The 275,926-nt window shown below is 52.0% G+C and overlaps 13 protein-coding genes, 2 long non-coding RNA genes, 3 other non-coding genes and 1 pseudogene across 39 annotated transcripts in view; 6 read left to right on the top strand and 13 right to left on the bottom strand.

Moving 5' to 3' along the window:
* The window catches only part of STX1B (syntaxin 1B), a 19,653-nt gene extending 3,058 nt beyond the window's left edge, over positions 1 to 16,595 (top strand). For both annotated transcript variants that reach the window (XM_066275792.1, XM_066275793.1), the window contains exons 2-10: positions 7,524 to 7,598; positions 7,771 to 7,870; positions 8,013 to 8,087; positions 10,777 to 10,850; positions 11,198 to 11,306; positions 11,460 to 11,533; positions 13,370 to 13,507; positions 13,610 to 13,720; positions 13,988 to 16,595. In XM_066275792.1, coding sequence (XP_066131889.1) covers positions 7,524 to 7,598; positions 7,771 to 7,870; positions 8,013 to 8,087; positions 10,777 to 10,850; positions 11,198 to 11,306; positions 11,460 to 11,533; positions 13,370 to 13,507; positions 13,610 to 13,720; positions 13,988 to 14,068 — 837 coding nt within the window. In that variant the 3' untranslated portion in view covers positions 14,069 to 16,595. The remainder of the gene's footprint in view (positions 1 to 7,523; positions 7,599 to 7,770; positions 7,871 to 8,012; positions 8,088 to 10,776; positions 10,851 to 11,197; positions 11,307 to 11,459; positions 11,534 to 13,369; positions 13,508 to 13,609; positions 13,721 to 13,987) is intronic.
* HSD3B7 (hydroxy-delta-5-steroid dehydrogenase, 3 beta- and steroid delta-isomerase 7) lies at positions 15,767 to 20,565 on the bottom strand. Of its 3 annotated transcripts, none has more exons than XM_066275786.1 (7): positions 20,457 to 20,565; positions 19,985 to 20,153; positions 19,635 to 19,790; positions 19,246 to 19,354; positions 19,072 to 19,171; positions 18,763 to 18,925; positions 15,767 to 18,421 (listed from the first exon to the last, which is right to left on the bottom strand). In XM_066275786.1, the coding sequence occupies exons 2-7, from the start codon at positions 20,148 to 20,150 to the stop codon at positions 18,006 to 18,008; spliced, it is 1,110 nt and encodes a 369-aa protein (XP_066131883.1). In that variant the 5' UTR covers positions 20,151 to 20,153; positions 20,457 to 20,565; the 3' UTR covers positions 15,767 to 18,005. The 3 variants fall into 3 exon arrangements, with proteins under 3 accessions (XP_066131883.1, XP_066131882.1, XP_066131884.1); XM_066275785.1 differs by having other exon boundaries at positions 19,985 to 20,156; positions 20,457 to 20,559; XM_066275787.1 differs by having other exon boundaries at positions 19,072 to 19,117; positions 19,985 to 20,156; positions 20,457 to 20,559.
* Positions 20,566 to 20,668: 103 nt separating this feature from the next.
* Positions 20,669 to 43,765, bottom strand: SETD1A (SET domain containing 1A, histone lysine methyltransferase). Of its 6 annotated transcripts, none has more exons than XM_066275727.1 (19): positions 42,522 to 43,765; positions 41,785 to 41,949; positions 41,476 to 41,571; positions 39,436 to 39,706; positions 38,265 to 38,386; positions 37,832 to 38,061; positions 36,693 to 37,542; positions 35,756 to 36,538; positions 35,112 to 35,288; positions 34,913 to 35,000; positions 33,829 to 33,986; positions 33,597 to 33,684; positions 31,473 to 31,805; positions 24,726 to 25,757; positions 24,133 to 24,305; positions 23,940 to 24,050; positions 23,647 to 23,766; positions 21,976 to 22,113; positions 20,669 to 21,894 (listed from the first exon to the last, which is right to left on the bottom strand). In XM_066275727.1, the coding sequence occupies exons 2-19, from the start codon at positions 41,932 to 41,934 to the stop codon at positions 21,721 to 21,723; spliced, it is 5,094 nt and encodes a 1,697-aa protein (XP_066131824.1). In that variant the 5' UTR covers positions 41,935 to 41,949; positions 42,522 to 43,765; the 3' UTR covers positions 20,669 to 21,720. The 6 variants fall into 6 exon arrangements, with proteins under 6 accessions (XP_066131824.1, XP_066131830.1, XP_066131826.1 ...); XM_066275733.1 differs by having other exon boundaries at positions 31,473 to 31,751; XM_066275729.1 differs by having other exon boundaries at positions 42,676 to 43,765.
* A 2,510-nt stretch (positions 43,766 to 46,275) lies between these two features.
* On the bottom strand, positions 46,276 to 52,860 carry ORAI3 (ORAI calcium release-activated calcium modulator 3). Its single transcript, XM_066275721.1, has 2 exons — positions 52,109 to 52,860; positions 46,276 to 47,750 (listed from the first exon to the last, which is right to left on the bottom strand). Exons 1-2 carry the CDS (start codon positions 52,334 to 52,336, stop codon positions 47,091 to 47,093), a joined length of 888 nt encoding a protein of 295 aa, XP_066131818.1. The 5' UTR covers positions 52,337 to 52,860; the 3' UTR covers positions 46,276 to 47,090.
* A 1,330-nt stretch (positions 52,861 to 54,190) lies between these two features.
* On the bottom strand, positions 54,191 to 71,484 carry FBXL19 (F-box and leucine rich repeat protein 19). 2 transcript variants are annotated; one of them, XM_066275719.1, is made up of 11 exons: positions 71,165 to 71,484; positions 69,761 to 69,961; positions 68,016 to 68,159; positions 67,813 to 67,899; positions 67,515 to 67,733; positions 66,883 to 67,044; positions 65,267 to 65,778; positions 57,980 to 58,143; positions 57,730 to 57,891; positions 54,758 to 54,976; positions 54,191 to 54,650 (listed from the first exon to the last, which is right to left on the bottom strand). In XM_066275719.1, the coding sequence occupies exons 2-11, from the start codon at positions 69,935 to 69,937 to the stop codon at positions 54,472 to 54,474; spliced, it is 2,025 nt and encodes a 674-aa protein (XP_066131816.1). In that variant the 5' UTR covers positions 69,938 to 69,961; positions 71,165 to 71,484; the 3' UTR covers positions 54,191 to 54,471. The 2 variants fall into 2 exon arrangements, with proteins under 2 accessions (XP_066131816.1, XP_066131817.1); XM_066275720.1 differs by having other exon boundaries at positions 67,012 to 67,044.
* Positions 71,485 to 89,203: 17,719 nt separating this feature from the next.
* Positions 89,204 to 96,081, bottom strand: CTF1 (cardiotrophin 1). Of its 2 annotated transcripts, none has more exons than XM_066275717.1 (3): positions 95,998 to 96,081; positions 94,700 to 94,818; positions 89,204 to 92,286 (listed from the first exon to the last, which is right to left on the bottom strand). In XM_066275717.1, the coding sequence occupies exons 1-3, from the start codon at positions 96,020 to 96,022 to the stop codon at positions 91,816 to 91,818; spliced, it is 615 nt and encodes a 204-aa protein (XP_066131814.1). In that variant the 5' UTR covers positions 96,023 to 96,081; the 3' UTR covers positions 89,204 to 91,815. The 2 variants fall into 2 exon arrangements, with proteins under 2 accessions (XP_066131814.1, XP_066131815.1); XM_066275718.1 differs by having other exon boundaries at positions 94,700 to 94,815; positions 95,998 to 96,059.
* LOC136336885 (U5 spliceosomal RNA) lies at positions 92,974 to 93,089 on the top strand. Its single transcript, XR_010731625.1, has one exon. It is a non-coding gene; the product is annotated as a U5 spliceosomal RNA (small nuclear RNA).
* Positions 96,082 to 98,108: 2,027 nt separating the features above from the next.
* Positions 98,109 to 133,972, top strand: BCL7C (BAF chromatin remodeling complex subunit BCL7C). 2 transcript variants are annotated; one of them, XM_066275800.1, is made up of 6 exons: positions 98,109 to 98,515; positions 99,056 to 99,134; positions 99,654 to 99,762; positions 99,853 to 100,014; positions 101,749 to 101,834; positions 131,778 to 133,972. In XM_066275800.1, the coding sequence occupies exons 1-6, from the start codon at positions 98,424 to 98,426 to the stop codon at positions 131,988 to 131,990; spliced, it is 741 nt and encodes a 246-aa protein (XP_066131897.1). In that variant the 5' UTR covers positions 98,109 to 98,423; the 3' UTR covers positions 131,991 to 133,972. The 2 variants fall into 2 exon arrangements, with proteins under 2 accessions (XP_066131897.1, XP_066131896.1); XM_066275799.1 differs by lacking the exon at positions 131,778 to 133,972 and adding an exon at positions 102,381 to 102,565 and having other exon boundaries at positions 98,120 to 98,515.
* A 149-nt stretch (positions 133,973 to 134,121) lies between these two features.
* On the bottom strand, positions 134,122 to 138,852 carry LOC136334885 (uncharacterized). Its single transcript, XR_010731231.1, has 3 exons — positions 138,315 to 138,852; positions 136,744 to 137,508; positions 134,122 to 136,391 (listed from the first exon to the last, which is right to left on the bottom strand). It is a non-coding gene; the product is annotated as an uncharacterized lncRNA (long non-coding RNA).
* A 1,871-nt stretch (positions 138,853 to 140,723) lies between these two features.
* On the bottom strand, positions 140,724 to 145,649 carry LOC136334884 (uncharacterized). Its single transcript, XR_010731230.1, has 3 exons — positions 145,464 to 145,649; positions 144,882 to 145,006; positions 140,724 to 141,172 (listed from the first exon to the last, which is right to left on the bottom strand). It is a non-coding gene; the product is annotated as an uncharacterized lncRNA (long non-coding RNA).
* Positions 142,378 to 142,520, bottom strand: LOC136336693 (small nucleolar RNA SNORA48). Its single transcript, XR_010731524.1, has one exon. It is a non-coding gene; the product is annotated as a small nucleolar RNA SNORA48 (small nucleolar RNA).
* LOC136336614 (elongator complex protein 3 pseudogene) lies at positions 142,896 to 144,849 on the top strand (annotated as a pseudogene).
* A 24,309-nt stretch (positions 145,650 to 169,958) lies between the features above and the next one.
* On the top strand, positions 169,959 to 178,817 carry ZNF629 (zinc finger protein 629). Of its 2 annotated transcripts, none has more exons than XM_066275715.1 (3): positions 169,959 to 170,123; positions 172,824 to 172,929; positions 173,083 to 178,817. In XM_066275715.1, the coding sequence occupies exons 2-3, from the start codon at positions 172,857 to 172,859 to the stop codon at positions 175,596 to 175,598; spliced, it is 2,589 nt and encodes an 862-aa protein (XP_066131812.1). In that variant the 5' UTR covers positions 169,959 to 170,123; positions 172,824 to 172,856; the 3' UTR covers positions 175,599 to 178,817. The 2 variants fall into 2 exon arrangements, with proteins under 2 accessions (XP_066131812.1, XP_066131813.1); XM_066275716.1 differs by lacking the exon at positions 169,959 to 170,123 and adding an exon at positions 170,457 to 170,564.
* A 3,793-nt stretch (positions 178,818 to 182,610) lies between these two features.
* Positions 182,611 to 195,661, bottom strand: RNF40 (ring finger protein 40). The gene is made up of 20 exons (XM_066275705.1): positions 195,589 to 195,661; positions 195,280 to 195,480; positions 194,707 to 194,874; positions 194,432 to 194,573; positions 193,578 to 193,784; positions 192,095 to 192,216; positions 191,825 to 191,971; positions 191,658 to 191,732; positions 190,823 to 190,942; positions 190,546 to 190,725; positions 190,217 to 190,352; positions 189,253 to 189,374; positions 188,748 to 189,166; positions 188,550 to 188,667; positions 188,283 to 188,432; positions 187,894 to 188,106; positions 187,693 to 187,818; positions 186,045 to 186,185; positions 185,841 to 185,942; positions 182,611 to 183,835 (listed from the first exon to the last, which is right to left on the bottom strand). The coding sequence occupies exons 2-20, from the start codon at positions 195,406 to 195,408 to the stop codon at positions 183,659 to 183,661; spliced, it is 2,994 nt and encodes a 997-aa protein (XP_066131802.1). The 5' UTR covers positions 195,409 to 195,480; positions 195,589 to 195,661; the 3' UTR covers positions 182,611 to 183,658.
* An 86-nt stretch (positions 195,662 to 195,747) lies between these two features.
* On the top strand, positions 195,748 to 200,139 carry CFAP119 (cilia and flagella associated protein 119). Of its 6 annotated transcripts, none has more exons than XR_010731229.1 (9): positions 195,748 to 196,364; positions 196,666 to 196,697; positions 197,648 to 197,713; positions 197,871 to 198,040; positions 198,757 to 198,827; positions 199,017 to 199,133; positions 199,228 to 199,297; positions 199,375 to 199,627; positions 199,902 to 200,139. XR_010731229.1 is itself a non-coding variant. In XM_066275709.1 (9 exons), exons 1-9 carry the CDS (start codon positions 196,200 to 196,202, stop codon positions 200,078 to 200,080), a joined length of 960 nt encoding a protein of 319 aa, XP_066131806.1. In that variant the 5' UTR covers positions 195,748 to 196,199; the 3' UTR covers positions 200,081 to 200,139. The 6 variants fall into 6 exon arrangements, 5 of the variants coding, with proteins under 5 accessions (XP_066131806.1, XP_066131805.1, XP_066131807.1 ...); XM_066275709.1 differs by having other exon boundaries at positions 199,375 to 199,464; XM_066275708.1 differs by having other exon boundaries at positions 199,375 to 199,507.
* A 59-nt stretch (positions 200,140 to 200,198) lies between these two features.
* PHKG2 (phosphorylase kinase catalytic subunit gamma 2) lies at positions 200,199 to 213,993 on the bottom strand. The gene is made up of 10 exons (XM_066275707.1): positions 213,851 to 213,993; positions 213,450 to 213,562; positions 204,897 to 205,072; positions 204,597 to 204,651; positions 203,856 to 203,921; positions 203,613 to 203,776; positions 201,297 to 201,387; positions 201,049 to 201,202; positions 200,853 to 200,978; positions 200,199 to 200,763 (listed from the first exon to the last, which is right to left on the bottom strand). The coding sequence occupies exons 2-10, from the start codon at positions 213,542 to 213,544 to the stop codon at positions 200,470 to 200,472; spliced, it is 1,221 nt and encodes a 406-aa protein (XP_066131804.1). The 5' UTR covers positions 213,545 to 213,562; positions 213,851 to 213,993; the 3' UTR covers positions 200,199 to 200,469.
* An 11,458-nt stretch (positions 213,994 to 225,451) lies between these two features.
* Positions 225,452 to 228,745, bottom strand: TMEM265 (transmembrane protein 265). The gene is made up of 3 exons (XM_066275713.1): positions 228,251 to 228,745; positions 227,088 to 227,255; positions 225,452 to 225,938 (listed from the first exon to the last, which is right to left on the bottom strand). Exons 2-3 carry the CDS (start codon positions 227,250 to 227,252, stop codon positions 225,777 to 225,779), a joined length of 327 nt encoding a protein of 108 aa, XP_066131810.1. The 5' UTR covers positions 227,253 to 227,255; positions 228,251 to 228,745; the 3' UTR covers positions 225,452 to 225,776.
* A 43-nt stretch (positions 228,746 to 228,788) lies between these two features.
* Positions 228,789 to 274,539, bottom strand: SRCAP (Snf2 related CREBBP activator protein). Of its 5 annotated transcripts, none has more exons than XM_066275704.1 (34): positions 274,460 to 274,539; positions 272,850 to 272,923; positions 271,654 to 271,916; positions 269,288 to 269,539; positions 265,909 to 266,094; positions 265,532 to 265,672; positions 261,999 to 262,221; positions 261,609 to 261,883; positions 260,877 to 260,970; positions 260,603 to 260,692; positions 259,566 to 259,736; positions 259,124 to 259,479; positions 258,845 to 259,022; positions 258,214 to 258,350; positions 257,812 to 257,981; positions 257,504 to 257,696; positions 255,352 to 255,488; positions 254,876 to 255,062; positions 250,401 to 250,570; positions 249,754 to 250,016; positions 249,246 to 249,536; positions 248,600 to 248,764; positions 248,133 to 248,318; positions 247,680 to 247,946; positions 245,907 to 247,339; positions 238,919 to 239,184; positions 238,120 to 238,322; positions 235,956 to 236,125; positions 235,607 to 235,803; positions 235,399 to 235,513; positions 235,106 to 235,225; positions 232,197 to 232,391; positions 231,956 to 232,039; positions 228,789 to 231,852 (listed from the first exon to the last, which is right to left on the bottom strand). In XM_066275704.1, the coding sequence occupies exons 3-34, from the start codon at positions 271,705 to 271,707 to the stop codon at positions 229,180 to 229,182; spliced, it is 9,642 nt and encodes a 3,213-aa protein (XP_066131801.1). In that variant the 5' UTR covers positions 271,708 to 271,916; positions 272,850 to 272,923; positions 274,460 to 274,539; the 3' UTR covers positions 228,789 to 229,179. The 5 variants fall into 5 exon arrangements, with proteins under 5 accessions (XP_066131801.1, XP_066131799.1, XP_066131800.1 ...); XM_066275702.1 differs by lacking the exon at positions 274,460 to 274,539 and adding an exon at positions 274,323 to 274,426; XM_066275703.1 differs by lacking the exon at positions 274,460 to 274,539 and adding an exon at positions 274,026 to 274,120.
* Positions 261,065 to 261,193, bottom strand: LOC136336657 (small nucleolar RNA SNORA30/SNORA37 family). The gene has a single exon (XR_010731493.1). It is a non-coding gene; the product is annotated as a small nucleolar RNA SNORA30/SNORA37 family (small nucleolar RNA).
* Positions 274,540 to 275,926: the final 1,387 nt, after the last annotated feature.

Here is a 275,926-nt window from a genome sequence, read left to right as displayed (position 1 = left end):
CGGAGCGGAGGCTACAGTGGGGAGCCACCCAGCTGGATTGGTGTCCCAAGATTCAAGGGCCGGGGCTGGGGGCAGGGCAGTAAGCGAGGGAGAGAAGGTGGGAGAGAGAAGGCACAAGGAGACATTGTGGGCGAGATCCCGCGAGGGGCAGTGGGCTGGGAAGGCAGGAGACAGAGAAATGGGGAGACCGGGAAATGGAGGACGGTGAGGTCTATGGAGAGGGAGGCTCGACTCTGGGGTCTGGTGGGTAGTGGGGGCTGTCCCGGGAGAAGTCCTGCACCCTGAGGGCAGGGGCGGAGTCTTCTGTGTAGCACTCAGGTACTTTAGAGCAGAGTAGGTGCTTAGAAAGGGGGGCCTACAATAACAGGGGAAGAGGGGCCCAGTTTGCACGAGAGGGGGCAGCGATCAAGAGAACCCTGGTGGTGGGTTGGTACCAGCCAGCTGCACTGTGCTCTTCTGCTGTTCAAACACAGCAAGTTGACCCCTGCTTTTGAGGACCTTCGTCCTTGTCCCCTCTGCCCAGAATGTCGGTCCGTCTGTTCTGTACGCTGTCACCTCTGCCTGGAACACTCTTCCCTTTGCCTTGAGTTCTCTGTTCCCCAGGCGGTGGCACAGTTGACTCCGTCAGAACCTAGCTCACGTGTCAAGCCTCTGAAGGTCCCTCCCCGACCAGCCTGTAGAACGCCTCCCCTGTGGCTCTTCCTTCTCTATCCCGTCTCCTGGGGTGTATCTCCCCTCTGCTCTTTAGCACAACCTGAGATTGTCTTGTTCTTGTTTTTCACCGCCTGTCTCCCTCTATGGGAATGTCAGCCCTTTGGAGGCAGGACCTTCTTCCTGTCCTGTTCAGTGCTATGCTCAGCGGCGCCTGGAAGGGAACTTGGAGATTGCACGGACTTGTCCGACTCAGTGGGGCAGAGGGAGGATGAGGAAGGGAGTACATGGGAAGACAGAGAGAGATACTAGGGCGAGGGCTAGGCTGGAGGCTGGGAGGAGGAGAGGCTGGGCCGGGGGAGAGAGGGACAGACCAGGGCTACAGCGGAGACGGGCTGCTGCCCCTAGATCAAGCAACGCTCGCACCCCCGAGGGTGAGCATGTCTGTGTGTACATGGGCCCATGTCTGTTTACGTACATACACAGTGGCTTTTTTATCACCCAGTTCCGATCTCTGTCCGCCTGTTTTAGTCACCCTCCCGCCATCTGTCCTTTTGGTCACTGACTTGCTGGCTCACACTGTCCCCTCTCTCCTTCCATCCGTGCATCTGTCTATGCTGACTCCTGCTGCTGACACACACGCCAGGGCCCTTGGTGTCTCTGATCGGGAAGGACCGGAGTGAGAGGCTGGGATCCGGTTACCCCTGTTCCCAGGGCAGTTCCGGAAGGTGCCCTGATCTCTGCTCCCTCTCGTGTAATCCTCTGAAGCGCGTGAGGGCTTGGCGAGCAATACCAAGCAGAGTGCCAGGGTTCAAATCCAGGCACCGCCCCTCAGCACCCATCGGCTGGATGATCTTGGACAAATCACTTCATCTCGCCACGCCTCAGTTTCCTCAGCTGTCAAGTGGGAATAAGGATAGTATCTACTTCGTGGAGTGTCTGTAAGGATTCAACAAGAAATTCAAACCACTTGTCCCAGGGCCCGGCGTGTGGTAATGAGCGCACACGTGGTAGGTGTGTGTGCCCCTTCTCCCCTTCATTCTGCGCAGGAGGAGGCAGTGGCTGGACCCGCCCACGAAGTGGGTCGGGCGTGTTGGCTCCTCTTGTCCTAGATGGTCATTTGCCCCACAGCCTGCTTTCTTTTAGGCTGGCCAACTTATTCCAGAAACGGAGGCTGTTCTGGTCATTAAACACATAGGCCTCAGAGCAGGGCGGGCCCTTGGGGAACCTGTGTGTCAGCCCACCCATTTCACAGCTGCCCTGGGGCCCAGAGAGGGGCCGAGATCCTCCTGGGGCCACAGGGTGAGTCCAGTGGCAGTTAGAATGCCTGGCCTCCTGGGGGAGCTCTCCCTGCAGCCAGGCACCTCCTACCCGCCTCTGTCCCTGCCGGCCACGGGAGGTTAGCAGCAGTGAGGACACAGCAGCATGGAGGCTCTGCGGCCAGGTAGGAACAGGACGGAGGAGAAAGAGCCTGGGATTGAGCACCGGCTAGTTCAGGTCCCACCTCTGGCCTCAGTTGCTGCAAAGCCTTAGGCAGGTCAGGCCACTTCTCGGAGCCTGCGTCCTCACCTGTGACGTCCTCACCTGTGACGTAGGAGGGGAAGGGGTCAAAGGCAGCCCTCACAGAGCATTCATTCTCTCTCTGGCAGCCGCAAGCCTTTTCTCTGACTGGTCTCGTTTGGGGTACACATTAATGCCATTTCGCAAATGCAGAGGCTGGGGCTCAGAGGGAAGAAGTCCTGTGGCCTTCTAGCTGCTGACTTGGGCAAGTTATTTAGTCTCTCTAATCCTCAGTTTCCCCATCTATAAAAGGGAGCTATAATATCTATTTCAGGAGGTTATGTGTAAGAATTAAATGGATGGCCTGACTGGTGGTGGCGCAGTGGATAAAGTGTCACTCGGTCAAGGGACATACGGGAAGCAACTACTATGAGTTGATGCTTCCCGTTTCTCCCCCCCCCCCACCTCCTTTCTCTCTGCCTCTCTCTCCTCTCTCTAAAGTCATTAAAAAAAAATTAAATGGCCTGACCAGGCGGTGGCGCAGTGGATAGAGCGTCGGACTGGGATGCAGAGGACCCAGGTTCGAGACCCCCGAGGTCGCCAGCTTGAGTGCGGGCTCATCTGGTTTGAGCAAAATTCCATCAGCTTGAGCCCAAGGTCGATGTCTCCAGCAAGGGGTTACTGGGTCTGCTGGAGGCCCATGGTCAAGGCACATATGAGAAAGCTATCAATGAACAACTAAGGTGTTGCAACGCACAATGAAAAACTAATGATTGATGCTTTTCATCTCTCCGTTCCTGTCTGTCTGTCCTTGTCTATCCCTCTCTCTGACTCACTCTCTGTCTCTGTAAAAAATAAAAATAAAAAAATAAAAAAAATTAAATGGACAAATATGCAGAGTGCAAAAATAGTATCCATAACATGCTTTGCAAATATTTGCCATAACTATCTTTATGTTGGTCAGTGGTCCTCATAGAGTTGTTGGGGTTTTTTTGTTTTGTTTTTTTTTCATTTTTCCGAAGCTGGAAACCGGGAGGCAGTCAGACCCCCGCATGCGCCCGACCGGGATCCACCCAGCATGCCCACCAGGGGGCAATGCTCTGCCCCTCTGGGGCGTTGCTCTGTTGCATCCAGTGCCATTCTAGCGCCTGAGGCAGAGGCCATAGAGCCATCCTCAGCGCCCGGGCCATCTTTGCTCCAATGGAGCCTCGGCTGCGGGAGGGGAAGAGAGAGACAGAGAAGAAGGAGAGGGGGAGGGGTGGAGAAGCAGATGGGAGCTTCTCCTGTGTGCCCCGTCTGGGAATCGAACCCGGGACTCCTGCACGCCAGGCTGATACTCCACCGCTGAGCCAACCGGCCAGGGCCTGTTGTTTTGTTTTTTAATTAAGTGAGAGGGTGAGAGCAGGGGAGGCAGAGAGACTGATTCCCACATGCGCCCTGACTGGGATCCACCTGGCAAGCTCCCTACCGGGCGATGCTCTGCCCATCAGGGGCTGCTTCTCCATTGCTTGGCAACTGAACTATTTTTAGCACCTGAGATGAGGCTATGAAGCCATCCTCAGCACCCAGGGCCAACTTGCTCCAACTGAGCCATGGCTACAGGAGAAATGAGACAGAGAGAGAAAGGAGAGGGGCAGATGGGTGCTTCTCCTGTGTGCGCTGACCGGGAATTGAACCCGGGACTTCTACACGGCAGGCCAATGCTCTACCACTGAGCCAACCGGCTAAGGCCCTCATAGCGTTTTAATGAGATAACAAGAAGCTAAGGTTTACACGGAGGTGCTAGGAAATGATGATATTTTGCCAGAATTTCAGGGCATAGAGCCTAACCCAGACCAGGTCTTAGCAGGAGCCACCTGAGAGAAAAGGTACCTGGTGACAGAGCTGCTGGAGGGTGCGGCCTGGTCCCCAGCCTTAGGAGGGGCCAAGGGCCGCAGAGGAGCCATGTCTCGGACACCAGTGATTCTGCCCCTCTCAGTGATTGGTGCCCTCGGGAAAGTCACCTTTCTTGTCCCCCTCTGACCTCCTGTTCCCTCATCTGTGGAATGGGGACAGTGGCATTGGCTCCGCCTTTCTCAGCAGGACTGTGGTGGTGAAGATCAAAAGGGATTTTTTTTTTAAAGATTTTACTTATTGATTTTACAGAGAGGGGTGGGGGAGAGAGATGTATCAACTCGTAGTTGCTTTGCCTCAGTTGTTCATTGCTTGCTTGTCATACGCAAGCCCACGGTTTCGAACTGGTGACCTCAGAGTCCCAGGTTGATGCTCTATCCACTGCACCACCACAGGCCAGGCCAGAAGGGATATAGATGCAGAAGTGTTTGTGAGCTGCAAAGGATTGTTGATGCTCAGCTCTCTGTAATTATTACACCAAATAGGTCACACTTGGGTCCTCTACACTTCTTCCTGTTTCAAGGACAGGGAAAGGGGCCGGCGGCACGCCTCAAGGCAGAATCTAAGGAATTGGCTCTGGGAACAACAGGAAAAATAGAAATTGGACTTCAGGAAGTCTGGAGTCAGCACGGGGAGGGGAAAGAGAGAACAGGAAAGTGAGAGGCCTCATGACCTGTGGGCAGCTGGGCCGAGTTGAGTGCTTGAAGGTAAGAAGGGGCAGAGGACTGGCTCTTGGTGCCAGGAAAGGGCTCCTCATGGGGCAGCTGGCTGGCGTGGGGTTTTTTTTGTTGTTGTTGTTGTTTTTAAGATGTTATTTATTTATTTTCCTTTTTTTTTTTTTAATAGAGACAGAGAGAGAGTCAGAGAGAGGGATAGATAGGGACAGACAGACAGGAACGGAGAGAGATGAGAAGCATCAATCATCAGTTTTTCATTGTGACACCTTAGTTGTTCATTGATTGCTTTCTCATATGTGCCTTGACCGTGGGCCTTCAGCAGACTGAGTAACCCCTTGCTCGAGCCAGCGACCTTGGGTCCAAGCTGGTGAGCTTTTGCTCAAACCAGCTGAGCCCGCACTCAAACTGGCAACCTTGGGGTCTTGAACCTGGGTCCTCGGCATCCCAGTCCGACGCTCTATCCACTGCGCCACCGCCTGGTCAGGCAAGATTTTATTTATTGATTTTACAGAAAGAAGAGTGGGGCAGGAGCAAGAAGTATCAACTCGAAGTTACTTTACTTTAGTTGTTGATTGATTGCTTGTTGTATATGCCTTGACCAGGCAAACCCAGGGTTTTGAACCGGCGACCTCAGCATTCCAGGTCTACGCTCTGCGCCACCACAGGCCAGGCCAGCTGGCTTTTTCTTTTTTACGACAGAGCATCATGGGAGGCCACTGGGTCCTCAAAGATGAGCTGAGCAACCCAGAGTCTCTGAGGGCCAAGGTCTATCAGGGTGGTCCTGGGTCATGGGGAGCCCTGAGAAGCCAGAAATCCTATCAGAGTCCTTCCCTGGTGCCACCCCATTTCTAGGGCAGCAGTGGCAGAGATGGAGGCGCCTCCCTTTCCCAGTGGATATTTGTGACTGTCTGGAATTTAAATGCGAGTGCTGAGCACACTCGCTGACGCAGTGTGGGGCCCAGCGTCTGTGAGGAGAGCTCCCTGCGTTCTGGGGCAGGGCTTGGGCAGGGAGCTGCGGTGGCTTTGAGAGTATCTGGCTGGCCCTGGCTGGTTAGCTCAGTTGGGGCTAGACTAGCATTGTTTTGAAATACCAGGGTTGCAGGTTCGATCCCTTGTCAGAGCACATAGGGGAAGCAAACAATGAACTAACTCACAACTAAGTGGAACAACAAACCCGCCCGCCAACCTTGTTCTCTCTTCCTCTCTCTGTCTCTCTAAAATCAATCAATCAATAAAAAAGAGAGTATCCAGCTGGGTCTTCTGGGCTGGCAGGTTCTTCCCAGTGCTGCTGGGGCTCTGCTGTTTCCAGGTCCACTTGGCTGTCTGGATGGGCATCCAGGTCCCATCTGGCTCTGTCTAGGTTCGATCCTAGCTGTCTGGAAGCTGTCTGCTGAGTCTGGATCGGTCTGAGCCTGTCTGGTTACTGCCAGGTCCTATCTGCACTCTGCCTGGGCCCTGTTGAGGTTCCGTGTGAGCTCTTCTCTTTGATCCCGACTGGCTACACCCCGGGCAGACACTTTTTGGATCTTGTGTTGATTTCATTCAGGCTCCGGTACTTATATCCTGTCTGATTTTTGGTTCGGTTCCTTCCGGGAATCAGAGTGAACTCTGTTTCAGTCTTGGTTGGGGCTGATTGGGGCTCCCGATGTAATTAAGCCTGAAGGGCTCAGCTTTGGTCCTCGGACTTCTGTCCCAAGCAGAGAGAAGTCTCTAGTCAGGAGTGTGTAGCATTGGGGGGCCCTCCCTGACCCCTCGACTTTTCCCAGCTCCAAACAAGTGTGCAGACCTGAGGCTCTGAGAGGCTGGGAGAGCAGGCTCAGAGCGTCCCCCCCCCAAGTGTCCTTGGGGGTCCGGGTGACCAGCTGTGTCCATACGTGTCAGCATGCAGCTGTGCTTTGGGACTGTGTGGGCAAGCATCAGCATGTCAGTGTCTCTCTGTGTGGGTGTCCGTGGGTCTCTGGGAGCCTTGTGTGTCTGCCGTCTGTGTCCCCGGTCTGTCTCTCTCAGTGGAGGTGTGCGTTGGTTAATCCCTTTGTGCCTCTGAGCCCTGGGGGGGAGGGTTGATCAGCTGCTGGTTGCAAACTAGGAAATCCAAGCAAGCGAGAGTAGGTGGGTACGAAGTTGGGAGAAGCTGGATGAAAGCGAGTGAATGCAGTGAGGAGAGTCGGAGAGTCAGAGGGGGCAGCGAGGGGCAGAGCGAGCTGAGGGGGTGCAGCGGGCAGGAGGAAGGAGGCACAAGGAGGGAGGACGGGCAGATGCTGCTTGTATCCCCTCGGGCCCCTCCCGAGCCTGACCATGCGTGCTCAACCTGGCGTGCCCACAGCTGGCAGTGAGCTGACCTTGCATCTGGGATGTGTCTGGAGGGGAGCAGAGTGAGGCCCACGCAGGAGTGGCCAGGAAACAGTGGAGGGGGTCAGCTCCTGAGACTCCATTCCAGGCCCCCTTCAGAGCCCAGAGCCAATCACTGCAAGTCTGACAGCGGGTCGTTCCAATACTGCAGTACTTCTGTAGCGGTTGGTTAATAGCCGCTGGCCCGAGCGCTCCCTGCCTCCAGGGCGACCGCATTCGCAGGGCCACACTTCCCCCAAAGGGGCGCCTTTTGCTAATTTCCTCCAAGGTGTCCTGGGGGCTGTCAGCCTCCTGGTGTCCAGTATTCTGGTCCCCAGGAATACCGGCGTTCATCCTGATTGCCATGCACCCTGCATAGTACCTCCCCCGAAGCCCCTGCTCTGAGCCCAGAGCTGGGAGCGGCAGGACCAGGGTGAGGGCTGCTCACGGTCTCCACCTTTCTCTGCCTCCCAGGCAAAAGACAGTGACGATGAGGAGGAGGTGGTCCATGTGGATCGAGACCACTTCATGGATGAGTTCTTTGAACAGGTAACTGAGCCTCCAATAATACCCCACACCCAGAGCCTGGCTCTCAACCAACAACTACCTGCCGCCGCCCCCCCCACTCCTACACCCCGTGGTCTGGCCCACTTCCCTGAGCCCCGTGGACGCCCTCTTCGGGTCCGAAGACGTGACTGGTAAAGCCGATCTGTCGCCCCAGGTGGAGGAGATCCGTGGCTGCATTGAGAAGCTGTCGGAGGACGTGGAGCAAGTGAAAAAACAGCACAGCGCCATCCTGGCCGCCCCCAACCCGGACGAGAGTGCGTGCCGCCGCCGCCGCCGCGCCGCCGCGAGGGGCTGGGGGCTGGGGGCTGGGGGCTGGGGGCGGAGGGACCTGGGGGCGGAGGGACCTGGGCGCCTGGGCTCCGCCCAGACGTCTTACCCGCCCCGCCCCCTCCCCAGAGACCAAGCAGGAGCTGGAGGACCTCACTGCAGACATCAAGAAGACGGCCAACAAGGTTCGGTCCAAATTGAAAGGTGAGGACTGCAATCCCCCGGCTAAGGAGGAAAAGGGCTCTCTGCCTTCCAATGGACAAATAGGCCTTCCCATCAGGAATGTCCACAGACTTCTAGGAGCCAGGTTCTTAAACAGCGAGGAAGCACGAAGCGGCCTTTCCGCTCCTTGCTCCAGATTCTTTGGAGGAAGATACCCGACCGGGAAATGAGGGAGAGGAGGCTGTCTGACCAAATTGCGTATGCGTTCTGCTGGGTCCAGCAACACAAAGGTCCATCAGAAGCACAGAGTCTCCCAGATGGCTGTAGTTTCCAGTAAGGCTTCAGAACAGGTGCCCGCGTAGGGCTCGGCACCCAGTAGGTGGGTTCAGCAAATGCTTTGGAGTTGGTATCCTCGGCTCAGGACAGATTGGACTGTGTGGCTGACATCAGGGGCTGGCAGGCTTTCAGGAGGGACTTGCCAAATGCTTATGTATTCACTCTAATTTAAGGACTTGGGTGCTGGTAATAACCACCTTCCCCCCCCAAAGCACTGTGGGCTGGGAACCTCCGGTCTGCCGTTGCCAGCGGCACAGCAGTGTTACTGTGATGCTGGTTTGTATGTTCATGGTAATTCCGCCTCAGAAAACGCTTGCCAAGCACCTGTGTCCGAGCCACATTGCCGGGCCTGGGGAAAAGGCACTATGTCAGATGCCCTGGGCCTGTGTGCTCTGACCTTGGTCCAGGGAGGTGAGGACAGAGACTCGCTCCTTCCTGGACTCCACAGTAGACCATGTGTTAGTCTCCGGTGCTGAGCTGTAAAAACAAACCTTCTGCACTCAGGAGAGTGTGCTGGAAAGGAAAATGGCCTAAACTGGGAGCACATTCAGTGCAAACCCAGGCAGAGGGAGTCCAGTTTACATCGTCCACTCATTCTGGACAAGTACCTTACCCTCAGCTCCTCATTAGTGTAGTAGTCAGAAAAACAGAAGCAATTTCAAAGCTGGCTTTTTTTTTTTTTTAAGCATAATCCTCTTTTTCCCAAATGAAGTCTTATGAAGAACTCCAATATATACAGCACATAATAGTCAGGCTGTTCTGGCTAAACTGGGGCTGGGAGGCTCTGGGCCTCCCCTTCAGTCTCATCCACAGGCCCTGCAGTTCCTTCTCAGAAGCAAGGTTTCATGGAACACAGTTTTCAGATCCCTGGGCTCAGTGGTTTCTTTGGGCCCATCAAACTCTGGCCTTAATAGTCTCTCCATTAGAGAAGGATTCCATGGTTTAAGGGCTCAGGAACAGATCAAGAAAGAAACTAGGGAAAGGGGCTTAGAGAAGCAGATCTCTCAGACCTCCGGAAAAAATGAGAAGATTCTCCTCTCCATCGTTCTCCAGCTCTGTGATGGCGCGAGCTCAGGTTTTGTGTGTGACTTTGAGTTGTTGTATCCAGTTTCTAATCTGGAACATGGACTGACTGATATCATTGAACTCCCAAGTTTGTTGTAAGAAGTCAGTGAGGCCTGACCTGTGGTGGCGCAGTGGGATAAAGCGTCGACCTGGAACACTGAGGTCGCCGGTTCGAAACCTTGGGCTTGCCTGGTCAAGGCACATATGGGAGTTGATGCTTCCTGCTCCTCCCCCTTCTCTCTCTCTCTGTCTCTCTCTCTCACTCCTCTCTCTCTAAAAAAAAAATAAAAAAAATCAATAAATAAAATATTAAAAAAAAAAAAAAAAGAAAAAAGAAGTCAGTGAGACCCTGTAAAGGACCCCTTTCTCCAGAGATAGACCCAAGTCTGACGATAGGATCCCCATTTGGGCCAGAGGTTCTGACACCCCTGGGTGTGTGTTCCTGTACTTTTCCTTCAGAAGCTGGGCCAAAGCTGTCACTCAGGCACTGCCCCGCACTGTTGGCAGGGAGTGTTGGGGTGGGTGACATCCAGCTCCACGCCTCTCTTGCTGCCAGCGGCACAGAGAAGTGCGTTCTCAGGAATGGCCTGGGGCCCTTCCAGGTCTGAGAGGACCTGGTGGTGATTCATCCCTGCTGCATGTCCTGTGCTCAGTAGATCTTGCCACAAGCTCTTTAGAAAGTCTGAACTGCTGTCAGGAGAGCAGGATGCAGAAGCAGAAACCCCAGATAATGTTTGTGCTTTTCCAGACCATGCTTCAGGGGTGGGAATTCCGGGGACAGGAATCACCTTGTAGGGCAGGGGGAGAGATCTTTTCTCTGTGGGAACATCCATCCACTCACCCTAGAATTTTGCAAGGAAAGGGCAGCCACTAAGAACCTGATCCACCTGGAAGTACCTGCCTTCCTCTAGAAAAATCCCAGGGTGGGTTCCTGCCCCTCTCCAGAGGATGTGGAAAGTGGAGTTCCCTGCATCCAGGAGACCTTCACAGTGGACACGTCCCGCACGCCTTCGTGGGATTGGGCCGGAGTTACAGCTCTGGGACTTTCCAAAAAATCCAAGCGTCCGACGGAAAGCCCCCTTCTATCTGGTTACTCACCGACCCTCAATCTCCCTCCTATCTGCCTTCCTGGACCCCTCAAACGTCTGTCCCTTTACTCGCTGGCCTCCTGTCCCTCACCCTGGATCCTTGACTGTCTGCCCGCGCCACGGGTGTGACATCTCTTCACAGGCCTGGGGCCTGCCCCGGGGTGTCGGCCCTTCATACGTCCCGGACCCCCGCCCCACACGCCCCGCGTCTCCAGCCCGTCACTGCATCCTCTCTCCCGCAGCGATCGAGCAAAGCATTGAGCAGGAGGAGGGGCTGAACCGTTCCTCCGCGGACCTTCGCATCCGCAAGACCCAGGTAGGAGGCCCGGCCGGACGGGGGCGGGGCGGGGGCGGGGAGGAGTCGGATTGGTTGGAGGTGGGCGGGCCGGGGCGGAGCTGCGGCGCGGGGGCGTGGTCGGGGTGGGGCGGAGCTTTGCGGATTTACAGCAGAACGCGGGTGGGAGGCACGTCTAGTGCCCTAACCTGGACCGCTGCTGGTTTTGGGCGTAGAATAGGGGGACGGGCTGAATGGGAGGGTGCACCTGTGCGGGGCTGGGATCGGGCGCGATCACCGCGCCTCCACCCGTGCACTAAGGCCTCACCCCCGTGGTCTCTGCTCCCGGCCTCCTGATGTGTGTGTACCCCCACCCCACCCCACCCCAGCACTCCACACTCTCCCGGAAGTTCGTGGAAGTAATGACTGAATATAACGCGACCCAATCCAAGTACCGGGACCGCTGCAAGGACCGGATCCAGCGGCAGCTGGAGATCAGTGCGTGTGTCTCCCTGCAAACTCTCCAGGCCTGTCCAAGCCCCCTTCCTCGGGCCCGGTGGAAGGGTGGTCCTTCGGGTCCCTGCCCCATCCCACCACCTCGGGCTTCCAAGCAGGCCCAGCCCCTGAGCGTGCAGTCTTTTCTCCCCACAGCCGGAAGGACCACAACCAACGAAGAACTGGAAGATATGTTGGAGAGCGGGAAGTTGGCCATATTCACTGATGACGTGAGCCGCGTGTGGGGGCGGGGCAGTTTTTGGAAAGCATTTACCTCTCCCCCCCAAGCTTAGGTTAAACTCAAGGTCCTAAGTCCATCCTGAAATAACTGGCATCAGAAAGCCAGGATGGGGAACTGGGAAACTCCACGGGGACAGCGCAGGAAGGCACCCCCATAAAAATGGCCAGCGGTAGTGTGCCAGGCACTGTTTTAAGAGGCACACTGTTTTAAGCACTTGACACATTTACATTTACTTACTAACTTGATTTCATCCTCACCACAACTCTCTGAGGGAGCCACATTTCACGGATGAGGAAATCTTGCCCAAAGAGGTTAAATAACTCGCTGAGGTAATACAGCCAGGGGCAGAGCCAGTATCTGAAACCACGTGGGGTCTAGGTTCAGAGTCATGGCTGGTCAGAACTAAGATAGACAACTCCCTACTGAAGCGGGTTATTTTACCCAATGACTAATTTGCCTACCTTTTGAAGATTTTTTTTAACCCTGTTTTAATTTTACACACTGTCCTGCCTTTGTCATCTTCTGTGTGAATGGATGGACTTCCCCCAGATTTAGTTCTTCTTTCTCTTTGTTAAACTTTACCCAGCCTGTCCGGTTCTGTCTCTCTGGTTACGGTTTCTAGACCAGAATTAAAGTATGTTCAGTGACTGACTGTCTAGCATATGGTTACTTAGGTCATTGGTCTTTGTTAAATGCGCTTTGAGCAAATTGATTGTGGACAGTTCGCCTGGAGCTTTCCCAAACAGCTCAGGCCAGGCTGTCTGTCCGAGAAAGGAGGGAAGCTTGGGACTCGTCCTAAGGAGGCAGAGCTGACCTCTGCCAGCTAGCCCACCACCATGGCAACGCAGGGCGGTTGGTCCCTTGCTTGATGGCTGTGCAGGGCGCAGACAGGCCCTAGGGTGGCAGTTAACTTCAAGAGTCAGGGAAGTGGCATGAAGCTGTGCCTTAAGAGACAAGGAGCATTTGGACGTCGGGAGATGGGCGAAGGACGCTCTTGACAAAGGGAACAGACTGGACAAAGACAGGGAGAGGGGACTGCTTGCCAAACAGCCATTGGATGATTTGGGCCCTTATAGGATGTGCAGGAGATGAGGGCAGAAAGGGAGCCTTGACTGCTCAGGTAAAGCTGTGGGGCCTGTGGGTCGTGGGGAGCCCTGGCAGGTTTTAGAGCAGAGAAGCGGTTTGCAGTGGTTGAATTAAGGAGTGCCCTGGGAAGTGAGTGCCTGGCTCCTGCCAGGCGTTTGTGGGGTGGAGGTGTGTCTGACTGTGGGTGGAGCCTCTCTTTCACGGACACTTGAGGCTGCAAAGTACTCCTTTGTTATTTCATGTCATGGGGGCTCCATAGGACTCATGAGCCCCCTGCCTTCTCACCTGGGCCCCCTTCTCTGCTTGCTGCTTTCTCTCTGCTGTGTCTTCTTCCATTTCCCTGTCTGCCTTTGACCAGACAGGGGCCCCCATATTGTCTCCCTTCCCGGGGCTTCACTGGTGTGTGCAGTCGAGGCAGTCCTGGGCTCCAAGGTGGGGGGCTGGGGACACATTTTACTTCTTGTAATTTGAACAAACATCTTTAGTGCTGTGTGCCAGGTACTATTCTGATCAATGTATACATATTAACTCATTTAATATTCACAACAACCACAAGGTAGGCATGATTATGACCCACATATTCTAGGTGGGGAAACTGAGGCTGGGAGAGGTTAGTTTGCCCAGAGTTACAGCTAGTGAGTGACAGCAGCCAGATTTGAACCTAGAGGCTCTGGCTGCAAACAGAGCTCTTAGGGGAGTGAAGGGTGGTCTTCAGTGCCCCCACCCACCATCGCCCTAGATCAAAATGGACTCGCAGATGACTAAGCAGGCGCTGAACGAGATCGAGACGAGACACAACGAGATCATCAAACTGGAAACCAGCATTCGCGAGCTGCACGACATGTTTGTGGACATGGCCATGCTCGTGGAAAGCCAGGTACTGCCTCTGCCCCAGGAGCACCGTCTGGAAGGCTCCCCCCTCCTTGGGGTTTCCTCCTCCGCCCAGCCTCACCCCTCCCTGTGCACGTCCACTCTGCAGGGCGAAATGATCGACCGCATTGAATACAATGTGGAACATTCCGTGGACTACGTGGAGCGGGCCGTGTCGGACACGAAGAAAGCTGTGAGATATCAGAGCAAAGCCCGGAGGGTGAGCGGGGGCGGGCTGCGCGCGGGGCAGGGAGGCCGGAGCTGGGTGGGCGGGCGGGGCTGAGGCCAGGGCTGAGGCGAGTGATGAAATCCTTTGGAAGGCCTTATCTCTGGCTCTGACCTCGCCCTTTTCTGTTTTCTCTCCCCTCTTCCTTTTCCTTACACCCTCCTCGCCCATTTTTCTGTCTGCATCTCTCTTCATCTTTCTGTTCCTCTGTCTCTCTCTTTCTCCTCCTCCTTCTGTCCCAATTGCCCCTTCTGCCAACAGAAGAAAATCATGATCATCATTTGCTGTGTGGTGCTGGGGGTGGTCTTGGCGTCATCCATTGGGGGGACGCTGGGCTTGTAGGCCCCCCACCCCACCTCCCCTACCTAGACCCTTCCCCCACCACATCGGGAGCAATACCCCCACTCCCCCTTCACTCCATCCCCTGCTCCAGGCTCACCCCGAAGACAGACCCGGGCAGCCCTCCCCTCCCCCCCTTCAGACCACAGAGTCCCTGGACCTCACGTGCCGTGGACCGCCCCCCGCCCCAGCACATAAATAGCAGCAGGCGTGATTACACATGCACACCAACATGCATGCCGCCGGCACATGCTCGAGAGGAGTGAACACCCCAGCCTGTGTGTGTACGTGCACAGATGTGTGTAGAAGCGCCACATCACCCTTCTTGCCCCCACGTCAAGTCTATGTGCTGTCTGGGCGCCCCCCCTTGGCTCCTCTGTGCCGACTGTGGCCAGATATCACACAGCAGCCCACCGAGCCCCCTCTGTCTACTATGAATAGGTGTGTGTGTGTATGTGTGTGTGTGTCCACAGGTGTGTGGACACATAATTTGTGTACATGGCATTTTATGTTTGAGTGTTTGAATCTAATGCAATAGTATTTCTTCCACTGACACCCTCCCCTCTGTCTGCTACCCATGGGGCAGGTTGTGAGTGTACTGATACCCGTTCCCAGAGGGTGCAGGTAGGCCCAAATAGACAGGCCATGGCAGACACCCCAGCGTGCTGCAGAACAAATGTTCCTGGCTTAGTCGCCCCAGGCATGTGTCCCAGGGGGGAGAGAGAGAGAGAGAGACAGCGAGAGAGAGAGCGCATGTGTGCATGTTGGGAGTCCTGGAGTTCAGCCAACATGAGTGGAAGCATACACATAGCAATGACCCAGTTCGGCTTGTGTACACATGTGCATTTACCCTAGCAGGTGATGTGAGAAACACATGTCTGTGCGTGCATGTGTGTGTGTGTGCCTATGTGTGTGTCCGTGCGTGTCAGGATTTGCTGAAGTGCTGGTAGGTCTCCTCAGAGCCTTCCATGCTGTGCACGGGACACCTGTTTTGGGTGTGCGAAGAGCTCTGTGTTTCTGTGCTGTATAGTATGTCTGTGTGTGTGTGCACCTGTATGTGGCTTTCTGTATGTGTTTCTGCCTCCCTATATATTATATGTACACATTTCTCTTTAAGGACTGGTGCCCCATCCAGATTTGTTTATGCAGCTGGACTTTCCCCTACCTCTCTCCCCAGGGCTTCTGCCCAGTGTCTGGTACGGCCACACACTGCTACATCAGCACTGTGCCCCTGGGCCTTCCTGCCTGTCTGTCTCAGGGCCCTGAGCACACACGCCCCACCCTTACTCCCTCTGTGTCCCTGCCGCGGAATACACGCCCAGGTTCAGGGGGCGCACACATACACGCTGGAGCACACGTGCATGCTAACATGGGCATGGTGTTACATACAGGCCTGCTCCCATTTGCACAGGAATGCCTCCTGGAAGGGCTAGTGTGAACACGTTACAGATGAGGCCAATGTTGAGGGCTCCCCCAGACAGAAAAGGAGAGCATTCCTGCCTTCCGCACACTTACCTCAGAACTGGGAGAGGCCAGTATCTGTCCTGTAGCCCTGTCTGATGCTCTGGGCTCTGTCTCAGGGACCTTGGGTTTGGGGACCTGTTTATTTATTGCAGATGCACTGGAGTGGCTAGTGTGGCAGCAGCCACTCAAGGTGGGCTAAGTCCCAGGTCCCATCCCCTGGACACATTTGCTGAAATGTCTGCAGTAGCTGCTCCTCCGCCAGGGTGAGACTGAGTGTGGGACGCGGGCCTGGTTTTCTGGTGGTGAGGAAAGGGCACGCTCCTCCCTTGTGCGGCAACGTATGCACAGGGAAGGTGTGCACTTGCTGGAGACGGGAGGTACGTGAGCAAAGGAAAACATTAGAAACATGGACCCACATACCCAGGACTGGATACACCAGCACAGGACTGTGTCCTGCCCTGGGGTGGGCACCTATGTGCACAGGGCGAGGAACCCAGGCTTGTGTGCAGATCATTTCCCAGGGTCCCACTTCAGGAGAAGCGTGTGTGCGTGTGCGTGTGCGTGCGTGTGTGTGAGAGAGAGAGAGAGAGAGGGAGACAACGTAGCTGTGACCTGGAACATAACACCCTCCCCGCCCCCACGCCAGCTCAGATAGCCAACCTCTTCCCTGCCTGGCTGTTTGGGCCCTACCTGTGTGTGGCCAGTATGTGTGAACCCCAAGGGGGCTGTCCTGGAGAGGGGTGCCTGCCTGTCCATTCCCAGAACACCCTTCTGCAGGACCGGAAGCCTGCCGTGTCTGATTGCAGCCCCCTGCCCCCCTCAGACTTCCCTGGGGGCGTCAGAGCAGGCCCCAGCACTCCCCCACCCTCCCTTTTTCCTTCCTGGTGTCCAGCCAGGACACCCTTTCAGCCCAGGTGTCTCCGGAACCCCCACAGCCTTGAGGTCACAAGGAGAAGGATGGAGCCACGCCTGGGGTCAAGCTGCTGCCTCCTTGAGTGGCACTGGGCCTGTAGCTGCCCATGTCTGGGTCTCAGTTAGGCCAGAGGACCCCCGAAGGCCCGCTGTGCCCCACCTTCTGCAAGTCCCACATCATAGGCTGTTTGCTTGTTGGCCGCTGTGTCTCTGTGCCCTGGAGTGTTGCTGGGGGCTAGTGTCTTCTGCCCACCCTCCCCCACCTGCGACCCTGCGTGCCCCACGGATGGTCTCGGGCCTGGCCAGGACTTGCTGCTTCCCCTTCCCCTTGAACCCTAGCTCAGCCTCTCACGAAGCACACTGCGCGTGTCCATCCCACGGGTTGACACATGCTCTTGCCACGCCTTGAGCGTGTGTACGTGATGTGTTCTATGCACTCACCCTGCCCCCTCACTCCAGCCCACCTGCAAAGGACAAGATGGTGACCCTCAGCTCCCCCGTACCCCCTGCCTGCTGTGCAGCTGTGTGCGTTGGCGTGTGTTTCCGTGTCGCTGGCGTGTCACGTGACGTAGCTGTGTTTGCTGACATGAGTCCCTGCCCCTTCTGTTTCTCCATTGGTTTCCAGAGCTCCTCCCCTCTCCTCTCCAGAGGCGACAGGGCTCTCGGGGCCTGGCTGGGGGCCACAGCCAGGCCACCCTCTCCTGTTGGCCCTCAGAGACCCATTTCTCTCTATTGGTGATCATGTTGCAAATGGATTAAAACAGGAAAATCTGCCCTCTCTCCCCAGCCCTGCATGTCCTGTCCCCAGAGCCCCCCACCCCTACCCTGGGCCGGGTTGGGCCCCGTGGGACGGGAGAAATAGCAACCAATCCAACAGCGGGCGTACTGCGTGCTCAGTTCCTTCTGTCCCAGCACGGGGCTGGCGCCGCGGGGAGAGGTGACACGGGGGGGACGTGGGCCAGGCGGGCAGGCGGCTGGATACCGCACAGAACCACTGGGCGTCCTCAGGCAGATATCCCAGCACTGCAGGGACTAAGCTTGGGTACGAGAGTGGAAAGAAGTGAAAACAGATTTCTTCGACTTTCACTGATGCACATCCAAAGGTGATAAACACTTTAAAATAATAGGACTACGAGCCCCTCAGGAGGGACAAAGGCCGGGGGGGCGGGGGGGGGCGGGGAGAGCCAGAAAGCCTCTCCACTCTGCATTCAGGCCCGAGGCTCTGGTTCGGAGGTCAGGAGGCCAGCATGAGGCCTGTGGGACATGGACTCACTTCCTGCTTGAAGAGCCATTCACAGGGTGGCGGCTGAGAACATCAGGGAAGTCAGACCCTTGCCAACCGGCCGTCAGGCCTGGGTTGAGAAGGAAGACGCTCCTGCCCTAGAACCCAGAGGCATCAGGACACAGACCCGGGGCCTGCGGATTTAATGCGAGAGCCCGAGGCCAGCCACTGTGGCGCTGGACCCTTCCGCAGTGGGATGCCGCCTGCCTTCCCTACCCAGGGCGTGGGGGCTCTGGACCCAGATGGATGTTCTGCGCTGGGCTCCGGGCCCCAGTTCCGCCGTCACTGGGCCGAACTGTCCATGGCCTGCACCCAGCGGATGGTCCGGGTCCGGCTGTCCTCCCATGAAAACAGGGGTTCATAGCCAAAGTGGCGCTGCGCCTTGTCGGTGCTGACGGTGAAGGTGGTGCTGGCGATGGCCAGCGTGTAGGGGTTGAGCAGGGGCGCGTAGAGCAACAATGGCCGCAGCAGCCACTGCAGCAGGGCGTTGAGAGCGGCCAAGAGCATCAGCAGCCAGTAGGGCAGCAGCGGGCGGGTGCCCACCAGCCGCAGCCCACAGGGGCCCAGGAACTCCATGTTGAAGTCCTCATAGCTCTTGTAGGGCGAGGCGTCGTAGCAGAAGTACACCTGGCCGCCCATCAGGGCTGCTCGTTGCGCCAGCTCCCGGGCCACCAGCACATGCATCCAGGCCACGTTGCCTGCCAGGAAGAGAAGGGGGGTGGACATGCCCCTGAGTGTCCTTGTGACCATGTAGATGGTCTCTCCCAGGCCAGCCCACATACAAGCCACTTCCTCTTTTGGCCAAGGTAGATGCCAGCCCTCTCGTCAGCCTATGACATGGATATTTTTAAATGTCTGCCTCCCCAATGGACATGGATACTGGTTCCTCTGCGGCCTGTGCAGACAATGCCCACATATCACAGTCTACCCTGGCCCATAGATAGGCTTCCTTCCAGCCAGGGTGCGCACTGCACGCTTCCCAGAACCACTCCGGTCCTGCTCTGTTCTTCGCCTGCCTCGTCCCTAGCACGGGCCTCACCTACATAGACCCGTCCGTGCTCCACAGACGCTGGAATGGCCCGGAAGAGCCGGCCTCCCAGGCGCTGGCCCTGGTGATAGATGTCCCTCATGATCTGGTGGCCTTCGCCATAGATGCCGGTGGGCCGCAGAGCACATGTCACCAAGGACAGCCCCCCTCGGACCTGGCGACAAAAGGCAGGCATGGCAAAGACCTGGGAGCCAGTGGCCTGCCCTCGGCCTGGTCTCTTCAAGCTGGAAACTGAAGGGCGGTGCCCAGGGCAGGAGGCAAAGAAGCCCAGCGGCTGTATGTCATCCTTCCCAGCCTCACCTTCCTTCCATTGGCTTCCAGCACCAGCTGCTCGGCGAGGGCCTTGCTGCAGGGATAGGGGTGACGGTGTACTGCTTCATATGGGGTGTCCTCATTGCCCCTATCGGGGGAGGGAAGATTCTTAATGCGGAGGGAGATGGGGCTCTTAAAGTGCCGAGGGCAAGCTCAGCTCACCTGTAGAAGGGGTGGCCTTTGACGTTGGGCCCCACAACTTCCATGCTGCTCGTGTAGACCAGGAACCGTGTTCCAGTCTGCACACAGGCTTCAATCACGTTCTGTGTCCCTGGGGAGGAGGGTGTGTGTCCAGACTGAAGCATACTTCCTGCACCTCTCCCCTCCCGTCCCAATCTGGGGGAAGGCGCAGTTTCCCCCACCCCCCAGGTCTGGGGAGAACTATAGCAGCCTGGCAAGGGCCAGTCCGCCATTGCAGGGGCAGGAGTGTACCCAGGACAGACTGGCACCGGACACTCACAGGGGTCAAGGTTAAAGGGGGAGGAACACAGTCAACATGAGGCCGTGAGCCAGGATAAGGGCAGGACTAGAGCAGTTGGGGAGCGTCTCACCCTTGACGTTGACTTCACGGATGGTCTCGGGACTGGCCCTCCCAAACACGTCCACCAGCCCAGCCGTGTGGATGACCACATGAGCTCCAGCCATAGCCGCTGCCACTTCGTGGGCCTGGGTCACATCGCCCTGGATGGCAGTCACCTGCACCGGTCCTGGTAGGAGGTGTGGGCAGCCAGGGGCGATGTCAGAGCAGCGGCTACTAGTCAGCTGCTTGGTTCAGCCTACACCCTGGGGAGCCGCGTGTGACTCACTGCCCCCATTCACGCGCTTTGGAGAATATAAACAGGCATCATCCTTTCCACCGCAGAAGAGGGAGTCCACACCCTCCCCGCCCCACCGCGGTCACCTGTCTCCAGCTCCTCCAGCCAGGGGCCCAGGTGCAGGTCGAAGATTCGCAGCTCACGGAGCCGGGGCTCCCGCTGCAGCAGCGTCCGCACGACGTGCTGCCCCAGGAAGCCGCAGCCACCTGTGACCAGGTACACCAGGGTCCGGGCCTGTGCCGAGTCTGCCATGTCCTGCTAGGGAGAGACCCTGGCTCACCGGAGTTTACTGGAGTTGGTCCGGCCCCGAACCCAGCCGCCCACCTGTGATCCCTGGACGGGGTCTCTAGCCCAGTAGACCGGAGCGGCGACCCAGGGGCCAGATCTGTTTCCGGTGGCTGTGGCTTGCCAACTCCTGTTACTTAGATAAGGCGACTTGCAGGAAGGGCTCCGTGTGATAGGTGGAGGGGGAGGTTCTGGGACCAAACGCAGAGGGTGGGAGGCAGGGAGTTCGGGAGGGAGGGGAGAGGAAGGTGGGCTGGGACCACCTCTGCCTACCTGCAGCCACAGTCCCAGGTTACCAACTAGCCACCGGCAAAGCTGGGCTTCTCCCCTCTCCCGCCAGCTACACACCGCCGTCCCCTTCCGCTTGCTCCGCCCTCCGGCCCATTCCAGGAACCAACCGGCCCAGCCTCCACCCCTCTCCCACTCTCCAGCCACAGGGCGCCCCCTGGCGGCCACCGCACTCCCCCGGCATCTGGTTCCCGCAGAGAACTTGGGGAAGGGGAAGGGAGAGCCAAACCTGCGGAATGGGCGCTGAGGAGCTTGGGGGCGAGGGGTGAAGCAGGCAAGAGGGACCTAAATCCTGCAGGATGTCCGCCCTTCCTTGTTGCTGGCCTTCCCAGGAGGCCACAAGCCCCGCAGCAGCTGTGGCTCTGGGTAGAGAGGCCTGACCTTGGCCAGATCTGGCTGGCCTCGCTGGGGAATTTCTAGATGCCGTTCCAGCCTATCAGGTGGCCCAGAGCAATGGAGGCCGAGTCTGTTAAGTCCGGGCTCTTGCCCAAAACCGTTCTGCCCGCACCACACTCGGGCGCCCATGTGCTCCTCCTCACCTGCCCACCCTCTGTCCTCAGCCCCCACCCCACCGACTCTCCCAAGATACTGACCAACCACTTTTGTACAATAAAGTTTAATCACAATTATAAAAATGTGGCATTGGGTTTGCGCTATTAACATATGTACAGTCCAGCCCGACAGGAAGGGCCCGCTCCCCAGACCACCCTGGCCTGGCCCAGCCGGGGCTGCCAAACAGCAGGGTAGGAGAGTGACCCACAGGGTCTGGCAGGAACAAGATGAGGCAGGGTTCCAGGCACGGAGTCCCTGGGACTGGGAGGCGCGGGGCCCCCTTCCCCAGGGGGAGAACATGGCCACTGCCCCTAGAAACCCCTAAACTGGGGAGGGGTGCACGCAGGGCACAAAAGGGAAGTCCCCATTAACACAAAGCAAGGGGGCAGTGCAGCCCCCAAGAACAGGATCTGTACAGGCTGGCACCCCAGGTTTCCACAGGAAACAGCTGCTGGCAGCTACGAAACATTTACAGCTTCTTCTCCGCAAAGAAAAAAATTAGGGGCTGGGTGGCAGGGGTGATAGGAGAGGCAGATGTCGCCTCAAGAGACTGAGGCTCCCTTGCAGGGCTCAGGAGCCCAACTCCGTATTTGGAGATGGGGGCACGTGGGCCCTCCTGAGCCCACTAAGGCTGGGGGGCTGGGAGCTCAGGGCACCAAGGGGAATAAATAGGGGCGTGGCGCCAGTCCCGCCCACCTCAGTTGAGGGAGCCACGGCAACTCTCGGTGCCACACAGACACGGGATCTTGTTGTCCTCTAGCGGGAACTTGTAGTCGTACGTGATCTCCTCGTCCACACCGATGGGCTGCTTGGAGTAAATCACGATCTTCTTCTGGGCCTCAATGGTGATCACCTTGGCGTAGCAGTTGGGCTGCAGGGAGGGAGGGCACAGTGAGCTGTGTGGTCACCCCCCCGCCCCACCCCAGCAGCCCTGGCCAGACCCCCCGCGCACCGTGCAGCAGTGGTTGATGAACCTCGCCAGGTTGCCACACTTAGTAGCATCGATGATGGTGTCATGGTCCACCCGGAACAGGTAGCTGCTGCCAATGCCCTCCTGCACGTAGCGCTTCTCCCTCATGTCGGCCACCATCTGGGAGGATGGGGTGCAGTGGTCAGAAGCTGCCCTCCACTTCCTGCCAGACCAGGCCTGACGCCCCAGCGTGGTGACAGGGGGTTTCTTAGCTACCATCTGGGGGCCACCACGACCTGGACCAGGTCCGGAGGTCTCACTCTGGCTCCTACTAAGCCGACACGGGGATGCTCGGACCGCTTCCAGAAGCCCACTCTATGGTCAGCCCTTGACCTCTGGCTGCCGTTCCGAGTCCCCAAACTGGAGCCCAGGGGAGTCTCACTGGTCACTGGGCAGAAGCAGCGACTGGCTGGCTGCTCCAAGAACCCACAGTAGGGCTGTGGCAGTTCCCGAAATGACAGTGCCCATTTCAGCCTGAACCCCACTCCTCTTCCTCCAGGACCCTCTCTCCAGAAAAGGTGCCACTGGCTGCTGCTGGCTGTTCACATACAAGAAGGACTAACCCTTTCCTCCCAGAACACTGGGCACGAAGCCCTCTGCGCTCTTCCCTCGGGCGACCTCTCTTCTGGGGCCCCCACTGCCAGCCAAGTGCCGGTGACTCCTCCCAAACCTCTGGCTCCGCCAGCATCTACCTCAGCGGGGCTGCTGGCTACCTTCCTCTAGACGTCCCCCGGGCACTGCAGCTTCCCGTGTCCTGACTGGAACTTACTCAGTCCCACATCTGTTCCTCCCCTCCACTCCCCATCTCCCTGCTAGCTGCTGCCCGCAGAGCCCTGAGAGATGGCCTCACTCCTCCTCTTGCCCTCGTGCTCCCGAGCCACCCTGCTGCCAGTCTTGCCAGCTCCCTGGGACCCACAGGCTCTGGCTGCCTTGGTTGCCACTGCCCGGTCCGGGTAGCCACCTCCGGCTGGGGTCTCTGCGCATAACCCCCCAGCCCACTGACCCATCTCCAGCTCTGCCTTCCCTGCAGCCAAAGAAAGCTCATCAGCTCCCAAGTCCTCTCTCGTTTCTGTCCACAGCAACCCTCTTCATCCACCACTGGGCCGAACTTACAAATGTGCTTCCTAAGTCGCGGGGAGCCTGGCCTCCACTCGCCCCTCCAGCTGTACAAGTCCTTCCAAGCAGCCAGAGCCCTCCTCGTCCTCCGGAGACCGTCCTACCTCCAGGCCTTTGCACACGCCGGCAAACACCAGGAGCACTGCCCTCCCTCGAGCCAGGGAGTTACTCCTTCAGCTCCTGGTGTACACACCGCTGTGCTCCAATCCCCCTGCCTCCCTGAACTTCCCCTTTTATAGACCAAACACCATCCTTTCTTGTTGTTATGTGTTCAACTCCTGTCTTCCCCACTAAACTGAGGTCCTTAAAGAGAGTTAATACTAGTCTTGTTTCTTATCGGGTCACTAACATCTTTACTACTTTACTAGGACCCGTTACTAGGCAGGAAGGAAGCCAGGGGGACAGGGGCGGGGACAGAGGATCTCACTGACTAAGCCTTGGAACTAGGGGCGTTGGTGGGCTTTATCCAGAGGGCTGGGTGGGTCTCATCAGCAGGCCATGCTGCCAGACGGGGAGCTGGGTACGGGGCCTCCTCACCTGGCGGATGTTCTGACCCACATACTCAATGACCATCTCGTCGGCTGCAATGGGTTCCATGGCGAACAGCCCCCACTCGTGGATCCGGCTCCGGCCAAATCGGAGCTTCTTCTTCCGGAACTAGAGGGCGGAAGGCAGACCGCTGCTGGACGCCTCCCTCAGCCCATCTCCTGGCTCCTCCCGCAGCCTCCAGGGCAGGGGACTTTCTGGCCACTCAGTCCCAGCCCACCCCCGGGGGACGGTCCGATGCTGCCTTGACACCGAGCCCCTCCCCTCCTCAAGTCCTTGCTCACCTTGAGCTGGTTTAACTTCAGCAGATCACTGTCCATAACGGCTGAGGTGCCGATGGCACTCAGCAGCCGCCGCTGCTCAGACCGGCGCTCCGAAAGCACACGGTTAGTCCCCTGCGAAAGGACAGAGAGGTGGAGTGACGGGAAACAATGCGAAGGGGACACCAGGGGGTCAGATGTCAGGGCAGAGCCTCACCTGAGTGTCGGCCCCTTCCAGCTGCCGGGCAGAGACAGGGCACACGTCCAGGTACCTGTCCTTCTCCTTCTTGCTGATGGGGTAATAACCTTCGCTGCGGGCCGAGCCCGTCTGGTGCTCACGGGGCCCGTCCTGGGGCCGCCGCTTGCGTTTTGGAGTGCTCAAGTTGGTGAGTGCGAGGTGTGTTAAGGAAAAGAATGGGCTCCTCACTGGCTGGCTCCCTGGGGCCCCACTCCCTGTCCCTCCAGTCCCAGCCCAAGGACAGGGCGACAGCCTCCGCGGGAGGCACTGAGCACACCTGCGGTGAGCATTACGGAAAGATGGAGAGAAGTCAGGCTTAGGTCGGCTCTCCTGCCAGAGGAACTCTGGGAGGCAGAAGAGAGGGACAAGGCCCACGGGAGAGGTTAACTCGGGAGCCGGAGAAGAAATACGCAGGCTGAACGTGGGGGGCAGAGAGAACTGGGAGGGAGGGAGAAAAGCCAGACACCAGGAGGGATCAGGAGAGAAGGCCACCCGGCTGGGTGCCCTCCAAGTGGTCCGCCCCGCTCCCCTGGCGTCCCTCTGCCCCAGGCCGGCCGCTCAGGTCAGGATATTGGTGTGATGGACCCAGTGCGTATCGTTCAGCCAGTCAGCCCCGCTCGTCTGCTGTAGCAGCCGCTCGTACATCAGCCGTAGGTAGCCCATGTCCTCCAAGTCCAGGCCCGAGTTCCAAATGTCATAGAGGATGGTCATCTGCTCAAACTCACTGCGGGGTTCGAAGGTGGGTGGTGGTGGTGGCGGCGGCGGGGGCGGTGGCCGCCGGCGCCGGGCATGTGAGCGGAGGCTGCGTCGCCGGATGGCCCCCTCCCCGGTGCTGCTGCTGCTGCTGCTGCTCTCGGAGGACTCGGACTCCTCCTCCTCGTCCTCCTCCTCAGCCACCTCCTGCTGCTGCTGCTTTGGCTCCTCTGCCTCAGCCACCACCACCTCCGGGGCCTCCAGGACCTCATCGGCTGGGGAGCTGAAGAGAGCCGCAGGGGCTGGCACTGGCTCCAGGGGCCGAGGGGACGGGACAAAGGGCGAGGGCTTGACGGCCAGTGCGTAGTTGTGCTCCAGCAGAATGTGGCTGAGCAGGGGGCCTGGGCGGTCGGCCTCATCCGATGTCTCTGTGGCCTCGGAGTCATCACCAGGAGGCAAGGCAGCCGGTCCGCGCCGGGCTGGGGTCAGGGCCAGGCTGGCCAGCACTGCCAGGTCCACTTCTGTCCCAGGCTCGGCCTCTTCCTCCTCGGCGGCCCGGCTGCGGCCCACAGCCCGGCTGCGCCCTCCTCGAGTCACCTCCTCGGGCCAACTCTTGACCAGAGACGCGTGGTCCAGGGGCAGGTTGCGGATGGTCCGCTCCACAGCCCGGGGGGCTTTGCGCGAGACGGGTCCAGGGGCCCTGACCTGCTGGGGCGCGGCTGGGGCTGGCTCTGGGGCCGACCCCTCCTCCACGGCAGAGAAGGAGACAGTTTTCCGGCGCTTCTTGGGTGGTGGCAGGAGGAGGACAGGGGAGGAGGGGCGCTCCTCAGGGCCAGGGGCCGGGGCTGGGGGCCCCGCTACTGGCTCTGTGGGAGGCTGGGGCACACTGGGCGGTAGCTCCTCAGCAGAACCTGGGAAGAAGCACATGGGGAGAGGGAGCGGGTCAGCTTAACCTAGAGGCATCGGAACGAGGTTCGCCACGGGCAGGACTGGCCCACCTCAGCAGGCAGGCCACCCAGACTGCCTTTCAACAGGCTGCACTCTTCTCCTCAGCTTCCAACAGCCGGCCCTGCCCGCTCAGCAACCACCCGCCCTCACACTTGCAGTGACCTCAGAACTGTGGGCCCCACAGGGTGGGTTTGCACCAGATCATTCACACACTAGGCATTCACTGAGCACCAGGGACATACCAGGAGAGGAAAACACACCGGAGACACTTCCAAAGCCCTCAGTTCGTGGTCCAATGGAGACAATTAGTGAAACAAGTGCCCCACCCAGACTAGGAGCAGGGGCAGGCCGAGGCTCCAAGGACAAGCCCGCGGGCCCGAGCCTTCACACCAAGACTGGCGGTGGCAGAGCTACACCCAACAACTGGGCACACAGACCAATAGGATTTTTGCCAACTGCATTTCTAAAGAAATAGTGAGCCTATCTGAATTAAAGTAGTCATTTCCAACCACAAACACTCTCCGTTTAGTGAGGTGAGAAAGATACCATGTGAAAAGCTTAGTCTTTGTAGTTAAATATTTAATAAAATTTGCCTTCGCCTGACCAGGTGGTGGCGCAGTGGATAGAGCATCAGACTGGGATGCGGAGGACCCAGGTTCGAGACCCCAAGGTCGCCAGCTTGAGCGCGGGCTCATCTGGTTTGAGCAAAGCTCACCAGCTTGGACCCAAGGTCGCTGGCTCGAGCAAGGGGTTACTCGGTCTGCTGTAGCCCCATGGTCAAGGCACATATGAGAAAGCAATCAATATACAACTAAGGTGTTGCAATAAAAAACTGATGATTGATGCTTCTCATCTCTCTCTGTTCCTGTCTGTCTGTCCCTATCTATCCCTCTCTTTGACTCTCTCTCCGTCTCTGGGGAAAAAAATAAAATAAAAAAATAAAAATTTGCCCTCCTCATTGCCCTGCAGGGAGCACTGGGATTTGCCCAGGTGAGGAGAAGGGAGAAGAGGTCTCCCTTAAGGAAGCTGAAGGTTGAGCTGAGATCCCAAGGATGAGGGGAGGCTGGGGAGAGGAAACACTACCTTTTCTTTTATTTATTTATTTGTTTTATTTATTCATTTTAGAGAGGAGAGGGAGAGACAGAGAGAGAAGGGGGAGGAGCTGGAAGCATCAACTCCTATATGTGCCTTGACCAGGCAAGCCCAGGGTTTCGAACCAGCGTATTTATTCATTTTAGAGAGGAGAGGGAAAGACAGAGAGAGAGAGAGGAGAGACAGAGAGTGGAAACACTACCTCTTCAACCGGCCACGCTCTGTCTCCAGCTAAGCACTGGCAGGACGGGGAGCACCGCTCCCTGTCGGATGCCGCTGAGCTCAGAGCTCTGGACACTGCTCAGGACAGGAACGGCCCTTCTCCTGGGGCAGACCCTGTCCTGCAGATCTGACCCGTCAGACACTCCCCATGAGGCCAGTCCACGCCTTGCCCTCCATTCGAGATTTCAGCTGCCCCAACGGCCCGGGCCTTAGGCCTCCAGCCCTTTGCTTACACGGTTCCCTTTGTGTGGAATGCCTCTCTCCTCTCGTCCACCTGGGAAAGGTGACATGCAGCTTTCAGACCCAGATTAATGCCACCTCCTTTGCGAAGGCTTCCCTGACTTCCTCACACTGGTAATAACTTCCTGTTAGAACCAGCAGACTGGTGGTTCTCCATTGTGAGTCTACAGGTTGGCCACAGCAGATTAACAGCTAACGTTTTATGTCAAGCACTAATCCAAGCCCATTACATATATTAACTACTCACTTAATTCTCACAACAAACCCAGGAGGTGAATACTATTATTAACCCCATATTATAGATAAGGAAATTGAGGCAGAGAGGAGTTAATAAGCTGCCCAAGGTCACACAGTTAGCAAATGACAGAACAAGCCTGTACCCGGACGCCTGAGCCGAGCTCGTCCTCTTCCGCAGGCCCCACGCCGCTCCGGGTCCTTCCACTGGGACTCGGCGGCTTTATAACTGGCTCCCCCACTCACAAAGCGCCAGCAACAAGCCTGGCCTGAGCGGGCAGTTCGCACCTGTCCCATGCCTTAACAGATGCTACCAACACTGGCACCCTGAGCAAGACCCTCCGGCCTGCATTTCCCAAGCACCTGGGGTCCACTCTGAAGCGAGCAAGGCCCTGGGTCCTCACCCCACTGTCTTCAGGTTCAGTCCTTTCCCACTTCTCTCTAACACTTTGGGACCCACCGTCCCAACCTGGCCCACTTTGCCTCCCGGCTCAGACTCTACACACACATTTGCCTGTCCTGAAGGAAACCTGGCCGTGCCTTTCATTCAGGGAGACAACTTTTCGGGTACATTCCTAGTCTATGCAACTCCCAGAAGCCACTGCTTCTACAGTATGACCACCCCTCATTAATTGATGGCTACGTGACCCAAGCCAACCCACCAGAAACTTCCCAGAGAGTAAGGATCTAGGACAAGAGCTGGTCCTCTGGGGGGGAAACACCCTCCAGTGGGATAGAGAAGCAGGGATAAGCCCACTCACAGGAGAGAAGAATGAAACAGACTGGCACCCAGAACAGAAACAAGTCCTAAAGGTGTCGGAGTGCCGTCTCAGGGTTCCACCAGACAAGCCCTGTCTCAGCCTCCTGCAGCACTGGGCCCCACGGACCTCCACCCGGTTGCATCATCGGTAACTTGTTTCTCTTTCATTCTCTAAAAGCCCAGGGAGCAGACCTGCCCTGCCTGTCCTCTCCTCTCCCACCTCCTGCACCTGTCTCAGGACTCTGACATCCCACCTGTTTGCCTAGTTCCCCATCTCCATGGTCAGCTCCCCTCCACAGCCACACACCTGACCGTGTCACCCCCAGAGCTTCTCCACCCGGAACCCTCCCCACTCCCCACAACTCCCAGGCCCTTCTGTCTCCCGCACCCTCCACTCCCTCCAGCCTGCAGACCCCAGCTCTGACTATGCCCAGTCCTCAGCCCCCAGCCTCGGGGCTGCTCAGGGGTGTGACTCCCACCTTCACCCCCTCTTCTCTTCCTGAGGCTCCTCCGCCACCCGGCCCCTCAGACTCAGAAAGGTCCTCCTGTCCCATGGCCAAGTGAGGCAAGGGGCCTTCAAGCACGACACCCACACTGCCCAGCTCCCGCCTCCCCATTTACAGACAGATCGCGTCAGATCTAGAGTACACCCGTTACCCACAGCGCCCATCCAGCAAGTATCCCTCTCCCTCCGCGTTCGCTCTTCCCTTCACTGCGTGAACACGCACAAGTCTCTCCTACTTTGGAAACCTAAGCCTCTATCACCCTTGCTTCTTGCCATCGCCAATCCCAGTTGAGTACCCTTGAGTAACTTACTAAACCTTGGAAGTCACCATCTGGAAACTGGGAATAAAGATGTTGTGAGGACTAAATGAAAAATTAAAACTGCAGTGTGCCCAGCCCAAAGCCTGGCACCTAGGTACTTAGCAACCATTAATATTACTATTACTTTTTTTGTATTTTTCCGAAGTGAGAAGCAGGGAGGAGGCAGTCAGACAGACTCCCGCATGCGCCCGACCGGGATCCACCTGGCATGCCCACCACCGGGCGATCCTCTGCCCATCTGGGGTGTTATTCCCTTGCTCAGCAACTGAGCTCTTTTTAGTGCCTCAGGCAGAGGCCATGGAGCCGTCCTCAGTGCCCAGGCCAACTTTTCTCCAATGGAGCCTTGGCTGTGGGAGGAGAAGAGAGAGATCGAGAGAAAGGAGAGAAGGAAGGGTGGAGCAGATGGGTACTTCTCCTGTATGTCCTGGCTGGGAATTGAACCCAGGACTTCCACATGCTGGGCCAATGCTCTACTGCTGAGCTAGCTGGCCAGGGCCAACCACTAATATTATTAATCACAACCCCGCTATGCTCCCTCCTCTCACAAGAGTGATCTACCCTTCCGGAAGACTGCTTCTCTCTCTTGCTTGTCCTCAATCCTCAAAACCCCATAATCTGCCTGACCTGTGGTGGCGCAGTGGATAAAGCGTCAACCTCGAAACACCGAGGTTGCCGGTTCAAAACCCTGGCTTGCCTGGTCAAGGCACATATGGGAGTTGATGCTTCCTGCTCCTCCCCCTTCTCTCTCTCTCTCTCTCTCTCTCTCTCTCTCTCTCTCTCTCTCTCTCCCTCCCTCCTCCTTCTTCTCTAAAATAAAAAAAATTAAAAAAAAAACAAAACCCATAATCTGGCTCGTCTGATCCACACTACTGAAAGTGAAATCTGGCAGTGACCTACCAGCCAAATCCAAAGAACACACACTTTTCCTATCTTACAGCTTTTCTCATGGCCTGCTGATACAAACCACTCTCTCCTGTACTCTTTTCTTTTTGAAGACTTTATTGACTCTACAAAGAGGAGAAGTGGGGGTCGGGGGGGTGGGCGGGGAGCAAGAAGTATCAACTCATAGTTGCTTCGCTTCAGTTGTTCTTGGATTACTTTTCATATGTGTCCTGACTGGGTAAGCCTCGGGTTTCGAACCAGCGACCTTGGCGTTCCAGGTCAACACTCTACCCACTGCACCACCACAGGCCAGACCGTCTGATCACTCTTCAGCCTTGTCTGGCTCCCCTTGCCCACCTGTCTCTTACAAGATGATAGGGCTCCAGTCCCCTTCTCTCATTCCAAACACCCTTCTAGAGCACACAGGTGCGTTCTCCTCCGGATGTTCATTGCTCTCACACACTTGCCTCGTTCCCAGCTACTGCGCTTCCGGGACCTTCAGATCCATCGTAAGAACACCCTACTCTTCCTGCATAAACTCTGGCTCTTTTCCAAGTTTTCTCTGCACTGCACCTTTTCAAATCTACAATACAATCATGTCATTCCTCTAATGGCATTCCACTGCCCACAAGATCAAGAGCAAATTTCTAGCATGGCCTATCCAGTCTGCACGGTTCAGCCCTTGCTCCCGCGTCCAGCTCCAACCCTCCAGGTTAGCTTTCTTCCTCGTCTCCCAACATGCTGTTTCCTCTTCCCCAGGGCCTTTGCACATGCTAATCACTCCCTCCAGCCTGCTTCTCCAGGACTTCACAGCCCGAAGGTGCTTCAGCAGGAAAGACTCCCCAACAGATGCGCTCAGGTTCTCAGAACACCCTGTACTTTTGTTTCAGAGTGCTAATCAGAGTTGGTAGTCACGGATTCTAATGTATTTATTACTAAACTAAACTGCCTCCCCTGTAGACCGTAAGCTCCATGAGGATGAGAACTATGTCTATTATGCACACAGACGGGTACTCAGCAAACACTAATATTATTAATCCTTTGTTATTCAATAAATAAATACCAACTGCCTGCCCAACAGTTCCCTCAGCACGATAAGTTATGTGACTGTGCTATAAAATAACAACTCGGCATCCAAATCCACAGAGGAAAGCAAAGAAAACCTACGTTCTGAGCTTCTCGGCTTCCTTGGGAAGACACCGTGCTGGTTTTACTTCAGTAGCCGAGCACCCTGGTCTCTGTAACCCACTTACGGCAGGACATCTTGAGTCTGTTAGGCCAAAATGTCTCCCAGGGAAAAGTGACAGGAAGTAAAAACTTCTGTCCAACACTGCATGTTTTCCAAGAGAGTCACACCGTTAATGCCAACCCCACCGTTTTCATGGACACCATGGGCGCGCACACACACACACACACCACCTACCCGCAGGTCTTGCTGGAGACGTCTCCTGCTCAGGGAGTGCGGTGACTGGTGAGCCTGCAGTCCTCTCCGGCTTGGGCTCCTCCACGGGGGCCGGCAGGGGCACAGGGACGTCTCCGGGGGGTGGCGATACCGAGGGTACAGTTGCTGGCTGCTCTTCTTCTTCTTCTTCTTCTTCTTCTTCGGACTCAGATGACGAAGACGAGGATGAAGAGGAGGAGGAGGAGGAGGAGCTGGACGAGCTGCCACTCTCGGAGTCCGAGGTGCTGTCGTTTTCGCCATCTGAGTCAGCATACAGAGAACATTTGGAGGACAAATCGCTCCCCTCGTCCTCGCCTGGAAATCCAGAAGCGGCAATCAGGCGAGGTGGGAAGATCCCTCACATGGTCAAGCCGTGGGTCCCTTCGCTGCCTCATGGCCGGGGACGGAGGCTCTGGGCTAGGGGCTGGGAAGCCCCGTCCTCAAGCGGCGGGGTAAGCGCACCTCCGGTTCAGTGTGATAACCCTCAGCGTGCGGGCCGGGGGCCTGGCCGAGGGAAGCCCTGAACACTGCGTGGAGGCTAAGTCAGGGAAGGCACTCCTGTAAGATGCTGAAGTCAAGAAAGACAAGCAGGGGTCCACTGAGCAGACATGGCGGCTCAGCAGGGAGGTTGAAGAGACGAGGACCACGCAACAGACCGGCAAGCAGTCCTCTCTAACTCTGGAGTTTCCCAAAGCGCCTGGACGGCAGGCTCAAAAGACGGGACAGAGTAAAACCAGCCTAGCAAACGATGTGCCCCGCACCTCCAGCAGACAATCGTACACACAAGGGCTGTAAGAAAGGAAGAAGAGCGCCATCTCTGGGAACACGATTAGGTCAACTAGAACAGAGGTGGCCAGGGAAGGTCTGCAGGGTGACAAGATGAACCCGAGCGGATAAGTGAGAGCTGGTTTATAACGGCCTCCAGCGTCAGGCTGAGTCGTCACCTTGCAGAGAAAGGGAGGAGACTTTACAGAGGGGTCCAGGGGGCATTTTAGGAAAGATAATTCCGTCAGGAGACTGGAAACAGATAGCATAGGAAGAGGGTGGAAACAGACTAGAACATCAGTCAGAACTACTGCAGCCTCTGAGGCACAAAGCCGGCCAGACAGGATCAAAAGTGGCAACTCAAGGAACATGGAGGCAGTGAAACTGAAGGGAAACGGTGACCACGTGACCACATGGGCGTGTTGGGGTCTGCTCACTCAGAGAAGGCTGCTCTGTGCTTTCCTTCACTGCCAGGCACAAAACAGTCCGTCTGCCCCCGGCTCTCCCACCTGGCCCCTCTCCACCCCGGGAACCTACTGCGTCTTCTCCAGAACACAGATCCGTATCGCAAGTGCTAGTACTTGTTCCCTTGTGGGTCACGTCTCTCCCTCCCCAACTGATCGCAGGCTCCCAAAAGCAGGAACCACATCTGTCTTGGTCACTGGTGTCCTCAATACCTGGAACAGCACCTGGCACACAGCAGGGGCTCAATATACAGGGCGTGGCAAAAGTAGGCTTCGAGTTGTAAGCAGAACAGTTTATGCTACTGTTGCTGTTTACTGTTACATTAGTGTCCATGCAAACAACTGTAACCCCACTTTTGCCCCACCCTGTATATCCTGAACAAGGGAACGAAAGGTAAGACTGGAGCAGGGACCCCAGCCTCAGAGAATGCGGAGGAGCAAACGGGTAGGTCTTCAACTGCAGAACAGAACTGTGTGTGGAAGTGGCGGCTGCGGGGAGAAGAGGGGCCCAGCTCTGGGGCTGACTTAAGGACGAGCAGTGCTCAACAATGGAAAGGCACACACAGTCCGAGAGCACCGGGGGCAGCAAGGACGCAGCCCTCGCCTCGAGGGCCCGGGGAAATAAATAGGCCCTGCTGGGCTCTCCTCTAGGCACAGCTGTTCCAGAAGCAGAGGTGGGCAGGAAGGAGCATTCTGGGTATTGGGCTTATTTTTTATGATGGGCCAAGGGTTCCGAAAAATAGGGCTAAAAAGGTCGCTTTTCATGATGGCAAAGGTGGCTAACAAATCCAGGAGTTATGTGGGTTCAGGAGAGAAAGACAGGTGGCCAAATCCCTTCCTCCCCAAGTCAAAATTCTCCTGCATCATCTGCACTAACCGTCTGAGGCCTCTGTCTCCTTCTTCGCAGTAGCCATGGCTTCCTCACGATCTTCATCTTCCTCGTCTTCCTCATCTTCCTCCTCATCCTTAAGGGAAGGGACAAATAGGGACTAACAGCAAAAGGACAACTGGCCTTCTAGAAGGCACAGCTACCTGGGCTCCAGCCTGGCTACGGGGACAGGAATGCGGGAATCAGGCCCCCGGCAGGGACCGGTGCCTTGGCGTCTCACCTTCTCCGAGGAGGACTCCTGGGATGCCTCCTCCCCCTCACTGTCCAGAGCAAAGGACTTGCGGTGCTTGCCCTGCGTCTTGCTCCGCTCTTCGTCTCGCTTTGGGGGCTTGGTCCCCGGACGTCCTGACTCTCCAGCCTCCTTTTCTCGCTCAGGGTCTAGGCCCAGGTGAGTGGCAGTTAGGAAAATGTACCATCAGTGGCGAGTTACCATTTCTCGACCCTGCGGAAGGAGCTGTGCACACGCCGTCGACCTTTCTCACAGTCCCACCCGACACACCTCGTCTTACAGACAAGAGGCTGAGACGCAGCAGAGAAACATAAAACCGCAGACACCTAACATTCTACACAGTTTTAAATGCACCACACTCGCCTGACCTGGTGGTGCAGTGGATAGTGTCGACCTAGAAGTGGCCAGTTCAAAACCCTGGACTTGCCTGGTCAAGGTACATACAGGAGTTTGTGCTTCCTGCTTCTCCCCCACCCATCTCTCTCTCTCTGTCTCTCCACTCTAAAATGAATAAATAAATAAATTTTAAATGCACCACACTCATTTTATCTTCCATCGTTTCCTGAGTTGGATGAAAGAGGTAGCTGACTCGTCACGGCTAGCCCAAGAGTATGGTACTAAAGCTAAGAGGCTTCTAGAAGCAGACGGGCCTCAAGAAGGAAGGTTCCCGGACACAAGCTGCCAACCAGCAGCTTAGACTTAAACAAACTGGGAAGAGAGCTTGAGCTCTACATGGCAACTCAGGGAGATGACCTCTTTAACTCTGAATTCTGCGATTTTCAGATGTGGAAGTTACTTCCATTTCATAGGAGGACACCGGAATACAGAAACTTTAAAACAGCACACCAAAATAAATAAATAAAATAAAACAGCACACCAGAGTAAGACCCATAACTATAGTAAAATCCAAGGACCACCCTCTGGAGCTTCTCACGGATCTCAGAACTGCTTTACTTCAACCCTGACCCAGAATCTCCACGTGGCCCCTTGCCTTTACGACACTGTCGTCCCTGTCGCCTGCTTTCCTATTGGAAACTAAGTACTCTTTGTCTTTCTACCTGACCTTCCCACTCACCATCTTCATCTTCCTCAGCTGGAGTGGAAGGCCGGGGCCTCTTTTCCTCACTGGCCTCGGAAATTTCTGAGGGTTCTTTTCGTTTTACCTGGGCCACAGAAGAAAAGAGCCCGTTTAGAACTCCAACACTCCCGCTCCCAACCAGCACGCCCCCAGGGAGCCCCCGCCCCCCGCCAGGCAGGCCCACAGTTCCGGGTACCTTGAAAGATGGCAGCCGCAGGGCCCCTCGCAGCCCTGACCCAAAGGCGAAGGCCTCGATGCCTGTGGTGCCCCCGCTCTTTGCCCAGTCGACGAGAGACAGCAGGCCCGGCTCTTTGAGCTTTGTCTTCTCTCTGTCTTCCTCCTTGGCTTGCTGTCTGGCTGCATTCTGGAATGGCTGCAGGCAGGGGGGGGAGACTGAGCCCCAAAACCCAGGTGCTCCCTCCTTCCCCCTGCCCGGGAATGACTCCCAGGCCCCAGGAAGAGCTGCCTGCACTCACTCCTCCATCTGGGGCACATCTAGGCCGTCCCTGCCCTGCACCAGCCCGGTAGGGGCAGTTCTTCCGAGTCTGCGCACTGACAGTCCCAGCAGCCTTAGGAAGCAGCCACTATGGCTCCCACTCCACAAATGAAAAAGCAGAAACTGAAGCCCAGAGTCGCCTAAGGGCCATGTCCAGTGGAAGGAAGCAGCAGGGCCCCGACAAAGCGCTTCAGCCTCTCAGGCTATGGCGCTGTGCCCGACTCCCTCCACTGGCCTCGACCACCCCATCTCCTCTCTATTCCAAGTTGTGCAGCCTGGAGAAGCGAGAGGCCTGTTTCCCCTGAAGGAGCCCCCACCGCCCCAGCCCAGGCACAGCTCTTCACCTTGGCCTTCTCCTCCTTGCTCTCCCACCACTGGTCAAAGGCCCCGAAGGCCACATTTTCCACCATCTTGCGGTTGAGGTCTCTCTGCATGGTGCTCTTCATCTCCTGGACAAGGGTGGCCAGCACGCGGCCCACGGTGCCCGCCGAGGGCAACGTCTTGCCCTCGGCCAGCTCCGCTTCCTCTCTCAAAGGCAGCCGGGCCTCCTCCCCCGAGACTGACGAGGAGGGCAGGGGCTCGGCCGCCACAGGCAGAGGCAGGTGGTAAGCCTCTCGGGAGTACGCCCCTCGGCCTTCCTGCCCTTGCGTGTACAGAGCATAGGGTAAACCGTAGGCCGCCTCCTGGGGGGGCGGAAACGGGAGGAAGGCCTCTCCGAAGGCCCCACCATGGGGGCCAGTCGAGGCAGCGGTCAACCCCTTGCCCTGCCGCAGCTGGTGAAGCCGAGTTAACATCTGGGTCTGCATCTGGAAGGACATGGGCATGCCTCCCCACTGAGCCCCAAGCCGATCCATGAGCTCCAGGGAGTTCACAAAGTCATAGATGTGTGGGGGTGGCGGAGGAGGCGGCGGGTACTCGGGGGGCGGTGGCCCATCAGGTCGGGGTGGAAGGAGGTAGGCAGGCTGGTGGGGATAACCAAGGGGAAGGGAAGCCAGGTAGGGAGGTGGGGGTGGCGGTGGGGGTGGCGGGGGCGGGGGCTGCTGGGGCGGTGTCGGGGCGGGAGGAGGTGAGCCGCCCCTGTCGTCGTCAGAGATCTCCATGTCCTCTCCAGAAGAGCACGGAGAAGCCTGCGGGGTGCAGAGGACAGTCACAGAGAACTTGCGCCCGTGTCCTGGGCTTTTCCTCAAGTCTCTGTTCCCTTGTCTAGTCCCTAGGTTGGGCCTGGGCCCGACCCTGACTCCCCAATCCCAGGTATCTCCGCTGGTTGACCTCCCAACTCACCTGATTCTGTCCGTTGGCCTTAGGAGACTCTCGGGGAGCCCCTGGTTCTGCACTCCCGGCGGGTGCGACATCTTCAAAACTAGCTGGGGCCGGCGGGGGTGTGCAGGGCCCGTGGCCTGAACCGGAAGGCACCTCAATCCCTGGGTCTCTAGCCTCGGGGCCGGCGGTGCTGTTCTCTTCCTCCTCCTCCGTGTCCGAGGCCAGAAAAGAAAATTTGGAGCGCTGTTCCTTCAGCAGCATCTCGATGCGGGAATCCAGGCTGCTGTGCTGAGCAAAGGGCACGCTCTCATTGGTGGTCTCCGGGGCGGGGGAGCCGGAGCGGTCTGGGGAGGCTGGGCGGGGGGAGGTCCGAGCTTCTTCTCTCTCGGGGCTGGGCCCCCCAGTGCCACCGCCTCCACCGGGTTCTGGAGGCTCCGGGGGCGGGGCCTCCGAGGCCGGGGGCCGGTAGTCCTGGTCAGAGGGCCGGCTGGGCTCCGAGGGCAAGTAGGAGGTGTAGGAAGGCGGGAACCGCTCAGCCGTGTTCTCAGCAAAAGGCGCTCCGGGGGGCTCCTCCCGGGCTGCCCGGCGGGGGGGGTAGGAAGGGTGGCGTTGGTAGCGATTCCAGCTTTCATAGTATGCTGGATAGTTTGAGTCAGAACCACGAAAATGAGAGAATGAGGAAGAGGAGGAGGACGAGGAGGACGAGGACAGCGAGGACGAGGAGGTGGAGGACGTGGCGGTGGCTGCTGTGGTGGCGGAGATGGCTGCAGCGGTGGTTGTGGGGGCCGAGGAGGCAGAGAAATGGCGGCGGGAAAAGGAATCCTGGTAGCTGTTCTCTGAGCGCCGGGGCTTGAAGGAGGTGGACGTGGTGCTGGAGGGAGAAACGCGGGAGTTGGCTGGGTCCGGCTCTGGATGACAGACCCCAGGGCAGCAGTTCTCAGCGCCCTCGCCCCTCTATGCTGCCCCCAGTATCTAAATGCTGTTAGGTTCCTACCTAGAGTGGGTTAAGTCAGCTCCCCAAGAACAGGGATATGTTGGCTGAATCCACAGAGAAACTAGGACAAATTATTCATTTCTAAACTCCCTCTTAGAGACTCGGGGTTTCTTCTTCCCAGTAGCAGTTCCCAGAACCTGGGGCCCCAGGGGTGTTTGCTCTGCACCTGCTGGAGTAGGCGGAGTCCTGAGAGTAGGGGGTGCTGCCCCGAGACGTGTAGGGGGTGCCTTGGGAGGACTGAGGGGTGAACTGGCCAAAGGAAGATGGGGTGTCTTGTCGGCCGCTGGAGAAGCTGGTGTCCTGGGAGCAGGGGGTGCCGTTGCCAGGAGTGCCCACCACAGCGGTGCCTGCTGGGTAGGCAGCCGTGTCAGAGGAGGCGCGACGGCGGGACTCGGTCTGGATGGGGAGAGTGGAGCAGGGAAGAAAGGAAAAGAGATCAAATGCCGTTTAACAACCTGCACGTCTCCAAACCAGGACTCCTAGTTCCCTGGCTTGTAAGCAGTACATAACAGTGAAGTCCAGAACCTCCCAACGGCTGGTCCCGGCGCTCAAGGACCATGGCCACGTGGCGAGGGCCAGGGCAACCACAAGCTTCTCACCGTCTCGGTGGCTGCACCAGAGCCCTGGAACTTCTCAGTCAGGGCCTTGCCCCCAGTGGGCACCGTCTGAGGGGTGTAAGAACCATTGACTATCAGTTCATAGTACTTCATTCGCTGCTGCCCTGGAAGGAGAGAGATGGAAACTGAGTCAGATGGAGAAAACAACTCCGTCCCAATGCACTGTTCCCACTTGCTTCCCAGGCTTCAAGGGAAGCCTTGGGTTTAGAGATTTCAATTCTTCTACCATTTCTGTCTCTGAAGCTTTCTACCTAACCTTCACCAAACAACTACCACAACCACACACGCCACAACACTCCCAGCTCTTCCACGTGTGCTGCTCCGGAGGGAAAGCATCAGCACTCCTGCTGCACAGACGTGGACAATGTCGAGCTGCAGAGTCACAAGTGACTAGTGGCAGACTGGAGTTCCAGCCCGGGTCGTCTGATGCTCTGCAGCCTACAGACTCAGGGTTGCAGAGTGGCAGCCTGAGGCCCTCACACACTCTTACAGAAACAGTCATTTGCTAAACCAGCGGTCGGCAAACTCATTTGTCAACAGAGCCAAATATCAACAGTACAACGATTGAAATTTCTTTTGAGAGCCAAGTTTTTTAAACTTAAACTATATAGGTAGATACATTCCTTATCGAGGTAGCACCCGCACGTGGTATTTTGTGGAAGAGCCACACTCAAGGGGCCAAAGAGCCGCATGTGGCTCGCCAACCACTGTAGCTAAACTATAGGGTGCTACCCCAACCCTGCTAAGAATAACACACAAAAAATCACACATGTACCATAATCCCTTGGTAAAATTCTGTGTTCAGAAACCATCTGGCCTGACCTGCAGAGGTGTAGTGGATACAGCATCGACCTGCAATCCTGAGGTTGCCAGTTTGAAACCCCGGGCTCGCCCAGTCATGGCATGTATGCGAAGCAACTACTACCAGCTGATGTTTCCTGCTCCTACACCCCCTCCACTCTCTCTCTCCTCCCTCTACAAATCAATCAATAAAAATAAAATAAATGCCTTAAAAAAATAATTAAAAGCCGATCTGGCCACGAGAGCTTCAGATGAAGAATCCCAACCTGCTCACGCGCCTGGTCCGACAGGCACTGGCACGTAGGACCTCTGCGGAAGCTCCGCTCTGGCAGCGGCAGCGGCAGGGCCTCACCTTTGATGTCGAGCTGCGCGTGGATGATGTTGCCCATGACGGAGGTCAGGTGGAGGTTCCTGACCGTCTCCTTGGCCCCGCGCGTGCTGGTGAAGAGCACGCGGGCCAGGCCCAGGTGCTTGCGCGTGCGGGGGTGCAGCAGGATCTCCACCTCCTCCACCTCGCCGTACTTCCGGCACATGTCCTTCAGGAAGGGCTCCCGCACGTTGTCGTTCAGTCTCGCGAAAGTCACTTCCTTCAGGGGGATCTGTCCGATATAGAACTCATCCAGCTGTGGAGAGGACAAGAGTTAAGTCTGGGGTGGTCTTAATACTCTTTCCTTCGGGAAACTTTAGAGAGATCCAGGAGGCTAAGAGGAGCCGGACTGGGAAACTGAGAGGCAAGGCGAGGCAAGGCAAGGGAACGGAAGGGAAGGGAAGGGAAGGGAAGGGAAGGGGAGGGAAGGGGGCCCCAATAAGGGACACATCAGTCTTGACCCAATCTTTCCTAAATTCTTCTCACCACAGAATGGCAAGAACCAAAAAAAAAAAAAAAAAAAAGGTGCAAATTGAAAAATAAACACTCAATGGGAGGAACTAACTACTGAGAAATAATTCACTAACCCAGATTTTACTAACTGATTACCATGCATTGGGCACTAGGAATACAAAGATGAAAGAAAAGGAGATTCCTGTTCAGAAAAGTAGACTAGACAGCGAGCCGCATACGATCACGACACGACACAGCACGTGTCGGGAGAGGTGGAGAGAGTGTTTGCTTTTTCGTGCTTGAAAAAGAAACCTTTGTTCAGAGTGAAGGCAGGAAAACATTCATACAGATGGTGTCATTTGTACTGGGTTTTTGGATAAACAGGAGTTCACCAAAATGACAAGGACTTAACAGGCATGAAACTATAAAATAACAGCGTTTCCTAGAACTTGCAAACTGGAAGAGAGGTGTGCAGCATCGAGGCAAGAGAGGAGGCTGAGCAGATCAGTAGTCACACACGTCAACGCACAGAAACATGGCCTTGGCAACTAAAGTAAGAGAACAGTCAAGCGGCAAAGACCACGACAGCAGGATGGAACCTGAAATGGAGAAGAGAAGGGAAGCAAGGAAACCAGAGTCTGCATTAAAGAAATGGCCATGAAACAGACCAATTAGGATAAAAAGGTGTGGTTAGGAAAACGGGTCAGCAGAACTTGACAACAGATTCTGTGACAGATAAAGGAGCGGAGAATCGTGGGATGACTGCTAGGTCTCTAGCTTGTGCAGCTGAGGAGATGGGAGGCAGAGCAGAGTTCAAGGGGTAAAGAGACTTTGTTTTAGGCTTGTTGAATCTGAGACGTCTGTGCAGCCTCCACGCTGCTGGTCTCACCACCAGGCACACAAGTTTGGAGTTCAAGACTGATCTTGACTAGAAACAGAGGTTTGGAAGTCATGAAGCTTTTGGTAAGAGTCAAAATCACGGGTGTGAAAGAGCTGTCCAGAAAAAGTGTAGGTGAAAATCGGGGTAAGGGAACCCCACAAAAGGCTTATTCAAAAATGAAGAAAAATAAAGTTAGTGAGGGAAACTAAGAACCACAAGTTTTCTAGGCGCAGCCCAAGGCCTGATGAATATTCTGTCTAGACAGGAAAATGGGAATCCTCTGAGGAAACAAGATGGAGGATCAAACAGCCAAGTGAGAAGTGAGGCACAGAGGACTCCAGGGAGTCACTCCCCTTAACTGCCGGACTGGGGTATCAGACCAGGGCCCTGTCAGGCTACGCGCCGGCAAGGAACACACAGTAACAGGTACAGCAGCTAAACCTGTCTTTTACGTTACTCTTCAAGAAGTCAACACCCCTACTTAGGACACCTCATCTACACCTTTCTGGAAAATAAACATACCTTCGGTCCAGAACAACTCCGTCTCATAGTCCCCCAGAGACTGTTAGATCTGGCTGTGACCCCTTCATTGGAAAACTCCCTTTTACTGGGCTACATTAAGACCAGGCTGCTAGGACGGACCCTCCACACCCTCCAAGGGCCACCGCACCAGAAGACTAGCAGACACATACCTTAAACTTAGGGACTGGGAGGGAAAAGTCTCTGTTTTTGGACCTGACGTGGCAACGGGGGTCTTGGAGGTCTTCGACTGGTATATACTTTGAGTCCTAGGAAGGAAAGCAGGAACAGAAGGATGGCTCAAGGAGAAACCACACTGTCGAGCTCTAAGAAGTCCATATGGGGACCCATATGCAAAAGAGCTGGGCTCTAGCCGGTCGCTTCTTAAGAGGGCAGACCACGGGTATGGAAGTTCTAAGCGCTGAGCAGCAGAACGGGGCCTGGAGTCCCCTCGATGACCAGGGAAGGCCTGGGGCACTCACGTTGACACTGAAGTGGACTCCATCGTAGCGGTACACCTTCTGCGATGGCCGGCGCAAGCCAGGGTCCAAGGCAGGATCCACGATGAGCTTGTAGTTCCGCCACTGGAAGCTCGGGGCCTTCTGCCCATCTCCCCCACCTTCCTGATCCATCTCTGCTCATTTACACTGTGAAGACAGAGGAACAGGCAAAGGGAGTTCAGATCTCAGGCCGGCCTCCCCTGCTGCCCTTCACATCTAGCCCAGACTCCAGGTTCTCTCATCCATCACCCCAGTTTCCACACCTCACCGTGACCCGTGGCTCCCCCAGCTTCTCCCCCAAGTACACACTTTCCCCATAACAACCCATTCTCTCTCCACCTCCCAACTCTCCCCTCGGACCGCCAGGCCCATCTCGCGCCCCCGCTGCCCTGAGCGCGCGCCCCACTTGCCCCCGGAGCCAGACCCCTCCCCCGCCCCCTGCAGGCCCCGCCCCCTCCCGCCTCCTCACCGGCCAGCGGCCCGGGCCGAGCCCGGCTCCCGCTCCCACACACCCGCTCGCGTCCCCGCGCCCCGATCCTCCGGCCAAGAGGTGGCACCTAGTCGGGGCGTTGGAAACACCGCGAGACCGAGTCCGAGACCCGGCTTCGGCCCCGAATCCAGGAGGGGGGGTAGGGGGAACGCGCGCCGCTGCCCTCTCCTCCCGCCCCGGCGCGTTCTGCCCCCCCATCTCCGCGCACGCGCGGCGCGGCCCCACTCACCCGCTCGTGTCGAGCGGCTCCCCCTCCCCCCCACCCCGCGCGGCACCTCAGTGGCGCGAGGCGGCGGCGGCGGCGGCGGCAGCGCGAGACCCGGCCCCGCAGCGGTGGCGGCGGCGGCGCCCCCCCACCACCACCACCTCCCCGGCGCGCGCACCAAACACCACCGCCACCTGCGCGAGGCCCAGCTGGCACAGCATAGACATTCGCACTTTCGCCACGGGCGCCGGCGGGACACCAACGGGGCCGAGGATAGCGGTTTCGCCTCGGCCGGCGCCCTAGAAGGCTCGGGTGTTGCAGCTCAGGGAGCCTAGAGATTGGCCGCATCCCCCGAAGAGTGGGCTGCACCACGATTATCCAGCTGCTCTGGCCTGGGGTCGTTGACGAATCGGCGGAGACGAAAGCGGCGACTAATCCCTGAGGAAGAGGAGGCGGGGCGGAGAGGAGGAGGCCAGCCAGAGCTGGGGAGACCTGAGTGGCGCGTTGAACGGGCGCAGATTCGTCAGGCAGGCGGGGCGAAGGGGTGGACGGGACGCGCGCTCCTTTGCTCCTCTTGCCTGCCCCTTTCTTGCGCGGCCAAATGTCTGAGAGGCTGCAGATTCGCCACAAGTCCCGGCCTCGGCTGTTGCCTCCTTTTACCCGCCTTGGTGGAGCAAGAAAATAATGCCTGGTTAGCCAAGCCCTGTTGGCAGAATCGATCACTTTTCTGGATTGTCTTACTAGTACAACTTAAGGGGCCGCTCAATTCCGACCCGGGGAAAAGGGTATGGCCCAAAGCTCTTCTCGTAGTCCGATAAGAATTCTCGGCCGAGCATCCGGGCCTGGGTAATTCTGAAGAGCCGGTCTAGCGAATCTGCGAATTCTTCTGTGGGCGGGGCCAAGACGCCGTGCGCGGAGGGCGTGGCCAGAGCGTGCGGAGTCTGGCGTCGCGGGGCCGCTTCCTGTAGGACCCGCCGAAACCGGGGATGGCTGGGAGGGGCGCCCGTGAAATGGAAAAATACAACCGACCACGGTGACTCAGGCCGTTTGTCTAACGCCGCACATAGTGCGCGGCGCGTTTTCTTCGGTCATTCATTCCCTTTGGGCCTCTAGCTGCTTAAAGTGCCCACTGGACAGATGGGGAGACTGAGGCCCGCAGAGGGTTCCGCATTTTACCTGTATTTGGTCACCATTAGTGATTAAACAAACTCGAAGATTGCCTTAAAAGTTTTGTGATGAATTTGAAGTGGGGGGCTTAAAGACCTTTGAGAGGTTCCAGTAAAAAACAATAAAGATTTTACAGGAACTAGGTGAGCTGGTGGATTCTCCAGGCATCATGGTCCCAGTACCCAGGCCGGGGCTGGCGCAGTGGGGGTTGGGCGTGGGTGGGGTTGCTATACATACGCGCTCCCGCCGCTGGAGGGCAGTACCAGCCCAGACTTACACCTTGGTTTAGGGTTGCGCAATATTGGGCACCCTTGATCTTCATCTTGGACGGGGATTATTCTGGTCTCTGGCTAATGGTGTTCCCAGGAGGCCTCTGCCTGAGCTAAGGATGCCCTAGGTTCCAGACATCTCTATCTACGTCTTTTACTGTATGACCTTGGGCAAGTCATTGACTTCCCAAAGCTTCAGATTCTTACTCCGAAATAGATGTTAATAAGAATCTATTGAAAAAAAAAAAGAAAGAATCTATTGGCCCTGGCCGGTTGGCTCGGTGGTAGAGCGGCGGCCAGGTGGCCTGGCGTGCGGAAGTCCCGGGTTCGATTCCTGGCCAGGGCACACAGGAGAAGCGCCCATCTGCTTCTCCACCCCTCCCCCTCTCCTTCCTCTCTGTCTCTCTCTTCCCCTCCTGCAGTCGAGGCTCCATTGGAGCAAGGTTGGCCCGGGCGCTGGGGATGGCTCCTTGGCCTCTGCCCCAGGCGCTAGAGTGGCTCTGGTCGCCACAGAGCGACGCCCCGGATGGGCAGAGCATCGCCCCCTGGTGGGCATGCCAGGTGGATCCCAGTCGGGCGCATGCGGGAGTCTGTCTGACTGCCTCCCCGTTTCCAGCTTCAGAAAAATACAAAAAAGAAAAAAGAATCTATTATTTGTAGATTTGTAGGCATTAGAAAGCACAGGAAAGGGCCTTGAAGCCTGGTTCAAGCAAATTCACCATTTCATAATAGGAAAAGTGAAAAAGGAGGCTTGGTCAAATTCTCACACCATAAGAATAGAAAAGGTAAGATTGGGACCCTTTAACTTTTTAAGGAAAATGACACTGAAGACCTGTGGTGGCGCAGTGGATAAAGCGTTGACCTGGAAATGCTGAGGTCACCGGTTCGAAACCCTGGGCTTGCCTGGTCAAGGCACATATGGGAGTTGATGCTTCCAGCTCCTCCCCCCGTCTCTCTCTCCTCTCTCTCTCTCCTCTCTAAAAATGAATAAATAAAAAATAAAAATAAATTAAAAAAAAAAGAAAATGACACTGAAAAAAATGAATTTAGCCTGACCAGGCAGTGGTTCAGTGGATAGAGCGTCGGACTGGGATGCGGAAAGAGCCAGGTTCGAGACTCCAAGGTCACCAGTTTGAGCGCAGGCTCATCTGGTTTGAGCAAAAAAAAGCTCACCAGCGTGGACCCAAGGTCATGAGCTTGAGCAAGGGGTTACTCAGTCTGCTGAAGGCCCACGGTCAAGGCACATATGAGAAAGCAATCAATGAACAACTAAGGTGTCGCAACGAAAAACTGATGATTGATGCTTCTCATCTCTCTCCGTTCCTGTCTGTCTGTCCCTGTCTATCCTTCTGACTCTCTCTCTGTAAAAAAAAAAAGAATTTACGTGGAAGCATGGGTAATGAAATCATATTCCTTTCTTTTGTCACAGTTGAAAGGTATTAGCTCCTTTTCTCAAGTCCAACAGAAAGAGGTTCCCCATGTGACCATAAAGGTAGTCCAAGTTTCCACTGACTACCTGTGTGGCTCTGGGGAAGATCCCTCAGCCTTCTTGGGCCTGAGGCCCCTTACCTCTGAGATGGAAATAAGAAAGACTAGTCTCTTGAGGTGGTTGTGAGGGTTAAACGAAATCATCTATGAGAAGTCCCTAGTATGTAGTAGAAGCCCCTAGTATGTCAAAGAGAAAACTTAAAGTAAAAGAAACTTGTACTGCCCTGGCCGGTTGGCTCAGTGGTAGAGCGTCGGCCTGGCGTGCAGGAGTCCCGGGTTTTATTCCTGGCCAGGGCACACAGGAGAAGCGCCCATCTGCTTCTCCACCCCTCCTCTTCTCCTTCCTCTCTGTCTCTCTCTTCCCCTCCCGCAGCCAAGGCTCCATTGGAGCAAAGTTGGCCCAGGCGCTGAGGATGGCTCCATAGCCTCTGCCTCAGGTGCTAGAATGGCTCTGGTCGCAACAGAGCAACGCCCCAGATGGGCAGAGCATCACCCCCTGGTGGGCGTGCCGGGTGGATACGGGTTGGGCGCATGCGGGAGTCTTTCTGACTGCCTCCCTGTTTCCAACTTCAGAAAAATACAAAAAAGAAAAAGAAACTTGTACTAAATCTTCAATGGAAGAGGTAGAGACTCTGGGCTCAGGAACAAGAGTGCAGAAGCCTTTTGCCTTGGAATAAGTCAGTCTCTACATTCAAAGCTATTAGCCCGTCAGGACCAGAAGGGGGTTCACGGGAAACCTACTCTCAGACACCCTTGCCAAGCGCCCAGGTACACTTGCCTCTACTGGTCCCTTAGGAACAAGTCACCTGATTCCAAGGAGGCCTCCCCTTCACCCCATTCACAGCCACAGGGACTTCTGTGAAACACAATTTTATTATACAAAACAAGGTCTAGCAAAAATTCAGTGTCAGAATAGCTCTGTATTCCAAGGGTTAGGAACTGGACCTCCTTTAAAACGGCCTCATCCCAATCCTTGCTAGGCAATCAAGCTGGGTGCACACAGGACCTCTGTCTCCAAAGATCCCCCAACACTGGCACAGAAGAGTGAAAGCTATTGAAGCATTAAGTGTGGGTCTAGGAAAGTTGGACAGGCACTTGAACCTCTAAAAATTAGGGAGGTTCCCTATTTTTTTTTTATGCCTGGGGCAAAATACCCAAATCCCACTCTATAGGAACTCAAGCAAGAGTGTGAAACCTATCAAAATCTGGGGATAGGGAAAAGCTTCCCAACAAACACCAACCATAAAATAGATTCTACAAATAGAGTAAGGTTGGCTCCCTTATGGGACAGTTGTGTGGATGTGTGACCTGACTTCCACATCTTGTTTAGGGGCAAGTGACTAAGGGTCAGCACCAAAGATCTGACCAGGGTCTCCCTGCCTCCCTTCCACCTACTGTCTGAACCTTGGACTGAGGGCCTCTACTTCCTCCTTGGCTCCTCCCAGCCCCCGTGTAGAGTAGAACTTACAAAACCCATGGGACAGGCTGACAGGGAGAATCCCTGGGAATCTGTAAGCTGCCCCAAAGACTCTGAGGCCAGGAATCTGGTCTCTACCAGAGGCCACAGGAAGTGCATCCAGGCAGGGTCAGGGAACAGTAGTCTACAGGCCTGGAGCTTCTGGCTGAACCCTGAGGAAGGCAGTGCTTGTACCCGAGGCTAGCAGCAGCCTCACACAGCCTGCAGCGCCCCCTGCAGGCGACTCAGCTCCTCTAGCTCCTGCTTGTGGCGGTCTGTCTTGTGCGCCACCAGGGAGCGGTAGAAGTGCAGAGCAAAGGCCACAAACACAAGCCCTACAGGTACCATGATTGCTGTGGAGGCCATGGCTGCTTGCCAGCCTGGGCCATGGACCCCGCCACCACCACACGCTCGCGGGGGTGGGCAGGCCTCAGATGGCTCAGCTTGTGGTGGCACTACAGAAGCAGAAGGTGGCTTAGAAGCCGAACTAAGGGAGGTGGCCACTGGTGGCAGAGTGCCAGGCACCTGGGAGGCAGGTTCCACGGGGGCTGGCGTACCCAAGGGGGCCCCAATGGGCACAAATTTGACCCAGCCAACCAGGACAACTTCAGCGAGGAAGAGGAAGGTGCCCAAGGCAGTGGAGAAACCCCAGGCCAGCTCCACATAGCGGTGGAGTCGCTGATGTGGAGATTGGTGGACAGAATTGAGGTTGTGGATGTTGCTAACAGCTTCAATGTGGGGCAGCAGACACGTGGAGACCATGAGCGCAAAGAGGTGCACAGCCACGAGCACCGTGGTGCAGGCACTGAAGGCCACCAGCAGGCCTGGCGGGTATTCATGGTTGCTCTCCAGCTGTACCTCCACCATGGCCACCTGTGGGGACAAGAGGGGATGGATTGAGTGCCCATAACCTCCTGAACGGTAGCAGGGTTTCTGCCTGTTGGCATTCATCACTGATGTATCCTTAGGACCTAGAAAAGTGCTTGTTGAAGTCAGGAATGGGCAGCTCAGGAAGGCTCTGGCCTGTTCTGGGCCTTAGTTTCCCCAACTAGTTATTGAAACGGTTGGGTAACATGTGTTTGACAATCTTACTCTGATAGAACATAGGGGTTAAAAAACACAGGTTCTGAAGCTGGGCTGCCCGAGCTCATTCTCAGGTCTACAAACTGTGTAATCTTGAGCCACTGACTTAGTCTCTCTGTGCCTCGATTTCATCATCTGGAAAATGGGGATTGATTATGGGCACCTACCTGCCTTATAAAGTTGTTGTGAAATCGAATGAGATAACATACATAAAGTGGTAAGAATAGTGCGAGGCATAGAGCAAACACTAAGAGTTTGCTGTTACTATTAGAGTTAACATGGAAGTCCAAGGCCAGAATTTGCAAATCGGCACACCATGAACCCAAACCAGCTTGCAGACATGTTTTGCTTGCCCCAAACAGTGTGTTTCTTAAAGAATTAAGTTGCTGCCTGACCGGTGGTGACACAGTGGATACAGCGTCAACCTGGGACGCTGAGAACCCAGGCTCAAAACCCTGAGGTCACTGGCTGGAGCGTGGGATTATTAACATGATTCCATGGTCGCTGGCTTGAGCCCAAAGGTCACTGGCTTGAAGCCCAAGTTTGCTGCTTTGAGCAAGGGGTCACTGGCTCAGCTGGGGCCCCCCACCCCACTAAAGCACATATGAGAAAGCAGTCAATGAATAACTAAAGTGACACTACTACTAGCTGATGCTTCTTATCTCTCTCCCTTCCTATCTTTCTCTTGGTCTCTGTCTCTCTAAAAAATAATAATAAGTAAGTTGCCTACTTTTAAAACTCAAGGGGTTTCATATAAATATCCCAATTTCCAGATCCTCTTGAAAATTTGGAAGATCTGGTTACATCAGGCCCACATTCTTTTTTTTTTTTTTTTAACTTTGATTTTTTAAAAAACTTTTTACAGGGAGAGAGTGAGAGGCATCAACTCATAAGTTGCACCAACTGGCCTGTGGTGGCGAATGCTGGGGTTGCCAGTTCAAGGCCCTGGGCTTGCCCATCCAAGGCACATAGAAGCAAATACTGTGAGTTGATGCTTCCTTCTTCTCCCTTGCTTCTCTCTCTCCTTCCTCTAAAATCAATAAATAAAACTCTAAAAAAAAAAAAAAAAAATAAGTTGCATCTACTTTAGTTGTTCACTGGTTGCTTCTCTTCCTACGTGCCTTAATGGGGTGGGGTGGGGCCCCCAGCTGAGCCAGCAACCCCTCGCTCAAGGCAGAAACCATGGGCTCATGTGGATAATCCCACAATACAAGCTGGTAAATCTGTGCTCCAGCTGGATGAGCCCACACTCGAGCTGGTGACCTCAGGGTCTCAAACCTGGGCCCTCAGCATCTCAGGTTGATGCTCTATCCACTGCACCACCACCGGTCAGTCTTTTAATTTTTTTAATTGATTGATTTGAGAGAGAGAGAGAGAGAAAAAACACTGAGGTTTCTGTATGTGTCCTGACTGGGGATCAGACCTGCAACCTTTGCATATCAGGACGAGTCTCTAGCTAACCGAGCCACCCTGCCAGGGCTCAGGCCCACACTCTTGCAGGGCAACCATCAGATAGAATTGAGTCATGGCTGCTGCCTTCAGCCATAGGGTCTCTTTATAGCTACAGTCCCCACAAAACCAACTTGGCTATTACCTGTCTGACCTTGGCAAACATTTGAGTTGATGCTCCTGTTCTAGATTTGTATAAATTTGGACTCTAGAACCAGACTGCCTAATTTCAAATCCTGCCACTTACTTGCTGTAGGACCCTGAGCAGGAGTCTTAACATCCCTAATCTTGTTTTTTCATCTGTAAAATGGATACGGTAGTGGTACCTACTTACTAGGATAAAAGCCCCAAGCTCTGTGCCTCATAGGTAGGAACAATCCAGTACAATTTGTATGATTTTTTTTTTTAGATTTTATTCATTTTAGAGAGAGGAGACAGAGAGAGAGGGAGAAAGGGGGAGGAGCAGGAAGCATCAACTCCCATATGTGCCTTGACCAGGCAACCTCGGCATACCAGATTGATGCTTTTACCCACTGCGCCACCACAGGTCAGACCAATTTGTATGTTTCTAACCCGGGCCATCTGAATTCCAGAATCTGCATCTTCCCCAATAGGACTTGTAAGACCCATTATATTGCTCTGGGGCTGAGGAAAGGAGGAGGGTCAAGGCTGAAGAGAGGTGGTGGAAAGACAAGGAGGAGGGTTTTGGGAAATTGGGCCATGAGGGGTGTTAGCAGGTGCTTTCCACAGACAGGCCGCTGGACTTGGCCTCCTCCTGGCAGAACTGGAGTCTGTCCGGCTCCCAGAACCTACTCATCTGGCCTCTTGATCCTGCAGAGAAGACCCGAGACCTTAAGCTGTCACCCCAGCAACATGCAAGTCCAGCAAACAGGCCAGATTAGACCAGGGGGTGAAAGGGAGTGGGAGATCTCCCTCAGAGGGGCCCATGGCACTCGGCTTCCTTCCCTCTGCAGTCTGTAGAGTGGAGAGCCAACGCCCTGTCCCTAGGTGACTCCGCATCAGGAAGGGTGGGCTGGCCTGCGGATCCTGGGCCCCCATATAAAAAACCATAGACCTTGGCCTTGGCCAGTTGGCTTAGTGGTAGAGTGTCAGCCCACTGTGTGGATGTCCTGGGTTTGATTCCTGGTCAGGGCACACAGAAGAAGCAACCACCTGCTTCTCCACCCCTTCCCCTCTCGCTTCTCTCTCTCTCTCTCTCTCTCTCTCTCTTTTCTACTCCTGCAGCCATGGCTCAATTGGAGGGAGTTGATCCCGGGGCACTGAGGATGGTGTGGCCTCTGCCTCAGCTAAGAAAAGCTCGGTTGCCAAGCAACAGAGCAATGCCCCAGATAGGTGGAGCATCACCAGGTAGAGGGCTGGCCAAGTGGATCCCCATCCATCCCAGAGCATGCAGGAGTCTGTCTCTGCCTCCAGTCCTCTCACTTAATAAAAAACAAACAAACAAACAAACAAACCCATAGACCAAGGATGACCCCTAGGGGCAGAGACTTTCCCTCCCATTTCAAATCAGAGGCTGTGGCACTGAAAGGGGCGGGGACTAATGTAAAGAATCTAGTGTTCTGGTGTTCTGACCCTTTATCTCTATCTTACAAGTATCTCTGCCCCTCTCTCCTGTGGGCCATTTTCTCCTTCTTCTTGTCATGATGCTGGAGAAACCCTGGACTAACAGGCCAGTGGCTTTGGGTCCTAGTTTATTCTACAGCCTTCATCTGCCGGATGCTTGTGGCAGAGCCACTGCCCCAGTCTGGGCCTCGGTTTCCATGCTGTCCAACGCACAGGTAGTCTGAGTCATCTATGCTGTCTTGCTGTAACATACTCAGACCTAGGTTTTGATGACAAGAATCAGCTCATCCTCAGGCAGGTACTTAGCAGGCTATACAGGGCACACCTTCCATGATCTCACAATTTCCCACTGACCTGCACAGTGGTGGAGGCCTGTCCAGGGTCACACAACTGCCACAAGCAGGAAAGAGACAGGACTTGGGTCTGTTGACTCCTCACCCTGGGACCTCCTCCCTCAGTCCCACCTCCTGTGAGGCCTCCACTGGGACTGTTAGCTGATAGCATCTTCCCACACCTAGTTTATCAGCTCAGCGATCATGTAGCTGCTTCCTAATCCGCTTCTTTCCCATAGGCTTCCTCTTTCCTCAGAGCTTCCTGGGCACCCGAAGCATCCTTTGTACCACTGGGGACTAGCTGCTCTCCTAGGGATGGGCCACTTGCAGCTGGGTGACCGCTCCATCCAGTTTCCTTTCTCAGACCCAGCCCTCTCCGCTGATTTGCCTTGGAACCTCTCATGGGGGTCTAGTCAACACTCCGTCTGGGCTATGCTTCTGGACCTCTTGGCTTCATTCCTGCATATGTATGTCCCCCTTGGTGACTTACCTGTCCCCATGGCATGGTTTCTGTCCCCCACGACATTTTTTTTGCACTTATCCTCCCTGTGGTCCAGTTTATGCAGGGGTCTGCTTGCAGGCACTCCCCCCACCCCCCACCCCATTAGAAAGGGACTTGTGTCGTCCTCTGGGGGCCTTGTTTGTTCTCTTTTACCTCTCAAAATCCATTCTTTCCCTTTCCTTGCCCTGCTGCCCTCGGGTACCCGCTCATTTTGCCCATGCCCCCATGCCTGCAGGTGCCTCTACCCCCTCCCAGGAGCCCCTCCCTACCCCTCCCCTCACCATGGCGAAGCCCGAGAGCAGAGCTGACGTGCGGCTGGAGGCTTTGAGCTTGGCTCGGCTGAGGTAGAGGCGGCGCCAGCTGAGCGCCCGCAGGGAGTGCTGACTGGCCCCCATTAGGTCCAAGTAGCCACGGTGCACGAACTCTGGGTACGTGGCCGAGCCCGTGGGGCCCTCGGCCTCCGGGTTCAGCGGGGCCTGTTCGCCCGCGTCCCCTTGGCTGCCTTTCATCCCGGGGGGCCGCGGCAGCAGGCAGGCCGGCAGTCAGGGAGGGGCCGAGTAGCCTCGGGGTGTCCAGGAGGGCCGGCCCCGGCCGGGGGCAGGTCCCATCCCCCCCCACGGGGTGAGCAGAGATGTGCGCGGTGCGCACCCAGGAAGAGGGACTCGGAACCTAACAGGAAGGGCAGGCGTCTGCGGGGAGCCCTAGGGGCCGATGCAGGACAGCAGAGGCCAAAACAGGAACTGGGGCAGAGGCGGAGCCGGCCGGCCGGCCACATGATGGGGTGGAGCCCGGGGGCATCGGCAGAGATCTCGAGGGATCCAAGCCACCAGGCCACTTAAAACTTCAGGCAGGTTAACCAGCTCCAGCCGGTGACTGCCAGTCGCCGGGCCCTGGACCACTCGGAGTACACCTGGACACACCTTGACGCACAGAGCTCCAACCCCCTACCTAAAATGTAACTCGGGGAGCGTGAGCCAGTCTGTCTGTAGCGACCCCAAGTTCTGCAAACTCAGTTCCGAGAAGCTGAGGAAGTCTCCGGCTCCCAGACCTTTCCAAACAGCCCGCCTCTGAGCCCCCAAACCTAAGCACTCCGGAGCTCTCGACGCCGCAGACACACACAGGAACGAGTGGCCCCAACTGGAAGATTTTGAGTTTTATAGCAAACCGTATTGTACAGATCTGGGGCCCAGCCCGGCTGGGTCCCCCACTTGTCCCCTGCCAGGATGCCTCTTCACCCTTCCCCAAGCGGCCCCAACCTCAAGCCTTGCGCAATTCCCCACGACCCCCTCCCGTCGACCTTTGGTCCGTCCAGTCCCTCCCCCCACCCGCGCACCTCCCTGTTACCTGAGGTATGTGGATAAATTTCCCCCTCCCCTACTTGGTACAACCCAGCTTCCCCCCCACCCAAGGCCTGGGCTGAGGGGCTGGCCTTGGCTCCCCAAACCCCGCCCCCGCACCGGAGGAAGGGGCAGGGGTGGGTCAAGGATGTTACTAAGTTCTCATGGCAACCAAGAGGGGCCATTACCAGCCTTAGCCCTGGCTTTGGGACGTGTCCATTGGCTGCTATTTCCATGGCAACCAGGAGTGGCAGTTCCCTGGGCAAATGGGATACAAGTTTCCATGACGATGTGGGAAGAGCCAAACTGGAAGAGTCCCATCTTCCCCATCGTTCGGCTGGTACCCCACCCACCCCACCCCACTTCAGGTCAGGAGGGTGGAGCTGCTCAATACAGTAAAGCAAGAGCGAGCCTGATGGTGGCGCAGTCCAAACTGGGTGCACACCGATCCAGTCTCAGTCCAAGCGGTCCTGGCTCCTCACACTCCGGCTCCCCCAGGTCCGAGGTTCCCCAGGTTCAAGTAACACTTCAGTACAGATGAATGTTCAAGTATTGAGCGGGGAGGCAGGTAGGGGGCTGGGGTACCCCTCACCACTCCCCTGGGCCACGCTGAACAGCAGGTCGGCCAGCTGGCCCCCACTCCTCGCAATAGCTGCCATTGTCAGTGACTTTAAAGGAGTCAGGGTTGGGAGAAGGGACTGAAACTGGGAAGGGAGTGAGGGACAGAGTGACCCCCGGAGGGAGCACTACTGCCCCTACACCTGCTCTGGCACCCCACCCCTCACTTAGTCCTGGCTTTCCCTGGTTCCCAGGGTCCCCCACCTCTGACACCTGGGCTCCCAACTGCTCCTCTGGTTTCCCTTTTGCCCCTCCCCCCAGCTCCAAGTATCCGCTCAGTTCCCTGCACCCTTGGTGGTCTGGCTTCTGCCCCCCCACCCCAGCCCATCCTCCACTCCCCCAGCCCCGGGCTCCCGGTATCCTCTGTGCAGACACCTCTCCCCCGACTCCCCCTCCCTCAGACTGGCACCTGACCCCCTCCCACCATCCCTTTGGCTCAGCAGCCCCCAGTACCTCTAACCCACTCCCCCCAGGGGATGGACAATGAAGCAGGTATAAGGGGGAGGGGATGGGAAGGAGAGACCCCCAGAAATATCAGTGCAGGGGGCAGAGAGTGGGGAGGCTGGCTCAAGACCCTGGGCAGGAGTCCCAAGTCATGAGGTGAGTAACCTGGCCTCCTGGCAAGAGTGAAATGAAGGCCCAAGGTCCAGGCTCCTGATGAGTCCCGAGGGGAGGGAGGGGGCACCCAACTAGCTGTCCTTGAGAAGCAGCTTCTCCTCTGGGCAGCGGAAGGGGCCAGGGGGCCCAGCAGCTGCCAGCCGGGCACAAGCTTCAGGTGAGAGCTGGCGGCAGGAGCGCAGGTCTAGACGGCGGAGGCGAGGGCAGCGGCGGAACAGCGGAAGGCAGTGGTCAGTGAGGCGGTGGCAGCCTAGGGGTGGGGCAAGGGTAGCAAACACCAGGAAGGTGAGGAGGCGGCAGGCACTGGTCACGGGACCAACAGGCTAGCAGGACAGACAGACGGGGGACCATGCTTACCAGCGAGATTGAGGTGTACCAAGGTCTCTCGGAGTGGGGAGGTGGGGGCGGTGAGGAGATGGACGCTGGGATCCCCGACGTGGGCGCAGTGGCTCAGGTCCAGGGCGCTCAGCTGGGGAGCGTGACGCAGCAGAAGCCGCAGGGAGGCATCTGTCAGCTCCAGGCCCGCCAAGCGCAGCTCTGCCACCCCCTGCAGCCGTCCACGGCTCTCTGTTTGCCCTGGACAGGCATGTAAGAGGTCAGCACTCCCCTCTGCTTCCAACCCTGCACACAGGCATTCAGACCAGCTCTGTTTCCATACACATATTCCTCACCACCCCTGAATCTGCTCCCACCGTATGTGAGCTCACCTGGTGCTCTCCTACACTGTTCCCTGCTCACATTGCCTCCTCAGTGAGGCCGACCGTGATTACTCCACTTGAAACTACAGTATTCCACAAAGTCCTAACCCTTCCCTGTATTATTTCCCCCCTTCCCCACCATCTGACACATACATATTTTTCTCTCTCCTTCCACTAAGAATGTCAGTTCCATGAAGGCAAGAATTCTTGTCCGTCTTGTTCTTGCTTCATCACTAACAATTGAGACACAGGTGCTCAGTATGTAATCACTCATCCCACAAATGACATCCCTAACAGGACTGCCGTGCCAGGTTGTTCTCCCCTTTCCCTCTCCTTCCAGGATCCGTCAAGTCACCCACTGGATCCCTTTCTCTCCCCCTCGCCACTGAGTCAGCACCGCTCCTGCCCCAGGCTCTCCTCTTCCTGGAAGCCAGAGAACCATTCTCAAACATCAGTGAGGCAGCACCTCTTCTCTGCCACAAACGCTCTGAGCACACCTCCAAGAAGTCTAATCTCCCTGGTAGAATCGCAGTTCATTCCAGTTCCTGGAAGGTGTTATCCTTTCTCAACTGCTATCTATCTATCTTATCTACCTGTCTACCTTTCTTATCTATCTATTTATTTACTTAAGGAGTCGGGGAGACGGGAACTTTAAGCTGCTCTAGTATGTGCCCTGACAGGGGAAACCAACCCGCAACCTCCGCACCAGGATGATACTCCAGCCAACCAAGCTCTCTGGCCTGGGTTTTATTCACTGATTGACTTTTAGAGACAGAAAGAGGGGAGGGGGAAGGGAAGCATTCATTGGTTGCTTCCCATGTGTGCCCTGACCGGAGATTGAACCCGCAACCTTGCTGTTTCAGGACGATGCTCTTACCCGACTGAGCTAACCATCAGTTCCACCACTTCACAGCTGTGCACTGACCTGCGGGGAGGGGAACTCTCCCAAAGCAGAAGAGGGCCTCTGATGTCAATGGGGGAATCATAGAGGGCTCCTAAAAGGAGGTGGCATTTATACTGCAGCCTGAAGAGTGATTAGGTGTTAATTAAATGAAGGACGATAGAGCATTCTGGGCAAAGAGTGGGCAAAGGCCCTGGGGCTGGAGGGAACTTAGCAAGGAGGCAGAAGTGGCTAACACGCAGGGATTGCATAGGTCAGCAAGGATCAGACCATGCCAAGCCGTACTGAGTATAGTAAAATATTGGTCTTTAGCCAAAGAACACTAGGAAGGAATAGAGTTTACAGCATAGGAGTGAAATGACTAGGTTTGTCTTTCTGGAAGGTACCCCTGACTTTGGTGTGAGCAAACTGGTGCGGACCAGAGAGGATGCTACTGTGAGCATCCCATCTCTGGGCTAGATAAGGAGACCCCAAGCTTCAGTGCCCCTCCCCACACCTCCACGTGACCCCCAGGTGACCAGCCCCAGCTCCCAGCATCCCTGTCAACATGGGCCTCCTACCCCACCAGACGACTTACTCTGCCTCACACTCCCTAGAACAACCCTGTCCCTCTCAGGACTCAGCTCAAACGGCTCCTTTCAGGGGAAGTTTGTTTCATTCCTTCCCCACCCAGCTCTTACCATATCACACCAGGCTATACGACATCTGTTTCTTTTATTATTTTTTTAAGATTTATTGATTTTAGAGAGAGGAGAGGGAGAGAGAAGGGGAGGAGATGTGGGAAGCATCAACTCACTGTAGTTGATTGTCGTATGTGCCTTGACCGGGCAAACCCAGGGTTTTGAACCAGCGACCTCGGCGTTCCAGGTCGACACTTTACCCACTGCGCCACCACGGGTCAGGCATAATATTCTATTTCTCAGTCTCTCTCTTTTGCATGACTGGGGCTCCAACAGGGTGGGGAATAGGGCTGATTCAGCTTGAGAGCTCGAGCGCCTTATACAGGCCCAGCCCCAGAATATGTGTTCAACAGTAAAAGCTGACTTGGCAGGTGCCAGGCCTGACCATGGTGAGGAGGTGGCTGGTCCGACTGCGGACAGGACACCACCGCCACCACACAACCTGCCAAGTCAGCTGGCTCCCTCTTTCTGCTTTTCCCTCAGAAAAATCCTTATGCTTTTACTGCCGGGCAAGGAAGTCTAGGGACCAAGCATGCTCAGCCATGTTTTTACTGGGTCCACACATGAATTTTAAAGGAATCTGAATTAGTTTCAATCATTTAAAACCAGGATACGTCACAGACTTGTAATTCTTTTGACAGACAGACTGGCCACACGGGGGCCGGCATTCTTCCAGTCGCCACTGCTCCCCGTGGGGGAGGCTCTCCGGCAGAACCCACCAGACCCAGCGACTTCACTCATAGCCCTGGCTGCTCCCAGGGCTCAGTGCCGTCCTCCGTCCTGCACTGTGCTTCATCCTGTAATTATCTTCCCCTGGAGGGCAGGCACTCCGTCCTTCTCACCCTGGCCTCTCCGCTCCTGTCCCAGGCCCCAGCATACAGCAAGGGAGGGAAGGAAAGGACAGTGGCCAAGCAGGGCCTTCTCCTTCAAACTAGCGTTCTGTCTTTTCTTCAAACCCTTCAACATTTAGCCTGAGCCAGAAGAGACCCAGGAGGCCTCGACCCCTGCCCCGCCCGACGCATCCCACAAAGGCGCGGAGAGAGGCTGCACCTGGTTTGGTGTCTGGCGGAGGCAGGAGCAGCTCGCGGAGCTGGGAGTCTTTAACGTCTTCGATCCAGCGCAGGTCCAGAAGCCGCAGGGCTGGCAGTGGGGCTGAGCCCAGGGCGGAGACAGAGAGCCAGGAGCAGCCAGACAGCACCAGCTCCTGCAGGCCTGGGGAATTGAGGGAGCTGGTGCTAGGAGGCCTTGGCTCCAGGTCCACCCCCAGTTCACTCGGTCCTCCCTCAGCCGCCTGCTGTACCTTGCAGTCGGTTGAGAAGCCACATGAGCTGCTTCTTGGAGACACCTGTCCAGCTGAGGTCCAGGGCTCGGGGCTGGCGGCGAACCACACCACTGAGCATGGGCGGAGTGAGGGACTTCCGCCGGCTCAGGTCCATTCGAGGCCACAGACGCTTGTCATAGCACCTGCCGGCCACAAGGGGGTAGACAGAGCCCTAAGCTCTCAGGGAGCCCACAACCTCCCTACACTCCACAGTTCACCCCACTTTGCTCCTGATCCATACAGAAGGTAGGAGGTGATGCTGTAGGAAGCTATAGGACCCAGGCCAAGGGCACTGAGTTTGGGGCTCCCATCCATCACTAATTGATGTAAGACCCTGGGAACATCCATTCTTCTTGAGCTTCAGAGGCCTAGTCTGGAAAGAGAAGGTCACGAGCCTTACTTGGCCCGCCCCTCAGGGCTGCTGCAGGGTCAAATGAGGGCATGCTGGGGTCTGGACCTTACAGCTTGCTTGCTTGCTTATTTATTTACTTATTTACTGGGGGAGGAGATGAGAAGCATCAACTCATGGGTATGGCACTGCAGCTGTTCACTGACTGCTTCTCATATGTGCCTTGATGGTGGGGGGGGCAGCTCCAGCTGAGCCAGTGACCCCCACACTTAAGCTGGCGACCTTGGGGTTTCAAATCTGGGACCTCAGCGTCCCAGGTCCACACTCTGAACACTGCGCCACCACCGGTCAGGCTGTGCCTTGTAGCTAATGATGCATTCTGCCAAAGGCACGTACAAACACCCTCTGTGCTGTATTTGCGGTAACACCACAGGGACCTATCAGCACCCCCAAGCCCACCTTGACCTGCTCACTAAATTATGTAGTTGGCCAGTGGGCACTCCTCACCTCCTTTTCTAATTTCCACCCTCGATCCACACCTGCCCCATACTGATGGCCAGCTGCCGACGGCTTGACCCCCAACCCTATTTGCTCTCTCTATATGACTGTGTGTCCCACCCACTACATGGTAGACTTCACGAGGGCACATCTGGCTTTTCCCCTTTGGTTTCCTCAGTACCCAGCACTGTGCCAGGTACACAGTAAGTTTTCTGCTGCGTGTTTATTGAGTGGATAAATGGTGCCAAGCTTCCACGAAGCACCCACTACAACACACTTCATTTACAGCTTTTCATTCATTCACTCAGTCAGTATTTAAGGAGGACCTGGCAGATCCAAGGTATTGAAGCTACAAAGACAAATGAGACCTGGACAAAGTTAAAAGAGCTTTCCAGGGCCCAGCCTTTCTGAGACCCCTGCCTAGCCTCACATGAAATGCACTGGAGAAGGGCTTCTCGAACTTAGTGTTCCAGGGAACCCACCCCACCTCTCCCGAGCTTATCTATTAATACTTTCTGGTGCGCTCAAGTTCCTTGAGACTTCCTTTGAGAACTCCTAATGCAGTAGTTCTTGAAGGCATGTCAGGAATTTCCCAATGGGCTGGATGAACGGTGTCAGAAGCAGCAGGGGTGGGGAGGGGCCCAGGAAGCTGTATTTCCCCCTCCCCCCGATTTGGAAGGGCTTTTTCGAGAAGCCCTGGGCTGGAGCAGTGAGCCTCAAACCCCAGTCATCTGCTATCCACTTATCTGCAAGAACATGAATTTATCTTCAGATTGATCCCCTCTACGCACTTAAAACCAGTACTGCTTCACAGAAATAGGTTAGCCATGGAAAGAAATACAATAGAAACAGACCAGGGTTATTACGTTCCAGCCAGGTGTAGCTGTGGCCTTAGGCTACCACCTAAAAACTACTTTTGTAAAAGGGGGGGGGGTGTAAATGCACTAGAGGGGCTAACACACAACAATGGAGAGACTTCTTTTCAAAAGTCATGAGAGAACTAAGCCCGTTCTTGCGCCACTGAAACTGTCCGGCATGCTCCGGAGCCCCTAGATGAAACGTTAAGGAATGCTGGAGGCACAGACAGGAAGGCTTCACCCCAAAAACCCACCTCTCTGTCCCACTTATCACCTCCTACCATCCCATTCACCACCCCCCTCTGCCGGCATTCTAGTCTCTTCCTCTCCTGGTTCCGTCCAGTCACCCAACATTTACAAGTCTCTCCAATTCCAAAATGGGGAGGGGGAGACCCCACCCTCACCCAGCTTTCGTCCTTATGCCTTGCCCCTTTTCTCTTTCTACTCAGTAGCACCCTGCTGTAGCCAAAACCTCTCCCTGCCACTCGACCCAGTCAGAGTCCCAGCTCAGCTGCGACCACTGCCTTGAACCCTCCCCTGCATGTCCCACGGCCACAGAGAGCCCTTCCCCTTGGGGGTACACAGGCCCCCACTGTCTCTGTATCCTGGTCCACGAGAGTCAGGCCAAACGACTTGCCTGCCTGCAGACACACGAGGCTGTCAGGTACCAACACAGTTTGGCACATGTTGTGCTGGAAATGCCAACCAATCCAGATTCTTCAGGGCTCCGCTCCAGTTCCTCCTCTTCCAGGAAGTCTCTCCTGACTTCTTGGCTAGAGCTAATAGATCTCTTTGCTCTTGTATGACCAGGACGTTGGGTTAAACCTCAGTGTGGCAGCCAACAGTCATTGAGGGCCCTACTGATACTAAGTGTCAGCCTCCCCAGGGCAAGAAGCAGTCAGAAAACGGGGGAAACACAGCCAGGCCACAGAAACAGATGCAACAAAGGACATAATAAAGAGTCAATAAGGGGACTGGGCCAGGGGAGCCCCTCCAGAGAGACAATGCTTGCTGAGCCTCTGGACAGCAGCTAGTATTCCAGAGAGGGAAGGGGAGGAAGAGGGTGCACATTCCAGATGAGCAAGAAGCAGTCCCCAGTCCAGGACGCAGGGAACACAGAGAGCTCCGAGAACCTCAGGCAGCAGGAACAAAGAGCAACTCATCATTCTGTAACAATGAGGATGATGAGGATGAAGACCACACACTAATAACTGGCATTTATCAAGGGGCCTCTATGTGCCAGGTACTATTCTATGCATTAAGCATCTAACCCCACAACCGCCCTGGACGATAAATACTGTTCTCATCTCCTTTTGAGAGTAAGGGAAAATGAGGCTCAGAAGTTAAAAACTTGTGCAAGGTACCACAGCTACTAAATGGTCGCAGAGCCAAGGCTTAAACCAAGCTGGTCTGGAGAGAGCCCGAACTCGGCGGAGGTGAGGCTGCAGAGGCCTGGGGCCGGGGCAACATGTCCGAAGGGCTAGCATGCCAGGCCAGACTGCTGCGGCCACAGAGGTGAGAGACGTGAGCACCATGGCTCTCGAAATCCTACCTCTGGCACCTTAGTGCTTTGAATGACCTCAGGGAAGTAAGTCCCTTGCCCTCTCTGGGCCATCCTCAAAACCATCGAAGGGAGTAAATGCAGCACTTACTTCAGAGGCTCACTGCAGAAATGAAGGGAAATGTCTAGTGCAGGCACTGGGGCTCTATCATGTCCCCACGTCCAAAAGGACTGTGGGAGTTCACCGTGAGGGTGACAGGGCACCGTGGATGGGTTCCTTCTATACTGGGGAAAAACACTAAGGCAAAGCAGGAAGAATTCTTAAGAGGCCAAGGCAACCCATCATCCAGGGTGTTCAGGGCTTGATGTTCAAGTTCTTTACCCCATTCACTTTACTCGTAACTCCAGCCACCCCTTGACCAAGTCACCCTCTACTACGCCCACCTCCAAAATCCTCAACTCTAGTCCTAACGATCCTCTTGAGAGGCCCTCTGGGGATACAGAGGCAGCGCAGCCCAAACTGCTACATGGAAGCAGCTCGACAGCCTACTGGGCTCCAGCCAAAGCCAGTTCTTCCCTCTCAACATTCCGGGCCCCCTGACGGCACCACTGTCCTCCAATCTGTCCATCTCCAAAGCTTCACTCCCCACCCCATCTGGCTTTGACCCCGGATCCCAATCTGCCTTGCCGCCCCCTCGGACCACGTCCTCAAAGTCCCAACCCTCTTCCCAGAAACGCAACAACTCCGCACTCATGCCTGCCTTCTCTCCCCCACTCCTGGTAGGTCACCTCACCTCCCGTTCCCGAGAGAAGACAGAGCCACCCGAGAGGAGAGCCTGCCACTTCCTGCTCCCCACCTACAGTCTTTCTCCGTTTCGGCCTCTTTCTACATTCCACCCTGATTTCCGTCATTCATTCATTCATCAAGTACTGTTCTGGCACCTACTGCACAGCAGGTGCCATCTTAGAAACCAGGGAACAGCAGCAAACAAACAGATCAAGTCCCTGCCTTGAAGCTGATGTTCTTGACCCCATGTGGCCAGGCTTCTGTCCTCCCACCCCCATGGAGCACAGCCAAGGATACCAAGGCCTCCTTGTAGCAAAATCCAACAGCCACTCTAGTCCTTGATCTCCAGTGACCTTTTGTCAACACCAACACTGTTCATCGTTCCCTCCCTCCTCAATCTCTCCCTGACGACACATGTCCACCCTGGTCTCCTCCAAGTCTGAGGCTGCTGCTCCTGGACCTCACGCACACTGGTGTTCTGTCTTCTTGTCTCTTCCTTGAAGCTGATAGCTATGGACCGAAAACTCCCAACTTGGATCCTTCTCTTGGTAGACTCCTTTGCCTCCTCATCCCCAGGGAAGACAGAAGCCACCAGTCAGGAAGACCTTCAACTGTCCACTCCCCCACCTGTTTGTTCACCGCAGTGTCCCTAGTTTCTAAACTCAGATCTTTGTCTTGAGCCTCAGGCCTACACATCCAGCGGTTTTCCTGCTGGTTCCTGACTGGTGTGCAAACCTTTCAGACCAAACATGTCGCATCTGTGCCTTCACTTTCCCCTACAACTTGCTCCTCTTCCCTGGTATTCCTCCCACGCTCGAAGAACGGCACTGCTGCCCACCCAGGCTCACGGGCCAGACACTTGAGAGGCACCCTGCTGCCCCGTGGCCACTCAGTCACCAAACCCAAGCTACTCTGCTTCTCAAAAAGTTCTCAACCTGAGTCTCCAATGCCCCTGCTTCTGTCCCCAGGCCCGAAAGAGCCTCCTGACTGTGCCTACTGGGACCCACCACAGGCCCCTGCTCTGCCCTCTCCTCCTCCTCCTATCGAAAGCCGCCACTCTAGTGAGTGCTTAGAAGCCTTCAGGAACTAAGCTAAGTACTTTGCAAAAACCATCTCATTTAGTCAAGGCACTAGCACGATCCCCAGGTAACAGCTGAAACAGCTGAGGTCCTGCCAGGCAGAGCTATCCATATGCAGGGGTCACAGGTGATGAAACTCATCAGGAGCAGACGCCCAGGCCCGAGCTAAAACCGCTGTGCAGCCTGGCCTCTCTCCACTTCCAGTCACAAGTCTCTCACTGAGGCAGAAATCAAGTCCTCTACTTCTGGAGCCCACAGACTAAGCACAGGGCTGGCCGTGCTGAACAGGCTTCAGCAACATTTTCCCAACCACTGTGGAGGCGGGGCGGTAATCCCCAGCAAGCGCTGTGACCATCGGCTGCTATGCTGCAGGTGGCTGGGAGCTCTTCCGTGACACGGACCTACGTTCTGAAAATGCCAAAGTCTGCGCTTTGGGTCATACTTACACCTGAGTGAATAGTAATGCCTGCAGTGAGGGACTCGAATAGTGCCTATTTCCCAGGCACTGGCCTAAGTTTTGGAAGTGTATCAGCTTAGAGAAACACTAGGAAGCATACCGATGGTGCATTAGAGAATAGTACCTCTGAAATCTATGGGATTTAATTTTACTTTTATTGACTTGCGAAAGAGAGAGAGAGAAACAGAAACGCTGACTTATTGTTCCACTTATTTAACCATGCACGCACTGGCTGATGCTTGGATGCGCCCTGCCCGGGAATCAAACCCACAGCCTTAGTATACTGGGATGATGTAACCAACTGACCTTTCTGGCCAGGGCTAGACCTGTATAATTTTATTAACCAATGTCACCCCCCAAAATTCAATAAAACACCCAAACGCTATGGAATAAATGCTCTGGTCGTCCAGGTTTAAGGATGGAGGAGGCCCGGAGGAGTTCGGAAACCAGCCCAGCAGCACACAGCTCATCCGAAGAAGAGGAAGGCCGAGCCACAGGCACCTAGCTCCGGAGCCCGCACTCCGCCTCAGCTCTGCAGCAGAGACCAGCAGGCAGGCGCTAGCGTCCCGGAGTGAAGGACGAGGTCTGGAGCTCGAGTCCAGCCACCAACGTGCACTATGATTCCGGCCGCCCCTCGCCCCCGCACAGGGCTGCTAGCGTGAGGAGCAAATCGGCTCCCATTTGCCAAGCGGTCACCAGGATGCCTGGTCCGCAGTTAGTGCCTGAGAAAGAGCCTACATTTACTTACTTAATCAAGTATTTCCTAAGCATCTACACTGGCCCTTGTCCTGCCTGGACATGTGAAGACGAAAAAGACGCAGCACGTGCACCACCTCAGAAACCCGCAGGAAGCAACGAGGAGATGAACAAAGACATGTCCACGCGCACAGGCCCATCTGTGCGGGGAGCGGGGAGCCCAGCGCCTCAGGAAGAGGGGGTTCTGAATAAACGGGCTTCAGGAAGCAGGGGAGGTGAGGGTGAGGACCAGGCAGAGGGAGTTGGCAGTGGCTCTGAGGCGTGAAGAGGTTCCTTGGGCCCGGCCTGTGGTGGCGCAGTGGACAGAGTGTTACCCTGGAACGCTGAGATCCCCAGTTCGAATCCCTGGGTTTGCCTGGTCAAGACAAGCCGTGAACAACTCAAGTGAAGCAACTAAGAGTGGATACTTCACGTTCCCCACCCCCGTAATCTCTCCTCTCTTCGAAAAATCAATTAAAAAAAATGTTACTTGGGGTCAGGAGGCCCGAGTATGGCTCCCTTTGAGAGCAGGCATGACCTTAGCAAAGAGCTTTCTTATGTGTCAACAGACCCTCTCAGACTGTCCTCAGAGGAGGACAATGAGGAGCAATGAGGGGACTCAGACAGCAGTCAGCACTCCTCTCTGCACGGTCTAAGGACGCACCAAGGACGGTGCTCAGAGGGAAGAGCCAGGAGAAAGAGGGCCTGGGTTCAAGTCCCTGTTCTGCCGCTTCCTCTGCACACAACCTTGACCTCAGCCTCATCTGTAGCAGGAGTAACAGTACCTACCTCGCAAAGGTGGTGTTAGGGGTTAACATAGCCCAGAAATGGAAGGCAGCCTGTGCAGTGAACAGAGGTGTCACGCTGGAGTGTGTACACACTACAGAAGTGTCATCAACACGAGGACAGTGGCCAGGGATAATGGAGCAGGAACCGGTTGCAAATCACACTCAAAGCGAGCAGGGTGTCCGCAACAGAACCTAGGCCTGTGCGGGCCACTCACCAGCGGCTCCAAGTCCGGCAGACGCGCATGCAGATGCACAGCTCTCGTGGCCCCAGGTGCTGGAAGACGCGGAGCCAGGCGGCACGGGGCAGAGGGTGGTCGGACCCAGCAGCCAAAGGCAGTGTGTCAGGCTCAGGACTCCGAGGGGGGGGCCGCACCACATGCCGCTCCAGCTGGGGGGGCCGGGGTGGGGGCGCGGGGCCCAGGGGCCAGCTGAGGAGGGGCCCCCCGCCGCCAGGGCGCAGGGCCCGGCGCCCCCCGCGGTTCTCCTTCTCCCCTGAGCTGCCCCGGGCTGGCCGTCGCCCGTTCCGAGCCTCGCCAGGGGCCTCCTCCTCACTCAGCGACGTGCCCGAGGAGTCGGAATCTGAGTCCGAGTCCGAGGAGGACGAGGAGGTGTCAGGCACCCGCTCTAGCAGCTGGCACATCCGCTTGAAACGCTCTAGCTTCTCTCTCTGTGGAGATGGGGACGGCACCGCTGGGCCCTCCGCAGAGGCCAAAGGTGGCTTTGGTTTCTGCAGGGAGACAGGAAGAGACTGTTCTATGGTCCGACACATACTTGCCCACATCCCTGCCCCTGAGGAGTCACCAGGGGACAAATAGGCCGAGGGACAGTCCTGAGTTCCCATCTCAGCTCTGAGCGATGTGGGGCCATCAGCCTAGCCATGTCCCTCTGAACTACACTTTCCTTATCAGGCACATTAAGGCATGATTAACTCTGTACGGGTTCCAGTATCTGACGAATTTGCATAAACAGCAGGCTATGGAAAACAGAGATCCAGTTCTGAGTACTGGCTGGGCTATCAACTCTGTGTGACCTTGGGAAGTCCCTGCCTCATCACCTACAGTAGGACGTGGGACGAGACAATTCCAAGTGCCTAGACAATGATTTAAGAACAGCGACGATCTCTCAGCTCCAGGCAGAGCATCCTATACCTGCTGACCCATTGCATCCTCACAGTGCCTGGATGGAGTGGCGACCTGGGCCACTCTCTCTAAACAGGAGGAAAATAGGCTCAGAGAGTTTAAGTGCCAAAGTGACAAATGGCAGAAGCAGGGGCTGAATGCACTTAGGCAGACCTTTGCCTTTGGTGTGTCCACACAAAGTGACATCTGATTTCTAGCTCTGCCGTGTGAGCTTAAACAAGTCTTTCAATCTCTCTGGACCTCATTTTCCTCAAATCTAGGTGAGGTTTATAATTTACAAAGCCCATTTACTTTCAGTGGATTTAAATAGTTCTGTGGCATAGGTGGGCAAGAAAGGCAGTATCATCTCCATTTCCCAGATGAGAAAACTGAGGCTCAGAGCAGCTGACAAGCTGCCAAGACCACACAGGGAGGCAGCAGGAAGGAATCTGGACTCAGCTCTTTCCCCTTTAAGGTTTAGAAAGATGATACAGAAGGGTCATATAATAATACTCTAAGGGTTCTTGGAAAGTCAGGGACTCCTATGGCCCCCACCCACTCTCCCTCTCCACTCTTCCCAGGGTCCAGATACCCATCGTGGCCAAGTGGAGGAGGGCAGGACAAGGTGAGCAGGAGGAGACAGGTCTCGCTCTCCAGGGTGGAGGGTGGGGCAAGGAGAGATGGGAGAGGGAGGGAGGAGGTCCCCGGCACACCTCCCAGTTCTCGGGAGGGAGCCCAGGGTGGCAGGATGAGAAAGCCTGGCTTGGATTCAGAACCCTGGGGGGCAGAAGGCCTGGGCCGCCTGGGTCCGATCCTCGGAGGAGGCAGGCGTCCCCACCCACCTTCTTCAGGTGCCTCTCACGGCCTCCTTTCACCTAGCACGGAAAGAGGGAGACATGGGGAAAGGAAGAGATCCATTAGCCCGTCCTTGTCCACACAACTAAGATCCTTGCCCTCCTCTTGGACTACAACCCCCAGAAGCCCCCACCTCAGAACTGAGCATGCTCACCTTCACACTTGGCTCACTGAGCATGCGCTCATCTCTTTCTCCCCCCCCCAGGCCCTGGGAGCCCTTCCTTCCTCCTCTGTAGCAGCTTTGACTATGCTCTTCCCCTGGTTCCTAAAGTACTGAGGACTCCCAAAGCTTCCCAATCCACTGCTGGTGGCCCCTCACCTGTACTTCCCTTCCACAGAGTGTGCCCCCCCATACTCCTGAACTGGGTCTCCCAATAACCCCTGAGGGAAGCCATGGCGCACTGCCTCCCACACCCACCCACCCAACCCCCAAAGGGGAGGACAGCCACGCCCGAGGGACCGAACCTACTGAGCATGCTCCCTGGCTCACCTTTTTCCTTGGGGTGGGGGGCTCATTCCCTGCCTCCCTCTCCTTCCTCTTGGGGGGCCCAGGCACATCCTCTGGCGGGGGCCCGGCAGGCAGGGGGCCCTTGCGCCTGGGCTGGGATGGCGGAAGCGGCGGCTCCTCCGTCAGCTTCCATCCGCTCCCGAGGCTGGCGCCCTCCTCGCCATTGTCAGCCCTGCGGCGGCCTGGTCCCTCACCCGCATCCTGAGGAGACAGGCACTAGGGGTGAGGCTCTGCGCAGCCCCGCCCCTAGCCCCCGCCTGCCAGCCCCCTGCCCTACTACCTTGCTGGTCCGGCCTTCCTGGGTGCAGCGAGGGCACTCCCAGCAGTTAGGGATCTCTGCGTTGATGACACCCTCCGCCTTCCCCATCTGCGGGCAGAGGGCACGGAGTGGGCACAGGCTCGCAGTAAGCCCAGGAGCAGCGCTCCCCACCTCCCTGCTCCCTGGCAAGCCCTGTCCCAGACCCCAGGTTCCCAGGGCATCACCTTCAGGCAGCCAGGGTGGACGATCTCATTGCAGATTGTACACTCCATGAGGCTCAAACCAAATTTCTCTTCCTCTCCCTCCACTGTGTCCTCCTTCCCGGCCTCCCCACACAAGAGGCACACAGCTGTGTGTGGGAGCACGGGCTGTGGGGGAGAAAGGCGATCAGGGACCCCAAAAGCAATCACCAGGGGGAAGACCCTTCTTTCCGAGAACCTCAGCCAGCTGCCGGACGAGGTTCAGAACCCACGAGCCAAGCTGGGTCAATCCCTTTCTTATGTCTTCTTTCTTATTTATTTATTTTTTAATTTTTTTTTAAAGATTTTATTTATTCAATTTTCAGAGAGGAGAGAGAGAGAGAGAGAGAGAGAAACGGGAGGAGCAGAAAGCATCAACTCCCATATGTGCCTTGACCAGGCAAGCCCAGGGTTTCGAACAGGCGACCTCAGCGTTCCAGGTCAACGCTTTATCCACTGCGCCACCACAGGTCAGCTATGTCTTCTTTTTTAGCGACATGAATGACCTTGAGCAACTGATTGAATCTCCTTATTTCTGTTTCTCCATTTGTAAAAGGGGGCTAGGAATTTTCCTGTGCAGAACTGTCACAAGAATGAGACAAGGCAAGAGGGCATTCGATAGTTTGTTCTCACTGTTGTGAACGTTCAGCTGGATCTAGGGATTGTAGCTGACTTAGTGAGGGAGAGAGACCACAGGCAAACTGACTTCAAAACTCAGAGGCAGCTGGATGGTCAGGACCTCACAATGAACCTGGTTTGAGCAAGACCGGGGAACACTAAAGGCTGGTCCTGGGGAAAAGGAAGCAGCGCCCTGCCAGACAGCTCCGAGTGAGCGCACTGTCCCGAAGTGCAGAGGCTGCTGGTTCAGTCCCTGGTCAGAGCACACACAGGAACAGATCAACGTTCCGGTCTCTCTCTCTCTCAAATCAACAAAATAAACATACTTCGGGAGGACAGTGGTAATACTGAGCCATATTGGGAATGCTGCAGGTTGTGAGCCAGGCTCAAGGCAGAAGCAGGTGGGGAAAAGGCCCAGGAGAGTGGGCAAGAGCTGAGGAACAGGAGAAAGGGGCTGCGGGACCAAAAGACCGAGCAGCAGAGAGTGGCTGGAGAGAAAAAAGGGGATGGTGGCCCAGGGCGGGGACGCAGGACGCTGACGGCCACTCACGCTGCCGGAGCAGGGCCACTCTCTGGAGCCCGGCAAGCTCAAAGGCCTTGCAGCAGGCACTTTGTCAGGACTACTGTTTACAACTCAGCAAAAGAAACATTTTGAGGGGGCAGTATCTTGAGATTTCAAGTGATTTGCTCAAGGTCACACAAAGGGTGAGCTTGGTCTCAAATTCAAGACCTCTCTGGCAGGTGAAGAAGAGGCCAGAGGAGGCTAAGACCTATCCTGGGGGGGGGGGGGGGCTAGCTCTCGGGTTGGTCCCCTGTGCACAGAACCGCTCGGGAGGGGGATGGGGGCCAGGTTCCTATAGGCTTGTGCCTCAGAGAGTTGGGAAATGGTGGAGACAGGGTTGGATTCTTCTGGGTGTCCTACAATCACCCTCAGCTTGGAGCTGAAGGGGGGAAAATGGGCCCAACAGACTCTGTACAAACCAATGACTGACTGACTGAGTGAGCCCCCAACCATTGTCCAGCACGGCCTAGGACGCAGCCACCGGCTCCCGGACAGGTAAGGGGCCCTGCTGGGGAAGGGCACCTGCAGCCCCAGAGCCCACGGAACTCACGGCAGTGCACTGCCGGAGCAAGCACGACTGCTTCATGCGCCCGGGCCCCCCGAACTTCTTCATGTCTCGGCAGAAGTGGCAGTCCCCGCACTCAGTTCGCACACAGGCCCGGCAGCGGCGGCAGCGGGTTCGGCGTCGGCGCGCTCCGGCCCCCGGCCCCCGGCTGCTCGACGACATTGGGGGCGTCAGCAACGCCGAGGGCTGTGGGTGAACGGTGACAGTCAGGAGGGCCCGTGAGGGCCCTGATCGGGAAACCCTGCCAGCTCCCCCCATTTCCAGGCAGCAAGTGCTAGCCCTCCTGCCCGGGCAGACAACATGGAGGTCACACCTCCTGCAGGGATGGGGGCCCACTCCTCCAAGGCTCTCTCAAGCAGGTCAGCTGGCCCTCTGCAGGCCTGAGAACTGGCTTCTTGACCTCACTCCTCTGACACTTCCTCAAGGAGGACCAAAGGACATGGGCCTCCCCACTGATGTCCCAGCATCCAAGTTCCTTAGAAAGCCAGCGGCTCCTTGCCCGTGGAGTTATTTTAGGGAGTCCCAACTCTGCCTCTGTTATCCAAATGTACCACACCCCATGCTTTCCCGACCTAAAACCCCCCAGATTTACCTCCAGGACACCCCCAGATCCCTGAGCATACGCTCCAGGCCTTTTCTCCCTCCTTCTCTCACACACAATTATCGTCCAATGTCTCTTCCCCCAGATCCTAGAGAACTTCACCAGATCCACTGGGATCCTTGCCCCAGCCCCCGCCCCTAAAGATTCATTCTGCTGCCCAACTTCCAGGGCTGAGACACCCCCCAGGCAATTATGCCTCACAGTCCCTCCTCCGCGCAAGGTCTCAATTCCCCTGCTCCCCACAGAGCTCCCTCTGCTCGGAGACACCCTCCTTTTGTATCTCTCAGGTCAACCTGGGCACCCTCCCAAATTCCCCGGGTTTCTAGAAGCCAGCCTGACATCTTTACAGAACTCAGGATGGGCTCCTACATGGACCCCCTTATCCCCGGCTTCCCAAACTGCTTCCCATCCCCGATGGTCTAGAATCCCTGGGGCTCCCCTTCCCATGGAAACCGAATCCTCCAAGATCCCAGCAGGCCTAGAGGGTCTCTGCAGGGCCAGAGTCTTACCCTGGCTTCCCCCTTTCCCCCTCTATGGGGGTGGGGAAGGGGCCTGGAGGGCGGCGACTGCAGGCGGGGATGGGGTCTGCAAGGGGAAGCAGGGTCTAGGAAGGAAGGCCAGTTCCCCAGGGTTGAGAGGTAAAAGGATGAAGGGCTGGAGAGATGAGGAGATCGGAGCAAAAAGAGGGTGAGGCTGGGGGCGGGGAAGGGAGAGAGAGGCCGGGCTGAGGATGAATGGGAGTGGAAGCTGCCCAGGTCTGGGGGTGAGGAGGAGCCGCACGAACCCACCTCACACGTGTCCCGGGAGCCATCTCTCCCTTCTCGGCAGCTCCCGGCGGGTCTGCGGCCATCGGCGGCGGGGGGGCCGGGCGGCGCGGGGCGCGGAACGCTCAGAACGCCGGGGTCCACGGCCCCCCGAGGGCGCTCGGCCCCTCCCTCCGGCGGAGGCCGGGACGTCGGCGAGTGGAGATGGGGGGCGCCGGGGGCGAGGCCCTCCCACGGGCTGCGGCGCGGCCCTTCCAGGGGGAGGTCCTGCTCTGGGGGGCTCAGTCCCTCAGCCCCCCCAGGCCAACGGGGGCTCCTCGGGCGCAGGGTGCTCAGCTTCTGCCCGGGCCCCACTCAGTCCGGGGTCCGAGTCCCAGCTCCCCTCCCCCAACCCCGCCCCGCCTCTCCCCAGCGCCCCCGACCCTTTAACAGGCCCCTTCCCGGCCCCCACAACCCAGGGGTCCAGGACCAGGCCTGGGTCCCCCCACCGTTTCCGGGGTTCAAGCCCCGCCCACCGCCGGTTCCCGGGGAGGGGGGGGTCCCTGTAACCTGCCCCCCTCCCCTGGGCCCGCCCCTGGACTGCGGCCCCCTGCCCTACCACTATCTGGCGAACCGAGGGGGCTGAAGGAAGCTGCTCCGGCCCCGCCCCCCAGCCTGCGTACGCCCCCCCTCCGCCCTCTCCCCCTCCCCCCAGCGCGCGACCCTCTAGAGATAGGGATTTAAATAAAATTTGAATAAATCCCCTTCCTCAAGCAGGAGGGTGGAAGGAAAGGATGGAAAAAGGTAGGAAAAGGGGGAGGGGACAATCGGGGTGCCTCAACCCCCCTGGTCCCCCGGCCCCGCGCTGCTTCGGCCCGGGGCCCTGGCCGCCTCTCTCATCCCTCCTGAGCTCCTTCCTCCTTCCTCCTCTCTTCCCCCTCCCGGCCCTCCTCCTTCCCTCCTCCTCCTCCTCTCGACTCCCTCCTTCTCCCAGAGGAACCCCGCCCCCTACCTCCTCCTTCCCCTACCACTCCGCTGGCCAGGACGAACACGAGCAGGGAACGACGGGAGTCGTAGTCCTGCGGGCACTGGCGCTACCGTGAGAACAATGGGGCGCTGGGACTAGCGGGGACTACAAAGACGATGGTAGAGGGCGTGCCAAGCCGGGAGCCGAGGATGCCGGGAGTTGTAGTCCGGTGGCCCCGAGGCGCCCCATTGCAGAGCATACAGAAGGAGCGGGAACGGTAACTACAAACAAGATGGCCTTCTTCCCCGACCCGACCTCCTTCCCAGACACTCACACGCCCGCCTGTCCACAACCCTCCGCGTGTGTGGTACCTGACGGGAGTCGCAGTCCATCTGCTGCCTTCCTGCTGCCATTTCTACTCGTCAGGAACAATAGAAAGGTGAAAAAGGACGAGGACTACAAACAAGATGGCTGAAAAGGGGCGTACAACCTGACCAGAAGTCGAGCTGAGGAGGTGCGATGGGAACAGTAGTTTTTCTAGCCTGCTAGTGTACCTTAGGAATGACGAAACCGAGAGGTTACGGAGACTACCATAAAGATGGCAGGCGACACAACTTCTCCCTGTCTCCTCATCCTACCACCTCGGGCACCTGCCCGCCTGGAATATCGAAATCCCCCTCGCCGCTGGCGCAGAGCCTGACGGGACTTGCAGTCTTCCCCGTCTCCTATTATCTTCGGGCGAGACAATGGAAATAAAAAGGGGCAGGGACTACCAGCAAAGATGGCGGCCGAAGGACAGAGGAGACGGCGACCTGGGATTTGTAGTCCATTCTCTAAGGCTGCTCCCTGCGAAAACGGGGAAAAGGACTACAGTCAAGACGGCGATCTGCCACTCCCCCTTTGCGGCAACGCCTGCTGGGGGACGTAGTCCTTCCAGCGTCTACAGAGACAGGACGTGGACTGGGGCGATGTGCATCACCGCGGACACGCCAAACTGTGAGCAGACGGAAACCCAGGGTCGTCCTCTCCTTGGCGACCCCTCTCTCAATGACCTGCCGGGAAATGTAGTCCCACTCTCTAGTGGAGGGGGCAAGAATGTATGTATGTGACCAGTGGGCACCTGTGAGGGAGAGGGCGAAAGAAGTCTGCGCGATCCAGGAATATATAAATGTTCGCCTCCCCGTGTGCAGGGGACTTCGTATTTCAGGATCAGCTCTTGAAGAAAAGCAACAGTAATCAGTATGGTCGCGACAATGGAGGCGTGGTTCTGGCCGAAAGCACCGTCACGCCGTTGTCCCTTGGAAAAAGCTTGTACGACTCACACCCGATGCGTGTTCCCCCAAACCTCAGAGAATCGGTATCTTTCAAGTCTGGAGGGTTCCAGGTAAAAATAAGTAAAAATTAAAGCTCTGAAGTCTTGCAAAATCCCCTCCCCGCCTTGGGAAGACACCAAACCTCGGTTTTCACATCTGAAAAATGGGGATAATGATATTATCCCCACCAATGATACTATAATCACCAAGCAGAGTTAGAAGGGTTTAAGACAATGGTCACGAAAGTGCCCAGCTCAGGGCCTGACACGGGGCACGTATTGGTAGTTCCTTTCTCGAGGTCCCTTGTATCCCAGTTCTGCGATCCCAGGAATCCATCATGCCGGAAGAAGTTAGCTCCTGTGTAAAGAAAACGGTGGCTATCCCCATTTGAGCCTTCCTCTCTCCTTCTGGCGCTCCTCCTCGACTTGGTCCTCCAGCGTCCACTACCGAGCACTGCGCCCAGGGGGCGCCCAGTCTCCACTTGACGGAGGTCTACTTCCACCTGAAGTCGTAGGCATTGCGAACTGCCCGGCCTCCTCTCCGGACAGCCTTGAGTGGGCGTTCCCCTAAACACCTCAGCTGCCCCAGCAAAGGAAAACGCTTCCCACCTCTGCGCCTTCTCACCTGCCTTTTTGATCTTCTTTCTCTGCTTGGAAAATTACTGATATTTTGACCCCAAGGTTTCCCACTCTCTTCTGTGTTTAGAGGGGAGGCTTAGAGCGCCCTGCGAAAGACTCGGTGCGTGTGGTTTTCCTGTCAGAGGAAGTTAACCACTGGCCAGTAAGGTGTGAAATCCTAAATTTGCAGGGACTGACCTTCCAGCTCGCATTTATCGGTCAGGAAATCCTTGGCAGCCAAAGGATTGTCTCCTCTATGTTCTCGCTCTTTTAGCTTTCTCTTGCGTGGTTACTTCAAGTCTTTCTTGAGAATTGTTCCCAGTGCCTGTTGTGCCCTTCCCTTCCCCCTGTTCCACTTTTCTACCCAATTAATTATTCATCCTTCATGTCTCTGTTTAAATGCTACGGTCTCAGTGAAGCCTTCCTGTAATTCCTAGATGAGATTCATTTATTGACTCTTCTACTAGAGTCATGTGTTAAGTGCTTTCAGCATCTCATTTGAGCCTCATAAGAATCCTGTGAGGTAGAAACCTATTTTATAGATAAAACAAACAAACAAATGGGGGCTTAGAACGGATGAGTGGTAGAGTCAGGATTCAAACCCAAGACTCCAGAGCCCGTCCTCATAACTACTGCAACATTCACAAACTGATCAAACCCAGCCCGTGTCTGTGTTTAGTTTGGCATAGCAGCAACACATTTCTCATACAAAGATGGAATTTCTCTTTTTTTTGAAATTCTGAAATCTAGCAACATGGAGTCTCCATTCCTCCAACAAGGAACAGCAGGAGCTGAGGAGCTGGGCAGTGGCTGCTCCTTCTGGATAAGATGTACTCACCATCCAACAAATCAATGTTTCTCTTTCTCCTCCTCTTCTCTCTCTGTAAAAGCAATTTAAAAAAATTAAAACTAGTTGAAGATAAAATCTAGCTAAGATGAGTAAAAAAAAATTGTTGGTTATGATTGAAAATACTTAAATGTCAATCTAAATAATTAAGGAGCCTGACCTGTGGTGGCGCAGTGGATAAAGCATCAACCTAGAACACTGAGGTTGCCTGTTTAAACCCTGTACTCGCCGGGTCAAGGCACATACAAGGCCTGACCAGGTGGTGGTGCAGTGGATAGAGTGTCGGACTGGGATGCGGAGGACCCAGGTTCGAGGCCCCGAGGTTGCCAGCTTGAGCGCAGGCTCATCTGGTTTGAGCAAAAGCTCACCAGCTTGAGCCCAAGGTCGCTGGCTCGATCAAGGGGTTACTCAGTCTGCTGAAGGCCCACGGTCAAGGCACATATGAGAAAGCAATCAATGAACAACTAAGGTGTCACAACAAAAAACTGATGATTGATGCTTCTCATCTTTCTCCATTCCTGTCTGTCTGTCCTTATCTATCCCTCTCTCTGACTCTCTCTTAAAAAAAAAAAAGAAGGCACATACAAGGAGCAACTGCTATGAGTTGATGCTTCCTGCTCTTCCCTCCTTCTTTCTATCCTCTCTCTAAAATCAATAAATAAAATCTCTTGGAAAAAAAGTAGATAACTAGAGAAAATTGTGTAAAAAAGAACAATGAGTAGGGAATAATTTTTTGTTTGTTTGTATTTTTCTGAAGCTAGAAACGGGGAGAGACAGTCAGACAGACTCCCACATGCGCCCGACCGGGATCCACCTGGCACGCCCACCAGGGGGTGACGCTCTGCCCACCAGGGGGCGATGCTCTGCCCCTCCGGGGCGTCACTCTGCTGCGACCAGAGCCACTCTAGCGCCTGGGGCAGAGGCCAAGGAGCCATCCCCAGCGCCCGGGCCATCTTTACTCCAATGGAGCCTCCGCTGCGGGAGGGGAAGAGAGAGACAGAGAGGAAGGAGAGGGGGAGGGGTGGAGAAGCAGATGGACGCTGTGTGCCCTGGCCAGGAATCGAACCCGGGACTTCTGCACGCCAGGCCGACGCTCTACCACTGAGCCAACCGGCAAGGGCCTAGTAGGGAATGATTTTGAGAAACATTGTTAAGTGAAAAAAACCTAGTGCAGAACAGTGTGTGTGGTTTGTTACCTTTTTTTTTAAGGCAAAAAACAAACATATTTGATCACATATACATAAATGTACTTGAAAGTATTCAGAAGAAACAAGTAGGCATGATTCCCTCCAGAAAAGGGAACTGGGTGTCGGGAACCAGAGGTGGAGGAAGTCCTTCCACTGAACAGATGCCTTTTGGGCTCTTTTGAACATTGAGCTAGACAAATGAATTACCCATCACAAAATGACTGCATTACCTTTTTGGGTTTATTTATTTATTTCTTTATAGAGAGGGAAGGAGAGATACGGACAGACAGGCGGGAAGGGAGAGAGATGAGAAGCATCAATCCTTCATTGCGGCACCTTAGTTGTTCATTGATTGCTTTCTTATATGTGCCTTGACCGGGGGGTTCCAAAAGAGTGATTGACCCCTTGCTCAAACTTGGTCAGGCTGCATTACCTTTTTAAGGTATACACAACTATAAAGAATCAAATGAAGTTAAATGCTTTCTGGCCTGCCCAGCGGTGGCACAATGGATAGACCAGGGGTAGGAAACCTATGACTCACGAGCCAGATGTTGCTCTCTTGATGGCTGCATCTGGCTCGCAGACAAATATTTAATAAAAAAATAATAATGTTAAAAATATAAAACATTCTCATGTATTACAATCCATTCATTTCCTACCGCTCATGTTCATGGTTGCGGGTGGCTGGAGCCAATCACAGCTGTCCTCCGGGACAACACCAAATTTTTATTGGATAATGTATAACGTACACGGGTTGTTGTGAGGTCAGGAAGTAAACTTACCTCCTTTTAATCAAGTAGTCAGCTAGCTAATTGCAGAAACTCTTTTGATGAAGAAGATAGCTAAAAGAAACAAAGATGAGGAGTATCGTACTTTTCAGCAGGAATGGACAGAGGAATTAGCCTTTGTGGAGAGAGCAGGTTCTGCAGTGTGTCTAATATGCAATGATAAAATTGCATTGATGGAACAGTCAAATATAAAGCAGCACTTCAACACACGCCATACTACATTTGCATCGAAATATCCAGCGGGGGACAGCAGGAAGAAAGCATGTCAAGAGCTACTGTGCAGAGTGCAAGCTAGTTAGCAGCAACTCTGTGTTTGGACCCAACAAAGTGACTGGAATTCAGCTAGCTTTGCTGGTGCTTTAGCAATTGTGAGAAACGGAAAGCCATTCACAGATGGGGAGTATGCCAAAACATTCATGCTTGATGTTGCCAATCAACTTTTTGATGACTTTTCGGATAAAGACAAGATAATCAAACGAATGAAAGACATGCCTCTGTCAGCAAGAACTGTTCACGATCGTACCATCATGATGGCAAATCAAATTGAGGCAACACAAGTGAAGGACATAAATGCAGCACCATTCTTTTCTCTCGCTTTGGATGAGTCAACAGACGTAAACCATTTATCCCAGTTCAGCGTGATTGCAAGGTATGCTGTTGGTGACACACTACGTGAGGAAAGTCTTGCTCTTTTCCTATGAAAGAGACAACAAGAGGGGAGGATTTATTCAAGTCTTTCACTGAGTTCGCTAAAGAAAAAGTCTACCGATGGATAAACTTATTTCGGTGTGTACTGATGGTACTCTGTGCATGGTGGGGAAAAACAGGATTCGTAGCACTTCTTCGTGAACATGAAAAGAGACCCATCCTAAGATTTCACTGCATCCTACATCAGGAGGCGCTTTGTGCTCAGATGTGTGGTGAGCGGCTTGGTGAGGTGATGTCACTCGTCATTCGGGTGATCAACTTTATTGTTGCCCGAGCTTTAAATGATCGCCAGTTTAAAACACTGCTAGATGAAGTTGGGAATAATTATCCTGGTCTGCTTCTGCACAGCAATGTGCATTGGTTGTCAAGAGGGAAGGTGCTCAGCTGTTTCGTGGCTTGTCTGAGCGAAATCTGGACTTTTCTTGAAATGAAAAATGTCGAGCATCCTGAGTTAGCTAACACTGAGTGGCTCCTAAAGTTCTACTATCTTGTGGACATGACTGAACATCTGAACCAGCTCAATGTGAAAATGCAAGGCATTGGAAATACAGTCTTATCCCTTCAACAGTGTTTGCATTTGAAACAAGCTGGAACTCTTCATCCCTGACATTGAAACAGGTGGTTTACTACACTTTGAAAAACTGGGAGAGTTTAAAGATGCATGCACAGCAAGTGACCCTGCTCAACATCTTGATCTCCAGCAGCTAGTGGGCTTCACATCTAATCTCCTAATATAATCTTTGCAGTCATTCAAAGCGCGCTTTGGAGAATTTCGTGAGTGCACTCGTCTTTTTAAGTTCATCACCCATCCACATGAGTGTGCAGTGGACAGCGCTGACCTGAGTTACATCCCCGGTGTCTCCGTCAGAGATTTTGAGCTACAAACTGCTGATCTGAAGGCCTCAGACATGTGGGGGAATAAGTTCAAGTCACTGAATGAAGATTTGGAAAGACTTGCACGACAGCAAGCAGAGTTGATGAGCAAACACAAGTGGGGAGAAATGAAAAAACTTCAACCCGCGGACCAGCTGATTGTCAAAACTTGGAACGCGCTTCCCGTCACATACCACACACTGCAGCGTGTGAGTATTGCTGTACTGACAATGTTTGGCTCTACATATGCATGTGAGCAGTCTTTCTCACATCTAAAGAACGTTAAGACCAACCTACGATCATGCTTAATGGATGGAAGTCTCAACGCCTGCATGAAGCTTAACCTCACCACGTATAAACCAGACTACAAAGCCATCAGCAAAACCATGCAGCACCAGAAGTCACATTAATGGTAAGAAGTACTTTATTCATCATTGGTTAGCAACAGCATAACAACGTTATTAAAAAGAATTCAGAGACTTATTGTACTTTAAAAGTCTTGGTCTTACATAAAATGCACACATTTACTTGTATTTAGTGTTAAACATATTGTATGGCTCTCATGGAATTACATTTTAAAATATGTGGCGTTCATGGCTCTCTCAGCCAAAAAGGTTCCCGACCCCTGAGATAGACCATTAACCTGGGACACTGAGGTCTCAGGTTCGAAACCCCAAGGTCGCCGGCTTGAGCATGGGCTCATCCAGCTTGAGCGTGGGCTTGCAGCTTAAGCGTGGGATCATCAACATGATCCCATGGTCGCTGACTTGAGCAAGGGGTCACTGGCTCAGCTTGTGTCCCCTGGTCAAGGCACATATAAGAAGCAGTCAGCAATCAATGAACAACTGAGGTGCCACAACTATGAGTCAATGCTTCTCACCTCTGTTCCTTTTTTTTTTTTTTCAGAGACAGAGAGAGAGTCAGAGAGAGGGATAGACAGGGACAGACAGACAGGAAAGGAGAGAGATGAGAAGCATCAATCATCAGTTTTTTGTTGCGACACCTTAGTTGCTCATTGATTGCTTTCTCATATGTGCCTTGACTAGGAGGCTACAGCAGACCGAGTGACCCCTTGCTCAAGCCAGCAACCTTAGGTCCAAGCTGGTGAGCTTTGCTCAAACCAGATGAGCCCGCTCTCAAGCTGGTGACCTCAGGGTCTCGAACCTGGGTCCTCTGGATCCCAGTCCGATGCTCTATCCACTGCGCCACCACCTGGTCAGGCTCATCTCTGTTCCTTACTGTCTGTCTGTCCCTGGCTCTCTCTCTCACACACACACACTAAAAAAAATAATAATAACCCTTCCCCAAAAAAATTAAGCACCCAACTCCCTCCCCCCAGACTCTGCTCCTCACGGGGGTCATTACACCTTCTCCTCGGCGCTCGTCTCAAGGCGAGGGCTGCTCAGGAGGCAGAGATGAAGCTTGACTAGATTCCAGAGGTGGCCAGCTGCAGGGCTGGGACCAGGTGAGGACATACAGGCAGCACACTAGCTGATCTGTGTCTTCCACTGGGTCCTTGTGGTGTCCGAGTCTCTGCTCCCACCCTGGGGACAGATGGTGGTGCAGATATTTGGACAGCACCAGAGCTACATCTGGGGATGGCAAGGAACAGCTTAGACACTGGAGCCCGGTCCTGAGTTCAAGGCCTCTACCATTCCTTCTCTGTGTGATCTGCAGCAAGTCCCCGAACCTCTGCACCTCTCCTCTAAAAGTGAGATAATAACCATAGACCACTCTCCAGTGTTGTTACAAGGGTTAAACGGGATAATATCTCTGTGAAGTGACTGGTAACATATAGAGACTAAAAACGTGACCCTTCCTTCCTCTGTATCTCTTTTTTTTTTTTTTTTTTTTTTTTACTCGTTTTAGAGAGGGGCAGAGAGAGAGAGAAAGAAAGAGAGAGAAGGGTGGGGGGAGGAGCAGGAAGCATCAACTCCCACATGTGCCTTGACCTGGCAAGCCCAGGGTTTTGAACCGGCAACCTCAGCATCCCAGGTCGGCATTTGATCCACTGTGCCACCACAGGTCAGGCTCATCTGTTAAATGGGGGTGACAGCCCCTTGTCAGATAACCGTGGGGGTGGAATCCAGGGTGATAAGGATGGTGGAAAGGGCCCCTAGACTGGAAAGTATCAAGTCCTAGAGACGAGAGACGCTGATAATGGTCAGGAGTCCCAGCTCTGGAGCCTGCATTCCAATCCTACCTCTGCTTCCTACTAGTTGTGTGACCCTGAAGCGGTCACCTCGCCTTGCTGTGCCTCGGTGTCCTCCGCAGTACGATGGGAAACAGTGCCGTCCGTTCTGTGGGGTTTAGTAAAGGAAACATGAGTTGTTACACAGTACTACAACTTAGACTGGAACAATACCAGGCCCCCAGTCCGCACCGGGAAGTGTTGGCAACGGTGATGAAGGCGGCGGCATGCTCAGGAGGGGGAGCTGCATGCTGTCGAGGTTCGTGCAGTAGGTGGACAGCGGGCTGTGCTTCTCGCCTGGGTGATCCCCGCCCCGGGCGGGCCTTCCAGGCATTCTCACAGCGCCTTCAGCGCCACCCCACCGAGAAGAGGCCCTGGCACGGGCATTTCGAGATCAGGTGTTCTTCCCGTGGCTCCCATGGCCTCAGTGGGAGCCACCACGTTCCTGCTCTCCTGTCTTCACCCAGCACTCACTGGGCTGTCTCCTTTGTGCATGGTCCGGCGCTGGGGTGTGGAAATAACAAGTCTCTGCCTCCTGTCATGTGAGGGACAGAGACGGGGAGACTGAGAGTTACAGTGCAGGGTGATCAGTAAATGGGCAGGGGGGGCCTGGCCGGTTAGCTCAGTTAGGTTAGAGCATTGTCCCAAAATAACAAGGTTGCAGGTTCCATTCCCAGTCGGGACAGACAGGAGGCAACCAATGAATGCATAGTTAACAAATTAATTCTTCTCTCTCTACCCCTCCTTCCTCTGTCTAAAATCAGGCAATTAAAAAATAAATAGCCTGACCAAGTAGTGGCGCAGTGTATAGAGCGTCAGACTGAGATACAGAGGACCCAGGTTCGAGACCCCGAGGTCACCAGCTTGAGCACGGGCTCATCTGGTTTGAGCAAAGCTCACCAGCTTGGACTCAAGGTCGCTGGCTTGAGCAAGGGGTTACTCGGTCTGCTGAAGGCCCGCGGTCAAGGCACATATGAGAAAGCAATCAATGAACAACTAAGGTGTCGCAATGAAAAACTGATGATTGATGCTTTCATCTCTCTCTGTTCCTGTCTGTCTGTCCCTATCTATCTTTCTCTCTGACTCTCTCTCTGTCTCTGTAAAAAAAAAAATAAATAAATAAATAAAAATAAATAAATGGCCTGACCAAGTGGTGGCGCAGTGGATAGAGCGTAGGACTGGGACACAGAGGACCCAGGTTTGAGACCCTGAAGTTGCCAGCTTGAGTGAGACGGGCTCCTCTGGCTTGAGCACAGATTCACCAGCTTGAGCGCGGGGTCACTGACTTGAGCGTGGGATCATAGACATGACCCCATGGTCACTAGCTTGAGCCCAAAGGTTGCTGGCTTAAGTAAGGGGTTACTTGTGCTGCTGTAGCCTCCCAGTCAAGGCACATATGAAAAAGCAATCAATGAACAATGAAAGTGCCACAATGAAGAATTGATCTTTCTCATGTCTCTCCCTTCCTGTCTTTCCCTATCTGTCCCTCTCTCTGTCTCTCTGTCTCTATTTCCCAAATAAATAAATAAATAAATAAATAAATAATATATGGATGGGGGATCATAGGGGAGTCTGGGAGCCCAGAGTGGGCAGAGGGGAGAGGGAAAACTTCCCAAAGGAGGTAGAACCTGAGCTGACGTTCAAAAATATGAGAAGAATTGTGTCAGGTAAGGGAGGAGCAAGAAAGCTTTCTACACAGGGAACCGTCCATGAGAAAGGCCTGGTGTTGAGTGGGTGTTATAAGCTGGCTGTATAGCTGAGGCAGGTGGGGAAGAGCAAGAAGTAAGGCATGAGGGTGCACAAGGACTGGGGAGCTGAAGACCTCAAAGGCCAGGCTACCGAGCGGGGACTTCCTCCTGAGGGCACTGGGAAGCCAAGGAAAGGTTTGGGGCTGGCAGGGGGGCAAGGCCAGCCTTGCTCTTTCCTACCTTGTTGTATCTCACCGAGCATCAATCCCTACTCTCTAGTGCTCTGACACCCGCTGAGCATGCACCTACTTCAGGGCCTTTGCAGGTACTGTTCTCTGCGTGGAGAAAGAGGGGTGAAGTCAGGAATGGGGATGGCGTTGGAGTTAATATTGAGACCAGAGTAAGCATCTGGTTTAGAGTTGATGTTTATTTGTTCTGAAAGGGCCTTATTCCGAGGCCTGGCTGATTGGCTCAGTGGTAGAGTGTTGGCCCAGCGGGTAGAAGTTCTAGGTTTGAGTCTCAGGGCACATAGGAGAAGTGACCATCTGCTTCTCCATGCCTCCCCTCCCCCCCCCCCTCTCTTTCGCAGCCATGGCTCATCCGAGCAAATTGGCCCCAGGCTCTGAGGATGGCACCATGGCCTCACCTCAGGTGCTAAAATAACTCGGTTGTTGAGCAACAAAGCAACGGCCCCAGATGGGTAGACCATTGTACCATAGGGGGCTTGCTGGGTAGATACCAGTCGGGGCACATGTGGGAGTCTGTCTCTCTACCTCCTTGCCTCTTACTTAAAAACAATTTTAAATAAAAAGAAAGAAAAAGAAAGGGCCTTACTCTGTGACCTGCCAGATAACATTAGGGTCATACTTGAGTGTCCCAGGAGGTGGCTAGGACAGATCTCTTGGAAGTATATGCATGGCTGTTGGGGACTGGGCTCCAAGCATGCAGTCGTGGAACACAGGGAAAGCATAGGTACCACTGGGGAAACCCTTCAGGGGCCCAGGAGGGGCCTGACAGCAGGGGTCAAGGCCTCTGGTGGGTGGAGTCAGTGAAAGCCTGGGAGGTGGATATTATCACCCTGGTTTCCAGATGAGAAAACAAACTGAGGCTCAGAGAGAGGTTAAGTAACTCGTCCAAGCTAGTGACGGACAAAGGCAGGATGTGATCCCAAGTCTGCTGACTCCGAAGTTGCTAGAATTCCACATTTATTAGCTTTTGGTGAGACCAACACAGAGGTGCAAGGTGGGACTGGCTCGGGTGGCAGAGCTGATGGCCTCTGCCAGGACAGACCCCACAGATAGACGGAGCTGGGCCTGGGATGGGGCCAGCTCCTCCAGCCAGAAAGGTGCAGCTGGGGCTTCAGAGAGAGCGAAAGTGATGCCCCTGAAAGAAGCGGGGGTGTGGCCGGGTGAGGGGGAGTCTGGGTGAGGCCCAGTCCCACGTACACTGTCCACCTGTGAATAGTAGCAGATGGAGTATCTCCTCTGGCTTGTCCTCCTCCCTGCCTGCCATCCTCCTCCTCCTCCTCCCCCTTCTCCTCCTCCTCTTCCTTCTCCTCCCCATCTCCCCTCCCCCTCCCCCTCTTCCCTCCTCCTTTGCCTGGCCCGGCCCACGCCCCAGTGCACCTAGTCATTGGGCCTCCTCTAGCCTCCTGACATCCCCACCTGCCTAGAACAGGTCCTGCCTGGAAGTCCTGGCAGCCCCCCACTGCGGAGACTCAATTTAGCACCCTTTACTTCAGAACCCACCCTTCCTCAACCTCTTTCCTCCTTCAGCTCACTGTGCAGGTCAGGGACACCCCAGATCCAGTCCCAAGCTGTGGGTGCAGGAGTCTAGGATTTGTCCTAGCCTTGCTGTGTGACTCCAAGTAAGGAGCCACTCCTCTCTGGGCCTCAGGCTCCTTATCTAAGTCTCCTTGACCCCCCGCTAATCACGTCGACTTCTTGGCTTTTTCTCAGCACCTTGTTGTTTTAGGAGAGCATTATCAGTTCATATGTTTGCTGTTGGTGTCCCGCACCAGACTGCGTGTGTAGAGAGGAAGGGACCTGCTGCCTAATTACTCACTCTGGTGCCAGCACACAGCAGGGGCTCCATCGCATCTGCTGATGGCATGTGTAACGGTGAATGAACGAACGAACCATCTCCTGCCTACGCAGGAAGGGTACAGCCTGCTCCCCCCACACCAGCCGCACATAGTGGGGGTGGGCAGAGCAGTAGTCCAGCCCCCACCTGGATGGCAGCAGGGTGGGCGGTCTGACTGACCACTCTGACCCAGCGGTGGGCGGGGCTGAGAACTGAACAATGATCCCTTAGGAAGAGACTGGGGAAGCTCTTGAGAGGGACCAAACCCGGAACCTGTCTTTCCACCACCCCCTCGGCTGCAAGGCTTGGGCGGGGTGGGGGGGGGCTCAGATTAGTGTCTGTGTGTCTGGGCAGAGGGCAGACACTGGCCCAAGACCTCCCAGGATAGCAAAGACTGAAGTGTGGCTGGATTTCGGGACTCCCGAACCCCAGCTGCCTGTGTGTCTGTGTGCACACGTGTGGCCATGGTGTGTACACACCCATGCACGTACGTGTCTGCTCTGTGAATGCACTCTGGCGAAGCCTCCAGTTGTGCCTATGCATTCACCTATCTGTGCACCTGTGTGAACACGTGCGTACTAGTCTGCGTAATGTGTGCAGACCTGGCTGGGTACATGTGATATGACGTGTGTGTAGGTGTGGGGAGCCAGCTCCACGAGGGCAAGGATCTTTGTCCTGACTTGTGCTCTGCTCCACCCCGGCACCCTGAACAGGGCCTAGCGCACAGTAGGGATCAATACATACTTGAATGGATGGATGGATGAAAGTGTGTACACGTATCTGATGTGTGCCTTCTATCAACGTGTGTGTAGACGTGTGCACGATCCTGTGTCTAAGAGTGCACCTGGGTGTGGGTGATGCTGCCCACAGGTCACCCATCCTGTCCCTTTCCAAAGCCAGGACCCAATGCTGGGCCTCTGTGGGGCAGTGCAGGGGAGCAGGGGGCCGCCTCCTCACAGGAAGCTGGATCCTAGGACGTGCATATGGAGCTGCAGGCAGCAGGGTGGCCCCACTGTCCCCCACAATCCCTCCCTCCCAGCAATCAGGGTTTAAGGCTGAGTTTGGGAGTTATAGGGGACTAGGGTGTCACCTCAGTATCCCCTTCCCTGCCTGTTCTCTACCTCTGTGCCTCTCCCCACTCCCTACTCCATGTGACTCCTCCCTCCCTCTGGGGTGGCCTCAGGGCTCAGCAGCAGGTATGAAGCCATCTGGGGGACAGGAGGACGGGTGCCCCAGAACCGCCCAGAGACCGGAGACCACAGAGAGGAAGGAGCCAAGGAGAGAGCATGAGCTGTTCACTGGGTGAGGGGGGGGCTCCAGGACCCCAGAGACCAGGGAGGGAGGGGCACTGCCCAGGCCCTCCGGCCCAGCTGCGCCTGGCTGACTTCGCAGCTGCTGGGAAGCACCAAACCCTTGCACACCAGAAGACTTCAGCCATCCATCATTCATTCATTCGTTCAAGATCTAGTTATTGAAGCCTATTTTGTGCTAGGTAATACTTTAAGCATTTGGGGATACAGCAGTGAACAAACACAAAAATCTAGGGTCCCGTGGAGATTTCATTCTGCACACAGACAATACACGTGATTAAGTAAATTAGAATGACAGCGTGATCAGATCTGAGGGCAATGATCCTCCTGTGTTGAATAAATGAAGGAAACAGCCTTCACTCCCAGCCTTCCCTTAAACGCTGAACTTCCGGGAATGCAGGATGTAGAAAGGAGAGTAGAGGAGGCCATCGCGGTTGGCCTCTCATCTTCACTGCTTTCTGCTGGCACCCTGAGGTGACCACCCCCTCTCTGAGCCTCACCCAGTTGGTGGGAACACAAATAGAGCCTGCCATTTGAGAGAACAGTTCAGCAGCATTTTACTCAATTTTAAAATGAGCATACCCTCCAATCCAGATATTTCCGCTTTCAACAGTGACCGAAGAGGCTGGGATCAGAATGCTCATGGCAGCATTCATTCATTTATTCATTCAACAAACACTAAGCTCTGTGCTGGGTGTGGGGGGAGCAGCAGTGAATGGTCCCGGTGAGGTTTCCTCTTTCCCGGAGCCAGCAGTCGAGGGAGAGAGACAGCAACAAGCACACAGACAAATAAGTCAATGACATAGTTGCAAATAGCATGAGTCTATGAAGACGATAAATCCCGAAGAGGGAGAGAGAGGCCTTTGCTATCTACCTTGAGGCCTGCAGTACAAGAAGGAGCCCGTCTTGGGGAGATTTGGGGAGGGTCCTGGCCTCAGGGGGGAACGCTGCAGAAGAGAGGAGGTGAGCGCAGAGGGCCTCCCCACCACACCGGGGACTTCGTGAGGACTTCAGCTCTCCCTCTGGGTGAGGTGTGAGCAGTGGGAGGGGCCAGGCAGAGGTCGGATCTAACTGGACTTGAGGAGTTGCAGGGGGCAGAGGGGAGGCAATGGCGGAAGCAGAGACCAGCGGGGAGACTGCTGTAATGGTCCGGTGAGAGGTGCTGGCGGCTGAGATTCAGGTGGCAGCAGCCAAAGGAGGGTTCAGTTCTGGATACATCTTTTCATCTTTCAAAACTTTTTATTGAAAATTACAAATATACAGAAAAGTGCACAAGTTATAAGTGTACAGCTCAATAAATGTTCACAAAGTAAATATATCCTTGTCATGAGAACTAGGTTCAAGAAGTACAGACCTGTGCTGACTACCTTTTAAGAGTAGAGGCAACGGGATTTACAGTAGGGCTGCATGTGGACAGGAAGGCCCCAAAGAGGACCCCATGGCCCCTGGCCGTGTAGCTCAGGTGATTAGAGCTTCCTACTGAAACACCACCAAGGTTGCAGGTTCGATCCTCGGTCAGGGCACATACAAGAAGCAACCAATGAATGCATAAATAAGTGGAAAAGCAAACTGATGTTTCTCTCTCTTTCCCTTTCTCTCTCTCTCTCTCTCAAATCAACAAATGAAAAAAATTTAAAAGAGAGAGAGAGAGAGAGAGAGAGAGAGAGAGAGAGAAGCCACGGCTTCAACCTGAGCCGCTGGAAGAACTGAAGCCTGCACTGTCACTAGAGATGGGGAAGACAGTTGAGTGGGGATAGTTTGAGTTTGAGATGCTTATTAATACCTAAGGGAAACTGTCAAGCAGGAAGTTGAATACAGGAATCCGGAGTTCAAGGCAGTGTTCTGGGTCAGAAATAATCTACTTTCAGGGTGACTTGGCTACACAAGTCTGTTGTAGACCACAGGGGCTGTGTACCCGTTTGAATTATGAGGAATAAATGAATCCATCGGTAGATGGGGTTGGGGACTTGGTGCTGACCTCTGATTTCTTTGGCCAGCCCCCTCTGCCTGCTGACCCTGCTGCTGCCACCCTGCAGGGTGGGGGTCCCCAGCTCCCCAGCTGAGCCCATCAGTCAAACCTATAGCCTAGCCCTCTACATGCAAAAGAACACATCCGCCTGACCTGTGGTGGCGCAGTGGATAAAGCGTCGACCTGGAAATGCTGAGGTTGCTGGTTCGAAACCCTGGGCTTGCCTGGTCAAGGCACATATGGGAGTTGATGCTTCCAGCTCCTCCCCTTTCTCTCTCTCTCTCTGTCTCTCTCTCCTCTCTAAAAATGAATAAATAAATAAATAAATAAATGTATCTTAAAAAAAAAAATTAAAAAAAAAAAAAACAGGGACATGGAAAAAGAGGTCCTTCTAAAAAAAAAAAAAAAAAAAACAAAAAAAAAAACAAAAAAAAAAAAAAAAAAAAAAACCAAAGAACACATCCATGCTGCTGCCAACTTATGTGAGTGATACTGGGCATGAGAGCGAGTGGGGGCAGAGGGACACTGCCATCCCGGCCCGGCCCTGGGCAGAGGCAACAGCGGGGTCAGGAGGAGGCTCCGCCCTGGCTCCCAGGGCACAGGGGCTCTGTCCACTAAAGGCACACCCACGAACATGTCAGTGATGGCTGGTGACCTTGGGCAAGTCATTCTTCCTCCATCTTGGCTTCTCCATCTGAAAAAGGGGTGGTGACCCTGCCCTTCGCTGACCTCTCAGCACCATCACAAGGTCCCAGGGAAGCCCACAGAGGGCAGGGCTTTACCAGGTCGCGAGTGCGTCCCCAAGCGCCTGGTGCTGTGCTGCTTACCTGGTCCTTCTGCCATGCCGGGCACTCTCCCATGATCCTACTGACCCCGCAGAAAGTTCTGTGACATGGAGTTACAATCTACTTTACAGATAAGAAAACGGAGGCCGAAAGGTGAATAGTTTGCCGGCGGCGGTCGCATAGCTAGTAACCGAGAGTGCCAGGATCTTAAACCAGGTCTGTAACATTCAATGCCAATTCTCCCCACACTCCCCAGCTGCCTAGAAGTTCAAACTGGCAGCCCGTTGGCTGGGTCTGACCAACAGATGTCTTCTGTTTGGGCCATGCAGTGCTTGTTCGATTTTAAATACAAATGCCTGTCTAAAACAGGTAACCGAAACGTGTTGACAAAACTCCTCCCTGCCCCCCGCCCACCCCATCTTCGTCCTGCCTCCTTCCCCAAGTGACAAGAGCTGCCTGGCCCCTGGACCTCTGGAGTCTGTGACTCTCCCACTGACCTATATTCCAGGCCCACACGCACTCACTACGTCTAGTTTCTAGCCCCACACCTGCCACCATTCCCTGGGTAGTTCTAGGCACCCTGAGCTTGTTTGACTTCCTATCGACAGGGAGCAGGACTAGGTGCTCCACCACTGAGGGGAGTTATCAGTGTGCACTGAGGTCACGGGTCTAGGTTTGTGGAGGAGAGAACTAAATTTCATATGAACAATTATTTACCAATGATTATAATAAAATTAACAAACAACTAAGTGGTGTAAATAAAAAACAGACGGCTATTACCACATTGTCAATAATATATTTAGGCTGAAAATATAATAAATAATTAATATACTTTGTGTTCATGATATTAATATGAATCTATTATCTATTAACGGTGGCTTATCAGGCTTTTATTGTATGCCAGGTGCTGTGCTAAGGGCTTTTTAAATATATTACTTCTTTTTTTTTTTTTTTTTGACAGAGTTAGTGAGAGAGTCAGAGAGAGGGACAGGGACAGACAGACAGGAAGGGAAAGAGATAAGAAGCATCAAGTCTTTGTTGGGGCAACTTAGTTGTTCATTGATTACTTTCTCATATGTGCCTTGATGGCGGGGGGAGGGCTACAGCAGAGTGAGTGACCCCTTGCTCAAGCCAGCAACCTTTGGGCTCAACCTAGCGACCATGGGGTCATGTCTATGATCCCATGTTCTGAACCTGTGCTCAAGCCAGATAAGCCCATGCTTAAGCTGGCGACCTCGGGGTTTCAAACCTGGGTTCTTAGCATCCCAATCTGACGCTTTATCCACTGCGCCACTGCCTGGTCAGGCCTATATATATTACTTCTTATCATCTCATGATAATACGGCCACATGGGAATTACTGAAGCTTTATTCAAAGTTGTACAACTTGTACATGGAGGAATCTGAATTGGATCCCAGCAGAGCCCAGGACTTCCCGCCAACTCTCTGAGAGGTAGTGGATGGCAACTCGCCCTGGGAAAGATGCTGGTCTCATAGAAGGCAGATGTGAAAATGTGGGAGCCTCAGGGTACCCCTTTGGTCCCCTCACTCATGTCTCTGTCCCTCATGCAGCTCCAGTCCCAGGGCAGCCCTTTTAGTGACCCTGGCTTCTCAGCCCCTGACCTTTAGCTCGGCGGCCTGCCACCTGCCACTGTCTCCTTCAAGACCTGGCATGCCTTGGATGATGGTGAGCAGCTAGGCTGTGCCCAGGGGGCCTTCCTGGCCTTGACCCAGCACCTTCCAGCTCATGGGGGATGACCAGAGCAGCTCAAACCCTGGCAGTCCTGTCCTGCTGGCTCGGCTCAGCTCGGGGCCATGAGACTCAGGGTCCAAGGCCTGCTGAGCAACATGGCTGCCATCATGACCGTCCTGGGCCTGCCCATCCCCCCTGAAGAGGACACTCTTGGGCTTGTCCCCTTTGGGGCCTCAGCCTTCAAAAGGAAATGTCGAGGATATGTAGTAACCCGAGAACACGGCTACTGGACAGATCGAGCTGTAAGGAACCTGGCTCTGCTCAAGGCCAAATACCCCGGATAGAAGAAGCAGGACTTCCTGCAATTCTTCTGTCATAAGGGACTCTTCTTGCTTCTTGGCTAGAAAGGAGACACATCTTGCCTAGCAGATAGGGTTTGTATGCCATATATTGGAGATATTTCCTGGGAACTACACCTCAATATCCTACTGCGTGGGCCTTCCTGCCTACGTCCTATGACCTCCCATCCAGATCTGGGTGGGTTTCCATGGATACCATTTCATGAATTACCAATCCAGTGGTACTGGCTGCCCACTTCCAGGGTGGAGAAAAATGCCTCTTTGAAGAGCATTTACAAGGAAGGGACAATCGGTCTCCTTCCTGGGCTCTCCTGAGACCTGCCTTCCCCTTCCTGTCATTTTGGCAAGGTCCAGGGGCTGTCTTCATGTCTGTCTCACTTGCTGTACGAAGACATGGACCTTGTGGCGCAAACAGGCTCCTCTTCTTTCCGCTGGAGTTCATTTCCTCCCCCAGTCTACTTTTCTGACTGTGGCCACGGTTTCAACTTCCCTTCTTAAAGAGGGGCTTCACTTCCCGATCAATGCAAATTCAATTCTTAAAAAAGAACTAAAGATTCATGTCACATCTGTTTCCTGCCCAGGACACATCCACATCCTGTCCTGGGCTAACAGAGGGCATCCCTGGACCAGGGTTCCTGGGAATCTCCTACTTATACTTTGGCTTTTGGGTATGTCTGGAGGACCAGGCTATACCCCAAGGATCCTACACTCCTCAAAGGTGTCTCCCCATTTTCAACAACTATATATACTGGTAACTTTAGTGTTCACTTTGGTTTTGTTTTTTGCTTTTTTTAACATTTTATTTACAAAAAAATTAATTTATTCTCAGAAATGAAACTCTTTTAAGATGTCGATTGTTTTTCTTCACAGACCTGGCTTGGGGGTAGGGTCAAGAGGAGGTTCAAGGATAGGACGGAGGGAAGTGCAGGAGGGGGCAGGCATCCGGGGAGAGGGGGCTGGCAGGGAGTGAAGAAGGGAGAGGGACAAGGACAGAGGGCAACAGCGATCAGGTGCCCTGATCCTCCTTGAGATGAGAGAGGAAAAAGGGCGACAAAGTGACCCCCGAGACAGTAAGGGGGGGCAAGGGAGACGGAGGCAGACAGACCCAAGCGATGGAGGAGAGAGAGAGAGAAAGCAACAGTATGTTGGACATGGAAAGTCACACACCGACACAAGAAGGTCCCTAGTTCAAAAGCGCCAGAAAGCAGATGACGCCAATAGAGAGGGCAGAGACGGAGACAAAGGGATGAAGACACTAAGAGAGACGTTGAGAGATGAGGACGGGGAGTGGGTGACAGCGACCCGCGCGCCGCGCCCGCGTCAGGGCGGCCCTCCGGGCACCAGCTGGCCCAGGTCGGCTTCGGTGCGGCTCACCCACTCGCGGTAGAGGCCGCACACGCGCAGCCCCAGCACCTTGGCGGGGAAGACGCCGGCGGCGGAGGCGGAGGCGGCGGCTGCGGCAGCGGCTGCGGCGGCCTCGGGCCGCGGCCCGCGGAGCTCGGCGCCCAGCGCGGCCAGGACGGCCTCCACCGCGGCGCTCAGGGCCCGGGCCTGGCGCGCCGCGTCCTCCAGGCGCCGCAGCAGGCGCGACGCGCGCGGGTTCAGCTCAGCCTGCAGGCGGCGCACCACGTCGAGCAGCGGCGGCAGCGCGGCCAGCGCCCCCGCGTCCAGGTGCAGCCGCTCCGGCGCCGGCAGGCCCGCGTGGCCCGGGCTCGGGGCGCTCAAGCCCGCCAGCGACAGGCGCGGAGGCGAGAAGCCGGGCAGCCCGAAGGGGTCTCCCTGGTGCTGCACCTGCGGAGACAGGGCGGTCAGCGGGACTCCCGGGACTCCTGCCCTCTCCTGGGGCCTCAGTTTCCCCATCTCGCAGAGGACAAGGTCCTCGCAACGGAGCTGCAGTGTTTGAAATCATACAGAACAATAAAAAAAAGTGGGCTTCCCTGGCCGGATTGCTCGGGTGGTTGAGCATCGTCTGGAAGCGCAGAGGTGGCCGGTTTCATCCCGTCAGGGCACATAAAGGAGCAGATCTATCTATGTTCCTGTCTGTCTCTGTCTGTCTCTCTCTCTCACCTTCTCTCACTTCCTCTTTCTTGAAAATCAATCAGTAAATTAAAAAAAAAATTTTTTTTTTTGGCCTGGTCTGTGTTGGCGCAGTGGATAGAGCGTTGACCTGGAATGCTGATGTCGCTGGTTCAAAACCCTGGGCTTGCTCAGTCAAGGCACACACGAGAAGCAAGCAGTGAACAACTAAAGTAAAGCAATGACGAGTTCATGCTTCTTGCTCCTCTCCTCTCCTCTTTCTGTAAAATCAATTTATATGGAGATAATGCCTGACCTGTGGTGGCACAGTGGATAAAACTTTGACCTAGAATGCTGAGGTCACTGGTTCAAAACCCTGGGCTTGCCCGGACAAGGCACATATAGCAAGTAATCAATGAACAACTAAAGTGAAGCAACTGTGAGTTAATACTTCTTGCTCCAATACTCTGGTTTCTCTTCAGATCACATAAATCTTTCGCCTTTTACTAAAGATTTCCGTGGAGAGAAACAATTCTGGGTTTCGAACTAATTTTTTGAGGCCTTGCTCTGGCAGGGCTTGTTAAGATGGTCTAAAATAAGCAATGTAAACAATGTTTTACAATACTTCTCACTCTGCCCTCCCTTCTGTAAAATCAGTAAATAATAAAAAATAAATAAATGAGGAGATAATAACATTATCAAGTTCATAAGGTAGTTATGAGCATATGAAAAAGCTCAAGGCAGGTCCTGGCCCATGGGAAAAGCACAATAAACATTAGCTCTTTTATTAATGCTATCTTACATATCAGGATGCAAATCTAGTCTCCATTTACTGTTCGGTTTCCTACAAAATTATTTCCCTTCTCTGAGCCTCCGTCTTCTCATCTGCAAAATGGGGTAAACAGCTCCCTGTCCTGTCTTCGTACCAGGGACCTCCAGAGGAACTAGGCTGTTCACTCCCTCTCCTTACCCTCCCTCACCTCTGTACTTGCTTGGCACAGAGCAGGGGCTCCACGAATAACTGTCACATGAATAAACAAATGGAAGCTGAAGGTGATTTGGAATTTGTAAAACTGCTATAACAATACCATTTATCCTTCACTAACATCTTGCCTCTGATTCAGGCAATGCTTGCTGCTCTAAACACACTATTTCTAATCTTCCCAATAATGGGTGTGATGATAATGATGCTGATTTTGTAAATGAGGATGTGGGGGCTGAAGAGGTACAGTTACTTGACCTAGGCAATCCATCTAGGAGGGAGTAGAGCTAGAGTTTGAACCAAAGTTGGTAGGACTACAAAGCTAGTTCAATTATCCCACGATCTACTGTCATAATTGTTGCACCATTATTTTTTTAAAGATGTTTATTTATTCATTTTAGAGAGAAGAGAGAGAGAGAAAGAAGGGAAGGAGCAGGAAGCATCAACTCCCATATGTGCCTTGACCGGGCAAGCCCGGGGTTTTGGACTGGCAACCTCAGCGTTCCAAGTCAATGCTTTACCCACTGTGCCACCACAGGCCAGGCAAAAAATAAATAACTTTTACATGATTATTTTATTATTATCAGTCCTGCCCAAGATCACAGCAAGATGGCAGGCCCACAGTCTGTCTGATTAAAAAACCACACCCTTCCTCCACTACACCAGAGTAATTTGGAAAAGTATCTTCTTTCTTTGGGCAAGGCCCTCTTTCCAACCAAAGATGTTGGCAGATCCTCCTCCTTTGTATAATCCCCCCCGGGGATGGAATTTTTGCTCCAGATTGAAACCTCCTCCTGGCCCCTCTGCATAGCACAGGTAGAAGAGTTCACAGCTCATCTTGTTCAGCTGCCTCCTTTTACAGCTGGGGAAACCAAGGCCCATGGAGGGGAGGTAACAAAACCACTCAGAGCCTAGAACCTAGGTTTCCTGACCCTCAGACCAGAGCTCTCTCTGCTGTCAGGTTGCCTCTGTCTTAAAGCAGCAAGGAGGGAGCCTCCAAGCTGAGGTAGACAGAGGGGCATTTGGGACACAGACATGGTCCTCCTCTAATTCGCTGTGTGGCCAGAGGCAAGTTACTGATCCCTCTCGGAGCCCCAATTTCTGCAGTTGGGAAATGAGGTTGAGAGAACAGGTGATCAGGAAACCCTGTGAGCTATCCTTTTCTGTTCCCCAGGCCCCTGGTCCCCCACACCCGTCCCCACTCACATATTCCTGAAGCAGCTGCTCAGCATATTTGGTGAGGAGGCGGGCAAGGCTGTGTGTCTGATGGATCTTGGCCTCCAATAGGGGAAGGGGTGAGACTGAGGAGTCAGCCTGGGGGTCTTCTGGTGGGAAAGGGGGGTTGGAATGAGGGCAGCCCAAACCCCTACTCTGGACCACATTGTTCCAGCTGGCTTCTTCTTCCTGAACCCAGAAGCTCAGCTCGGAATTTTCTAACTTTTAAGCCAGGCAAGCTCTGTCTTAGATGGGAAAATGTGGCACCAGACATTTGCCAAACAGTTGTTCTACCTGAAATGTGTTCCCTGTCCTCAAATCACTGTTGAAATACTATTAGAGTGGAATTACAATTCTTTAGTGCAGCCTCAGACTCATCCCTCCCTTAAATTAACTTTTCTTTCACTTAAGGCTTGTTCATAATTCCAACGTAGCTCTTTTAATGGCTCTTTTATCTGTGTGAATTGGCCTCAGCCTGGGAGCCCTCTGAGGATATATAGCTCACATATCCCTGCACTTCTGTGATTGTTGGTGGAATTCAACATTACTGAAGCACAGAACTTCAAATAGGAATGTGCCTTTCAGCCCATTTTACAGATTGTAAGGCTGAAGTCCCATTCCCTCCCTGACAGACCTTTTGCCCAAGGTGCCTGGCTAGGTACCAGGCGGCATCAATAAATCAACGACTAGTTTTCCTGAGCACAAGCTGGATAGTGGCGCCCCGGGAAGGACTACATTTCCCGTGACGCCCCGTGCACACGCCCAGGGTATGCTGGGGAATGTAGTCTTAGCTCGCAACTCCCGATCGGCACAACCACCACCCCCTCCTGAGTTTGCCACCGCCTATCCCTATCTTTATCTGTCTTGACTTTCGTCTCCGGTAGTCATTCACTATCTCCTGTGGCCCCAAATTTTTCTCTCCTAACTCTATCCCCACCCTCTGGCCTCCAACAGATTCTTTCCCAATACCCAAAGAGGACCCAGGCGTAAAACCCCGGCTACGACCCCAGTCTTCCCGCAGGGTGTACTCGAACTAGTTATCTAACTAACCCCTGGGCCCTTGTCCCTGAAGGCACAGCCCCCAGGGTCCCTCAGAACTCTCGGTGCTAGCACCTTCCCACAGCTTACCCACGGCTCATCGCTTGTTACCTGACACCCGGGCCCTGCTCTGCCCGGCTCAGGCCGCTCCCTTCCCGGACCCGGAGGTAATGAGGACACAGACCCCAGCTCCCAGCCCTTCGGACCACTGCTCCCCTTAGGCACTCGGCCTCTGCCCTTCAGCCCCTTACCCAGACTTCCCTCCCTTCGGCTCATGCTGGCCCCAGGCTGATCCCGGTTGCCTCCACGCCCCCCTTCCAAGGTGTAGGGCGGAGGGGGGGGGGGGAAGGGGGAAAGGGGCAGGGGCGGGTCCAGGCTCAGCCAATCAGGGCTCAAACCCCAAAGAATCCCCCCCGCCCCAGGCAAGATTCCTTGTCCCTGAGCTCAATTCACTGTCTGTGCCGCCTAGTCGAGAAAGGGCCTGAGCCGTGCGGCAGGTCCTCTGAGTGGGTGGACTTGGGACCTCGATGCTGGGGGCTCCTAGGCCTGGGAGGCAGGCCTGCCTCACGCCAGGAGGAGGAGAGGCTCAGGCTCCGATCTGGGGCAAGTCAAGTGTTAGCGCCCGGGCTGCTTTTCGGAGAAAACTGTGGAGATAGGAGAGGGTGGAGCTGGCGGGATAGGAATGTGCCGGCACTCTCTCTTGTCTGGGAAGGAGGGGGAGAGGGAGCTCGAGAGAGGTCGGGATGAGAGCCCTAAGGCTTGGACAACACCTGCCCAGACATACACCTCCTGGCCTATCACAGATCCCCTCTCATCACACCTACTCGGAGGGGGACAGATACCCCAGCTTGCCTCATTTTACCAGGTTCAGTAATGAGAACCCCTCTGACATACCTGCTTCTGCTGAATACAGACTTTCATTCTCACATGGGAGCAAGCGTCAGAAACGGGAGTGGGGGACAAGGGGAATAGCTACTCATATGTCAACTCCACTAAGCCAGTGCAAACAAACACTCACTGTGTCCCGGGCTCTAAGGGCCCAACGATCCATACCTGCTCTCTGGTTCCCTGAGGAACTCACGGTCGGAGAGGGGAGGCCACAGACAACAGCAGGTAATGTGAGTGAAGGGACTAGGAAGGAGATCTGACTCTGTAAGGATATTGCCAGAGTAAAGGAAGAAAGGGGCTACTGGCAGAGGGCCAGAAGACGAACAGAGCTGGGATTTTACCCCAACAGCCTGGCTCCAAAAATGCTGCCGTAACCATCTTCCTATACTGTAACCTCTGTGGACATAGTCACACCGAAACACGCAGACACAATAGCCACACTTTGAAACACACACCCAGAACAACACAAATTTAGACATGTCATATCTGCTGGCAAACAGCCCCAGATCAACCAAGACACGCTCATTTTAAATAAAGTTTTACTTGAAGTATAACATACATAGGGAAAAGTGCAAACATCCATGAATTTTTACAGAGTAAATACGATCGGGGAACTGGCACTAGATTAAGAAACAGAACATGACCAGTTCCCAGAGCCCCCTCTTTAGCCACTCCCAGTCCCAAGAGTGACTGCTATTCCGGCTTGTCACACCATAAATTAGTTTTGTCTGTTTCCATCTTCATATAAACGGAATCATACAGTGTATACTCTTGTATCTGACTTCTTTCATGAGACTTGCCGTTGGGTGTAGCGGGACATCATTCTCCTTTCTGTGTCCAAGGTGTGAATAGGCTACATACAGCTCCTTTTCCACTCCCCTTTGATGGGTTGTTTCCGGTTTGAGGCTATTATATTTAAACAGTGCTGTGAACATTCCGGTAGACGTTTCTTGGTGCGCATACCTATGCGTTTCTGTTGGGTGCTGATAATGTAAGCGTGGAATTGCTGGATCATAGGGTTGGGGTGTATTTTGGGCTTCATTAGAAAACTGTTTCCCAAAGTGTCGTCTTTACCAATTTACACTCCCCCAGGAATGAATGAGGTCCAGTTGCTTTACTTCTTTGCCTACCCTTGGTGCGGTCAGTCACTGTCATTTTAGCCATTCTAGTGGGTGGAGACACACTAACATGAAGTTTCTGGCACATACTTGCTTGGCACTCAGTTAACAGATTATTGAATGAACGGTTGAAGGAATATAGTTGGACAATGTAGAACTAGACAACCTGGCTGGTGAAGGTGGATACACGCGGCCGCGCGCGCGCGTTCCAAGGACGCCCACGCGCAGCGGACGCACACCCAGGCACAGTCCCTCTAGCTCTCCCGGCGCCCACGTGGTCTGAACGCACACCTCAGTCCTGCCGCGCGCGTCCAGTCGCGGAGCTGACCCCAACCTCCTTCGGGGCGGCGGGCAGGGGGCGCTGCGCGTCCGGGCGCCCCGAGGGGGCGGGCCGGGGCGGGGCGGGGCTGGCCGGTTTCCAGGCCTGGGCTCAGGCCGTCCGCGCTGCAGGGCCGCTCCCGGGACGGGCCCGGGCGGGGCGCAGCGGCAGGAAGCCGGGCGGGGACTCGCGGAGGCGTTGGGGAGCGAGGGAGGGCGCGGCCAACTCCCGGAGGGACGGCAGGCGGAGAGAACGGCGACCCGGCCTGGCGCCGAGCCTGAGCCCGCCGGACGGGAGGCGGCCCAGCCGCGGGCTCGGCCTCGGCCCCGGCCCCAGCCCCAGCCCCGCCAGCATGGCCGGCCGGACCGTGCGGGCTGAGACCCGGAGCCGGGCCAAGGATGACATCAAGAAGGTGATGGCGACTATCGAGAAGGTCCGGAGATGGTGAGCGCTGTCCCGGGGACAGGGACCGGAGATGGCGGGGCCACTCCTCCTCCAAAGGCGGCTACCCTCCCTTCACCAGCGATGGCCCCAGGTGTTAGGTGCGCCGCCCAGCTGCGCCCTGGATGTACAGGGCTCAGTCCCCCTTCTCCTAGCTACACCCTGGGTCTACAAAGCGTGCTCCCCAGCCGTGTCCTCCCAGAACAGGAGCCCCCCCCCCCATTTATGCCCCGCCTCCTAAAGCTTTGACACTCCTCCTGAAAGTCCGCCCGGATCCCAAGCCAGGCCCAGAGCCGTGTGCCCCATGTATATACCCTAGGGGTCTGCGAGCCACGGCCCAAGCCGTACTCTTTCACTAGAGGCACCCCCGTGTGTGCCCTGGAGTCTGCAGGGCTCTTTTTGTCCCTCTAACAATGCCCCGTTAGCAAAACTACCCTTCCTTACGCACCACCCACACCTATGCAGGCATCCCCAGATGTACCCGGCGGCTGGACGGGCTCTCGATTGAGGCTTCTCTGACCTAGTCCCCCCACTGTCCCACAGGGAGAAGCGCTGGGTGACGGTGGGCGATACTTCCCTTCGTATCTTCAAGTGGGTGCCAGTGGTGGACCCCCAGGAAGAGGTGAGCAAGCCCCTCCCCCCACCAGAAGCTGCATCTGTGCGGCCTCAGGCAAGCCCCTCCCCATTCTGACCTCGGGTCCCTACTCTGAGACATCAAATGCAGCAGCAGCCCAGACACATGTTTACAATTATTGCCAACTCCACCCCCTTCTCCCTTTTTCTTGCTCCAGACCCTGGAATTCAAGACCTACCCCAAGCCTTGGCTGGTGAGCTCAGTCAGTTAGGGCCTCTTCTGGTGACACCAGGGTTGTGGGTTCGATCTGGGTCAGGGCGCAGACAGGAAGGGACCAGTGAGCACACAACTAAGTGGAACACCAAGTGAACGCCTCCTCTCTCTCTCCCTTCCTCTCTCTGTCACTCTAAAATTGATCAATTAAAAAGAAAGAAGCCCTACCCCCAGTGTGCACCACCTCTGTCACCTCACGGGGGCAGGGCCTTTGGCTTCCCTGGGCCTCAGTTGACTTGTAGAAGTGGGGGCTTTGCGGGCGCCAGCTCTGATCCTCCCTCTCCTCATCCCCAGGAGCGAAGGAGGGCTGGTGGTGGTGCAGAGAGGTCCCGAGGCCGGGAGCGGCGCGGCAGGGGCACCAGCCCCCGAGGGGGTGGTCCTCTTATCCTGCTCGATCTCAACGGTATGTAGGGATTCTGGGATGGGGGGGTATGGGATAGCAGGAGGGGACTGGGAACCTCAGGCCCAACCCTCTGGACTTTTGCTCTCGCAGATGAGAACAGTAACCAGAGTTTCCATTCGGAAGGCTCCATGCAAAAGGGCACCGAGCCCAGCCCGGGTGGCACCCCCCAGCCCAGCCGCCCCGCGTCACCTTCCGGACCACCGGAAGGGGTCCCAGAGGAAGCTCAGCCTCCACGGCTAGGCCAGGAGAGAGGTAGGACCAAGTGCCTCCCAGGAGCCCTCCCCTCTCAGTCTTGTCTTCTCCAAAGCTGAAGCCACCAGCTTAGACCTGTACCTGCCCCCATCCTGTGTTGCCTCCTCAGGAGGCCCCCCTGACTCCTCTGGAGCCATCACCTTCCTCTTGACTACTCTGGTCTGTTGATAACTCATCACTGTCTGGGATTTTCATGGAAATTTCATCTTTACTCCCTAAAGTATGGGGTCTTTCTCCCTCACTCCCACCTCGTGTCAGTTTCCTGAATGTTGGGTCCATATTGATTTTATTCATTACTGTATCTCAGAACGCCATGCGTACATAGTAGGTGCTCAGTAAATATTTGTTGAGAAATAAATGACTGATATTTCTCAGAGTCATTAATAATAAGTGATATAACAGCTAATACTTATTGAGCTCTGACTGTGTATCTGGCACCCTTCTAAGCATTGTATATGTTTTACTTGATCTCATTTAATCTCCACTACCACCCTCGGAGGGTTCTTTTCACCATTTATAAATGAGAATCTGGAACCCAAAGCTGTCAAATAAGTTGCCCCAGCTCACGCAGCCAGTAAGCCGGCATCCTGGGCGCGAGGCCCTTCCCAGCTTCTTTCTGCCTTGTAGTCAGTCCCCTGCCTGGTCGGTCCCACCTCCCAACATCGTCTTCTCCCTCCCCAAGCTTGTCATCTCTCCCCCTCACCTGGCTCCAGCCTCCTTGTGGGTCTCCTTCCCTAGAGTCACCTCCCCACAGCTGACAGGAGCAGCTTTTTCTAAAGCACAGGTTTGACGGGGTCACTTTCCTGCTCAAAGACTTCAGGGGCTCCCGATGACCTTTGCCTCCCCAGTTTGGCATACTGGGCCCTTTGGGCACCATCCCCTGCTGACCTCCTCATTTCCTTTCAGAACACTTTGACTTGGGCCTATGGCTGTGTCTAGATTGTGCTGTGCGCTTCTGTACTTTTACTAAAATAAAAGCAGTAACTGGCCCTGGCTGGTGGCTCAGTGAATAGAGCGTCGGCTTAGCGTATGGTTGTCCTGGGTTCGATTCCCAGTCAGGGCACACAGGAGAAGCAAGCATCTGCTTCTCTCCCCCCACCCCCTTCTCTCCCTCTTCCCCTCTTGTAGCCACTCAGTTGGTTCGAGCGTGGCTTCTGGTGCTGAGGATAGCTCAGTACTCGAGCATCGGCCCCAGATGGAGTTGCCGGGGGGATCCGGTCAGGCGCATGCCAATCTGTCTCACTGTCTCCCCTCTTCTCACTTTATAAAATCAGAAACAAAACAATCACTGGCATTTATTGAGCATTTAACTCTGTGCCAGACACTGTGCTAAGTAAGGGCTTTATCTGTATTATCTCGTGTAATCCTCTCAGTAGGAACTATTCTAATTATCCACATTTTATAGATTGGGAAAATGAGGCCCAGAGAAATTAAATCATTTGCCCAAGGTTAGGATTTGAATGTAGGCAGTTCAAACTCAGAATCTGTGCTTTCCTAGTACCCGTTTCCTCTGCTGAAAATGTGCTTCCACCTCCCCCTCTGTTTGCCTCCTAACCCATTGGGATCCCACCTGAATGTCCTTCTGTGTCTTTCTCCGGGGCTGCAGCCAGGAGCTCCTCTCCCTCTACAGTGCTCCCACGGCCAGGGGCTTGTGTGACTGGTGTTTCTGTCCCCTGGTCCATGCTGTGGCACAGAGCGGCTGCTCAGGGACTGTCTGTTACCTTGACGTTCCAGATCCTGGGGGTGTCACCTCAGGTGGCACCGATGAGCCCCCCATGCTGACCAAGGAGGAGCCGGTTCCGGAGTTGCTGGAGGCTGAGGTGAGAGGGGCCAGAAGGCTGCACTCCCAGGTCTTGGAGGGAACAGGGCTGGGGGGGGGGCAGCCTAAGGCTTGGGGACTGCACTTTTGAGCCCCAGATGGGGAAGGTAGACCTCGGACACAACTAAAGGCTTAGAGCTGGGTTCTTGGCACTAAAAAGGAAAGGGTGTTTTTAAAAACAAAGTCCTGAGGGCTGGGTCAGGTCTGATTTAAGACGATTAAAAGCCTGGAAAGATCATGCTGCTCCTCCAAGTATTAATTTTTTAAATCCTCTACTATACAACTAACTTAAGAAAGTCCCCCATAAACTTCTGAATTTTCCCACAAGGACTACCTGATGCGTGTCCCAGACATAGCAAATATCAACTTCTTCCCCCCAAACAGTTGGTTGTTTTGGTGCCCTGTTTAATCTGCACCCTGGGTCCCTGGCTCTGGGCTAGACTCGGGTCCGGGAGGGGAGTGGAGTGCGGGCTTTGAAGAAGGTGGAGGCCAGGAGACTGCACTCGGGTTTGGGTGGAGCTCACGCCTCTCCACCCTTCCTCTCCAGGCCCCCGAAGCTTACCCTGTCTTTGAGCCAGTGCCACCTGTCCCCGAGGCCACCCAGGGTGACACAGAGGACTCAGAGGGCGCCCCCCCACTCAAGCGCATCTGCCCAAATGCCCCCGACCCCTGAGAAGCCGGCCTGCCTTTCCTGCTGCCCCAGGGGCCCCCTGACTTTTTACAAATAAAGACCCTTTTGTAATTTTGTGTCCTGTCATTTCCCCTTCAGGGCTGGGGAGGGTCTTTGGAGACAGTTTTGTCTCATGCTCCAAATTTCTCAGATGGTGTCACCGGAGCTCTCGGAGGATCTTCCTGTAGTCACACCATGAGTCAGATATGGAATGGGGGCTTGAGCTGGGACCCTGCCTCCCCAACACTCCCCGCCCTGCCCTAGGCCCCTTACCTTTAACCCTTCCTGACCTTCAGCCCTCCTCTGGGAATCCAGGGACCTGGGCCCAGCAGTCACCAAAGCTCTGGGCAGCAAGGCCCACAGTTCCCATTCATACGCAGGACCATGGAGACCCAGAGGGATGCTGGGGCCTGGGACAGCTAACCCCTCTGCTGCCCTCGGGAAGCTACAGCATCGTGCCTCCCTCTTCCCCTTAGCTGTTCCTCCACCAGAGCCCCGCCCCCAGGTTGGGTTGCGTCTTACTCGTCCCCAACTCTATAACCGCCTCCTCCAGCAAGCCTTCCCTGACCCCGGCATGGTCTGTTTCTCCTCTTTTGGGCTTCCACAGTCCTCTGTGCTTCCCTTTGTCTCGGCATTTATCAGGCTGTTCAGGATGGTTGGTTTGTGTGTCTTGTCTTGTTCACTAGGCAGTGGGCTCCTGAGGGCAGAACTTGGTCCCCAGTTTTACTTAGTATCACACTGGGCAGAGAGCAGTCATAGCTACTGTTTGATGAATGAATGAATGAATGAATGGGCTGAGACTATCCAGGAAGGCTTCTCTGAGGAGGTGGCACATGAGCTGAGCCCTGAGGCATGAACCTCAGTGTGGTAGATTTGAAGTAAGAAGTCCTGGGTCAAGTCCTGGCTCTGTTACTCATTAACTGTGTGGCTCTGCATGGGCCATTTCCCTTCTCTGAGCCTTTGTTTGTTCATCTGAGCAATGGGGACAATAACTAGGCCTCATCTGCCCCAGTGGTTTATGGGAATCTTTGAATGATATAAAGCACTTTTATTCACTCTGTGCTTACAAGAGAGTCAGGGTCAGGTGTGTTTGTGTTAGCCCTATTTTTATTCTTAACAAAATGAAAGACTGAGGTTCAGAAAGGACCAAATTGGAACTTTAAAGAACTATTAAAAAATCTAAGGGTGTTAGTGCTAGCGGCTGCAGGATGAGTTGAGCTGGGGCTGGCCACGGGAGCCAGGTATGCAGTGATGTGCTATGTTCCTTTTCTGTTGTTGCTGAACTGCCACAAATTCAGTGGCTTAAAACAACACAAATTTATTATCTTACTTATTATCTGGAGGTCAGAGGTCCAAAATTAGTCTTTTTTTTTTTTTTTTTGTGAGAGACAGAAAGGGAGAGATGAGAAGCATCAACTCATAGTTGTGGCACCTTAGTTGTTCATTTATTGATTTCTCATATGTCCCTTGACTGGGGGGCTACAGCAGAGCGAGTGATAACCTTGCTTAAGCCAGCAACCTTGGGCTCAAGCCAGCAACCTTGGGCTCAAGCCAGGGACTTTGGGCTTCAAGCCAGCAACCTTTGGGTTCAAGCCAGCGACCATGGGGTCATGTCTATGATCTCACGCTCAAGCCGGCAACCCCCATGCTCAAGCCGGCGACCTGGGGTTTTGAACCTGGGTCCTCCATATCCCAGTCCGATGCTCTATCCACTGCACCACTGCCTGGTCAGGCTCCCTGCCTTTTTCAGGTTCTCCAGACCACCTGCATTTTCTGTCTTGTGGCCCCACCCTCCACCGTCCAACCCAGCAGCGTGGCATCTTGCGAACTCTCTCTGCTCCTGTCGCCATGCCTCCTCTGCCTCTCCTGCCTCCCTTTAATAAGGACCCTTGGATTACATTGGTCCCCCCTAGATGATCCAGGACAACCTTCCCATCTCAAGGTCCTTAATTTAGTCACATCTGCAAAATCTCACTTGCCAGATAAAGTAGCATAGTTACAAGTTCTGGGATTAGGGCGTGGACATTTGTGGAGGCCATTATTCAGCTACACTGTTTGTGGTAATAAGCTTAGCCATTTTCTGGGTGTGCGGGTCACCTTATCGTTCCCCTCAACCACCACATGAGTGCTCTGTGAACTGTACAGTGCCTTATATGGGCTAGTAGTACAGTATTATGGCTCAGAATTCAGGCTCTGGGTCTGAATCTCACTGTCTCCATTCACTGTGTTGCCTGCAACAAGTGACTTAACATCTCTGTGCCTCAGTCTTCTCATCTGTAAAAGGGAAATAACAGTAACATTCACCTGCCGAGACTACTGTGAGGATTAGATGAGGCAGTACATGGGGCGAGAGTCCTTGGCTTGGCACACAGTAAATGCTCATTGAATGGCAGCTGTTTCCTATGCTCCCTTTTCATAGATGAGGAGACTGGGGTGTAAAGACAGAGGACTTGCCTGTCAGGGAGGCTGAGCAGCGTCAAAAGGTTAAAGCTTGAGTCTCCCTGACCCCTGGCCTTCTCCTGGTCTCAGGCCCCCTCTGTCCCTTAGCCCAGGCCTGCACAACGCCCACTCACCTCCTTGTGACCTGGTTGGAAAGCCACCTTTTCCATAGCTACATGCCTGATCATCACATTATGCCCACCCCGCCCCCTCCCAATATCCTCACTCTACCCCTTGCTCGGGGGCCCTGGTCCCCAGACCGGAGCTACTCTTCCCTCCATCACTCTCTCCTCTTCCTGGCCCCTTAAATATCTTTTGCCCTGGCCTAGCTCTTCTCCCAGCTGGGTCCCACCTATTCTTTGAACAAATGGTTCCCAAGTCTGTCTCCAAGTTCTGCCCCCTACCATCGACTCAAAGGGCAAATGCCGCCTAACCTGCGTTGGCGCAGTGGATAAAGCATCTACCTGGAACACTGAGGTCGCCGGTTTGAAACCCCAGGCTCGCCCAGTCAAGGCACATACTAGAAGCAACTATGAGTTGATGCTTCCCACTTCTCCCTCCACCCCCCCTTTTCTCTCTCCTCTCTCTAAAATCAATAAATAAAATCTTTTTTAAAATGTAGCAAACAGCAATTTCCTTCAAGACTTCCCCATTGGGATGTCCCACAGACCTTCAGCCAATCAGCCTCATTCTCCTCCCAACCTGTTTCCACCATCCTGTGCCGAGGAATGGCCCCATAATACCAGGAGTTGGCCAAGATGGTAGTGTAGCACCCAGAAGTCAGAGTCAACATCCAGTGTGCTGTCAGGTCCTGTTGAGCCTTTGTCCTAAATCATCCTCCCCTCAGCCCCTTCCTCTAGGGCCCTACTGCTTTTTAGGTGCCTCCCTGTGGTTTCCCTGCTTCACTCTCTCCCACCCCCAATCCATTCTCCGCCCAGCATCTGGGTGGTTTTGGAAACCCCTATCTGGCCTGATCGATGGTGGTGCAACGGTTAGAGCTGGGACACTGAGGACTGTTTCAAAACCCTGAGGTCACCAGCTTGAGTGCAAGCTCACCCATCTTGAGCACAGGCTCACCAACTTGAGTGCGGGGTCGCTGGCTTGAGCGTGGGATCATGTCGGTATCAAGCAGTCAGTGGCTGGGCTTGAGCCCCCTGTCAAGGCACATACGAGAAGCAATGAATGAACAACTAAAATGATGCAACTACAAGTTGATGCTTCTCATCTCTCCCTTCCTGTCTCTCTCTCTCAAAAAAATAAAAAAAACCCACAAACAAAACCCCCCGAATCCGTTCATGGTGCTGCCCTGGGTTAGAACCCTGCAGTTCTCATTACCTGCAGGGTGGAGCCCACACTCTGATACTTCCACCCTGCTTAGCTACCCTTGGAACTGCTTAAAATTGCCCCGAAATGCGCTCTGCTGCTTTTCACCTTTAGGGCTTTTTCGTGCTGTTTGCTCTGCTGGGAGTGGGGATATTGGGAGGGGGCGGGGCGGGGCGGGGCATAATGTGATGATTGGCATGTAGCTATGGAAAAGGTGGCTTTCAAACCAGGTCACAAGGAGGTGAGTGGGCATTGTGCAGGCCTGGGCTAAGGGACAGAGGGGGCCTGAGACCAGGAGAAGGCCAGGGGTCAGGGAGACTCAAGCTTTAACCTTTTGAGGCTGCTCAGCCTCCCTGACAGGCAAGTCTCCGGCCTCTGTCTTTACACCCCAGTCTCCTCACCTGGCAGATGTCTTCTTGTTTCTCAAACCTCTGCTTCCTCCTGGGGGTCTCTCTTTTCATGCGCTGTGCCCCTCCTCTGCTATTTCATGGAGCACTTGTTATTGCCTTGTGATGGTCTGTGTTTGCTTTGGCACCGGACTGTGAGCCCCACAAGGGAGGGGAATTCGTGTATTCATAGCAACATGCATTGTGCGCTTACTGTTTGCTGGGTACTTTTCTAGGCCCAGGGACAGAGCATAAACTAAACAGAAAAATATCTCTGCCTTCGTGGAGCTTATTTTCAGTAAATTATATCATATGTAGGAAATTATAACTACTTAAAAATTTTTTTTTTACTTATTGATTTCAGTGAGAGAGAGGAAGAGAAAGACAGGAACATCTATCTGTTCCTGTGTGTGCCCTGATTAGGGACCGAACCAGCAACCTCTGTGCTTCGGGACAATGCTCTAACCAACCAAGCTATCCAGCCAGGACTAGTTATAACTACTTTTAAAAAATAGAGTAAGGAGGCCTGACCTGTGGTGGCGCAGTGGATAAAAGTGTTGACCTGGAAATGCTGAGGTCACCGGTTCGAAACCCTGGGCTTGCCTGGTCAAGGCACATATGGGAGTTGATACTTCCAGCTCCTCCCCCCTTCTCTCTCTCTCTCTCTCCCTCTGTCTCTCCCTCTCCTCTCTAAAATGAATAAATAAATTAATTAATTAAAAAAAAAAAAAAGAGAGAGAGAAAAAAAAAAAATAGAGTAAGGAGCCTGACCAGGCAGGTGGTGGCACCATGGATATAGAGTGTTGGCTTGGGATGCTGAGAACCCAGGTTCAAAACCCCAAGGTTGCGGGCTTGAACACAGCTTCATCCGGCTTGAGTGCAGTGTTGCGCGGGCCTGAGCATGGGATCATAGACAGGAGCTCAAAGTTACCGGCTTGGCTGGGGCCTCCCACCCCCGTCAAGGCACATACAAGAAAGCAATCAATGAACAATTAAGGTGCCACAACTACGAGTTGATGCTTCTCATCTCCCTCTCTCTCTCTCTCTCTCTCTCTCTCACTGAAAATAAAATAGAGTAAGGAAGATGAGGAAAGAGTGGATTGCAGTTTTAAATAGGAGCTCAGGGGAGGCCTTACTGAGAGACATTTGAGGAAAAGCTTGTGACGTGTTGTGGAACTGTGCACCTGAAAACCTGTGTAATTTTCTTAACCAGCGTCACCCCAGTAAAGTCCATAAAAAGAAAAAGAAAGAAAAGACTGAAGAAAGCTTGAAGGAGGTAAGGGAGAGAGCCACCAGCTGCCTGGGGGAGAGCATTCTGGGCAGAAGGAGCAGTCCTGGGGGGGAGGGGCGGTAGGGGGGAGGGTGGGGGAGGGGAGATGGGGGGGACTGAACTTGGGTCAGGTCCCGGGCCTCACAGGCAAGGCAGGCCCAGAATCTGCCATTCAAACTTGGAGAATAAAAGAGGATGATGTGTTTATAATTATGCCCAGATAACAGCTGAACCCTGGGAGAACCGGAATGTATTGTCATTCTGTTGGAGGCCATTGTTAGGACTTTGGCTTTTACTCTGGGGGAGAGGAAGAGCTACTGAAGGGGTCTGAGCAGAGGAGTGACACGATCAGACTTAGATTTTTTTCTCCTAATATTTTATTATAAAAAGTTTTAAAACTACAGCAAAGTTGGCAGAAGGGTACAGGTAGCACCCATATATACTCACCCCCTGGATTCTATTAACATCTCACAGCATTTGCTTGATCACATATCTATTTCAAAATAAGTTGCCGTGGTACACTTCCCGAACAGTTCAGCGTGCACATCATTAGCCAGAGTTCAGTATTTATTTAGTTTGGTTTTTCTCTTTTCCCTTGAGGCAAAATATTCATTGTAATGAAATGCCCAGACGTTAACTGTATGATTCAGGGAGTTGCAACAAACGCATACCTCCACATAACACAGGCCCTTATCAAACACATCGCTTTCTTCCCCCGATTCCCGTTGCCCCCTCCCACCCCAACTTCCCCAAGGCAACCCTTGTTCTGACTTCGGTTTGATTAGGTCAACCTAGCTGAGAACTTCATGGGCATGGAATTATACAGCATGGATTCATTGCATCTACTCTCTTTCACTCAGCAGAATGTTTTTGAGTGTCATCTGTACTGCTGCTTGGATCACTAGCTTGTTCCTTCCAGCTGCTCAGCGGCATTCCATAGACTTGGGTTTGACTTGGCTCGCTCTCCCCATCGGTGGGGAACAGACAGGTCTAAGTCCTCTCCCTGTTTCCAGCTTCCTCTACCAGCCTGTCAAGCCTGGAGCTCAGAGCCCCGGGGAGTGCCCCTCAAGGGGACAGAGGACGCTTTCCCAGGGAACTTCCTAGGGTGTAGAGTCTGTAGCATTAGTCCCCCAGAAATCCGGGGAGACAGCTGTAGCAGGGGCAGGACCTAGGGTGACGAAGCGGCCTGGTTTGCCCAGACTTTTCAAGTTCCATGTCCCAAGAAACCACTCAGTCCTGGGCAAACTGGCAGGGTTGGTCACCCAGGCAAGGGTCCAGCCACAGCCCCCTTCTCACCCCAGACTGCACTCTCTTCCTCCTCTCCTAAGGACTGACTTTCCTGAAACTCTAAACTGGTCTGCTCCTTCCCTGTTCTAAAACTTCCCAAGGTTCCCCATGCCTTTCCCTGGCAACCCAGAGGATATGGAGGTATACCTCAGACTTTGCAGGTTCCGTTCCAGACCACAATAATAAAGCAATTATCACAAGAAGTGCGACATAATCTTTGCTGGTGGGGGGTCTTGCCTTCCATTTGTAAAAAATGCTACACCCCTGACCTGACGCACAATAAAGTGAGGCATGCCAGTATTCAGCCAACAGCAGTGGTTCTCAAACTCTGCTGCACATTGGACGGCCCTGGGCTTATCACATCTGATGTCTGCCCCCAGGTCCCAGCATGGGAGGTGACTTGGGCATTGGGAGTTTTATAAATGCTCCACAAGTGATGCTAATATGCTGCAAAGTTTGGGAACCACTGGCCTATGGATATGATTTTGCTTGGCTTACATGGTGTTGAATAGACTGCAAACATTTAAAATCAAGTCATTTCCTATAAGAAAAAGCCCAAACTCTCAGCTCCCTTCACAAAGCTGATGGTCTGAGACTTTGAGGCTGCCTCAGAGTGTGGTAATCACCAGGGTAGGGGGGAGCACCAGCTGCCCCAGAGACAGAGCCTGCGTTTCTGGTCCCCGGTGGCCACAGTCGCACCACTTAGTGTCTTAGTCTTCTTTCTGCTCATTGGCATGGCCTCTGGGCTGATGCCCGAGCCTGGCAGCCAGGCATTCTGAGGCTTCCGGGTGCAGGCCTCTGCTGGCCTCCTCAGCCTCTTCACTCGCTATTCCAGCATGCTCATGGCACTTCCTGCCCTGCGGCCGCATGGGCCTCCTGTTTCCCCTTGACTTTTGCCTTTGCCTCTGTGGCTCTCCCACCAAACTCCTTCTCGTGGCAGACGAAACCCTGCCTGCTCAGTGTGGCCCCTGCCCATCTCTCTTGCCCCTTTCACCTTACCGTAAAACACACAGGACTTGGCACACTGAAGGAGTTCTTGTCTCAGCACCTGCTGTTCCCTTGCCTGGTTAACTCTTCCCTTCCACCTTCTTCCTGGCCAATGCCTACACACACCTTTCAGGACTTGGCTTGGATCTTGCCTCCTTCGGGAAGTTTCCCTGGCCCTCAAACTGGGTCAGGTCCTCTCTTTCGCTTGACATCTCACTTCCCTTGCTAGAATAAGATCACATTGTTCATCTGTCCTCCTAGGGCCTAGAGGACTGCCTGGGAAATAGAAGGTGCTCATTAATGAGAAATCAATAAAAGAACGAAGGCAAACACATCTCCCTTTCTCTACTGGAAAAGTCTGCTCCTCTCCTGCTTACCTGTCTATGATAGTGTTCAACTTTGTTCTCTCAAAAGACCCAAACCCTCACCGAGCTCAAGCCCCTCTCACAGCGGGCCCACTGGGTGCCCAGACTCACCCTGTGGTTGCTTCCCCAGTTTCAGAATGCATGATTGGAGCAGGCAAGCTCAGCAGTGGGCAGCACCCCAACCTCAGTGACTGGGTCTCCGTGCCACTGGGAAGGTGGACTGTGTCTGGTTGGTGATTCAGGGCCCTACACAGGGCAGACAGGGACAGGAACTGACTTTCCATCCCCTTACATTTGTCTATTGATTTTCAGTCCGCAATGCTTTCTCTGCCGGTCCCAGCGGGCTCTCCTTCCTCTCCTCCAGTCAGGTCAGCTCAGCTCAGCTCAGCTCGGGGAGGGAGCTGCGGGGAAGGGTCAAGACCCAGGACAGGAACAGGCTTTTCCGGGCTCAGCTGACTTGTACTGAGTGATCTTGGATACATCACTTACCCCTTTAGACCTTATCTGTCTCATCTGAAACATGGAGCCAATAACCTGGTCCTCCTGTCTGGGCCATCCATCTGTGAACCGTGCCAGGAGCAGCCGGCATCTGAGCGGCTCTGTGTAAACCAAGTTGATGTCAAGTGACTGTCTGTTGCCAACCTTTCATTTTTAGACTCAGCAGTAGGATCGTTGGCACGCTGGGAAATTTAGGAAACGCAGTGCTAAAGAACAGAAGGTAAAACTGGAACGTGTACTAACCCCAGTTGAAGTTTTAATGTACATCTTTTAAGATATTGTGAGGCGGTTGGGATAAATGAAAACAGCTGCAAATGGGCCGCCTGTGCCGGGTTCAGCGGCTGTGTGACCTCACGTAGAAGGGACCCTACTCTCCTCCCACGAACCTTTGTGAAGCTACCGGGAAACAAAGGAGGGCGCCGCGGCGCCCAGAGGGTTAAGGGCAGCGAGCGCCACGCCTGGCGTCCTAGAGAGGTCGCGGGCGGACTTCCGGCGCCGGGAGGCCCGCCGCCTAACGGAGGGCGGGCTCTGGAGCGGGGCGGCCGGCGCTCTGTTGGCGGTGCCCGGGCTCTCCGCCTGCGGAACGGGGCTGCTTGCCTGGCCGGCCGACGTCCTCCCCGCGCTGTGGCGGGCATGCGAGGGCTCACCTCGGCCGGGCCCCTGCCGACGCGTCGCCTCCCCCGAGCTCCGGACTGGCAGTTCTGACTTTGGGGCAGCGTTTGAGCCCATCGGGTTCTTGGTTTCCCTGGTCGTCATGCTGGCGGGAGGACGGTTCCCCGTGGTTGGCCGAGGAGAGGACAGTCGGTTTCTTTTCAGTTGCACCTTGGAATCCACGGTGTCCCCATTATATAGATAGGGAAGCTGAGACCCAGAGAGAAGTGACTTTGGAATAGCAAAGGCATGCTTTCCCACTAGCTTATCCCGTCTGGGCAGAGGCGTGGCTCTCGGCCACATCCCTGGAGTGCCCGCGCTGCTTCTCCCAGAGCCTAAGGCTAGTTCTCACCAGTGCCACGGGTACGGGAAAGGGACCGGGCGGGGAGCGAGTCTGCCTCAGGCTCGCCTGCAGGTGTGTCCTCGGTTCTTGATGGCGTGCGGGAAAGATGTCACAATAGGAGTCCAGGTGATTGTGAGGGTATGTTTATTAAAGATGGGGACAGTGACACAAAGGAAGGGCTTAGGTGTAAGTCTAACAGGAAAGGCCCTCAGCAGGGCTCTGCTTTGGCTCTCAAGGAACAGTGTAGGAAAGAGAGGAGCCCAGGTTGGCTGCTGTAGCTAATCGGAAAGTTAGAGGAAAAGGGGGCCCTTGGAGACAGGTTCAGGAGGTAAGCCTGGGAGGAGCTGCCGCTGCCCGCTGCTCTCCTTGGCTTGCAAGTCTGTGGAGTGAAAGGCAGAGACCGCGGGACGAACGTAAAATACACGGCTGATGTGTTCCAAAAAGAAGTTTGTTTTAAAATCGCTTGGGGCAAGCGGACTGAAACCCAAGGATGTCAGCCCCCAGCTGCTAGAGCAAGCCTTAGATAGAGGGGTTGTTGCAAGCATTTGCGAGCATGTGGTCCTTGCACCTGGATAAGTTCAGATGAGCATTTCCGGGGAGTTTTTGTTGCCTTGGTTACTACTGATTTACGGTGGGGAATTCTGCTGCAGAGACAAGTTCTCTTTTTTGTTCTGGCTTAGGGCTTAATCAGCTGGTCCTTTCTGGTTGGTGTCCTTGGTAAATTTTGAAGACAGCCAAGAGGTCAGTCTCCCAGAAATAGCAGGGACCTGAGCCTGTAACTAGGTTTCTACAAACAACTATTGTGATTTAAACTCCCCTAATGGTCAGGTCTCTCCCTAATGCAAGCTTTCTCAGACATTCCTGCTAAGGTAAACTTTTGCTCCATTTCAAAGTGAAAGCCAGACAGCTATTAGGAGAGAGAATAGCAAGCAAATTAACCTTACAGAATGTTTGGATGAGTAGAGTATGAATTTTACAGGGGCTAATTTAACCCTAACATGTGGACCCTAAGGGTTTAGGAAAAACAAAGTAAAAAGTTCCTGATGCCTGAGAAAAGGCATGGGCATACTCCAGAGAGAGGGGATGCTGGTAGCCTTTGTCCTGAGGGGTTTTCTCTCTCTTTAGGGGGTAATCTTAGGGGAGGGTTTCAGCAGAATATTCATCAGCTTTCCAGGTGTGTCCTTGAATGTGTTGATTCATCAAAATGAGTGTCTAGAGCTAGGCGGTGGCACAGTGGATAAAGTCTAGAAATCCCAGGGTTGCTGGCTTGAGCGCAGGCTCATCGGCTTGAGCGTGGGATCATAGACATGACCCTGTGGTGGCTGGCTTGAGCCCAAAGGTCACTGGCTTAAAGCTCAACGTTGCTGGCTTGAGCAAAGGGGTCACTGGCTCAGCTGGAGCCCCTTGGTCAAGGCAGATATGAGAAAGCAATCAGTGAACAACTAAAGTGCTGCAACTACAAGATGATGCTTACTAATCTCCTTTCCTGTCTGTCTCTCTCTCTTAAAACCAAATAAACAAACAAAAACCCTAAAGGCCACCTCTACCAATTGGAAGGTAGGAGTGGTAGGTCTCTGCTACCTTTTGTACTTCCTGTGGCTCATTTGGGGGTATGAAGTAGGTATTCAGGATAGCTTCACTCCCCAGGTCGTCAGGGGGTGTCTAGGTGTTGTACTGTCTTAAACATTCTTGCAGTCTTTCTGTGAAGGTAAAGGATTCTCGCTGACCTCTAGTTGAATGTTTCTAACTTTGCCCCAGTTTGCAGGGCAACACCAGGTGGCCTTCATTCACCCCTTCAGCAGTAGGCTTGGGGTGTTCTCTTCAAGGGCAAAATGTGGTTGTCATCTGGTAGCTTTACTTACTTACAGTAACTAAAGGAAACAGGATTCATACCCAAAGCTCTTTCTCGTTCTCCCCAAGGGAGGCTACACTTGGTTAATTAATGTTGATTCCTTCTTTGCATCGGGTAGGGTTCAAGTCAACTCATCTGAATAAAGCTGCTGTCCGAAACACTGTGCTACATTTCAACACTTAGCAAATTTAGCATTTGGTAAGAACCAGGCAGCCCCAGCCAGGTAGCTCAGTTGGTTAAAGCATTGTCCTGAAACTCAAAGGTTGCCAGTTTAATCCCTGGTCAGGGCACATAACAGGAACAGATAGATGTTCTTGTCTCTCTCTCACTTGCTAAAATCAGTTAAAAAAAAAGAAAAGAAAAAAGTCAGGCAGACCTTAAGAATGTTTTCTTATGGAACAGTCCAGGAATTAGGGCATTTTAGGACATTAGAGGAAGGGGCCGTTATTCTGCCTGTTGCAGTTATGAAATGTCATTCACATGCATAAACATTTATAGGAAAATACCTTAGTGTAGGATTATTAAACAAAATACCCTCATTGCTGGAAGTTCAGCAATACCCCTCCCCCTCAACCATGGGATTTGTTTGCATTTGCCTGAAATATTTTTTGTCCATCTATTTATTTGAAACATTTTTGTTACTTTATCTTATGTGTGCTTCCTCTAAATTTCTTATAGCTAGATTACAGAAATAATTTATTCCGATAGGCTGTGTTTTCTAATAGATTAATTCATATTTATTGCAATAACCAACATACTTTGTCCCCCCATATTATTTTACATTTACTATTTATTTTTCACTAACATTTTCCTGCTAGCTTTTTTTTCTTTTTTCAACTTTTGTGGGCTTGGTCAAGTTTAGCCCACCCCGTTAAATTGCTTGCATTTAAACAGTTCTCTTTCCTAACTCTCAGAATTGTTCTTAAATTGTTGTGTCAGTACATGGTAATAACCCTACTTCTTCACCAAAGTGTCTTACTTGCCCATGCCTCCAAAACCTCCTGAAAGTGAACATCTTTAGAACGCTTTTAACTTCCCTACTCTCCTTACTCCTGGAGTTTTACTTACTAAGATAACTTACAGTTTTTGGTGCTAGTCTATAATTGTTTTTTTTTTTTGTTTTTTTTTTGTTTTTTTTTTTACAGAGGCAGAGATAGACAGGGACAGACAGACAGGAACGGAGAGAGATGAGAAGCATCAATCATCAGTTTCTCGTTGCGCCTTGCGACTTCTTAGTTGTTCATTGATTGCTTTCTCACATGTGCCTTGACCGTGGGCCTTCAGCAGACCGAGTAACCCCCTGCTGGAGCCAGCGACCTTGGGTCCAAGCTGGTGAGCTCTTTGCTCAAGCCAGATGAGCCCGCGCTCAAGCTGGTGAGCTCGGGGTCTCGAACCTGGGTCCTTCCGCATCCCAGTCCAACGCTCTATCCACTGTGCCACCACCTGGTCAGGCTATAATTGGGTTTTTCATTAACTTAATCACTAGGGGAGAGTCCTTACTTACTTTTAAATTGCAGATTCCCAGTCTACCTTGTACCATTCAAACCAAGCTCTCCATCACTACCAAATTTCTGGAGTGCCTCCCTCAGAAAGGGCGGGCACACGATGTACGAACTGAACCTTGTGTGCCAGATGTCTTTCTTCTGCCCCGGTTGGGAGGTGACACATGGCTGCTCTTGCTTCTTGGGTTACATTCCTCTTCCCTTAGCGGTCTGTATTACACCGTCTCCTAGCTTATAGTATCGCAGCTGAGTGGTCTCTGCTCATCTGGTTCTTGTTCTAGTCTTTCTGGAAGCCTGTAAGTGTTTTCTACTTCTGAAATTCAGGAATTTCATCAGGATATGTCTAGATGCTTACCTTCATGCGAGCCCTTTTCATCTTCACACTCAGATTTCCCTCTGTTACTTTTCTCTCCTTTTGGGATTTCTATTTTCATGTTAGATCTTCTGGATTCTTCTTCAAATACACATTTAATGGCATTATTTCCTTTCCCTTAGATATTTGATGTGCTGTAAGATTTCTTCCAGTTTCTTTGAGTCTCTCATTAGTGACTGCACCAATTACCAAGTATGTCTAGTCTAATGATGAATTCAGGCATTGAAGAAGTAACCACAGGAAGGGTTTGTGGGCCACCTGGGCCCACTGAATCGGCCTGTAATTAAAACTCCATCCATCACCTGATTTACACAAGCCTCTATCTTGATTGGTGAACCAAGCAGCATTTTGGGCCCCCAGAGTAAGTGTCCATTTAGAGTCACTGTCTACTAATCCTGGACAGTCTGGATATTTCCTTTGCCTCCGAGCACAGATACCCTAGTCACTGGCCACAGATGCCTTTTGGGAAGGCTTGGGAGAAGAGTTTTGATGAGCACTTGCAGCAATAGTGCAGGGTCCTCCCTCAAAAAGACCCAGCATCACTTTCAGTTAAGGGGCCCCAGGACCGATTGCTGTTGGTCTGGGAACTGGTCAGAAGCTGTAAATCCCCACTGTTGCAACTCAAGTCAGAGTTTTGACTCCCAGACCTCCGGTTTCTACTTGTTGTATAGATCAGGCAGGAGAGAAACACTCCTAGAATGGCGGAGTAAGGACCTGCCAAAACTCTCTCCTCCATAAAAACGAGAACTCTGGTAAAAATGGTCAAAATCAACATTTCCAGCAATAGAAATTAACCAAAGGCTAGCTACAATCCTAGGAGCATTTATTCAAGAAAAATAGCTGTATCCTAGTGAGAGTGTTAACTTTGCAGGCTTTACCTTGCTCTAGTCCCGTCCCCCTCTCCCCGTCCCCAGTGACACCTGGAAAACTAAAAGGCCTCACAACGGAAAGCTGTGGAAAGCACTGGTCTGTCAGCCCCTGTAGGGAGAAGTGCAGGTCTGGGCTCCGCAAGAGCCCCGCCCCCAAATGTCACTATTGGACCCATCTGATCGCTCTCTGGAAAGTTCAAAGCTGTATTCTCAGGGTTTGTCTTTTTTTTTTTTTTTTTTTTAATTGATTGATTTTCAGAGAGGGAGAGAGAAAGAGAGAAAAATCATTGATTTGATTTGTGCCTGACCAGTGCTGGATAGAGAGTACACCTGGGATGCTGAGGTCCCAGGTTTGAAACCCGGAGGTTGCCGGCTCGAGCACAGGTCACTGGCTTGAGTGGAGATCATCAGTATGATCCCAGGATTGTTGACTTGAACCCAAAGGTCGCTGGCTTGAAGTCCAAGGCTGCTGGCTTGAGCGAGAGGTCACTGGCTCAGGTGAAGACATGCAGTCAAGGCACGTACTAGAGACAATCAATGAACAACTCAAGTGAAGCAACTATGAATTGATGCTTCTCTCCTCTCCTCTCCTCTCCCCTCCCCTCCCCTCCCCTCCCCTCCCCTCCCCTCCCCTCTCCTCTCCTCTCCTCTCCCCTCCCCTCCCCTCCCCTCCCCTCCCCTCCCCTCCCCTCCCCTCTCTCCCCCTTCCTGTCTCTCCCCCTCTCAATAACTTAAAAAAAAAAAAAGGAATCCATAGAAAGCATGGCACTGATGTCTCACCAAATAAAGAGTATTAATAGGCAGATAGAAACAGAAGTTCTGGAGTTCAAAAGTACAAGAGCACAATATGATAGCTTCACTAAAGGGTCTCAATAACAGATTTTACCTAGCAAAAGAAAACAGTCAGTGAACTTAAAGACAGCTAAATTGAGATAATTTAGTCTGAGGAACAGAAAGAAAAAAGAATGCAGAAAAATAAATTGTGCCCCAGAGACCTGTGGGACACCATCAAGTCTGCTAACATACACATAGTGACAGTCCCAGGAGAGAAGAGAAAGAAGAAGAAAGAATATTTGAAGTAATCATGTACAAAAACTTTTAAATTATTTTAGAGGCACAAACCTTTAAAATAATTTAAAAGGGCCTGGCCTGTGGTGACACAGTGGATAAAGTGTCAATTTGGATGCTGAGGCTGCTAGTTTGTGGGGGGTTTTAGCATTTTTTTTCCTTTTAATTTTTTATTTTATTTTATTTATTCATTTTAGAGAGGAGAGAGAGAGGGAGAGAGAGAGAGACAGAGAGAGGAGAGAGAGACAGGGGAGAGGAGCTGGAAGCATCAACTCCCATATATGCCTTGACCAGGCAAGCCCAGGGTTTCGAACTGGGGACCTCAGCATTTCCAGGTCGACGCTTTATACACTGCGCCACCACAGGTCAGGCAAATGATATTTCCAGGTAAATTTTTTAAATTTATTTTTTATTTATTCATTTTTTTAAGGAGGAGAGAGAGAGGGATAGAGAGAGACAGAGAGAGAGAAGGGGGGAGGAGCTGGAAGCATCAACTCCCATATGTGCCTTGACCAGGCAAGCCCAGGGTTTTGAACCGGCGACCTCAGCATTTCCAGGTCGACGCTTTATCCACTGAGCCACCACAGGGCAGGCTTGAGGCTGCTGGTTTGAAACCCTGGGCTTGCTTGGTCAAGGCACATGTGACAATCAATGAACAACTAAAGTGAAGCAACTATGAGTTGATACTTCTCACTCCGCTGCCTCCCTTTGTAAAATCAATAAATAGGCCCTGGCCGGTTGGCTCAGTGGTAGAGCGTCGGCCTGGCGTGCAGGAGTCCTGGATTTGATTCCTGGCCAGGGCACACAGGAGAAGCGCCCATCTGCTTCTCCACCCCTCCCCCTCTCCTTCCTCTCTGTCTCTCTCTTCCCCTCCCACAGCCAAGGCTCCATTTGGAGCAAAGTTGGCCCAGGCACTGAGGATGGCTCTGTAGCCTCTGCCTCAGGTGCTAGAATGGCCCTGGTTGCAACAGAGCGACGCCCCAGATGGGCAAAGCATAGCCCCCTGGTGGGCATGCCAGGTGGATCCCGGTCGGGCACATGCAGGAGTCTGTCTGACTGCCTCTCCGTTTCCAGCTTCAGAAAAATACAAAAAAAAAAAAAAAAAATCAATAAAAATATTTTTTTTAAAAAATTAAAAGAAAAACAAAAACGTCCCAAATTTAATTTAAAAAATTTATCTATACATCCAAGAAGCTCAAAGTAGGATAAATGGAAATAAATTCATGTTTGGACACATTGCAAGAGAAAAAGCAAACCATCATGTATAGGAGATCCTTAATAAGAGCAACATCTAACTTCTTATAAGAAACTAAGAAGCCTGACCAGGCGCTGGCACAGTGGATAGAGTATTGGACTGGGATCCAGAAGACCCAGGTTCAAGACCCCAAGGTCGCCAGCTTGAGCGTGGGCTCATCTGGTTTGAGCAAAGCTCACCAGCTTGGACCCAAGGTCGCTGGCTTGAGCAAGGGGTCACTCGGTCTGCTGAAGGCCGCGGTCAAGGCACATATGAGAAAGCAATCAGGCCTGACCTGTGGTGGCGCAGTGGATAAAGCGTCAACCTGGAAACTCTGAGGTTGCCGGTTCAAAACCCTGGGCTTGCCTGGTCAAGGCACATATGGCAATTGATGCTTCCTGCTCCTCCCCCCTTCTCTCTCTCTCTCTCTCTCCCCTCTCTATAATGAATAAATAAAATCTAAAAAAAAAATAAAAAGTTTAAAAAAAAAAGTAAAAAAAAAAAAAGAAAGCAATCAATGAACAACTAAGGTGTCACAACGAAAAACTGATGATTTTTTTTTTTTAATAGAGGCAGAGATAGACAGGGACAGACAGACAGGAACGGAGAGAGATGAGAAGCATCAATCATCAGTTTCTCATTGCGCGTTGCGACTTCTTAGTTGTTCATTGATCGCTTTCTCACATGTGCCTTGACCGCGGGCCTTCAGCAGACCAAGCAACCCCCTGCTGGAGCCAGCGACCTTGGGTCCAAGCTGGTGAGCTCTTTGCTCAAGCCAGATGAGCCCGCGCTCAAGCTGGTGAGCTCGGGGTCTCGAACCTGGGTCCTTCCGCATCCCAGTCCGACGCTCTATCCACTGCGCCACCACCTGGTCAGGCGAAAAACTGATGATTGATGCTTCTCATCTCTCTCTGTTCCTGTCTGTCTGTCCCTATCTATCCCTCTGACTTTCTGTCCCTGTAAAAAAAAAAAAAAAAAGGATGGAGGCCAGAAGTCAGTGGGAAATATAACAATGAAACTGTTAACATATAATTATTTAAATTTTGTTTTGTGTGACCCATCAGGAGGCCATAGTTATAAACATGTGTGTACCTAACAGCAGAGTCCCAAACTACATGAAACAAATACAAAATTTAAGGAAGAAATAGGTAATTCAACAATAATATTTGGAGACTTCAATATCCTACTTTCTTTTTTTTTTTTAATTTATTTATTTATTTATTCATTTTAAGAGGAGAGGGAGAGACAGAGAGGGGGAGAGAGAGAGAGAGAGAAGGGGGGAGGAGCTGGAAGCATCAACTCCCATATGTGCCTTGACCAGGCAAGCCCAGGGTTTCGAACCGGCGACCTCAGTATTTCCAGGTCGACGCTTTATCCACTGCGCCACCACAGGTCAGGCAATATCCTACTTTCAATAATGGTTGAAATAAACTAGATAGAAAATCAAGAAGGAAATAGATCAAGCAATACTGGAGTAGGTTACTCATCTATTTCATTCCTAGGGACACTGTGATCAATTACCCATTGACAAAGACCTCTCAAGCCAAGAAATAAGATTGCCTGGTGATCCTTGCTGCTTTACAAGTTGGTGTATCTGCCTTGTCCGGATCCCCTCATGGCCGCTGAGATCAGGGAGCCCATATCCATGGTAGTATCCTTTATGGCCACATCTGACCTACAAAGTAGAGTAACCAGAGAGCTTTTCAAGGATAGAGGTGCTCCCTTCTGTGCCATAGCAAAGGAAGTGTCTTTTGGGTCCTCTCACCGAATACAGTTGACAGGTTGTACATGATAGATGCAGTCTATCTCACTAAGTCTTTGGATTTCCTCTCCTATGTGATGCCAGGAAAACTGGCATCTCAACTTCACTAATTATAGGCAACCATCAAATCTAAATTTGAGTCAACTAACCAAGTAACTTCTTAGAGCCCTAGCTAGCACATTAAATCTGGAATTTCTAGTAATGCACTCATATCAATGAATTGACTCTAACTAGTGTTATACTCTGTTCTCATTTGTTTAATACCCTTAGAATCTGTTGTCATACATTCACCAACTTTCGGCCAACCTATTAGCAACATAATGCAATTCTTCTGATGTGTTAGCTATTTGTTCCTGGATCATAGTGTGTACCTGCCCCCCACCCCACCCGTCCCAGAATATGCTGAGATTTGACCCTAGTTAAAAATCCAGTCGTAACAGGGTAGTTGTGGATTTTGAATGGAATGAGCATCACCTTTCAAGGCATTCGCCCCAGGTAACGGTATCACAGGGTTTTCAGATTGAGGAAAGCTAGTCTCTTCAGAAGCAGGAGGGCAAGCTACTTTGACTGGCAAGGGAGACTCAGAATGACGTGGGAATTCAATATTGTCACTTCATCCGGGTGCAACGAGATACACCATTCCAAAATTTTGGATCCTTTCTTTCCTATTCAATGCCCTAGTTCTACCACAAGTTTGATAGAACTGTGAATTCAATTGTCATTGTAAATCAGCAACCTATAGAATTAAATGTTGTGTTGGACTCTTAGCAATATCAACCTTCGGACTACTTAAGAGACTGTTTTAGAACTGTCATGGCCTAACCTGTGTTGGCACAGTGGATAAAGCGTCAACCTGGAAATGCTGAGGTTGCTGGTTCAAAACCCTGGGCTTGCCTGGTCAAGGCACATATGGGAGTTGATGCTCCCTGCTCCTCTCTCCCCCTTCTCTATAATAAATAAATAAAATCTTAAATAAAATAAAATAAAAGAACTGTCATGGAAGCATCCTGGTTCTCAGATTGTGACTTGTGCTAACAGTTGGTAGACCTGAGTTTGTCATTTTCTCTCTCTAATTAAGTGCACTGAGAAGGATCCATTTCTATGACACAGTTCTTAGTAATTACTACTGCCACAGCGGTCAAAGGCAGCGGCCAGTTGGGTTCCCAAAGCAGGTGTTTCAGTTGGCACTTCCTCACAATCAACCACCAGGGACAACTGGATTAATTGTGATGCCACCACCTGCCGTGGATTATTAGCATTCCATATGCCATTGGCAAGGAGCTCAGCATTGTGCTCCAGCCCAAGAGAGTAACCTAATCAACTGTAAAGAAAAATCCCATCTTTGTACATCTATCTCCTGGGACTACCCCCAGTACCAATTATTATATCAGTCAAGGTCCCATCAACAGACAGAAGCCAAATGGGAAATTTTAACATAAAGAATTATTAATAGGGGTTAGAATAACAGGGAATCAGCTAATGAGAGTTAAAGACAATTCTAAAGAATACACATGGCCTGTGGTGGTGCAGTGGATAAAATGTCGGCCTGGAACAGTGAGGTTGCTGGTTCGAAACCCTGGGCTTGCCTGGTCAGGGCACATATGGGAGTTGATGTTTCCTGCTCGTCCCCCCATCTCTTTCTCTCCTCTCTAAAATTAATAGTAATAAAAGAGTACACAAGTAGCAAACATTAAGATCAGCTACTACATCCTGGCCTGTTGGCTCAGTGGTAGAGCGTTGGCCTGGCGTGCAGAGGTCCTGGGTTCGATTCCCGGCCAGGGCACACAGGAGAAGTGCCCATCTGCTTCTCCACCCCCCCCCTCCTTCCTCTCTGTCTCTCTCTTCTCCTCCCGCAGCCAAGGCTCCATCGGAGCAAAGATGGCCTGGGCGCTGGGGATGGCTCCTTGGCCTCTGCCCCAGGCGCTAGAGTGGCTCTGGTCGCAACAGAGCGACTCCCCGGAGGGGCAGAGCATCGCCCCCTGGTGGGCAGAGCGTCGCCTCTGGTGGGCGTGCCGGGTGGATCCCGGTCGGGCGCATGCGGGAGTCTGTCTGACTGTCTCTCCCCGTTTCCAGCTTCAGAAAAAATACAAAAAAAAAAAAAAAAAAAAAAAAAAGATCAGCTACTATCCCTAGGGCTGAGACAGACTGCCCAAGGACGAGTCCTCTTCCACTAGGACTGAGCTCCAGACATCATTTTGAAAGGGAAAAGAATGTCACTGCCTCACCAATGGGACCTCCTGAAAATCCGCCCTCTGGGGTGTCAGGTGAAGCCGCTCATCACTGAGCACTGCGGAAGAGACTGTAGGAAGTGCGCTCTGCAGAAGCGGAGTGCTGGCGGGAGCTCTGCCTGCGCAGGGACCACTGGAGAAAGTCTCACCATCACAGGAGGCAAGTGCCAGAGCATGCGTACTCGGCGAGAGCCCAGCGTTGGAGAAAGCTGCCATAGATACAGCAGTCTGTCAACATTAGGGAAAGTGAAGTCCCTAAGAGCACAGCGATGGAGAACACCAGGTTGCTACAAAAGTCAAGGGCAGGAGAAAGCTTGCGCTGTGGGAAACCAGAGCCGGAGGAAGCCGCAGAAGAGTCCCAACGGATGGGTGAGTGCGCAGAAGGGGTCCAGAGCCCTAGCGCCAGCAGGAGTCTACTCACTGCAAAGGCAGCCTGTGGTCTGGAGGTGGTGGAGTCCACATCCGGGTGGAGGCGGTGTGTGGCAAAGCGGTGGTGAGCCGGAGGCTGTGAGCTCTCCAGAGGACTCCTTGCTCTGGAAACATGTCTAAGTCAGAGGACCACTGGATGTGCCCACCGACATGTGCCCTTGCGAAACTGCAGAAAGAGCAAGAAAAATAAAACCTTAAGACCAGAACCAGGAAGAGCATCCTTTTCCTCTTTTAGTGTCCCTTCAGCGCCCTCTACTGACAAAGCTTAACCTCATGCTCAGGGAAGGACAAATGCATAAATAGCTGAGCCCTTCATCTCCGAGGGGAATTTGGAGCTGAGGGGCAGTAAGTTGAAAATCGGCATCGTGGCAGAATGCACACCGCTCTCTGGGAGAGGCACACCCCTGGGAGGAACAGAGATTTATGCGGCTGTCAAAGAACCGAAAAGAGCAGGGGTAGTGAGACCTATCCCATCTCTCTTGAACCTGCTAGTCTGGCCTGTGCAGAAATCAGGTGGAGAATGACTGTGGGCCACCACGAATGTAATCAGGTGCTGATTCCAACTGCAGCTGTTGTCCCAGATTTGGTATCTTTCCCCCCGCTATTCAGTATGCACCTGTTGAGCTGGCTTCTTCATACCAGTACACTAGGTCCGCCGGAGAGGTTGCCTCTCGGCTAGCAAGGCCAACACGGGCCTTTAGGGTGTCTCGGGGCTACATCAGTTCTGCTCTATCATAATACAGGCTGCAGAGACCTTGGTCATCTTAACATTTCACAAAATATCACACTGGTCCACCATATGGACATTATTGGACTGATAAGCAGGAAATAAAAAGTCCTCTAACTGCCTTCACGAGACATTTGCAAACTAGAAAGTGGGAGATCAACCCCAGACCAGCACTTCAGTGAAGTTTCTGGGGACTTGGTGATGCAGACTTTGTACAGATGCATCCTCCAAGGTGGACGACAAGCTGCACCTCCCACAACCTGCTGTCCCCAAACAGGCACGATGCTTGGTAGGCCGGTTGGAAGGCGATGTAGTTCGTCAATAGGCTCACTCGTGATGTGCTAGTTTTGAGAAGGGTCCGGAGCAAGAAGAGAAGGTTTTACGTCAAGTTCAGGCTGTAGTACATGCTGCCCTGCCACCTGGTACTTATGATCCAGTCGAGCCAGTGATACTCACATGCCCATGACAAACAGGGATGCCACAGAGAATCTCTAGCGAGCACCAGTAGCAGGGCCAGAGCACAGGCTCACGGGATTTTTGATAAACACAGGCCCTTTTTCTACAACCATTACCCTTTTGAGAAACAGCTCCAGCTTGCTACTGGGACTTGATACCTAACCAGGAGACAGCAGGTGACCGTGTAACCTGAGATTATTATGAATGGGGCGTTGTCTGAGCAACACGACCGTAAGGTTGGATGTGCCCAGTAGCGATCTATTACCACTTGCTGTGAGACCAGGCTTGGAAGGGAGGTCCGGGAGGGATGAGCCATCTACATTAGCAGGTGGCTCCTGTTCCCTTGTCTTCTCTCCCTCGGTCCATGCCTGTGGCCTCCTGGGCTGTCTTTTATGCGCAGCTGACTGAGGAAGGAGAAACTCAAGCCTGTTTACACGTGAGTCTGCAATACGCTGTTAGGACCTGGCCACGAACAGCTGTAGGACCACGGCCCCATGTGCGTAAACCTGCAGAACAGTGGTGATGAAAAACCCTTGCAGTGGACAAAACTGCAGTGCCTCTGGGTGTTTATAAACGGGGCCCAAGAAACGGCCAGAAGTGCGGACTGATACTAATACAGGGCAGTTACTAGGCTCCATGGCCTGGCTGGCTGGTCAGGGACTTGGGAGAAACAGAACTAGAAGACTGATGACAAGGAAGTTTGAACCTTTTTTTTCTTCTTTTTTTGACAGCGACAAAGAGAGGGACAGATAGACAGGAAGGGAGAGATGAGAAGCATCAGTTCTTTGTTACAGCTCCTTAGTTGTTCATTGATTGCTTTCTCATATGTGTCTTGACGGGGGGCAGAGAGGGCTACAGCAGAGCGAGTGACCCATTGCTCAAGCCAGAGACCTTGGGTTCAAGCCAGCGATCTTGGGCTTCAAGCCAGCGAGCGACCTTGGGCTCAAGCCAGTGACCTTGGGCTTCAAGCCAGCGACCTTTGAGCTCAAGTTAGCGACCATGGGGTCATGTCTACGATCCTATGCTCAAGCCAGTGAGTCTGTGCTCAAGCTAGTGAGCCTGTGCTCAAGCTGGTGACCTCGGAGTTTCGAACCTGGGTCCTCCGCATCCCAGTCCGACACTCTAACCACTGCACCACTGCCCAGTCAGGCAAGTTTGCACTCTTAAAACGTTGTTTTTAAACAGTCCTCCTCAATCGGTTTTATTCAGTGGGGGGCATTTCACCCAGGGGCCCAGTTTGATGTTCTCTCCTCTGGTTCCTGAGTCCCCTCAGGTGGACTGTTAGCTTTTCTTTACCTGTTCCTGGTTTTATTTATCCTCAGTGGTCAGAACGGGGTATTAGGTTCCCTCAGACAAAGGCAGGTGGTGCAAGACAGCAGCTTCCTCAGGAATGGGCCAGAATGAGTTTGCTAGGGCTTTCATAACAAGGGGCTACAGAATGGCTGGCTAAAATGACAGACATTTATTTTCTCACAGTTCTAGAGGTTAGAGGTCCGACTTCAGGATTTGGAGTGTAAAGTCAAGGTGTCATCAGGGTTGGATTCTTCTGACACCTCTCCCCTTGGCTTGTAGATGGCCCTCTCTGTATCTTCCATCTGTGTGTCTGTGTCTTAATATCTTTTTAGAGTGACCTCATTGTAATGTAAATACCTTTGTAAAGGCCCTGTCTCTAAATACAGACACATTCTGTGGTTCTAGGGGTTAGGACTTCAGCATATGAATTGGGGTGGGGGGGACAATTCAGCCCAGTGTTGAACAAAGTTAAAGACTATTATCCTACTACTAAGACACTAAGAGGAAACTTCACCCACAGGGCCCTTCACATGCAAAAAGGAGCTTTCTCCCATCAGTCCGAGGTACAGTTCCCTCCCAGGTCCTCAGTGTGAGCATATCAGGCAGGCTCTTCCAGGCTGCGTGTCGGGGGAGGAGGAGGGAGCCTATTAGTTATGCCCTTCTTTTTTTTTTTTTTGACAGAGACAGAGAGTCAGAGAGAGGGATAGACAGGGACAGACAGACAGGAACAGAGAGGTGAGAAGCATCAATCATTAGTTTTTCGTTGCACGTTGCGACACCTTAGTTGTTCATTGATTGCTTTCTCATATGTGCCTTGACCATGGGCCTTCAGCAGACCGAGTAACCCCTTGCTCGAGCCCAGTGACCTTGGGTCCAAGCTGGTGAGCTTTTGCTCAAACCAGATGAGCCCACGCTCAAGCTGGCGACCTCGGGGTCTCGAACCTGGGTCCTCCGCATCCCAATTCGATGCACTATCCACTGCGCCACCACCTGGTCAGGCTATGCCCTTCTTCTTGAATTCTGGGTCATGTTACTAAATCCCAGAATTAATGATTTATCCTCCCATGGTCATTGGCAGCACTGGATGATTTTGGAGAAAGGGGAAATAAAACTGCCATCAATTGACTATTTTATATAGAAAATACGCACACATATATACATAACATACTTGATCCTCACAGGAAACCTGTTGAGCAGGGATTATTATCCATACTAGATAGCAAGCAAACAGAGACTTGGTGATGTTATATATTTGCCCAGGGGCAAGGATAGAAAGCTGACTCAGGACTTAAACCTCAGCCATCTGATTCAGAGCCGCCGCTCCTAACCACTGAGATGGAGATTAGCTGAGTGTGCCCTGACCTGCGCTCTTGGCCTCTTGACTAGAAGCCAGGGCTTCTCCATGCTGATGCCAGTGGCCCGAACTGGGATAGGGAGAGGCCAGGCCTGCAATGTCTTGCCCATTTTTTCCACAGAGGATTTAGGCATTGACAACAAATTTGACTAATTAAATCGTCATTTAAAAAAATTTGAGTTGACACGGTTCTCCAAACCAATTAAATTATCTTTACAAAAGAAAAGAAGATTTTATTTCTTGATTTTTTAGAGGTGGGGAGGTGGTGAGGAGTGAGAAGCACCGATTTGTAGTTGTTGCTTTTCATATGTGCCTTGCCTGGGCAAGCCTGGGGTTTCGAACCGGCGACCTCAGCATTCCAGGTTGACACTTTATCCACTGCGCCACCACAGTTCAGGTACATTCTTCATTTATGACTGGTTCTTTTTCATGTTTTCTATCTCCATTTTTATGTTTTCTACCTCTACAAGTTTTTCCCTAAGTTCATCTGCTTTTTCCCTAAGTTCATTGAGCATAAACTCTGCGTCTGGTAGATTACCTGCCTCCATTTTGTTTAGTTCTTTTTCCGGAATTTTTGTTGGTTTGTCTGTTTGTTTTTCATTTGAGTCATGTTTCTTTTTCTCCTCATTTTGGCTCAATCCCTGTGTTTATCACCATGTACTAGGTATACTGGCTGTGTCTTAGTCTTGGTAGGGTGGCCTTATGTACTGTATGCTCTACGTGTGTCCCCTGTGTGGGCTGTGGGCACCCTCCTGGGGTAGTTGAGCCTTGATTGCTCTTGGCTTTGAGGAACGACCATGACTGCAGCAGAGGAGCTGTTGGGCAGGGGCTGACCCCATGTCACAGGATTTGCTTTATTTTTTTAAATTGAATTTATTGGGGTGACATTGATTAGTAAAAGATTCGCTTAGCAGGGCTCTGGTGCCTGCCAAGACCACCTTTTGGGTGTGTTGTTTGTGGAGGCGGTTGAGTGGTGCTCCGATGTGGTCTGAAGCTGGCCACCAGGTGTATTGGTTCTGGGGCCTCTTGGGAAGGGCTGTGTTGCAGGCCAAGATGATCTGCTTGTGACTGGCCCAGGGCCACGTGGTTTGAGCAACAAAGTAATCTGCAGTTGATTGCTGCTTATGTTGGGCTTTGTGGCACCTGAGAGAGGCTAAGATGTGAACTGAGGCCGGCTGTCATTAGTGCCAAGCTTCAGACAGCTTAGCAAGATGTACAGGGAAGGCTGAGGCCCAGCACTGCTAGTTTGGTGTTTGTGGACTTTTAAGAGAGTTTAGGAAAGTCTGCAGCCGGAGCTGAACGAGGTTGCTTGCATGGAAAAGCCCCTGGAAGCAGCTGGATAAGCCCAACAGTTGGGTGGGGCAGGGTCTCAGAGACTCACTGGGGCTGGGGGGAATGGTGTTGGCCAGGTTGATGGAGACAAACGTGGCCCACCTGTGCCTGCAGGCTGTGTGTGTTTGGTGGTGGTGGTGGAGAGCTCAACAAAGGAACAAAATTGTGAGGAGAACTGCCTTTCCAGCCCTCATCTTGAAGCCAGACCATTAAATTCTTACCCATATGTCCCTGGCACCGTTCAAGTTGCTGCCCCAGCGCTGGAGCTCAAAGCCAGTGAGTCAGTCAGCAGGACCTTTAAGAGGACACCTGGGACTCCAGCAGCCCTCCATCTCACTAAGCCCCAATCCCTGCTGATTCCCCGCCGGAAGCTATGTGGACTCCTCTTCCCAGTTCTGGATTGGGGAGCCCACTGTGTCACCGAAACCCCTCACTCCTCAGAGGCGCCTCTGAAGCTGAGATACCCCTCCTGATCCTCTCTCTTTTTTTAAAAAAAATATATATATTTTAAATTTTTATTTATTTATTCATTTTAGAGAGGAGAGAGAGAGAGGGAGAGAGAGAGAGAGAGAGAGAGAGAGAGAGAGAGAGAGGGGAGGAGCTGGAAGCATCAACTCTCATATGTGCCTTGACCAGGCAAGCCCAGGGTTTCGAACCGGCGACCTCAGCATTTCCAGGTCGATGCTTTATCCACTGCGCCACCACAGGTCAGGCCCCCTCCTGATTCTCAACCAACCCGCACGGGTGTTGGGCTTGCCCGTTCCATGTCTTCACCCCCCCCCCCCCAGTCTTGATGTGGCTTTTTCAGTGTATCCTTAGTTATAGGACTTTTGTTCAGCTAGTCTTTAGGTGGTTCTCAGGATGGTTGATGGGAGGAGGCGAACACAGCATTTACCTACCCCGCCACCTTGACCAGAGGGCCTACCATGTGCATCTTTTATACCAAGCTATGTTTTGTTGTTGTTGTTGTCATTTTTCGAGAGAGAGGAAGGGGAAGAGAGAGAGACATTGATTTGTTGTTCTGTTTATTTATGCATTCATTGATTGATTCTTTTATGAGCCTTCACTGGAGATTGAACCCACAACTTGGCATATTGGGACAACACTCTAACCACTGAGCTACCTGGCTAGGGCCTCAGCTATATTAATAGCAGTTTATTTAGGTTGATAATCACTTACTTTTGAACACCTTTTAAAATCACTACACTATTTACTCACCTCCACACTCATGGGAGGTGGTGTGTTTTTTTGAATGACAATACCTTCAAGACAGTTAATATGGGACTCCAGCATCTGAACCTGCCACAGTGCTTCAGACCCTCAGTTTAGTCCCCTCAACAGGGGACACTGATAACCCAGGCTCATCCTTGCCAGCACCGGACATCTTTTACCCGCGCAGGGTGGGGAAGGCTGACCTCTGAGGGTCAGTAACGAAGCAAGTGTTCGCTCAGTGTGGCTGAAATGATCGGCTGCCCTGAGTTAGGCCTGCTGACCGCCTCTGGCAACTCCTTCAGGGTCTGCTGACGAGGAGCAAATTACAGAACCTCTGGTTTCAAATAAAGCTCATATGAAACAAGATCAACACACATACAATAGAGCAGACTGAGTACTCTTCCAGACAGAGAAACCCAAGACCTGAGGACTTGAGCCCAAGGTTTGGGACTCAAACCCAACCTTAGAGGACCTCAGCAGTGGTAACCTTTCTTCAAATTGTCTCCCTAGGCAGGACTCAAACCCAGAAACCTCAAGAGATTTCTTTAGACATGTTAGGTGCAAGTGCATATTAGCAAGGGCACTCACCTGAAGGGTATCTGACCCAAGGGCTGTTTCTTCTCTCAAATGTGAAAGCAATGCCTGGAGCCCGTGGTGGACAGGTAGAAACTGAGCAGTGGAGCCTCTAGATCAGAGGTCCCCAAACTTTTTACACAGGGGGCCAGTTCACTGTCCCTCAGACTGTTGGAGGGCCAGACTATAAAAATACTATGAACAAATCCCTATGCACACTGCACATATCTTATTTTAAAGTAAAAAAACAAAATGGGAACAAATACAATATTTAAAATAAAGAACAAGTAAATTTAAATCAACAAACTGACCAATATTTCAATGGGAACTATGCTCCTCTCACTGACCACCAATGAAAGAGGTGTCCCTTCCGGAAGTGCGGCGGGGGGCCGGATAAATGGCCTCAGGGGGCCGCATGCAGCCTGCGGGCCATAGTTTGGGGACCCCTGCTCTAGATGGTCCAGTCTAAGCAGCTGCTCAGGCATTTCTTTTTTCTTTACTTTTTTTTTCTTTTTTCTTTTCTATTCAGTGAGAGGAGGGGAGGCAGAGACAGACTCCTACATACTCCCCAACTGGGATCCACCCAGCATGCCCATTAGGGGGCAATGTTCGGCGCTTCTGGGGTATTGCTCTGTTGCTCAACAACCAAGTTCTTCTTAGGCCTGAGGCGGAGGCCATGGAGCCATCCTCAGCACCTGGGGCCAACTCTCTCCAATCGAGCCATGGCTGCAGGAGATGAAGAGAGAGAGAAGCGAGAGGGGGAAGGGTGGAGAAGCAAATGGGTGCTTCTCCTGTTTGCCCTGATCAGGAATCGAACCTGGGACATCCACACGCTGGGCTGACATTCTACCACTGAGCCAACTGGCCAGGGCCCAGAGTGAGTTTTAAGGGATTAGGGGAACAGGCTGGTTTGTGGATGCTCCGGCAGAGAGGGTTTCAATTGGAAGGTTTTAGGTATGTGATCATTTATGGTAAGATAAGTTAAGCAGCTTCAGCCCTGCGCCTTCCTGGACAACAGACCCTTTGTTTCTGAAAGGATTCCAGTGTTTAAGTTCTGGTCGTGTCCTGGTCCCCTGGTTCCTTTTGGTGGGGGAGGAGTAGATTTGGTTCCAGGTTCAACTGGAGGTCAACGTTCGCTCCTCTGGGAAGGCTTGGGCTGCCTAATTTAGGATTTCAGTCTGTTGTCTCTGAAAATCGTCTGAGATTCTTGTTAGAAACAGGATAAGACCAGTGGGAGCTGCTTTTGCAATCGTACCTCTGTCAGGTGTCAGGTTTCAGAAACGGAGCTTCCACCACGCCTGCCACAACCTCTGCCCGCTGTCAGAAATCCAGAGCTTTGTCATTTATTGGCAGACTTTCCAACGAATTGCCCCACCCAGGACCTGCAAGGCAGGGTCTTTCTAGTGCTGGGTGGGGCGAGGGGAAGCGAAACACTGCCAGCGTCTTCTTCTCTCCCTGCAGGGTTCAGGCGTGCGGGTGACGAGGAGAGCCCTCCACGAGAAAGGCCTGAAGCCAGAGCCTCGCAGGAGGCTCCTCCCCAGGCGGGGCCTCCGGACCAACGCTCAGCCCAGTGCTCCGCCCAGTTCTGCGCTGCCGCGGGACCCCAGAGCTCCAGATGGGGGAAGCAAGGCCCCGAGAGCTCCCAGGAATATCCCCCAGGGAAAGGGGAGGTGAGCTAGCTCCCTAGGCAAGGAGAGGCCCTTTTAGGCCTCCCTGGGCCACCCCAGGATCGAGCCACCTACCCTAAGGGTGGAAAGAGTTTCCGCGCTAGACAGCCACCATGGGGACATCGGGGCGCGCGGCCCTAGCCCGCCCCGAACACAAGGCCACAGCACCCGCCTGCTCACCAACTGCTCCGGCACAGTGAGCTAGCACAGTGAGCTAGCAAGCGGGCCGCCAGCACCCCAGAGCACCCAGATACGGGGAGGGCCTGGAGCGCCCCTCGGACCACACCCTGCACCTGAAACACATCCCAGCCAGAGGCCCTGGCCACGCGGGAGTGCGGGCTGGAGTCCGGGCCGCGGGGCCCACCTACTCAGGCCGCAGAGCATGGCTCTGGCCCGCGGCCCAGGCGTGACCAAGGACCCAGCGCCTCTCCCATCGCAGGGGCTGGGAGCAGCGCGTGGGCACGGAGTGACATGGCCTCCCGCCACTCTGGGCTGGGCCAGGCCTGACCTGACCGCGCACGGGGCGTCCCCACCCGTGTGGAGCCCTGAGCCTCCGGCCTGGTCGCAGCCACCTCACCCCCTCCCCACCTTACCCGGAAGGTGGTCCAGATGCCAGGCCTGCGGGCGGGGTTACTGCATCACCAGAGGAAGAGCACAAGAGCTCCCACCGGAGCCAGCCTCCTCATCCCGTCATCCCGTGGGAATCAACGTTGGCAAGAAGCGGCCTGGGCTTGGCTGGGAGGCCCGGAGGCCTCAGGGGCAGCAATATTCCCGCATGGAAAAGGCCCAGGGGATACGAGCTCTGTGAGTGATGCCAAGGGCCTTCACCATGTTCTTGTTGCCAACTCCACTGCTGGGCCTGGCACACTAGGAAATAATAAGCTCTCCCATTTATTGAGGGTTTACTCTGTTCCAGGCTTTGTAATTCATGGGAATTATCCCATTTAATCCTCACAACATCCCTGTGACATTGGTAGTCTCACTATCAGCATTTTACAGCCGGAGAAACTAAATCTCAGAAGTTAAGGGACCTGCCTTACCGCACACAGCCAGAATCTATACCAGCCGCATTCAGACCCAGATCTGCCTGCCTGACTCCACAGCCTGCCCTGCTGCACGGGCCCCCCCTGCTGGTACACAGCTAAGGGTGCAGGTTTGACAGGGCATGGGTTTATGGAACAACCTTGTGTGCGTGTGGGTATGTGTGCGTGGTAATTATATAAAACACTTTTATACTGCCCTGGCACAGACCACTCAATTGGTTAGAGCTTCATCCCAAAGCACAGAGGTTGCTGGATCGATCCCTGGTCAGGGCACATACAGGAACATATCAATGTTCCTGTCTCATTTTCTCTGTTCCCCTCCCTCTCTCTCTCAAATCAATTTTAAAAAACCACTTTTATATTAAGTGAGCAGATACTCCCTAAAATGAAAGTTAACATTTGCATCAATGATTGAGATGCAACTTGAGATGTTATAGAAGTTTCATGCTAAGGCCAATGATTTTCAAGCTCAGTCCATGAAACTATGAAGTTACCTCTGCCCAGGCCTTAGTTCTGCTCTGGGACCAGCTCCTGTGCAGAGCCTTATTGGAGGCCAAGGAAGACAGCCTCTCCAAAGTTTGTTATTCCACTGCATTGCTTGGGAAGTTTATCTGGGCTAAGACTTCCAAATTCCCAAGAGATATTGATCTTCAAGATTTGGGGCGCCTGACCATGTGTGGTGCAGTGGATAGAGTGTCGACCTGGGATGCTGAGGACCCAAGTTCAAAACCCTGAGGTTGCCAGCTTGAGCGCAGGGTCGCTGGCTTGAGCATGGGATCACAGACATGATCTCATGGTCGCTGGCTTGAGCCCAAAGGTCACTGGCTTAAAGCCCAAGGTCACTGGATTGAGCCTAAGGTCACTGGCTTGAGCAAGGGATCACTGGCTCAGCTGCAACCCCCTAGTCAAGGCACATATGAGAAAGTAATCAATGAACAACTAAGGTGCTACAATTATGAGTTAATGCTTCTCATTTCTCTCCCTTCCTGTCTGTCCGTCTCTTTCTGTAAGAAAAAAAAAAGATTTGAGAATAAAAAATTAGAATTCTTGGGAATTCCTGAAATTATCCTCTTCTGTATTTATTAAATAACTTTATACATTTTTATAAGTAAGAAATACACATTTAGTGATAGTTACAAAGAACTGTAGGCTATAGCAAATATTTTAAAACCAGAAAGTACCAGAGAACATTATTGGGTAGTATTCAAATCACAAAATGTTTAAATATTTACTTGGGAAGTATTTGCAGCCCTGTTAACAGAAGACAGGGCCACAAATACACTTTTAATATGGCAACAGTACAAAGACAACTGATTAGACTGTGACCACTTTTCTCGTATGTGCTCCTGTCCCAATTTCCAGAAATGTCGACCTTAATCTTGGACTCTGTGTGTCACCATTTCCTTCACTTGCTTTCTACTTGATGTCAGCAGATGCCTTCAATCCAGGGATGCCTCCATGTTTATTTTTAAGCATTAATTCTCACAAGAAAATTTTTTTCTATTTTTCCAATTTCTTGGCTGATTGTTCTTGAGATTCAGAAAAACATAAAATTTCTGGAGAATTTCAGGAAGGACTTCCTGCGTATAAATACCATTCTGGTCCGAGCAGTACCGGCCAGGCAAGTCTGCTGCAGAAACAATTCCCCAACACGTCCTCAAGCCCGGCCACCAAAGCTGCATGGGTCCGGGGGGCTCAGAGCCAGAAGGTTCAGCCATGGAGCCCAGTCCTGGTGTCTCCTGGCTGTGAGACCCTGGGCAGGTCACTTTACCTCTGTGAGCCCGGGGAATAAGGTACTTGCTTAGCAAGGCAATAATATAGAAGGTTTAAAGTGTGGCTTTGGGGTAAGACAGTCTGAGGTTCTAATCCATTACTTATCACCTCTTTGATCTGGGGCAAGGTCTAGCCACTCAGAGACTGATTTTTCTCTTCTGTTAATTGGAAAAAACGGATCTATCCCAGTTCATAGGATTTAGGTGCGTTTCATAGGATTAGGCGAGCTCACATGTGGGAATGATTAACACAGAGCATGGTACACTGTAAATGCTTGATAAACGGGCCAGTGTGGTGACTATCTGCTGTACCTACCTCACAGGGCGGTGGGGGCGGGGAGAAGGGGTGCGTAGTGGTGAGCGCGCTTTCTAAGCTGTGCAAGGGCATCCACACTCCCCTGCCCTTCAGGAACGGGACGGTCAGAAGCCACTGATGGACACTAGCGGCATATGCAAACAAGGGGCCTGAGAATGCTTACTCCGTCCACAGATGGTGTTGTCAGCATGGTTACCCGGTGAACAGGGTTTAGTTGCAATCAAGCAGGCAAACCGCGGCACAGTCCGACGTGGGGCACACTTGGAGGGCAGGGGGAAGCCAATTTTTAGGACAGGCTTTGGAGAAAAAACAATGTTAAATGGAGCCTGCCTGTTTGGGTTTGTTCAATAGGAACTGAAACAGAGGAAGGGGACATGTACTAGAAGGTGGTGAGGCGGTGGCAACTATTACGTAAAGTTCCAACACTGGCTGAACTTCGGAAGCAATCCTATTGGCCGAACCAGCGCAGCCGCTGCGCTGCGCATGCACCTCTGGTGCTCATTCATTCCCCAGACTGTAAAGCTCGATCACCGTGCTTTCCAGGACCTCGGTAATCCTGACAGCAGCCCCGTCAAGTGAATACTAGCACAACTCCCATTTTGCAGATGAGGACTTGGCGTCTGGGCGTTAGGTCCACTACTGCCCAGGGCCACCCAGCCTATATGTGGTGGAGTCAGGATTTAGGTAGAGTCCAAACCCTTTGCCCACTACCATGCTGCCTCAGCTCACTAGGATCCAGATGCTGAGCTCCCACAGGAAGAAGGGAGCACAAATATAAGGGATTTAGCACCTAAGTGGCTTCTTCTCTTGCCTCTGTGCCAACTCTCTCTCTCCCATTCCCTCCTGCTTTTCCTGGACACTGTTGCTTTGCTTCCAGGGATGTTCTTCTACACGTAGCCCTTGAGTCAGGTCTTCTGAGCCACTTCCTTGGACTCACTTTCTTTCTTTCTTTCTTTCTTTCTTTCTTTCTTTCTTTCTTTCTTTCTTTCTTTCTTTCTTTCTTTCTTTCTTTCTTTCTTTCCTTTCTTTCTTTTCTTTCTTTCTTTTCTTTCTTTCTTTCTTTCTTTTTTGTATTTTTCTGGAGTGAGAAGTGGAGCGGCATAGAGACACTCCCCGCACGTGCCCGACCTGGATCCACCCGGCATGCCCACCAGTGGGCGATGCTCTGCCCATCTGGGTCGTTGCTCTGTTGTAACAGGAACCATTCCAGCAAGTGAGGCGGAGTCCATGGAGCCATCCTCAGCGCTTGGGCCAACTTTGCTCCAATGGAGACTTGGCTGTGGGAGGGGAAGAGAGAAACAGAGAGAAAGGAGAAGGGGAAGGGTGGAGAAGCATATGGGAGCTTCTCTTGTGTGCCCTGACTGGAAATCAAACCCAGGACTTCCACACGCCAGGCCAACGCTCTACTGTTGAGCCAACCGGCCAGGGTTCTTTCCTCTTTCTTTTGCACAGGTTGGTGAGGGAGCTTCTGTATGCCCACAGCTACAGCTGCTGGTCATCTCTTATTCTAATCTAGACCGACCCTCTGAGCACCAGCCTGACCCACCCAACAGCCTCCCAACACCCCTTCTCATTCCAGGTTCCCGACTGAATTCATCGCTCTCCTCCCTCATTCCCCTTCCTCCTTACCGTGACCTCTTCACTTCAGATCCTAGTGGGAGTGGTGGGGAATTCAAGCCGTCTTTGTAGACGAAGCCTCTGGAGTCAGTTCTTGGGCCTAGAGGTGGACTGTCGGGTGTGTTCTCTGAGAGCTTCCAGCAGTTTGGAGGGTGGACTTAGAAGGTGGAAGTCACCATTTAATCAGCTGTCTACTGAATGCCTGGCAGTGTGCTGGGTCCAGGAACAGAAGCAGAGGACACGTTCATGAGGGAAACCTACAGGATCCCTCGCTTCAGGGAGCTTTCAGCTTACTAGAGAAAACAGACATTAAGCAATCCTTCCTAAATACAGACTTACAAACACTGACAAGTGAAGGGAAAGACCCTGCACAAATATGAACGGTAGTTAACTTCAGAGCAGGGGTTACTTGGAGACAAGAGATCGTGGAGTGTATTAGCCATAACAGGAGACTGGCCTGGGGTTACTTGAATGCAAGTACACAGGATTCTTGGAGGAATGCCTTCAAGAACCAGATGTCCTTTGTGATTGATAAGCTCTGAGACTCTGACTCTTCTCGTGTCCTTGATCATGAAGGAAACAGTAGACGTGCAGGATTGGGGATAGTATGGCTGGGAAGAAAGGCTTGTGTAGCTTTCTAGTTCTATCTGCTGAGCTGTGGCTTTTGGAACTCAATAAATATGCAGTGGCGCAGTTTCTCGGGGCTGTTCCGCTTCTGAGTTGCAGCCTCTGCTCATACTACTTCCATCTGATGTGTCCTATTCCTGCGAGTCCAAACTGTAAAGAAAAATTGTAACAGACAAGTATCATGAAGGAAAGGTTTAGGATACTATAAAAGAATAGATCTATATGAAGTTGGGTGTCAAAGGCCATTTTGAGAATGTGACATTTACTATAGGCCTGAGATCTGAATTGGGAGAAGAGAATTCCATATAGAGGCAACAGTAGGTGTCCACAAAAAGGGCCAGACCAGGCCCTGGCCGGTTGGCTCAGTGGTAGAGCATTGGCCTGGTGTGCAGGAGTCCCGGGTTCGATTCCCAGCCAGGGCACACAGGAGAAACGCCCATCTACCTCTCCACCCCTCCCCCTCTCCTTCCTCTCTGTCTCTCTCTTCCCCTCCCACAGCCAAGGCTCCACTGGAGCAAAGTTGGCCTGGGGGCTGAGGATGGCTCTGTGGCCTCTGCCTCAGGCACTAGAATGGCTCTGGTTGCAACAGAGCGATGCCCCAGTTAGGCAGAGCGTCGCCCCCTGGTGGGCGTGCCAGGTGGATCCCGGTTGGGCACATGCGGGAGTCTATCTGACTGCTTCCCCATTTCCAACTTCAGAAAAATACAAAAAAAAAAAAAGGGGGGGGGGCCAGACCAGGTGGAAAGGACTTGGTGTGTTGGGAAAACAAATAGCTAGCCTGTGTCGATGGAGCCAAGTGTGGTGAGCCATGTGGTCAGGAGAAGGTTGGGCAGGCTGGCTGGGGACGGTGGCAGGTGCTTCATGGGCCATGGGAAGGAACCTAGATTTTGGGGTTTAACTTTTAATTTGGAAATAATTTCAAAGTTATCAAAAAGTGAATAATACAAAGGACTCACCTTAATTATTAAAATTCCTTGTTCTCTCTCTCTCTGTATATATAGTACATACATGTGACTTTTATTCTGAACTACTTCATAAGTCCCATCATCACGTTCTTTTACTCCTACTTCCAGTGGGTATTTCCAGTCCAGTAATCCACTTCACTAAACTTCACACTGATGTAACAGGGTATCTAATGTACCACCCGTTTGGTCAATTGTCTTGGCAGTATCCTTTGTATAGCATTTTCTCTAGTCCAGGACGCAGTAAATGATGTACGGCATTAAATCGCCATTTCCTTTTAGTCTCCTTTCAACTGGAGTAGTTAGCCTTTGTCTTTTATAACATTGACATTATGAAAGAATGCAGTCTTCCCCTTTAGTAGAATGTTCCTAATTTGGGGCTTGTTTGCTTTTCCTTCATTATTAGATACGGGTTATGCGTTCTTAGCTGGAAGTCTGCATAAGTGTGATTGTGTCCTCGGTACAACACGAGAGGCTCACGATGGCCATCTGCTCTTCCTCAGTGATTTTTTTCTGGTTTCTCCAATCTTGTAACTGATCGGCAATGGAGAGATGTGTTACAACCATGTAGATAGATATGCTATCTCATAGGTTAGTGAAATAGATGAGATTCAACATCTATTGATGACTCTTGCCTGATGAATCAAGTCAGTCTTTGTCATGACGATTACAAAATGATGACTTCAGCTCCAGTATGGCTTCCACTGGACATTCTCTGCCCATTTATTTATGTATTTATTAGCGGTAGGGACTGTGAGTTTCTATTATTTCCAAGGATTTTATGGCTATTAACCTTAATCATTACAGTGCCCAGATTGTCCTAGATTTGGCCAGTGGGACCCCTTAAAACCAGAAGCCTGGATTTTACCTCGTCTTCAATAAGTGGCATGATTCAATGTCCATACAAGACCACCATGAGTGCTGTGTGGGAATGCATTGTGGAGCACAGATGAGGAAGCAGGGAGATTCCATTAGGAGGCTCTGTGCAGGCCAGGTGGGAGGTGTGGCTTACACTGGGGCAGTGCTATGTGAGATGGAGAGAATAGATGGATGTTCTAGAAATTTCAGCAGTAGAATCTGCAGGAGTTGGTGGTGGAGTGAATGAGGGAGCGATCAGAGAGGGAGGAGTCAGAAATGACCAGCGTGACTGGGGGATGGCGGGGGGAGGGGGTGTTTACTGCCTCAGGGAAGATGAGCAGAATAAGGGGTTGGTGGGGTGGGTTTCCGCGGCAGACAGTTCAGTGAGAGATAGCTATGACACCACAGTCAGGTAGACACTCGGATATACTTGTATTGTTCTGAAGTTGGAGACAGAAGTCAGACCAGACGAAAATTTAGGTGCTGCCACAGATGGATGATTGTGAATCCGTGCTCCTGAATAAAATGCTGTAAGGGGAGAATCTGTAGTGAGGAGAGAGAGAAGCCAGACTGGAAATCCTTAGGGAGTTCACTGTTTGGTGGTCCTGTGAGGCGGGGTGGGGTGGGGTGGTGGCAACTGGCCATGGAGAGAGGTCTGCGGGGGCCAGATCATCTGAATCCTGGAACGTAAGGCCAAACCCTGACTGTGGGAAACAATTAAAGGACTGTGAGTAGAGAAGTAATTTGAGTTTTAGGAAGATTGTCTCAACAGCCATGTGAAGATGATTTGGAGGGTCATGACCATGGCTAATGCAGTGGTCCCTTCTAACCTAAATCTGCTTGCCTCTTGCCACGGGAGACCACCCAGATGAACGGAATGCCCTCTCCTTATTCATCTGAGAACAAGAGAGGTGGTCAAAACATCTGCCTCAACTGCACTTATCGGCCCCAGGTAGTGTGACAGCAAACTCCCATCTCCCTGCCTCATTCTGGCTGAAGCCATACCAGTTGCGTCTGGGACCTTTTCCTAGCCATGTGCAGTGTAGGTGTGCGTGTGCATGGGCTGGCCCCTGAGGTCTGTGAGAGTCCGTTTGGGGACCGTGATCCTTTGCCCTAGCATCTCTTGAGTTTTGTGTGGTCTCTGTCACCCAGGCAGCTAACTGCTCACTCAAACCAGTACGGCGTCTCCTCCCCACCCAGTCACATGCTGGGGAAGATGGGTTTGAGTCTGGACGGACACTGTAGTGCGTTCTGTACTAACGAGGGGCGGTGCTGTGCAGGAGGCCCGCAACCTGCCTGGAGGGTTCAATAGTCCATCTGGAGACCCAAATGACCAAAGGCAGGACTTATGAGGCCAGAAGAGGGGCAGGTGCTCTGGAAGCCCAGAAAAGCGACAGTTGTTTCCAGCTGGAGAAGTCGGGGAAGATCCCAGAGAAGGTGGCATTTGAACTGGGCCTTAAAGGTAGAGAGGATTATTTTCTACTTCGCAAAAGAAATACCTGATTATTTAGTGGAAAAGAGGAAATAAGAAAAAAAGTCAAAGCCCCACTTTCTCATATTTTATTGACGCTGTCAACACAATCTTTACTGGTTGCATAAATATCTCATTAGGCAGATTTTTCATAGTCCTCTTAGGCTCGGAATAATTCATTTCAGGCCTCATGACACTGGCTTGGGGGCTGGGGCTGGGCAGTGGGGACAGTAGCCACTAGGGACCAAATGCAACTCAGGAGTCAGTGCCTGAGCCCATCCAACTCATTCTTTCATTTACCGTGTATTAGGGACCCACCAACTACATCCCAGGCTCTGAGAACACAATGATGATCAGAGCCTACCTCCTGTCGTGAAGACCTCGAGTCTCATAGAAAGTCACAAAGGGACAGAATTTATTGTAGAGCCGCACGCAATGCACCACAGATGCACAGGGCACATCAGATGTGGTCCTGACACAGAGAAAGCAGCTGAAGGGGCTGAAGCCTTGGGAGTAGATGAGCCTGCCAAGAGGAGAATGAGCAGAGAATCAGGGTGGGGAGGACAAGGACTGACGGGAGCCTTCGGCTCTCTCACTCGACTTGCGCCGACGCTGTCTCTTCCTGTGGGTTCCCCCCGGGGCTGGACCCCGGCAAAGGACCACGTCAGAGGACCGGGTTCCCGTGGAGCATGGCTACCTACTCCTCTGTCCGCGGGCTGGGAGGTACAGCTTTCCTACCATGAGGCTTATGGGTGTTTGTTTTTTCTGTTTTCTATCTCCAATATTTCCTTTCTCCCTTTCGGGGGGGGGGGGGGGCATTTTTTATACTTGGAAAAAATCTCAACTTGCATACTTAATTTTCTTTTTCTTTTTGACACTAAAAACATTGAATGATGTTAATTTTACCTCTGCAGATAGTCTGGACTATATCCCCCCCTCTTTTTTCTCAAATAGTTTTATTGTCCTCAGGATGATTTCAGATGCTATTTATGTGTTTCAATTTCTCAGTGGTGTGCTTTATATTATTATTAGTTGAACTGCATTTTGATCAGAGACTGACTTCTAGAATTTCCATGTCTCAAAGTTTACCAAAATATTCTTTGTGGCTTAATATTTATTGAATTTTCTCACTGCCCATGAAACTTGAAAAGAAGGTATACTGTTTGTTATCAGGGTAAAAAATATTTATGTTCATAACTGTTATGTCCCTATTTATTTTTGATTACTTGTTCAGAAAATGTATTAGACCATTTCTTTGTTTTTTGTTTTTGTTTTTTTTGTATTTTTCTGAAGCTGGAAACGGGGAGAGACAGACAGACTCCCGCATGCGCCCGACCGGGATCCACCCGGCACGCCCACCAGGGGGCGACGCTCTGACCACCAGGGGGCGATGCTCTGCCCCTCCGGGGCGTCGCTCTGCCACGAACACAGCCACTCTAGCGCCTGGGGCAGAGGCCAAGGAGCCATCCTCAGCGCCCGGGCCATCTTTGCTCCAATGGAGCCTTGGCTGCGGGAGGGGAAGAGAGAGACAGAGAGGAAGGAGGGGGGGGGTGGAGAAGCAAATGGGCGCTTCTCCTGTGTGCCCTGGCCGGGAATCGAACCTGGGTCCCCCGCACACCAGGCCGACGCTCTACCGCTGAGCCAACCGGCCAGGGCCGTATTAGACCATTTCTAATAAAACTTTCTTATGTTTCTTCTTGTATTTCTAAATTTTTATTTTATTTTTTTTTATGTGCCCTAGGCATGAAACAGCTCTGGCCACCAATACAGACATCAAGCTAGGATGAACTAGGGCTGAACACCTTATTTGCCCTGACTGATATAAGAACAGCACCACCAATCAGGTGCCTCCTTGCCCATTGCCAGGGGCTTATTTCTAAATATTTTATTGCATGAATCTTTGGTGTTATTTGACATAAAAGAAATTAAACTCCTTGTCTGACAGGTGGTGGCACAGTGGATACAGCTTTGGCCTGGGACGCTGAGGTCCAGGTTCAAAATCTCAAGGTCGCCTGACCAGGCAGTGGCGCAGTGGATAGAGCGTCGGACTGGGATGCAGGGGACCCAGGTTAGAGACCCCGAGGTCACCAGCTTGAGTGTGGGTTCATCTGGTTTGAGGAAAAGCTCACCAGCTTGAACCCAAGGTCGCTGGCTCCAGCAAGGGGTTACTCGGTCTGCTGAAGGCCCGCGGTCAAGGCACATATGAGAAAGCGATCAATGAACAACTAAGGTGTTGCAACGTGCAATGAAAAACTAATGATTGATGCTTCTCATCTCTCTCCGTTCCTGTCTGTCCCTGTCTATCCCTCTCTCTGACTCACTCTCTGTCTCAAGGTCATGGCTTAAGCACATACATGCCAGCTTGAGTGCCGGGTTGCTGGCTAGAGTGTGGGATCATCGACATGACCCCATGGTCACTGGCTTGAGCCCAAGGTCGCTGGCTTGAGCCAGGGGTCACTAGCTCGGCTGCAGCTCTCCCTTCCCACCGCCCCGGTCAGGGCACATATGAGAAGCAATCAATGAACAACCAAAGTGCCGTAACTACAAGTTGATGCTTCTCGTCTCTTTCCCTTCCTGTCTCGCTCTCTCATAATAAAAAAAGAAAAGAAAAAGAAATTAACCCCCTCGTCAGTATTGGAGGTGCCAGCAGCCACGACAGCGGAGCAATGAGGCAGAGGCAGTGAGGAGTTCTCAGCCTCGCTAAGAACGTTGACCACAGGAGATATTATTAAACAACTAATTGAAGCCCATGAACAGGGGTGATACATTGATCTAAATAAAGTGAAAACCAGCTGCCAAACAGGGACTTGCAGCACAGCCTCGCTCGGTGGATATCATGGCCGCAGTCCCACCTCATTATGGAAAGGTGTTGGTCCCCAAGTTAAAGGCAAAACTCATCAGAACTGCCAGTGGGATTGCTGTCGTGGCGGTGACGGGCAAAGCCCGCAGCTGCCCACGTATGGGTTTTACAGGAAATATCTGTATATACTGCCCTGGTGGACCTGATTCGACCCAGTCTTATACTGGACATGAGCCAACCTCCATGCTAGCTATCTGTGCTAGACACAACTCTTATCTACGCACAAGACACCCAACAGAACAGCTGAAACAACTCGGTCCCAGTGTGGGGACAGTGGAGTTTATTGTGATGGGTGGAATGTTTACAGCCCTTCCAGAAGAATGGAGAGATTATTTTACTCAAAACTTGTATGATGCCTTGTCAGGACATACCTCCAACGATATTTATGAGGCAGTCCAGTAATCAGGGAGGAGCCTCACAAAATGTATTGGAATTACTATTGAAACCAGACCTGGTCATTACAGGAAGTGACATTTATGTGAAGTGTTGACCTACGACAGTACAAGGCCCGAGAGTGGGGTGCACAGTGTGTGTGAAGATGTGGCTACAGATACCAACAGAAGCCGCATTGTGAAGGCGGTGAGTCATTTCACCTGACCGGAAATTCTGGTTTCAGAATTGTGGCTCATATGATGCCGCATCTGCCAAACGTGGGACGACAGAGACACTGAACAGTGTACTGACGTTTTTTTTGAGAATCATGCTCTTCATCCTGATGGTTTAATACTTCACCCTAACCTGGTGATTCATGGAACTGGGCTTTATGAGCTCTGGAAATCAGGAAGATAGAAGAGTTATTCTCTTAGTGATCAGATTGAACTGGTGGCTCCGACCCTTGCCCCTGTACGTCCATGGACTCGAGTGTACCAAGTGCAGAGAAATGCTCTGGAGTTGAGCGTGGAGCTAAGTTTGAGAGAGCTGGCATTTGAGAGACCTTGGAATATAGCACTGAGATGTGAGAACCAGTGTGTCACTTCGTGATTGCATGCCTGGTCAAGGCACATGTGACAAATAATTAGTGAACAACTTAAGTGAAGCAACTATGAGTTGAAGCTTCTCATTCTCTCTCTCCATCCTTCTTTCTCTAAAATCAATAAATAAAATCTTAAAACAAACAAAAAGCAATAAAACAGGCCCAGGATGGGTGGCTCAGCTGGTTAGAGTGTCATCCCTATACACCAAGATTGTGGGTTTGATTCCCAGTCAGGACACAGACAAGTCAACCAATGAATGTGTAAATAAGTAGAACAAGTCAATATTTCCCTCTCTCTCTCTCTCTACCTTTCTCTATAAAATCAATAAATAAATACAAATTTAAAAAAAACACAAAAAACCCCAGGATCCATCTATATGCTTTCTGCAAGAGACTCACTTTAGCCCGGGCCAGATAGCTTGATTAGAGTATTGTCTAGAAGCACAGAAGTTGCTGGTTTGATCCCCAATCAGGGCACATAGAGGAACAGCTTGATGTTCCTGTCTCTTCTCCTTTCTCCCTTGCTGAAAGCAATAAAAATTTTAAGAAATTAAAGAAAGAAAGAAAGAAAGAAAGTGTATTTCCAAAAAACAAACAAAAAATGAGACTCACGTTAGATATGAGGATTCAAAGAGGTAGAAAGTAACAGAGTGGGACCCCTGGAATATTGGCCGTGCAGGAAGAAAGTCAGAGAAGAGGGGGCTGGAAACAGGTCCAGGGGGCTAATCTGGGGGGCGCTGCCGCTGCCCACTGCTGCCCCCGCTGCAAGTCCGGTGGGGACCGTTAGAGCTCAAGAGGAAGACAGGCAAAGGAAACGCGCCTGAGGGAAGAGGACGGGAAGGAGAAGGAGAAGGAGGGGAAAGGGCCGGGCCTGCATCTGGGAAGGGCAAGCGCTGGAAACATGGCATTTTCAGTCGCCAAAGGAAGTCCTTTCTCTGCTCAGCTTCTCAAAAGTGCGCGCCCGCTCCCACCGTGTCCAACCTGGGCGAGGACGTCCTTCTCCCACGGCCAGGACTCCAGTGGCTGTATCCGACTCATCCAAGCAACCAATCACAATCTCCGTCCTTTCTGCTCCTTCAAAGGACTTCGCTTTCCCTCTGCTTGTGCCCAAAGGGGCGAACGCAGCCAAACTAGCAGGTGGAAATCACGTCAGGCCCGTTGCCTAGGTCACCGCCCAGCTCTTCCAGAGGAAATGGGCGGAGTGGGGAAGCGGACATCCCGCTCCTATTACGGCGCGGCCCGCGATTGGCTCGCTGCTGCAGGCCACGCCCCAACGGGAGGAGCTGGAGGCGTCTCCCTGGGAGCGGACCTCAAAGGCAGGGAAGGACCCCTGAGCCCTTCCGCGAGCACTCGCCCCGCCCAGGGAGAGATAGCTGGGGCTCCTGGACACCCGCAGGCTGCGGTGCTGAGTCTGGAGGTCTGGATTCAGATCCAGTAAATTCTGATAAACCTCAGCCCAGGGCTGGCACTCGTCTAAGCCCCTAAGCCCCTGTTTAAAGACGGATTGGACTCAGTAGATGGTCTTCAAGAAGCCTGCCTCGTGTAACAGGCCCTATTCTTTTTTTTTTTTTTTTTTTTAATTTCATTGATTTTAGAGAGAAATGGGGTGGGGAGCATATATAGAGAGAGGAACAGCAATCTGTTCTTGTATATGCCCTGACCGGGGATCCAGCCGGCAACCTCTATGCTTTCAGACGATGCTCTAACCTACCGAGCTATCTGGGCAGGGCCTGGCAGGCCCTATTCTTCATGGAAGTCTCCGGGCTTCTCTGCGCTTTGGCTTCTCCCTAATGAAGTGTAAGTGATCAGGGATCAGGAAGCCCAGAACCAGCCCTGGCTCTGGCACTCATTTGCTGTGTGGCCTTGGGCAAGTCACATTCTATTTTTAGGCTTCATTCCTCATCTTAATGTGAAGGCATTGGACAGATGTCCTTTAAGGTCCCTTCCAGTTCATCCTATGAAACAGCTTTGATAGCATGTGTAAAGGCTTTGTAAATGTATGACATTATACGAATAGTAAGCAATTCACATTAATATCTTCTTGTCCTCCTTCACTTTTTGTACACAGAAGTTCCAGGAATGGCAGGAAAAGTCTAGAAGGACACCTGAAAAAATAGGGACTATCAACAGATAATGAAGGGGCTGATCGCCTGCAACTCAGGAGATGATGCTGGAGAGGAGAGGGGACTAATCCTCTATCCTTTCACCCCCTCTTTTTACAAAAAACTTTGAAAGCAGCTAAGTCAGGTTTTCTGACTTGATGCCAAGATCAGTCCCTTTACACATGGTATTGGCCTCCGGAAGGCATAAATATGGAAAAACAAACAAACAAACAAACAAAAAAACAGGTAAAAAAAATTGTCCAGAGATAAAAACAGGCCATTTAATTTGTAACACTTCCCACTTCATTTACTTAGTATTCCTATCCTATGGACATTTGGGGTAACTTACAAAGCAGAAACGGAGCAATAAAAATTAACAGGGAAGCAAGTCGTTTCCCTCTAATGCTTTTCTTTCTGTTACCCTTATCTCGCTGAGGAGCTCCTCAACTTCTGGGATGTTCCAACCCCCATCATAATATTCTTCAGCGGTCCCTCACCCACCTTTCAAAAAAAGGAAAAATCAAGTAAAGCCAAAAATAAAATGTGCCATTTATATTAAACGCCCAGAATAAGCAAGTCTGCAGCGACAGAAAGTACATTAATGGTGACCTAGAGTTGGGGTGGGAGTGGGAGGTGGACTGAGGGGAAGAAGTGACCCCTGATAGGGATGAAGTTATGTTGGACGTGAGAATGTTTGAAGATGATGGTGATGACTGTTCTGTGAATAGACTAGTACGGTATATGGATTTTTTCTCAACAAGGTTATTACCACAAAGGAGATATAACCCAAAACAAAAATTCTATGTTCATATCATCTCTCTCTCTCTCTCTCTCTTTAGAGAAAGGCAGGGAGAGAGAGAGACAGAGAGACAGGACCATCAAACTGTTCCTGTATGTGCCCTGCCCCGGGATCGAACCATAGCCACTTATTTTTAGATCTGGGTGGTAGTATTGGGCTATCTGCCCCTACAGATGCTTCCTAAACCTCCAAGTGTGTCACCCCCAGGTGACACCTCCTGCTCTGGTCACCACTTTACACTCTGCCTGGACATGCAATGGAAGGAAGCATGCTGGTCCCCCCGCTCACTGGTCTCAGCTGCCACCTCATTTCTTGGCTACCCTGGATGGAACGGGTATAAAGAAGAGAAAGACAGACTTGGCAGAATAGAGGTGAATCTTGTGGAAGACTGGAGTGAGAAAGCATCTAGGGCAAACTCAGAAAGAACAAAAGAGACTGTTAAGAAGGAAAAGAACTAAAAAAAAAAGAAGGAAAAGAACTAACTTCATCAACTTCATCTCTGTGATCTTTCCCCCTACACTACTTCGAAGATGGCAGGCAGTGTCTAGGTTGTCTCCTTTCTGGAGACACGCTGGAGGGAGCAGCCCACAGTTAAGTGTTAACACATATCTGCTTCAAGTCTTTATGGAAGTTCACCTCCTCGTGGTCTCCCCGGCTTTCTTATCCAAAATTTCAATACCTTCCCTGACCCTGACGCTTCCTAGACCCTTCCCCACTTTTGTCTTATTTTATTTATCTTTCTTCCTTAGAATTTAACCTCTGTAAGGGCAGGAATTTTTATTTTGGGGTTTTAATTTTTGGGGAGGGGTGTTAATTTTTATCTGTTTTGTTCACAACCATAACTTCAGTGCCTAAAAGATCCCAGAATAAGCACTCATACATATGTACGGAAGGAAGGAAGGAAGGAAGGAAGGAAGGAAGGAAGGAAGGAAGGAAGGAAGGAAGGAAGGAAGGAAAGAACCTACTATGTGTGGGACAAGTCTTAAAAGAATATTTTGCAAACCTGACAGAGTCATAGCTAGGAGGCAAGGGAGATAATGAGGCCTTTTTTTTGTCATATAGGCCCATCTAAAAAAGTCTGAAAATAAGGAGACAAGTCTAGAATAACATCTGGGTCATGAGATGGCTCAGTGGTAGAGTGTTGGCCCGGTGTGTGGATATCCCAGGTTTGATTCCCAGTCATGGCACACAGGAGAAGTGACCATCTGCTTCCCCATCCCTCCTCTTCCTCCTTCTCTCCCTTTTCCCCTCCCTCAGCCATGGCTCAATTGGCCCAGGGAGCTGAGGATGGCTCTGTGGAGTCTCTTCCTCAGGCGCTAAAAATAGTTCTATTGTGAGCATGGTCCCAGGCCAGAGGTAGTGGACCCCGGTCAGGGCACATGCGGAGGTCTCTATCTCACCTCCTAACACTTTGAAAAAAAGGAAAAACAAACAAACAAACAAAAAATCTGGGCCATGAGGGACTAGTGTTAGATGGACCCATAACTCATAAGCCAACAGCTTCTTTGACCAGACCGTTCCATACAGAGACACAGAAGAGAAGACAAACGTCAGACTCCTCCTGACAGCCAGGACTGGCTTCTGATCCAAGCCCTATCCTTCAGTATAACTTTTGCAAAATCATATAATATATTTTTAAAAGATTCTATTTATTGATTTTAGAGAGAGGATAGATAAAGGCAGGGGGGAGGTGCGGGCAGCATCAGCTTGTAGCAGCTGCTTTTCATGTCCCTTGACTGGACAAGCCCGAGATTTTGAACCAGCGACCTGTGTTCCAAGTCAACGCTCCATCCACTGCACCACCACAGGTCAGGCTTTTTCCATAATATTTTAAAGCTTCACTTCCTCTTTACTAATGCCTTCATATTTATAAAAATTCAGTAAGATAAAATGTAAAAGCCTCTGTCAGTCCTTTAGGAAAGTACTCCCTCTTGTGACTTCTGCCTGTGAACACAGGCTTGTTATTCAAGAGTTTGAAGCTACAGTGTCAGTCTGATTTTTAAAAAATCTGATGTTTTCTCTTTGGACTTTTGAAAAATGTAATGGTTCTAAAGACATATGTTATAATTCTTTAGGTAGGGAGTTAAGGATGTAAGAAATAAAGGAGTGATAAGGAGTTGAGGGTTGGCATTTGTATTAGCTTTACTTCTTGGAATATAACCCAGAATCCAAATGAGCTTATAGCCGAGTCTCTGCGGCCTGCCCAACATCCCTTTCCAGCCTTGGACATTCGGAAGGAACCCCGTACTAAATGCAGGGGCCCTGGAATCAGCCCACACGGCCTTGAAGTCCTGGGTCAGCCTGTTGCTACTGGCCTTAGGCAAGCTACTCAGGTACCAGAGCCTCAGCCTTCTTGTCTGCAGAGAGGAGATACAGTACGGACTCCAGCGTGGTGGTGAGATTGGAAGGAGCCGTGGGTGTGAAGCACTTGGTAGTGCTTGGCTCTGAGAGTGCACCCTCAGCACATGTGACCTGTCGTCATTCTAGAGCTTGGAATTCAGAATCAGAATCAGGTTAGGTTTCTGCTCACAAGGTCACATGGATACAGCTGGGTCCTAGATATACCTCCGCCTGAACACAGCCTCCAGGTCAAGGTGACTGTGAAGGGCCCCCCACTTTCAGGACTGAGTAAGGTCTCTGCTCTTCGGAGCTGCCTCTGCCCCACTAAGGCTTAGGGGGTGAAGGGGGGGCATGCTGCTTCCAGCTGTGGGACAGCATTAAAACCCGCCATCTGCTGCTTGTCAGAGGCACCTCCGTACAGCACGTTTTTCCCAGATATTACCAAATGTCGGCTATGTGCCAGGCACTGTGCTAGGTGCTAGGACAGTGCAAAGATAAGATACAATTTGGATCCCACTCTCAAAGATCTCAAACTTTGACTAGGAGAATAAGGTGTTGTGACTGCCATTTATCCAGCTGATCGTCATTTATTGACCACCGACCACATGTAAGACACTGATTCAGGCATAGCCCTAGAAACCCAGAGGAGGGAGAGATGGGGGTGGCTTGGTTATACCCATCTAACCCAGTGCCTGGCCTCCAGAAATGCTGATGAGATGGGTGGATGGAGCTGGTGGGATGGCTGGTTGACAGGGAAGGTTTCAGAGTAGAGCTAGCCATGGATCTTGTTGAATAGAATTTACTCTGTGGAGAAGGTGGTGCAAAGATATGGTCCTTAGGTTCATCTGAGGCTGAAGGCACGAAGCTAGTTGTATGTAAGGGTTCCTGCAGCGTCTGAGTGGGAAGTTCATCAAATGGCTATGAGGTCACTGTTATCTTCACACGTGCATCTCTCTTGGTCTGCTATCCATTTGTGCACTTTTGATGAGATACCGAAACCAAACACCTATTTCTCTATTTTATGAAAGACACCTGTGCCAGCACAACAGCTGACCCTCAGGTACAGAGACAAGGGGTGCTTGGGAGGGGAAGAGATTAAGGTGAACCGGGGCACACAGCCCTCCGCGAGAGAGCAGCCATTTCTCGGTTTAAATTAGTTTCTGAATGCAAGAGCACGGGCCAACTGTTTCCAGCTCCACTGAGGTTTCAAAAGCAGCTGGAAACATGGGCTTTTTAAAAAGAAATCTCCCAATTTTAAAATAAAGATGAACTGGAATTTTAAGATGATATTTTGTGGACCAGTTGAGATAAAATTTCCAATGGTAGCTACCAGTTTGTACCCTCTGCTTAGGGAACCAAGAGAAATCAGCTAGAAAGATGGGCTGAGGCCAAGCTTCAAATGGCCTTAGTGCCACGCTAGAAGAGTTCTGGGAATGAGCAGCTGACGCCAGGGTAGTGGAGTGGCATGTGAAATAAAGGGAGTCAGGATTGTAGGTTACTGCAGGAACACAGGTGTGTGACAGTGAGGTTCAAAGATGGTGACAGTGGGGCTGGAGAGATGGGCTGGACTAAAAACAAGGTAAGAAGATGAGGGAAATGAAGGGAGGGGAGCAGGAGAAAAGATAACCGAGGTCCCAGTTCGACCGAGAACGAACCATCTCTGTTGCCAGAAAGCAAAAGGCCAGGCAGGCTGGTGTTAGGCCTGGTGAGTTCCGAGAAGTCAGCCTGAAGGTCAAGTCATCTCAGCACGAAGGAGGCCTGCCCTGCGCCGTGCGGTCCTGGCTCCGCTCCTGGACGACAGGCGTCCGGTTTATAAAACAGACTTGACAAGCAGGTAGCCTACAGAATGGGGCCGACGCCACCGACTTCTTACAGCGGCGACGGTGAGGAATCACGGAGGAAGTGGGCCGGCCGGCCAGCCCTGGGGCGGGCGAAGAGGAGCGAAGGCTTTCGTACCCGGGGCTGCGGGAGGCAGGTCTCAGGGAGGGGCCGGCGGAGGGCCTCACGCGGCCGGGGACCAGGCGGCCGGCCCGGCCGCACACCCGCCCGCCGCCACGTGCAGCTCGGTCCCGGCCGGCGCGCGGAGGCCCAGGATGCACCGCGGCGCCCCGGCGCGCTCCCGGCCGGCGCGGGCGGCCTCCCCTTCCCTCCGCAGCTCCGAGCCCTCCCTTTCCGGAGCCCGGGAGGGCAGGGAGGGCTCCCCGAGGAGCCCGGCCCCGGCCCCGCGCCGGACGGGAAGCCCAGCACGGGCAGCCGGCGGCCGGACCCCCCGAATCCCCGCGCGCGCCGGAAGTGCCGGTGCCTCCCGCCCGCGTCGGCGCCGCTCTAGGAGCCGGGGGTGCGGCCGTCTCAGTGGGAATAACCCCTTCGGCCCCGGGGCGCAGGTCGCTGGCTGGAGGAGCGGGTTCGTCTCCTCTCTGGGCCAGGTTGTTCGGTGTCCCCTCCGGGGGACGTTTTGATGGGTGCGTGTGCGGCCCGGGTCTCGTGGGCAGAGACCCCGCCTGGGTCTCCGTCCCCGCTCGGCGCAGACGCTGGGCGACCCTGGGCAGCTTAGTCAGCCGCTCTGAGCCTCGGCTCTCCTAGCTGCAGAATAACCGTGTCCGCCTCAAGGACTTGCTGTAAGTACTCAGGGAGCGAATCCTGTACTGCCCGAGAAGAGGCCTGCCTCGTGCTAACTGCGCGGCGAATGCTAGTTACTATTTTTTATGGCTACCTTTTGAAAAAGGACCGTCGGTAGAGGGTCAGTTTGGCGACATGCTAGGAAGGGTAGCAGCCGCTGCTGTTCCTGAGGGCCTGCTTTGTGCAGAGTTCCTCACACACCTTCTCGCTACATCCTGAGGGCCTTCTGTGAAGGGAGCGTTGTTATTACGCCCGTTTCATGAAGGAACTGAGGTTAATACCTGAGTGCAGGTCAGAGTCCGATTGGAACACGAGGCCCCCTGCTTCCAGGATGCGTGCCTTTCCTCTCCTCCGCACTACATCTCTGATCTGGGAAACTCTTTCTGGGAATATTCCAAACTAAATCTTCAAAAGCCGTGATGGTGTCATAGACATGGCTGTCTCTTGTTGGTCGAGCGGAGGAGGCTGTGCAAAATCATCTAACTCCCTGCAACAGGAAAAAGTCAAGGCATAGTGCTGCCTGCCCCAGAAGGAACCCTGTCCTGGCTTAAGGAAAAGGATCTGTGACCTTAAAAAGAAGCTAGCTGCAGACATCCAAAGAGACAAAGGCCCTGAGTATATGTTTTAAGGATAAAACAAAACCACATTTTTATGTGCAGAATCAATTATCCAGCCTGACAGGTGGTAGCACAGTGGATAGAGCGTCCACCTTGGATGCTGAGGTCCCAGGTTTGAAACTCCGAGGTCGGCTGGTTTGAGCTTGGGCTCATCCACCTTGAGTGCAGGGTCACCACCTTGAGCGTGGGATCATTGACATAATCACTGGCTTGAGCCCAAGGTCGCTGGCTTCAGCGAGGCATCACTGGGTTGGCTTGAGCCCATCTGGACAAGACACGAATGAGAAGCAATCAATAAACAACTGAAGTGCTGCGACTACGAGTTGATGCTTCTCATCTCCTTGTCTCTACTCTCTCTCTCTCTCTCTCTCTCTCTCTCTTTCTCTCATGAGAGGAAAAAATAAAAACAATTACCATCCAGCCCAACCTGTCACACAACCTGTGAAAACCTCGGAGGCCAGTCCGACTAGCCATTTTTTCCTTTTCCAACCTCAGGGTCCCTTTGGGCAGTTTCCACATGGCTGTAGCGGTTAGTACTATACTAATGACCTCTGGTCAGGGTTTGTGGAGGCCGGGAGAGCATGGCCGGGCCGTCCCGGCTTCCTTTCATCCCCTAGGGATTTAGCAACTAGACAGTCATGCAAGAGAGCAGCCCAGGAGAGTGGAGGCTTTGGGACTATGAGAGAAAGCGATGGGACCATGGAGACGGGGACCTGGAGTTGGTGGGCGTGGACTTTACCACCTCCGTGACCTTGGCCACGCTGCTCGCTCTGCTGGTTTAAGCTGTGGGAGGGCAGGACATTGTCCAGCTTGTCATTTCTGACACCCCAGCACCAAGAAAGGTTGGCTTTCCTACGATCACTTCACAAGTTAGTGATTTAGTCAGGACTCTGGTCAGAACGGGAACTGTCTCTTGGGATGTACCCACGCGTAGGAAGAGGAGGGTGGCACCTCCCCAGTTCAGAGACCACACACTTTCTCCAGCGAGGAAGTGATGCCCATACCACACAGGGTAGATGTTTTTTAATAAGATTTGTTTTACGTGTTTGTTTTTTTCACTTCTTTTTATATTTTGAAAAAGTGCAAATGGGATCAACAGAGAAACGTGAAAAGCAAGCTGCCCTCTGGCCTCTGCCCAGCCTTAGCCCCTGTCATCGCCTCCTGAGCTTGGCACTGTTGCCAGTGTCTCATGTAGCATAGCCTTTAGAAAAACACAAAATGACAGCACCTTCTCTTTGCTGGCTTTCCCCCTGGCTTTTTCACATAACATACTATATATATTTTGGAGGCTGTTTCATGTTCCTTTTACATATCAGCTTCGTTTATTGTCACAGCTGCTGAGTATTTCATTATGTAGACGTGCCATCATTTATTTAATCAGCTCCCCTATTGGTGGACATGCAGGTTGTTTTCAGTCTTGCTACCAAAGGAACGCTTTGATGCCATCACTGTGCATACATCTTCTTTTTAAAATTATTTTTATTTATTTATTCATTTTAGAGGGAGGGGGAGAGAGTGAGAAGGGGGGAGGAGCAGGAAGCTTCGACTCCCATATGTGCCCTGACCAGGCAAGGCCAGGGTTTTGAACCGGCGACCTCAGCATTCCAGGTCAACGCTTTATCCACTGCGCCACCACAGGTCAGGCTTGTGCGTACATCTTTGAGCGCCCATGCCACCATGCCTGCAGGATCTAGAAGCAGACCTGTTGGGTCAGAGGGTGTGGGTATTTTGAATTTTGACCAGTGTAGCCAAATTTTCCTTCGTTCAAAGAGGCAGTGCAGATGTATACTCTTACTGATAATGTCTGAGCGTGCCTGCTTCTCCACACAGCATATATCCAACTCTTCATATTTGATAGCCTTAGATGAAAATATACGATATTTCATGCATTAGGAAAAATTTTTTTATAACAAACACTGGTAAGAGGAAATTGTAACCTAACATTGGAGAAATTAAGAAAGCATTGTGCTGCTTTAAATGAGCCCACATCTCCTGATCTGATGTGGACAAGTAAAATGGGATCATTTGCCATGAGTGCTCCGAGCCACCTGACTCCTTGGAAGAGACACAGCAGACTGGAGACGAAGGATGTCCCAATTCTTTTTTTAAAAAAAGGGAAATGATATTAATAATACAAAGCAAAGGAGACTCACAGGAGAACTTTCTCCCAAGCCATGAATTAGGTAACAAATATTTGCTTGGGTCTCCAGAAATTTCAGCAAATCTATAACCCCCTTTTAGCAATTGTGTAAGCAGAGCTTTGTACCTTATGTTTTGTTTCATGTGATCCTTTTCCCTTTACCGGTCCATTTTTTATCTTATTAATGACACATGACTCCTGCTACTATCAGTAATAATGGCCAGCAGTTAGTGGAGTGAGTCTTACCAGATGCCAGGCACCTGTTGTATAATATGTGGCTCTATAAACACCGCAAGGGCTTTTCAAAACCACGCAAGGTATAAATAAAGAAACAAACAAACGCGACTGCCAAATTCCTTCATCTACTTTCTGTTACCCACCTAATGGCGTCTTTTTAATATCTGAGGTCGTGTAATTAGAAAAACTTCACATCTTTGACTTCATAGTTCTCCTTAGGAACCTGTATTTGAAAACAAACAAACCTACAAAAACAAAACAAGAATTTCTTAGCAGTCAGAAGCCATTAGTCAAGTGATAATAACTTTACAAAAATTTTATTTCTTTGCTTATTTATTGAGGACCCGGCAGGTTTTCTCAGTGGATAGAACGTCACCCCGGCATGCGGACATTCCAGGTTCGATCCCCAGTCAGGGCACACATGAGAAGTGACCATCTGCTTCTCTTCCCCCGCCTCCTCTCCCTCTTCTCCCCCAGCCAGTATTTCAGTTGGTTTGATTGTGGCCCCAGGTGCTGAGGATAGCTCCGTTGGTGCAAGCATCTGCCTTAAGCTAAAAATAGCTCAGTTGATTCGAGCATCAGCCCTAGATAGGGGTTGGTAGGTGGATCCCAGTTGGGACACATGTGGGAGTCTGTCTCACTATCTCCCCTCTCACTTAAAAAGGAAATTATTGATTGATTTCAGAGAGGGAGGAAGGGAGAAACAGAAACATTGACCTGTTCTTGCACGTGCCCTGACCAGGGGTTGAACCCATAACCTTGGCGCATTAGGATGGTGCTCTAACTAACTGGGCTATCTGGTCAGGGCCAACCTTACAAAACTTAACCCAGAAGACCCAGTAAGGAAAGTGTTGATCACTAGGAGCCCACAAAGAGCCACAGCATCAGACGACTCTTAGGTCATTTATACAGTGAAAACAAGAACGGATTAACAGTGATCGAGTGCTTGCCCGCACTAGACCCTCATCTAAGCCAGGGGTCCCCAAACTTTTTACACAGGGGGCCAGTTCACTGTCCCTCAGACCGTTGGAGGGCCAGACTATTAAAAAAACTATGAACAAATCCCTATGCGCACTGCACATATCTTATTTTAAAGTAAAAAACAAAACGGGAACAAATACAATATTTAAAATAAAGAACAAGTAAATTTAAATCAACAAACTGACCAGTATTTCAATAGGAACTATGCTCCTCTCGCTGACCACCAATGAAAGAGGTGCCCCTTCCGGAAGTGCAGCGGGGGCCAGATAAATGGCCTCAGGGGGCCGCATGTGGCCCGCGGGCTGTAGTTTGGGGACCCCTGATCTAAGCTATTGTGCGTCAGCATGTTTAATCCTCACATCTCTAAGAAGTGGGAAAATATGTTTTAATAAAAAAAACACCTTAGAATTGATTTTTAGAAGAAGGGAGAGAGAGAGAGAGAGAGACAGAGAAAGAGGAAGATGGGGAAGGTACAGGAAGCATCAACTCATCATAGTTGATTCTTTGATTCTTTTATGGGCCCTGACCAGGCAAGCCCAGTTTCAAACCAGCGACCTCAGCGTTCCAGGCCAGTGCTTCAGCCACTGCGCCACCCCAGGGCAGGTTCCATTCACAGCTTTCAGATAAGATGGACAGATAGAGGCTGAATATCTTGCATTTCAAATTACAAGTAATTATAAGATTATGCACCACCACGGCCCTGGCCGGTTGGCTCAGCGGTAGAGCGTCGGCCTGGCGTGCGGGGGACCCGGGTTCGATTCCTGGCCAGGGCACATAAGAGAGGCGCCCATTTGTTTCTCCGACCCCCCCCCCCCTCCTTCCTCTCTGTCTCTCTCTTCCCCTCCCACAGCCGAGGCTCCACTGGAGCAAGGATGGCCCAGGCGCTGGGGATGGCTCCTTGGCCTCAGTCCTAGGCGCTAGAGTGGCTCTGGTCGTGGCGGAGCTACACCCCGGAGGGGCACAGCATCGCCCCCTGGTGGGCAGAGCTTCGCCCCTGGTGGGCGTGCTGGGTGGATCCCGGTTGGGTGCATGCGGGAGTCTCTCTGACTGTCTCTCCCCGTTTCCAGCTTCAGAAAAATACAAAAAAAAAAAAAAAAAAAAAAAAGATTATGCACCACCAAAGCCAGAGAAATGCTCACAGATTTGACCCCATATTTCTATTTCTGAGACTGTATTTTAAGAAAACAGTAAAATAATAAATAAGAAAGAAAAGAGGAAATGGTCAAAATTTGGGAGACATATTCTCAGAGATGTTCATCAAAGTTTTTTTTTTTTTAAAGTTTAAAAAAAATTTTTTTTATTGATTGATCTCAGCGACAGAGGAAGGAAGAGAGAGAGAGAGGTAGGAACATCTGTTCCTGTCTGTGCCTTGACCAGGGATCGAACCGGCAACCTCTGCGCTTCAGGACAATGCTTTAACCAGCTGAACTGTCCAACCAGGGTCAAAGTATTATACAAGTGGCAGCACTGTAAATATTCAACAACAGAGAAATGACTCAGCAAAATATGTTTATGTGGCCTGACCAGGCGGTGGCGCAGTGGATAGAGCATCGGACTGGGATGCAGAGGACCCAGGTTCGAGACCCCCGAGGTCGCCAGCTTGAGCGTGGGCTCATCTGGTTTGAGCAAAGCTCACTAGCTTGAACCCAAGGTCGCTGGCTCCAGCAAGGGATCACTCGGTCTGCTGAAGGCCCGTGGTCAAGGCACATATGAGAAGGCAATCAATGAACAACGAAGGTGTTGCAACGCAATGAAAAACTAATGATTGAGGCCCTGGCCGGTTGGCTTAGTGGTGGAGCGTCGGCCTGGCGTGCAGAAGTCCCGGGTTTGATTCCTGGCCAGGGCACACAGGAGAAGCGCCCATCTGCTTCTCCACCCCTCCCCCTCTCCTTCCTTTCTGTCTCTCTCTTCCCCTCCCGCAGCCGAGGCTCCATTGGAGCAAAGATGGCCCAGGCGCTGGGGATAGCTCCTTGGCCTCTGCCCCAGGCGCTAGAGTGGCTCTGGTCGCGACAGAGCAACGCCCCAGAGGGGCAGAGCATCGCCCCCTGGTGGGTGTGCCGGGTGGATCCCGGTTGGGCGCATGCGGGAGTCTGTCTGACTGTCTCTCCTCGTTTCCAGCTTCGGAAAGATACAAAAAACAACAACAAAAAAAACCCCTAATGATTGATGCTTCTCATCTCTCTCCATTTCTGTCTGTCTGTCCCTGTCTATCCCTCTCTCTGACTCACTCACTCTCTGTCTCTGTAAAACATAAATTAAAAAAAAAAAAGTTAAAAAAAATATGTTTATGTGGAAATTGTATATACAGCCGTTAAAATCATGGCTGTGAAGGCAATGAAACAGCAAAAACTTACAACTATGTTTTTATTTGAATTTTTTTAAAAGTACTCTTTTTTTTAATGTTTATTTTACTGATTTTAGAGAGAAAGAGAGGGAGAGAGAGAGGGATACAGGAACATAGATCTGATCCTGTGTGTGCCCTGACCAGGGATCGAACCAGCAACCTCTGCACTTTGGGATGATGCTCTAACCAACCGAGCTACCCAGCCAGGGTACAGTGACGTTTTTTAAAAAGCTTAGAAAAGGCTCTGGCCAGTTGGCTCAGTGGTAGAGCGTTGGCCTGGCATGCAGAAGTCCTGGGTTCGATTCCCGGCCAGGGCACACAGGAGAGGCGCCCATCTGCTTTTCCACCCCTCCCCCTCTCCTTCCTCTCTGTCTCTCTCTTCCCCTCCCGCAGCGAGGCTCCATTGGAGCAAAGATGGCCCAGGCACTGGGGATGGCTCCTTGGCCTCTGCCCCAGGCGCTGGAGTGGCTCTGGTCAGCGACAGAGCGACGCCCTGGAGGGGCAGAGCATCACCCCCTGGTGAGCAGAGCGTTGCCCCCTGGTGGGCATGCCGGGTGGATCCCGGTAGGGCGCATGCGGGAGTCTGTCTGACTGTCTCTCCCCATTTCCAGCTTCAGAGAAATACAAAAAAAAAAAAAAAGCTTAGAAAAAAAATACAGGAAGTAAATACAGCAAAAATAGTCGAACTCGGAGCAGGTGAAAGAGGAGTTAATTTTTTATCATATTTTTTGTATGGTTATATTAATTTTAGTGAAGAAAGTGTATTTAAATGAAAGTTGAAGTTAATTAGCTGGAAAAACAGGAAGAAGGGAACAGAGCTCAAGGTCAGTGTGTACGCACATGTCAGTCTTCACCCTCTTCTGAGGAAATGGAGATTTAGAGAAGGTCCAGCAATTAACACAGGGTCACACAGCTGGAACGTGGTGGAGACAAGAATAACAACAAAGCCTGACCAGGCGGTGGTGCAGTGGATAAAGCGTCGGACTGGGATGCAGAGGACCCAGGTTCGAGACTCCGAGGTCGCCAGCTTGAGCGCGGGCTCATCTGGTTTGAGCAAAAGCTCACCAGCTTGAACCCAAGGTCGTTGGCTCCAGCAAGGGGCTACTCGGTCTGCTGAAGGCCCACCCGTGGTCAAGGCACATATGAGAAAGCAATCAATGAACAACTAAGGTGTTGCAACACGCAACGAAAAACTGATTGATGCTTCTCATCTCTCTGTTCCTGTCCATCTGTCCCTGTCTATTCCCTCTCTCTGACTCACTCTCTGTCTCTGTTAAAAAAAAAAAAAAAAAAAAAAGAATAGCAACAAAGTCTTATTTGTCATCAAGTTCATATCATTTTCACTACCAGGTTTCCCAAAACATGGAGTAGGGCTCAGGAAGGTGCCCCTTTAGGGCTGACAAAGACAGCAAGCCCCCCGTCTTCTGCGTAGAAGCAGCCCCTGCACCACAGCCTTTGGCTCTGGGACTAAGCCTGGGTTGAAATGCAGCCGTATCTTCCCCGTCAGCCAGCACTTTGTGCAGGACGTGGACCGTACTGGCACTCACACGGCACCCTCGTCGGCACAGGTGGTGCCCAGGTGACCTTAGAGGGTCTCCGCCAGCTTGCTGAGATGGCACCATGAGAAATGTGGTCCTTCTGGTCCTCCTTCAGGCCATTAGGTCCTGCCCAAGAGAAAGTCTCAGATTGGTAAGCCTTTCACACTTCTCAGTTCTCTGTGTCTCTGTCTCTGTCACTCTCTTTCTCGTACAACAACACAAGACAAGCCCCCTAGACCCAGAGCCTCACTTTAATTAGGCAACAATATATAGGTGGCAATTTAACATTGATGGTAGTTTATTACTGTGGTAAAATTCATGTAACATTCACAATCTCAACATTTTTCAAGTATACAATTCTAGGCCCTGGCTGGTTGGCTCATTGGTAGAGCATAATCCCAGGGTGTGGAAATCCCTCATTTGATTCCCAGACAGGGCACACAAGAGAAGTGCCCATCTGCTTCTCCACCCTTCCCTATCCCATCCTATCTCTCTTACCCTCCTGCAGCCATGGCTCAAATAGTTCAAGCAAGTTGGCCCTGGGCGCTGAGGATGGCTCCATGGCCTCACCTGGGGCGCTAAAATAGCTTGGTTGCCAAGCAATGGAGCAGTGGGCCTGCAGGACAGGTAGAGCATTGCCTGGTAGGGGGCTTGCTGGGTGGATCAATCGAGGCACATGCAGGAGTCTGTCTCTGCCTCTCCGCCTCTCACTTAAGAAAAAAAATATAGGTCCTGGCCGGTTGGCTCAGTGGTAGAGTGTCGGCCTGGGGTGCAGGAGTCTCAGGTTCGATTCCCAGCCAGGGCACACAGGAGAAGCGCCCATCTGCTTCTCCACCCCTCCCTCTCTCCTTCCTCTCTGTCTCTCTCTTCCCCTCCTGCAGCCAAGGCTCCACTAGAGCAAAGTTGGCCCCAGGCGCTGAGGATGGCTCCATGGCCTCTGCCTCAGGCGCTAGAATGGCTCTGGTTGCAACAGAGCGATGCCCCAGATGGGCAGAACATCGCCCCCTGGTGGGCATGCCAGGTGGATCCCGGTCGGGCGCATGCAGGAGTCTGTCTGCCTCCGTTTCCCACTTCGGAAAAAATTTAAAATATATATATATACACACACACACACACACACAATTCAGTGACATCAGTTCATCACCATTATCCAGTTCCACAACATTTTATCACATCTGCAGTCACTTGCCCCCCCTGCCCCTGCCAACCATTTATCTGCTTTCTGTCTCTGTGGATGCGCCTCACAGAATCCTACAACATGCATGCAGCCTTTTGTATCTGGTTTCTCTCAGCATGTCTTCAAGGCTCACCCATGTTTTAGCATATATCAGTGCTTCACTCTTTTTTTTTAGATTATTTATTTATTTATTCATTTTTAGAGAGAGAGAGTGAGAGTGAGAGAGACAGAGATAGAACAGGGGGAGGAGCAGGAAGCATCAACTCTCATATGTGCCTTGACCAGGCAGGCCCAGGGTTTCAAACCGGTGACCTCAGCGTTCCGGGTCAACGGTTTAACCACTGCGCCACAACAGGTCAGGCCTTGCTTCATTCTTTTTTAATGGCAAAAATTATATGGATACAAACCACATTTTGTTTATCTGTTCATAAGCTGCTAGACGCTTGGACTGTCTCCACTTTTTGGCTACTATGAACAGTACTGTGAGCATTTTTGTGTACAGGTTTCTGTGCGGACACTTGTTTCCATTTCTCTTGGGGATACGTCTGGAGAGAATACATATATACCCCAGCATACACCTGCTGGGTTTATGCTAATTCTGTTTAACTTTTTGAGGAATTGCTAAACTTTTTCCACAGTGGCAATTCCATTTTCCATTCTCACCAGCAATGTACAAATGTTCTAATTTCTACACATCTTCACCAACATTGTTTCTTTTCAGATTAAAAAAAAATCATTTTAGGTGCTGGCCAGTTGGCTCAGCAGTACAGCGTCAGCTTGGCGTGTGGAAGTCCTGGGTTCGATTTCCCAGTCAGGACACACAGGGGAAGCACCCATCTGCTTCTCCACCCATCCCCTCCCCTTTCTCTCTCTCTCTCTCTTCTCCTCGTGCATCCATGGATCCATTGATTCAAGCATATCTCCCTGGTGCTGCGGATGGCTTCCTGGAGCTTCCACCTTGGGTGCTAAAAATAGCTAGGTTGGAGCATGGCCCCAGATGGGCAGATCATTGGCCCCAGACAGGGGTTGCCAGGTGGATCCCAGTCGGGTGCATAGGGGAGACTGTCTCTGTATCTCCTTAATCTCACTTATAATGTGTATATATGTATTTTTATTATCATAGCCATCCTAGTGAGTGTAACATGGCATGCATCTCATTCTGGTGTGCATTTGCATCTCTCTAATGAATAATAATGTTGAACATCTATCTTTTCATGTGCTTGTTGGCCATTTTTAAACCTCCTTTGGAGAGAGAAGTGTGTATTTGACTTCTTTGACCATTTTTTAAAAATTATTATTATTTTTTTTTGGTGGGCCATCATCTTTAATCCTAGCTTGCACCTGGCGGGCAAGTAAAAACACACTGGGCTCCAAAACCCACTCATTCGGTGCTCACAAAGCTACTGACTTATCCGAGTTTCCTAGAATCAAAGGTTTCTAGCTCACCAGACTTATTCACCTCTGTTCTTCTTTGCTCATTTTTAATTGGTTTTTTTTTTTGTCTTTACAGTTGAATTTTAATGGTTCTTTTACTTTTTTTTTTTTTTTTTTGCATTTTTCCAAAGCTGGAAATGGGGAGGCGGTCAGACAGACTCCCGCGTGCGCCCGACCGGGATCCACCCGGCATGCCCACCAGGGGGCGATGCTCTGCCCCTCTGGGGCGTCGCTCTGTTGCATCTAAAGCCATTCTAGCGCCTGAGGCAGAGGCCACAGAGCCATCCTCAGCGCCCAGGCCATCTTTGCTCCAATGGAGGGGAAGAGAGAGACAGAGAGGAAGGAGAGGGGGAGGGGTGGAGAAGCAGATGGGCGCTTCTCCTGTGTGCCCTGGCCGGGAATCGAACCCGGGACTCCTGCACGCCAGGCCGACACTCTACCACTTAGCCAACCGGCCAGGGCCTGGTTCTTTTTTTTAAATTAAGATTTTATTTATTAAGTTTTTAATTAATTTTAGAGAGAGGGAGAGAGAGAGAGAGAGAGAGAGAGAGAGAGAAAGGCAGTGGGGAGGAGCGGGAAGCATCAACTCATAGTAGTTGCTTCTCATATGTGCCCTGACCAAGCAAGCCCAGGGTTTTGAACCGGTGACCTCAGTGTTCCAGGTCGACACCTTCACTGCACCACCATAGGTCAGGCTGTAATGGTTCTGTATGAGCTCTGAAGATGAGTCCTTTATCAGATGTGGCTTACTAATGTTTCCTCCCATTCTGTGGGTTGTCTCTACTTTCTTGATAGTTTCCTTTGATACACAAATTTTAAATTTTTTGATGAAGTCTGATTTACCTATTTTGTTGTTGTTGCTTGTACTTTTGGTATCATATCTAAGAAACCACTGCCAAATCCAAGGTCACGAAGATTTAACCTAATGTTTTCTTCTAAATGTTTTATAGTTTAAGGTCTTAAATTTAGGTCTTTGGCCTGACCTGTGGTGGCCCAGTGGATAAAGCATCGACCTGGAAATGCTGAGGTCGCCGGTTCGAAACCCTGGGCTTGCCTGGTTAAGGCACATATGGGAGTTGATGCTTCTAGCTCCTCCCCCCCTTCTCTCTCTCTGTCTCTCCTCTCTCTCTCTCTCTCTCTCCCTCTCCTCTATAAAAAATTGAATAAATAAAAAATAAATAAAAATAAAAAAAAAATTTAGGTCTTTGAACAATTTTGAGGTAATTTAACGTTGTATTTATTTTTCTACTTATCATTTATACAAGCAATTTTCTATTTACAGAGATTAAGTTTCTTCCTCAGCTATATTTCTTTCAGTTAAGAAAAATGACTCATAGCCCTGGCTGATTGGCTCAGTAGTACAGTGTCGGCCCAGCATCTGGAAGCCCCGGGTTCGATTCCCAGCCAGGGCACACAGGAGAAGCGCCCATCTGCTTCTCCACCCATCCCCCTCTCCTTCCTCTCTGTCTCTCTCTTCCCCTCCTGCAGCCAAGGCTACATTGGAGCAAAGTTGGCCCAGGCACTGAGGACGGCTCCATGGCCTCTGCCTCAGGCACTAGAATGGCTCTGGTTGCAACAGAGCAGCACCCCAGATGGGCAGAGCACTGCCCCCTGGTGGGCATGCAGTGGATCCTGGTCGGGCACATGTGGGAGTCTGTCTCTCTGCCTTCCCGCTTCTCACTTCAGACAAATACAAAAAGAAAAAGAAAAAAAGAAAAACGAGTCATACTGAAGAAAAATATCAACTAAATGACACTACAGAGGTACAAGGTAAGGGGCTGGGGCAGCTAACAGCTGAGGATTTGGGACTTGAACCCATTGAGCAGTTGTCTGAGGGAGAGCATGTGAAGGAGGGCTTGGTTCCTAGCTGCAGAGAACATGGGAGTTGTGAGCACGGGGGTAAGACCTGAGCTTGGAAGACTATGGGGCCACTCGAGGTCTTGGGCAGAGGAGTGACCGATCCACACTCGCAGAGGCAGAAGGGAACTCCCAGGTCCTCGGAGCCAGCTCTTGCCCCACGTTTGAGGACCACATTCCTGAAAAGGAGTCCCCAGTACACCTTGTGGGTGTGCACATCTTCCTAAAAGAAGGCCTCGTCCTTTCCTGGTGGCCGCGTCTGACAGCTCCCGCCACCTCTGTGGTTAGATGAGCTCATCGGGGGAGACAGCTCATCAGAGTCACCTTGTGGGCCTTTGGCCCCGTCCTGAGAGCATCCCCATCCACAGAGCAGAGGATCGGAGCATCTGGTCGTGGCCTCCGCCCTCCCAGGTCACTCAGGACACGGCTCCCAGAGGCCCGGTCTCCTGCGCACCAGGCCGAGGCCTGTGTGCTCTGGCGGAGGAGTGAGGCAGAGCCAGCTCGAGCAGGCCCGCTCAGAAGTCGTGCAGCATTTCATCTGAGCACTCTGGATCCTGGGAATCGAAGCTCACCCCCTTTCAGAAAGAGGAAGGCGAATTGCTGAGGGACGAAGTGAGTGGCCCCGGATCACGCTGGCCATGAGGGTGGAGCAGAGTGTGGGCCCCGGTCTACCTCCAGGACCGCCTTGCTCCCACGGCAGCAGGCTGGCGTGACGTGACCGAGAAGAGCACAGTGGTGGGTTGTACGTGAAATACGTGGTGCTCACCCTCGTCCTCCCAGGGCTTCCCCTGCCAGGGTTCGCCTTCGTGGCCACTCTGCCAGCAGACTGTGGGCAACAGGACAGCACTCCGCTGCTGGTAGTCAGCGTGCCCTTCGCCACCCTCGGAACATGGCCCACAAGCGGTCCCTGGAGAGTGCCTAGCCCAAACAGGGGTGCCCTGCCTTTGTGGGCACCTCTCTCCAACCCCTGGAGCCAGATGAGGGAGGGGATGTCGTGCTGAGTGGCTTCCCCCGCCATTCCGGACACACACGGGCCAGGCACAGAAAGGTGGCTGAGAGCCACGGGGGCTCTGGCATCAGCATGCCTGGGTCTGAATCCAGCTTTGTCGCTAGTAAGCTGCTTACTGTTTACAAGCGACTTAATCTGTCCTCGGGATTATAGTAACATGGGTGTCATGAGTTGTGAAGTTTCAAGGAATTACTACAGTCATTCGCCACTTAATAGGGATGCAGTCTGAGAAGGGTGTCATTGGTCCATTGTGTGGACATCATAGAGTGAACTTACACAAACCTAAATGGTATATACTATCAACTATGGCATTTTTCAACCATCAGTCCACAGAATGCTGCTGGTCCCCCAGAAATTTCATGCTGGGCCATGAATAAATTAACCACCCCAGCATATATGAAGATTATAAAGTCTATAATCATTTGGTCTATAGTCTTTATAGACATGGGGGTAGTTAACTCGTTTGTGGATAGGCAGTTGAAAAACACTGTCCTACTACACACCTAGGCTGTATGGTACAACCTATCGCTCTGAGGCTACAAGCCTGTACAGCATGTTACAGTACAAAACAACATGAGATTAAATCAGGCACAAGAGAAACTGATGCAATCAAGAGGTACAGTGGACACAAGAAGTATGAAGCTGCTTCTGGTATACCAAGGCACACTGTTTTACAGCAAACTTTTTTTTTTTTTTTTTTTTTTCAGCAAACTTTTTTTATAAGTAGAAAGAGTACTCTAAAAATCATGGCCCTGGCTGATTGGCTCGGTGGTAGAGTGTCGGCCTAGAGTGAGGAAGTCCTGGGTTTGATTCCTGGTCAGGGCACACAGGAGAAGTGTCCATCTGCTTCTCCACTCCTTCCCCTCCCCTTCTCTCTCTCTATCTCTCTTTCCCTCCTGTAGCCATGGCTCTATTGAAGCAAGTTGGCTCCAGGTGCTGAGGATGGCTCCATGGCCTTTGCCTCAAGTGCTAAGAAGAGCTTTGTTGCTGAGCAGCAGAGTAATACCCCAGATGGGCAGAGCATCACCGCCTAATGGGCTTGCCAGGTGGATCCTGGTTGGGGTGCATGCAGGAATCTGTCTCAGCCTCCCCTCCTCTCACTGAATAAATAAATAAATATTTTTTATAGGCCCTGGCCAGTTGGCTCAGCAGTAGAGCGTTGGCCTGGCGTGTGGGGGACCCGGGTTCGATTCCCGGTCAGGGCACATGGGGGGAGCGCCCATTTGCTTCTCCACCCCCCCTCCTTCCTCTGTCTCTCTCTTCCCCTCCCGCAGCCAAGGCTCCATTGGAGCAAAGATGGCCCGGGCACTGGGGATGGCTCCTTGGCTTCTGCCCCAGGCGCTAGAGTGGCTCTGGTCATGGCAGAGCGACGCCCCCTGGTGGGCAGAGCGTCGCCCCTGGTGGGCGTGCCAGGTGGATCTCGGTTGGGCGCACGTGGGAGTCTGTCAGACTGTCTCTCCCTGTTTCCAGCTTCAAAAAAATACAAAAAAAAATTTTTTTTTTTATAGAGACAGAGTTAAGAGAGAGGGATAGATAGGGATAGACAGGAACAGAGAGAGATGAGAAGCATCAATCATCAGTTTTTCGTTGCGACACCTTCATTGATTGCTTTCTCATATGTGCCTTGACCATGGGCCTTCAGCAGACCTAGTAACCCCTTGCTTGAGCTAGCGACCTTAGGTCCAAGCTGGTGAGCCTTGCTCAAATCAGATAAGCCCGCACTCAAGCTGGCGACCTCAGGGTCTCAAACCTGGGTTTTCCTCATCCTAGTCCAACGCTCTATCCACTGTGCCACCGCCTGGTTGGGCTTACTTACTGATTTTAGTGAGACAGGAGAGAGAAGACAGGAACACAGATCTGCTCCCATATGTGCCCTGACTGGGGATCGAACCAGCAACCTCTGAACTTCAGAATGAAGCTCTAACCGACAGAGCTCTTCAGCCAGGACTATACTATACTTTTTATGACTGGCAGCGCAGTAGGTCTGTTCACGCCAGCATGACTACAAACATATGAGTATACCTTGTGCTATGATGTTTCCACAGCTACAGTGTCACCAGGCACATTTTTCAGCTCCATTATAATCTTTATTCTTTTTTTTTCTGTTTTCATTATAATCTTATGGAACCACTGTCACACATGTGATCCATCCCTGACAATGTTATGTGGCGCCTGACTGTACACATAAACCTGGAGCAGTGCCTGGCACATAGTGTAACTGTGTCGGCAGATGTCACCCTCATTTATTACTTTGTCCTTGGAGACACAGACCTGCAGTAATGGGCACTGGAACATCGACAGTGAAAGGTCTGATATACTCAGAGCACCTCTCAGCCTCACACTGGGGGGCGCAATAAGAGCAGTAAAGACTGGGAGGAACTGGAAAGCCAGGGCCCCTAAAGAAGCTACCGCCCCACCAGTTATTGCCATGTGGAAATTTGGGTCATGAGGCCACATCTTTGGATTTTTCCAAAGAAGCATGAAATGTGGATTTTTATATGAAATGTACTGGTTTTTAAATATGGCAGTTAATTCTGTTTAAGACAAAACTGTGTTGGCCAAATTAAAGCCCGCTGCGAGCCTCCAAGGCACAGCTGTCCGGGACTCGCCGTGTCGGGGTCAGCTTTGCTTCTGCAGCCCTGGGGGGCCAGGGAGGCTGGGCAGGGCTGGGTCTGCCAGGGCTCTGAGTCCAAGCTGTCCTCTCCCACCTGTCTCTCCGAGTGAGGGGCGAGAGGGGAGTGGGGGCGGGTCTGAAGGAATGGGATTGTTCAGGGAGCCCAGTGGGGGTCTGTCTGTCCTGCCGGGGGCTTGATCTGGAGACGTGGGACAATGCACACAGACAACGCATGACTTCATGCCATGCACTGAGCACCTACTACCTCCATGCCAGAGGTTGTTCTAGGGGACAGGGAGGCAGCAGGGAGTCCAAGAGGCCAAACCCTGCCCTTGTGGAGCCGACATTCATGTGTGTGCACAGGAGGGATGGGCAGAGACAGGCAGCGGACACACCGGAATACTGTCCGGGGTGACACATGTGACAAAGAGTAGAGTAAGGGGAGCCAGGAGGGGCAGGTAAGGTATCAGGTGATGGGAGCCAGGGGTAAGATGGAGACATGGCCAGATGAGGGGGCGTGGGGAGCAGCACGGCTACGTCTGTGAGCACAGGGTGGCCCAGCAGGGCCTCCTGGTGGCCCCGCGCTGCATCCCAGATGCAGGCCCAGGGGCGCTGCGGGCTCTTGAGCAATTTCTGACACGTGGTTTGTTCCTCTCGGGCTCTCACGTTTCTGGACAGGCAGAGCTCCCATTCTCCTGTAATTCCTGTGTCTCTAACACACACACACTTCTTGAGGTTAGAAAGCCCAACTCGTGTTCAGCTCGGGCTTCCTCCCACCTCTGCGTTCCCCACCATGCCCAGGAACAATCGGACTCAGCACACACACGTGTAGATCAGAGTAAGGGCCTGGCCTTCAGCACCTGGCCTCGCTTCTCACACCCTGGTTTCCTCTCCTGGAGAACGGGGTGGCATGCGGTCCCCCCTCCACGGAAAATGCGATCAAGGAGGTAACAACTGGGAGCCCAGGTCACCTGGGCCTTGGGAGGCCCAGTATTTTTCAAGCTTCTTTTGCTAGGAGGTGAGTGCCCGCCGGGCTCCTGGTGAAGGTTCTTGCCCTCCTGGGTTAGAGAGCGCCCACTGGCCTCCCGCTGCCGCCAGCCCGCTCCCTGAGGGTAGCAAATGGCAGAAAAGTGACCACACACAGTTCCCGGTGAGGCCGGGGCCAGGAGCACAGGCTGCCACAAATGCCTCCTGGCTGCGCTTGGCCCCTCAGCCCAAACTCTTGCTGCCATGACCTACTATTTCATTTAAGCCATTTTTATTCTGTAAGGTGTTCCCTCTCAGATCCGCCCTGCCAGTCCCCGCTCCAATCCCACAACCAGGGCATGGTGGGGGTGGGGGTGCGGGGACCATCTCTGGGTCTAAGTCCCAACAAAGGCAGGCCCCAGGGGACCAACAGCCACCAATCGGCTTCCTAGGAGCAGCTGGCCGAGCCCCTGAGAGATGGAGAGCGGCCAGAAACCCGGAGACCCTCACTCTCACTGGGCTTCCCGGAGAGTCGGCTCCCACCGGAGACAGAAAGCCGGGCATCGGATCAGCCACCTCCCTGCTCCCCGTCCTCTGCTTTTCTCGGGCTGTGGGAGGCAAAGGGTTAAATCCCATAGAGCTGATGCTCTGACTCCAGGCTAGAGGGACCCGGGAAGCTGGGGTCACTTCCTGCTCCGTCCCAGTCACCCTGAACTGGTCCCCGGGTCCTCAGCCTGGGATCACCCCTTGAGAAGGACCCCAGAGTCCTCGGCATCTAGCCCGCCACCCCCCCTAGGCAGGGCATTCAAGGGGTTAAGTCCCCTGGGGCTGGATTCTGCCTTCCGCCTTTTCCAGACCCCCAGAGCCGTGAGTTGGGGACGCCTGGGTTCCTGAGGGGTGGCCCAAAGGGGAAGGGCCCGGGACAGCATTTGGGAACAATGGGGCAGGGAGGTGGGTGGGCCCGGGCCTGAGCCCCCTCCCTGGCCCCTTGTCGCAGGGGTAGGGCTGGGGGCCGGGCAGGGGGGCAGAGGCCGAGGATTATGGGAAGAGCGCGAGGGTCTGGCTGTGGGGGAGGGGAGGCGTGGGCATTCTGGGAAGAGGGAATTCCACCGCCAGGCCGGGGCTGGGAGCTGCCAGCCAGCTGGGAGTCTCGGGGGCCCGGGTGGCAGAGGATGCCCGGGGCTGGGAGCTGGGAACCGACAGAGGGTGGCAGGGACCAGCTGGAGCAGAACCCCAGGGTCTGGGCTGGTGCGGCCGGCCGTGGGGGCCCGGGGACCAGGATGGCTGTGTGCCTGCTGCTGCCTCCACGTAAGGGTCACCCTGGGCCGCTGTCCACACCTCTCGGCGAAGCAGCCTCCTCCCCTTCCTCCCTCTGCAGTGGGCCTGGCTCGAGGTCTGAGGGCCGGGGCCGGGGCCGGGCCTAGGTCCGCCCCAGCACCTAGTGCCTGTCTGGGTGCGCCCCCTTTCACGCCCATGGCGGCCTTGCCATTAACCCCCTCCCTCGCCTCTGGCCCTCTGAGTGTGAATTTCTCCAAGTAATCAAGGTGCATAAGGCCTTACCTGTCCTAGGCAAACAGCAGGGCCCCCTTCCAGGCCTCCTCAGAGCGGGCAGCCCCAGCTTCGCACAGGTGCCGGCTTCCACCTCCCCAAAGACACTGACAGAAGGGGAGGGGACAGTCTCATGCCCAAGGAGCTACAGAGATGAAGAAATTAATTTACTTCCTAAAGTCGAACTCCTGCCTCCCTGCTGCTATTTAGCAGGGTCAGCGAGCTCCTGCTTCGCTTGGGTTACCTCCCGCTGCCTCCTGGCGAGCCCCAGCTGTGTTTCTGTGTTTGTTTGCCCCTGCCCCCCAGTACCCATCCCATACAGCCCCCCAAAGCCCAGGCTTGCCCACGGACTCTCTTAAGGGTCTCAGTATTGGGAAGTTCTCCCTGTTGTCCTGTTCCCTCAATCCAAAATCATATCACCCTTTTTGCATTGAGTTGAGAGAGCGAGAGAGGAAGGGGGAGACGGGGAGAGGGGAGAGAAAGAGAAGCATCATACTTAGTTGTTCCATCCGGTTGTGTACTCATTTGTTGCTTCTCCCATGTGACCTAACTGGGGATCAAACCCGCGACCTTGGTGCACTGGGATGACACTCTATCCACTGAGCCACCCAGCCAGGGCCCAAATCACCCTTTTTTGGAGTGAGCTGGGTGTTTTACCAGGCAGCCACTCTGAACTGTTTCTTTGCTGCCACCCCCTTGCAAACTGACCTTTAAAGGGGACAAACAGGTTTTCCAGGAGCAAGGGGCATCTCATTCATTCATTTTTCACTTTTTCAACAAAACGTATTGAGCACCTGTTCTGTGTTAGGCACTGTCCCAGGCACAGCACGCAGCAGCAACGAAACAGCACAGAAGCGGCGCTACCAGAATGGGACTGACGGGGAGGCGCCACTGGGGAGGACTGTGTGGAGTTTATAGGCACAGACTGTCAGGCTAGTAACTGGATCCAACCCCCCTCTGCAGCCAAGGACCTCTTGGTTCCAGGAATTTCCCCGTCCCATTCTCGTGGCAAGTAGGCTCGCTCCGAGCTTTCCTCATCACCTGGCCCTGCCAGCAGCCCACGTTTATGAGTTTCACATGACTCCCAAGGTCACCGTCCTCTCCGAGAGACCGGAGCAAGCCAGACACAGAACCTTGCGTTTCTGGTCTGTGCCACTTCCTGGCCTGTGACCTGGGAGACATCTCACTGCGGGTTGATTTCCTAATCTGTAAAATGGACAGTCTGGTTCCTGGGTCTGCTCTCGGGACTGGGGGTGGGGGGGACCGGGTGAGATTATGAGGATCCCGCGGCAGGCAGTCCGCGGGCGGTGGGGCTTCACTCCTCCCTCTCCTTCCCCTTCCCTTTCCCTCCCAAGGTCATTCCGGCACAAGCCCCTGGTGCCTTTAGAATGCCCCCGCCCTCTGCCTCTGGCCTGGCCTTTCTGTGCTGGGACAACGGGAAGGGGCCTCATCCTTCGGAGGCCCCGTTGCCTCAGGAAAATCAGAGTGGTTTCTTTTTCCCCTTTCCTTTCCTTCCCCTTCCCCTTTCTTTCTTTCTTCCTTCCTTTCTTTCTGTGTTCCAGGCCGTCTCAGTTCTCTATGAGGCTCTTAAGGAAAGTTTATTGGTCCCAATTAGCAGCCCCATTAAGGAGGAAAATTAGAGCCTTAATGAGCTTCTTCTGATTAGCGAAAGAACAGGTTTCCCAGCCTCTGGGCATCAGAGAAGGGGTGAGAACCTCCTTCCCTGGGGGTGTCAGACCTCTCCAGCCCCCAGCCTGGGCTCAAAGGGTTATAACTGATGAGCTTTTAATTACACTCTTAAACTCACCTACTTGCTTCGTTGTGATCTTAAGATCTGGACCAGGAATCAGGCCTGCGGGGCCCGAGTGGGTAGGCGTGGTGAGAACTAATGCCCAGAGACACAGGCTGGTAGAAAACGGAAGTTTTCATACAGAGGACTGAGGGCTTGGGGGAGAGGGCAGGGGGGTACGGAGAACGTGGGAGGTCGGCTCCCATTGTGTGCTGTCTCTCCTCCCCCAGGGTCCCTGGAACAGGGCGGTGCTGAGCTCCGGGATGGAGCCCGAAACAGTGCTGTGGGGCCCAGATCCGCGGGGGCCTGAACTGAGCCCCAGCGACGCTCACAGAGGTGAGGGGCACAAGCGAGGACTGCAGTCCTGACAGGACAGTGACCCCCGTGCAGGGAGGGGCCGGACTCCGGGGGCAGCCGGGGGAGGGAAGAGAGACCGAACCCGCCTTTCTGAAAGGAGATGGGGGCTGGAGACTCCCTTTCTCTCTGTAGGTGCTGAGAGTGGGAATGAAGAGGACAGCCCTCAGCAGGACAGTTCTGGGGAGGAGATCATCCTGGGAGATCCAGCTCAGAGTCCAGAGTTCAAGGACCCACCAGAGATGCCCCTGGAGAGACCCTCCCAGGACCCCCCAACTCCACCGGGTCACTCCAGTCCCCTGGAGCACCAGACCCCTCCCGACTCCTCAGCCCCCGAGGCAGTCCCTACCCCATCAGACTGGACCAAGGCCTGTGAGCCCAGTTGGCAGTGGGGGACCCTGACCACATGGAACAGCCCGCCGGTGGTCCCGGCTAATGAGTCCAGCCTGCGGGAGCTGGTGCAGGGCCGCCCCTCCGGAGCCGAGAAGCCCTACATCTGCAACGAATGCGGCAAGAGCTTCAGCCAGTGGTCCAAGTTGCTTCGCCACCAGCGCATCCACACGGGCGAGCGGCCCAACACCTGCTCCGAGTGCGGCAAGAGCTTCACGCAGAGCTCGCATCTGGTGCAGCACCAGCGCACGCACACGGGCGAGAAGCCCTACAAGTGCCCGGACTGCGGCAAGTGCTTCAGCTGGAGTTCCAACCTGGTGCAGCACCAGCGCACGCACACGGGCGAGAAGCCATACAAGTGCACCGAGTGCGAGAAGGCCTTCACCCAGAGCACCAACCTCATCAAGCACCAGCGCTCGCACACGGGCGAGAAGCCGTACAAGTGCGGCGAGTGCCGGCGCGCCTTCTACCGCAGCTCCGACCTCATCCAGCACCAGGCCACGCACACCGGGGAGAAGCCCTACAAGTGCCCCGAGTGCGGCAAGCGCTTCGGCCAGAACCACAACCTCCTCAAGCACCAGAAGATCCACGCGGGCGAGAAGCCGTACCGCTGCACCGAGTGCGGCAAGAGCTTCATCCAGAGCTCGGAGCTGACCCAGCACCAGCGCACGCACACCGGCGAGAAGCCCTACGAGTGCCTGGAGTGCGGCAAGAGCTTCGGCCACAGCTCCACCCTCATCAAGCACCAGCGGACCCACCTGCGCGAGGACCCCTTCAAGTGCCCCGTCTGCGGCAAGACCTTCACCCTCAGCGCCACGCTGCTGCGCCACCAGCGCACGCACACCGGCGAGCGGCCCTACAAGTGCCCTGAGTGCGGCAAGAGCTTCAGCGTCAGCTCCAACCTCATCAACCACCAGCGCATCCACCGCGGGGAGCGGCCCTACATCTGCGCCGACTGCGGCAAGAGCTTCATCATGAGCTCCACGCTCATCCGCCACCAGCGCATCCACACCGGCGAGAAGCCCTACAAGTGCTCCGACTGCGGGAAGAGCTTCATCCGCAGCTCGCACCTCATCCAGCACCGCCGCACCCACACGGGCGAGAAGCCCTACAAGTGCCCCGAGTGCGGCAAGAGCTTCAGCCAGAGCTCGAACCTCATCACCCACGTGCGCACCCACATGGACGAGAACCTCTTCGTGTGCTCCGACTGCGGGAAGGCCTTCCTGGAGGCCCACGAGCTCGAGCAGCACCGGGTGATCCACGAAAGAGGGAAGACCCCAGCCCGGAGAGCTCAGGGCGACACTCTGCTGGGGCTTGGGGACCCAGCCCTGCTCACCCCGCCCCCTGGAGCCAAACCACACAAGTGTCTTGTCTGTGGAAAGGGGTTCAACGACGAGGGCATCTTCCTGCAGCATCAGAGGATCCACATCGGAGAAAACCCCTACAAGAATCCAGATGGCCTCATGGCACACCCGGCCCCCAAGCCTCCACAGTTCCGGCCCCCCAGGCTCCCTTTTGGAGGAAATTCCTACCCAGGTGCTTCAGAGGGCAGAGCTGACCCCCCAGGACAGCCCTTTAAGATGCCTGAGGGGCAGGAGAGCCTCGGCCAAAGGCTGGGCCTGCTCTCCTCCAAGTCCTACATCTGTTCCCACTGTGGAGAAAGCTTTCTGGATCGGGCCGTGCTCCTCCAACACCAGCTCACGCACGGCAACGAAAAGCCCTTCCTCTTCCCCGAGTACAGGATTGGTTTAGCGGAGGGGGCGGGGCCCAGCCCCTTCCTAACTGGAAAGCCTTTCAAATGCCCTGAATGCAAAAAAAGCTTCGGCCTCAGCTCGGAGCTGCTGCTGCACCAGAAAGTCCACGCAGGGGGCAAGGCCCGGAAGAGCCCCGAGCCGGGGAAGAGCTCCTCCGTGCTGCTGCAGCACCTCAGGAGCCCCCTAGGGGCCAGACCCTACGGCTGCGCCCAGTGCGGGGCCTCCTTCCCCGACCGCCTGGCCCTCCTCCGGCATCAGGAGACCCACACCCAGGAAAAGTCCCCCAGACCAGAAGACCCCCTTCCAGAGCCAGCCGCCCTGTCCACCAGCCAGGAAGGTGAAGGAGAGGCCCCCACCCCCACGGGGAGCGGCAGCCGTGGGGAAGGGGGAACCACCGAGACCCTCTTGGGAGAAAAGCCCTATCTGTGCCCTGAGTGTGGAGACGGCTTCACAGAAGTCGCGGCGCTCCTTCTCCATAGGAGCTGCCACCCAGGGGTTGCCCTGTGAAATGGGTCTGGGGACCAGGGGAGGGACCCTGGATCTCCCCAAACACTATGCGAGAAAAGGAAGAAAACCCTATGAGATTGTAGAGATGTGGAGGATAAAGGACCCTAGGTTAAAAAAAGAAAAATAGTGCTTTTACATCAGTGATGAGAAACCCCATAAAATTGTTGGTGGGAACCACTTATAATGCAGTAGAGAAAAACTGTTGGGTTAGAAACCCCTATAAATATGTAGGAAAAAAAAGCCCTTTAAGTCTGTAGCAGAAAATCCCTATAAACCATAGCGGATAAAAGCCCTATTAATTGTAGGATGAGGTCTCAATAAGTCTCTAGACAACCTATAAAAACTGTACCAAAATCCTTGTCAAACTATAGGGTCGGGGAAGTGCAGGGAACATAGCAATGGCGTTGACTTGGGAGCAGCGACCCTCAGAAGGTGTAGAAGAACCCCCACGAGCTTGTCCCACAGCGTTCACACCTACTGGCAGACGGGAGGGAGGGAGGCTTATTCCCAGAAGCCTTGGACAGTTACACTGAGGCAAATGCTCAGTGGGGAGGAGTGTGGGAATTGGCCGGATCAGGAAGAGGAAGAAAACAAAGGCAGGAGAAAAATAAGTGATGAGGAGCCCTCAGACCCACAGAAAAGAAATAACCCAAGAACTAGGAAAAGAAAGCCCAGCTCATGGCACCAGGAGTTCCTCAGGGTACAAGGCCAGTTCTAGATGAATTGTGTGTGTTAGAGGAAGAGGCCCGTGGAATTCCTTAGCAGAAAGAAGCCAAAAATGGGGAAGGAAAAAAATAATATTGTGCCTTTTTAAAGGCTAAAGTTTGGGGTACATAAAAAAACTGTAGGAATACTGGGAAACCACCACAAAATATATAGGGGGAAGAGTGAGGGGATTCTGTTAGAGTGCTTTGAGGGAAAGAAACCCAGGGGAGACGGAACCCAGCGAATTGTGGACTGTCTCCCCTGTTTCTGGGAGCTTGTTAAACTGCAATATGTAGGCGCTGCAGGCAGAGCCCAGCCAGGCCGCTAGCTTTCCCCCAGCCAGGCAGGGCGGCCCTTCCCTGGGGACTTCTGTTGTGAGGGGCCTCTGGGGGCCCCTCCCGCTACATCTCAGGTCTCACTGTCAGGTTTCTCCTGACGTCTAACTGCCACTCGTCTTGCTGCAGCCCGTTTCCCCAAATTCTGTCCTCAGTACAGAGAATCGCTGCTAGTCGACCTCCAAAGAATAAAGCCCTTCAGAGACTCCAGGCCTGTGTGTGCTGACTGCCCCTAGACTGCCCTTCTCCAAGTCAGCAAGAGCCACACGTAGATCCTCTGTGGCAACGAGTGCCGGCAAGTTGACAGAATAGAGAGCTTTGATTAGCCAGCAACCTATTTTCAAACCTCTCTCCTCTGAGCCAGCCTGCACCCAGTGATGGGTGTCCCAACACCCCGCAGAAGGGACCGTGGCTCCCTGAAGAGTCTGTGGAGGCCTGACCACCTTCCTCACCCCGTACCTGCAGCCCTCTGAATGGTGACCACCCAATCCGATCGTGGTCTTGGGAAGAGACAGATTCCACCCACTCGGCCCCTCCTCAGCCAGTGGAAACATGGGCCCCACACTCCCCCGCCAGGCGCTCTCCTGTCCTCACACCACACACACACTTCGTTAACCCAGCCGAACCCGCTGGCATGACTGTGCGTGTGTGTGTGTGTGGGGGGGGGCAGGGGAGGAACGTGCCCTCTAAAATGGTTGGAGAAAACTCGTGAAACATCCATAACAAGAACCCGTCCCACAACCCTGGAGACTCCATCCGGTGCTGGGTCCAAAGGAAGTGCCCACTGACTCCATGCTGGCACCAGTGACTGGCTAGGGTCCTGGGGTAAGAGAACCAGCGTGCCAGGTGGGGGGCCCTTCAGGAGTCACCTCCCTGGAGAGGGGGACTCAGATTCCTACAAAGCTGTGGAAGAGACCTCTAATTTCATTACCCAAAGTTCAAGAGGTGAAAGTCCTTCACCTGTCCTCTACTCTGCCCCCAAGGGATGACCCTCCAAGTCAAAGGATCAGACCGAAATTTTGTAGGAGGAAAACCCGGGCCCGCCGGGGGGAAGGAAAAGGCAGGCATCCTACGACTGCAGGGAGACCCTTTGGACCATTGACCATCTGCATTAAAGCCCCACTCGCCCCAAGTCCCAGTCGGAAAGCACTACTGAGAAGGAAGGAGCCTGCCTGCTGAATCTCTACTGAGGAGCATTGCATGGGGGGGAGAGGGCAGGGCGTCCCCACAGAGACAGGGAGAGGAGACGGCCCTCTGACTCAAAGCAGATTTCCCACCTCGACGATGGTTGCAGAAAGGAACTCCAGTTGCGGACAGACCTCTTTTGAAGCTAGAAGCAAATGCCCTCAGGAACAGGTCCCAGAAATGTGTCTCCAGAGGAGTCGTGGGGAGCGGCCTTCCAGGCTCGGGGCAGTCCTGGGGGAGGGGGTCAGTGTGGTCCAAGGCCCACTGCGAGCCTCTTGTGGATCTGGGGGTAGCATATGTAGTAGGGGTGCCCGCATGTTGTAGGAATGGGTTAGGGCCAGGAGCGTGGGCTCCGGGACGTGAATGATGTGGACGCGATGGGTTGGAGTCTGGGGTTCTGTAGCAGGAAAGGGGCCGAGCTGGAGCCCTTCGGGGTATGACCTGTTCTCTGTTGCCCACCTCCCCAAACTCCTTTAGTCGGTGCTTCCCTCCCAGAACAAGCTACCTCTTGGGAGAAACTAAACAGGGAGTTGGTTTTGGGGAGGTGGCCGTTTCTAGTCCCCTGGGGTCAGCTCAGTCTGGAAGGCCCCTCCTTGTCCGGTTCCACTCAGAAGCGCCCTGGTTGTCGAGCCCAACAGAGAGGGTCACAGTCATTGGTGAGAGCAGAGGGAAGAGGCAAAACTGACCTGAGCTCAGGGTGAAACTCGAAACTGCCATGGATATGGAGGTCAGATGGGAACTGGAAAGAGCTGAGCACGAATCCTAGATGACGGGAAACTTGAAACCATCACGACCGAGAGGTGGGTTCCATGACAACTGCCCCTGCGGTGAGCAGCACCCAGACTCCCTTGCCCCACTAGGGAAGCCCCACTCCTTTAACTCGCCCCCCTGAAGTGAAGAGACGCCCCACTTTTGAGTGTTGTGTGTCAATAACAGTGTTGTGTCACCGGTGGTCATGTTGATTAGTTGAAGAGAATAAAGGGAATAAGATTTCCCAGGTGTTTCCTGTCTTTTTCAATCCTAGAGCCGCTGAAAGAGCTGGTCCTCTCCCAGAGCCACAGTCCACATGTAACCTGAAAAGCTTAGCCCCGCTGCAGGTCGCCCTTGCACGCTCTTCCCAAAGGCCCTCAGGTCCCGTGTCGTGCGCGCTGGTGAAGGCTTACTGAGTTACAGTCCATGTCCCTGGGAGAAGGGGGAGAAGTGCTCTGAGTGTGGCAGAGCCAAGCAGCTCGCTGATGTGCGGCTTTGGCACCGGTGCAGCCTGCTGACTGCTGGGTGGCTGCCTGGTGACTGTGGGGCTGGTGGCTCCAGTCCAGCTGTGCAGCCCCAGGGAGGCCTCTTTGGCCACAGCCCCGCACCCCCCCCCCCCCCGCCGACTCCCGCGTGGGGAAGCTCCGAAGATTGGGTTCCAGAAGTTGGCGTCACCGTCCCTGGTCTACCAGGGTCCTGGACCTGCTCAACCCCTTCTCTGGACCTCAGCTTCCTAGAACCTGAGGAGAGGTGGCTGGAGGAGGCCTGGTTTGTCATCTCACTCTCAGGCCATTATCACCATATTGTCACCATGTGGCCGAGAAGCTGAGGCTCGGGGAAGCAGCCGCTGCCTAAGATCCATAGCAAGGCAGGGAGGGAAACCAGAACGACCAAGGGTAGGCTCTACACCCAGCAAGCCTCTTCCCCCTCACTGGGCCTGCCCGGGCCAGCCAGGGCCGCTCCAATAGATCTTCCATGGCGGCTTGCAGTGCTATCTCCTGGGTCTAGGTCTGGCTGTGGCTCCTGAGCCTGAGGTCAACACTTGCTCTAACCCATCACCTGCCTCTGCCCCCCGTCTGCCAGGAGCCTCTGAAAGAGCTCCAGCCAGAAAGCTGTCTTCCCACACTCCCTGAGCAGGTTCACTGCCTCTCCTTCCCCTTCTCTATCCGGACAGCAAGGGGTGGGGTGGGGAGAGGAGCCACTTGCTTTTCATGGAGAAGTCATGAAGGCTATCTCATGCCCTCTGTGTTCCCAGCCCTGGGGACAATTGCGGTCCATCAGAACTGGTCCCGACACAGGAGGAGTCCTCAGTAAAGTGAGGAGACTACAGCAAAGAACAGGCACCAGAGTCGTGATTTGTTGAGACTTAGCAGAAGGGGCTGTGGACCCACACAGGGTACCTGCCATAGCAGAGCCAGAAAACCACGGAAGAAAGAGCCTTAAGGAATGAGGGCTGCAGGAACAGGAAATAGTATGTGTAGGCAAGGACTAGGGCCGGGGTAGCAGGTGCATAACAGTGGGCTGTGGGTTTAGAACTTAGAGGGGTGGGAACGGCAGAAAGGTCGACAGCAGAGGCCAGAGTGTAGAGCATCTTGTTTGAGGAACTTAGGAGAGGATTTTTAAGGAGTGACATGATCTTACCCCCCACCTGCACTCCAGGTTTGGACCTCAGAAAAGAGAACTGGGTTGTAGCAACTTGGCTGTAGCCATGGGCCAGGAAGAGTGCTAGAGCAGAAAGGAGTCTAGGAAAAGGACTAGCAGAAAATAGTAAGGTACGAGGAAGACCGGGAGCATGTAAAGCCACAAGGCCTGAGGGAGATTTTTGGAGACTGGTTAACATTAAGTGCTCCACTAGACCCTATGGTCAACCACAGCCCCAGTTCTAAAACAGGCATCTTCACCAGGAGGCCATCTTCTCACTCCCAAAAGGTCATCCGAGGTCGGTTCTGGTCCGCTCATCCCAGGAACCCAGGGTATCCCAGCTACTGAGGCCGCAGTTGTCAAGAGGTCAAAATTGGCTGCAGAGGCCTGACCACTCCTAAGGCAGATCCTCCCGGCACTGGGCAGGCTCATTGCAAACCAGTCTGTGGAGAATTGACTGTTCTTCCGGTGGCATCGGCACTTGCTCCCATCACTAAATTCTGGCATCTTTTTTTTTTTTTTCCTGTATTTTTCCGAAGCTGGAAACAGGGAGGCAGTCAGACAGACTCCCGCATGCGCCCGACCGGGATCCACCCGGCACGCCCACCAGGGGGCGATGCTCTGCCCCTCTGGGGCGTTGCTCATTCGCAACCAGAGCCACTCTAGCGCCTGGGGCAGAGGCCAAGGAGCCATCCCCAGCGCCTGGGCCATCTTTTGCTCCAATGGAGCCTCGGCTGCGGGAGGGGAAGAGACAGAGAGGAAGGAGAGGTGGAGGGGTGGAGAAGCAGATGGGCGCCTCTCCTGTGTACCCTGGCCAGAAATCGAATCCGGGACTTCCGCACGCCAGGCCGACGCTCTACCACTGAGCCAACCGGCCAGGGCCAAATTCTGGCATCTTTGTCTCATTCCCTTGGGCTTAAGTTTGAGAGAATGTTCCACGCTTACTTTGATCAGGTATGAGGACTCAGGAATTTTTAGCGCCTCTGGTTGTGGAGACTGGCCTAGGGGAGCTATTTGGGGAGGTGATGTGCAGTCATTTGCATTTTTTTTTTTTTTTTTTTTTTAGAGAGGAGAGACAGAGAGAGAGAGAGAGAGAGAAGGGGGAGGAGCTGGAAGCATCAACTCCCATATGTGCCTTGACCAGGCAAGCCCAGGGTTTCGAACCGGCGACCTCAGCATTTCCAGGTCAACGCTTTATCCACTGCGCCACCACAGGTCAGGCCATTTGCATTTATTTAAGGAGCGCACAGGGAGGTGACTCCTGGGAAAGAGGGTAGGGCTCACAGAGTATTTTTGGCTGACCTGGACCCAGCCCGGGTGCCACGCCCCTCAGGGCCAAACAGCCTCACTATGATGCAATACGCTGCGTTTCCCCACCCGTGCCACAGCTGCCCCCAGGCCACGCACATTTCTTCGGTGGCTCGATGTCATCTCCAGCTGCGGCCCGTGCCTCGGCGAGCGTGCCCACAGCGTCCAGCCCAGCACAGGAAGTCACTGTAGCCCGCATGTCCGTCTCCAGTCCAACCTGGCCCAACCTCTGCGGCCCCACCGAAACCCTGAGCGCCAGGTGGGGCCCGCAGACTGACAAGGTCGCCAGCCCCGGTGAAGGCGCGCCTGCCAAGTGCACAGGACCGCGTGAAGGTGAGGCCGGTGCCAAGCCCGCGGCTGCTCCTGTGGCTCCCGCACCTGCCCCAGCCAGCTCCAGCCTTAGCGCAGCCCTGATCCAGCTTCAGTGATGGCTTTCTGTGACAACCGAGAACACGCTGAACCCAGAAGCGCACCGGGACACTCCAAACGGTTCCAAGGATAATAGCCAGCTGCTAGCACAGTTGCAACGAATAAAAGTCACCCTCACCCGCTGAGGTGTCCCAGTCTGTTCGTCTGAGGGGGAGGGGTGGGTTAAGTCGTTGGGGGAAGGGACGCTCCGCAGACTGGAGGCAGGACCACATCTGGCCAAACACAACCAGGATCGGGCTCACTCACCTCTCCGAGGACCTGGTTGCCAGGTGCCAATAACGAACTACATTTCCCAGAATGCAGCTCGAGGCTTTCCAGCATTCCAGCAGCCAATGACTGCCAGAGGTTGGCGACCACGCGCTGAAGAGCCAGGGGCCGGCAGGATCAACCCTTCCTAGTGAAGTACAGGCTAGCACCGAATAAATGACCCCTAGTCCTTTTACCTGCTCACATTCCTCCCACAAACCCAGTCTGGAATCCCTTGCAGCCATGTGGATGAAGCATAACTAGGTGCTGGGGTGGGCACGAACAGGGCATCTCATCTGTCTAGGTGTGGCAGGTTCACACCCAGGCAGGGCAGTGTAATGCCGAGATGGGGGTAGCAGCTAAAACCGAGGACAAGGTTTAGGGCAGGAAACCTGGCTACTCAGACCACAGGATGAGGGTTGGACATTTATTCATAACACACAGTCTGTGCAAGACATCTCCAGAGCAGTGGCTGTGGGTCCTAAAGGACCCTTGCACCTGTCAACTGCTCCACCTTCCCACCCAGCCCGCTAACTTCACAGCCCACTGTGCTTGGGCAGGCAGCACAGGAAGCATCATGGGTACCGGCTCAAATCACAGGGTTAGATGAAGCTCTTCTACCTGGAATGATTGGAAGTAGGCCCTGTGGCCAGGCTGTCCCTTCCCCTCCTGGGAAGTTCTGTCTCCACTGCAGTTAAGGCCACCTGGATGAAAGCTGGGTAAGGGATAGGGACCCACTGGAGCCTTGGGAAGCATGAGGTGGAAATGTTACTGGGGAGAGATGTCAGGAGGGGACTGGCAAGAGCTGAAACCGATCTTGGTCAGCACTCCCAAAATGAGAGCAAGGTGACTGCAGCAACAGTAAAGCTTCCCAAAGAGGGCTGTGCCCATGCTCTCAGCCTCTACACAAGGAAATGAGCCCTTAGCAGGACAAGCCAGACAGGAGCCCAGGGAAACCGACAGGAGGGGAAACCCTGCCCAGGCCTGAGGACAGAGTGAAGATACTCTCCTTGGGCTCCAGGGCCGTCTCACAGCAAGGGGCTGGGCACCTGGCCCACCCCCCATCCTCACTTGTGGCTGTGTAAGCAGGCAGGGAGTCTCCCCTTTTATGAGAAGTCACAGCCTGGGGAGTTTACCCCTTAGGAATAGGATGGAGTGCTGAGACAGAGATGGGTTGGATCCAGCTTCCAGGAAACTCAGGTGGATGCTCTGGGCCCCTTGGTGTCTCAGAGCAGATTTTTACTGCAGGGTGGGTGCCTCAACTCGGACCAGGGAAAAGGTGGAACTGAGTTTTATCCCACCCTCACTAGTATGTACTGGGGACCCCAAACCAATTAGATGGGGAAGGGCTGGATCCACAGGGTCCAGAAGAGGATAGGGCCACAGGATGCAGGGTGGAGAGGGACTGGGGGCACAGCCCTCAGGGTCCACGGGTGTTCCAAAGTCCCCCGAGTTTCGGGCTCAGCTGATGTAGACACGGTGGAAGTCGTGGGCCCCGAAGGCCGCATTGCACTTGGGGCACTTCCTCTGGCGGGCCTCATAGCGGCCCCGCACGCACTCGAAGCAGAAAACGTGGAAGCACTTGGTAAGGACTGCATCCTTCTTGCGGGTGTTACAGCAGGGGCAGGTCAACCGCGCCTGGGGCAGGCAAAGTTATCAGTTCGGGAACAATCCTGATGATGCCCAGACCCCAAGCTCACAGCCAAAGGTGGTCCTGGCTGCACCATCATAGAGCCAAGTGCCATCTCACGCTCCCCAGAACTGCGGGAGGTAAGGATGGACGGACACTCTCCACAGGACACTGAGGCTCAGAAGCTGGTCTCAAAGCTACAAAGTAGCAGTCTGGATTTTAACCTGGGCAGTGACGACCAGGAGTCACATGCTCCCTCTCAAGGCCAATGACCCACAGGCTCAGCCTGGGCCTCTCTGTCCTCGGGCTTCATCTCTCTCCCTCCGGCCTTCTCTGGAAAAACTCCAATCTGGGCTTAAGCCAACTGTCTGCTTCACCTGCACCTGCTCAAGTCAGAGCTGGGCAGGGCAGACCGCTGAAACTAAGCTGTCCTCCACCCTCACCTGGGAGAGCCTGCTGTGAGTCCCTGCAAGTTTCACAACTCGCCACTCCTGCCCTGAAACCAGCCACCTCCACCAGTCTCTCCTCCAACTGCAGAAAGGAATTCCCACAACTCAACGTGCCTCCTGTTCTACTTGAAACCCAAGCCCAGCCCACCGCCTTCCTTCTCAGCTCTCAGCATATGACAAGCTGAGAAACCCTTCCATTCTCCACCACGCTGCCTCCAAGGGCCTCTGCTCCTTTAAGGCTCAACTGTTCCAAAGGCTTTTACCGTTTACTGACCTACCCTAACCCCTCTCTTCAATCTAATCAGTGTGCAGGTAATCTGACCACCACCCTCACCCTACCCAAGAACCATTCCCACCAAAGCCGCCAAATTCAAGGGGCTTCTCTCCTCACTCGCTTCCTCTGCCTTCCCGGCAGCTCTGATTCAGCTCACCCGCCTCCTGGAAAGTCTCCCCCCCCCCCAACTCCCTCGACATCCCTCCCCTCCCTCCCCATCCACAGGGTTCTCTTCCTCTAAGGGAGGAGAATGAGCTCCGTCCCTTCCATGCCGCGGCCCCTCACTTCCACTTCGGCCTCTGCTGACAAGCCCCCAAGTCCCTGATCGCCAGACCTGCCCCCCAAAATGTCCCGCAGGCACCTTGTTCTCAGCATCTTTGAAAATTGTCTACCAATCCCTGCTCCTCCGCAGTCTTCCTAACCCCACTCAGTGCCACTTGTCAACCACCCAGTTTCTCAGATCAGGTGCCCAGTTCTCAATTCCTCCATTTCCCTCCTTGCATTCACTCCACCCCTGAATCCAAGCATTTCTGCCTCTCATCTCCCAAACTCCTCTCCTTATTTCAAACCCCTTAGACTAGAACAGCAGAGCTGTTGCCTCAACGACTACAATAGCTTAACACGCTCCCCTGCCTTTGGCTACTCCAGTCCAAAGCAAAAAGCAGACGGGAACACGTCACTCTCCACTGTAAAGCCCTTTCAGGTCTCCACACCGCCAACCTGGTTTAGTGCCCCCTTCAGGCCCTGCCCTGCCCGATGCCCCCAGGCGTGCCACTCGCACAAAACCCACGCTCTGCCTTCCAGTGTCCCCAGCGTCCCTCCTCACTTGGGGCCTCACCGCTGCTTTCCCCTTTGCCAGAACCTTTCAGCCCCACTCTGCAGCCAACTCTGACTCATTCTTCATGTTGCTTTCGGAAGCCTGCTGCCCCCAGAGCTGGTTAAGGCCCCCCTGACTTTTCCTAGCCCCGCCAGCCTCCGCCATCAGTGCTCCTCACCGAGAGCGGGAGTTACCTGGGGCCTCCCCCCACTGTCACTGCCCACAGCTCTGAGAGGTCTGCTCCGCCATCACTGCTCCTCACTGAGAGTCGGTCAATGTCATTGGCTCTGAGCGGAGGTGTGCTCCGCCCCCAGGCCCAATGGCTCGCACTCTGTGCACAATGCCCCATCAGCTGTCTGCTTTGCCACAGCAGGTTCTCTGCTGCCACCCAACCTTATTTTTGGGGTCCCCAGACCCCCCAATGAAACTCTTACCACCCCCATCTAAGAGTCTAGACCTCGGCCCAGCCCCACCTTGTACTCTTTGATTTCCTCCTGCAGGATCTCGTCAGCGTCCGCGTACACCTCCACTTTCCTCTGCTTCTCCAGCTTGCGCCGCAGCCGGGAGATGTCCTCCTGATGTGGGAGACGGGCCAGGCTAAGTGCCAGGAGCCCCCCAGAACCACAGCCCCCAGGCCCCACCGCTGGCCCGGGCCCCCGCCCCCACCACGGGCACACCTGAGCCCTTTTGAGGTTGAAGCTCTCCTTCTCCCGAGCAGCGCGGCTCTCCGCCAGGCAGGGCTGGATCTCCCGCAGCCGAGTCTGCACGTGCTCCAGCTGCACCTTCAGGTCCTCGGCCAGCTGGGCCGCCTCCACGGCCTGTAGTGGGTGAGACAGGGAGAGGCGCCCTTCTCCTGAGCTGAGGGGTCAGGCACCACAGTCCAGAAGCCAGTGGCAAACATCTCAGTGACCCTAGCTCCTGGGATCAAGTTCAGTTCCTTCATGGGACTTTTAGTTCCTCCCCTGCATGCTCTCTCCTGAGTTTTCACAGGGCTCACTGCTCTACTCCCAACTCCCCCAACATACTTTCACTGCAACTCCCTCAGCTCAAATGTCAGTCCATATTTATATTATTATTTTTATTACTTTTTGTATTTTTCTGAAGTGAGGAGCAGGGAGGCAGACAGACTCCCGCATGTGCCTAACGGGACCCATCTGGGGCGTTGCTCCGCTGCCACCAGAGCCATTGTAGTGCCCGAGGTGGAGGCTATGGAGCCATCCTCAGTGCCCAGGCCAGCTTTGCTCCAATGGAGCCTTGGCTGTGGGAGGAGAAGAGAGAGAGAGAGAGGAAGGAGAGGGGGAGGGGTGGAGAAGCAGATGGGCGCTTCTCCTGTGTGCCCTGGCCGGGAATCGAACTCAGGACTTTTACACACTGGGCCAACACTCTACCACTGAGCCAACTGGTCAGGGCCCTCATCTGTATATTATTTTTACATAGCACCTTAGTTTCCTTCATAAGACCTACCATGATCTGTGATAACACTGTTTTATTTGTGGGATTACTGGCTCACTATCTGTCCAGCAGGACTGGAAGTTCCTACGTCCAATAGGATCCTCTTGTTCCCATGGTCTCCCCAGCACTCAGCACAGGGTCTGGTATACATAGCAAGGATATGTGTAATACCGTTTTAATAAATGAATGAAGCAAGAGAAGAAAAAAGCCCAGTGGAGAAAGAAAATGAAAATGAATGTCAATCTTAATCCTTTACTATGAGCTAGATATTTCTTAGTAAGGGGAGGGGAGATAGACTCCTGCATGCGCCCCAATCCACCCGCAATCCCATCTGGGGCCGATGCTGAATCAACAGTTATCCTGTTTCCTGGAGCCAACGCTCAAACCAATCGAGCCACTGACTGCAAGAGAAGAGAGAGAAGGGGGACAAGGGGGAAGAGAAGCAGAGGGTCGCTTCTCCTGTGTGCCCTGACTGCGGAATCTAACCTGGGACGTCCGCATGCAGGGCTGATGCTCTATCCACTGAACCAGCCAGCCAGGGTGACACTTCTTAGGTTTAACACAACTATATGACAGGAATAATCACCCCCAATTTACAGCAGCCAACGCAGTGGTCAGGATGTGGGTCCTGGAGCCAAGAAGACCCACCAAGTCCCAGTTCTAGTCTTTCCTGAGCATATCTGTTGACTTCCTGATCCTTAGTTTTCCTCACGGATAATAATAAAGCCATCACAGGGATATCGGGAGACTCAAACTGAACCGAATACAACAAGGCCCCAGCACAGGGCAGGCAGAGGAAGCACATGCAACGTGAGCCTGACTTCTGCTGGGAGCCAGCCTCCCAGGTCGCTCTCCCCGCAAGCTGGGACTCACCTTCCTCTTATTGAGCTCCAGGGCCTGGCTGCGCAACGTCAGCTCCTTCTCTACGCCGCCAAGGCTGCCCTGCAGGGCCCGTTCCTTCTCCTCCAGCTTCTGCACGGTCAGCAGCTGGGCATCCACCTGAGGGAGAGGTTGGCTTCAGCACTGGGCACGCCTGCCTCTCCAGCTCCACCCTCCAGGCCCAGGGGCCTGCACCTGAGACTTGAGGCCCAGAACCTGCTCCCCCAGCTCATCCTTCTCCTCCCGCAGCAGCTTGTGAATCTGGTTGGCCTTAATCCGCTCTGACATCAGCTTGAAGTTGGCGTCATCCTTTTCCCGCAACTGCTGTAACAAGCGCCCATTCTGTTCCTGCATGTCCTCGAAAGCCTGACCTGTCACATCCATCTCCGACAGCAGAGCCTCCTCCTCCTGCAGCGGACAGGACCAGACTGAACGTGGCCGATGGCCAGGAGGACCCCGAGGAAAACACAGGAGTGCCCGAGCAGAGAATATAGTGGAGCCAGGCCATCTGCTAGAAGCAGCCAACAGGACAGGCAGAGGGAACGCCAGCGTGCTGGAGCAGGAGGGTCCCCAGAGGCCGGCACCTGCTTGGTGGCACCCAGCTTGCGCTGCAGGTGCTCGATCTGCTCCTCCGCCTGCCGAATACGACGCAGGGCATCTTCATCGGCGATCTTTTTGCTCTCCCTCCGATCCCTCTCCTCCAGCTCCCGAATACGACTCCGCAGCTCATCAACCTACAGCCCCCAGAAGGAGGGAGCACGATTGTCATGGATCCCATTGGGCCAGAGTTCTGCGGTCAGAGCCCATGGGCCGGCCTCTCCAAATCTCCCGCAGGCCCTGCAGGACCTCACCTCAGCCTTAGCCTTGCGCTCAGCAGCCATGAGCTGCACCTTGTCGCGCTGCTCCTTGGGCGCTGACTTGTACATGTCCAGCAGCAGTTTCATCTCCTTCTGGCTCTCCTGGGCCTTCCTGCGGAGGCACGGGAGGGCTCGGTGGGCGGGGCTGGGGCCTCCGGGCGGGGCGGGAAGAAGACAGGGACAGGGCCTCACTTGAGCTCTGCCCGAAGACCTTTAAGGAGTTCTGGCTCCTTCCTCTTGGCCTCCTCCACCTTGGCTTTCTCCCGATCTGCTCTCGAGAGTGCTGAGGTTAGAGCCTGGGGCCCCAGGCCAGGTCCTTCCCGCTCCCGCAGTTCCCTTTTGGGCCTGGCCTCAGGTTCTCGGGCCCGTGAGGAGCCCTGGGACCCGGGGGTTAAGGCCTGGGCATCTTCCTCAGAGGGGACCGGTTCTTCCTTCTTTGCTGAGGTCGTCACGGTGGCACCAGGCACTGAAGTCATCTCCTTTCTGTCGTGGGCTCCGACAGGGCCTGGCCCACCCTCTTCTTTCCCTGGGACCGGGGCACTGAGGCCAGAGTCCTCTGAGTGGCCCAGGTTGGGGAGAGAGTGCGTTGAGCTGCTGGCCTGGGCCCGGAGCTGCGAAGACCAGGAGAGAGCAGGGTGAAGGGAGACAGGCCTCCCCGGGGTCAGGCCACTGCTCCGCCCAGGCCGCCCTTCCCCACCTTGCCAATCTCAGCCTGCACTTCCCGCAGTTTCCGCTTGTACCGCTGGGCATCCCCCTTCAGCTGGTGGTTGTGGTTCTGGAGGCTGCTGATCAGGTGGCGCATCTCACGGTTGATGGGCCCTATGGGTATGTCAGGAACCAAGGTCAGATCGGCCCCTGAGTTAGGGGCCCAACTCCTCACGGGGGAGGAGGAGCCCGCCTGAGTCACCACCCCCATTGTGAAGAGGAACACTAAGGCCTCATATGATGTGCGCTCATCAAAGTAATGAATGCAGACTTGAAGGAAATTCGCCCAAAGTAGTTCGACACTGCCTTTGTGTTATTTCTGCTAGCGTACATTTTTTAATACTTCCAATTTCCTTCAAAGGAGCACACAGCAATAAAGTCACCAACGTACGTGGTCTATTTCTCTTTGATTTTAAACAAATGTCTGCTCCTCAGTAGACATTTCTCTGGCCTCCCCGTCCACATATGCAACATGCTTTCTCCGGCACTGTCTCCCCCCCTGCTTTCTTTTTCTTAGCATACCTGTCACTAAAACACGTTCTATTTTTCTCCTCTTCCTCACCTGCCTTCCCCTATTCTAACACTGTTCCCACACCAGCAGGGAGTCTTTGTGCTCTGCTCACTGGTATAATCCCTATAATCCCAAAACCTAGAAAGCGCCTGGCTCAGAAGCTGTACCTAATAAATGCTGCAGAGTAAGAGAAGCCTCTCAGGGAGACAGCGAAGGGCAGAGAGCCCGACGGGGCTGACGGCTCATTCCCAGCCTGCTCCATCGGCCCCTTCAGCTGTCTGACCCTCCCTGTGCCTTTGAGCCCCTGGTGCAGCACCCTCTTTCCACACACAGATGAGGCTCGGTGACAGGAAGGGTTAGCCTTCTTGTATCCGGAGAAGCAGCAGCCCCGCACCAGGGCCCAGCGTCCCGGAGATGACCTGCCCGCCCTGTCCTCGCCACCTACCAGCCTGCTCGTTGGCCGCCAGGTTCTGCTCAAACTCAATGCGCAGCATCTCGTACTCCTTGCGCACTTGGGCCAGTGTGTCCTCCAGCTGGATAACCTCCGTGCGCAGTTTCTTCTGCAGTCCCAGCTCATCGCTCTGGGGGTCGAACCATTAAGGACCCACACGAGCCCTGTGCACCCTGGCAAGCCCCCAGCCCTAGGCCTCAGTGGCTTAAAAAGAATTTATTCCCAAGGGACCCCTGGCAGCCAGACATGGGCTTGACCCCAGCGTGCCTTGGTCCTCAGGGTCTGGCTCTGACCTCCGGCCCCACCCCGTCCCAGGGCCATACCTCCATATGCTCAATGTGTCTCAGGTGGGAGTTCTTGGTAGCCAGCAGCAGGCCCCGGGCCTCGTCCAGCTGGGTCTTCACTTGCAGAGACTCATTGTAGAGCAGGGAGAACTGGGCCTGCAGCATGCGGTACTCCCCCGTCTCCCGCACCACTTCCTCAGGAAGGCTCCGCAGGGCTACCTAAAGGCAGGGACGGCCGAAAATAACCAGCAAGAGGACTCAGGGCTCAGCTCCCACCGGGCAGTCTCAGGTCCTCCCAGTCCCGAACACAGCCCACCTTGAGGCGCTCATTGGTCCGCACAGCCCCCTGCAGCTCAGCCTGCAGTTTCTCCAGCTCTGCCATGCGGCTGTTGGCCAGTTCCTGGTTTTCCTCTAACTCCGCATTCAGCATCTCAAACTGTGGAGTGGGAAGTGCTGGGGAAGTCAGGGCTAGGCCAGGAGGCACGCCTCCCTAACAGAAGCCTCACTCAAATTCCGTGTGTAGAAATGAGGTATTCCGAAGCTCCTGGGATAAGCGAGACCTAAGCACTTTCCTAAGAGCTCCCTGACAACTGGAAGAAAACTCAACACTCATGGTCAATGCTGGGAACAAGGCTTCTAACTGACAGGGAGTAAGAGAAGTCTTCCTGGAAGTCCTGAAGAGCAAGCTGATTGAAGAGGAAACAGGGCACAGCGACCCCCACACCACTGGGGAAATGTGCAGCCACCCCGAGGAGAGCGAGCAAAGGTCGGCTGCGGAACGGGACGGTGAGGAAACACGCCGTCTCCGCGAGGCTCTTCTTCCGCCACCCAGCCAGAACTCCACTCGCCTCCAACACTTCCTCTGATCCCTTTCCTAAGCCTTTTCTTTGTGGTACTTATAACCAACCGGTGTACTAGTTTCCTTCCTTCTTGTCCGTTCTCCCATCTGGAACCTAAGCTCCGGGAAAGCTTGGCTTTTTGTCTATTTTGTTGTGCACTATGCCCGGTTCCTAGCACCTAAGTGTTTCCATACCGTGCGTGAGCACAACGAAGGGCCTCCGAGACCATAACTGGATGCCTGTACTTCATTCTGGGCACGATTTCAAGGGTCAGGGTTCTGGGAGGGACTGAGAAGAAGGATGCCTGCTCACCTTCTGCATGCTGAGTGTGATCTGACCCCCCTGGAAGCCCGATGAGCTCCCAGACACATAGTAGCCAGAGTTGAGCTGTGGAGCGAAACGAGGGACAGATGAGTGTGGAGGAGACCCCGGCCCCAAGTGCCCGCTCTGGCTCCACTGAGCAAACATGCACAGCCCACCTGCTCCAAGGCCTCCGCCAGGTGCTTGTTGAGCTTCTGCTCACGCTTGCGCAGCTTCTCGATGTCCCACTGCAGGTCCTCTACTGTCGTCTCCATCTCTAGCACTTTGGTCTCTGCTGATGTCACTTTATCCTGGAGCTCAGAGTACTGGGGACAATAAAGAGAACAGATGCTTCAATGAGGAGACTTGCTCCCCTGAGATTCTTGGGTGCCCAGGTAACCTAACTCCTGCCCTAGGTTTAATCTCAACCCCCAAAACCCAATGCCCACCTCCAATGAGATACGGTGGTGTTTCTCCTGGAGCTGAGTGGCCAAGTCCTGCAGCCGCCGGTTCTCACGGCCCAGCTCCCGGGTGCGTGCTCGAGCCGCCTCATTGGGGGGCTCGCTGTCCCCTGGGAAGTCAGGGGTGCAGTCAGGGTCAAGTCCAGGCCAATGCGGGAAAGTACTAACTCGTTCTGGAGTCTGCAATATGCCTAGTGTGATCCTCCAGCTGTCTTGCTAATTTCTCATGACAAAGCCAGGAGTCTTTATCTCTACTGCACAAAGGAGGGCAGCAGCTCAGACAGGAGAGCTACCCGCCCAGAATGCCAAGGCTTGAGTGAAAGAAGGCTGGGAGAAACCTGTCTGCCTACAAAGCCTGGGCACTTGCTGCTGTGGCTGGTGTATCAGCTACTGCTATCAAGACCTGTGCAAAGTGCTACAAAAAAGATATCCAGCCCAAAGGGTGAGGCCCACCAGAACCAACAACTTCTCTCACCCATTTCTTTCTTTTTTTTTTATTTAAGGTTTTATTTATTCATTTTAGAGAAGGGGGGGAGGGGGGAGGAGCAGGAAGCATCAACTCCCATATGTGCCTTGACTGGGCAAGCCTAGGGTTTCAAACTGGTGACCTCAGCATTCCAGGTCGATGCTTTGTCCATTGCGCCACCACAGGTCAGGCTCACCCATTTCTTTATTTAAAAAATATATATAATATGGATATATTTATTTTATAGATTTTAGAGAAGAAAAGAGAGAGAGCGAGAGAGAAACAGAAACACTGGTCTGTTCCTGTATGTGCCCTGATTGGGGATCGAACTGGCAACCTTTGTGCTTAATGCTCCAACCAACCAAGCTATCCGGCCAAGGTTCACCCATCTCTTTAAAGGTCAACTTGAGAAATCAAAGCTGCAGCTCCCATCTAAAACTTAATGTTTTTCCTGAGAACATAGCTAATTTATTCCTTTGGGGGAATTCTGGGTGCCTTTGGGCTAGAGCAGTGGTTTTCAACCACTGGTCAAATGCCGGTCCACAAAAGAGTGGTTGAAAACCACTCAGATCGCCTGACCAGGCGGTGGCGCAGTGGATAGAGCATCAGACTGATGCGGAAGACCCAGGTTCGAGACCCCGAGGTCACCAGCTTGAACGAGGGCTCATCTGGTTTGAGCAAAGCTCACCAGCTTGGACCCAAGGTCGCTGGCTTGAGCAAGGGGTTACTTGGTCTGCTGAAGGCCCACGGTCAAGGCACATGAGAAAGCAATCAATGAACAACTAAGGTGTTGCAACGAGAAACTGATGATTGATGCTTCTCATCTCTCTCCATTTCTGTCTGTCCCTATCTATCCCTCTCTCTGACTCTCTCTCTGTCTCTGTAAAAAAAAAGAAAGAAAGAAAAAAAAAAAGAAAACCACTCAGCTAGAGGCACTGAGAAAAGAACATCGTAAAAATGCAAACTGGTATGGGCACCTCTGGAGTGGGGGCATAAGGAATTCACCTCGGCTGTAAACTCGCTGACAGAGCTCCTCCACCTGGCGCTGGAGATGGTCTGAGGCCTCCACAACACGGGACACGGCTGCCTTGGAGAACTCCATCCGGCCCTGCAGCTGCAACTCCACCTCCTCACTGCTGCTGGCACCCAGTGCCACCACAAAAGCCAAGGCTGGCTCACTGAGTGGGGGCCGCAGCTGCACTGGCAGGGTCTCTGGAAGGGATGGACGGACTCTCATGAGGATAACAGCAGCAGTTACCACAGCTCTGCACCAAGTTCCAGACTACGCCCTTCAACACTCACTAAACCAACACAACCGACCCCTGGAGTACATTGTTATCCCACCTTGAAAGCAAAACAACTCAGATCAAGAGGTATTTCCTCAAGGCCACAGAGTTCCCAGTAACTTTCTCAGGGAAGCCTGCTCTGACTTCTCAAACTAAATTAGAACCACACACAACATTCCCATTCACGGGCCTCTACTTTTAACTTTGGCTTATAATCACTTCCTCCCTGATAGCTAGAATAATTTTTTGTTTATTATATAAAAAATAATAATATTTTTTGTTTACCTACATCTGCCTGAGTCTACATCAGTGCCAGGCACATAGTCAACACTCAACGTTAATACTTTTTTGAACCAAATGAATGTCAATACATGAAAGGTACTATGAACCAAGTCACTCAGATCCCTAAGCCTGTTTTCACACATTGAACTATGCTGCCCAAACATGAAATCAATTTTGCGTGCATGTGCGCACGGGAGGCGGGGAATTAAGCTTAGGACCAAAGCCCCTTCCTCTCTAGGACTTTTCCCAGAACTTAATTAAGCTCCTCAGATCCTAGGGCTCTGGACCTACCCCTCAGTTCTGCTGTCCCTGGCTCTGTGAGTGGGGTCTCATCACGTGCTGGCCCTTCCTGGGTTCCAGATGCCTCTGTCCCTGAAGACAGCTCCCCCTGGTTTTCATGGTGTCGAAGAAGGGCTTCCACAGTTTCATCCAGCTGAAGGGAGAAAACACCAACAATGTTTTATATCTTTCAGGTGCTTCCCAGCACAACAGTCCTTCCCAAGAGAGGAGGCTGAGGATCGGTGGCCGGATGAAGGCTAGATCTTAGAAAGCAGAGGGGCACTCACCTGGGCCCAGTAGCGATTGACAATAAGGAGTGTGGCGTCGTCTGTGGCCTGCCGCTTTTCCAGCTTCTCTATTCGCTCTCGGAGTTCATCTTCACAGGCCTGACGCTGTTCCAGCCGCTCTGCTAGCTTCTTATTCTTGAACTGCAAAACCTTCAAGTCCATCTCCTCCTGCCAAGGAAACGAAGGGACCAAGGAGCAAGTCAAACAGGGCCCAAGATACCAATCAGACAAAGAGGGAAGCAACTGGAATGGATGGGAGAGGGGAACGTCCCGGAACTGCTAACAGCCTTGGAAAGGCTATGACACCCACAGAGAGTGTCTCCGTTGGGAGGAGGGTCTGCTTCTGCCCCTTCCTAACTCTGTAGTCTCTGACAAGGCACACAGCCTCTAGAAGCCTGTTTTCCTTCCTGTAAAGGGAAAGCAGACGTCAGTTCTCGCTTTCTTGCAACAGACTGTTCTGTAAAAAAAATTCTACTAAACTTGAGGAACTGGGAATGAGGTTCCGGACGACTTGGGCGCAAAAACAGTAGGAAGTCTGGCAAGTTGTGAGGGCCGAGGCAAGAGCCCACGAACCGTGGAAGAGATGCCCCCAAGACGAATGGGCTCTATAAGAGTGGTCGTGGTCTTCTCCTCTCGGCTCAACTTCTCTGGAGGCCCCGAGCCCCCGTCGCCGGCGGCGCGTTTGTTGCCGGGCCCAGACATGGCCGCGGCGGCCAGGAGCGCAGCAGGGTCTCCCCAGGGACGTCAGGCAGGTGACGGCGACACTCCCGTCACCTGTAGAGGACAGAGAGCATAGACGTGGACGCGACCGGCGTTCCGCACCCCATTCCTCCCCCGCACACACCTGCTGCATGCCGCCCCCACCAGACCTGGGCCCCTCACCGGCAGTAGGATCATCCCACCGCCGCCATCTTCGACTTCACCAGTCATCACGACCCCCAGCACAGTGCGCAGGCGCAGGGGCAGGGCCGGATATGGTGGAACGGCATTTCCTGTTTCTATTGGTCGCGCTTTGTCCCTCCTCTCGGGACCCTTTGGTTCCTTCCCCAACACCACCTCTTTCGCTCGGTGATTGGCCAGTAAACAGTTCCCATGGGAACTGACACCACACTCGCACACCCTAACCCTAAGGACTCTGCCGGCCTTCTACTAGCAACTTTAGAGAGGCACCGAGGCGTACTTTGCAATTTATGACGCATGCGCATTATCTTCCCACTGAAAGGCGAACGCTTTACACTTTCTCTTTTCTTTCCTCTGGCTGCCTTAGCAACCTTCCGAGTTGAAACGGGAGGAGCCGCCCCCGACAGATTGGCTGCGCCCGGCCTCCAGGCAGCGTAGGTTGGCGGAAGCGTGGCTGCAGAGTCAGGCCTTCGAAGTGCCTGCCGAGAATCGGCTGTCCCAGAACAGAGGCAGGACAGAGCCTTCGCTGACTCGTGACACGGAGGAGCGACGAGATAAACCGTCAGAAGTCCAGCCAATTTTAGGGACTGAGGATGCAGTCGGAACTTGAAGAACCCTCCGAAGTGCGGCGGGAACCCAAGAAGGACCTCAGCTCAGTGGATGAACCAGCCACGCCTATGGGAACAAATGTGTGGACCGAGTCCGGCACCGCGGCCTCGGTGAAAGAGGATGAAGATCCCACAGCCAGCTTGTTCCCGGTGAGGGCGAGGAAGAGTGGTACGCTCGCGAATGTTTATAAAAGGGCTCCCAGCGTTGTGTTGACTAATGTTCAAGACGTTTCCTAGGCTGCCTTGGTGAAGAGGCGGGTATGTGGCCTCGATTGTTAATATACTATTAGTGAGTCTGCTAAAGACTAGCAGACATAGGGTCTGCTAAAGCCCAGCCCGCCCGCGTTGCTTGTTCATAGTCCTTAAGACGAGCAAGCAAGTTAACGAGTTCTCAGGTCCGCTGGAGGTCCGCCACGGGCCAGGGACTAGTCCATCTTCTCTCTCTCCGCAGCCTCCGCTGCCCCAGCCCCGGATCTGCATGTGGTGAGTGTGAGGAGTCTTGGGGAAAAGTTACATTTCACTCTTGCATTATTCCTTTAGTGCCTCCCCAACAGTCCTGTCAGCGAGGGCATCCCCACTTTATAAATGAGGAGACTGAGGCCCAGAGATGCAATTACCCAAAGTGACTAGAAGCTGGCTGTCCTGCCTATGCGGTCCAAAGAGCAAGTGTGGGAAGAAGGGAGCCAAAGACTGAGGATGTAAATGGAATATTACAGTTGTCAAGGAGCATTGTGATGGCCACAGGGTTACCTGCCCAAGGTCATACAGCAAGGGAGTGACAAAGCTGAGACAAGAACTCGTTTCCTAACCCTAAGCTTTATAATAATCATAACAGTCCGTTTAGACCCTACTGGTATTTACAGATGGAGCCCATGAGGCCCAGAGAGGGAAGTGGCTTGCCTAAGGCTACCCAGCAAGCTAGTGGGAAGGCCGAACCTCAAACTCAGGTCTCCTGGTTCCCAGTGCTCTAGCCCTGCCATGCGACTGCTTAATGGCAACCAACACCGTTTCTCCTCTTTTTTTTTTTTTCATTTTTCTGAAGCTGGAAACAGGGAGAGACAGTCAGACAGACTCCCGCATGCGCCCGACCGGGATCCACCCGGCACGCCCACCATGGGGCGACGCTCTGCCCACCAGGGGGCGATGCTCTGCCCCTCTGGGGCATCGCCATGTTGCGACCAGAGCCACTCTAGCGCCTGAGGCAGAGGCCACAGAGCCATCCCCAGCGCCCGGGGCCATCTTTGCTCCAATGGAGCCTTAGCTGCGGGAGGGGAAGAGAGAGACAGAGAGGAAAGCGCCGCGGAGGGGTGGAGAAGCAAATGGGCGCTTCTTCTGTGTGCCCTGGCCGGAATCGAACCCGGGTCCTCCGCATGCTAGGCCAACGCTCTACCGCTGAGCCAACCGGCCAGGGCTCTCCTCTTTTCTGATGACAGGAAATACTTGGACATCCATTCCATGCACAGGCTGGAGAAGACCACCAACGTTGAGGAGATGAGGGAGTATGGGGGGCGGGGGAGCAGGGAAGGGAAGATGCATGAGAGGCTGAGGGTGGACTGGGAAGGCAGAATGCCTGGCTCCAGAGCAGGTAGTGCACTAGTGTGGGGGTTGTGAAGGAAGCTCTTCCATTGCCCTTCGCTCCTCCCTCTCTGCCCCAAGGGTTCTGGCTCAGCTACTGGGGCTAGGCTGGCCCGAGCCGAGCCTGAGAGATGCCATCACCCTGGACCTCTTCTCCCACGCACTCATCTTCTGCCGCGAGCAGGGCTTCTCACTGGAGCAGACATCAACGGCTTGTGCCCTGCTCCAAGATCTTCACAAGGCCTGTATTGGTAAGAGGAGGCTGGGTGGCACGCAAAAGCATGGGAAGCAGAAATAGGGAGAGGACCAACTGGAATCCGTTACATTATTACTAGTATTGTTGTCACACCCGTTATTTCACCTTTGAAATCCTCCATTTCCTTCTCTAGAAAATAAGGGGAGTACCTTTCTTAGATTGTTCTGAGGTATACTGTAACGTATCTCTGCAGTGCTCAGAAGACAGCTCTTGATTTTATTTCCAAACTGGTTTTCTTCAGAATATTTAACAAGAGCTAAAATTATGTATTTATTTTTTAAAATTTATTCATTTTAGAGGGGAGAGGGAGAGACAGAGAGAGAGAGAGAGAGAGAGGCAGAGAGAGAGAAGGGGGGAGGAGCTGGAAGCATCAACTCCCATATGTGCCTTGACCAGGCAAGCCCAGGGTTTCAAACCTGCGACCTCAGCATTTCCAGGTTGATGCTTTATCCACTGCGCCACCACAGGTCAAGCAAAATTATGTATTTTTTGGTATGTCACTTCCACTAATGTATCAACCTCTTAAGGGCAAAGCCTTCTGTCTTGTTCAGTGCCCAAAACCGTCCTAGTAGGTACTTGGTATTTGAGTTAATGCAACAAGCCAGCACTTAAACCGAAGTCTGTCCATTTCTAAAGCTCATGCCCAGGAAGCAACTGTTGAGCGAACAAGCTGAGAGGTGACTTGCTATATGGTCTTGTTCTCCCTCCCAGCAACCCCGTTGGGCAATGTGGAGGAATGCTACCGCTACTTCACCAGTGTCCTTTTTTGCCACGGAGTCAGGGTCAGTTCCCCCAAATGGGACCATCAGTCTTCCCCAGGCAAGGGTTAGCCCAATCTCCCGCTCTCTCACACTCACCACCCTCATCTTCCGCTGAGGGCCACAGTGGGCTCTCCCTGCTACTGCACTGCTGGGCACTAGGAGAGAAGGCCAGAGCTTCGGGGGTCAGTCTAACTCCAGTCACTCCCACAGCGGCCCCCCTTCAGTATCAACCTTTTTGAGGAGGAACAGCTGCTGGCCCTGGCAGATTATGTGGTCAACACCTACTTCCGCCACTTCAAACTCTACAAATACGTCTTTACACCACAGGTACTGGGCCGTGGGCGGGCTTCAGGAGACCACCCCTCATCTCCTCATCTCCCCATTTCCCACAGAGCAGGTACCCTCCTCTTCCTCTTCCCAGGTGCGGCTGGATTTATCTTTGACTTATAAGGGGCTCCAGGCCCCCACGCTCTGGCCAGAGGATGAGACAGGTGAGAGAGAAGGCCAGGGGCTGGGCGGGGTGGGGCTGGGCCTGGGCCTGAAGCCTCTTCCTGCTTCTGGCTTGCAGAGAAAGAAGGTGGCGAGGAGGCAGAGGAGCAGGCAGTCGCCCTGCTGCAGGAGAAACCAGAGACAGTAGTTGAGCCTCAGCAAGAGCCAAGTGAGGAGCTGCGGGAGCGAGGGCCCCGTGACTCCGGGCAGGTGTAAGATGAAGGGCAGACCGCATGAGGGCCTCACGCTTCTTTCAGTCACGGTGTTCTTTCTTCAAACGATTCCTTGGACAGAGTTCCAAGATGACAACCAGAACAGCACAGCTGCTGGGGGTGAGGCTGGAGCTCCAGAAAAGGATGATTAGAAAACTGATGACAATGATAGCCAGCACGTATTTGGCAATACTATGCGCTAGGCAAGCCCTAGCACATCTACACATTTTATATGTAGTAGCCCATTTCATCCCCATCACTACGCACCTGTCCCGTGGGGTGAAAACCTGCCGAGTTCACAAAGCTGCTAAGTAGTGCCCAGGAGGCTGGCACAGCTGGGCACTCCTTCCCCCGGAGCACCTCCCCTGACAGTGCCTCTTCCCCGCCCCTGCAGGCCAGACCTCCGTCCTCCGAGACTACATCAAGATCCAGCTCAACAAGAAGCTGGGGCAGCTCCAAGAGCTGGTGGAGGAGCGCTTCAAGGCCAGCGAGGAAAGGCTCAGTGGCAAGCTGACCGCGCTGGAGCAGCCCTTCCAGCCACCTCCAGGCAAAGGCAAGAATAAGACCAAGTGACTGCACCCCCATGTTTACCCCAATAAAGGCCTGGGCCAGAGTGGCCCCATTCCTGCCCCACCCTCCTGAGTGACTTTGGGGCTTCCCGCCAAAGCTGGACACCAGGCAGAGGGTGCTGGCTCTCCCCAGCGCGTAGATTTTATTGCGCACACAGCACAGGCAGCTCTGACATGGCCAGGCATGGCATTCTGAGCGGCTCCCCTCCGCCTCAGCTCTGACCTCACAACCCTGGCCAGTGGGGTAGGTGGGCAGGGCTGGTCTCCATGAGAGCATGATCAGTGGTGGGCCCGCAGGCAGCGTGGGGCCCGAGGCCAGAGCCCGGAGGGGCTGGACCGGTGACAAGTCTCCTTTGAGAGTCTGGCTTGCTAGGATTCCCCAGGGCTGCCGTGCTAGCCCAGCACCAGCATGGCCTCGTCCTCGGTGACAGCAGCTGAGTCTCCCTCCTCCTCGGGGCTCCTGACGGGGAAAGGCCCAGGGGGCCGATGCTGGAAGAGAGCTGCCCGGTTCTGCTGCTCGCCCTTCTTCACCCAGTGCCCATAGAGCCGGAAGGCGCAGCTGTCGATAAGGCGCCGGACGGGCCGCAGTGCGTAGGGGTCCCTCAACAGTGCCGTCTTGGTCAGCGGCCGTGCATGGTGGGTGCTTAAGGCCACTCGTCCAGCAGCCAGCACTGTCCACACTGCCACCTGAGATGGGGGAGGGAAGTGTACGCTCCAGTGTCGCATCCACCCCAGGGCACAGAGGAACAGACCCAACCTGAGCCTCTAAAGCTTACCCGGAACCGCTGTCGGGGGGTGAGGTTCCAGGGCTGGCTGCCTTCACAACGCTCAAAGAAGGGGTGCTGTAGGGCTTGCTCAGCTGTCCAACGCTTCTCAGGATCCACCTGCAGCAGCCTTGAAATCTAGGGGAACTCCAGAGCGTGAGGGGCAGCTCCTGGGCCTCCCGCCTTACACCCTCAGGCCCCAGCTCACCAGGTCTTTGACAGTGTTTGACCGGTCATCCCACTCGGGGGAACTGAACTGGTACTGGCCTTCCATGATCATGCGTAGCATCAGAATCTGCCGCCGGTGCCAGAACGGCGGCGAGCCAGCCAGGAGTGTGAACAAGATCACCCCGCAGGCCCAGCTGGGAGAGAGACCAAAGTCAGGCAGGACTAGGTGCTGGGCAAGCAGACTGAAGAGCACTACATAGAAGAGGGCAGAGGATCCCCGAAACTCACAGGTCGACCTCCTTGCCATAGCCCAGGTGGGTTTCATCCATGGAGCACTTGAGGATCTCTGGTGCTAGATATCCTGGGGTCCCACACAACTCTGGGAAGAGAGGGCTGAGATCGATGGGATGCCACAGGACCCTTCAAGGGCCCTTAACTCCAGCCCTCTGCGGGAGCCTCAACACTGGCCAGGCCAAACGTGTTCCCATCTACTCCCTCCTGCCTCTGCTGAGTCTTATTACTAGATCCCAACCGTTCTGAACAACTCGAATATCCACCCAGGCTCCCGGTGTGCTCAGGGAAAATCTGATTTTTGGATTGATGTAAGATCCTACCCAACTGTTACCACCTGCCTCCAACCCTTACCCACCCCTCACACAAATGTGTTACCACATATTTATATAACACATAGAAAACAAAACTTTCCTGCATTCCTTTCTGCCCAAGTTTACTCCTCCTATGATTTCTACTCTGCCTGACTGGTGCTGGGGCAATGGATAAAGTGTTGACCGAGAACACTGGGGTCAAAGCCCCAGTTTGCTGCGGGCTCATCAGCACGGGTTCATTGGCTTGAGCAGGGGAATTAGTCACACAATCTCAAAGGTCACCAGCTTGACCAAGGGGACACTGGCTTGGCCCTGGTCAAGGGCCTCCCAAGGCACACCTGAGGAGGAATCAAGGCACAATTAAAGTGAAAGCAACTATGAGTTGATGCTTCTCACTTTCTCCCTTCCTGTCTCTCCCTCAAAAACAAAAAATCTTGATGCTGGTTAGTGGAACCACTGCTCAAACCAAGGGGAATGAGTGGGAGTATGGGATTCCTTCAAACAGACAGGGATGGCCTTTGTTTAAAACCCTTCTCTGGCTCCCCGCTGTGGCCTCAGGGTCAAGTCCGCTCTCGGTACAGAGCTCTCCATGACTGGACACAAGCCTGTATCTCTAGTTTCCTCTACCACCTCAAGCACCAATTCTTCCACCCCAGGAATCTCCAAACTGTAGTCCATGGTACACTTCCAGGAGATCTTAACAGGCCTAAACGGAAAGTGACTCTTGGTAAATTCATTCCTGAACCAAGTGTCTACTGCCAACCAGGCACCAAGCATCACACTGGACACAGTGGTGAATTAGATGTGCTCCTACTGAACTCAACATTCACCAGAAAGCAAATGAGAAATAAAAGACAAGTGCCACGAAGGGAGTAAAGAACAAAAAGCAAGGGATTTAACCTGACCTAGAGCTTTTTCAAGTGAACCCTGAATTACCCAAGCCAAGTGAGAGGGTGGAGTGGGCACGGGCAAAGGTGATTCCAGACTGAGGAAATGGCTATGTGGAAGCCCAGTGGAAAACAAACTACGACATCTGTAAGATACGCAAGTCCACGGATGAAGAGAAGGAGTTCAAGTCAGACTGCTCAAGTTCAAATCCCAGCCAGAGGACCCTGGGCAGGCCACAACACATCTACAAAATGGAGACACAAATGCCATCTATCTCAAAGGGGTACTGAGAGGGTTGAGAGAACTAAACCTTCTAAAGATTCAGCATGGTACATAGCTCATATTAAGTGCCCAGTAAATGTTAGCTTTTAATAAATTCAGTGCAAAGCCATGGAGGGAGAAAGGAGCACATTGAGAACTCTGCGGAGCCCTGCCTGGACAGCTCGGTTGGTTAGTACATCGCCTCGAAGCACAGAAGTTGCCAGTTTGAGCCCTGTTCAGGGCACATGGAGGAACAGATTAATGTTCTTGTCTCCCTCTCTCTAAAATCAATAAAATGAGGAGTCTTGCTGTTGAACTTTTAGTTTCCATTTACACCAGAATTATTTCTGTCACAACAAATGCATTAACACTGGTGAACCTGCGTCCAAGGTTACCAGGTGAGAAGTGCTGTCTGGCCATACCAGGCTCTTCACAGCACCTAAGCCACACACTGGGGTCTTTCCTGTCTGCTAGATCCCAAATGTGCAGCTGAGTCCTGCATCCCCCTCTCTCTTCTCCCTCCGGGGACAAGCCCAGCCTCCCAAGGCCCCAGCTCCAAAGTCCTCCTCTTCAGGACCCTCCAACTAAATAAGGTGCTCCTTTCTGCGTCCCCCCCCCCCCAGCCCCTGCTGTGTGCCACTTATCCGCTCACTTGCCTGTCTCCATCCTCCCCAGGTCAGGAAACCCATTCTGAGCTGCCCACAATGCTTTGCACCCAGTGGGTGCAGGGCAAGTGTTTACTGACTTCCCGCTGCTTGGTACCTGGGACTCAGTTCTCCGAGCCAGCCAAGCGCCCTCAGGTCTGGGCAGCCTTCCCTTTCCAGCCTCTTAGAGCACCAGGTCCCCTCACCTCGCAGCTTCTCGCCAGGTTCCAAGTGGCAGGAGAACCCAAAATCTGAAAGCCGGATCTGCATATTGTCATCCAGGAGTATGTTCTCGGGCTTCAGATCTCGGTGCACAATGTTGTTGGCATGGAGAAAGCTCACTGCTTCCAGCAGAGACCTCATGATGGACCTGGGAGAGGGGCAGTCTCCTCTGCTTCTCCCACCCACCCCCTCCCTGCTCCCCCAGGGGCTGTGGGCGCCGCCGTTACCTGCTTTCCTTCTCGGAGAGCACCACCTTCTCTGTGAGATAGTCGAACAGCTCTCCCTTCCGCATCCTAAGGGACAGGAGTGGTTGGGAGGCAGGTGCACCTCACAGGGAGGGCCAGGGAAATAAGCCAGTGCTCCCAGAAACACTACGGAGGCGGCCAGGAAAGAGCTGCCTCTGTAGACAAAGTAAAGGGTCTCGTGACGGAGCCCTCCCAGAGATGAACGCCAGGGGCAGTTTGGCCCAGTGGGTTGGCAGTTAAAATATTTACATTGTGCCTGAGAGGGGGCTATTTTAGCAAAAATGAGTTCCTACTTGTGCCAATAATTCATAGAAGGTTCTTATTATCTGATACTCAGAAAAGGCCTATTAAAGTGAATCTGTGTATACCACAGACCATTACACAATGAGAACCTGGTGAGCAAGAATCTATCTGGTAAGTGTTCAGTTCCTGGTCAGACACTGTCAGATCAGCCCTTCTTCCCCACTAACCTTACAACCAGAGGGTACTGAAACAGCGGGGGACATGGGTCATGAAGAACCTTTCTCTTTGGTCACTATTACTCTTGTAGAACTTGCCTCAATCAGGGCCCCCAGCAAAGGGGCCAGCGCCACGGCCTGCCAGACAGGCCCAGGTAGAGCGGAGGCAGGTGTGAGCAGGGAAGTCTTCCGCCCACTGCGATTGGAGGCTGGGCCATGCATGTAGGTAAAGAGGCTTTTCGGGCCAGGGCGGGGAGATACTCACAGGTCAAACACCAGGAACATGAAGCTAGAAGACTCGTAGGAATCGATGAGAGTGACTGGGGAAAGAGGAGAAAGGCGGAGACGGGGATGGAAAGGAGCAGACGCATACGAAGGGGCTCTCCACCCGAGGCACAAGGGGCAGCGGCCGGGAAGGAAGGAGAACAGAGGAGGCAGTGGGGACCTGCGGCTGGCTGCGCTCCGAGGTGGGGTAGAGGGCAGAGGCGGTGCTATGGGGAGGGGGCTCTAGGCAGGGCCAGCGGGAGGTGGCTGTCAGCTAGCAGGATCAGGGGTGCAGCCTCACTGATGTGGGGGTGGCCAGCGACCTGGCGAAGGATGTGTGTCTCTCGACGCGTGGCTTCCCGCACCTCCTCCAGCTGCTCGGGGCTCAGTCGCTCAGCCGTCACCTCCATGATTTTCACTGCAAACTCATGGCCAGTAGCGCGATGGACACAACGGCGGACCACAGAGCTCACGCCTCTGATAGAGTCAAACGACAAAGGAGTCAGGGCCTCCTGCCTTCTCACTGCCAAGCGGAGGAGAGCCTCAATATCCTCACACACACTGCACCAGACTGAGCCATCCAGGCAAGGCAGCCTCCCAAGGAGCCCGTCCTGGCCGACAACAGCGTCACAGCAGCCTCAGCAAGTGACCTGGGCGACCAGCAAGGTGCAACACAAGCTCACAGGGGAGGAAGGCAGGGGTCCTGGATTCCAGGCCTCTGCCATGCCACCATGGTGAGCCTGGACAAGTCCTCTACAGCGAGCCTCAGAACCTGCCTGAGCCTAACCAGGCGGTGGCGCAGTGGATAGAGCGTTGGACTGGGATGCGGAAGGACCCAGGTTTGAGACCCCGAGGTCGCCAGCTTCAGCGCGGGCTCATCTGGTTTGAGCAAAAAGCTCGCCAGCTTGGACCTAAGGTCACTGGCTCAAGCAAGGGGTTACTCGGTCTGCTGAAGGCCCGCGGTCAAGGCACATATGAGAAAGCAATCAATGAACAAGTAAGGTGTTGCAACAAAGAACTAATGATTGATGCTTCTCATCTCTCTCCATTCCTATCTACCCGTCCCTATCTATCCCTCTCTCTGAGTCTCTTTCTGTCTCTGTAAAAATAAATAAATAAATGTAAAAAAAAAAAAAAAGAACCTGCCTGAAACACCACAAGGGTCAAGTGGGAAGAAATGATCTGAAGTTCCCTCAAAATCTCGCACTTCCTGATGACCCCATCCAAACCGCAAAGCTCCCCTACGTTATCTAAAGTGTAGGAGGCTCCAAATAAGTATTGTGCCATTGACTAGAAGACTCAGTTGAGAATTAGATCTTGGTTTAGGCCCCAAATCTGCTACTGATTAATCTTCATGAGACCCAATGACATAAGGTCTCTGGGCTTCCACTTCTCCAGCTCTGAAATGTGGCCAATAGTATCTTGAAGGAATGGCCCTGATCCAGGCAGCAAAGCTGGTTAAAGCAGTGGTCCCCAACCCCCGGTCCGTAGGCCATTTGATACCGGTCTACAGAGAAAGAATAAATAACTTACATTATTTCCATTTTATTTATATTTAAGTCTGAACGATGTTTTATTTTTTAAAAAACGACCAGATTCCCTCTGTTACATCCGTCTAACACTCACTCTTTTTTTTTTTTTTTTGTATTTTTCCGAAGCTGTAAACGGGGAGGCAGTCAGACAGACTCCCGCATGTGCCCGACCGGGATCCACCTGGCATGCCCACCAGGGGCGATGCTCTGCCCATCTGGGGTGTCACTCTGCTGCAACCAGAGCCATTCTAGCACCTGAGGCAGAGGTCATGGAGCCATCCTCAGTACCCAGGCCAACTTTGCTCCAATGGAGTCTTGGCTGCAGGAGGGGAAGAGAGAGACAGAGAGGAAGGAGAGGGGGAGGGGTGGAGAAGCAGATGGACACCTCTCCTGTGTGCTCTGGCCAGGAATCGAACCCGGGACTCCCACACGCCAGGATGACGCTCCACCACTGAGCCAACCGGCCAGGGCTAACACTCACTCTTGACGCTTGTCTCGGTCACGTGATACATTTATCTGTCCCACCCTAAAGGCCGGTCCGTGAAAACATTTTCTGACATTAAACCGGTCCGTGGCCCAAAAAAAGTTGGGCACCACTGGGTTAAAGCATTGTCCCAAAACACCAAGGTTGCGCCTAAGCGGTGGCACAGTGGATAGAGCGTCAGACTGGAATGAAGAAGGACCCAGGTTCGAGACCCTGAGGTTGCCAGCTTGAGCGCGGGCTCATCTGGTTTGAGCAAAAGCTCACCAGCTTCGACCCAAGGTCACTGGCTTGAGCAAGGGGTTACTCGGTCTGCTGTAGCCCCACGGTCAAGGCACATATGAGAAAGCAATCAATGAACAACTAAGGTGTCGCAATGAAAAACTGATGATTGATGCTTCCCATCTCTCTAGCAGCGGTTCTCTCTATCTCTGTTAAAAAAACAACAACACAAAACAAACAAAAAAACCCCCACCAAGGTTGCAGGTTCAACCCCTGGTCAGGGCACACACAGAAGTGACCAATGGATGCACAACTAAATGGAACAACAAATGAATGCTTCTCTCTCTCTCCCCCCTTCTTCTGTCTCTCTAAAATCAATTTAAAAAATATTAACCAATGAATACAAAATTAGTGGAACAACAAATTGATGTTTATCTCTCTTCCTTCCTCTCTCTTGAAAATCAATCAATAGATAATTTTTTTAAATTTTTTTATTTTTCTGAAGCTAGAAACGGGGAGAGACAGTCAGACAGACTCCTGCATGCGCCCGACTGGGATCCACCCGGCACGCCCACCAGGGGCGATGCTCTGCCCACCAGGGGGCGATGCCCTGCCCCTCCGGGGCATCTGGGGCAGAGGCCAAGGAGCCATCCCCAGCGCCCAGGCCATCTTTGCTCCAATGGAGCCTCGGCTGCAGGAGGGGAAGAGAGAGACAGAGAGGAAGGAGGGGGGGGGTGGAGAAGCAAATGGGCGCTTCTCCTATGTGCCCTGGCCGGGAACCGAACCTGGGTCCCCCGCACGCCAGGCCGATGCTCTACCGCTGAGCCAACCGGCCAGGGCCGAATAGATAAAATTTAAAAAAATCTTGAAGGGGCCTGACCAGGCAGTGGTGCAGTGGATAGAGCGTCAGCCTGGGACACTGAGGACCCAGGTTTGAACCCCAAGGTTGGCGGCTTGACTGTGGACTCATCCAGCTTGAGCATGGGATCATGGACATGAACCCATGGTCACTGGCTTGAGCAAAGGGTCACTGGCTCAGCTGGAGCCCCCAGATTAAGGTATGTATGAGAAGCAATCAATGAGCAACTAAGGAGCTGCAACTATGAGTTGATGCTTCTCATCTCTCTTCCTTCCTGTCTTACCCCCCTCACTAAAAAAATAAAATAAAAAATAAATCTTAAAGGGATGTTGAAAGACATTAATGAGGTAGAGATAGGTAAGTCCATGTGGCATTGAAAGAGAAAGTCCTGCCCTGGCCGGTTGGCTCAGTGGTAGAGCGTCGGCCTGGCGTGCGGGAGTCCCGGGTTCAATTCCTGGCCAGAGCACACAGGAGAGGTGTCCATCTGCTTCTCCACCCCTCCCCCTCTCCTTCCTCTCTGTCTCTCTCTTCCCCTCCTGCAGCCAAGGCTCCACTGGAGCAAGGTTGGCCCGGGTGCTGAGGATGGCTCTATGGCCTCTGCCTCAGGCGCTAGAATGGCTCTGATTGCAGCAGAGCAATGCCCCGGATGGGCGGAGCATTGCCCCCTGGTGGGCATGCCGGGTGGATCCTGGTTGGGCGCATGTGGGAGTCTGTCTGACTGCCTCCCCGTTTCCAACTTCAGGAAAATACAAAAAGAAAAAGAAAAAAAGTCCTAGACAGAGACTGTCACATATGAGCTCTGTCACTGACTTCATACGACCCCAGAAGTACCTCAGGCTAAAGCGCACATCTCTCCGGCACCACATCAATGACATCTCGTATGCTGCGTCCCTGGCTGCCCCTCACAGAGCCTTCCTGCTGTGCTCTCATGGTGTCCTTGTCCTTACACAGCTCCCTTTGCTTGGCATGTCTGTCACCCACAAACTCTGGTTCAATCAATGGGTGCATACTATTGTCCCTCTGGCCAAACACAGTCTACAGCGGTATTATATTTTGGTCAACGCAATGTTCTTTGTAAACTGGGGTTCACAGATCTTAGATGGGACACGAACCTTTCAGGTGCCACAGTGCCCACCGCTCCCGAATGCCTTACTCTCAGTCACTCTACAGTTTTAGTTCGTGTCCAACCACTAAGTGCATCTGAGTTTGAGGCCTAGTCTAATTATTTTAAAGCTTCAGGTCTTTATACATGAAAAAAACTGGTACTCTGGAAAAGCAATTTAGTGAGAGTGCACAGGTAACTTACTGTGCAGGGAAAATAGAGAGGAGATAGACAAGGGATGACATTACCACAGTAAGCTTGGAACGAGATGATAAGGACCCTGTCCTCTGATCTGCCTTCTCCAAACCTGGTCTTTCTGCACTACTCAGCAGTGGAACCATAGTTCTTCCCTGAGGGTTCTTCCTAGCCTCCATCAATCCTCCCTTACTGATCTCAAAGCCCGTAACCCAGGACTGGGGCCCCTGCTCTCTTCTCTGCCCAATAGTCTCCCCTGGTGACCTCTATTCAGTCCTAGGGGCTTTAAAGACCACAGATGTGTCAATAACTCCTGTTGCACTGACTTGAGCCTTCATTTCTCTCCAGAATTCCTGATTCCAGTGGTCTTTTTGACATCTTCATGTGACATCTAAAAAGAGTTTGGAGCAAATCTAATGGACATACACCCATCTGCTTTCTTAGCCTCAGCAGCATTTGTAATAGCTGACTGTGCCAACCTTCCAGAAACACATTCTTTTTGTGTTGTTCTTTCTAACCAAATGGCACCTCGTCAATTTCCCTTGTGGCTCCTCCTTTTCTAACCCCTTCATGAGATGGCCCAAGGTCTGAGCCTAGGCCCCTTTCATTTTTCTGTCTCTTGCCAACCACCACGTATATGCTGATGCCTCCCAAATTTATAGCTTTATCCCAGCTCTCTTTATTTTCATTTATTTATTTTTTACAGGGACAGAGAGTCAGAAAGAAGGATATATAGCAGCGGTTCTCAACCTGTGGGTCGCGACAGGATATATAGGGACAGAGAGGAATGGAGAGAGATGAGAAGCATCAATCATCAGTTTTTCGTTGCGACACCTCAGTTGTTCATTGATTGCTTTCTCATATGTGCCTTGACCACAGGCCTTCAGCAGACCAAGTAACCCCTTGCTTGAGCCAGCGACCTTGGGTCCAAGCTGGTGAGCTTTTTTTTTTTGCTTAAGCCAGATGAGCCTGCGCTCAAGCTGGCAACCTTGGGGTCTCGAACCTGGGTCCTCCACATCCCAGTCCAATGCTCTATCCATTGCGCCACCGCCTGGTCAGGTTATCCCAGCTCTCTTTAAAAAAAAAAAGTTTAGGCCCTGGCCGGTTGGCTCAGTGGTAGAGTGTCGGCCTGGCGTGCAGGAGTCCCGGGTTCGATTCCTGGCCAGGGCACACAGGAGAAGCGCCCATCTGCTTCTCCACCCCTCCCCCTCTCCTTCCTCTCTGTCTCTCTCTTCCCCTCCCACAGCCAAGGCTCCATTGGAGCAAAGTTGGCCTGGGTGCTGAGGATGGCTCTGTGGCCTCTGCCTCAGGCGCTAGAATGGCTATGGTTGCAACAGAGCAATGCCCCAGATGGGTGGAGCATCGCCCCCTGGTGGGCATGCTGGGTGGATCCCGGTCGGGCGCATGCGGGAGTCTGTCTGACTGCCTTCCCGTTTCCAACTTTGGAAAAATACAAAAAAAGAAGCAAAAAAGAAAAAAAAACACACAAAAAAGTTTATTTACTGATTTTAGCAAGAGAGAAAGGGAGTGGGGGGAGGGAGGGAAGGAGGGAGGGAGAGAGAGAGAGAGAGGAACATCGATCTGTTCCTGCATGTGCCCTGACCAAGGATCAAAATGCCAACCTCACCTGACCTGTGGTGGCGCAGTGGATAAAGCGTCGACCTGGAAATGCTGAGGTCGCTGGTTCGAAACCCTGGGCTTGCCTGGTCAAGGCACATATGGGAGTTGATGCTTTCTGCTCCTCCCCCCCTCCTCTCTTTTCCTTCCCCTCTCCTTTCTAAAATGAATAAATAAAAAAAAATTTATTAAAAACAAAACAAAAAAAAAACACCCCAAAACAAAATGCCAACCTCTGTGCTTTGAGACAATGACCCAACCAACCGAGCCGTCAGGCCAGGGACTAGCTCTCGTTCTAAAGTTCCTAACTCACGGACCCACTTCACAGCTCCAGTTGTAGATCTCAAACTCAGTGTTTCCAAACTGGAGCTCTTGGCTTGCTTATCCCTCCCCACAGTCTGATCCTCCTCAGTCTTCTCTGCTTCAAAAAACGGCACTCAAGTGCTCAAATCCAAACCTTAGAGGTTATTCCTGTTTTCTTCCCTTTCCTTCACGGTCACATCCAATCCTTCAGGAAACTGTCTAAAGTCTCCTTTCAAACCATCACCTAAATCCAGCCACTTCTCTCCATCTCTGCCACTATCCCCATCGCTAGCCTGAAAGAATGAATAGCTTTGTAACTGGGCTCTACGCTTCCATTCTTGCTCCACTCCGACTCCTCCGTTCCCTAGAATAAATTCAGAATAATCTTTTTTTTTCCTGAAGTTGGAAATGGAGAGGCAGTCAGACAGACTCCCACATGTGCCTGACCGGGATCCACCCGGCACGCCCACCAGGGGGCGATGCTCTGCCCATCTGGAGCATTACTCTGTTGCAACCAGAGCCATTCTAGCGCCTGAGGCAGAGGCCACAGAGCCATCCTCAGCGCCCGGGCCAACTTTGCTCCAATGGAGCCTTGGCTGTGGGAGGGGAAGAGAGAGACAGAGAGGAAGGAGAGGGAAAGGGGTGGAGAAGGAGATGGGTGCTTCTCCTGTGTGCCCTGGCCCAGAATTGAACCCAGGACTCCCGCACGCCAGGCCGACGCTCTACCACTGAGCCAACCCGCCAGGGCCAGAATGATCTTTTTTTAACTGTTGTAACACACCTATATTGAACACTTAACATGTGCCAGGAAGTGTTCTCAGAGTATCACCTTAACTCTTTCCATCCTCACAGCTATCTACAAAGTAGGATCTATTTTTACTCCCAATTTACAGTGGAGAAATTGAGGCACAAAAGGTTAAGTTCCCAGCCCTTGAAACACAGAAATGTAAATCAGATCACGCATGGCCCAAGACCTTACATAATCTAACCTCTATCTACTTCTCCCATTTAATTTCCTTTTTTCCCCCACTTCTAGCCACTATGTTCTTTTATATACTGCTTGAATAGGCCCTTTCCTATCCTGAGCCTTTGCATTCCTTGGTCCCTCCGCCTGGAATACATCCTGCCTTCATTCATGCCCTGTTCATTCTTACTCTTCAAGTCTCAGCTCCATTAATTACTCTTGTCCCATCACTCTACTTGTTTCCTCCAGAGCAGGGGTCGGGAAACTTTTTGGCTGAGAGAGCCATGAACTCCACATATTTTAAAATGTAATTTGGTGAGAGCCATACAACGACCCGTGTACATTACACATTATCCAATAAAAACTTGGTGCCTGACCTGTGGTGGCACAGTGGATAAAGCGTTGATCTGGAACACTGAGTTTGCTGGTTCAAAACCCCGCGCTTGCCTGGTCAAGGCATATATGGGAGTTGATGCTTCCCGCTCCTCCCCTCTTCTCTTTCTCTATCTCTCTTCTCTCACTCTCTAAAAATGAAGAAATAAAATCTAAATAAATTTTTAAAAAAATTTGGTGTTGTCCCAGAGGACAGCTGTGATTGACTCCAGCCACCAGCAACCATGAACATGAGCGGTAGGAAATGAATGGATTATAAATACAAGAATGGTTTATATTTTTAACATTATTATTATTATGAAAATATTTTGTTTATTGATTTTTAGAGAGGAGAGAGAGAGAGAGAGAGAGAGAGAGAGAGAGAAGGGGGAGGAGCAGGAAGCATCAACTCCCATATGTGCCTTGACCAGGCAAGCCCAAGGTTTCGAACCGGCAACCTCAGTGTTCCAGGTCGACGCTTTATCCCACTGCGCCACCATAGGTCAGGCCCGTTATTATTTTTTTTTATTAAAGATTTGTCTGCGAGCCAGATGCAGCCATCAAAAGAGCCACATCTGGCTCACGAGCCATAGGTTCCCGACCCCTGGTCCATAGCATCTGATCTTTATCTTGTTTTTGTTTACTGAACGTCTCTACCACTAGAATATAATTTCCAAGTGAACAGAAACCTTGTGGCTCTTGCATCCCTAGCGCCCAGCACAGTGCAACCACCACACTGTACCTGCTTAGGAAACCACTGTACCTTAGGAAACCTTTGATGAATAAAGATATTTGCCATTGCCTCTACAGGCAAGGCCTTCCTTCTATTCTCTGCACGCCGAACTGCTACTCATTCTCTAAGAGCCAAATATCACACCTCTTCTGGGAAGCTGTGGTTTTCAGAGACCCTGTAGAACCTTTCATACAGCCTGAGACTATTTAAACGTTCGTGTGTCTAAGGCACTTCAGTTGGAGTACTCCCAGGACATAAGCTTCTCTTCTTCCACACAGTAGGGAACTCAGCTATGTGTAAACACATAAATGAGTGAATTTGTGAAAAAATGGGAGTTGACTCAGAGTTAAAAGCTAGTCGTTAAACTAGCCCCTAACCTTTCCCATTTAGAACTATCCAGCTCTTAGATGGAACTCTGGATCCTAGTTAGGACCCGACCTCTCTGGACCTCCGTTTTCCTGGTCGTGGCCTCACCTGCCAATGACGTCCTTAGGATCGTACTTCTGGTAGAACTCTTTGGCCGCGGCCCAGTCCGGCAGCTCATCTTCGGGTCCTACGTCCAGCGTCATTCTGACCGAGGTGGGGGCCTGTGTGGAGGAAACGGAGGGCAGGGAGGCCCACAGGCTCTGAGAGGACACACATCGCGGGTCGCGGAGGCACAGCCCCTGTGGCTGGGGCGCCAGGATCTTGGGGGATTGGGACGGGGTTGGGGAAGGATCGGAACTGGGAAGACCCCGCGAAAGGGCCTAAGGGGCGGGGGTGGGGGGTGGGGAGGGAAAAGGAGTAGTGGATAGGGGAGGGAGGTACGCGGCTGTTGCTGCGCAAGCGCACTTGGGCGAGTGCTGCGAGGGGCGCGGGGACTCGCACAGGCTCACCCGCGGGGGCGGAGAATGAAGCCAGGGACCACGCGAGGCCGGTCCCTCGCGGGGTTCGCCTCTAGTCCCTCACTTTACCCGGGGCGGTGCCGGCAACGACCTCCGGCCGCGCTCCCGTCCTGTCAGCCAATAGCCTGCGCCGCCGAAAGACTGAGGTTCAGAAGCTCTTCCGATTGGAAGCAGGTTGTCCAATAGGAAGCCGAGAGTCCTGCGGCTGGAGGTGGTGTTGGAGCTCGGGGTCACCTAAGGCTGCGACGCTAAGGCGGGGCTTCAAAAATGGCCAATCAGCATACAACATATGCCGGGAACAGGAGAGGCGAAACCACCAGAGGCCTGGAACCGGACCCGGAAGCCAGGTTTACTGGGAAGCACGACCTGTGGGTTATCGGGATGGACAATTCGCTGCGCCTCCGATCCCTGGACCTGGGTATGGCCCGTTCAGCTTCCTCCCAGCATCCCTATCTGAATTTGGCTCTATAGTTTTAAGATTTTTTACTTTAGAGAGAGAGAGAGAGGGAGATGAGAGAGGGAGATAAGAGAGCGAGACAGAAACAAGATCCGTTCCTGTATATGACCTGACCAGAATCAAACCCACAACCTTTGTGCATAGAGACGTTGTTTTAAACAACCGAGCTATCCGGCCAGGGCTCCAGGCTACATTGGCAGTCCTACCTTGGGCCAACTCCAGCGCTAGAAACTCGAGGAGCACGCAGCTGTTATTCCAACTTGGTCATTTCGTGCGGATTTGAACATGCCACGGTCGTGAGGCAGGAGAGGCTGCCTCCTCCTGTGAATGCTCTGACTCTTCAATATTTCTAAAGCCCTGCAACTCACCAGCTGGAGGTTATCGGGTTCCCAGTCTTCAACCACCCCACCCCCAAAACCTTGGGAAGTATCATACTTTGTTCTAAGCCTACCAGGTTGTGAGAAGCTACCAGGAGCGAGTTGCTTCATAAGCTTCTCAGTGCACAGCTCAACTCTGGCATTCAGCAAATACAATATTTGTTAGAGCGTCTATGTGCTGGACCAGCGATTTTCAACCTTTTCATCTCATGCCACACATAAACGAAATACTAAAATTCTGAGGCATACGAAAAATGTTAAAATTTTGTCAGTCTGACCAAAAAAAAAAAAAGGGTATAATTTGATTCATTCACACTGGATGGCTATTGTGTTGCTGTTATTTCACTGATTTTTTTTTTCTTTTTCACTGATTTTTTTAGAGGAGGAGAGACAGAGGAACATCAACTGGTTGTCCCACTTATTCATGATGTCATTGGTTGATTTTTTTTTTTTTTTTTTTTAAGAGAGAGAGGAACAGACAGGGACAGACAAGAAGGGAGAAACGAGAAGCACCAACTCGTAGTTGTGGCACCTTAGTTGTTCACTGATTGCTTTCTCATATGTGCCATCGCTGGGGGCTCCAGCCAGCCTTGCTTAAGCCAGCAACCTTGGGCTTCAAGCCAGCAACCTTTGGGCTCCAGCCAGCAACCATGGGGTTATGTCTGTGATCCCATGCTCAAGCTGGTGACTCCGTGCTCAAGCTGGATGCACCTGCACCCAAAACAGTGATCTTGGGGTGTCGAACCTGGGTCCTTAGCATCCCAGGCCAATGTTCTATCCACTGTGCTGCTGCCTGTTTAGGCCATTGGTTGGTTCTAGTATGTGCACTGACTGGGAATCAAACCCGCAACCTTGGCATGTCAGGACAACGCTCTTAACTAATTGAGCCACCCGGCCAGGGCAGCTGTTGTCATTTTTTAATTTGACAATCTAAGGGAAAAGAGGTCAGTGCCCCTGACTAAATAGTCAAGTATTGAATATTTTAAAATTTTTTGTGGCACACCAGTTGAAAATTACTGTGCTAGACTAAGCAATGAAAAATAAAAAGTCCCTATCTTTTTAGAAGTTGTGTTCAAGCAAAGGAGGCACAGGATGAATTCATTTAACTGCTAACATCTTAGAAATGTTACTTTTGGGCCCTGGCTGGTTGGCTCAGTGGTAAAGCATCATCCCAGCATGTGGATGTCCCAGGTTCAATTCCCAGTCAGGGCACACAGAAGTGACCATCTGCTTCTCCCGCCCCCTCTTCTCTCTCTGTCTCTCTTCCTCTCCCAGTCATGGCTTGATTGATTGGAGTGGTTGGCCCAGGTGCTGAGGATGGCCCCATGGAGCCTCTGCCTCAAGAGCTAATAATAGCTCAGTTGTGAGCATGGCTCCAGATGGGTAGAGCATCGATCCCAGATGGGTTGCCAGGTAGATCCTGGTCATGGTGCATGCAGGAGTCTTCTCCCCTCCTCTCACTTAGGGAAAAAAAAAAAAAAAAGAAATGTCACTTTCAATCACAACAAAGTACTTTGACTACACCATCAATCCAAAGACAAAATAGTTCCAAAGAAATCTTAAACTTTACTTAGTAGTCTTATTATTTGGTAGTATAATAGGATGATTATTCTGAAATTAACCGAGTGAATAAATATTTATTTGGCAGCCAAGTTTCTTACTGTGGGAATATGGAATTTAGAATGGGGAAAGAAGATGCCTGACCTGTGGAGGTGCAGTGGGTAAAGCATTCAACCTGGAATACTGATGTAGCCAGTTCAAAACCCTGGGCTTGTCAGGTTGAGGCACATATGGGAAGCAACTACTATGAGTTGATCCTTCCCACTTCTCCCTACCCCCTTTTCTCTCTCCTCTCTCTCAAATCAATCTTTAAAAAAAAAATTCACCAAGCTGCGTACTTAAGATCTGTGGTCTTTATTGTGTTTAAATTATACTTCAACAAAACATTTTAAGAAGGATAATGACAGCCTAACCAGGCAGTGACGCAGTGGATAGAGCATTGGACTGGGATGCAGAGGACCCAGATTCGAGACCTCGAGGTCACCAGCTTGAGCGTGAGCTCATCTGGTTTGAGCAAGGCTCACCAGCTTGAGTCCAAAGTCGCGGGCTCGAGCAAGGGGTCACTTGGTCTGCTGTAGACCCCCCCCCCCCAGTCAAGGCACATGTGAAAAATCAATCAATGAACAATTAAGGAACTGCAACGAAGAATTGATGCTTCTCATCTCTCTCCGTTCCTGTCTGTCTGTCCCTATCTGTCCCTTTCTCTGACTCTCTCTGTCTCTCCTACAAGAAAACAAAAAAAAAAGGATAATGACAGTAATAGATGTAATAAATTGAACTAAATAACAATCTGAGACCATGCTAATGCTAAAAATTGTAAATAATGGGGGAAAGGACCTTCTATATAGTACAATGCCAACTATTAGATGTAGAATAATAAACTAACAACATCAGCATTTTGGCCTGACCAGAACCTGGGACACTAAGGTCTCAGGTTTGAAACCCCAAGGTCACCAGCTTGAGCCCAAGGTCACTTGCTTGGCTGGAGCTCTGAGGCATATATCAGAAGCAATCAATGAGCAACTAAAGTGCTGCAACTACAGCTGATGCTTCTCATCTCTCTTCCTCTCTCTCTCTGTCTCTCTTGCTCTCACTAAAAAAGAAGAAAAAAGAAAAAAGTTTGTAAGCCTCATAATTGTCTTCGGCAAATGACATTTCAAGTTGTTGTTCCGCTTATTTATGCATTCATTGGTTGACTTTTGTATGTGCCCTGACCAGGGATTAAACTCGCACTATGGCATTTTGGGAGGATGCTCTAAACATCTGGTCTAACTGGTCAGGGGATTCCTTTTTCTTTTTCCTAATTTATTGATTTTATATATATGGAGAGAGAATGTTCCTGTATATGTGCCTGACCCAGCATTGAACTGGCAACCTCTGCGCTTCAGAATGACACTCTAATCAACCAAGCTATCTGGCCAGGCAGGGTCCTTCTTTTTTGAGAGAGAGAGAAAAGCATCAACTCATTTCACTTAGTTGCGCACTCATTGATTTTTTTCTCATACATCCTCTGACCAGGACTAAACCCAGTGAACTTGGGGTTGAGCCAACAACCCTGGGATCAGAGGATTACTTTTAAATTAATTACAAAGAATAGAAGGTATCTTTACCTTGCAGAAATCTGACAGACAATACCTTAACCAAGTTGTCAATATTACTGCCACCAATTAGCATATTGAGATCATATGCCTCTTGATGTGAAGAACTGAAGACACATTGACATTATGTAGTATTCCTAACCTGGACCAAATCATAAGAACCCAAAGTGAGAACTTTCTACAGATTGGCCTGCCCTCAAAAATGTCATGAAAGAAAAAAAAAAAGGATGAAGACCTATTAAAAAATTGATGGAGACCAAAGAGGTACAACTATTGAACACAATGAATGTGTACCTACACAAGCAAAAAAGAAGTTGCTCTAAATTATGTTATTGGGAATCCCATCCAGTGACACATTTCTGCAGGGGGCGTGCGGCAACTTCTAGGACATTTCACAGACAACCTAAATTGGCATTTGAGAACAAGGCTCCTGGCTTCAAGTTCAAGATGAAGTAGGAAGATCCTGAGCTCACCTCTCATTGATACCAATACTACAACTCCATATAGAACAGCTGTCTTTTTTTTTTTTTTTTAATTTTTATTTTATTTTATTTATTCATTTTAGAGAGGAGAGAGAGAGAGGAGAGAGAGAGAGAGAGAAGGGGGGAGGAGCTGGAAGCATCAACTCCCATATGTGCCTTGACCAGGCAAGCCCAGGGTTTCGAACCGGCAACCTCAGCATTTCCAGGTCGACGCTTTATCCACTGTGCCACCACAGGTCAGGCCAGAACAGCTGTCTCTTGAGAACAACCCAACTACTAGCCGAACAGATTTTCTACAACTATGGATATAAAGAAAAGACGACATTGAAACAGGTAGGAGGGGTACAGACTACCTCTAGTCAGGACCTACCCTACCCCCCAACCCCCCATGCAGTGAGTCACAGTGGGAGGGACATCACAACCATAGAGGTCACCCCTGAAGAGTGAGGGGTCCGAGCCCTAGCCTGGGAGACCTGCACCAGAAAGACAAATGCCTATAACATCTGGCTTTGAAAACCAGTGGGGCTTATGTCCCAAAGGGCTGTGGGAAACCCATGCTGTGTTCTTTCTGAGTTCTGGGACAGAGGCAGCAGTTTGAAAAGCACCTAGGTCATATGTGAAGGTGATAAACTAATTTTAGGGTGTGTGCTGGAGGGACAGGGCTTTATTGGGACTTCCTCCTGAGAGTTGCTGGTGTGTGCCATTCCCCCCCCCCCTTTCTCTATAATCTAGTTGGTCTGACACTGGCAGGCACTATTTCTGACACTCCATTAACCTTGCTAACACTTCACCCCGCCCTGGCATTTCCCTGAGGAACCACCCGGGCTAGCACCCCTCCAAAGTGACTCTTGTTTTGCCACACCTAATGGGCGGCCTTAGTCAGCACCAGCACACACCAATGTGTCTGAGGCTCACAGCCAACCACACCAAAAGCCTGCGACAGTTGTGTCCAGGCCTCACAACCAGCAGGCCAGGGACCAGCCTCACCTGACAGTGTTTCCACAGAAATTTCCCAGACACAACAGGAGGCCACACTAGTCCACCCAAGGAACACCTCTGGAGCACCTGGCTCTGGTGACAAGGGGGATTCTACCACTGATACCTGAAGGTCCCACAAGATACCTTCTAAATTCACCGGTTCGAAACCCTGGGTTTGCCTGGTCAAGGCACATATGGGAGTTGATGCTTCCAGCTCCTCCCCTCCTCCTCTCTCTCTGTCCTCTCTCTGTCTCTCTCTCTCTGTCTCTCCCTCTCCTCTCTAAAATGAATAAATAAATAAATAAACTAAAAAAAAAAATCAACCCCCCCCCAGCCCTGGCCGGTTGGCTCAGTGGTAGAGGGTTGGCCCAGTGTGTGGAAGTCCCGGATTCGATACCCGGCCAGGGCACACAAGACAAGTGCCCATCTGCTTCTCCACCACAAAAAGGAAAAAAAAAAAAAAAAAAAAAAAGATACCTTCTAAATAAGGCCACATTTTCAGGACCTGAATATTTAGCCTACTTGCCTAATACCTAGAAACAAATAGGTAAAATGAGAGGAAAGAATATGCTACAAACAAAAGAAACAGGACAAAACCCCAGAAAAAGAACTAAATGAAACTGAAGTAAGCTGTTTACTAGATGAAGAGTTCAAAGCAATAGTCATATGGATGCTCATTGAACTCCATGAACAAATGGATAAATGCAATGAGAACCTCAACAAAGAGGTAAAAAATTATAAAAAAGGACCCATCAGAACTGGAGAATTTAACAACTGATGTGAATAATGCGCTGAAAGAAATCACCAGCAAATCAGAGGACACAGAAGAATGGATCAGCAATCAGGAAGACACGACAGTATAAAATACTCAATTGGAAGACCAAAAAGAAAAAAAAAAGAATGAAAATGCCCTGGCCGGTTGGCTCAGCGGTAGAGCGTCGGCCTAGCGTGTGGAGGACCCGGGTTCGATTCCCGGCCAGGGCACACAGGAGAAGCGCCCATTTGCTTCTCCACCCCTCCGCCGCGCTTTCCTCTCTGTCTCTCTCTTCCCCTCCCGCAGCCAAGGCTCCATTGGAGCAAAAGATGGCCCGGGCGCTGGGGATGGCTCTGTGGCCTCTGCCTCAGGCGCTAGAGCGGCTCTGGTCGCAACATGGCGACACCCAGGATGGGCAGAGCGTCGCCCCATGGTGGGCGTGCCGGGTGGATCCCGGTCGGGCGCATGCGGGAGTCTGTCTGACTGTCTCTCCCTGTTTCCAGCTTCAGAAAAATGCAAAAAAAAAAAAAAAAAAAAAAAGAATGAAAATAACATAAGGGCCCTTTGGGACAATATAAAGCATATAAACATTTGAATTACAGGAGTCCCAGAAGGAGCAGGGAGAGAGAATGGGACAGAAAACTTATTTGAAGAACTAATGGCTGAAAACTTTCCTAACCTGGTAAAAGAAACAGACATCCGCCTGACCTGTGGTGGCACAGTGGATAAAGCGTCGACCTGGAAATGCTGAGGTCGCCGGTTCAAAACCCTGGGCTTGCCTGGTCAAGGCACATATGGGAGTTGATGCTTCCAGCTCCTTCTCTCCTCTCTCTCTCTCTCTCTCTCTCCCTCTCCTCTCTAAAATGAATAAATAAAAAATTTAAAAAAAAAGTGTCTTCCTTTAAAAAAAAAAAAAAAAAAAGAAACAGACATCCAAGTCCAGGAAGCACAGAGTCCCAGAGAAGATGAATTCAAAGAGACCCACAACAAGACACACAATTAAATTGTTAAAAGTTAAAGAGAGAATCCTAAAAGCAGCAAGAGAAAAACAACTAGTTACATATGAGGGAATGCCCCTAAAACTATCAGCTGACTTTTCAACAGAAACTTGGCAAGCCAGAAGCGAGTGATATGATATATTCAATATGATGAAAAGGAAAAAACCTATAACCAAGAATACTTTATTCAGCAGTTATTCAGAATTGAAGACAAGATCAAGATTTTCCCAGACAAGGCAAAGCTAAAGGAGTTCATTACCAGTAAACTGGCATTACAACAAATGTTAAAGGGAATTCTTTTTTTTTTTTTTAAGATTTTATTTATTGGATTTTCTAGAGAGAGGAGAGAGGAGGGTGTAGAGTGAAAAATATCAATTCATAGTTGCTTCACTGACAACTCATTAATTGCTTGTTATATGTGCCTTGACCAGGCAAGACCAGGGTTTCAAACTGGTAACCTCAGCATTCCAGGTCGACAGTTTATCCACTGCACCACCACAAGCCAGGCAAAGGAATAGAAAAGGCCAAACTAGAAATAAGAAAATATATGGCCTGACCTGTGGTGGCGCAGTGGATAAAAGCGTCAACCTGGAAATGCTGAGGTTGCCAGTTCGAAACCCTGGGCTTGCCTGGTCAAGGCACATATGGGAGTTGATGCCTCCAGCTCCTCCCCCCTCTCTCTCTGTCCTCTCTCTCCTCTCTAAAATGAATAAATAAAAAAAAAAAAAAAGAAAATATATGAAGCTCTGGCTGGATAGCTCAGTTGATTGGAGCTTTGTCCTGAAGCACAGAGGTTGCCAGTTTGACCCCTGGTCAGGGCACATCCAGAACAGATTGATGTTTCTGTCTGCCTTTCCCTTTCCCTCTTTAAAAATCAATAAAAATTATTTTTAAAATATATGAAAGAAAAAAAATCTATTAAAAACAGTAAAGATAGTAGACCAACCACTTATATAAATCCAGTATGAGAATTAAAAAGGCAATAAGTACATACCAATCAATAATTACCTAAATGTAAATTGAGTCTGAACAGGTGATGGCACAACATATAGAGAACTGGCTTGGGATGCTGAGGACCCACGTTTGAAACCCCAAGGTTGGCAGCTTGACTGTGGCCTCATCCAGCTTGAGCATGGGATCACAGATATGACCCCATGGTCGCTGGCTTGAACCCAAGGTTGCTGGCTTGAGCAAGGGGTCACTGGCTCGGCGGGAGCCTCCCAGTCAAGGCACATATGAGAAAGCAATCACTGAACTAAGGTGCCACAACTATGAGTTGATGCTTCTCAACTCTCCCTCCCTTCCTATCTCCGGCTTAAAAAAAAAATATTAAGGCTGTTATTGGGATAGAGGACAAATTTGAATATGGACTATATATTAGAAGCTAATATTGTACTGATAATAACTTCTGTGAATTATTTCATTGTTCCATAGTTATGTAAGAAAATATTCTTGTTCTTAGGAAACAAATCATGAAGTATGTATTTAGGAATGATGGGCCTTCAACTTAACCTCAAATGGTTCAGTAATAGTATGTATACTTAGCAAAATACACAGTAAATGTGGTGAAATAAAAACTACAAATCCAGCTGAAGAGTATCTGAGTTCACTGTACTATTCTTTTATTGTCCTGTAGGTTTGAATTTTTCAAAATAAAGTTGAAAATTAGCGAAATCTCTGCCCTGGCTGGATAGCTCTACTGGTTAGAGCAGTGGTAGTCAGCCTGATCCCTACCGCCCTCTAGTGGGCATTCCAGCTTTCATGGTGGGTGGTAGCGGAGCAACCAAAGTATAAATAAAAAGATAGATTTAACTATAGTAAGTTGTTTTATAAAGATTTATTCTGCCAAACTTAGCAAAAATCCAACATAAAGTAGTTGGTAAGTAATTATTATTATGTGCTTTAACTGCTGTATCTGCTTTATAAATTTTATAAAGTTAAGTTACTTCCCTACTTTATAAATCACCATTACTGTGGAACCAGTGGGTGGTTAGAAAATTTTACTACTAACAGAGACACAAAAGTGGGCAGTAGGGCCCTGGCCGGTTGGCTCAGCGGTAGAGCGTCGGCCTAGCGTGCGGAGGACCCGGGTTCGATTCCCGGCCAGGGCACACAGGAGAAGCGCCCATTTGCTTCTCCACCCCTCCGCCGCGCTTTCCTCTCTGTCTCTCTCTTCCCCTCCCGCAGCCAAGGCTCCATTGGAGCAAAGATGGCCCGGGCGCTGGGGATGGCTCTGTGGCCTCTGCCTCAGGCGCTAGAGCGGCTCTGGTCGCAACATGGCGATGCCCAGGATGGGCAGAGCATCGCCCCCTGGTGGGCAGAGCGTCGCCCCATGGTGGGCGTGCCAGGTGGATCCCCGTCGGGCGCATGCGGGAGTCTGTCTGACTGTCTCTCCCTGTTTCTAGCTTCAGAAAAATGAAAAAAAAAAAAAAAAGTGGGCAGTAGGTATAAAAAGGTTGACTACCCCTGGGTTAGAGCATCATCCTGAAGCACAGAAGTTGCCAGTTTAATTCCCAATCAGAGCACATACAGGAATAGATCAATGTTCCTGTCTCTCTGTGTTTCCCTCTCTTTGAAATCAATAAAAATAAAGATTTTTTAAAAATTAGCAAGACCTCATTTAATCAGTTTGGGGGAATGAGATATTCTTTTCTAGTAAACTAAAGCTCTAAAAAAAGTTTCTATAAAAATCTCTCTAGAATGCATTATCCTGATGACCACACAGTCCCTCACACCCATGAAATCAGAATCTCTAATGGTATACCCTAGACAGAAGTACTTTTTAAGACGCCAGATGTGGTTCCATTGTTGAAGACAAGGTTGAGACCCACTGCCCTATGTATGGCTTCTCCGCATTGTCGTTCTAAACTCGAGGACCAACAATGGCTTCTCTTCATTTTTTCCTTTCTGGGGCAACTTGGAAACACGGAAGGCAACCATCAGGTGCCTCTCCCTCCCCTTGAATCTTCTCTCTTCAGTGTGCAATAGCTCTAATTCTTTTAGGTGCCCTGCTCTTCTCTAAATTATGGTGAAATAACCAAAAAATTTCACAGCAGATCATTCATAATACCCAAAACTGGAAACATCCCAAAAATTCACCAACACAAAAATAGATAAACGGCAATATATTCATGTAATGGATACTATACAGTAATGAAAACTATAGCTATACTAAAGATCAGTGAATCTCACAATGTTAAGAAGCCAGGCATGAAAAGAATACATATGAATCCGTTTACAGAATGTTCAAATGCAGGCAAAACTCAACTACATTGTTTGAAGTCAGAATGACAGTTACCTGTGAGAAGCAGGGAAGGAGCAGTGACTGGGAGGGCTACGGACGAGGCCTTGGAGCACTGGCAATGGGCCATTTCTGGACTGAATGGTGGTTTTTCAGATGTTTGCTTTGTGTTAACTTACTGAGCTGTGGATTTGTTTTATTCTTTTCTTTTTTTTTTTTTTACAGGGACAGAGAGAGTCAGAGAGAGGGATAGAGAGGGATAGACAGGAACGAAGAGAGATGAGAAACATCAATCATCAGTTTTTCCTTGTGACACCTTAGTTGTTCATTGATTGCTTTCTCATATGTGCCTTGACCGCGGCCGCGGGCCTTCAGCAGACCGAGTAACCCCTTGCTCAAGCCAGCGATCTTGGGTCCAACCAAGCTGGTGAGATTTTTGCTCAAACCAGATAAGCCCACGCTCAAGCTGGCAACCTCGGGGTCTCGAACCTGGGTCTTTCCACATCCCAGTCTGATGCTCTATCCACTGCGCCACCGCCTGGTCAGGCGCTGTGGATTTGTTTTAGATATTTTCCTGTATGTGTGATATATCAACTTTAGAATGTTTAAAATATTATCATTAAGCTCCAGGTAAAGGATATGAAAATTCATAATCATCATAGAAATACCCACATACAGAGTGATGGTTGCTGTGCTCAATCCTCTCCCTCCCCTCTCAATTCTGGAACCAAACTCTCGGGGTTTAACTCCAGCTCTGCCACTTACTAGCTGTGTGACCTTTTCATTTGTGCCTGTTTCAACGATAAAGGAAGCACAGTGGTACCTACTACTGAGTGACTGTGAGAACTGAAGCAGTTATGAAATAGGAAGTGTCTAGAACACAGCCTGGAATATATCAAGCACTCAAAGACTAGTAGCTGATGCTCTACTCTTGCTCTCTGGCCTCAGGGTCTCTGTTCGCATGGAAGGGAGAAGCTGGGGTCTTTCCCTTCAAGAAGGAACACTTTCAGAAGAAGAAGAAAAAATCTTTCCTTCTCATGGAGCAACTATGTAAGGGGAGGTGTGTGTTTCTGCCATCAGTCAGATGTCCACTGTGGCTCTCAAGAGTTCCCAGGAGGAGGAAGAACAAGTAGACAGGAGCAGCATGTCACCACTGAAAAAGGTTTTTATTACAAAACAAACTCTAATAAAATCAGGCCTGGTTTTCCACCCCACCTCTGGATAGAGGCCCCTAGGATGGGGTAGGCTGGGGAAAAGGGGAATAATGAACACTGAAAGAACAGAGCAGGCTGACCTCCCCTCGTCAGTCTGAGTCGCTGTCTTTTATAAAGGGCTAGAAAAGCTCTTCCAAAGCCCTTTGAGAAAGACACCATCCTCCGGCCAGGAGGACCGTCGCTGGCACCAGACCCTAGCAATGCCGCACTGCAGGATCCAGGAGGTCTCAGCTGGCTCTCAGCAGAGGCCACCCAAGGTCACTCAGCTTGAGCGATGGCGTATGAGAGCAGCCACAGAAGCAGGGGGCCCAGAATGAGAACAGCAAGCCAGACAGCAAAGCTGGCCCGGATGAGCCTCCGGGCCCGGGCCCCCCAGTGCGCTGCTTCCTTGGACCGGCCTGCCTTATGCCGCTCCTCCGCCTGTGGGGGCAGGTTTCTGGTTAGGTTCTCCCCCACTTCCGTCCCCGAGCACCCACTGCCCACTCGTCCTCCATCCTTGTCACAGTTCAAACCTCACCCCCAATCCTCGGCCTCCCCTCTAGTTTCTATTTCCTATGCCTTACCTGCAAAATACCGTATCCCTCTACCTACTTTCGGGTGGCATTGCTAGCTCACAGAACACATATGGTACCGTACTTTTCAGTCCTTTTATCTCCTATCCTTTTCTACTCATCCCAGATTCATCCCAAATCTGGAATTCTTGGCAAGAAATAGTGAGCTATCTTGGAGTATTTCCCTCACGTCCAGTCAAACAACATCCTATTCTCATTAGGCCAATGGGTCTTACCTTTTTCATTATTAAGAATTCTTTTTGACTTTTTCCCTAATGAAACTCACAACTTCCCATGACAGAAATACAGTTTCTGATTGTTAAAATACAACTAGCGCTGAGGAAATTCCAGCATGATGTTTAAGTTAGCCTGTGTGGCCTTTCAAAAGGTAAAGGTGCAGTTTCTCTTAGGGATTTCAAAATGGGGACGCCCTCCCCAAAGCCCTACGCTCTTGTCCCTGCACAGCTGCCTCCAGCCTGGCCTCTTCCCATTCCTTCTCCACGCAGGCCTCGAGAGTGGGTCTTACCGAAACTCCCACCCACCCATGTCCCTCTCCTCTGCCAAACCCTTGAGTGGTTGCTTCCTCATTACTTTCAAGATCAAGTTGAAACTCCCAAGCACAGCACTGGAAGCCCTTGGGGATCTGGGCCCTCTGGCTTCATCTCTCCTCATTTCTCACTGTAGCAGTCCAAGCCTTTTACACACTGCTTCCTTTACCTGGAATGACCCTTCACCCTAAGTCATTATGTCCTCCCCGGCTTCCCGAGTACCCTGTGCTTCCTCTACCTAAGTACCAGTGAGCTGCATTCCATTCCTAATCCCCCATTTCCACAGCCATCTCTTTTATTAGACTGTGGGACCTCTGACGGCAAGAACCATATCTCATTATTTCCAGCACAATGCCCAGCGCTACGCTCTGACAGGTACAGAGGAGCTGATCAGTGTAGACAGGTCAGATATAGGAAACCATTGTCTTACTACACCCACCATCCTGCTCCCATAGAACTGCATTCCTCACCTTGATGGCAAACACAAGGGCCATGATTCCCAGGCAAGTGCAGCCACAGATAATGCAAGTAGCTGCCAAGCAGCGGAGGCGGAACCAGCAACAGCGAGTGGGGGATGGAGAATGAGCAGCTTCCGTGTTGCTCACCATCTCCACTGCATTCTCCTCGTCCTCCATCACCTGTGGGCGACAGTCATGGTACTTTTAAGCCCCAAAACTGAGCCCCTGGCCTGGCTTGCTCAGACTCCACCCCTCTCTGGTCATGTCCTTGTGACCTAACCAAACTCTCCAGAATGCTACCTTACTGGGGAATTCCTCTAATGACCAAGAGAGTGAATGTGTGACTGGACCCCTTTTGTGCTCAGCCTAAGATTTTAAGTCTTTAGAGGCAAGCCAGCATGAGCGTAGCATTAGCTGTCTTATTGTTTTGACAATGGGAGGAAGCAAAATGACAGGTGTATACTGAGAAGCCGGAAAAGTCTTACAGCTGCCAGGAATCTGAGACCATCAAACTGATTTTAAACTGTATTTCATAGGTCACTAAAATCCTCAAGTTCCTTGAGACTGCCCCTGAATATTAAGGATCAGAAAACAGCACCCTAGGCCCTGTTCCTACCTCAAGCAAAACAGCCATTTCATGTGCAAACAGAGGGGTCAAGTACCCATCTAAACTCTTTATAAACTAGAAAACTGAACACCAGAAAGACCTTACCTCCCCGATTTAGGGCCTCCTTTGCTATGCTGACTCCCTGCCACTTCCTCTCCATTTCAACCCAGGCCACACAACATGATCAGATTAACACTGAGTCTGAATGATCTCATAACCCACACAGAAACCTGCATAATGATGCCCTACTTAATCATTTCTCATCTCCCTATTTCTCAGGTCCTCTGGGCTTTGGTACCAAACCACCATCATCTCCAACCGTTCCTCTACATCCTAAATAAAAATAAAACCATTTGCAGTTCTGTGAACACAACACAGGATACAAAGGGTGAAAGAAAAGAGGCAAGGAAAGTAGAGCGCAAAAAGTATGTGCCACAAAGCTGCAGAAGTGGGTGTGAGCCAAGAACTCGGAGGCGGCAAACAGATACAGACATGAAGGGGAGAACACAAGGACAGAGCCCAGGGGGTTGAGCTTAAGAGAAAATGTAAAACGATCAGGGGCTCTTACCTGGCTTTAGGCCTCAGAGGTACTGTGAGTTTCAGCTTCTGCCTCGGGAGTGATTTGGCTTGGGCAGAGAGGGAGCTGACTCAGCTCCAAGCCAGGCCCAGGGGTGGGGTTGGGTGGCCAGCAACCACCTGCAGAGCCCCAGGAGCTCATTTGGGGGTGTAGTTGCCTCAAACCAGTTTGGCTAGATGGAGGAAAGCAAGGGAGGGAAAACAATGGGAGCAACTCAAGGTAGAGATGCCTGCCGTCTGGAAAAGAGTGAAAGCACCTGAGCAAGGAAGGGAAAAGCAGGGGAAAGTCTAAGGCATCAGAGAGCTGAGGGGAGGGAGAAGTATGAGTGAGTGCCTGAAGACTAACTTTAGGGAAGACCAGATTTGCCGAAGTTCTCTTCTTGGTGCTCTCTACCTCAAAGGTAGATAACTCTGGGTCAGAGACGAGGTACTAGATTCTTGGCGGGAGCAAGAGAAAAAGAAAAAAAAAGCCAAAATTCCCACCCAACCCTCCACCAGACCAGAAAATCAGAAGCCTCCTTACGCGGATGCTCATACAGAAACTAAGTTTATTATTTTTTTCTTCTTAAAAAAAAAAAAAAAAGAAAAAAAAAAACCTCATTGTAGAAGCCCCTCCCCCTTCCCCTAAGGGTGGGGGGCTGTAAAAGATTGCTGGGGAATCAAGTACAAGGGGGTGGGGACAGACTATCTTGCCACCCTTAACACTGCCCAGCCACGTGGGGTGGAAGGGAAGGGAATATGTGAAGTGCCCCGTTTCCATGACAATCAGTTTCCTACCCCTACTTTGGTGGAAAGAAGGGAGAAGGCCCCTGTCTCCCTGGAGGCTTTCCCCCACAAAAGACTTCAAGTAGTGGTTAACAGAGTCAGGCCTGGCCGTGGAGGAGGGGCCGTGGTGGGAAGCCTGAGTGGGGAGACACCCACTCACGTCTTGGCCTTTCGGCCTCTGTGACTAACAGTGGGGCCAGCCGGGTGGGGGGGGGCACTGCTGCGCAGGATGCGCTGGTCCCCTTGGTTGGCTGTTCCACCAAGTCGGTGGGGGCCAGGCCGTCGGCGTGGGGTTCCATCCCCTTCCTCTTCCTCACCTGAAGCTTCAGCCTCAGACTCCTCTACTGAACCTTCAGGCCCCAAGGGACTTGGGGACTGTAGGCGGCCCCGCTTTGTGGGTGCAGGACCCCTGCCGACTGGGACTCCTGCACGTTTGCGAGGCACCTTCTCAGTCTCTAATGGGGGAACTAGGGACCCTGGACGCAGCCGGGTGGAGCGCAGTTTTGGAGCTAACGAGACCACGGGTGGTGTCAATTCTAACCCACCTGGCCCACCATCTGCTAAATCCAGGTCGTCCTGAATTACAGCCACCACCATGGACCCTTCACTCTTTCGTCCCCGCACTCCCTCTGCTTCGAGGCGCAACCGGGCCAGGCGGGTGAGGGGGCGGCTTCCGTCCTCGTCCGAGGAACTGCCCTCACTCTCCCCCTGGCCCTGCTGCCGCCTCCCCAGTCCACAGCTCTCAAGGACAGAAGAGGGGTCCCGGTCCAAGACAGGGAGCTGGCTGGGCCGAGGTGATGGTGGGTTCTTGGGAGGTCGGCCCCGCTTCCGCTTGGGTGGGGATGTTGAAATGGTGAGGGTGGTGACAGTGTTGGCGACAGTAGCAATGGGACAGGCTAGGAGTGAAGGGAGTGGTGGCACAGGTGGTGGCATCGGGAGTGGCTGTGTCCGGCTCTCTAAGCTGCCATCCCCTTGAGAGGAAATGGTCCCAGGAATTGGTAAGTCGCGTGCTTTAGGGGGCCGCCCACGCCTTCTTTTCTCCACAGGTGACAGGATGATGGGCTCGGGTCTATGAATGGGCTGGGGTCCAAGATGCTGGGGCCCAGAAATAAGCTGGGGTCCCGGGACAGGCTCTGTGACAATGAGGGTCTCAGCCCCAGGGACTGCCTCCGCCCCATTGCTTTTCCCCTTAGAGGTGGACGGAGGTGCCTCATCTGTCCCTCGCGCAGTATCCGCCGGAGACCTGTTCTTGGGAGGCCGCCCCCTCCGACGTTTCAGAGCAGGAGGGGTGACGGCAAGCAGCGCCCTCTCTCCGTTTTCCGGGCCACTCTCGCCAGACACCCCCAGCTCGATGCGACGGCGAGCTACGAAGGGCTGCTGGGTGAGGGCGGGCAGTGTGGAGAGGGGAGCCGCTTCACAGGGCCCGCTGGTGGAAGGTGAGCATTCCGGCCCCGACACGCTGCGGGCAGACGGGCTTCCGGGGCTGGTACCCATCTTCTCCATGGCCCCAGGCGCAAGGGTGTTCGCAGTCCCCCGCTGCTGTCGCCGCCGCCTCACCAGTTCCTTTTCCTCCACCACGGTCACTAGCCGTCCAGGTAACTTGCGAAGCACTTTGGGGCCTGGAGGCTGCCCGGGTCGGCCAGCCCCCTGCCCCCGAATTTCTACATCAGCACTGGTGCGACGCCGTGGGGGCCGGGCCAGCGAAGAGCCCTCAGGTGAGGAGGTGGCTGAGGATGAGGCCGATGGAGCTGTGACCTCAGGTGAAACAAGTTCCTGCGGCTTCTGTGGGCTGGGTGTTGGGGTCCGGGCCTCCACCAGCTCTTCTGAGTTCCTGTCAGCCTCCAACGGCAACTGGAGGAGCTCACTGGGTGCTGCTGATGGCGGGAGTGCTAGCCCGCTGTTCTTGCTCAGACACGCGGGCACCTCCTCACCACCGGTCAGCACTGTGAGGACGGTCCCCTCAGCAGGCTCTGGTTCCCGCTCCTGACTCTCTGGGAAGCTGCCCGCCTCCAGGATTGGGCTATGTGCAGAAGAGGCGAGAGAGAGGTTCTTCTCTGACACAGGCCGGGTCTCAACAGCAACTGGCAACAGATCCTTAGGGGGCACACGAGGGAGCGGGGGAGCCTCAGAACTGGCTATATCGGCCAGCTCCAGGGACTCGGCAGATGCCAACGCTTGTGCACACAGCTCTGCCTCAGGCCCCATGCCCAAGGGGAGCTTGGTGACTGGGGGGAAGATGGGCACAGAAGGTAGACCCAGCAAGAGAGGGGAGGTAGGCGTTAAGATAGAGGTTTGGGCTGGCGGTGGGGTGTGAGCTGGCGGAGGGGTACAGGCAGGAGGCGGCGTGCAGGCCGAAGAACAAGAGGGAGGAACCTGCGAAGGAAGTGGGGGAGAAGGCAGGATGTGGACAGGAAGCATGGTCAATGGGTCTGGAGCTGAAATGGGGATTGGGGCAGGGACTGGGACAGGAACAGGAACTGCAGCAGGGGCTGAAGTCGGAGGGGGTCGAGGCCTAGGCACTGGCCTGGGAACTCGCTCCCTGGCAGGGCTGCAGCGAGGGGCAGTGGAGGTGTTGCGGGTATGATGGGTGGACACGGCAGGAGTGTGGTTTGCCCCTTGAGTCTCAGCCCGAGCTCCACGAAGACGCTCACTGACTCGAGTCCCTGGCCTTTCGGGGGCCTTGACCTTCTTACTGCGCCGGTGGCTGCCTCCAGCAGTCCCACAGGAAACCTCATCCCCAGCCCCCGGCCCCTCCTCCTCCTCTTGGGGTAGACGAAACACCTCCTCCTTGGCTTGGTCCAGGTCCTTGCGGGCAGCTTCCACTTGCTCCTACCAACAGAGCCCACACAGCGGTCAGAGAAAGACAAGCAGAGTGATGAGTGGGTAGAAAGTTAACTTCCTATTTCCAACCCCAATCCCTAGAACTACTCACTTCTGCCTGCTTGAGCTCCTCTCGGCTCACCTCCTCCAGGGAGGCTTCCAGGAATTTCATAGCATAGCGTTCAATAGGGGTCAGCTGTGGGGAGGAGTAATGGAGATAAACATAGGGACCTGGTGCCCAGAGCCCATCAGCCCTGATTATTTTTACCACGGAAGATGGGGTGGGGGTTCAAAAAGTTCAGAGAAAAGAGCTGTACAGGGTGAGGTTGAGAACTAGTGGGTCCAATACTCACCTGTTCTACAAGGGCAGCAATTTCTTGCTCAGCCCGGGACATCTCCTCCTCCTCAGCCCCAGGCCGACCAGCCTCCTCTCCCTCACCAGCAGGAAACCCATCATTCTCATTGAATTCTGCAAGCTCAGCCACCTGTTCAGCCTTGGCCTGGGTGGCCGCACGAATATCTTCTTCATCCTCTGCCCGACACAACGCCTACAAAGGTGTGTGGAAGAAACCCAGGAAAATTAACAAACTTTACATCCTGTGATTCGATTCTGGCCAAAATTTGAGGTGTTTACACCAAAAACAAACAAAAGCCCTGGACTCAAAAGCCCCGGGTCCCCATCCTGGTATCATTCTTGCCTTTTTCAAGGACAAGTAGTTGATTTCTAAGGAGTAGTGTTGTCATCTGTGAAAAGAGATCACAGCTCTCTGACTACCTGAGGCATTTACTGTATTTAAACATACTGTATGTTTATAGTTTATGAAGTGCTACAAAGCTGTTATTATTACAAGGACTGGACTAAACTGGTTCTTCACTATACACCAGGGGTCTCAAACTCGCGGCCCGCCGAACAATTTTGTGCGGCCCGCAGACTAATCCACGAAGTTCAAAATATTTTGGATAAAATTAAGTAAGCCTAGGGGCCTACTTGTATTTTTCATTTCTCTAGCATCCTAGCTAGATATTAGCTTAGTTAACAGCAGTTGTGATGCGAACTACAGTTTCTGGTCGTTTTGTGACACCGAGTAAACTGCATGTACGATTGTGCTTGTTGTACTGATTTTTTTTTTGTTTTCAACTGCAGTGAGAAAAGTGTTGTGTAACAGTTGCCTTTTGTAGACCTAGTGCGGCCCGCCGAACGGCTGTGATCTTGCTCTGCGGCCCACATGCTGAATTGAGTTTGAGACCCCTGCTATACACCGTAGATTCTACAATAAATCAAATACTGTCTGGGTCACAGCCCAGATTAAAAACAAAAAAAAAGCCTGACCAGGTGGTGGCGCAGTGGATAGAGCGTCGGACTGGGATGCAGAAGGACCCAGGTTCGAGACCCCGAGGTCGCCAGCTTGAGCACGGGCTCATCTGGCTTGAGCAAAAAGCTCACCAGCTTGGACCCAAGGTTGCTGGCTCCAGCAAGGGGTTACTCAGTCTGCTGAAGGCTCGCGGTCAAGGCACATATGAGAGGGCAATCAATGAACAACTAAGAAGTCGCAACGCACACGAAAAACTAATGATTGATGCCTCTCATCTCTCCATTCCTGTCTGTCTGTCCCTGTCTATCTCTGCCTATGTAAAAAAACAAACAAACAAACAAACAAAAACAAAAAAAAGTTTATAGCCAACCAGGTTTGTAACAAAACTCAACTCTCTTCTGGACCCCTAAAGTGACCAAAGCAATTAAGTGGTCCACGTAGGATAAAATGGATTTGACCAGGGCTTCCACCAGGGACAAAATAACCATTTTAATGACCTTGCACTCTGCTTCCTTTCTGTTCAAGACAACTTTTAGATTTTTTAAATAGCAGAAAGTTCTAAGTGACAGGTGATGGCACAGTGAGTAATAGCGCATCAACCTGGACACTAAGGTCCCAGGTTCGAAACCCCAAGGTCACCAGCTTGAGTGTGGGATCATTGACATGATCCTATGGTCGCTGACTTGAGCCCAAGGGCCACTGGCTTGGGTGGAGACCCCAGGTCAAGGTACATGTGAGAAACAATCAATAAACAACTAAAGTGACGCAAATACGAGCTGATGCTTCTCCTTCCTGTCTCTCTCAAAAAAAAGCAGAAAGTTCTGAGTACAAAATTCTTTTTTGCATATGACAACAAACTAACCACATCTAATCTTTTCCTTGAGGTATACAGGGAGCTTATGTCAAAGTCACTAAAGAAAGTAGCCTAGAGTGTGTTCAACAATGAGAGGAAGGTACTTTATAGGAAAAAACATCTCTATGATACTCTCGCTATACCTGTAGTTCCTAAATAATTGCTGCTGAAAAGCTTTGAAAAAATACATACGCTCAAACCACACCTTCAAAAATGATTTAGAAAAAATAAATGATTTAGATTTTCTGATGAGGCCCAGAAATAAATCCTTTTAAAAGCCTTCCAAGTGATTCTACTATGCATCAGTGTTTGGAAAACAAGAGTTCAATATATGCACAAAGCAATACTTTTTTTTTTTTGTATTTTTCTAAAGCTGGAAACGGGGAGACAGACGGACTCCCGCATGCGCCTGACCGGGATCCACCCGGCACGCCCACCAGGGGGTGATGCTCTGCCTATCCAGGGCATCGCTCTGTTGAGACCAGAGCCACTCTAGCGCCTGAGGCAGAGGCCCTGGGGTGTCGCTCTGTTGCGACCAGAGCCACTCTAGCACCTGAGGCAGAGGCCATGGAGCCATCCCCAGCCACCGGGCCATCTTTCCTCCCATGGAGCCTTGGCTGCAGGAGGGGAAGAGAGAGACAGAGAGGAAGGAGAGGAGGAGGGGTGGAGAAGCAGATGGGTGCTTCTCCTGTGTGCCCTGGCCGGGAATCGAACCCGGGACTTCTGCACGCCAGGCCGACGCTCTACCACTGAGCCAACCAGCCAGGGCACACAAAGCAATTCTTAATTCACTATGTCATTTAACCTCAGTTACTCATTAGCATTTCAGAAAAGTGAAAAGTAAGGCTCAGAAGATTAAATAGACTTGGCTTAACAAATACAATTATTAAAAAGCACAGCTAGAATCCAAACTCAGAAATGAAAACTTCAAATTGTCTTTTTTCTGTGAAATCATATGAACCAATAAGCAAAGGTCAGCTGTAATCTAGGAAGCAGCAGAAACAGTTCTTTCCCCCTGAACAAGCTTAATGCACTGAGCGACACCACACTGTAACCATTAGCTCTCCTCTAGGGACTGCCCACTGTTTTCTTTCACCTGCTCCAGGATGTGAGTCTGCTTGCTGGCCACGGTCTCTTCCTCCTCTTCAGGGGCAGAGGGTACAGACGAGCCAGACGGCTCCTCCAGGGGCATATCAAACAGCTCTCGGATGGTCTGCTTTGGAAAGAACAGAAGAAAAAGTGTCAGGGTCAACAGAATACTAACCCAGGTCTACAGAGGTGCCACTGGCTGAAGAGGCAGTCTGTAGAAGTCAAAGCCTCCTCCATACACAGGAGTAACTCCTACGGGCGCAGCAGTGCCCCCTTGAACAGGCCGGAAGATAGTAGTACCTGTTTAAAATAGGCAGTGGTAAAGTTGCCTCCCTCAATGGCCATATCTCCCAACATTCTCTTCTGATTTGCCTTTTTTAGGATGTTCTCCTCCACTGTCCGTTCACTGATAAGCCTAAGGGGTGATGGAAGGCATGCGTAAACAGCCAGATACGTCAGTGAAAACCTGTCAGCAAAGGGGAAGCAAGGAAAGAAGTCTAAGAAATACCTATAGATGTGAACGTCTCGGGTCTGGCCAATTCGGTGACAGCGATCCTGGGCCTGAGCATCCATGGTGGGGTTCCAGTCGCTGTCATAAAAAACAACGGTGTCTGCTCCTGTCAGGTTCACACCCACACCCCCACTCCGAGTGGAAAGGATGAAGCAGAATATGCGTTTGTCTGCATTGAATCGTTCCATCAAGGCCTAGAGGGAAAGTGGAAAAAAAGATGGGATGTTTTGGGAGACATCCCCCAAAACAGACCCAAGGCTGAATGGGGCTTTTCCTGGGACCCCAAGGTCTGGAAAAAGGAAACAGAAGTTAGAGAAGTCTCTAAGAGCTGCCATGCCTGGATTACCTGTCTCTGCTCGACTCTAGTAGACCCATCTAGACGTAAGTAGAGGTGGCCGTGGTAGGTGAGAAACTGCTCCAATACATCCAGCATCCGGGTCATCTGGGTGAAGATGAGCACCCGGTGACCCTCCACCTTGAGCTGTCGCAGCAGCACGGCTAATGTCTGCAACTTTCCTGAAGAGATATGAAGGGGCACAGGAAACTAGCTATAAACTGGGATGGGGAGAACACTTTGCACTAGAAGGCTATAGTTGAAAGATAAACCAAAATTTCAGGCTAGAATTTCAATTAGCCTATGACACCAAAAATATTTGAATTCGTGTATTTCATTCCCTTCAGGGTTTCCCTCTTCCGTGTGCTTCTGTCTTGGATCTAACTTCTCTAGTCTAATTAGGGGTAGGTACTATAGACCCTTTGGGGGCAAAAAGGAATCCATAATAGTGTGTGAGCAACACATCTTTAAGCACATTCTACAAGGAACTATAGCAGCTGAAATACAGGACAGATTCACAGGATAAACAACAGTTCCACTGAGGTCATGGTTTACAGACAGTGACTGAAGGTCACTGAGATCGGAACCACAGCGGCAGGACTTCAGGTTCTCTAGTTCAACCTCCCCTCAAACACAGAATTAACTTCTATAACATTTCTGATAAGTCAGTCTGAAAACTAACCGACTTTCAATTCACCTACTCTGAATGATTTCAAATGTTGTAAAATTAGTTTTACTAAAGTACATATTAAGTACATATTTTATATTAATAAAATTTTTGAAAAGTTAATATAATAAAAATTCTGCTAACTTTCTTACAGTCTAAGACAGGGGTCCCCAAACTGCGGCCCCCTGAGGCCATTTATCCGGCCCCCGCCGCACTTCCGGAAGGGGCACCTCTTTCATTGGTGGTCAGCGAGAGGAGCATAGTTCCCATTGAAATACTGGTCAGTTTGTTGATTTAAATTTACTTGTTCTTTATTTTAAATATTGTATTTGTTCCCGTTTTTTTTTTTTTACTTTAAAGTAAGATATGTGCAGTGTGCATAGGGATTTGTTCATAGTTTTTTTTATAGTCTGGCCCTCCAACGGTCTGAGGGACAGTGAACTGGCCCCCTGTGTAAAAAGTTTGGGGACCCCTGGTCTAAGACATTTAGCAAATCCCCCAAAACATGTCACTATAGAAATATCTGTTCAGGGTTGTGGCAGAAACTATTCACTACTGTTCAAAAGATATTATTGGTTAATAGAAAGTGAAGTACACTGTGGACACCTGGCAAAGATCCCTTGATCCCACAGGAGGCAAGCCCCAACACAACGTCAGAAGATAAATCATGACTGGTTTTAAATAAGCCAGAATTCCTCTTTGCCATTTCCCTTTATCCATAATTTCTCTAAGGATGGGCATATGACCTAATGTGGGCCAATGAATTATGAAGCAAAGTCAATGGGCTTTATTTCCTAGAAAAGACGACTTGCCAGGAGTATTTTGTCTCAACCTCTTGCTCGCAGCTTAGAGTATTTGGTGTGCTCCCTAGAGTTACAGCAGCCATCTTATCAGATCATGAAGAAATAAGCATGAGGATAAAAAGATAAAAGCTAGAGATGGTAGAAAGCAAAGTAGACAGAAAGAAGGTGCTGGGTCCACTAAGCTGCTGAACAAGCCATATACATTATTCTCAGAATTTCTCTTTAAGTAAACAGTAAATAAATAAGTGGTGGTTTAAGCCACTGTTGGTTTTCTGTTATTTGCAGCCAAATGCATTTTAACCAATAAGATTCTAACCAAAAGATAAGGATTCTTGTCTTTCCACAAAACAAAATTTGCTGTGCAGTCTAGCACTGCTACATACCTTTACCCATAAATCTGGAAACTATGCTGCAATCTCACTCATCACTGTATCCCACATGATTAGCAAAAGAGTTTACAAAATAATCACTGAATGAATAAGCAAATTAGCACACTTTTTAACTTTCATCAGTCAAATTCATGAATGCCAAGGATCCATCACAAGGCCTACAAGTCTCCATCTTGCCCGTAAGCATAACCTAAAAAAAATGTCCAATGTTTAATAAAATCTAGAGAGACCTTATATACAGCGTCCCTCTGATGTAACAGTCTTGCTACTAACACACGAAAAGAGGTCAAGAGAACCTCACCAGCCAATAAACTCACCGCAATCATACTGAATGAGCCTCAAGTCCGGGAACTGGGTGCGCATGTTACACACAATACGGTGCAAAGGACGAGCCCGGGGCCAGAGCTCACGGGCCAATTGCTCCTGGAAGGCTGCCTGACGTGGGGCCAGCCATGGAGGTGGGTGGCAGGCATGTAGGGAAGGGGGAGGTGCCTCCACAGGAGGCATGACAAAGATGAACCTGCAAAAGGAAGAAGGCAAGCAGTATAAAGAATGGAGCTCTCGCCTGACCTGTGGTGGCGCAGTGGATAAAGCGTCGACCTGGAAATGCTGAGGTCGCTGGTTTGAAACCCTGGGCTTGCCTGGTCAAGGCACATATGGGAGTTGATGCTTTCAGCTCCTCCCCCTTCTCTCTCTCCTCTCTGTCTCTCCCTCTCTCTCTCCTCTCTAAAAAATGAATAAAATAAAATAAATTAAAAAAAAAAAAAAAAAAAAAGAATGGAGCTCTGGCCTGACCTGTGGTGGCGCAGTGGATAAGGCATTGACTGGTAATGCTGAGGTCACTGGTTTGAAACCCTGGGCTTACCTGATCAAGGCACACATGAAAAGCAACTACTAGGAGTTGATGCTTCCTGCCTCCCCCCCACCCCCGACTCCACCCTGCTTTTTTTCTCTCTCTCCTCTCCCTAAAATCCATAAATAGAAATCTTAATATATATATATATAAAAATGGAGCTCGGAAGGGTCCCAGAAGTTAGCACCTTCAATAGCCCTAACTACTACATCCACTCAGAGGCCACAAGAACCCTCTGCCCATGAGCAGTCAGCCCTGCCAACCTCTCAATGATTTCAGACAGCTGGTCCAGTCGTTGCTGAGGAAACAGGACAGCCCGGCAGGCAGCCTCAGTGTAAGTCCAAAACGTGGGGTGGCTGGGGCAAGGAGAACAAGGACCGACGGGGCTGGCCACAGGCTGTGGCAGGGTACAGAAATCCAGGACTTCAGTCCCATACATGGGGGCCAGGGCCCCGTGAGCCTCACTGAGTTGGAAAATCCGTTCCAGGCGTTCAGACCGCTGTCGTTTTCGCTTTTCCTCTAGAGAGTCCTGGGGATAAAAACAAACAAAAAGTAGTCATCAGTGTCCCCAACAGTTCCTCCCACAATTAAACATAGTCTATGGAAATCGTAAGATTGAAAAGACACTAAGCTTTCAGTTTTCCGGGTCATCAATAAAGGGAGTTACTCCTTCCACAGCTGTTGAGTGGAACAGCTCCTCCACAAGAAGGGCTGGTCTTCTTCCCTTGTGTGCTACCAAAGCAGAGTGGCTGAGTATTCAAACTTAAGCTCCACATTCCAACAATCCTATAAAATAGCTGATTTGTGGGAATTTTCCTATATAACATTTAACTTCAGAACACTCAAGTTATCTTCTTGCAGTAGATCAAAGACAAGTACTAAAGCCTTCTTCATGATGCCTCCACACCCCCTAGCCCCCAACACTAACTCCTTCCCACTATAAGCGGGGCGGGGTAGGGGGGAAGGGCCTGGCCTGGCCTAGCTCCTAGGAACACCAGTGTTGTGAGTGCATGGGGAACGGGCCCCCAGTGCCCTCCCTCCTGGAGCCCCTCACCCTACACCTCTTTCCACCACCTCCCCAGAAAAAACCAGATGTGGGAAATGCAGAGGGTGCCAACCAGAGCAGAACCCCTTCCCATGGTATTAAAAAGGGAGAGACAGGCCCTGGCCGGTTGGCTCAGTGGTAGAGCGTCGGCCTGGCGTGCGCAAGTCCCAGGTTCGATTCCCGGCCAGGGTACACAGGAGAGGCACCCATCTGCTTCTCCACCCCTCCCCCTCTCCTTCCTCTCTGTCTCTTTCTTCCCCTCCCGCAGCCGAGGCTCCACTGGAGCAAAAGATGGCCCGAGCGCTGGGGATGGCTCCTTGGCCTCTGCCCCAGGCGCCAGAGTGGCTCTGGTCACAACAGAGTGACGCCCCAGATGGGCAGAGCATCACCCCCTGGTGGGTGTGCCGGGTGGATCCCAGTCGGGCGCATGTGGGAGTCTGTCTGACTGCCTCCCCGTTTCCAGCTTCAGAAAAATACAAAAAAAAAAAAAAAAAAAAAAAAAAGGAGAGACAGCTATGCCGTCCCCTACCACCCACTCCTGACTGGCCCCTCCATCACATCTTTCTCTCCTCACATCCTTGGTGATGATTTTGGCAACTTTAGGAATGGCAATTCTCAAGAGGGGAATAAAAAAACCTTCCTCAAATCCCTGAACAGGATAAAGAGAGGCTAATCAAATCCACAGCAGGTTTCTGCCAGACCAGAAAGGAGTGGGGATGGGGACAGTAACCAGACACCTGGTATCATCATCCTGAGAGAAAAGCAGAGTGCCCTAGCAGATAAGATATCTGTATGACTTTGACCCAGTCCTTCCCAATCTCTGTGCTTCCAGTTCCACAGGCATTAAAATCACTGCCCCCCACCCCCTTTAAACACTTATCCCACTTGTAGTTTCACTTTGTATGCAGGGAAAGGGGATAGTTTGATTAATGTCTTCTACCCATTTAAACTGTAAGACCTATAAAACATGGACCATATCTCATCTTGTTCACCAGAATCACCCAGTATCTAGCTCAGTATTTGGCACAAAGTAGGTTCTCAATAATTATCTGTTAATAGCACGGATCTCATGCTTTACCAGTGATGGCACAGTGGATAGAATGTTGACCTGGGACTCTGAGGTCACAGGAGCTCACAGGCTTGAGTGTGGGACCATCAACATGATCCCAAGGTCACTGGCTTCATCCTCCCCACCCCCCATCAAGGCACGTATGAGAAGCAACCAATGAACAACTGAAGTGAAGCAGCTATGAATGGTTGCTTTTTATCTTTCTACTCTTTCTACCTTCCTGTCTCTCTCTCTCAAAAAAAAGAATGGATCCCAAGAAATGGTTCCAAAAAAAAAAACAACAAAAAAAAGTGTCCCAAATCTCCCTTCCTGACAGCTACCTTAAGCTTGACTTATTGGCTCCTCGAGATCTAAGTGAGAAAGGAAACCATCCTAGCATAGGGAAAAATCAATACAGGCAAGCTCTCAAAAAGTAATAGCAAAGAAAAAAATACTGCCTGACCTGTGGTGGCGCAGTGGATAAAGCGTCGACCTGGAAATGCTGAGGTCGTCAGTTTGAAACCCTGGGCTTGCCTGGTTAAGGCACATATGGGAGTTGATGCTTCCAGCTCCTCCCCCCCTTCTCTCTCTCTCTCTCCTCTCTCTCTGTCTCTCCCTCTCCTCTCTAAAATGAATAAATACAAAATAAAAAAAAAATTTTTAAAGAAAAAAATACTTGCAAATCATGTATCTGAAAAGGGACTTGTATCTAGTATATATAAAGGACTTACAACTCAATAATAAAAACCCAATTAAAAAGGGCTCAGTGGATAGAGCATTGACCTGGTATATGGACATCCCAGGTTCGATTCCTGGTCAGGACACATAGGAGAAGCAACCATCTATTTCTTCACCCCACCTTCCCTCCCTTTTCCCCTCCCATAGCCAGTGGCTCGACTGGTTCGATTGTAGCCCCGGGCACTCAGGATGGCACAGTTGGTCAGAGGTGCTAAAAATGGCTCAGTACTCTAGCACTAGCCCCAGATGGAGTTGCCAGGTGGATCCTAGTCGGGGTGCATGCAGGAGTCTGCCTCACTATCTCCCTTCCTCTCACCTAAAAAAAAAAAAAAAAAAAAAAAAAAAAAAAAAAAGGGCAAAGGACCCAAATAGACATTTTTTCAAAGATAAATAAATGGCCAACAACCACTTAAAAGATGCTCAATATCATTAGCCATCAGGAAATTGCAACTCAAAACCTTAAGACACCAATTCATACACACTTGAATGTAATTAAAAAAGAAAAATAACACCAAGAATTGGCAAAGATGTGGAGATCCTGGACCTACCCTAAGAGGCTGCTGGCAGGAATGTAAAATGGCACAACTACATTGGAAAAGTTTGGCAGTTTCTAAAACAGTTCAACATGGTTACCACATGGCCCAGCAACTTCAATCCTAGTTATACATTCAATATAACTGAAAACATGAAAAGACACAAAATCTTATGTTCACAGCTGCACAATTCACAACCAACAAGCAGAAATAATTCAAATATCCCCAACAACTGATAAATGTAAAAAATGTAGTATATCCATAAAATGGAATATTTAATATAAAGAAATGAAGTACTGATATGTGCTTTAAACATGAACGAACCTCAAAGACGTTAAGCTAAGTGAAAGAAGCCAATCATAAAAGACTATTATATGACTCAATAGGCAAATCTATAGAGAGAATAGATTAGCTAAGAGGGAGGGAGGAGTTAGGACAGGGGTAGTCAACTTTTTTATACCTACTGCCCACTTTTGTATCTCTGTTAGTAGTAAAATTTTCTAACTGCCCACCAGTTCTACAGTAATGGTGATTTATAAAGTAGGGAAGTAACTTTACTTTATAAAATTTATAGAGCAGAGTTACAGCAAGTTAAAGAATATAATAATAATTACTTACCAAGTACTTTATGTCGGATTTTTGCTAAGTTTGGCAGAATAAATCTTTAAAAAACAACTTACTATAGTTAAATCTATCTTTTTATTTATACTTTGGTTGCTCCGCTACCGCCCATCATGAAAGCTGGAATGCCCACTAACGGGCGGTAGGGACTAGGTTGACTACCACTAGGTTAGGGGATGCCAGCTAAGGGAGTGAAGTTTCTTGATAGGGCCATGAAAATGTTCTAATGCATGACTGTGGTAATGTTGCATAATGCCACTGAATTGAACACTTTCTTTTTATTTAAAAAAAAAATTTTTTTTTTTACAGAGACAGAGAGAGTCAGAGAGAGGGATAGATAGGGACAGACAGACAGGAACGGAGAGAGATGAGAAGCATCAATCATCAGTTTTTCGTTGTTCACTGATTGCTTTCTCATATGTGCCTTGACCGCGGGCCTTCAGCAGACCGAGTAACCCCTTGCTCGAGCCAGCGACCTTGGGTCCAAGCTGGTGAGCTTTTGCTCAAACCAGATGAGCCTGCGCTCAAGCTGGCAACCTCAGGGTCTCAAACCTGGGTCCTCCGCATCCCAGTCCAACGGTCTATCCACTGCGCCACCGCCCGGTCAGGCGAATTGTACACTTTAAAATTGGTTACCTGTGTGGTACATGGTTTGTCTCAAACTGTTTAAGAAAAAAGTAAGTGTCAAAAAGCTGCTATCTATTTGCAGAGAAACCAAAATTTAGCACAGACCAGGGGTTGCCACCTTTGGGCTAGGACCTAAGCCAGGGGTCTCAAACTCGCGGCCCACGGGCCGCATGCAGCCCGCTGAACAATTTTGTGCGGCCCACAGACTAATCCACGAAGTTCAAAATATTTTGGATAAAATTAAGTAAGCCTAGGGGCCTACTTGTATTTTTCATTTCTCTAGCATCCTAGCTAGATATTAGCTTAGTTAACAGCAAGTTGTGATGCGAACTACAGTTTCTGGTCGTTTTGTGACACTGAGTAAACTGCATGTACGATTGTGCTTGTTGTACTGATTTTTTTTGTTTTCAACTGCAGTGAGAAAAGTGTTGCGTAACAGTTGCCTTTTGTAGACCTAATGCGGCCCGCCAAACGGCTGTGATTTTGCTCTGCAGCCCACATGCTGAGTTGAGTTTGAGACCCCTGACCTAAGCTCTCTTCTCCTTTCACCAAGCCAGAAAAACCTGGCAGTATCAGAAAGACAAAAGGTGGAGACAGTGGCACTGAGGAAGGGAGGGAGACTGAGGCAACAAATAAGAAGCAGCTCTCTAAGAGTGAGAAACAGCCAAAAGGTCCTAGAAGGACTCACTAGGTCCTTTTTCTAATTTGTTGCTGGGTTATTTACTTGAATCTGAGTTGTAAGTTTAACTTAACCAAACATGTATGGACGCTTTATATGATGGAAAAACAATAGCCACCAGAAGGCTAATGAAGGAACGGGGACAGGGTTCTTTTTACTGCCTACTTAATCACTATGGAGGTAAAAAAAAACTAAAAGGGCCATCAAAGTCAGATGATGATCTTTAGGAAACTGTATTACATTCCTCCCTTAGAAGTTCAAATACTGCCTGACCTGTGGTGGTGCAGTGAATAAAGCATCAACATAGAATGCTATGGTTGCTGGTTCAAAACCCTGGGCTTGTCTGGTTAAGGCACATATAACAAGCAATCAATGAACAACTAAAGTGAGGCAACTATGAGTTGATACTTCTCACTCTCCCCTCGCTGCCCCATAAAATCAATAAATTAAGTATTTTAAAATAAGAATAATAATAAAGGCCCTGGCCGGTTGGCTCAGTGGTAGAGCGTCGGCCTGGCATGCGGAGGACCCGGGTTCGATTCCCGGCCAGGGCACATAGGAGAAGTGCCCATTTGCTTCTCCACCCCCCCCCTTCCTCTGTCTCTCTCTTCCCCTCCCGTAGCCCAGGTTCCATTGGAGCAAAGATGGCCCGGGCGCTGGGGATGGCTCCTTGGCCTCTGCCCCAGGCGCTAGAGTGGCTCTGGTCGCGGCAGAGCAACACCCCGGAGGGGCAGAGCATCGCCCCCTGGTGGGCAGAGCTTCGCCCCTGGTGGGCGTGCCGGGTGGATCCCGGTCGGGCGCATGCGGGAGTCTGTCTGTCTCTCCCGTTTCCAGCTTCAGAAAAAAGTACAAAAAAGGAAAAAAAAAAAAGAATAATAATAAAAAAAGAAGTTCAAATACTCGATGATAGTAATAGTTTTAGCAACTGAGGAAAGTAAAAGTCTTCCTGTTTCTGAGGACTGCCTCTTGTGGGGAAGAGGAGAAAGTATATCTCTGTTCTTCTAAGTTGTGTGACATTTATAGCATCATTCACTGGCCTGGTTTCTTCATCTGTAAAACGGGTCAATTAGACTCCAACACTAATTCAAAAGAGTAAGCAACAAAAAAAGACAGCCTGACTAGGTGGTAGCGCAGTAAATAGAGTGTTGGCCTGGGATGCTGAGGACCCAGGTTCGAAACTCTGAGGTTGCCGGCTTAAGTATGGGCTCATCCAGCTTGAGTGTGGGGTCACTGGTTTAAGACCAAAGGTCACTGGCTTGAGCAAGGGGTCACATGCTCAGCTGGACCCCACCCCCAATCAAGGCACATATGAGAAAGCAGTCAATGAAGAACTAAGGTGCCACAATGGAGAACTGGTGCTTCTTATTTCTCTCCCTTCCTGCCTGTTTGTCCCTGTCTGTCCCTCTTAAAAAAAAAAAAAAAAAAAAAAAAAAGAGAGAGACCAATAACAAGACGACCTTCAACACATCAGTGAATAACAGTTTTAAAAGCACATTAGAGCCCCGGCTGGGCAGCTCAGTTGATTAGAGCATCATTATGATCTGCCAAGGTTGCACACATTCCATCCCTGGTCAGGGCACATACGAGGATCAAACAGTGAATGCATAAATAAATGACACAACAAATTGATGTTTCCCTCTCTTAAATCAATAAATAAAAATTAAAAGAATGAAAAACCACATATGTATAAAATATACCAAAAAAAAAAAAAAAAAAGGCATAGTAGTTCTTCAATCACCTCTATGAGAAAGGAGAACATGATTATCCCCGTTTTACAGATAACAAACAGTACAGGCTCAGGAAGAGGAGGGACTGTGCAATGGCTCGCAAGCAAAGGTCCACAAAACTGAGTTTTTAATTTACCAAGATAAAAGTAGCGTTCTTCTAGCCCATCCATTCTACCAACATTCCAAAGAAACTCCACTTCCCATCCCCTCTCCTTTGAGGCAGTGAAACTTACCAGATAGAAAGGGGAACGAGGTGGCGGCGGGGGCTGGCGTCGAGGCCGGGGACCACTGAACGAGGTAGCAGTGGAGGGAGGGCTGGGGGGACCAGAGCCCAACGTCAGTGTCTCAGGCTCATCCTTGGCAACAGGCAGCCGGGACACCATGGTGACGGGCAAGGGAGCGGCACCAGACGCAGACACCACATGGGAAGATGCCTGGGAAGCTGGGGCCTGGGTTGAGGCTGAGGCTGGAGCCAGTGCCAGAGTCTGCGCTGTGGCGGGGCCCGAGGTGGGCAGCGGGACTGGGCCAGGGTTCAAGGTCAGCGTTTGCACTGAAGCTGGGGTCAGGAGTGAAGCAGATGATGACACCGGAGCCAAAGTCAGAGTGTGAGATGGGGTTGGGCCCATCGGAGAAGCAGGAGCCAGAGACAGCGTCTGAGTTGGACCTAGTGGTGGTCCTGGTGCCAAAGACAGTGTCTGGGCTGGAGCTGGTACTAGGGGTGATGCTGGAGTCAATGACAATGTCTGAGCCGGAAAGGGCCTCTGGGGGTTCCCTGTCCCCAAAGAGAGTGTCTGAGATGGAGACGAGCCACCAAGAGTGGCCGCTAAAGCTGGGGCTAAGGCCAGCGCCGGTGTTGAAGCCGGGCCCGGGAGAGGCGATGGAATTGGGGCTGGTACCATAGTTGGAGTTGATGATGGAGCCAACACAGTCGTTGAGACTGGCACCAGTGAAGAAGCTGAAGCTAAAGGAGCTCCTGGAGCAGATGAAGAAGCCAGCACTGGCAGAGGAGCCAGGGAAGGCGCCGGAGGAGCCAGGACTGCTGTCTGTGGAGCTGCCACGGGAGCCGGAGAGGAGGCCAGAGCCTGAGATGCTGGAGGCGCTGGAGCCAGAAGAGAAGCCTGAGCTGGAGCTGAATTTGGTGCTGCCGGAAAAGAATTAGTCAGGGCAGAAGCTGGCACCAGCACAGGTGAGCAAGCTGGGGCCATGGCCGAGTTCAACCCTGGAACATGTGAAGAAGCTGGAGCCAACAACAGAGGGTGACCAGGTGCCTGAGATGGGGACAGGGACGAAGTTGTGGCCAAACCTAGAGTCAAGGTTGACGCTGATGGGGCAGCCCCAGCTGGTGCCAAAGAGGGTGGTCCAGGAGCCGCCGAGACAACAGGTGCCAGTGTTGGAGTCACATTGGTCAACACAGCTGGGCCTGAAGCCGAAACATGTAAGGGAGCTGAGACAGGGATGGCGAGTGGGGCTGAGGCCGTGACAGGAAGCGTGGTGGAGACGGAGACGGGGAGTGACGATGACACCGGAACCGAGACTGTGCAGGATGCGGGACTGGCAAGGGGAGAGGAGTTGGGGACTGGCACTGGAGAAGAGGCTGGCCCAAGGAGTGAGGATGGCACAGGAAGGGAAGAAGAGATGGTCAAGGGAGCAGCTCCGGGCGCTGACGCTGTGGAGACAGAGGATGAGTTAGCCCCAGAATTCTTTCCTTGCTCCTATTACCCTGTCCCTCCCCTTCCCTAAACCCCACGCTTCACCTGTTTCCCAGAAACACCCTCATTCCCACACCATGAGGGCAAAGATTCAAGGAATCTGACAAAACATTTCATTTCCCTCCAAGGTTCCAATAGATGTACCTTGGAATTAGGCAAGGGCTCAGCAGCCCAGTCTGAGTCCCACTGCACAAGTCAGTATGCTGGGTAATAAAGGGCTCTGCGACTAAGAAACCCTCAGGGCCATTCTATCTCCATTCCTGGCAACCATTTCTGGCCTCAGCCACCTTGACTCACCACTGACTTCAGGCGAAGGACTGTGGACCAGCTTGAGAAGGGGCCTCACCAGAGTGGACGTGGGTATGGGGGCCCGAGCAGTACCCAGAGTAGGTGTGGGTAACCGGCCAGGGGTTAATGTGGGGCGTGGAGTCAACACGGCTGGAAGCCCAGAGCTTGAAGGCCGGGGTGCTGGGGCCAACGGAGGAACAGGAGTCAGTCCGTCCCGAGGGGCCTGTCTCACTACAATCTTCACCACGCCTGTGTTATTCACCATGGTTGGTGGCACTGCAAGAGGAAGCTACATTGAGGGGAAGGTAGAAAAGAAACAAGAGACCCAAAGGCTGGAAGAAGTCCTGGGGCAGGAGAGGGAAGCAGACAGACAATGGAGATACTGAAAGGGAGAACAATACTGAGGGAAGGCTGGAAGGACCAGGGACTGCAGGAACTAAGTAAGAAGGCCAGGAGCCTCACCCTGGTTAGCAGCAAGCGGAAGGCTGAGGCCAGTGGGGGCAGGGGTGGTGCTGGGGGTCGAAGAAGGCAGCACAGAGACAGGGGTGGGGCCAGGGGTTGGGGCCACGGCCTGGATGAGGGCCACATGGGCAGGCTGGCTGATGAGGTGGTGCTGCCCCCCTGCTGACACCAGGTGCACCACATTCCCTGGGTTAAGGGAAGAGAGAAAGAGAAAGAGAAGCAGCTATCAGCTGGAGGGAGGCAAAGAGGCAAAGGCAAGTGGAGAGAGAAAGAACAGAGAGGAGATAACTTCTCAAGAATGAACTCACACTTATCTTTACCAAAAACTTTCTCAACCATTCCCTTTGGCCCCACCCACCAAGTAGTAGGGAAAGAAACACACAGGCTGACATTTTCAAAAAGGCATAAAAAACAAGAGGACAAGGAGGAAGAGGAAAAAGGCAGGACAGGGGATGGGTTTTACCTACTTTGCAGCGGGCGGGGCTGCCCCACGGCAAGTTGGCGCACCTGGGCACCAGTCAAAGTCAGCTTGTTGCCCTGGATTTGGAAGGTGAGAGGTTTGCTTCCCCCTGCACTAGCCACTGGACGTTGTGCAAGTGAGGCCAACTGGCCAATGCTGACCACTTCACCTGCTATGAACAAAGAAGGGGCTTAATGTCACAGGGCTCACTTTGCTCAGTGCCGCTTCACAGACCCTCATGAGGCACAAGTTTCAGTTCCTCCAACTCTTCCCCTTAAGCCGTCATGTTCCAACAAGCTCAGCCTGTAACTCCAGTCTGAACTTCTGACACGCTATCCCTTCCATCCCACTTCTTCATGTACAACTTCCTCTACGTCCGCTGGTGGCCCGCCACTACCCCTCCTCCACACTGCCCTTCTACCTAAAAGGACTTCTACCCCTGGGCTTAAGGCTTATCTCCCCACACAGACTGTGAACTCTGTGAGGGCTCTTACTTCATTATTAGTTACCAATGACTACAATGGCAAAATACCTAACACATGTTAACTCCCCGGGACTGAACACTCTCTCCTGTTCCCGAGCTTTCCCTCTAGCTCCAGGGCACAGAAGCGTGCTCCCAGCTCCGGCCCCGCCCCTGGGAGCCCCACACTTACAGGGTAGGCGAGCCTGCATATCAGGAGACAGGATGAGGCGCTGTGGTGCAGGACTAGGAGCTGGGACTGCTGCGGGGGGGGCGGTGGCTGTGGTGGCAGAGGTGGTGGTGGCAGCAGCAGCAGAAGAGAAGGTGTAGCCTGGTGGCACTGTCAGGGGCTTCAATAGGCCGGAGGAGCCTGGGGGTGGGGCAGGACTCAGGCGAACAGGGGCAGGTGGGGCTGGCTTCAGGGACAGGGTTGGTGTAGGGGGCCGTGAGGTCCCGCTCAGGACCCCCAGCGGGGTAGGCAGCACTGTGGACACAAAGCAAACACCTGTTAGCTACACACCGACCAGAGTCCTAGCCAGCCCCTAGCAGTCTCCACATATACACCCTCCCTTGCCAGCTAAACAAACACACCCATCTCTAACCCAGCTCCTTAAACCCTCCACTGCATTACTTCTTCCCCAATCTGACCAATCTGCCTGAGGTGAACCCCCACCCATTACTCTGGCTCCCTGGCACCTCACCCTGGGGAAGAGGCCCGCTGCTGGGCTGCAGCGGGGGCAGCACAGGGCCAGGAGGCCGGGAGGCCGGGACAAGTGGCGGGGCAGCAGGCGAGGCAGACACTATCAGGGGCGCTGGCAGCACTGGAGGGGCAGGGCCAGGGACGGGCTGAGCGGGGTGCTCAGGGCCTGGAGGGGGTCGGACTGGGACAGGACCCAGGAGGGTCCGTGGGCTGTTCACGACCACCACTGTACGGCCTTCTTGCTTGGGCACTGGCTGCAGCATCCTATGAGGAAAGAAACAAGGGTGAACAGGTAAGAACGGAGAATAAAAAGTAATAAAAAGAAAAAAGAACAAAGAAAACGAGGCAGAAATATAAAAACTAAAAAACAAAGGGAGAAAAGAACCCAAAGAAGAGGGAAAAAAATCCGAGGTAACCAAGGGGCACCAGCAGGGGGTGGGGGTTGGGGGGTGATCAATGACAAACACAAAGGCCCCTCCCAGGACCCTCTTCTGGTTCTCTTCTCCCCTAACCCGTCCAGTCTTGTGCATCCATCCCATATAAACATTCTAGCCTAATCTCCAACTCTTCCTTTGCCATCCCAATTCCCCCAGCCAGCTACAGCCACTTTTTCTAGAAATCCATCCCCTTATTCTTCAGCCCTGGTACCTGTTGACCTTCATCTTGACTGGCTTGGGCCGGGGTGGGGGGTCAGGAGCAGTAGCCACCTCTAGCAGTACCCGGCGGGACAGGCGGTGCCGGGGTAGAAATGTGTCAGTCTCATATCTAGAGATTCGACCCTCCAGGCCAATAAGGTCAAAACGACCCATGTCTATCCGCTGGCACAAGAAGGAACACAAAAGCATGGTGTCAAAGGGGCCAATGTGGCAATAATTTCTTGGACATGACACCAAAAGCACAAACAACCAAGAAATACTGATAAATTGATCTGCACCAAAAGACACTATCAACAAAGTAAAAAGGCAACTCACAGAATAGGACAAAATAATTGCAAGTCATGTGTCTCATATGGGGTTATATCCGGAACAAATAAAGAACTCCTACAACTTAGTAACAAAAACGCAAACAACCCAATTAAAAAATTGGCAAAGACGTTTAACAAACATTTCTTCAAAAAGAATATACAAAAAGCACACGAAAAGAAGCTCAACATCACTATCACTAGGGAAATGCAAATCAAAATCCCAATGAAATCACTTTACACCCATTAAGATATTATTAAAAACAAGGTCCTGGCCAGTTGGCTCAGTGGATAGTGTCAGTCCGGCACACAGACACCCTGGGTTCAATTCCTAATCAGGGCACACACGAGAACGAACGACCATCTGCGTCTCTTCCCCCTCCTTCTCCCCCTTCTCTCTCTTCCCCTCTCGCAGCCAGTGGCTCAACTGGTTTGAGCGTCAGCCCTGAGCGCTGAGGATAGCTTGGTTGAATCAAGCAATAGCCCCACATGGGGGTTGCCAGGTGAACCCAGTCACGGCACATGCAGGAGTCTATCTCCCCTCCACTTACTTAAAAAAGGGAAAAAAAATATTATTAAAAACAAAACAAAATAGAAAATAACAGAGTCGGCAATCACTATAAAAAATAGTATGGCAGTTCCTCAAAAAATTAAACAGAATTATTACTATATGATCCAGCAATTCCACTTCTGGAGATATAGTCACGCATCACGTAACACTTCGGTAATGAAGGACTGCGTATACAGTTGTGGTCCTGCAAGATTATAATGGAGCTCAAGAATTCCTATTGCCTAGTGACACCTAGCCACCCTAAGACTACAATGCAACCCGTTACATATTTGTGGTAATGCTGATATAAACAAACCTACTGTGCTACCAGTGATAAAAAAGTAAAAGACATATAATTATATACAGTGCATATTTAATAACTATATTATAAAATTGTGCTTTACCACACTATACTCTTATTGTTATTTTTGACTACACCTTTTCTACTTATTAAAAAAAATTTGCTGTGGCCCTGAACAGCTGGCTCAGTGGAAGGGAGCATCAGCCCAGCATGCAGATGTCCCAGGTTCGCTTCCCGGTCAGGGCACACAGGAGAAGTGACCAACTGCTTCTCTTCCCCTCCCGCTCCCCATTCTCTTTCTTCCCCACTCATAGCCAATGGGTTGGCTGGTCAGAGCACTGACCCCAGGCACTGAGGATAGCTCAGTTGGTCCAAGCACCAGCCCTACATGGGAGTTGCCAGGTGAATCCCGGTCAAGACACATGCGGAACCCTCCTCTCACTTAAAAAAAATACATAATTGCTGTAAACCAGTATGCAGTGTGAAGCCAGCAAAAGCCTCTTACATGTCATTTTTAGCATGCCTGTTGATTGTATCATTTTCTCGTGTCTCATTAATCTTGTGTTGTTTTATAAACTTAATGTAGCCTAAATGTATAGCAGGAGTCCTCAAACTTTTTACACAGGGGGCCAGTTCACTGTCCCTCAGACTGTTGGAGGGCCGGACTATAAAAAAAACTATGAACAAACTCTTATGCACACTGCATATATCTTATTTTAAAGTAAAAAAAACAAAACGGGAACAAATACAATATTTAAAATAAAGAACAAGTAAATTTAAATCAACAAACTGACCAGTATTTCAATGGGAACTATGCTCCTCTCACTGACCACCAATGAAAGAAGAGCTCCTTCTGGAAGTGTGGCGAGGGCCGGATAATTGGCCTCAGGGGGCCGCATGCGGCCCACGGGCCGTGGTTTGGGGACCCCTGGTGTATAGTAATGTCCTATGCCTTCATATTCATTCACCACTCAGAACACCTCCTAGTCCTACAAGCTCCATTCATAAGTACCCTATACAAGTATACTATTTTTAACTTTTATACCCTATTTCTATTGTACCTTTTCTATGTTTAGATACACAAATACTTACCATAATGTTACTACTGCCTACAAATTCAGTCTAGTATATAGTACAGGTTATAAGCTAGGAGCAATAGGCTACACCATACAGTCTAGATGTGTTGTCGGTTTTATCATCTAGGTTTGTGTAAGTACACTGATGTTCCTACAATGATACAATCACCTAAAGACACGCTTCTCTTAACACATATGACTGTGTGTCCAAAAGATAACTGAAAGCCGAGAACTGTATGAGCCCTGGCCGGTAGGCTCAGCGGTAGAACATCGGCCTGGTGTGTGGAGTCATGGGTTCGATTCCCAGTCAGGGCACACAGGAGAAGCACCCATCTGCTTCTCCACCCTTCCCCCTCTCCTCTCTCTCTCTCTCTCTCTTCTCCTCCCGCAGCAAAGGCTCCGTTGGAGCAAAGCTGGCCCAGGCACTGAGGATGGCTCCATGGCCTCTGCCTCAGGCGCTAGAATGGCTCCGGTTGCAGCAGAGCATCGCCCTCTGGCAGGCATGCCCGGTGGATCCCAGTGGGCGCACGTGGGAGTCTGTCTGACTGCCTCCCCGCTTCTAACTTTGGAAAAATACCAAAAAAAAAAGAAAAAAGAACTATATGATTTTATCCATATGTGGGATATAAAACTGAAAGCAACAAATGAACAAACAAAAACTCACAGACACAGACAACAGTATGGTGGCTACCAGAGAGAAAAGGGTGGGAGTGAGATAGAAAAAGGTAAAGGGTGTCAAATACATGACGGAAGAACAAGACGACTCTGGGTGATGAACACACAATACAATATACAGATGATGTATTATAAAACTGTATACCTAAAACCTGTGTGTTTGTTAACCAATGTCACCCCAAAAACTTTTTTTAAAAAACAGAACTGAAAGCAGAAACTTGAAAAGATATTTGTAAACCTATGTTCATAGCAACATTATTCAAAATAGGCAATAAGTAGAAGTAACCCAAGTGTCCACTGATGGATGAATAAACAAAATGTGGTGTGTGTGTGTGTGTAAATATAACCAACCTTAAAAAAGGACATTCTGATATATGCTACAACATGGATGAACCTTATAGACATTTTGCTGAATGAAAAGAGCCACTCACAAGAGAAAAAATATTCTTAGGATTCCACCTATGGAAAGTCCTAGAGTACTCAAATTTATAGACAAAATGTAGAATGCTGGTTGCCAAGAACTGGGGGAAGGGGAAAAATGAGAAGTTAATATTTAACAGGTATAGAGCTTCAGTTTGGAAAAATGAGAAAAGCTCTTAAGATGGATGGTGGTACTGATTACATGTCATTGTACTTAATGTCACTGAATTATCCTTTTCTTCTTTTTTTAGAGAGGAGTGGAGATAGAAAGACTCCCACATGTACTCCGTCCAGGATCCACCTGGCCAACCCAGTCTGGGGCCAATGCTAGAATCAACTGAGCCATTTTTAGCACCTGAGGATGATGCTGGCTGTGGGAGGGGAAAAGAGGAGAAAAGGAAAGGGGAGAGGCAGATGGTTGATTCTCCTGTGTGCCTTGAGAATCAAACCCAGGATGTTCGCATGCTGGGTTGATGCTCTATCCACTGAGCAACTGGCCAGGGCCGAATTATACTCTTAAAATGGATAAAACAGTAAAATTTGTTATGCATTTTACCACAATAAAAACAAAATTTGGGGGAATAGGAAGTAGCCAAAAAGAAGAAAAAATAATAATTTACTATAATAGCTCACAAAAATTAGGGGACCAGGGAATGTGCAGATACTCTAGTACTTTCAGCTTTTTGTACAGTGCATTTTCACCTATGAAATAAAAGTTGGTTTTGGATCTCATTTGCGTAATTGAACAACTTTCTTTGACTTGTCATTTGCTTTTCTGATGTTCTTGTTCAATAAAAAAAATTAAATGTTTTTACCGCTTCATACTCATTTTGAAATAGCCTCTAATTTTCATGAGCCATATAATATGAATATGCCAGGCCGTTTTAAAATGATTAACACAATTCTCGCAAATCTACTGTCGAATAGACCATATAATCCCTAATCCCTATTTTGAAGGGCAGGCAAACTTAGGCTTACAGGTTAATAATTAGCTTGCCCAAAGTCACACAGCTAAAAAACAATGAAACCAGGAAATAGAGCTGAGATGATAGAAGGAAGAACTCAGAAGGTCAGACTCTAGCCTAAAGAAAAAAGTGCATGTTTTGCACAGGGCCGATAACCCTGGGAACAGCTCCTTACCTGGAGGGGATGGACGTCAGTGGCCCTCAGGACCAGAGAGGCAGTGCTGAAGCAGATGCCTGGGGTGATGAAGGGGGAGGTAACAGGTCGAGGATCGAACAGGTTTGGGTGATTGCAGACTTTTCGCAACTGCATCAAAATGTTGATGACACTCATGAAATGGCCAGTGGCTAGTGTCTCCTTAGTTCTGGGAGAGAAAAAAAATACATGGGGCCTGATCAGTGGTGGTACAGTGGATAAAGCATCAACCTAGAATACTGAGGTTGCCGGTTCAAAACCCTGGGCTTGTCTGGTCAAGGCACATACGAGAAACAACTTTAATGAGCTGATGCTTCCCGCTCCTCCCCTTGCCCTTCTCTCTCCACTCTCTAAAATGAATAAATAACATCTTTAAAAATTAAGGTGGCATCCTGACTCTGACCTCTGACCCCTGCTTCAATCTCGAGTGCCAGGGCCCCCCCTCAGTCCTCCCTTACGTGGTCTGTGCCATGAAGTCATCATAGAGACAGCGCTGGCGCTTGGAGAGCCGGCAGCGGATAACATGCTCATACTTTTTAGGCATCTGCTTCTCAACATCCACCTTAACTCGGCGCAGCAAAAAAGGCCGCAAAACCTAAAGGCAAATAATCAAGAGGCTGACAGGAGAGCAGCGAGCACTGAGCCCTAGTCTAGTCCTTCTAGTTGGGTCCTGGCTTGATGACCAGCTGGACCCTGCCTCAGCCCACCCAGATACACTCAGGGAGCTGTGCTGCGTGCCGGGAACCAACACACAGAGACGACTCAGAGATGTAAGCCCTCCACTCAAGGGATTTACAGTCTGCTGAAGGAGACAGGTGTAAAAATTCTGATACCACAACATAAGAGGTGACAGCACAGAGGGCAGAAGAACTAGCTAGCTATACAGGAGGAATGACTCAAATGACATTTCAAAGAGTAAATGTAAATTTACAAGATTATGAAAGTAAGTCCAGGAGAGAAGTTGAGAACAAAAATTGGGGCAGGAAAAAAAAGCCTGACCAGGTGGAGGCGCAGTGGATACAGCATTAACCTGGGATGCTGAGGTCCCAGGTCCAAAACCCCGAAGTCACTGGACTGAGTGTGTGCTCATCCAGCTTGAGCACAGGCTCACCAGCTTGAGTGTGGGGTTGCTGGCTTGACCATGGGATTACAGACATGACCCCATGGTTGCTGGCTTGAGCAAAGGGTCACTGGCTTATCTGGAGCCCCCAAATAAGGCATGTATGAGAAGCAACCAATGAACAACTAAAGTGACACAACTACAAGTGGATGCTTCTCATCTCCCCTCCTGTCTGTCACTAATAAACAAATAAACAAACTGGAGGCAGTAACAGCATAGAAAACAAAGGGCTAACAATATAGTGATCAAGTTAACATGGAAAAAGTGAAGGGAGATGAAGAGATATAGTTAAGGAAGACTTGCCAGTTCCTAGTTTGATTTACCAAAATGATGCTGTGATTGACCAAAATGGAATAGAAATAATAGGCTATAAAGCTTGAGAAGTTTGGGTTAGAACAGAATTAAGTTCAAGAGCAACTTTTAATTAAAGACATCATGTCAAATTTAAATATAGATAAAGTGATCTAGAGAGTTGAGGGATTAAAAACACAAATTGCAGTCTTCTAAAGCCTTATGAATGAGCCTATCAGATAAACTGGAAGACAAAAAAGGTAGAGATCAAAATACTGAGATATGTTCTTTAAAAGCTGGTCAAAGAAAGAGGAAACAGAAAAGACAAGAAAGAGAGGTAGCAAGGGCTGTGGAGGGGTGGAGGGATGAAGAGGACGAAGAGTGTGGAGGAGGGAGAGGAAAGGAGGAAAAGAGGGAAGACGGCATGGGAGGGAGGGGGAGAGAGGGAGGAGGAGAGAGGGGGAGGGATAGAGGGGGGAGGGGGAGAGAGAGGAGAGAGGGGGAGAGGTAGAGGGGGGAGGGGGAGAAGAGAGAGAAGAAATACAAAAAAAAAAAGAAAGTTGAGCCTGACCAGTGATGGCACAGCGGATAGAGCATTGACCTGGGATGCTGTGGTCCCAGCTTCAAAAACCCTGACATCACTGGCTTGAGCACAGGCTCACCAGCTTGAGCGCGGGGTCTCCAGCTTCAGCATGGGATCATTGACATAATCCCACAGTTCCTGGCTTGAGCCCAAAGCTCACTGAATTGAAGCTCAAGGCTGCTGGCGTGAGCAAGGGGTCACTGGCTCAGCTGAAGCCCCTCAGTCAAACCATGAGAAACAATCAATGAACAACTAAAGTGTTTACTCTCTTCTCTCCTATCTGAAAGAAAGAAAGAAAGAAAGAAAGAAAGAAAGAAAGAAAGAAAGAAAGAAAGAAAGAAAAAGAAAGCAGAGTTGAGCAAGTCTAAGTAAAGAGAAATCCAAGCAGGGACTGAGGAGCAATATCATTCTACTCAGAGAATATAGACAGAGCTGTCACCATCAAAGAAAAGGCGTCCAATGATGACTAAGATGAGGTCACTCAATCTGGCAGTGGGTTAGTCACTAGAACACTGCAGCTGGATACCTGGGTGAATTAAGTCTATCTCCGTCTGACTTCCCTTCCCTAAGAGTTTTCTGCCCTTAGTCCTTCATGACAACCCATTACAGGCCCTACCTTGTGGAGGCGTTTGACTAGACCTTCATTGTACTCTTGGCTGCCCTCAATCATGCCAGTTAGGGGGTTAGAGAACCACTCCTTGAACTCTCGATGAGACTGGAAGACATGGGGCATCAAAAAGTGCATCAAGGACCACAGCTCCATGAGGCTGTTCTGCAAGGGAGTTCCTGTCAGAAGCAGACGTCTCTGGCTGCAAAGAGACAAAGGGAATTAGAGGGAGGAAGGTCATCAAGTTCTCAACGTTGCCAGCATGCCATCCCTCAGACCAAGTCAACCATCCCACGAATCCCCACCTTCATTTCTACCTGTTGAAGTTGAGCAGTGACTGCCAACGCTGTGACTTGAAGTTCTTGATGTTCTGAGCCTCATCCAGAATGAGATAGCGCCAGTTCTTACGGCGAAAGGCCTGGTGGTCCTGCAGCACCAGCTTGTAAGATGTGATACACACATGGAAGGCATTGGGCTTGGTCCAGCCCTGAGGTATCAGGAGAAAGCAGCAGAGTGTGAGGTTGAAAAAAAAAAGAGTCAAGGAAAGACATACTAAGGTCCTCACAGGACAGAAAACAGGTTGGGAGAACACAGAAAGCCCCAGAAGCAGGGCGGAGCAACAGAAAGGGGAAGGAAAAGAACTCATCTGAGGAAAGGGCCTAAAAAAAAAATAAGGCATCAACTGGGGGGCATGGAGGTGTTCACAGGGAGGAGCGAACCTGCCGTTTGAGTTTCCTCTCTTTCTGGGCTCCATAGTAAGTGAGGATTTTAAAGCTGGGGCACCAACGCTTCAGCTCCATCTCCCAGTTCAACATCACACTGGTGGGGACAATGATCAAATGAGGACCCCAGTTACCTGTTTAGCAAAAGAACGAGAAATGTGTAACATGGTAACTACAGTTAGTACTGTACTGCGTATCTGAAAGCTGCTGACATAGATTTTAAAAGTTCTCAAACAAGACATTATGGAGATCATTTCATAATATACACAAATATCAAACCACGTTGTATACCTGACACTAACATGACGTTAATACACCTCAACTTAAAAATATAAGGCCTAGAAATATTGCAAACAAAGGCATTTAAGAGAAGAATGAGATGATAAGGAAATATAAACTTAAGGGGTTCTGTTCCTCAGGCCTAACCCAGACCAGTCTGTCCTAAGGCCCTTCCGAAGAATCCTAGCACTGACGCTGCCCTCTCTGTACAGTTACTGACCACAGTCAATGAAGCCACTAAGACAGATACATGCAGAGAGTATGTCACCAACCCACGGACAGAGTCTCCATTCAACAAGTCCCTCGGGGAGCTGGCCAAGGAGATCCAAGGAGGACCCTGACTAGATACCTTTGTCACAAGCCAAGTGGGCAAGCAGGGAGATGGTCTGGATCGTCTTGCCTAGCCCCATCTCATCAGCAAGAATGCCATTAAGTTTCTTCTCATACATAGTAACCAGCCAGTCCAACCCAATGTGCTGGTACTCCCGCAGCTGGCCCCGCAGCAGCAAGGGAATGGGCGTCTTCACCTAGCAGGAGGAAGAGAGGTGGCATGGTGGAACCCAGGCACCTGTCACTAGGAGATAGGAAAATCAAGATATGAGAAAGCAAAGGTGGGGCCTGGGGGTACCTGGGTCGTGGCCAAGGTGTAACCCTTGGGCTGGAGACTTTCAGCTGCGGCAGCAATATCTGTGATTTCTTTCTTGGGGCCCCGAGCAGTGGCGGGCCCTGGGGTGGGGGGGCCACTGCCAGCGTCGGCCTCACTCTGCGCTTCGTCCCCAGCAAGCAAGTACTCCACCCCAAAGTCGTCCTCCTCTTCCTCCTCCTCCTCCTCTTCTGCCTGGCTCTGCGATTGGGACTCCTCGGAGCCCTCTGACTCGGAGCCCTCATCCTCGGAACTCACGCTTGTCTCCTCCTCCTCTTCCTCCTCCTCGGAATGCTCATCCTCCCCGTCCTCCGCGTCCTCGCTCGGCTCCTCAGCAGAGTCTGAAGCACAGCACCAGGGTTCGCCACCAGTCTGACTCCAACGCTGGCGCTGGCCCCCCAGCTACCACCCCAGGACGCATGCCGACCTGACTGACTGCTGCTGTCCTCTCGAGGGCCCTCCTCGGCCTCACAGTCAGAGCTGTGGGCGTCGCCCTCGTCGTCGCCGCCCTCGTCACTGCTGGCAGAGCCAGCAGCAGAGGCATCGGAGGCACAGGCTCCTGTGTAGCGCCGCAGCAGCTCCTCCACGGACAGCGCCCCTGCGGAAGCGAAGGGCACGCTGCAGGTGCTCGGAAGAGAAGGAAGCAGGCCAGCGGGGGCTGATCCACCTCACCCAGGTCTCTGTAGACACTGCTGCAGAGGACCGAGGGAAGGCCAAACAGGTTTTTTTTTTTTTTTTTTTTTTTTTTTTTTCCCTGAAGCTGGAAACGGGGAGAGACAGTCAGACAGACTCCCGCATGTGCCCGACCGAGATCCACCCGGCACGCCCACCAGGGGCGACGCTCTGCCCACCAGGGGGCGATGCTCTGCCACGACCAGAGCCACTCTAGCACCTGGGGCAGAGGCCAAGGAGCCATCCCCAGTGCCCGGGCCATCTTTGCTCCAATGGAGCCTTGGCTGCGGGAGGGGAAGAGAGAGACAGAGAGGAAGGGGGGGGTGGAGAAGCAAATGGACGCTTCTCCTATGTGCCCTGGCCGGGAATCGAACCCGGGTCCCCCGCACGCCAGGCCGATGCTCTACCGCTGAGCCAACCGGCCAGGGCCAAACAGTTTTTGTTCAGCACTGGCGGCTAAACCCAAGCCCTACAGCATGGGCTGCAACCATCAATGGTGCTGCCTTCCACTGGGCAGGACAGGGTCAGGCTGATGAACCTCTTTCTAAGGTTCAGGCAAACGTAACCAATGACCTCTCTGATAAGAGCTCATCCCTCCATGAGCTCTGACATCACTCTGTACAAAATGCTAGTCACTACGTTCTACTTACAATCATTCATTTATAAATCTTTCTCATTAAACCTAGAGTCTCTCCAGTAGGGACAAAAACATGTCTTATTCATCTCTTTATTCCTGCCACTCTGCAGGAGACACCAAAGTGGATGCTTATTAAAGTGTCCAGTGAATGTCACCTTCTTGAGCCAACTCGCTCAGCTCCATGGCATGATCCACCTCCCCTTCCAGCTGCTCTTCAGCTGCTATGGTCTCCTCTTCGTCCTCCGCTAGAAGAGAGAACACAGCAAGATCAATGGGGACAGAGGCACAGGCATAGGCCAAGTCAAAGAGGTGAAAAAGCCTGAAGCATTAGGTTCAAACTATTCAAGAATTACGGGGCAACAGGATAAAAAAAAAATAAGGGCTTTGAAAATATAAAAATTTTAAAAAAATTAAAAGAACAGGGCTGACCTTCATCCTCATTAGCAGTGAACTCTTCATCGTCCTCATCTGGATGCCAAGGTTTTTTGTTGCGCTGCGTAACTGAGGAGGGTGTGGGTTTCACCTGTATGTATGTCAAGGGATGAAAAAGAAGAAGGCCTAAGGTTAGCACAACAGGAGAAAGGGACAGTGCTGAATAAGATGCCACAGAACAGTGTCTCTGTTCCGTTGAGTGACAGCTGCCACTGGCACAGGCCCAGGGCAAGGATGCAATCAAGGCTTTTCTTTCAGCACCAGCTACCAAGTCCTGGCCCCACAGTCTCGAGGAGGACCTGTGAAAGTGCTAGGTAGGAAACGCAGCCCTGGCGCCATCCCCACTCAGACACACAGAGAAACAGAACTTAGGTCCAAGGGAGACTTCCAGGTTATCATCCCAGCTCCCAATCTACAAACCAACAAAGTAGTATCAGGGTCACCACAAAGAAGTGACAAGAGCCAGAATAAGTACTTTTCAAAGTCCTACAGCAATTTAAAACTAGAGTACAGGGCACTCTTCCACGACAGCATCACACACTCCATCCATCTCAGACTGCAACTTCCCTTAAACCCAGATTCTTCCCTATCCATCCTCAAATGAGAGCCCCAAAATGAACTTTCACCAGCAAGAACTCCTGAAAGCCACAGCCAACCTTACAGACCAGAACTCAGTCCCACAACCCATCCTCCGGCTCCCGAGCCCTCGCTCCACCCCTCGGCCCATACCTTCAACATCTGAGGGGGCTCATCTTCACCATCTTCAGGCCCATCTCGGGTATCACTATCATGAGATGATGGGGTTCCCGCAGGGCTGGATGGCCCCCCAAGCAGCTGCGGGGGAAGGGAGCGCAGCAGCTCTTCCAGTGGCAGTTCTCCCTCACGTCTAAGCAGCTCAATCTCACGCCTCTGGGTCTCCGCATCATTGCCTTCCTGCTGTTCTTCAACCTCAATCGTCTCCTCATCATCCTCTTCCTCCTCCTCTTGGGGTTGGAAGTCCCCATCTATAGCAGGAGAACAAGGTCACAAAGTCCACGGGGCCCTGCAAGCCACAGGGTGGGTTTTCAGCTCTTGTCAGGGTACACAAGGAAGAGTAACAGAGCCAAAGAGGACACACACCTTCATCATCCAGCTGGGAAACGGGAGGTGGAGGACTCGAGGCCGCTGAGGAGGAGCCGCGACAAGGGGAGGAGCCGGCTTTGCTGGGGGCGAGTGGCTGGTTGAGGCTCTGAGACAGTAGGTCTGAGTACTTTTCAGTTTGCCCCACAATGAAGTCCAGGTGCAGGTCGAGAGCTTTCTTGCGCTTTTCCTCCAGCCGGGACTGTTGCTTGAATTGTACCACCTGCCACAAGCATGACATAAATGGTTAATAGATAATAGATAATCTTTAACTCATGTATTCTTTCACTCAACATTTAGGGATGCCTCTTTAATGACAGGCACTGGACTGGCTTTTTAGGAGGAAGAACTAAGTGACCTTAAGGGTGCCTCAGAGGAAAACTAAAGGGAGTATAGGGGAGACAAAACCAGCTCAGCTTCAGGCAACCAAGAAAAATCTGCGAAGGTATCTAGAGTTAAATCTTAAAGCCTAAGTAGCTCTTCCCTAAGAGGAAATGAGGAGAAAGGCGTTCCCAGCAGCAGAAAGAGTATTAATGGCCAGGGATGTGCAAAAGAAAGATGACTTCAAAGTGGAAAGGAGAAGAAAAGGAACTGGCAGGGCCAAGTACTGCTTGAGAAACAGTGACAAATCATATGTGAACAACTTATAAAATGAGAACTTTGATGGTATTTAAGCAGGTAACTGACACAGAAAAAGCATGCTGAATGCCCTGCAAAGGACAGATGGCCCAGAAGAGTCACTAAGTCCTATTAACAATCCCTAATCCAATTAAAAAATGGGAAGAGCCCTGGCCAGGTGGTTCAGTTGATTGGATCATCATCATCCCAATAAGCCAAGGTTGCAGGTTTGATTCTTGTTCAGGGCACACACAAGAATCAACCAATTAATGCATAAACAAGTGAAACAACAAATCAATGTTTCTCTCTCCTATCCCCTTCTCTCTAGAATCAATTTTTTAAATGTGGTGGACACATAAAAAAAAAAGATCAGAGAATCTGATTAGACATTTATCCAAAGAGGACATAAAGATAGCCACTAGTCATCAGAGCAGTATAAATTAAAACCACAATGAGATTATCACCTCACACCTGTCAGAATGGCTATCATCAATAAGTCAACACCCTGGCTGGTTAGCTCAGTGGTAGAGCATCAGCCTGGTGTGCAGGAGTCCCGGGTTCGATTCCCGGCCAGGGCACACAGGAGAAGCGCCCATCTGCTTCTCCACCCCTCCCCTCTCCTTCCTCTCTGTCTCTCTCTTCCCCTCCCGCAGCCAAGGCTCCATTGGAGCCAAGTTGGCCCGGATGCTGAGGATGGCTCTATTGCCTCTGCCTCAGGCACTAGAATGGCTCTGGTTGCAACAGAGCGACGCCCCAGATGGGCAGAGCATCTCCCCCTGGTGGGCATGCTGGGTGGATCCTGGTCGGGCGCATGCAGGAGTCTGTCTGACTGCTTCCCGTTTCCAACATCGGAAAAATACAAAAAAAAAAAAAGTCAACAAACAGTAAGTACTGGTGTGGATGCTGAGAAAAAGGAACCTTTCTGCACTGTTAGTGAGATTGCAAAATGGTGCATCCACTAAGAAAACTATGTGGATTCCTCAAAAAATTAAAAACCCTTGGCCGATGGGTCAGTTGGTTAGAGCATCATCTCAAAACACAGAGGTTGCTGGTTCAATCCCTGATCAGTGCACGTACAGGAACAGTTTGATGTTCCTGTCTCTCCCCCCTCCCTTTGTCTCACTCAAATCAATAAAAATCACAAAATTAATGGCATATAACTCAGGAATTTCACTTCTGGGTATATATCTGAAGAAATCCAAAATACTAATTTGAATAGATATCTGTATCTCTATGTTCACTGCATTACTTACAAAGGCCAAGATACACACCAACCCAAATGTCCACTGATTGACAAATGGATAAAAAGAGATGTGGCCCATACATACAATGTAATACTACTCAACTGGAAAAAAGAATGAATCTTGCCATTTGCAATAGCATGGACACAGAGGGGTTTTTGTTTGTTTATTTTTAAAGATTTCATTCATTGATTTTACAGAGAGAAAGGAGGGTGGGGGGACCAGAAATAGTTGCTTTATTCTAGTTCACCGGTAGCTTGTCATATGTGCCATGACCGGGCAAGCCCAGGGTTTTGAACCAGCGATCTCAGGGTTCCAGAAAGTTCTCCATCCACTGCGCCACCACAGGCCAGGCAACACAGGGTATTATGCTAAGTGAATTAAGTGAGACAGAGAAAGACAAATAGCTTATGATTTCACTTATATGTGGAATCTGAAAAAACAAAACAAGCAAGCAAACAAAACAGAAACAGACTCACAGATAGAACTGAGTTGCCAGAAGGGAGGAGGTTAGGGGAGCTGGGTGTTAAAGGTGAAAGGATTAGGAAGTACAAATTGGCAGTTACAAAACAGTCACAGGGATGTAAAGCACAGCATAGAAACTATGGACAATAACGTTGTAGTATCTATGTATGGCAGGGGTCTCAAATTCGCAGCCGTGCGGCCCGCCCACCAATTTTGTGCGGCCCGCAGACTAATCAAACTTCGTTGATTAATCTGCGGGCCAGTCTGTGGGCCGCACAAAATTGGTGGGCGGGCCGCATGTTTGAGACCCCTGATGTATGGTGTCAAGAGGGTGCTGGACTTATCAAGGTATCACTTCATAAGTTATATGGATGTCTGACCACTATGTTCTATACCTGAAACTAATAATATAATATTGAATGTCAACTGTAATTAAAAAATAAAAATTTGCCTTGCCAGGTGGCTCAGTTAGAACATCATCATAATACCCTAAGGTTGCAAGTTCTATTCCCAGATAGGGCACATACAGGAACAGGTCGATGTTTGTCTTTTTCTCTCCTTTCCTCTCTCTACAATCAATAAATAAATAAATTTTTAAAATAAATAGTTCAAACTATCCACAAAGGCAGGGTTCATTTTCCACTGTATTTCTTTCATCTTCACAGCACTTGCTGCAAGGAAGGTCCAATGCATAATAGAAATGTCATTAAAGTTGCTTGAAATAATATTCACTCTCACAAAGTTTTTTTTTATATTTTTTCTGAAGTTGGAAACGGGGAGGCAGTCAGACAGACTCCCCCACATGCGCCCAACCGGGATCCACCCGGCATGCCCACCAGGGGGCGATGCTCTGCCCATCTGGGGCGTTGCTCTATTGCAACCAGGGCCATTCTAGCGCCTGAGGCAGAGGCCATGGAGCCATCCTCAGCGCCTGGGCCAACTTTGCTCCAATGGAGCCTTGGCTGCGGGAGGGGAAGTGAGAGACAGAGAGGAAGGAGAGGGGAAGGGGTGGAGAAGCAGATGGGTGCTTCTCCTGTGTGCCCTGGCCAGGAACTGAACCAGGGAGTCCTACACGCCAGGCCAACGCTCTACCACTGAGCCAATCAACCGGCCAGGGCTCACTCTCACAAAGTTTTGATCATCCCTGCTACCATGCTACCCACCAACCGAACCCAAGGCACCTACCTTTCCCAATCCCCTGCTGCCTACCTTCTCCACATTGCTCCAGAACTGCCTGACATCCTTGGCCATGGCGGCGGCAATTCGGCGCAGCTTGGCCTGCTCCTCCCTCCGGGCCCGTTCCTCTTTCTGCCGCTGCTCCTCATGGTGCCGGATCACCATCCGCACTACCTGTGGGAATGCGGAACCAGCATAAAAACACTCCAAGGCCAGAACCTTGCCCTCTCCCCAAGTCAAAAAGCAAAGAAAATAATCAAGACCAAGAAACCTGGCAAGTCAGCTTGCTTCCTGAGACTATGGACACTAACAATCATCATACATTGTACTGGTTCCTTTCCTTCCAATCAACCCACCCAACAAAGAAAGCAAACCGGAAAAATGGAAAGTAGGTCCAGCTGAAGACATACCCTACGGGCCACACCCCGTTTCCAACGGCGCTCCTGAGCGAAGTCAGCAGACAGCCACTGCATCTCCTCACACAGATAGTCCCAGTGGCCTTTGGGGCGGGGGGGCTCCGGCACCTTGGGCAGCCTCTTCAGGGACCAGAACCCCTCCTTCCGCAGCTCAGCAATCCGGGTCTCAATCTCTGCCTCCTATTGAGGGAGAGCCAGGTCAATCAAGTGACTGGATATATACTCCGTGTCGTGGCCATGGCTCAACTCCTGAGTACAGACTGTATATGCTACAGGGACCGGCGGAACTCAGTTTTGTGATTAAGTCCACAAATCAATCCTACAAGTAAAGTAGGTATTACACTCTCTTCAGAGCAGTAAAAAAAAGATCAATGAAGTTATTTGATTTACATGAGATCACATAGCCAGGAAGTATTAACAAACTGAGAATTAAAAATATGTCTATGTCCCTGGCCGGTTGGCTCAGCGGTAGAGCGTCGGCCTGGTGTGCGGGGGACTCGGGTTCGATTCCCGGCCAGGGCACACAGGAGAAGCGCCCATTTGCTTCTCCACCCCCCCTTCCTTCCTCTCTGTCTCTCTCTTCCCCTCCCGCAGCCAAGGCTCCACTGGAGCAAAGATGGCCCGGGCGCTGGGGATGGCTCCTTGGCCTCTGCCGCAGGCGCTAGAGTGGCTCTGGTCGTGGCAGAGCTTCGCCCCCTGGTGGGCAGAGCGTCACCCTGGTGGGCGTGCCGGGTGGATTCCAGTCAGGTGCATGCGGGAGTCTGACTGTCCCCGCCCCCCCCCCCCCCCCCCCCCGTTTCCAGCTTCAGAAAAAAAAAAAAAATGTAAAATATGTCTAATGACTCCAAACACCAAATTTCATGCTCTTTCCATTATTTCCCACAATCTCTACTCCCCATGAATATAAGCAAGCCTCAGGAAATTATATTCCAAGGCAACTATCCAGAGAAGAAAGGACTAAAAGTTTCTTTGACTCTGAATATGAATGAAGTTTATCATCACTATAGAATCTACTTACACAAGAGCATGTTCACATTTAGAAGTATGGTATAAAGCCCAATTTATATATATATATTTTGTTTTTGGAAAACACTTGTTAGAAAAATGTACTCATTGGGTGAAAATACTAAAAAGTTAAAATACCAGAAGATTAACAGTGGTTACTATAACCAAAAAATAAGTTTCTACATTGATTATACAGCATAACACAAAAGCAAGTTGACAGTCATATAAAACAGAATTTATTCTTATATTTTTATTAGTTATATTATTTTCCACATGAACTGTAAGCTTACTTTTTCTCTACCCTGAATTTCATAAAAAAAATAAATAAAAGCTTTTAAAATTTTTATTCAGCTCTGGCTAGTTGGCTCAGTGGATGGAGTGTCAGCCTGGTATGCAGACATCCCAGGATCAATATTCGGTTAGGGCACACTGGAGATGCGGCCATCTGCTTCTGTCCCCCTCCCTCTCCCCCATCTCTCTCTCTTCCCCTTTGCAACCAGTGGCTCAGCTGGTTTGAGAATCAGCCCCCAGCGCTGAGGATAACTCGGCTGATTCAAACATTAGCGCCAAATGGGGGTAGCCAGGTGAGTACAAGTCCAGGCACATGTGGGAGTCTGTTAACCTCTCCTCCGCTCACTTAAAAACAAAAAAATCACTTAATAGAGGCGATTTCAAAACTTAAGACAACTGCCCTTGTGGGCCCTGGCCAGGTAGATCAGTTGGTTAGAGCACCATCCCTATAAGCCATGGTTATGGGTTCGATCCCTGGTCAGGGCACACACAAAGAATCAACCAATGAATGCACAACTAAATGGAACAACAAACTGATGTTTCTGTCTCCTTTCCTCTCTCTAAAATCAACGAATAAAATTAAAAGACAACTGCCCTTATTCTTGTCCTCTCCACACAAAAACTAATCCAGAGGAAATAATAGCGAGATGAATCAGGGAACTAAAAATGGCCTGATGCTAAATATCAAGAACATGGCTCTCAAATTTGAGCATGTATCAGAATCATCAGAAGTATTTTTTAAGACAAATTGCAGGGCCCTACCCTTTAGTTTTAAATAGGTAGATGGAAGGATACTTAGAATTTGTATTAAAAAAAAAAAAATCTAATTTTTAAAAAAATTCTTGTGCCTGACCTGTGGTGGCGCAGTGGATAAAGTGTCGACCTGGAAATGCTAAGGTCGCCAGTTCGAAACCCTGGGCTTGCCTGGTCAAGGCACATACGGGAGTTGATGCTTCCAGCTCCTCCCCCCTGTCTCTGTCTCTCTCTCCCTCTCCTCTCTAAAATGAATAAAATAAAAATTAAAAAAATAAATAAAAATTAAAAAAAAATTCTTGTTGTTTTGAGGAGGAGAGTAGAAGGGGGGGGAGAGACAGGAAAGAGGGAAAGTGAGGGAGAGGGAGAGAGAGAAAAACATATTTGTTGTTTCACCCATTCATTGGTTGATTCTTCTATGTACCCTAACCTGGGATCAAAACCACAACCATGGCATGTTGGGATGATGCTCTAACCCAATGGTCCCCAACCTTTTTTGGGCCACGGACCAGTTTAATGTCAGAAAATATTTTCATGGACCAGCCTTTAGGGTGGGACAGATAAATGCACAAATTAAAATTATGCAATCGGCGTAATAACTGTGGTATTTTTAAATATAATTGTCGAACTTACGAGACAAGCATCAAGAGTGAGTCTTAGACGGATTTAACAGAGGGAATCTGGTCATTTTTTAAAAATAAAACATCGTTCAGACTTAAATATAAATAAAATGGAAATAATGCAAGTTATTTATTCTTTCTCTGCGGACCGTTAGCGGTCCGCGGTCAGGGGGTTGGGGACCACTGCTCTGACTGAGCTACTCTGCCAGGGCAGAATTTGCAATTCTAACTTGTTTCCAGGTGATGCTGATGCTACAGGCCCATGGACCACACTTACCACTGGATAAGAAAGAAGTAGAAACCAGTAAATCTTAAGAGCCTTACAACCTATCAAGCACTTCTAATTTTTAATATACTTATTGATTCTAGAGAGAAACAGAAACATCAATCTGTTTCTGTATGTGCCCTGACTGGGAATCGAACCCACAACCTCTGCATTTTGGGATGATGCTCTAACCAATTTAACTATCTGGCCAGGTAACAAAGCACTTTTATGTCTTTAATTTAAGCCTAACAGCCTACAGACTATTACACCACCCTTATTTTACAGAAAAGGAAATGAGGCTCAGAGTGTGAGCAACTTGCTCAAGATCATGTAAGTTAAGGCAGAACCTCTACACAACGAGAACTGTAAAATACCCATGGAATACAGAAGTCCAGGAAGAACATTCTCAAGAATCCTCACAAGCCTTCCCAATACCTACATGCTTGGCCTGCTCTGCAATCTCAGCATGGCTCTTCTCCCACTTTGGACCCTTGTTAGTCAGGTCAGCAGCCTGGAGTAAACTGAGCCCCTCCAGCGACACTGTGGCGCCATCTGGGGGCCCTGGAGGTCCATCTAGAGAGGAATCTTGAGCTATATGCTGGGGGGAGATGCCACCTGCCCCACTAGAGGCTGGGGAACTGGATGAGGCAGGGGACACAGGATTGCTGCCTGTCATGCCGTCCGACACCATCTAGAAAATTGGAAAATGAAAGATAAAATAAATTCTTAGCATGGTACCAGGAGTTTAAAGTACATTATCTCACTTTTATCATCAAAAGGAAAAAAAACCCTAAAGTAAGGTATTGACCTCATTTCATAAACACAAAAAGTGTTTAACAGGGAAGATCCAACCTTATAGTAGAAGGGTGGCACGCAAGAGGAATTACAGCCTGACAGTATTAAAGAATACTACATAGTACTCTAACAGTTACAGTGTTCAGGCATACTACAACATATGATTTCAAATTTCAATGAAGGCTTTCAGAAGTTTTTTCCTCTTTTTCACAGCAACTATGGCAAATTTACTTATGCAAATAAATTTGAGCTAGCACCAAATGCCTCAAAGAACAAAAAACCAAAATAACCTAAACCTTTGACATTTTTTTGTAATTTGGAAATTAAATTACATGGGTGACACTGATCAATAATAGTACATAGGTTTTGGTTGGCCCGTGGTGGCTTGGTGGATAAAGCATCGACCTGGATGCTGAAGTTGCTGGTTCAAAGCTGTGGGCTTGCCTAGTCAAGGCATATACAATAAGCAATTAATGAACAACTAAAGTGAAGCAACTATAAGTTGATACTTCTCACTCCCTCTCTCCTCCTTCTCTTATCTCAGTAAAATCAATAAATAAAATCTTATGGGGAAAAGAAAAAAGAGTACATAGGTTTCAGGTAAACATCTATTTAGCATTTGAACTATTGACTGCATTGTGTGCCCACACAACCTTTTTATATTCATTACCAGTCTTGGTAGTTTTCTTTACTAGGGAAGTATTAGGGAAAGAGTAGGGAAAAGGAGAGAGTTTGGTCACTGTCCTCAAATACCCATCTATTATTTTAAAAGGTTCTGCAAAAGCAGTAAGAAGCAGAGAATAAAGCCCTACTTAAATGTGGATAGTGAATTCATGAAATGCACTTCACCAAGCTTTTCAGTGTGCCATTATAATTCCTACTCAGCTAAACGACAAAAGACTATGTCACAAAATTTCCCATTGCTCAGGAAAATTACAAATATCAAATCCATAACCATCAAAGGTCTACTGCATGCCCAGCCTGTGGTGGCACAGTGGATAGAGTTGACCTGGAACACTGAAGTTACCAGTTTTGAAAGTCTAGGTATGGCCCTGGCCGTTGGCTCAGCAGTAGAGTATCGGCCTGGCGTGTGGAAGTCCCGGGTTCAATTCCTGGCCAGGGCACACAGAAGTGCCCATCTACTTCTCCACTATTCCTCCTCTCCTTTCTCTGTATCTCTCTTTCCCTCCCACAGCCAAGGCTCCACTGGAGCAAATTTGGCCCGGGTGCTGAGGATGGCTCCATGGCTTCCACCTCAGGTGCTAGAATAGCTCTGGGAGCATCGTCCCCTGGTGGGCTTGCTGGGTGGATCCTGGTCGGGCGCATGCAGGAGTCTGTCTCTGCCTCCCAGCTTCTCACTTCAGAAAAATACAAAAAAAAAAAGAAAAAGAAAAAAAAAAGAAACCCAAGGCTTGTCCAGTATCAAGGCACATAATTCAAGCAATCAATGAATATATAAAGTAAAGCAACTATGAGTTGATACTTCTCATTTCTTGCCCCCCCCGTAAAATCAATAAATATTAAAAAAAAAAAAAAGTTCCTTCACCTACAAAAAAAAAAAGTCCTACTGTACACACACCTGGGTCTGTCTAGTGTAAAAAGCCATGATTGCCCCACTACCCACTACTCCCTTATTTGGTATGAAAAAAAATGAGCGCTACACAAACACACATACACAGAGCATCCATAAGGTTTAAGAGTTCTATGAGAAACGGAGCTGTTCACACAGTCTTAGAAGCACATTGTCCCAACCTTCATTTCCAACCTGGCCCAATTCAACTTCTTCAGGTAACAGGAGTTTCCACACTCTCAGACATCAATGCTACACTAATATCAAGTACAATATAAGTACTCAACAGGCTTAATAGTCCGCTCAAAGATTCGTGAAACTCAGTATCCAGGTAGCCAGAATCACAGAAATATGGCTAAGACCTGCCATGTGTTTCTTCTGCCTCAGAGCCAGCAGCCAACACAGCAGAAGCAGAGAAGAAACTTTCCCCACTTTCGAACCTGTGTCTGCAGGATTGGGAGCTGAGGGTGAGCAGGGGAGGGGCTGCTCTGCATGGTCCCACTCCCAGGCTCCTCTTTGGATGCCTGAAGAACGACTGGGTCGTTGTTACCACTGCTGCTGGCCGAGGGGCTGGCGTCCGGCTGCAGGGCATGCTGGGAGCCGGCCTCATTCTGGGCCACAGGCCACCGGGACCCGCCTTCCAGGGCCCGGGGCCCACTAGGGCGTCCCAGCCTCCGCTCAGGTCCACCGGCCTCTGGAGCACCTAAAGTAGCGTAAAAAGAAAAGAAATGGGATTTTAAAATATTAAAGAATCCTTTAAATAACCAAAAATAACATTAAAAAAGATAAGTGAATGGTGATTACAGCCTGTATTTCTTGAGCATCTACTATGTCTCAAATACTTTATACTTATTTGATGTATTCTTCACCCTCACATTTACCTTATAAACCAGGTACTTTTCATGTCATAATAAATGTCCACTTAGTTCCTTCTACATACCGAGGACAGAGCCATGCAGAAAAGATCCTTGACCTAAATGGAGCTTACATTTTAACATTTCCTCTATTTTACAAGGTAGGAAGAAACCAGGATACAGAGACCAAATGACTTGCATAAGATCATACAGTAAGGCAGTGGTAGGAGGACAACTAAACCTAAGTAGTCCCATAACAAAACCATGAAGGATGTGCTTTCTCTTTGGTAGTCAGGGTGATCACATCTTTCTCTATCCATAACACCAGTTCTATTGTTGCAATGCTATCCTCAACCCAGATATATTAACCTACAATTTCTCTCATTAAACACCTCAAGCCTGACCAGACGGTGGCACAGTGGATACAGCGTCGACTGGGATGCGGAGGACTCAGGTTCGAGATCCCGAGGTCGCCAGCTTGAGCGCGTGCTCATCTGGTTTGAGAAAAAGCCCACCAGCTTGAACCCAAGGTTGCTGGCTTGAGCAAGGGGTTACTCGGTCTGCTGAAGGTCAGTGGTCAAGGCACATATGAGAAAGCAATCAATGAACAACTAAGGTGTCACAACGAGCAACAAAAAACTAATGATTGATGCTTCTCATCTCTCCATTCCTCCTCTCTGACTCTGTCTCTGTAAAATAAACAACAACAACAAAAAAGACCCCAAATACCTCAAGCTTCCCTCCCATTAGCATCAGTACACAAATAGTATCTGAACCCTCACCTGTGTGAGCTGAGACCACACCCCCTGTGAGAGTCTGTACTTCCACGGTGCCGCCGTACTGAGGGGAATCACAACTGAAACAAATGGAGGGGAAGAAAACAGCAGTGAGGACAATTCACATTTACCAACATCCGTAAAAACCTTCTTTACACCAGCTTTGAGGCTTTTAAATGTTCCCAAATCAGTTCAAAGGCTGGAAAGAAAAGTTACAGTAGGAAGAAAAGCTCACATTTCAGAAAAATAAATGCAATCAAGAAACTGGACAGTAGAAAGAGCACGGAACTAAAAAAATAAAAAGTTTATAAAGTCTAACTGTAAAAGTTTCCAACAACTGACTGGAGAATAACAAAGAAAAAAAAACTGTCACATCTAGCTCCAAAACGTGCTGGCTGCCTGGCAACCTGTTCTGCCAGTGCGGGCAGAGCAGTCGCAGAACCTACCCTTGCTCAGGGCAGGGCCCCCTGGCTCCCATACCTGCACCAGGAGACACTTCCCGAAACACAAGAACTACAGCAGGAAACAGGAGAGAGACAATCCGATGTGAGGAAGGCCGCCCTGAGAACCATGGCCCGGAAACGGGCAGGGTAAACCCACACAAGGCCCGGAAGTGTTTCCCCCGTGTTGAAGGAAATTCCTTCACCACGGTTCTGCCTTTGACTCACTCCCTCCTCCACCGCAGATTCAAGGACCCAAGCTAACTGCAATCCAAGATGCTTGAACTCTTAACCCAAGGCATCATGACCGCCTCTCACCCCTCCCAATACTCTGACCCAGCATGACCCCTGACCTCTGCCCTAAGTAGCCACTAGCCCTAAGGTAGCCCCGCCCCCTCCAAGACTCCCACCCCACCCAACGTGCGCGAGAGTGGGGGAGGGGCCCGCGCGTGCGCGGCTGGAGGCGGAGTGAGTCGGCTGCGCGCATCGCCCGGGGGCTCCCGCCAGAACCCAAACCCACACACATAAGGGTCGCGGGGTTGGGCAGCCTCTCATCCCTGCCCGTCAGGAAGCCCCCCCACTACTAGACCGCGAAAGGCTGAGATAAGGAAGGGTTCGAGCTGCCAGTTCCTGGTCCCTCACTGGATATGGTGGGCACACGCCCCGACTCCTCATCCCACACCCCCTTCCTTTTCCCGCGCGCCCGAGGGGGGCTGAGGTTGGTGGGCGGGCAGGAGCACACCTGGGTCCGTCCTCTCCGGGCTCGCTCGCTCGCTCAGGCACGCGTGCGCAGACGGGCGGGAAAGGAGAGGAGGCGCGCCCAGGCCCAGTGCTGGCCGGCCTGGCCCCCCTTCAGTCTGTTTCTCTATGGGCGCGCGCCGACAGCCTCGCGTACCGGACTCGGGGCCCCGGCCGAAGGTGCGCGCGCAGCCGCCCGGGAAGGAGGGAGGGAAGGCGGTGGCGGAAAGATGCGCGCGCAGTCACCTGTCAGGGGAGGGGGGACTGTGGGACATCCGCCATCTTGTCTCCCTCTCCTTACCTGCGTCCTCGAGGGCGTACGCACCACCCCCCCTCCCGCGGAAAAGGAGGGGGGAGGGCCCCCTCTTGGCCGCCGCCTTCACGGCTTTTAAATTCCCCTGGGGCCCGCAGCTACTGCCACCACCTTGCTTCCACTACCTCCTCTCACGCCACAGAAGTGCGGGCGGTAGGTGGGGAAAATAAGACAGTAGTCCCAGCGATCCGCCGCCGCCGCCGCCGCCGCTTCCGAGGCCTCACCAAAATGGCCGCCGCCGTCTCGGCCGCCACCACCAGCACCAGCACCAGCACCACAACTATCGCTATCGTCGGCGCGGCCCGTCCTCTCGCGAGACAGTAACTGGTGGTTGAGAATGCGGAGATACTCGCGTGCTAGCGTAGGGCGCTGTCGGGAGCGCAAGGCAGGCTGGGAGATGTAGTCCACCTGTAGGTTCCGCGCTTGCCCGAAGACAGAACGTTTTTACTTTCCAGCACGGAAACTGAAACGGGGCTGCATTGCGTCCGCCAAGTCGGACTAGTTCCCTCCCTTTTTAACAGGATACCCAAAAAACTGAAGCAATGTGTTAGGTACTTTTAGCCAGTCTGCAGTGGAGCATGGGCCTCTGGATCCCCACTGCAGTCCACTTACCCCAGAGCTGCTTCGTTTTACAGAAGGGTGGTATTACGAATAGCTCCCAAGCACTTGTGCCGTCTGTTCGCCAACTTCTAGGTTAAGAACCAGTTTTATAATCGATACCCCTAGCTCCGGAATAGAATAATAACAGTTACTTTCTTCTGAGGCCACTTTGTGTGCTGATTATCTCTAATGAATTGAGGCTCATAGATTAACCAGTGACGGAACACAAAGCCAAGATTCACAGCCAAGCAGTCTAAGTCACAAGGAGGATCACATTCTCACAAATTGTAACACGCAAAGCCCAAAGGAGCCAGTTTAGCAAGCCCTGATAAAGCTCTCACCTCTTCATCCACTTAGGTTAGCTCTTCCCTATTCTACTCAAATGTTGATCATTCTTTGTCATTGACTTAAAGTCCTATTTTTCTTACAACAAAAACCAGGTGTTAAAAACTCAAAGACCTGCCGGACCCCGCGGTGGTGCAGTGGATAGAGCGTCGAACTGGAATGCCGAGGACTCAGGTTCGAGACCCCGAGGTCGCCAGCTTGAACGTGGGCTCATCTGGTTTGAGTAAAAAACTCACCAGCATGGACCCAGGGTCAATGCCTCCAGCAAGGGGTTACTCGCTCTGCTGAAGGCCCGCAGTCAAGGCATATATGAGAAAGCAATCAATGAACAACTAAGGTGTTGCAATGCGCAACAAAAAACTAATGATATCTCCGTTCCTGTCTGTCTGTCCCTCTCTGACTCTCTCTCTGTCTCTGTAAAAAAACAACAAAAACTCAAAAGACCTAAAAGGGCCAGGAAGTAATATAAATAGGAAGAGAAGCAAGTGAGGAATGTAAACAACAGACCATATTTTCTGTCCTAAAGGAACAGCTACTGTACAAACCTCTACTGCAGTGGACCTACAGGAATGTGGGCCAAAATACAGGTAAGGGTTAGACTCCGCCCACAGCCTGTCACTTTGCTGCCTCTGGCCTCTCCTGGAGCC

The sequence above is a fragment of the Saccopteryx bilineata genome, chromosome 4, assembly GCF_036850765.1.
Source record: "Saccopteryx bilineata isolate mSacBil1 chromosome 4, mSacBil1_pri_phased_curated, whole genome shotgun sequence".
NCBI lineage: Eukaryota > Metazoa > Chordata > Mammalia > Chiroptera > Emballonuridae > Saccopteryx > Saccopteryx bilineata.
This window is presented reverse-complemented; position numbering and strand designations above follow the sequence as displayed.

Coding starts and splice junctions, on each gene's coding strand:
- HSD3B7 (XM_066275786.1), bottom strand. CDS start 20,150: ATGGCAGACTCGGCACAGGCCCGGACCCTGGTGTACCTGGTCACAGGT. Junction 19,791..19,984: donor GCTGGAGGAGCTGGAGACAG/GTGACCGCGGTG, acceptor ACCTCCTACCAG/GACCGGTGCAGGTGACTGCC. Junction 18,926..19,071: donor TGGAAGCCAATGGAAGGAAG/GTGAGGCTGGGA, acceptor TTTTGTCGCCAG/GTCCGAGGGGGGCTGTCCTT.
- SETD1A (XM_066275727.1), bottom strand. CDS start 41,934: ATGGATCAGGAAGGTGGGGGAGATGGGCAGAAGGCCCCGAGCTTCCAG. Junction 41,572..41,784: donor GAGTCCACTTCAGTGTCAAC/GTGAGTGCCCCA, acceptor TTTCCTTCCTAG/GACTCAAAGTATATACCAGT. Junction 39,707..41,475: donor TCCCAGTCCCTAAGTTTAAG/GTATGTGTCTGC, acceptor TCCTCTCCACAG/CTGGATGAGTTCTATATCGG.
- ORAI3 (XM_066275721.1), bottom strand. CDS start 52,336: ATGAAAGGCAGCCAAGGGGACGCGGGCGAACAGGCCCCGCTGAACCCG. Junction 47,751..52,108: donor TGCTCTCGGGCTTCGCCATG/GTGAGGGGAGGG, acceptor TTGTCCCCACAG/GTGGCCATGGTGGAGGTACA.
- FBXL19 (XM_066275719.1), bottom strand. CDS start 69,937: ATGTCGTCGAGCAGCCGGGGGCCGGGGGCCGGAGCGCGCCGACGCCGA. Junction 68,160..69,760: donor TGCTCCGGCAGTGCACTGCC/GTGAGTTCCGTG, acceptor TCTCCCCCACAG/CCCGTGCTCCCACACACAGC. Junction 67,900..68,015: donor TCCACCCTGGCTGCCTGAAG/GTGATGCCCTGG, acceptor CTCTGCCCGCAG/ATGGGGAAGGCGGAGGGTGT.
- CTF1 (XM_066275717.1), bottom strand. CDS start 96,022: ATGAGCCGAAGGGAGGGAAGTCTGG. Junction 94,819..95,997: donor CCGAAGGGAGGGAAGTCTGG/GTAAGGGGCTGA, acceptor CTTTCCCACCAG/AAGACCCCCAGGCTGACTCC. Junction 92,287..94,699: donor AGCAGCTGCTTCAGGAATAT/GTGAGTGGGGAC, acceptor CTGTCTCCGCAG/GTGCAGCACCAGGGAGACCC.
- BCL7C (XM_066275800.1), top strand. CDS start 98,424: ATGGCCGGCCGGACCGTGCGGGCTGAGACCCGGAGCCGGGCCAAGGAT. Junction 99,135..99,653: donor TGGTGGACCCCCAGGAAGAG/GTGAGCAAGCCC, acceptor CCTCATCCCCAG/GAGCGAAGGAGGGCTGGTGG. Junction 101,835..131,777: donor CGGAGTTGCTGGAGGCTGAG/GTGAGAGGGGCC, acceptor CTCTCCCTGCAG/GGTTCAGGCGTGCGGGTGAC.
- ZNF629 (XM_066275715.1), top strand. CDS start 172,857: ATGGAGCCCGAAACAGTGCTGTGGGGCCCAGATCCGCGGGGGCCTGAA. Junction 172,930..173,082: donor CCCCAGCGACGCTCACAGAG/GTGAGGGGCACA, acceptor TTCTCTCTGTAG/GTGCTGAGAGTGGGAATGAA.
- RNF40 (XM_066275705.1), bottom strand. CDS start 195,408: ATGTCTGGGCCCGGCAACAAACGCGCCGCCGGCGACGGGGGCTCGGGG. Junction 190,943..191,657: donor TCACACTCAGCATGCAGAAG/GTGAGCAGGCAT, acceptor CCCACTCCACAG/TTTGAGATGCTGAATGCGGA. Junction 187,819..187,893: donor TTCTGGGCCTCAAGTCTCAG/GTGCAGGCCCCT, acceptor CCTCTCCCTCAG/GTGGATGCCCAGCTGCTGAC.
- CFAP119 (XM_066275708.1), top strand. CDS start 196,200: ATGCAGTCGGAACTTGAAGAACCCTCCGAAGTGCGGCGGGAACCCAAG. Junction 196,365..196,665: donor CCACAGCCAGCTTGTTCCCG/GTGAGGGCGAGG, acceptor CTCTCTCCGCAG/CCTCCGCTGCCCCAGCCCCG. Junction 196,698..197,647: donor CAGCCCCGGATCTGCATGTG/GTGAGTGTGAGG, acceptor TTCTGATGACAG/GAAATACTTGGACATCCATT.
- PHKG2 (XM_066275707.1), bottom strand. CDS start 213,544: ATGACGCTGGACGTAGGACCCGAAGATGAGCTGCCGGACTGGGCCGCG. Junction 205,073..213,449: donor CCTAAGGACGTCATTGGCAG/GTGAGGCCACGA, acceptor TGACTCTATCAG/AGGCGTGAGCTCTGTGGTCC. Junction 204,652..204,896: donor CGCTGGCCACCCCCACATCA/GTGAGGCTGCAC, acceptor CTCTTTCCCCAG/TCACTCTCATCGATTCCTAC.
- TMEM265 (XM_066275713.1), bottom strand. CDS start 227,252: ATGGAGGACGAGGAGAATGCAGTGGAGATGGTGAGCAACACGGAAGCT. Junction 225,939..227,087: donor CCCTTGTGTTTGCCATCAAG/GTGAGGAATGCA, acceptor CTGCCCCCACAG/GCGGAGGAGCGGCATAAGGC.
- SRCAP (XM_066275700.1), bottom strand. CDS start 273,415: ATGGTTCTCAGGGCGGCCTTCCTCACATCGGATTGTCTCTCTCCTGTT. Junction 255,489..257,503: donor TAGTCAAACGCCTCCACAAG/GTAGGGCCTGTA, acceptor ATTTGCCTTTAG/GTTTTGCGGCCTTTTTTGCT. Junction 235,226..235,398: donor CCACTGCCTATTTTAAACAG/GTACTACTATCT, acceptor TTCTTTCCAAAG/CAGACCATCCGAGAGCTGTT.